General features: G+C 43.7%; 6 protein-coding genes and 3 long non-coding RNA genes across 30 annotated transcripts; 3 read left to right on the top strand and 6 right to left on the bottom strand.

The window, feature by feature from the left end:
* Positions 1-14,105: 14,105 nt before the first annotated feature.
* On the top strand, positions 14,106-18,991 carry MCL1 (MCL1 apoptosis regulator, BCL2 family member). 2 transcript variants are annotated; one of them, XM_045896712.3, is made up of 3 exons: positions 14,111-14,882; positions 15,233-15,480; positions 16,017-18,991. In XM_045896712.3, the coding sequence occupies exons 1-3, from the start codon at positions 14,195-14,197 to the stop codon at positions 16,131-16,133; spliced, it is 1,053 nt and encodes a 350-aa protein (XP_045752668.1). In that variant the 5' UTR covers positions 14,111-14,194; the 3' UTR covers positions 16,134-18,991. The 2 variants fall into 2 exon arrangements, with proteins under 2 accessions (XP_064444542.1, XP_045752668.1); XM_064588472.1 differs by lacking the exon at positions 15,233-15,480 and having other exon boundaries at positions 14,106-14,882.
* An 11,207-nt stretch (positions 18,992-30,198) lies between these two features.
* On the bottom strand, positions 30,199-53,671 carry ADAMTSL4 (ADAMTS like 4). Of its 5 annotated transcripts, XM_064588466.1 has the most exons (19): positions 53,562-53,671; positions 41,819-41,975; positions 38,515-38,620; positions 38,276-38,333; positions 37,667-38,022; positions 36,803-37,484; positions 36,452-36,554; positions 35,592-35,728; positions 35,036-35,240; positions 34,613-34,785; positions 34,351-34,462; positions 34,062-34,247; positions 33,737-33,866; positions 32,954-33,158; positions 32,461-32,637; positions 31,974-32,180; positions 31,682-31,861; positions 31,224-31,368; positions 30,199-31,075 (listed from the first exon to the last, which is right to left on the bottom strand). In XM_064588466.1, the coding sequence occupies exons 3-19, from the start codon at positions 38,532-38,534 to the stop codon at positions 30,939-30,941; spliced, it is 3,213 nt and encodes a 1,070-aa protein (XP_064444536.1). In that variant the 5' UTR covers positions 38,535-38,620; positions 41,819-41,975; positions 53,562-53,671; the 3' UTR covers positions 30,199-30,938. The 5 variants fall into 5 exon arrangements, with proteins under 5 accessions (XP_064444536.1, XP_064444535.1, XP_045752669.1 ...); XM_064588465.1 differs by lacking the exon at positions 53,562-53,671 and having other exon boundaries at positions 41,819-42,036; XM_045896713.3 differs by lacking the exons at positions 41,819-41,975; positions 53,562-53,671 and adding an exon at positions 41,064-41,667.
* LOC135364125 (uncharacterized) lies at positions 31,743-35,041 on the top strand. Its single transcript, XR_010410741.1, has 3 exons — positions 31,743-31,877; positions 32,017-32,191; positions 34,848-35,041. It is a non-coding gene; the product is annotated as an uncharacterized LOC135364125 (long non-coding RNA).
* Positions 53,672-53,798: 127 nt separating the features above from the next.
* LOC129046432 (uncharacterized) lies at positions 53,799-77,475 on the bottom strand. Of its 2 annotated transcripts, none has more exons than XR_010410738.1 (3): positions 75,976-77,475; positions 63,428-63,507; positions 53,799-55,968 (listed from the first exon to the last, which is right to left on the bottom strand). It is a non-coding gene; the product is annotated as an uncharacterized LOC129046432 (long non-coding RNA). The 2 variants fall into 2 exon arrangements; XR_010410739.1 differs by having other exon boundaries at positions 63,428-63,504.
* A 371-nt stretch (positions 77,476-77,846) lies between these two features.
* On the bottom strand, positions 77,847-84,118 carry ECM1 (extracellular matrix protein 1). Its single transcript, XM_045896715.3, is given in 11 exon segments — positions 77,847-78,182; positions 78,185-78,362; positions 78,777-78,864; positions 79,034-79,254; positions 79,766-80,140; positions 80,405-80,727; positions 81,619-81,699; positions 81,796-81,873; positions 82,024-82,125; positions 82,208-82,270; positions 83,684-84,118. Coding segments are annotated over 11 exon segments (1,653 nt in total). The 5' UTR covers positions 83,778-84,118; the 3' UTR covers positions 77,847-78,132.
* Positions 84,119-84,549: 431 nt separating this feature from the next.
* On the bottom strand, positions 84,550-100,001 carry TARS2 (threonyl-tRNA synthetase 2, mitochondrial). Of its 3 annotated transcripts, none has more exons than XM_045896716.3 (18): positions 99,728-100,001; positions 99,222-99,418; positions 98,775-98,898; positions 96,914-97,038; positions 95,839-95,956; positions 95,661-95,725; positions 95,319-95,397; positions 94,030-94,176; positions 93,772-93,870; positions 93,260-93,477; positions 92,622-92,784; positions 91,935-92,072; positions 91,685-91,762; positions 89,414-89,514; positions 88,887-88,988; positions 88,649-88,721; positions 87,928-88,042; positions 84,550-84,912 (listed from the first exon to the last, which is right to left on the bottom strand). In XM_045896716.3, the coding sequence occupies exons 1-18, from the start codon at positions 99,791-99,793 to the stop codon at positions 84,764-84,766; spliced, it is 2,157 nt and encodes a 718-aa protein (XP_045752672.1). In that variant the 5' UTR covers positions 99,794-100,001; the 3' UTR covers positions 84,550-84,763. The 3 variants fall into 3 exon arrangements, with proteins under 3 accessions (XP_045752672.1, XP_064444537.1, XP_045752673.1); XM_064588467.1 differs by having other exon boundaries at positions 95,839-96,082; positions 99,728-99,878; XM_045896717.3 differs by lacking the exon at positions 95,661-95,725 and having other exon boundaries at positions 95,879-95,956; positions 99,728-99,878.
* Positions 100,002-101,209: 1,208 nt separating this feature from the next.
* On the bottom strand, positions 101,210-202,149 carry RPRD2 (regulation of nuclear pre-mRNA domain containing 2). 9 transcript variants are annotated; one of them, XM_054512641.2, is made up of 13 exons: positions 201,064-202,149; positions 156,671-156,800; positions 136,257-136,357; positions 135,323-135,400; positions 133,993-134,045; positions 133,268-133,394; positions 130,857-131,032; positions 120,138-120,420; positions 118,553-118,813; positions 115,784-115,984; positions 110,823-111,862; positions 109,096-110,540; positions 101,210-101,345 (listed from the first exon to the last, which is right to left on the bottom strand). In XM_054512641.2, the coding sequence occupies exons 1-13, from the start codon at positions 201,266-201,268 to the stop codon at positions 101,231-101,233; spliced, it is 4,215 nt and encodes a 1,404-aa protein (XP_054368616.2). In that variant the 5' UTR covers positions 201,269-202,149; the 3' UTR covers positions 101,210-101,230. The 9 variants fall into 9 exon arrangements, with proteins under 9 accessions (XP_054368616.2, XP_064444528.1, XP_064444529.1 ...); XM_064588458.1 differs by having other exon boundaries at positions 109,096-111,862; XM_045896720.3 differs by lacking the exon at positions 101,210-101,345 and having other exon boundaries at positions 110,301-110,540; positions 110,681-111,862.
* On the top strand, positions 202,142-213,374 carry LOC135364126 (uncharacterized). Its single transcript, XR_010410742.1, has 3 exons — positions 202,142-203,551; positions 211,104-211,253; positions 213,320-213,374. It is a non-coding gene; the product is annotated as an uncharacterized LOC135364126 (long non-coding RNA).
* A 27-nt stretch (positions 213,375-213,401) lies between these two features.
* PRPF3 (pre-mRNA processing factor 3) lies at positions 213,402-236,468 on the bottom strand. Of its 6 annotated transcripts, XM_045896724.3 has the most exons (17): positions 235,362-236,466; positions 234,105-234,195; positions 232,734-232,923; positions 231,239-231,369; positions 229,107-229,253; positions 225,902-225,985; positions 225,496-225,716; positions 224,514-224,820; positions 223,683-223,849; positions 222,432-222,511; positions 219,812-219,955; positions 219,031-219,130; positions 218,744-218,857; positions 217,564-217,682; positions 217,195-217,278; positions 216,127-216,188; positions 213,402-213,760 (listed from the first exon to the last, which is right to left on the bottom strand). In XM_045896724.3, exons 3-17 carry the CDS (start codon positions 232,876-232,878, stop codon positions 213,614-213,616), a joined length of 2,052 nt encoding a protein of 683 aa, XP_045752680.1. In that variant the 5' UTR covers positions 232,879-232,923; positions 234,105-234,195; positions 235,362-236,466; the 3' UTR covers positions 213,402-213,613. The 6 variants fall into 6 exon arrangements, with proteins under 6 accessions (XP_045752680.1, XP_045752678.1, XP_064444539.1 ...); XM_045896722.3 differs by lacking the exon at positions 234,105-234,195; XM_064588469.1 differs by lacking the exons at positions 234,105-234,195; positions 235,362-236,466 and adding an exon at positions 235,238-235,350.
* Positions 236,469-241,966: the final 5,498 nt, after the last annotated feature.

Genomic DNA, 241,966 nt, shown 5'->3' with positions numbered 1-241,966 from the left:
AAAGTCATTGGGGTACCTGGCTGGCTCAGTCAGAAGAGCATGTGACTATGTGACTCTTCATCTCGAGGTGGTGAGTTTGAGCCCCACGTTGGGTGAAGAGATTACTTCAATAAATAAAACTTAAAAAAAAAAGTTATTGACGACCCCAAAGACCTCTGTGTTTATTTTGGCTTTATCTACTGATAGTTACTACCTTAGAAATTAAAGCTGAGAAACTTTAAAAAATAGTAATTCAGGGGTGGCTGGGTGGCTCAGTTGGTTAAGTGTCTGACTTTTAGTTTCGGCTCAGGTCATGATCTCAGGGTCCTGAGACCAAACCCCATGTCAGGCTCCTCACTCAGTAGGGTAAGGGGTGCTCTGCTTGAGGATTCTCTCCCTCTTCCTTTGCCCCCCCCCCACTCATGTCCTCTCTCTCTAAATCTTTAAAATAATAATAATAATAATAATAATAAATGAAACAAGACAAAACTGGAGGGAGGAGACAAACCATAAGAGACTTTTAATCTCAGGACGCCTGGGTGGCTCAGTCGTTAAGCGTCTGCCTTCAGCTCAGGTCATGATCCCGGGGTCCTGGGATCGAGCCCCACATCGGGCTCCCTGCTCTGCAGGAAGCCTGCTTCTCCCTCTCCCACTCCCCCTGCTTGTGTTCCCTCTCTCGCTGTGTCTCTCTCTGTCAAATAAATAAATAAAATCTTAAAAAAAAAAGAGAGAGACTCAATCTCAGGAAACAAACTGAGGGTTGCTGGAGTGGTGGGGGGTGGGAGGGATGGGGTGGCTGGGTGATGGGCATTGGGGAGGGTATGTGCTATGGTGAGCGCTGTGAATTGTGTAAGACTGATGAATCACAGACCTGTACCTCTGAAACAAATAATACATTATATGTTAAAAAAAAAAAAAAAAAGGATAGTAGGAAGGGAAAAATGAAGCGGGGGAAATCGGAGGGGGAGATGAACCATGAGAGACTATGGACTCTGAGAAACAAACTGAGGGTTTTAGAGGCGAGGGGGGTGGGAGGATGGGTTAGCCTGGTGATGGGTATTAAGGAGGGCACGTATCGCATGGAGCACTGGTGTTATACACAAACAATGAATCGTGGAACACTACATCAAAAACTAATGATGTAATGTATGGTGACTGACATAATAAAATAAAATTTAAAAAATAATAATAATAAAATAAAATAGTAATTCATTTTATTTTTTTTAAAGATTTGTTTATTTTTAAGTTATCTCTACACCCAATATGGAGCTCGAACTTACCACCCTGAGATCAAGAGTCACATGCTCTATTGGTTAAGCCAGCCAGGTGCTTCTAAAATAGTAATTCAGGGTCGCCAGGTGGCTCAGTCATTAGGCATCTGCCTTGGGCTCAGGTCATGATCCTGGGGTCCTGGGATCGAGCCCCATATCGGGCTCCCTGCTCGGCTGGAAGCCTGCTTCTCCCTGTCCCACTCCCCCTGCTTGTGTTCCTGCTCTTGCTATCTCTCTCTCTGTCAAATAAATAAATAAAATCTTAAAACAAAAACAAATGATAAAAAAAAATTTTTAATTTTTAAAAAATTAAAAATAAAATAGTAGGGCACCTGGGTGGCTCAGTTGGTTAAGCGACTGCCTTCGGCTCAGGTCATGATCCCGGAGTCCTGGAATCGAGTCCCACATCGGGCTCCCTGCTCGGCAGGGAGTCTGCTTCGTCCTCTGACCCTATCCCCTCTCATGTGTTCTCTCTCTCTCATTCTCTCTCTCTCAAATAAATAAAATCTTTAAAAAAAGAATTAAAATAAAATAAAATAAAATAGTAATTCATTTTAAAACAATAATAAACATAATAATAATAATAAAAATAAACCAATTTTAGGTTAATATAAATGACATATTTTCAAGAAAAGTATCTGTTTATATTTTTGCAAATCTCTTCATATCTAATTAAAAACAGCTTGATTTTCTTATCTGTTTATGCATTTAATGTTTTGACTGAAGTATTTAGAGAAAATCTGTCCTCATATAGATAAGTAATTGGAAAAAGGAAGAGGAATTTTAATACCCTTTTCAGATAATTTTGGGTATTCTTCTTTGATAGTACACCAAAACACAAGTGGTAGTTTCTTCAAGGTGAATTGTAATGTGGTATTTGAAACCATATCAGTGAACTTTCTGTATTCTGTTAATTAAAACCCATTGGTGTATCTTGCAATTTTTTTTTTTTAAGATTTTATTTATTTATTCATGAGAGACAGAGAGAGAGAGGCAGAAGGAGAAGCAGGCTCCCAAGGAGCAGGGAGCCCGATGCGGGACTCGATCCCAGGACCCTGGGATCATGACCTGAGCCGAAGGCAGACGCTTAACCATCTGAGCCACCCAGGCGTCCTATCTTGCAATTTTTAAAAAAGATTTTATTTATTTATTTGAGAGAGAGGGAATGGGGGCGGAGCAGAGGGAGAGGAAGAAGCAGACTCCCCACTGAGCAGGAAGCCCGATGCGTACTTGATCCCAGTACCCTGAGATCATGACCTGAACTGAAGGCAGACTCTTACCCACTGAGCCACCCGTATCTTGCAATTTGAATGAATCTTTTACCCAAGCATGACTTTAATACATCATGTATTTGGTCATTTGGAAAATACAGTTTCACTCAGTTACGCAGATATTCCAAATGTTGACACATTTCATTATCTAATTAAAAAACAAAACAAGGGCGCCTGGGTGGCTCAGTCGTTAAGCGTCTGCCCTCGGCTCAGGTCATGATCCCAGGGTTCTGGGATCGGCCCGCATCGGGCTCCCTGCTCAGCGGGGAGCCTGCTTCTCCCTCTCCCACTCTGCCTGTTTGTGTTCCCTCTCTTAACTGTCTCTCTCTGTCAAATAAATAAATAAAATCTTTACAAAAAAAAAACAAAAACAAAAACAAAAAAACATTGATTAAGGGGCACCAGGCTGGCTCGGTCGGAGGAGCACACAGGTCTTGATCTCAAGGTCGTGAGTTCAAGGCCCATGCTGGGTGGGAGAAAGAAAAGAAGGAAGGGAAGGGGAAGGGAGAAGAGAGAGAGGGAGGGAGGGAGGGAGAGAGGGAGGGAGGAGGGGAGAGAAAGGAAGGAATAAATTTAAAAACACATTCATTAAAATCATAGCCAATCCCATCAGCAAATCTTTAAGCGGTGGGAAGCTGTCATGCTCACTGTAGTAGATATAAGTTTTCCAAAATTAAAAGTTTTGCTTGAAATCTCAAATTTTATCATTGGTACAAATACTGTTACTTGTTTTCCTTAAACTGACTGGCTCACTTTGTTTATTTTTGAGAAAATACCAATTCCCAGGAAGGAAGGAAATAATAAAGATGAGAGTAGAAATAAATGAAATAAAGACTTAAAAATAAAAAAGATCAACGAAACTAAGTGCTAATTCTTTGACAAGGTAAACAAAATTGATAAACCTTTAGGCAGATTCATTAAGAAAAAAAAAGGACTCAAATAAAAGAGAAGTTAAAACCGATACTACAGAGACTACTATGAACAATTATACACCAACAAATTGGACAACCTAGAAAAAATAGCTAAATTCCTAGAAACATACAGTTTTCCAAGACCGACTCAGGAAGAAACAAAATCTGAACAGACCGATTACTTATAAAGAAATTGAATGTGTAATCAAAAAATTCCCAAGAAACAAAAGTCCAAGACCAGATGGCTTCACAGGTGCATTCTACCAAAAATTTAAAGAAGAGTTAATACCTATCCTTCTCAAACTCTTCCAAAAAATAAAAGAGGAAGGAATGTTTCCAAATGTTTCCAAATGACCAGAATAGGGAACCCAGAAATAAACCCACACTTACATGGTCAATTAATCTACAGCAAAGGAAGCAAGAATATACAATGGGGAAAAGACACTCTTTTCAATAAATGATGTTGGGAAAACCGGACAGCTACATGCAAAAGAATGAAACTGGACTGCTTTCTTACAACATACACAAAAATAAACTCTAAATGGATTAAATACCTAAATGTAAGACCTGAAACCATAAAACTCCTAAAGAAACATAGGCAATAAATTCTTGGGACATTGGCCTTAGCAATATTTTTCTGAATATCTTTCCCCAGGCAAGAGAAACAAAAGGAAAAATGAACAATTGGGACTGCGTAAAAGTAAAAAGCTTTTGCACAATGAAGGAAACCATCAACAAAATGAGAATGCAACCTCCTGAGTGGGAGAAGATATTTGCAAATGCTATATCTGATAAGGAGTTAATATCTAAAATATATAAAGAACTCATACAAGTCAATACCAAAAAAACACATAATCCAATTAAAAAATGGGCAGAGGACCTGAATAGACATTTTTCCAAAGAAGACCTACAGATGGCCAAGAGGCACATGAAAAGACAGTCAACATCACTAATCATTGGGGAAATGCAAATTAAAACCACAATAAGATATCACCTCACACCTGTTAGAAAGACTAATATCAAAAAGACAGGAAATCAATCTATTTCTACCATAAATACTAAAACTAACAAAAAGATAGGAAATAACAAGTGTTGGCAAGGATGTGGAGGAAAGGGAACCCTTGTGCACTGTTGGTGGGAATGTAAATTAGTGCAGCTACTATGGAAAGCAGTGTAGAAGTTCCTAAAAAAATGCAAAGTAAAAATGCCATACAACCCAGTAATTTCACTTCTGAGTATTTACCTGAAGAAAACAAAAACACTAATTCAAAAAGATATATGCACCCCTATGTTCATTGCAGCATTATTTACAAAAGCTAAGATATGGAAACAACCTAAGAGTCCATCAACGGATGAATGGATAAAGAAATTGTTGTATATGTACATAATGGAATATTACTCAGCCATAAAAAAGAAAGAATCTTGTTATTTGGGACAATAGGGATAGACCTAGAAGTTTTTAAGTTAAGTGAAATAACCGAGAAAAATAAATACCATATGATTTCACTTATATGTAGAATCTGTAAAACAAATGAACAAACAAAACCCAGAAGAAGACTCATAAATATAGAGAACAAATTGGTGGTTACCAAAGAGGGGGGGAGTTGGAGATGGGCAAAATAGGTGAAGAGGTGAAGAGGACTAAGAAGTACAAACTTCCAATTATAAAATAAGTAAGTCATGGGAGTGAAAAGTACAGCATAAGGAATATAGTCAATAATACTGTAATAACTTCATATGGTGATGGAAAATAACTATGCTTATCATGGTGAGCATTTTGTAATGTGTATGATTTTTAAATCACTATGCTGCAGACCTGAAACTAATATATCAACTATACTTCAATTGATTAATTTGTTAAAAAAAAAAAAAAAGAAACAAAACAAAAAAAAGAAACTAGCGGCACCTGGGTGGCTCAGTTGGTTGAGTGTGTGACTCTTGGTTTTGGCCCAGGTCATGATCTCAGGGTCGTGGGATCAAGTGCCATGTTGGGCTCTGCGCTCAGCAGGGAGTCTGCTTGAGATTCTATCTTCCTCTGCCCCTCTCCCCCGCTCGTGCACACACTCTCTCTCTTTCTAAAATAAATAAATAAATCTTTAAAAAATAAAAGAAAAAAAAGAAACTAAATAATTGCCCAAGGTCACTGAAGTGGTAATTGGCAGAGCTGAGTTGATGTGATTTGAAAGGCTTGTTGTCACACAGTCCCTCTCTACTGTATATTTCATTATGGTAGTTCCTTGAATACACCACACTGTTTTGGCTCTGTACCTTTGCATAGGTTCTTCTCTCTGCTTAGGATGTTTTGCCTCATGTACTCCCAGTGAACACTCACACACAGTTCAAAACCTACCTCAAAATCACTTTCTCGGGCGCCTGGGTGGCTCAGTTGGTTAAGCGACTGCCTTCGGCTCAGCTCATGATCCTGGAGTCCTGGGTTCGAGTCCCGCATCAGGCTCCCTGCTCAGCGGGAAGTCTGCTTCTCCCTCTGGCCCTCCCCCCTCTCATGTGCTCTCTCTCTCTCTCATTCTCTCTCTCAAATAAGTAAATAAAATCTTTTAAAAAAAAATCACTTTCTCCCAAGGCAAAGTTAAACAAGGCATTGTTCCCTCCTCTGGGTGCTTATGTATTTTGCTTACAAGTCTACTTTTGACACCACACGTTTTCATTTTAATGTCGTTGTATTTGCCAATTTTTTCCTCTATGGTTACTGCTTTTTATATTGTTTAATAACTCTTTTCCTACACTGAGTTAATAAAATATTCTCCTATATATAATGTTTTCAGTTTCAATCCATCTGGAATATTTTTTTTTATATATGGGAGATCCAGCTTTATTGTTTTCCATATAAAATATCCAGTGTCCTAGCTCCATGTACTGAGCAATCCGTCTTTTCCCTACTGATCTGCAATGTGGTTTCTGTTACCAAGTTTCCATATACATATAAGTCTAACTGTGGGTTCTCTATTCTATTAATCTGTTGGTGTATCCCTACTAATACCACACTTTTTTTCTCTATAGATTCGTAAGTCATGATATCCAGCATGGCTACTTCCCTTGTTGTTTTTGGTTTTGTTTTGTTTTGTTTTGTTTTGTTTCCTTTTTCTTTCAAGAGTGTCTTGGCTAATCTTGGCCCTTTGGTCTTCCCTATAAGTTTCAGAATCAACTTACCCAGCTCCTTATTTGGAACTGCATTCAATATGTGTATCAGTTTGAAGGAGAACTGATTTTTACAATTATGAGTCCATCTACATGTGAACATGGTTTATGTCTCTATTTGGGTTTTTAAAATGTATTTCAGTAGAGTTTTCTAATTTTCTCCACATAGTTTTGCACATAGTGGTAGAATCTGCTGGTTGTGCTTCCTTTCTTCTATAATAACAGAATCCCCAATTTTTAGCTGGGCACATAGACACTCAGAACAAACTATACTTCATAACCTCCCTTGCAGGTAAGAGATCATGTGACTAATTTCTGGCTAACATGATAATAACAAAAATAGTATGCAACTTATGGGAAGTGTCATTAAAGGAAACTAGATACCCTTTGCCTGCTCTTTTCTCCTTCCTGCTAGTTGGAATGCAGGTAACATGGGTGAAACTAGCCATCTTGGACCATGAAATAAAAAAGCACACATGAGGATACCAAAACAACATATTAGAAGAAATAGGAGTTTCTGGGTGCCTGGGTGGCTCAGTTGGTTAAGCAACTGCCTTTGGCTCAGGTCATGATCCCAGGGTCCTGGGATCGAGCCCCACATCGGGCTCCCTGCTTAGCTGGGAGTCTGCTTCTCCCTCTCCTGCTGCCTCTCCCCCTACGTGTTCTCTCTCTCTCTCTCTGACAAATAAATAAATAAAATCTTTAAAAAAAAAAAAGAAGAAGAAGAAGAAGAAATAGGAGTTTCTAATCATAATGGAACCACCATGCCAACTTGGGGTTCTGTCAGAAAGGAAGAAGAATGAATACTGGATAAGGCAACTAGCAATGTTTGTCACACTTTCTGAGAGGCTACTGAACCCTAGTTATATGTTAGTTTAACCTGTGGGGACTGGGGTCTGAAATTGTAATCCTGTAGGCAAAGATGACAATTATGGTGTTGTGCTGGGAGGGCTGGACAATACTGATGCTGAAGGCGTGGTGTGAAAGAGTATGATGTGCGGTACGGAGTATAGAAAATGGCCACCTAAGCAACAAGTTCAATTAGTGATTTTGACAAAAACCAGGAGATTAACCATTTTAGTGTATAAGCAAGAATAACCATTAGAGAATATGGTCACGGAGCGGGGGGACTGTTTGGGAAAAATTATGCACACCTTAGAAATAAGGCCAAAAAAATGACTAAGTGATCTTTTTTTTTTTTTTAAAGATTTAATTTATTTATTTGAGACAGAGAGAATGAGAGACAGAGAGCATGAGAGGGAGGAGGGTCAGAGGGAGAAGCAGACTCCCTGCCGAGCAGGGAGCCCGATGCGGGACTCGATCCCGGGACTCCAGGATCATGACCTGAGCCGAAAGCAGTCGCTTAACCAACTGAGCCACCCAGGCGCCCATAAGTGATCTTTTAATATCATGCTAGAGCATTTTCAGGTAAATCCACCTGAGGGTCACCAACTTATCTTGGGGAATATAATTTTGTTTGAAAGTTTTACAACCTTCAAAAATTAGATGGTAATATGCAGTGATTTTCTTCTCGTCTACTAAAGGAGATAACCGCAGGGGTGCCTGGGTGGCACAGTTGGTTGGGTGTCTGACTTGGTTTCGGCTCAGGTCATGATCTCAGGGTCCTGGGATTGAGCCCTGAAGCAGGCTTCATGCTCACCTCGGAGTCTGCTTGAGATTCTCTTTCCTCTCCCTCTGCCCCTCACGCTTGTGCTCTCTCTAAAAATAAATAAATAAATCTTAAAAAAAAGATAACCCCAAAAGTTATAGTTTATTGCCCTATAGGACATTAACTGCTTTTGTACCTAATTTAGCATCCTGCAGCAGTTCTTTCTCTAATAATATAAATCTCGTATCTTCATGAAATCAGTTTTGCCATTGTGTTAATTTCTTCATTATTGAGGTAAATAAAAATTTGACATGTATAAAAAAAGAAATAGTATGGCATAAAGAGGACTTAGAAAGGCAAAAGATTAGCCTCACTTTAGTGGAAGAGAACAGGTGCTCCAGTAATTCTGGAAATTTCTATCAGCAGAGTTGAGATCCTCCCAAAATTCAAGTTATATATAGGGCTAAAAAAAAGGGGGACGGTGCCTGGGGGGCTCAGTCAGTTAAGCATCTACCTTCAGCTCAGGTCATGATTGGAGCGTCCTGGGATCAAGCCCCGCCCACATTGGGCTCCCTGCTCATCAGGGAGCCTGCTTCTCCCTCTCCCTGTGCCCCTCCCCCCAGCTCATGCGCTCTATCTCTCTCTCTCTCACTCTCTCTCTCACTTTCTCAAATAAAATAAAATCTTTAAAAGCAAAAACAAAAACAAAAATACTGCTTTCCCAGGCTGAGGAATAAGAGAGATGAATAATTAGGGGCACCTGGGTGGCTCAGTCATTAGGCTCTGCCTTCGGCTCAGGTCATGATCCCAGGGTCCTGGGATCGAGCCCCACATCGGGCTCCATGCTCAGCGGGAAGCCTGCTTCTCCCTCTCCCACTCCCCCTGCTTGTGTTCCCTTTCTTGCTGTCTCTCTCTCTCTGTAAAATTATAAATAAAATCTTTAAAAAAAAAAAAGAGGGATGAATAATTAAGGGAGGTAATAAGGATGAGAGCAAGAGTTTTTTTCATTACAGAAGAGGAAAGGCAACATGAAATATTAAGTATACCCAATTTCAGGCCCCAAAAGATGGAGAACAAGTCTATTAGAATACATCTTAGTTCTCGGGGCACCTGGGTGGCTCAGTTGAGTGTGGGGCTCTTGATTTCAGTTCTGTCATGATCTCAGGGTCCTGGGGTCGAGCCCTGCACTTGGCAGGGACTCAGCTGGAGATCTCACTCTCTCTCTCTCTCCCTCTGCCCCTCCCCCCACTCTCTAAGTAAATCCTTAAAGATTTTTATTTATTTAGAGATACAGCAGGGGGAGGGGAGGGGCAGAGGGAGAGGAAAGACAGTCCTAAGTAGACTCTGTGCCGAGTATGGAGCCCGATGTGGGCCTCGACATGAGGCTCGACCCCACAACCGTGAGATCAAGACAGAACTGAAATCAAGAGTCCAAGCTCAACTGACTGAGCCACCCAGGCACCTCATTTTGTTTAAAGATTTTATTTATTAAGATTCTCTCTCCCTCTGCCCCCCACCCGAACTCGCACTCTCTCAAACAAACAACAAAAAAAGAACACATCTTAGTTCCTACACTGGGACCTTTTTTTTTTTTTCTATTTTAAAAGAAATGATGTAAATGAATTCTCTGAAACAAAGGCACATTTTGAGGAGGAAACGTGCTCACAGTTTGGGGAAGTTTCAAAGGATTTAATATACGCCTACAAAAAAAGATTGGCACAGTCAGGATGTCAACAATGCTTTTCTACTGAGGGTCAGGACTGTGGCCAAAGCAGTTATCCTAAGAACAAGAACCATTCTTGATAGGGTGTGTACATAAATCCAGAGGTTACTTCTGACTCTGAACAATACTAGGGATCAGAAGTCCTAAGTGAACTCAAAATTCCCTGACAGGACCTCCCAGATATCCTGGAGATAGGCTGACTCCTTGCCTCTAAGCCGTACAGACCCTTCCCCCTACTGGTGAGATTAGTGGTTCGCTAGGGCAGTCCACAGGAGTCTGTAAGGGGGTCTACCTGTTAATCTTGTGTAATATGGATGCCTACATTATGATAATGTCACACACTGTTCTGTCATCCTCTTAGTCATCAAGCACTATAGACTCTGCCTCCACAGTGTCTCTCCATGTCATCCTTTTCATTTCCACTACCATCACCTAAGCACAGTTCACCTATAATTCTTGCCTATCATATTGTAGTACCTCCTAATTTATTTGCTTCCAAACCCTTTTCCCTCAATCCATTCTAAAACCCATAATTAGAATATTGAACCTAAATCACAGCCTACATCACAGTACTCTAGTGCTCCGTGGATCCCAACTGCCTAGAAAAGTTCAAAGCTCTTTGACTCTCAAAGCCCTCAATAGTATCACCCCATCCCACTTTTCTAGCCATTATATATCCCATATTAGTGAACATTCAGATTCATCCATTCAACAATGGAGTGTCTAGGCATGGCTAGGGTTACAGAGGGAAACACAGTAAATGTCCCCATTAAGTGGACAGCCAGTGGAAGAGATGAATAAAACTGAAGAGTAGCCAGGGTGGAAAAAGGAAAACCAGGAGAGTGCGGTGCCCTAAAAGCACATAAATAAAGTGTTTCAAGAAGGGAATGGTCAACCACATCAAATACTGTGAAAGGTCAAGTAAAATGAGGACTGCAAACTGACCCCTAGAGTTTGCCCATGAGAGTCACTGATGACATGACAAGAACAGTTTTAGTGGAATGGTGAGCATGTAGGCTTGAATGGGGTGGGTTCAAGAAAGAAAGCTGGTAAGGAGGTTGAAGATGTTTGCTATAAAGGAGAGAATCAAAGAATTTGGGTTCTAGGGAAGGCTTTTTGAGGATGTGAGAGAGAACATCAGGTTTGTATGTTGGCAGGAATGATTCAACAGAGAGAAATTGATAGAAGAATGTAAAGGGATAGGGGCACCTGGGTGGCTCAGTCTCTTAGGTGTCTGACTCTTGATTTTGGCTTAGGTCATGATCTCAAGATAGTGAGATCAAGCCCTGCATCGAGCTCGATGCTCAGCGTGGACTCTGCTTCAGATTCCCTCTCCTTCCCCCTCTCCCTCTGCTCCGCTCACACACGTGCATACTCTCTCTCTAAAAATAAAATCTTAAAAAAAAAAAAACAAAAACATAAAGGGATAACTGCAAGTACTTGAGGCAAAGAGGTGGGATCCAATGCACAAGGGAAGAAGCTGATCTGAGATAGCAGGAAAGGTTCATTTATTTTAGTCACACAAAAAGCAGGCCGAATGGTGGAAGGAGTTAATTAGTGGACTCGGTGGTGAGAAATGAAGTTTTTCTCTTCGACTGCTTCCATTTTCTCAGTGAATTAAGTTAAACAGCTGAGAATGAGGAGGGCAAGAGGAAATACTGGAGGTTTAGGGACAGAAGAGAAGGTGTGCAATAGTCATCTTGGACATAAGGGAGTGAACTGAAGAAATGCAATAGGAATGCTGAGCACTTGAGATTTCTAGCTATAAACTTAAAATGAAACCAGCAATGCATTTCCTTTTTCAGCCTTTAAAAAGAAAAAGCGTTTGCACTTGCTGTTTCCTCAATCTCTCTCCCCTTGTCTATCTGATAAAATTGCATTCTAGAAAGCCCACTAAAAAAGCTACTTCTTCCACAAGGTCATATAGCTCTCCTAGCCCAAAGTGATTTTTCAACCTCTCAACTCCAAAAATAAATTGTTGATGCCTCCTACAGAGCACGTATTGCATCTCACGTGGTTAGTACTGTGCAAGATTAGAAGTTTCTTAAATTGGAGAAACCATTCTTTTATTTAAATTTTAGTTAACATACACTGCAATATTGGTTTCAGGAGAATTCAGTGATTCATCACTTACATACAACACCCAGTGCTCATCACAAGTGCCCTCTTTAATGCCCATCACCCATCTAGCCCATCCCCCACCCTCCATCAACCCTCAGTTTGTTCTCTATCATTAAGAGTCTCTTATGGTGGGGCGCCTGGGTGGCTCAGTCGTTAAGCGTCTGCCTTCAGCTCAGGTCATGATCCCAGGGTCCTGGGATCGAGCCCCTCATCGGGCTCCTTGCTCCGTGGGGAGCCTACTTCTCCCTCTCCCACTCCCCCTGCTTGTGTTCCCTCTCTCGCTGTGTCTCTCTGTCAAATAAATAAAATCTTAAAAAAAAAAAAAAAGAGTCTCTTATGGTTTGTTTCCTCTCTCCTTCCCCCCCTTCCCATATGTTCATCTGTTTTGTTTCTTAAATTCCACATATAAGTGAAATCATATGGCATTTGTCTTTCTCTGATTGACTTATTTCACTTAGTATAATACATTCTAGCTCCATCCACGTTGTTGCAAATGGCAAGATTTCATATTTTTTTTTTGCTGGCTGAGTAATATTCCATTGTGTATATATATATACCACATCTTCTTTATCCATCCATTAATCGATGGACATTTGGGCTCTTTCCATAGTTTGGCTATTGTGGGTAATGCTGCTATAAACATCAGTGTGCATATACCCCTCTGAATCTGTATTTTTAGGTAAATGCCTAATAGTGCAATTGCTGGATCATAGGGTAGTTCTATTTTTAGTTTTTTGAGGAACCTCCATACTGTTCTCCAGAGTGGCTGCACCAGTTTAGAAAAACCATTTCTTATTCATTACAACCACAGGATATTTCTCTCCATCCTCTCTCCCACATATTATAAATCCCCATGGTTCTAGGTCTGCCACATAATTATGTAATATGGGTGCCATATCTCCTTATTAAACTGTGATATTTTGGGGAACAGGAACCTTGCTCACCTTTCCAGCTTATGTCCCTCAAACACCTGGCTCCTGAATTTTAGCTATTATTATTTCTACAGATCTTTTTAACAAAACAAAAAGGGGGGGTTGTTTCCATTAACGTTAACTCGCATATATGGCATATAGCAGGATCCCTGTCCTCAAGAGGTTTTACCACTAGAATCAAAAGTGCCTCATACTCAGTAAAAAAATAAAAGGTATCAGGGGCTCCTGGGTGGCTCAGTCATTAGGCTCTGCCTTCGGCTCAGGTCATGATCCCAGGGTCCTGGGATCGAGCCCCACATCGGGCTTCCTGCTCAGCGGGAAGCCTGCTTCTCCCTCTCCCACTCCCCCTGCTTGTGTTCCCTCTCTCGCTGTGTCTCTCTCTCTGTCAAATAAATAAATAAATAATCTTAAAAATAAATAAAAGGTGTCAGGAGTCTCAGAAAAGGTGCTAATAGGGTAAGGCTTACACGTAAATAACCAGAGACTGTGGAGTAGAGATGGGGCACGAGAGAAAGTTAAGTGGGGAGGCACGAATAAAACTTACCAGGGGCAGAACAATTTCATTTACTCAGCTTACATATAAATGATCCATAGGGCAGTTCTTGGAGCGTCCCCATTTCCAAACATTGCTGGACTGAGAGCAAAGGTTGTGCAAAATAACTGCAGGTCCCCAACAGTGCCCTCTTAAGTACCCGTATTATCTAGACCGTTGTTCCCCAGCCACGCCAGAACTGCCCAGCCCCTTTCCTCAGTCTCTGAGTGATTCAATGGGTTAAGACTTTGGTACAGAAAAAAAAAGCCTTTGCCACAGAAACAACAGCGGGGGCTCGAAACCAGGACTCTGGGAAGCAGCGAGAAACCCACCGGCAAGCCCACTTCGGCTCCTGGGAAGAACCGGACCCCACCAGCCCAAGCGCCCGAGCCACGCTTACGTAACCGGCCTCGCTGCCCTCGAGCGCCGGAAGACCCCGCCCAGCCCTTAAGCCCCGCCCCTACCCCTACCGGCCGGTGAGGTGCCGTGCGCAACTCTCAGGAAGCTTCCGCCCCTTTCCCCTTTTATGGGACTACCCTTTTTTTTTTAACTTGCTGACGCCACCATAGGACTGGCCCTAAAACCATGATATAGAAGCTCCTCTCACAGTCCTACTTCCGCTTCCTTCCACTGAGGGATCAGGGCCTCCCCCATTTTTCTCACCCCGGAGGCGGCGGCGGCAGCTTGCGATGTTTGGCCTCAAAAGAAACGCAGTAATTGGACTCAACCTCTATTGTGGGGGGGCCGGGTTAGGGGCCAGCAGCGGCGGGGCCTCCTCTTCGGGAGGGCGGCTTTTGGCTTCGGGGAAGGAGGCCACGGCCCGGCGGGAGTTAGGGGGAGGGGAAGCCGGTGCGGTGATTGGCGGAAGCGCCGGAGCGAGTGCCCCGGCCACTATTGCGCCGGACGCCCGGAGGGTCGCGCGGCCCTCGCCCATTGGCGCCGAGGGCCCCGACGTCACCGCGACCCCCCCGAGGCTGCTGTTCTTCGAGCCGACCCGCCGCGCGTCGCCGCCTGAAGAGATGGAAGGCCCAGCCGCCGACGCCATCATGTCGCCCGAAGAGGAGCTGGACGGGTACGAGCCGGAACCTCTGGGGAAGCGGCCGGCTGTCCTGCCTTTGCTGGAGTTGGTCGGGGAGGCCAGCAGTGGCCCTTGCAGGGACGGCTCACTGCCCTCGACGCCACCCCCAGCAGAGGAGGAGGAAGACGAGTTGTACCGGCAGTCGCTGGAGATTATCTCTCGGTACCTTCGGGAGCAGGCAACAGGCGCCAAGGACGCGAAACCACTGGGCGGGTCTGGGGCGGCCAGCCGGAAGGCGTTAGAGACCCTCCGACGGGTCGGGGACGGGGTCCAGCGCAACCACGAGACGGCCTTCCAAGGTAAGGGGGTTACGTTGCGGAGGCTGCGCTGCCTTGTTTCACCTGTCCCAGGACTCACCCGCCAAAGATGGGTGGAAACCGAAAACAAGTCTGTTGAAACGACTCGGCAGTCTATTTCTGAAACCAGAATTTTCTGGCCGTGAGTCATTGTTTCCGCCCATCCTAATTCTTTTGGAAATGGCAGCTCTGTTCAAAGCCCGGAAAGGGTGGGATGTCAGTTTTCAACTGGGGTCGGCCTGAGTTCTATAGACCCCAAATAGCGATATCCCTCGCCGTGGGTGGGCAGACAAATCATGCCCTGGTTTAGACAAAGGAGGCCGTGAGAACCTGCATGCTTTTCTTCCTCTCAGGCATGCTTCGGAAACTGGACATCAAAAACGAAGACGATGTCAAATCTTTGTCTCGAGTGATGGTCCATGTTTTCAGTGACGGAGTAACAAACTGGGGCAGGATTGTGACTCTTATTTCTTTTGGTGCCTTTGTGGCCAAACACTTGAAGAGTATAAACCAAGAAAGCTGCATCGAACCATTAGCAGAAAGCATCACAGATGTTCTCGTAAGGACAAAACGAGACTGGCTAGTCAAACAAAGAGGCTGGGTAAGTTTCTTTTAAGGTTGAAGAGGGGTCTTGGAGTGGAAATGGGATGAAGGATTTTATAGAGAAAGTCTAGGACTATCTAAAGCTTTTTATGATGCACAACTCAGGTTTTAGGCTCCAACTTAGGATCTCTGTTTGCCTAACGTTGATTTAAGTAGTGGGTTCACAGAGATAGTGTGGTAGGACTGTCTTGAATTGTTGCATCAAAAATCCGGTTTTCTGTAGGCTGTTCACGGTTGTTGAGTCTTTTGCTTTTGGTATTGTAATTCAGCTGGATACTTTTCAGTGGATTCAAATTATGGAAAAATAATCACTTGAGGATGATAGTAAACTATATTTCTGAGAGCTGCGCTGCAACCGCCCCCCCTTAATTGAATAATGTGTCTTCTGTAACCTGGGTAAATAATAATTGGTTTATTATGTTTTGAGGGGGGTGGAACTTTAGTTTTTTTAATTCATCTTTTCTTTATGAATAGTGTTTTTTAAGCCATTGGAAACCCATACTTGAAAATGTGCTTTTCTTTTTTGTTTCCTAGGATGGGTTTGTGGAGTTCTTCCATGTAGAGGACCTAGAAGGTGGCATCAGAAATGTGCTGCTGGCTTTTGCAGGTGTTGCTGGAGTAGGAGCTGGTTTGGCATATCTAATAAGATAGCCTTTTAAGTGCAATAATTGACTTTTAACCAACCCTAGGCACCAAAACCACATACGACTGCTGTGAAATCAAATGTATTTATGAAGTTGGACTTTGAGCTGTCCAGGCTGTAACCTCCAAGAGTTCTACTCTAGCAACATAGAACAGCAAGTGGCAAGAGGATTATGGCTAACAGGAATAAATACATGGGAAAAGTAGTCCCCCTTGAAGAGTCACTGTCTAAAAGAAGCAAAGCTCAGTTTCAGCAACAGGCAAACTTTGGGAGGCCATGGAGGAGGACTTTTAGATTTAGTGGAGATGGTAGGGTTGAAGAGACTTAATTTCCTTGTCTAGAACAGGAGAGTGGCCAGTAGCCAGGCTAGTCATAGAGTCCATTAAATATGTCCACTGAATTAACTTCTTATAGTGTTAAAAGAGAAGCACTAACAATGGCATTGATCTGTATAAAATGGATTTAAGCTACAGGTAATAACTATGACTAGAAGCCTCAGTACTGTACAACAGAGTGTGAAGGGAAGCTTTTTCTCTCTAATTAGCTTTCCCAGGTATACTTCTTGAATAGAAAGTCCAATTGCTCAGGACTTTTAAACCTGTTCTACTTTGGCTTGGTTTGAGTGGTTTAGTTTATTAGCCTAGTGATGGCCAAGAATACTTGACTTAAGGCTCAATAATTACAGTTGCAAATATGAGAATATCCTCAATTTTTAAGGTAAAAACATCTTGTAAATGTATTTGTCTGTAAAAATTGTGTATATTTTTACAGAAAGTCTATTTCTTTGAAATGTAAAGGGATGAAGAGTCTCGAAATACATCAGTTTTTGCATACCCATTTGAACTTCTGTAGTTAGGAATCTATTTCTTAACAGCTTTTCTATTCTAAATATTGTTCTGGTCTTCTAGATTATATACAGAACCAATTGGTGTAATTGTACACAACTTGGTTGTAATGGAACAATTCTGATTCATAACTATGCAGACTTTAATTTTCCTATCTGGTTGGTAAGTATTCCTTAGTTTTTGTTTTTTTAAAACCTGGGATTGAGAAACTGAGGAATGGGAATTCATCCTTTCACCGCCTTACATGTGGGTTTTCAATAATTGAGTCAAGGTGGAGTTTAAGTTTTGGGCAGGGGGCGCATGTGGGCTGATAACTTACAAAATAATGGGCTCTGATTGATGAGTAAGCTACTCACTTGAGTTCCTTCCACTTGACCTAATTTAACTGGTAAAATTTAAATTGAGTATGAGCTCATCTTCAAAACTTTTGCTAAAAGATTTTCAGCTGTTCCAAATGGGACTTACTAACAGTTATGTATATAAAAAGATCACATCAGTGGATGAGAGATACTTGATCCCTTGTTTGCTTAATAAATTGTAAAATGATGGCTTGGAAAAGCAGGCTTATAGTCTAACCATGGTGCTATTATTAGGCTTGCTTGTTAAACACAGGTCTAAGCCTAGTATATCAATAAAACAAATACCTATGTTTCATTTCTATTAATGATTCCCACACTTTGTTTCAGATTTTTGCATTGGCATCTCTTTGGATTTCAGACTTGACATTTTATCGAACTTAGTTAACTGTTTATTTTCTGTCCTTCCTTGAAATATTTGCCACTTGTTCTCCCTCTACAGATAGTTATTTCAGTTCTTACATCCTTACCCCTCCATCCCTGAACTCTTACTAGCCCTTTGTTTTTGGCACTATGAACCCTACGTAACCCCCCCACACACCCCTCACCCCAGCAGAGACCTTCATCCTTAATGAATTTTATTGGAGGTTGTAGTACCGTGGGTGCGATGACCATAACAGTCATGTGGTGGGAGTCCCTTTTCCTTGGATTGGTACCTTTTCAGTTGTTGATTGATCCTATCTTTGGGGGGAAAGTTTTAAAAGTCCCTTTAGGAATTTTCAGAGGAGGGACAACAAATTATGTTCCTTTGCGTTCAAAAATGCTCATTTAAAATTGCAGAAAGAGATGGGCTCTGTTAAACCTCTAAGACTTATGTAAAAGCTACTGCTGGTAAACTGAAGAAAGCTTCTATAGAAGACATAGGGTCATTTTAAAGCTTCATTCGCAGAACATGACCTTTAGTCTGTGGACTCCAGATGAAAATAGGCATGAATAAAATGACTAAGAATGTAATAGGGAAGGATTGCCCTGCCTGCCCAGCATCGAGCCATAAGGTCATCTAGCTAGAGCTATTTTTACCTATGTATTTATCGTTCTTGATCATGAACCACTTATTTATGTCCTGTCTATCTCTAAGGACCTAAAAGCACTTTATGTAGTTTTTAATTAATCTTAAGATCTGGTAAAGATGACTAAAAGGCCTGTCTCCCCCTATCCAGTTGTGGAAATAAGCGCATAGATGTAAATTGGAGGAGTTTAGGGAACCCACTTCCCAATTTACTAGGTGTGACTGCTGAAATGTAGAGGAGGATCTTAGTTGAAACTTTGTGTCGGGGGCTATCAGGGCTTAGGGAGCCCAAGTGCTTTAGGGAAGGGTGGGTGGTTTTCTAGGGAGAGGAGGCACGTGGTCTAAGGGCTGACTGGCTTGCATAGTTTAAGCAAATCCTCCAAAATGGAAAGGGAGGGGCTCGTTGGAAAGCTGGCTCTCAGCAACTTGTCTTATGCTTCTCTCAGGGAAAAACATGCAATCCTCTAGTGTCCATGCACACGCTATTGGGGGTGAACACCTTGGTTCTGGTTAAACAGCTAATGCTGTTGACAGCTGTGCCAGGAAGGCTTAGGACCAACTACAAATTAATGTGGGCTGTAAAATGTAGTATGTTTCCCTAACTTCCTGTTTTTCCTGAGAAGAAAATAATAAATAAATCTTTTATTCAAATGCAAGGTGTGGTACGGGTGTTTTCTAATCGATGACTGTCTTCCTTCCCCCACTTAGACAAGCCTTTTAGGGAAGTCAGCTGAGCAAATAAATACAGGTGAGTTAACAAGCAAAAGCCTGCTAAAGCTGATTTGCTTTAGAGCAAAGGATGGTTCCCTTCCAAATAAACCCTTTTTTCATTCAAATTAGAGGTGTTGGGTTTTGAAATGTATTACTGCTGTACTTCAGAGTAGTTCCTGTACATTTTAACAATCAAAATCCCTGTCCTGATTTTTCACCTTTTAGTCACCGTGTGCTGGTTTATTGCTGCAGTTCTTCTATCTCCCCATCTCCACCTTCTTAGATGAAGGAGCTAGAAGAGTTAACACCCATAGTTAAGAGTTTTGATAAGGTTCTTGGTACTTTTTTCCCCTTCTCCCAAAAACAAAGGTGAGAATAAGCACATTAATTTCAGAAACCCTATCCTGTCTTTATTTTCAGCTGCCTTGAAAGGGAGCTGAATCACCATGGAAATGTGCAAATACGAAGTTTGCATATTGGTTTCAAGCCCTGAGCACCAAATGCTAATTGTACAAACAGGATTCTGTGCTTTTGTGCATTTAAAAGTTCATTTCTGCTTGGAAGCCCCTCTTTTTCTGAAGCCTAACTACTAGGAGAGGGCAACTTTTTATCATTACAAAGCTGTTACATACTAGTGCGCTCCTAAGTAGAGGGTTGGAGCGAGGGTAGCATAGGACCCAAGGGTCCAAATCTTGGCACTTCTCGAGTTCTGTGCATTGCAGTTGCTCCCATTGGTAGGTTGTGATGTGAAGCCATTTCTGTGGTCATGTTCCTTAGTTTAACACCTTAAAAAACTCGCTCAAATGGTAACTAGGTAACATGAGTCACTGAGGGAGTCAAAGTAATCAACACTTCCCTTCATTTGACACAACCAGACTTTGTCTTTCAGTTCCTGTTTTGCGACTTTAGAGCTCTTGCTTCATACTGTTTCCTTTTTAGAAAATGTTAAAGCAGTTGTGACAGCTGGTGTATTTTACAAAAAGTGAAATAACTTGCACAACTGGTGTGTAGCATGGCTCCAGCCAGATGCTCAGAGCATGGGCCGGTAATTCCTGGAGTTCAAAATGATCTGTCTTAATTTATCCCTAGTTCTTTTTGGCCCTACTTGTTCAAAGATTACAGAACTTTGTCTTCTTGAACCCTCCTACACTGCTCAAAGGCTTCTCATTTTCAAGATTTGAAAATTTAACTGGACCAGCTTTAGTTTCAGAGTTGCTACAATGTTATCTTAGTTATGTGAGGCATGTGGAAAGATGGGGGTTGGGAATCTGCCTCCAGGCAGATGGAACAGACCTCTGAGGATTCAGTGGGTTTTTGTTTTGTTTTTTAAGACTTTATTTTTGGGGCACCTACCTGGTTCAGTTGATAAGAGCATGCAACTCAAGCTCAGGGTTGTGAGTTCAAGCCCCAGGTTGAACGTGCAGCCTAGTTTTAAAAAAGGGGGGTGCCTGGCTGGTTCAGTCAGGAGCATGTGATTCTTGGATCTCAGGGTCATGAGTTTGAGCCCTATGTTGGGTGTAGAGATTACTTAAATACATCTTTTTTTTTTTTTTTAAAGATCTTATTTATTTATTTGAGAGCCAAAGAATGAGAGCATGAGAGGGAGGAGGGTCAGAGGGAGAAGCAGACTCCCTGCCGAGCAGGGAGCCCGATGCAGGACTCGATCCTGGGACTCCAGGATCATGACCTGAGCCGAAGGCAGTCGCTTAACCGACTGAGCCACCCAGGCGCCCCTTTTTTTTTTTTTTTTTTTTTCCTTAAAAGATTTTATTTACTTGACAGACACAGCGAGAGAGGGAACACAAGCAGGGGGAGAGGGAGAAGCAGGCTTCCTGCGGAGCAAGGAGTCCGATACCAGGTTCATCCCAGGACCCCGGGATCATGACCTGAGCCGAAGGCAGATGACCTGAGCCGAAGGCAGATGACCTGTGGCTCAGTCGTTGGGCGTCTGCCTTCGGCTCAGGTCATGATCCCGGGGTCCTGGGATCGAGCCCCACATCGGGCTGCCCGCTCAGCGGGAGCCTGCTTCTCCCTCTCCCACTCCCCCTGCTTGTGTTACCTCTCTTGCTGTGTCTCTCTCTGCCAAATAAATTAAATAAAATCTTTAAAAAAATAAAAATAAATTTAAAAGATTTTAAGTAATCTCAACACCCTACATGAGGCTCAAACCTTAAACCCAGAGATCAAGAGTCACATGTTCTACCACTGAGCCAGCCAAGTGCCCTGAGAATTCAGTGTTCTTTACTAATGATTCTTGTGAGGTAAAAAAAGAATACATATGGCAGGCTTTTGTTCCCACACTATACCTGGTTTCCCTTTGCAGTTCCTTTTTTTTACCTGCATAGAATAATAGTTCCTCACTGGTGGGAAATCTGTTAGGGCCAAGAATACTACTACAGATTTTACCCCTTCCAAGTATCCATTTTCATGGCTTGTTTCTGCTGTTAGTTTCTGTATTACTCACTTTGCCTGCTCTCGTTTCCTGTTCAAGGATTACCTTAGTTTATTAAGAACGTTTCAACTCTGCAATGAGCCGGGACATTTATTTATTTATTTTAAGATTTTATTTATTGAGAGAGTATGAGAGAGCACATGAGAGGGGGGAGGATCAGAGGGAGAAGCAGACTCCCTGCCGAGCAGGGAGCCCGATGCGGGACTTGATCCAGGGATTCCAGGATCGGGACTTGAGCCGAAGGCAGTCACTTAACCAACTGAGCCACCCAGGCACCGGAGCCAGGACATTTAATGAGTTCTAGGCAGCCAGATGTTTGTTGAGTCTCTTCATTTATTCATTACATAGCAGTGGACTGCTTGCTCTTTACCAGGCGCTGTTGGACACTGGAATTCTAAAGAGAATAATTCTTCCCCTCAAGAAACCCGGTCAAAAAAGACTAGGGAGGGGTGCCTGGGTGGCTCAGTTGGTTAAGCGACTGCCTTCGGCTCAGGTCATGATCCTGGAGTCCCTGGATCGAGTCCCGCATCAGGCTCCCTGCTCGGCAGGGAGTCTGCTTCTCCCTCTGACCCTCCCCCCTCTCATGTGCTCTCTCTCAAATAAATAAATAAAATCTTGAAAAAAAAAAAAGACTAGGGAATTGGGGTGTCTGGCTGGCTCAGTCAGTGGAGCATGCAACTCTTAATCTCAGGGTTGTGAGTTCAAGCCCCACATTGGGCATGGAGACTACTTAAAAAAAAAGGAACAGTGGAAAGAAACATGACAACTAATTGTAGAATGATCTTTGATTGGATCCTAGATGAAACAAGCACTACGGGACGTGTACAATTGAGGAAATTTTAATATGGACAATATGTTAAATGGTACTGTATCAGTATTAAATTTGAGTGTTTTAATTATAGTGTGATTATATAAGAGAATGTCCTTGTTCTTAGGGGATACATGCTGAAGAGCTGAATGTATCACAGAATCATATAATGAGAAAGCAATTGTGGCAAGATGTCAAAGCTTGCAGTCTAGTAGGAGTGATAGCCATGGACAAAAAATAATTAAAAGACATTGCATAAAGTGCTATGATAAAGATATTCTAAGATAAGGAGTGGGACAAAGCAGGGTGACCACTTATGGAAGCAGATATGGTCAAGGCCTCAAAAGAAACATTTTAGGGGCGCCTGGGTGGCTCAGTCGTTATGCGTCTGCCTTCGGCTCAGGTCATGATCCTGGGGTCCTGAGATCGAGCCCTGCGTCGGGCTCCCTGCTCGGCGGGAAGCCTGTTTCTCCCTCTCCCACTCCCCCTGCTTGTGTTCCCTCCCTCACTGTGTCTTTCTCTGTCAAATAAATAAATAAAATCTTAAAAAAAAAAAAAAAGAAAAGAAACACATTTTAGGATGAACCTTAATGAGTAGGAAATAAAATGCACAAAAGCACGGAGTTGGGAAAGAACCTCCAGGAGTGTAGGGTGGGGAGATGTAGATAATTTTTTTTCTTCTCATTTCTTCCCTCCCTACCTTCCTTCCCCTTCACCATACATAGCCACTGAAAGTAGTGTCTCTTCAATTTCTTCCTTTTGGGGCCTTACATAAAAATAGTGAAAAACACTGGTGGAGGAAAAAAAAATGTCTTTGGTCTTGAAAGTCTGAACTTGGTGTAAATGACACACAGCTGGATGGATGGTGTTTACTAGGGAAGTAAAGAAGACAGACGCCATTGATTGTTTCCTCTATCATGTTAAAGTGGCAGCCCTGAATACACAGTCTCTGGGGTCATAGCTATTGCTGGATCTTGGTGTAAGAGCTGGCTTTGGCAGACCTGCTTTGGATCCAGTTGCTTTGAATAAGGTTGTCTTAAGAGCCTCACCTAGAGTAGGTAGCTCCCTCACACATCTCACATAACCAGAGAAAGGAACCAACTTGAATACAGACTGGAGAGTGCTGTGCTCTCTGCAGAACAGACTTTTAGAATAAAGGACAGCCCTCAAAAGTTATTAAACTGGAGCCCAAGATACTGAATGGTGGCTCCATGCTCCCTAATCCTATTCCCGTGGGAGACTCAATTACAGATATTCCCATCCTGGTTTTTTAACCAGGCAGTCAGTTTGCTCTGACTGCCCAGACTTCCCCACGGGCTGCATTCTTGCCCATGAGCTCATTGTTTTGGCTTCCCTGTCTGTATAAATCCACTGCCAGAGCCAGAGGACTCAGCCTGGGCCCCCTAACTAGCTGGGGCTGCATTCCATTCAGAATTTTGCCACCCCCACTTGGTTTTCTTCCCGCCCTCATGTGGTCACATGTGTGTGTTTATTCAAGTTAGCCTGGGACAAGGTGTGCTGGGAAAGCCAGCCAAAGAAGCAGACAAGGAAAAGAATGTTTAACTGTTCGGTTTCAACTGGGATTTGATCACTTTTCCACTTTATTTTGATTAAGAAATGCCTTCAGTTCTGTGCCCCTAAAAAAAAAAAGTTAATTTCTTCTCTAGTAGGAGGAACTGGTTTCGAAAATTTTGCTACCCATTTCAGTCTCCCCTACTTGGCTGCTCTGACTCCAGTGTTCAGAGTTCACGGGGAGGTAGGGGTTTTATCTGGGAAGCCTTACCTTTGTGTGCATTTCATTCCTGAATCTCGATGCCCAGATCTCTATGAATCCCCATCCTCAGCTCACACCTCCACTTCTGAGGTTGCCTGGAGCAGTTCCTACCCCTCTCCTATCCTTGGTGGGACCGTGGGGAGGAGGGCAGTGGGCTACTGCAGAGAGCAGCTGCTGGGTTTCACTGCTTTGTTACTGAAATTTCCTGAGAGGATAGCTTGTTTATTTCCTTAGACCCTGGCAGCCCAGATCTAAGGCAAGGTGGGCCCACCCAGGCTGAAGGGTTTTGGGAAGGGCAATTCTCTTTTGTGGTAAATTTTGAATTAATACTGTATGCTTAGGGCAGTATGCTCCTTTCCTCTAACCCTCTCTTCATTTCGAAAAACAAAACTGCAGACTGAGGTTGTGGGAGGTGACATTTCATTTCTCAGAAATCCCTCATCAGGCAAAGTAGAGAAACAGAAAGGGGGAAATAACTTTCGTGTCGAAATGTTTTGTGTGTGAGCGTGTGCATGTTGTGTGTGTGTGTATGTGTGCATACGTGCGTGTGTGTGCGTGTGTGTTTTGAAATGAGGTGGCTTGTTTTCAGCTTTAAGGAACAACAGTTCTGGAGGAGCTTGGTAATAATGGGGAGGAAGGTTTCTTGCTCCTGCTTCCCTGACCTTTCCCCCACCTCAGAGTTCGGTAGTTGGGGTCAGGTCTGCAACAAAAAAGGTCTCTGTATCTTCCTTTACCATGACGAGCCATGAAGGATATATCAGTGCTACTGAATGAAAGAAAACTCCAAAGACAGAATAAGGATTTGGTAAGCAATCCCAGATATAGGTTATTTTATTTTATTAAAGTTTTTATTTTTAAGTAATCTCTGTACCCAATATAGGGCTCAAACTTATAACCCTAAGATCAAGAGTCACATGCTCTACTGACTGAGCCAGCCAGGCGCCCCAGATATAGCTTATTTTAAAAAGAAATGCAGCTGCATTGCTTTTAAGTACAGGATTTTGAGTGATAAAAGTTTGTCTTAGGGACAAAACGGTGACTCTAGTAAGTGTAGGTTTCATGACAGTGTACCTTAAACTAAGACCATGGATATTATTTCCTTGGATCTAAAATGCTGAATACATTTTTTTTTAAGATTTTATTTATTTGACAGAGACAGCGAGAAGGGAACACAAGCAGGGGGAGTGGGAGAGGGAGAAGCAGACTTCGCACTGAGCAGGGAGCCGGATGCGGGGCTCGATCCCAGGACCCTGGGACCATGACCTGAGTCGAAGGCAGTCACTTAACCGACTCAGCCCCCCAGGCGCCCCAAATGCTGAATACATTTGAAAGTATTTTTAATTCCCTGAAACTTTGGGTTGAAAAAGAAAACTTAGGATTTTCCTAAAATGCTGGCAAGTCATGAAAGGCATTTGAAAACAACAAAAACACTTACAGCCATCCAAGTTCTGGATCACTGTGGCCCAAATTACTGAGTATTTTGATAAAGGGTGCCTTATGGGAGTGAAATTGAGTAACAGAACAAAGGAATTAGGTAGAATTTAAAGAGTGAAAAGACTACCCTAGGTCTCAGGCCTTTGTTTTCTCCCCTGTACCCTATTTTATTATTGTGATGATTTAAAGAGAATATATACAATTGCTTTACCCTAAAGCACTATACAAAACATAAGGAATGTTAGGAAATGTCACTTAAGGGTTTACTCTATTAGCCATTTCCAAGTCACTGAATTCCCTGGAAGAAGCCACTAGGAAGCAGACATCAGGAGATAGGACCTTAAAAAGGTTCTATAGCTATGTTGGGAAGGCCAGAAGTAACACAAACAGGATTCTCCATGGCCAGGCGGAGCAGGAGTTCAGCCAGATGGAAAAAATCCCAGGGGTCAGTAAACTACCTGCAAAATCTGCCTGAGTGCCTATATGGCCAGCCAGCTAAGTGTGATTTTTGCATGTTTAAATGGTTGGAAAAACACTTTGTGACATGTTAAGCTTACATGAAATTAAAATTTCAGTGTCATAAGTTTGAACACAACCATGGCCTCTTTGTTTACATGTTGTTTCTGGCTGCTTTTGTGCTACAGAGAGTTGATTGGTCACAACAGAGATTCTGTGGCCTGCAAACCCAAAATATTTACTCTCTGGTCCTTCAGAGAAAAGGTTGCTCACTCCTCTACCAGAGCCAAAAAGGAGTCACATTATGTGATGAAAGAGGCAGGTCAACCAGAAAGCAGCAGCAGGGTGGGGAGGGAGAGATGAAAGAAAGGAGGGGTACTCTGGTTCCAAGGGCAGATGGGTTCTGTCCCTCTCATCAATGGCAGGGCCTTTGCCACCATACCTTTTAGCCCAGAGATCCCAGGGACACGGTCTCCTCCTTTTTCGGAGCAACCCTACCATCTTTCCTGGTTTCGTTTCCTCCTCATTCAAAGTTCTGTAGAATTGTGTCTTTTTTCTTTAAAGTAAGCTCTACGGGGGCGCCTGGGTGGCTCAGTCGTTGGGCGTCTGCCTTCGGCTCAGGTCATGATCCCGGGGTCCTGGGATCGAGCCCCACGTCGGGCTCCCTGCTCAGCCGGAAGCCTGCTTCTCCCTCTCCCCCTGCTTGTGTTCCCTCTCTGGCAATCTCTCTCTCTGTCAAATAAATGAATGAAATCTTTAAAAAAATAAAGTAAGCTCTATGCCCAATGTGGGGCTTGAACCCACGACCCCAAACATGCTCCACTGACTGAGCCAGCCAGGTGCCCCTGTAGAGTTGTGTCTTAAAGAGATTGAGGTAAGGCACAGAAGAGTACAGCATTGCACATCCTAACCCCAACCAGGGATCTTCCTAAGTTGAGCCCATCCCTCCTCTACTGAGGTCCTTCCCCAGGCCACTCCAACAGTTCTCTGGTGCTGCCCGAGGAAATGCCCTGGTTTGTCCACTTCCTTCTGCACCTCCCCTACAGCTGATAGGCCGGTTTGCTTCCCTGGGGTCTGCCATGCCTCATGCATACCTTGTTTTGGACTAGTGTTGCACATTCGTCCCTCAAATTCTACCTTCAGACCTCAGCCCCAAAACACCCTCTAGAGTTCCCCCAGTCTCCTGGGTTAGGAGCCCAAAGTCAGATTCAGAACTTGTGCTGTCTAGTTTGAGATTAACCCAAACTGTTTATTGCTCTTGAAAGACTCAGACTTAGGTACTTTCCTGAAGAAAGATACTTCCTGTGGAAGATGCCCCGTCCCCGCCCTTGAAAGCTAACACCTCTTCATCACCTGCCTGTGACAAATAAGCCCCCTCTGTTCTAACTTTCCCACCCAGCTGCCTCCCAGCACCAGAGATGGTGGATTTGAGGGGTGTTGGTAGGAGAGGGTGGGAACGTGGGAACCTCTACCACATACACCCAAACTGCAATCTCTAGCCTGATTCTCTGTGGTTCAAGGAGAGGGGAGGGCTCCCTGATTCAGTTCACTCTAGTCGGGGAGCAGGTTAAGTTAAAGTGAAGTCTCTAAAAAATAAAAATAAAACGAAGTCTCTATCTGTAAAACTAGGCAGAAGGGGAGAGTGAAAAATGAAAGGATCTGGTTGGAGAGAATCTGGAGGGGAGCTTCTCCTTGCATGTTGTTCTCACTCTATCCCTCCCACTCTGTCCCTCCAACCATATTTCTGCTCAGAAGGGCTACTGAGAGAGGGAGCCTCAAGGCCGGGACACATGCCCCGGGCCAGCCAGTGGGCCCTGCGTTCTGCTTCACTCCTAGTTAGCAGGAAGGTTGAAGCTGGCTGAGTGAAGAGTGTGGGTCTCCACAGACCCACCCCTGCAGCTGTGAACACCTGCTTGCAGGGAGGCCCAGGGGGTTGGGGAAGTCTAAGAGATAAATTTAGTCTGAAGGCTGCAGCTTAATTGGGTGGGTAGTTACCCTGGGGAAGCTGGGAGGGGGGAGGGGAGAGGAATTCTGACCCCGCTGAACTGAGACCTCACAAGTTCACCCCCAAATACACTGATAGAGAACCACAATCCCCTTCCCCCAGCAAACACTCAGAAATGAGGAGCACTCAGCAAGACACTGGCTGGTTTCTGCACGCTTGATCTCTCGTGCATTATCAAGATTGTTCCTATAACTACCCCACCCCCACCTCAATTCTCAGGGGTCCAGTTCCTCTGTGTCCTTCCCTAAATTTCCCCCCGTGCGCCAAACCTTGGGGCCCCTCCACCACATCTCTCTGGCCTTGGCTTGCAGCTTCCTCTCTCCCAAGTCCCTCTAGAGGGTTTCAGAGGTCAAAGGAGAGGTGTCTGGCCACACTACTCCCCTCGAAGGGACTAGGAAAAGGGGTTGCTCCGGGTCAAATTCCCCTTCCTGAAAGCTTCCACATTGACCCCATACTGACTTCAGTGACCAGAGGGAAGAATCCTTAGGGGCTGCACTGCATCCTAGCTTTAAAATGAAAGGGGAAAAGGGGCAACCCCCCCGAACGAAAGCCCACATATCCTGAGAAGTCAGAGGCTGGTGGCTGTGAGGGAGCTCAGGGGCAACCACAAAGAGCAAGGAGGTGCTGAAGCTGGGGGTGCCCTAAGAGGGGCTGTGGCTGCATTCCCCACCTGTGATTGGTTCTCAGACTCAGGCCAAACTCCAAACCTGCCCAGCAACAGCCCTGAGAGGCCCTAAGAGGGAGGGGAACTTCGGAGAAGTCAGCTGAGCTGGGGCCACCGCCCAGGCTGCCGCTTCCAGGAATCGCTGGGAGGGCCCCAGCTATTCACTGCCACCCCTCCCTTGGTCTTAGGACTCGGCCTGCAGCCCTTGGTTATCTACTGGGCTGGCTCAGGTCCCACTTCCCTGGTCCCCACATCTCTGATCCCCTTACAGGTTCACCAGAGAGAGAACATGTCTAATACCTCGTCTTCAGGCTCAGCAGAGACACCGAGACCGGGCTTGCCTTGCCCTTTTCCTCACTCCTTCCCCAGGGCTCGTCAGTTTCATTTTCCTCTCCCTCCACTCCCTTGGCCTCCTTCGTCACCCACTGTCCTCCCAAAACGTTGCCCAAAGTCTTCCTTCTCAGCCACTTCCAACCCAGGAAGAGTCTACGTCCCAAGGTAACAGCATGACCCCAGTTTGCTGCTAGAGTAGAAATCCTACATCCTAGGGCAACTCTGGTATCCTTCACAGGGTCTTGGTGTGTTCAAGGAAATAGGAGTCACTGAGTTCAACTGTTACCACAGGCCTTTACTCATGGTCTTACTTGGTCAGACTTGTGGAGGTGCAGAGATGGGGGAGGGATGCTTCCAATGGGGATGAGTCTGATTCTGTTGCACTGCCCCCCTTCCTCTCCTAGACACAGGAACCCCCAAGAAATCTGGCTTCCAGAAGCAGAGACCTGGAACTCAGACCTCAGAACTGCAGGGGTCAGGGAAAGGATCTGTATTATGAAAAGGCTGCCCGCTCTCATACCACCTCTAGCAAGCTTTTACCTCGAGAGATGACAAGAGCGAAGGGAGGGAGACTACGATGATACATCTCTGAAGAATGCGTCTTTGGCAGGACATCCAGTACTGCCTTGGCTCCACCCCCGACCCCGCCCTAAGTCCCCTAGAGCCAGGCCAGGCTCCTCCTCCTCCGGGCGTTTCCGCTGAGGGCAGGGGGGAGGGGCAGAAATCACTTCCTTTCCCCCGCACCTTAGCAAAAGCAATAAACCAAGAGCTTAATAGGGAAATGGGTGACAGCGGAAAGGACGGGGGAAGCAGGCAGGGAGGGCCAAAGAAAGAGAACAGGAGAAAAGACCCCTGCAAAGCCAACCGCTGTTCAACTCAGCCCCAAACTGAAAGCAGGGCTACTAGATTCTAAGAGACTTTACAGAAAGACTCAGCCTACGGAGAAACCCACCATAGGCCAGGCAGTTTTTCCTCAGCTCTGGAACCAAGCTCCCAACTCCATACTTAAGTGGGAGAAGTGGTGACCTCTAGTGGTCGATGACCAACCTACGGTTGGCCAGGATCCTCTCCCGTGATTGGGGCTCACATAATAGCCTTTCTGGGCCCAGACTCTCTCCGCCTGGGCTATAGGTGCTGTTCCCCCTTCCCACCCCTCATTCTGACCTCACACTGCTTGTTTAGGTGGCCCAGGTGGCTGGGTTCCCATCAGGGCAATAAAGAGCCTGTTTCTCATTTGTCATAATCATCTTTAATAAAAAATAAATTAGTTCTGGGATGGGAACCATTTTAGGAGGTGCAGAGTGGGAGCAGGGGCTAGGGTGTCTTGTTCTATTTTTTCTTTTTTCCATCCTCTGCCCAGCATCCCTGCTCTGGGGAGGTAGCCTCTCTTCCTGGGGTAAGGCGGGATTGGCAGTGGCTGACCCCCATCATCCCTAGCTGATGGTGAGAGGTAGGGATAGAGAGACTAAGTATGGGGAGAAGCAGTCAGACGATAATGGTGGTTTAGAAGAGGTGAGGCCTCAACATGAGAACTGCAGTTTAGGGCACAAAGTTGGGGTTGATGGGGAGGCCAGTTGCTAGGCAGTCTGGATTACTAAGGAGCTGCAAACTTGCTTTCCTCTCAGCCTAGAAAAGTCTCAGGGCAACAGGCATTGTCCCCTCTCCACTCCTCTTCAGTCTGTTTCACTTCTTTTTGGGGGGAAGTAATATACGTGTAGGAGCACATGCCATATATGCCGGGCCCCGATACACACTGGGGGCCTGTGTGCACACACACACACCATCACACCACACACAGACCCAACCACACATCTTGATAGTCACCTTGCCACCTTCAACCACCCTAGGGGGCGTCCCTGATGAGACTAGGGCAGGCTGGAGAGCCAGAGAGTACAGAGTGGGCCGATGGGTGGGTGACTGATGGTGGCACGAGGAAACCATGAGGAGAAGGTCTCTTGGGCCCATTTCAGGCAGGCTCTGGGGGAGAACGCTCCAGGACACGGGCGCAAGAGCGGCAACAGGTGGCTGTGTAGTATGGATAGACGCAGAGACGGGCCTGTACCACCAGGGGGCAATGTGGAGAGCTGTCCTTGCATTGATCATCTGGGGACAGAGGAGGCCAGGGGGCATGTCACCCAGACCCTTCCCTCCGGAGATGCAGTGCCCACTCCCACTGGTCCTCTCTCATCTCCCCCATACTTCAGTTAACTCCACTGTACTAGGGGCTAGGGGGGCGGAAAGGGCTCCTTACCGGGGCGCTGGCTGCAGGGTTGGCTGTTACAGGGTTGTTTCCTGGAGGGCCGCAGGTGAGGAGGGCATCGGACGCTGAGGGTCTGGTTGGCGGTCAGGCACTGGACCTCCCTCGTCTGCGTACCCCCCTGGCAGGAGCGAGAACACTGCGGAGACCCCGCTATCAAATCAGACCCTCGCTATGACCAGGTTCCTCCTGAACCCCAGGCCACCTACTTCTCTGAAAGTAGTGTGTGCATGTGTGTGCTGGGCGGGGGGGGGGGGGGGGGGGTCCTGTCCTGGAACACTGTGAAATCCCACATGGACAGGGCCCCCCTGTCCTCCACGTCTACAGGAAGTGGGACAATGATGAACCAACTGCAGCTGGCCTTATCCTGGGACACAGTGGGGACACCATGAGAGAAGCCTCCCTTTCCCTGGCAGTCCGTGCTTAGTAGGACAAGGGAGCCAGGCACTCACCGGACTCCAGGGTGTAGAAAACCATCGGTCCTGGCAGTCCTGCCCCTGACAGGGCTGCAGGGCAGGGGGCCTGGGCAGGTGGGAACAGTTGCTGGGAGAAGTCACGTTGAACTCAGTACCCAGTTTGGACACACAGATGATGTCTCTACGCTGCGTGCCAGAGCCACATTCTGAGGAGCACTGATACAGAGGAAGGGTAGGGTGTGCAAGGGGAAGGGAGAACAGGGATCACTCCCGCCAGCCCACAGGGAATCCCACTGATGGACACCCCCCTCCCAGGCTCTTGGCTCACCTCGGCCCAGGGCCCCGTGTACCAGCACCATGTCCTCTCACAGGGTCCCAAGCTGCAGGCGCGCATGTCCGGGGGACGGCTTCCTGCTGCACAGCTCTGCTCACCGGTCCCTGCTCCTGCTCCCACCTGGCCCGCCCCGTGGGCCTCCCCGCTCCCGAGGCAGACCACAGACCGGCGCTGGATCCCTGTCCCACACTCGGCGGAGCACTGTTGAGAAGGTGATGGATTGAGGAGGAGGGGCTGAGGGTGGCGCATCCTGGATCCCCAGAGTTAGGGAGTGTCCCGGGTACCAGCCAGATAAGAGGAAGCTGTACTGGGGGTCGAGGACCCTGATGTGGGTTTTTCTCACTTATCCCAGAGTTCCAGCATCAGCAGCACCCAGCACATAATAGGGCTTGCTCGGTAAGTGTATACTGAAATGTGTCCGAAAGGTCCTGGGTGTGGGGCACCAGGGACGCACGACTCGGAGAAGGGGTGTGGGGCCCACCTTGGAGCTCCAGTCGCTGTGGAACCAGGCTGTGGTACAGGGCCCCATGTCACAGGCCTCTCTGCTGGAGGGCCGCGGAGGGCCTGCCGCACACTCCCTCTCGCTCACTTCGTCACCGTTGTTCCCCACACAGCGGACTTGCCGGCTCCTCTGGCCCCGCCCGCACCGCACTGAGCACTGAGGGGAGGAGAGCCTCTGAGCGCCCCGACTCCCCGGCTTCCCCCCTTCGAACCAAGCCCTGCCTTTGGTCCCTGACTCGGCGGTTACACGGCTTTATGGGCTGAGGGGCAGGCGGAACAGGTGGCTCTGGGCCCCCAACCCCTGGTTCAGTGTCTTACCGGATTTACAGACCGGGGTTTCACATGAGATCTTGTTATAGTAAAAAAGCTTCTGCTGATTCAAAAGGACAGGAGAGACCACTGCTCTCGCCCACTGGTGCCCGTTCATCTAGGGTCCTTCCCGCCCAGCAGCCTCCCCGCCGGGTCCCGCTCACCTGGCTCCAAGGGGAGCGAACCTCCCAGTGGCCACAGAGGCGCAGCTGACACGGCTGGGTGGCACTGGGCCGAGGGAGATGCCCACAGCGCTCGGGAGGCACCGAGGAGCCGCCACCCGCGAACTCCTGCCGGCAGAGCAGCGGGCGGTGCTGGGCGCCGGGGCCGCAGGAGCGGCTGCACGACGTCCACTCGCCCGCCTCCCAGCTGTGGGCGCGGCGGCCAGAAGAGGCAGAGACACAGAGGAGGAAAACCGAGATGGGTAGGGCTGCCGTGCGTGGGGCGAGGGACCACAGCCCCGGGGTGGGGGGGCCCACAGAGGAGAGGGAGCAGCTTCAACACTTGGAGTCTGAGTGCCCTCGTGGGGCTCGGGCTGCCAGGGTTTTCCTCCTGTCTGGGGAGCGTAAGCCTTTCTTTTTTTTTTTTTTTTTTTTTTAGGATTTTATTTATCTATTTGAGAGAGAGAGCGTGTGCGCGCACAAGCCGGGGTGGGGGGAGGCAGGCAGAGGGAGAAGCAGACGCCCCCCTGAGCAGGGAGCTCGATGCAGGGTTCGATCCCAGGACCCTGAGATCATGGCCTGAGCTGAAGGCAGACACTTAACCGACTGAGCCACCCAGGCGCCCTGGGAATGCAAGCCTTTCTAATCAAACACTGTCCCTCCGCAGCCAGATCTTGCGTGCTGGGTGCAGAGTCCAGGGTGAGATCCTAAGGCAGTGTGGATGTGTCTGCCTGGGACAACTCTTGGGTTCCTAGGACCCTAGCCCTCCCTGTGGGTCATACTCACTATGGGGGGCATGGAGGACCATGGCAGGGCTCCAGGGGGGCTGGGGGCCTGGCACCCATGGCGCAGCTGTGCTCATCCAGTTCCTCCCCTGACTCACGAGAAATGCAGAGGAAAATGGGGCGCCAAACACCTGAAGTGGATGAGAGGGAAGCCAGGAGAGGCAGGATGGCTCAGAGCCCAGTGTCAGTGGGGTCCCAGACACTGGAATTTGACCTGGCACAGAGTGAAGGTATGGACCCACAATCCAGGGTGTGGGATCAGGAGTGCCAAGTCAGGGATTTGGGCTAAGGGTGCCAGGAATACAGGCTGGTGCCTGAAGTCTCACCTTTTCCACAGGATGCTGAGCACTCTGAGTGTCCCACTCGCTTCCAGTATCCAGTTGGAGACCCCAGGGGTGTCCTGGGATGGGGTGGAGCATGCATCTGGGGGATCCGCACCTGACGCTGGAGGGTGCCTGGGGTCCGGGCAGCGCGGGGCATCGAAGCGGGTGGGGGCTCTACTCTCAAAATCTCTGTGCAGGGACAGTTGAGTAGGCAAATCAAATACACCCCACTGCCTTGAAGCTCCGCTTTCAGCCCCTCCCCGCCTCCTAGGTCTGGGGAGCAGAGTCTCACCCGGCTGGAGCTGGGGGAGGTGGGGCTCTGCCATGGTGCTCTCAAGGTTTGGAGGAAGTGAGGAGATAACATACTGATAAAAAATGCCTGGGTTTTCCTCCTGAAAGATCACCTGGGGAGAGAGAAGATAATGAATTGTCTGGCGGAGGTAAGGGGCCGCATACCACTAGCCTTCTCCTCCATCTTGTGGCCCACAGCTTTGCCGCCAGAGGGAAAGGCCCCCCATGTCCAGCAGTCCAGCTTCCCCAGGCCCCAAGCTCACGTAGACATCCACAGGCTGGGTCGTGGGGCCTCTGGCTGACAGACTCTCCCCCTTGCCCTCCTCTCGAGAAGGACGGTTGTACAGGAAGACAGTCCCGCTGGCCGAGTAGGACCCGGGGGGATCCACAGCCCAGTTTCCATTGATGATGGACTGGCCCCCAGGGCCTCGAAGGGCTGGAGATCGGAGGTCAGGACACGAGGTCAGTCACACTGTCCTCTTCCCACCCCTCCCTTAGCCACACAGAGCCCCTGATGCCCCGCACCCTCTCGGCTTCCTCCGCCACCTCCCACCTCCGCAAGGGAAGGAGCCCCTGGCTTCTCTCTGCTTGGCCCATTTGCTGTGCTCAACGGGGGTGTGGAAGGCTGAACCAAGAAACCAAGACTGGAACAGGGACCGAAGACTCGGAGAATCTGGAGAGCTCACCGAGATAGTTGGAGCTGGGCCGGAGCTGGGCAATCTGGAGCTGGGAGGCCCCAGCAGGAATCGACAGGATCTTCCGATAGCCCAGAGGGCCGCCCCGGTCCGTGAGGTTGCCAGAGACGAGGCGGCAGGTGGAATCATCCCCTCCACAGACCCCACAGCCATCCGGACGCCTGCCAGAGCCGAGGATCCCATCACAGCCGGGGCTCTGGGGGAGAGTGAGGCAGGGGCTGCCGGAAGCCACACACCGCCGCACCCCTGCCTGGTCGTCTTGGGACCCTCCAGCTCACCCTGCATCTGGATCTTCACACTGTGAGTGAGAAGATGTTCCTATGCCAGCCCACCATCCCCAGCCAGCCTCAGGGAAGCGGGGAGGTGCCTGAGGGGTTTCTTCCAGCAATTCACCTCCCAGCTCTGCTCTCACCTCCAGCTGGGCAGGTGAGAACCTTCCTTTTTGCAATCTCAGCCTGGTGTTTTGTTTCTGTGGTGATGACTAAGGAGACTGCGTGCATGGGTGCGCGCACACACACACACACACACACACCCCACCCTCTCTCACCAGACAGCGTCCGGCCACACAGATGTCTAGGGCTCCAGGCTGACACAGGGTCCCATCCTGGACCTTTTCCGTGTGACGGACATAGAAACGGAAGCCGCGGGGACGACAGTTCAGTTCACAGCGTTGGGAGCCCTGAACTAAGAAAGAGGGTGGGAGAGTGGTTAGTGGGGGTCCCTGGTGGGAGGCTGACAAAAGTCCCATCTTAGCTATGGAACATCCTAAGCTCGCCTACATCTCCATGGATGAAGGAAACAGGACAATTCCATATTCTGAAATGTTGCTTTGAGGGTCACACAAAAGTTGAGTCAGGTCAGTTGAGGTCACTGAGATCAGCAAAGGGGTTGTGAGCCGTGAGAGAGAAGAGATACCCGAAGCCTATGATTATGTGAGCTCATGAAGGGGTTTCTTGGCTTCGGGTTGACACAGGCTGAAAATCAAGTGGACAGTAACTTGGGAGCAAGTGGCCTACCGCCAGCCAGCCCCACCCTGCTGTCACCACCGGACAGGGTCTCTCTGACCATGCCCTTCTCGTGTCATGCCCGCCCCACCTCCTGGGACGGGCTTCTTCCCAGAGGCAGCCAGCCAAAGGGCACCTCTGGGCACGCCCTCTCCCAGCCTGATCCCTCTGCTGGGTTATCCATCACCACCTGACTGCTGGGCCCTGTCTGAAACCCATGCCCCTTTCCCGGCTTGTGCGGTCTCTTCACCCCAACCCTGAGAAATAAGAAAGAAAATATTACACAGAGGGGAAATGCAAGGGCCTAGAGAAGAGAAATAGAGGAGCTGGTGTCTCCCTCTCCCCATCATCCCCCAGTCTGAAGCCAGTTCAGCTTCCCAGGGGGGTGGGCTAGAAACCTCACCTTCTGTGAAGGGCTCCCACTGGTACAGCTGGCCCATGAACTCCTGGGAGTCAAAGGCTGCACACTGCAGGGCCCGGGGGTCTGGCTGCTCAGGGGGGCAGGGCTGAGGTGGGGGGGATACAGAGGAGTCAAAGCTGGGGAGGAAAATGGGGGTGTGGGTCAGGGCTGGATTTGGGGGTGTGGGAGGGGAGGTCAGGTCTGTGGAAGAGCTCCAAGGCCCCTACCCTGAGGAGGTCAGATGCCAAGGCCCTTCGCCCTCAGGTCCAGATCTGACAAGCTGAGGACCCAGACTTAGGGTCAGGGAAGCAGAATTGCAAGTCTGGGGAGGGGATGGTCCAAGGAAGAACTCACCGCTTGGCTGCAGGCTCTCAGCTGCTCACTCTCCCCAGAACATCTTGGGACAGGGCTACTGGGAGCAAAGAGGCTCCAGAGGGAACTGGAGTGGGGGCCATCACTCAGCAGAGGCAACCAGCCATCTGGGTAGCGGGGGGTAGACTCCATGAGGGACCCAGGAAGATTCCCCCCAGGTCTCCAGTGCTCCTGGCTCTGGTGGCCTCTGCCCCGAGGGACAGAAAGGAAGGGATTAGGGTGCCTCTCAGCCACCCGGAGACTGGCCCAACCCTGGGAATCTGGCGTTCGTGGCTGAGGGGACACATGGAAGGAGCTACTTTCTCCTGGGGAGGGGATGGACGAGGGGGGCTGTGTACCAGAGGCCTGGGCTCTGGGGTGGGGCCGTGTGGGGGCAGGCCTGGTTCTAGAAGGCACCTCCGTCTGAGCAGTTTCAGGGCTTGGGGGTCCTGCTGGGGGGGGTGGGGAGTGGGCAGAAAGTTCTGTAGGAGGGAGCTGAGTTTGAGCTGTGTGGTTTGTGGAGGCTGGTTCTGTCCTTGAAGTCAGGGATGGAAGATCTGAGGCCTGGGAGAGCTCAGCTCTGGGCGGCCCCCCGGGGTGCCTGCGATTCCGATGCAGTGGCAAAGCAAAGGGCACTCTTCCATAACCAAACATTCCGGGCTTGATGGAGTCTCGAACCTGGGACCTGAGAAGGTGTAGCAGACATGGGGTCACAGCTCTGGCCGACTCGGACCTACCTCCCCAGCCTGCTTCCTAACACCAAAGATAAGCCTCCCTAAGCCAAGCACCTTTGCTCCCTCTCCTTCATTCCCGAGCCCCGCCCCTCACCCGAGGCCCCGCCCTCCCCTCGAAGCCCCACCCCCTCACCTCCGAGCTCCTGGAATCTCCCGGGCCTCTGCTCTCCCTAGTTGGGAAGCAGGACCTCGACGTGGGCCACCTCTTCCCCGAGGCTGTGGCCTGTACAGGGGGAGGGTTTCTCGGGAAGTCTGAGGTCTGGGGCTCTGACCCCGGGGGAGCAGGGCTTCTGGATGTCTTGGGGGCCGGGGTAGGAAGGGCAGGCCCTGGTGGAGTTGAGCTGTAGGGAGCTGACAGGTCCGGCTCCTGCGCTGCACCCCAACTCCACAGGGCTGGGAGCAAGAGGCCCACTGGTCCCAAGGACCCCAGACACCTTCAGGGCCCTGACCCTCCTCGGGGGCTGTCTGAAGAGAGTGTCCAGACAACACCTGTGTGGACAAAAAGATCAGACAAAATTAGGAGGATTTTCGAGGGAACTCTATAGGGTATCTAGTCCAGTACCCGAGGGTCTAACTAAATTTGGCAAGGAGTCAGTGAGTTGGAGGGTGGGAGGAAGGCAAATGTGAAAGGCGCCATGGCTCATCAGAAGCTGCGCGAATGGCCAATCGGGCGCCTGGCCTGGAGAAGTGAGGTGGGCGCCAGGGAGGATGACAGGAGCACAACCTCTGGTCCCTTGCTTACCTCCTGATCCAGGCAGAGCTCAGGGAGGGACAGAAGCAGCATCAGACACAACCGGGGCCTGCAACCCAGGCAGACGAAGTGTTATGACACCCTCTCCCCCGCAGCAGGCTCCCCACATCCTGACGCCAGCTTCTCAAAAAGCAGAAGTTTCCCATCACTTGCCCCCGCCCCGCCCAGTAATGGCCTTTCCTCCCTTCCAGGGACAGAGCCGCCCCTCCGGCTGGCAGCCCCACACTTACCTGCCCGCCCACCTCTCCATCGCTCCTCCCTCGACGCCCCGGGCCGGGGCGAGGGGACCGGAAGTAAACACACTACTCAGGCATCTGGGTGTGGAGGGGGCGCGCTCTGTGGGGACAGAAGCCTGGTGGTTACCTCTCCTGTCTCCAGAAAGCTGGGGGTTGGCGGGGATGGCTCCTCAGAAGGGCATCTCCGAGTGAGGATGGAGGGGTGGGGGAAGGCTGGCCCACCCCTTTATGACCCTAAGGGTGAGAGCGGGAAGGAATGCTGCCCTTTCCCGACCGCTGAGGCTAGAGGGTGGGGGTCTGACCTCAGCCTCCCGACGGGGGCACAGTCCCCTCCCCTCAGCCTGCAGGAACTCTTCAGCTCCTCCCTCCTCCCCGCTGGGGCCTGCTTCCAGGCCGGCTCAGGCCACACAGGCACACGCGTCTTCCTTAAGACGATTTTCATCTGGTTTGCCTCCTGCCCTTCCAGAGGTCCTGGACAGTTGAGGGAGGCATGGCTGAGTACATGCCGATACCCACTCTGAGGAGCTGACCGGAACCCCCTTGGGCTTTCCTTTTCTTACTCGCCTCCCAGGCTTTTCTTCCTTTTTTTAACTAAGCTCCTTCTGGAACACTCGGGCGCATCTCTGCCCTCCTCAAAACACTTTCTAGTGAGAGATAAACTAAATGGGCTGATGGTTTAATCTCTAGAGAAGCAGCTGATGTTCCCATTTTATTTAACCTCCCTCTAGGGGCCAGAGTCCCTGGGCATTGGTTCAATGAGGGCTTATTTCAGGCCCAATGATGATGGGCTGGGGGAACCTGGGAAGGAGAGATGCAGCTACAGCTGCCCTTGCTCCCCAACCACAGGCCTATCATTCTGGGGAGCCAGGAAGTCCATCCTGAAGTCTGGTTTTCATCATCAGGGAAGTGGAGCTGGGAACCCTACCCTGGTCTCAAAGCCCCCTGCTGCTCAGCGTGAGCCCTTCCCACCCCCACTCCCCAACCCGCTCTCAGTTCTGCTTTCCAGGAAAAAAAAAATGTTTCTGTTGGATCTGAAAGGCACCCGGGAGAGGAATCCAAGGAGCTAATGCCAAGGTGGGCCAGCTCAGGGGCAGGAAAATGACAGAGGGAAGGGCAGGAATGTACTTGGGGGTAGCAACACTCTCAGCCCCACTCCCCTCCCTGAGACCCCAAGACTTGGAAGTTTGAGGGAGGGTTTGCAGAGGTTGCGTCAGAATGCACAGGGGCACCTCAGCTGTTCTGGGTTGGGAAGGGGTTGCTGATGGCCGCTCCCTCCCCTGGCTGGGCTGGCCACTGAGGTCAGCAACTCCACCCTGATGGGGGCGTAGGGGCTCCAGAGCAGGGCCAATGGTCCACCCAAACCTTCAGCTCTCTGCCTGACTCTGTTGCTTGAGGTTGAAGAGGAGATATGGCGGTGATGGTCACTGTCTGCCCCTTCTCTACTACTGGGTACCCTCTCCACTCCCTCTCGGCCTCTGCTTCTCTCTGCCCCCACCCCCACCCCCCGCCCTGGGTCTGTATCTTGCTGTCTCTCTCTATGGGTCTACCCAGTACACATAATCCTGTCCTGAGCTGGGTTTGGCTTTGGCAGTTCCCTGGAGAAGTGAGGGGTGGGGGTGACGTGAACTCCTGGAGCCCTGGCCAGGCCTGGCTCCCTGTCTGGAAAAGTCCTACCCCACCCCCTGCACAGCTGGTCAGGGGACTGACACCCCCTCCACCTCAGAAACAGACACACATTTGTGCTCCTCACCCCTTTTCATGTTCCTCATCTGGTGTGTCTCACTGCCCAGGGTGAGGAAAGGAGAGGTCGGAAGTGGTCACCCCCCTGCCAGGCTGGGCTCCTCCTGGCCATACCTCCACACTGGCTGGTGAGGATCAAGGAGGAGAGGCCTGGGCAGGGCTGACCCCTTCACCCCCAGAGGGACCCACTCCTGGGAAATGGGTTGCTGCTGCAGGGGGGAGGGGGTGGGACAGCATGTTTCAGGGCTGGCTGGAGAGTCCCTGTCCTGGGGCAGAAATCCTTGGTCCTCACTGTGCCCTCCATTCCTGGGTCCTGAAGGACCATCCAAACAGGTGTCCTTCCTTTCTAGTCATCAGGCTGAGCTGGATCAAGGGCACCCCTCGGCAACCCTCCCAGCGTCCCTGGCCCCAACTCCAGGACTTAAGGGGGTGGCAGGGGCACACATCCTCGAAGGAGCACCCTCCTAGAGGAGGAGGGCAGGAGGCGCCGGCGCGTGCGGGGAGGTCCTGGGTATGTTTTCCAACTTTACTCTGTGACTTAGTAGGAATTTTGGCTGATTCTCCGCCCGGGTGATGCGGCCACAGTTCCACAGGATCAGAGCCCCCTCCCCAGGAATTCGACCCCAGGAACTGGAAGATCTTCCGAGGCTACAGAGCTGGGGCCGGGGTCGCGGCTGGGGCACGACCGCGGGGCGCGGGGAGCAGGGGGGGCGGCGCGCGCGCGCGCGGCGGGGGCTCTAACGGGACCGGGGAGAGAGGGCGGCCGGGGCCGGGGGAGGGGGTGGTCCCGGAGGGGTCTGTACCTGCTCTGCGCGGGCCCCGGCGGCCCGTTAACCCTTCTGTGCCCGGGCGCTCCCTGGAGGCAGCCTGGCTCCGCGGCGGCCACTCCGGCCCCTGAGCCGGGCTCGGGACACGGCCGCCTCTGGCCGCGGCTCCGCCCCCGCGCCCGCCCCCGCCCGCCGGCGCCCCGCCCGCCACGCGCCCGGCCCGCGCCCCTCGGCGGCCGCCCACCCCCTGCTCGCCGGGGCCACCCACCCGGGGCTGCGGGCCTCGACCACCCCTGCGCGCTGGGCGCCGGACGACGGCTCGGGCGAAGCCGCGGCGGTCCCTGCCCGCTTCGGAGGCAGCCGTCGCTCCGGGCACGGTCCCTGGGGCCGGTGCGCTGGGCCCGGCTGGGGCTCGGGACTCCGGGACCCCGGGCTCCCGACCGGCTCGGCGCCGGCGGCGCGAGGGGCGCCAGGGGGCCGGGTGGGGGCGCCCGCACACGAGCGCCGTGGGCGAGCCCCGCGCGGGGAGGGGCTGCGCGCGGCGGCGAGCCGAGCCGTCGGACCCCGGGCCCGCGGCCGTCCCTGCGCTCGGCTCCCCGCAGCCCTCGTGCGAGCCCGGTCGCCCCTGCCTCTCCGGGATTGGGCTGTGAACTGTGCGGGGTGACAGCTCAGGGACCTCTGTGAGCCTCGGTTTCTTTATCCATAAAATTTTACACACGGGGTGTAGCAGAAGGAATGCGCTGATTTATGGGCCGGAGGATCTGGATTTGAATCTCAGCTCCCTGCCGTACCAGGTCTTGGTCTTGGATGAAGGCTTCAACCTTTTCTGTGCTGCAGTTTCCTCATCTGTAAAGTGGGACTAATCTGATACATATGATAAGGTTGGAGATAGGTCTGTCTATCCGTATCTGGAGGAATGCACCCCAAACTCGGAATGGGTGGCAACACCTGGGGAGGAAAAAAAAGCTTTTTACTCCATATGCCTATATATTGTTTGAATTTTCACCCAGAAGCGTTATCTATGTTATTAGTTATGTTAATAAATAAATAATTTATACGAAATGGCTGACATAGTGTGCATAATAAATGGTCACTACTCTTTAAAATTTTTAATTGCCATCTGCTCATGAACCACAGTCATGCATTGTTGGGTCTACTCAGTATTTTCTTTCTTCTTCTTCTTTTTTTTTTAGATTTAGTTATTTATTTGAGAGAGAGAAAGGCAGACAGCCTGAGTGGGAGGGCCAGAAGGAGAGGGAGAAAGAAACTCAAGCTGAGTCCGTGGTGAGTGCAGAGCTGGACTCCAGGCTCTATCTCAGGACCCTGAGATCCTGACCTGAGCGGAAACCAAGAGTCCAAGGCTTAACTGACTGCACCACCCAGGTGCTCAGTATTTTCAAGCTTTTGTTTTTTACATTGAATTGTCAATATTTTAAAACCAGGTATTTCATAGCTTCTCTTGAAAAACAAAAACAAGGGGCGCCTGGGTGGCTCAGTCGTTAAGCGTCTACCTTCGGCTTGGGTCATGATCCCAGGGTCCTGGGATCGAGCCCCGCATCGAGCCCCGCATCTAGCCCCGCATCCAGCCCCGCATCCAGCCCCGCATCCAGCCCCGCATCCAGCCCCGCATCCAGCCCCGCATCGGGCTCCCTGCTCGGCGGGAAGCCTGCTTCTCCCTCTCCCACTCCCCCACTGCTTGTGTTCCCTCTCTCGCTGTCTCTCACTCTGTCAAATAAATAAATGAAATCTTAAAAAAAAAAAAAAAAAATAGAAGCTCTAGCAACATCGTCCTGCATCCCCACAAAATCTCAGGGTCTCAGGCACTCCCACCGAACGATTCTCAAGCACCTTTTTGCACTTGGTGCTGAGGACACAGAAGACAGTCTATGACTTCAAGGAATTGGGTCTAGTTGGAGACAGCTAGCCCTGGGGAACTAAGCACTTGGATTCAACAGAAGTAAATGTTATCTGGAAAAATGAGGGAAGTGAAAATATAAAGTGCTCTTAAAATGCAAAAATTATTTCCTTATTTGAAGTTCAGCATGCATATTTTGTTTTCTCAGTAAGTCCTTACATTCTTTCCAGACAAAGACTATTTAGGCTACTTTGTATCATCTGTGTTTTCTTCATACTTTGTGCTTTGTTTTTGTTTTTGTTTGTATTTGTAGGGTTAAAATAAATATTTGAATTAGAATGTTAGAGAACAGATAAACGAGTCCCAGGTGCCCAGGCCTGCTCTCCCAACTTTTCCACCCAAGCTCAGCGGCCTGTGGGCAAGTAGGTAAGCAGGCTGGGGACACCAGGGACCCCTGTGATTTTTCTGGGGATGCAAGACAATGTTGGTAGAGCGTCTATATTTTGTTTTTGTTTTTCAGAAGTTATACCCTGGTTTGGATATATGGAAAAGTCACTAAAAAAATTTCTTAGGACAGTAAGTACACTCCACAAAACATGACTACTGATCAGATTTGTCTACAAGCCTCGAGTGTGTGCCTCTCCTTAAAACATCTTTAGTGGTGGTCCTGTGTTCCTAGAGAGCTTGGGGAGTTAATGGGTTAATGCTGCCCTCCCAGGAGGGCTAGTTTATCTAGGGACTGTTGCCCATACAGCCCCCACCCAGAGGCATATTTATAGTCCTGGGTTTGGAGGGGAAGCCCCTTTGCTCAGACCTCAGAGCACAATGCAGGTGACGAAACGCCCAGCCCACGGGACCAGAAGAAGATATTTTAGGTCTGGGACCTTTCAGTGCCCCGGGAATGATATCCCATCAGCATTCATTTATCTAGGAGGAGGCAAACTGCCGAACAGGAAGGTGCCACAGAGCGCAGCCGAGCCGGAGGGAGCCTGGGAGGAGGGAAAAGGTCTGCCTTTGACATTTGCAACTGCCATGAACTGAAGGTCAGAAATAGTCCTTTCCGTTCAGAAGTGGCGGTGGACTGAAGAGCACGCAAGATTACTACAGCTGTTCCCTGCCGTGACTCGGTGGTCTGAATACACTGTACAAAGGAAAGACTTTCCTATGCCTCAGCAACTTGTGAAGTACCAGATTAAATCTGTGGACACTGCCTCGAGGATAAAAAGAAGTGTTTTTCAAAGGTTATGTGATAATTAGATTTCACCCAAAAGTATCTCTAGAGATAGGACAGATAAAAGAAAAAGAGGGGGACAGGCTGAGTATTCGTCTGACTTTGAACTTAACACAGCAGTTCAATGATAATATAGCGAACATATATGTGTACAGCACTTAGTCTGTACACAGTGCTCATCTTAACGGATTTGGAAACAAAGACACAAAGAGAAATGCAGTATTTTGCCCCAAATCTCACAGGTAGAAGCTATTATCTATATATGTATGTATATACAGATTTTTGAGAAATTTAGCTGAGTTTGCTTAATCATTTTCTTTTTTTTCTGGTAATAGGTTAAGGGAGTTTTGTGTTAAGTAACATTTTTCTTTCTTTTTTTTTTTTTTAAGATTTTATTTATTTGACAGAGAGAGCACAAGCAGACGGAGAGAGAGGGAGAAGCAGGTTCCCTGCTGAGCAAGGAGCCTGATGTGGGGCTCGATCCCAGGACCCTGGGACCATGACCTGAGTTGAGGGCAGACGCTTAACGACTGAGCCACCCAGGTGCCCCAGTTATTCCCGTTTTATTTTATTTATTTATTTTTTAAGGTTTTTTATTTATTTGACAGACAGAGCATAAGCAGAGGGAGAGGGAGGGAGAAGCAGGTTCCCTGCTGAGCAAGGAGCCTGATGTGGGACTCGATCCCAGGACCCTGGGATCATGACCTGGGCCGAAGGCAGCCGCTTAACCGACTGAGCCACCCAGGCGTCCCTTAAGTAACATTTTTAACTAATGTTTCCTGTGAGACATTGTCCCTATTTCAGATAATGCTGATGTGTACAGGTGGGGCCCAGGAACCCATATGAAACCGTCTGTCTTTTGGTTTGTGGTCACAGCAACCATTTTCAGAAAGCCTGGTGTTGGCTTTTCTGCCTCTCGGAATCATGGTTTGCTCAACTCCTTTGTTCCAGAAGAGCCACTCTTTTCCCAAGCGCTACACACCAGGCTGGTCTCCAGCTGTTGATTCCCAATGTCCTATCACATTGGTTCATGCTGTTTTCTTTCACTGATGCCATTCTTCTGACCATTAGGCTTTGCCTTGGCCCAGTTAGCTCACTTCCCACAAGTTATTAAAACAGCCTATTGTGACCTGTTCTCTGCAAGGAACCTGGAGGGTGGGGACCATTGGCCATGTTTACCTTTATATCCACCACCTCACCTTGCCCATAGTGGGCATTTAATAAACATTTTTGGGAAGTGGGGCACCTGGGTGGCTCAGTTGTTAAGCGTCTGCCTTTGGCTCAGGTCATGATCCTGGGGTCCTGGGATCGAGCCCCACATCAGGCTCCCTGCTCAGAGGAGAGTCTGCTTCTCCCACTTTCTCCCTTCCCTCTTGTGCTCTCTCTCTCAAATAAATCTTAAAGAAAAAAAAAAAGAACAATGTAATGAGAGTACAGAATGTTTGCAAACAAAACAAAAATTTAGGGGCAACTGGGTGGCTCAGTTGTTAAGCGTCTGCCTTCGGCTCAGGTCATGATCCCAGGGTCCTGGGATAGAGCCTTGCATCGGGCTCCCTGCTCAGCGGGAAGCCTGCTTCTCCCTCTCCCCCTCCCCCTGCTTGTGTTCCCTCTCTCGCTGTCTCTCTCTGTCAAATAAATAAATAAAATCTTAAAAAAAAAAAAAAAGCCTATGAGATGAGCCCATGTATGAGAAGTAGGGAGCACCGTCTCAGCTCTGGCCACATTCCAGCACTTTCTAGTGGTTATCTTGTCCTAGCGTGGCCCCGCTGGCTCTAGGGTAGTAAAATGATGCAGAAACAGAATGTGTCCTGTCTGGTAAATGAGGACCACGACACAATGGGACACTCTGGTTTCCTGGTCTCTGCTCTGGAGACATTAAATGTGGTCAGAAACTCCCGAGATCCGAATTCTTCTCGATTTGATCTCCATATTTCAATCTAATAGTGCCCCTCAGGCAGGTCCTGGGGTCCTTGGTGACAGACTTTACCTCAGTACATCCCTGAGCATGTGTCTGTCTGTCCACCGGCATTCCACAGATAGGACGTGCTCAGTAAACGGCAGAATCGAGTGAATTGATTGGACACAACCTTGGCAGCCATTAGGTTTACAATATTGTCAGTACTTTGACAACTGTGTTACGTGGTTTGGGCTCATGTGCATATCTTCTTCCATATGTGTTTGCGAGACATGGCCATAACGCTAGGGCTTCTGGATTAGGCCTCCGAGATGTTTGCGATATTCACTGTCTCCTAAGTTGGAAGATCTCTTAGGCCATATCCTCTGTTACAGTCTCCACACAACCGATTTAACAGGTTTAATAAAATGGTACCTCTCCCCAGGGATGGGAACAATTGGCCAGGGCCTGTCCCTGTGACACAAGCTTCCACTCAGCCTTGTCTTTAGGATCTTAGGGAACGTTCAAAAGTATCCACATGCCCTTGCAGCTACCAGGCCCCGGGGAGCCACGGAGGTCCGAGCTGTTGCTGTTACCGTGAGGTGGGGACGCTCAGCACTGGGTCCTGCAGAGACGAAGTGCGGGAGAACTAGCACCGATCGGGACTCCGGTCCCCATTTTGCCATTTGGGGACCCGTGTGGGCTCAGGCATGCTCGGCTTCAGCTTTGTCATCTCTAAAAATGGACTAACAACAGTACCCAGCTTATCGACTTCATAGGTTATCGTGAAAACCAAAATAAAGATGATAGCATGCGTGTGAAAGCGCAGAGCCCCGTAGGAAAGTCAGTGTTACGGTTAACGATGCTGTTCAAATCGCTCTTCAGCTGATGTGCCACATAGATCAAGACTCGGCACTGTGTGAAGACTTAGAAGCTGCCCTGTCGGGATGCCCGGACTGCTCTGCCCAGGGGCTCCCAGGGCCCAGCAGGACTCAGCAAGGACTTGCCAGACACAGAGCGGACATAATCGTGTGATTTCACAGCAGCTTGAGACCGGGGCCCAGCCTCTGCGCCAGGGATTGGGGGAAACAGTGATGTTGCTGTCTAGGCAGAAGCTGTCTTCCTTCCTGAGGCATCTGGCAGCAGAGCCACCACCAGGACTGAGCTCTGTGACGTCTTCCCGGCTTGGCAGGCTCCTTGCTGTCTTGGCGCTCCTGGACAAGAGCATGAGGTGCTGTGGGCTGTGTGGGTTCAGCAGCAGCTGAGGGCAAAGATGCTCTGGGCAGACGGGCCAGGATACAGAAAGAAGGGCAGGCACGCCTAGTGGTGGTGGGGGACAAGGCTTTAGGACTCCCAGCGTTCTGAGAAAACAGAGCAACCTATTGTTTCATTCTTGAGTCTGGAAGTGCACTCAGTGTCCTGGCCACACAGAGTACTGTGACCAATTCCAAGATCAACTACAGATGTGAATTAAGAGCAGGAAATAGTGCATGTTGTCCCAAGTAAGGAAGGTGACAGAAACCCATCTTCCCAGCCCAAAGAGGCTCCTACAAGAGAATAAAGGTCCATGTGATAATTGGACTCAATTACCAACCCCTCCCCTAATTCCAGAAGCAAATTAAGAATTTTCCAAGCAGGGCAGAGGTAGACAGAGAATGCAGGTTCTGGAAGTGATGGGGTTCCTATTCATGGTTTGAGGAAGTTACAGAGCAGAGCAGGGAAGGTCCGGTGGAGTGCCAGGTTTTATGGGTCAGAATCCGAATAAGTTATTTCTTCTACCTGCACCTCAAGAAATGGCTTCTTTCTCCAATGGGTTGTCACTGGACACAGAGGACTCTAACTGCCTTATGGAAGGGGCCATGGTAATTCTTCCCACATGAATTTGCTCTCGTGCCTAGAAGTTTCCCTGCCTTTCTAGAGAAAGCCAGTTTGGTGTCAAATTAATCTTGACAGATTGTGCCGAAGGCCCAAGAAAGGCAGACATAAAAGGGTAAGAATAAGGGTACAAACTCAAAACTGTGGCCAGAGAGGCAGGCAGGGCTGCCAAAGGAGAGGCAAGAATTTCATACATACCAAGGCCTTGAAGTCAGAAATAGAAGAGTCGGGGCATGATGTGAAGGCAACGCGAGTCGAGGCAGGAGGTAGTGCGGGCTTGCCCTCTGACCACAGGCCGCGGCTCATTTGGGGACCTCAAGGGCCCTGAGTGGACAAACAAGGGCCACGTCTGCGCCTGGTGCTGGAGAGGGTCTCCCCTCTCTGCTCACAGCCTTCCCTGCTCTTGGCAGCTTCAGGATCTATTCTGGCTCTGAGCTTGGCATTCAGAGCCTTGCTCTGTGGCCGCAGCCTGCTTCTCCAGCTTTGCCGCCCCCCAGACAGGCTGAGCCCCTCAGCCAGGGCCTGTATGTCTCCTTGCCTGGAGTGCCCTCTGCCCTCCCTCCCCTCTGCGCTTGGAGCATCCACCCCCCCAAGCCCCAGCTCAGTCTCTCTGAGCCAACTCCTTGTCTCCCAGGACCATCTCCGTCCATCTCTCTCCTGCCCCAAACCCCTGGCCGTGGCGGTTCTCTCCAGGCCGGGGAGCCTCTCACCTAGGTCCCCTGACAGTTGCCTTTGGCAATTATTAAATTACAGGGGCTGGGATGCCAGCCTGGGGGATCTTGTTTCTGAACTCCACAGGGGTTGTGTGCATGCCCAAGCGTGTCGCTCCCATCTAAACCACCCATTGGGAGGTTTGCCTGTGAACCAGGTACTAATGTGGGTGCAGGAACCCGGGTATGGAGGAACCATATTTCAGTTTATTTCTCAATAATTTCTTGTTCAAGCTTCCCTTAACCCTGGGGTGATGGAAACTTAACTGTCAATTTAGGGGATCCCACCCTGGGCTTTGGGCACTCAGCAGCACTGGCTCCTCTTCTAGACGACGTTGCTGGTGATGACAGGGTGTTTATTCACCACGGGAGAAGCTGACAAATCTCCTGGAGCAAAGGCTAGTTCCTCCTCCTTGCTCTGACCTTGCTACCGCCAGGGTCACGCGCCCAGAGGAGAGGTGCCGTGGATGCGCCGGTGGGACAGACTGGGTCAGCTGGTGGCAGGGTGACGGAGAACCCAGTGGAAGGAAGGGTCATGGTGGGGTCCCCTCCGTTTACTCAAAACTGAAGCCTTCTCCCCACCCCTCTTCATCTCCTGACTTCTCACCTCCTGTTGTTGGGACTGTCCTTCAAAATCCTAGACTCATCTTAGTCCTTTCTCTCCTTGCTCTAGAATAGTGTGGAACCTTCGAGCCGTTTTGCCCAGTCCTTCGTTTTACACGTGAAGAGCTTGTGGCAAACCCAGAGTTAGACCTCAGGTCATGTCACAGACGAAATGCAGTGCTCTGAGCCCGAAGACTGACTTCCTGTCCTTTGCATAGTTATGTGTTCTCATCCTTTCCGTGGTCACCACCTCATCAAGTTCCCCTCACCAGCTACACAGATGATCAACGCAGAAGCGTGGCACTGTGCTCATAGACAGCATCCACAGAATGCCTTCTCGCCTCCCCCTTCCTTGCACCCGACGCTTCTTCAAGGTCAGCTCAAACGGCACCTCTCCCAGGGAGCCATGCTGGTCTGGCCTGACCTCCCTTCCACTGGCAGCATTGGGCTCTGCTAGTCCCTGCAGCTCCCGGCCCCGCCGGACGGCAAGCAGGCTACGTCTTTATGCTGTTTGCTTTCCAATAACTGGCTTATCTGGTGCTCAGGGCAGGGGCTTTGCTTTAGACTTCTTGGTTTCCCCTGCAGGGCCCAGCGTTGAGGATATGTGATAAGCTCTCAGTCACCTCTTGTGTGTGGCATATGCTGAGGGGAAACTTTAGCAAAATGCTTCGGAATGGCCACAGAGACATTAGTCCGAAAGAACTGGGGACACACACCAAGAAGGAAGTGTTTGCTGTGTAGGGTGAGCGAGCTCCAAGAGTGGTGGAAGCTTTCTGGGCGGAAAGAAGGGGTGCATCAGTCTGGCAGACGTCGCAGAACAGGAGGAACGACTGAACACATTGAGGACGGAAAGACAGAGCTGGGAGGGTGGAGGCTTGCTGCGGGGGGGATGTAAGTCAGCTCCTGTGGCCCGGGGCCCGGGTCACCCACCCACAGATGCACTGGTGCACCCGGGTTCGGATGTGCCACTGCCCCCAGGGGATTTCCAGGGCTCTCAGGTGACCATTGCCCTTCCTGGGGCCGAGCAGCGTGTTGGCCCCTGCTCAGGGGCCTCCTGTTGGCTGCGGACTTCAGCCAGGCTCCGCGGCCTTCCCACTCTGGCCTCCGCCGGCTGCTCCGTCCCCGTCCCCACGGCCCCACAGGCTCAGTGCCCCTGCGCCGCTAACCTCGGCAGCAGGCCTTCTGCCTTGGGCAGTTTGCAGCTTGCTTTCCCATGCCGGGTACCTAGCACCTCCAGGACTACAGTGTTTGAGACCGAGTTGCCTTATTTGGGGCCAGCACCCTGAGGCTCTTCCTTTAAGCCTTGGGAGTGAGCCCAAGGGTGGGTGTCAGGAGGAAACCTGTGTCCGAGCTCCTCAGCCCTCCTCAGTGTCTGCGCCTCACCCTGGCCGCCCGAAGGCACTCGCACCTGCTGTCTTGCTTTCCTTTACCTGCAGGAAGGGTCTGCTGCCGGGCAGAGGCAGGTGATGGAGGGGCAGTGATGCCCAGCCCCGCTCTGTCCTCTCCCTGCACCTCCTGTCCCACCTCAGAGGCTGGCAGGGAGAGGCTAAGAGGCACACCGCACGCCCACATTCTTGAACACGTCCTGGGCCTCCCGGTCTCCACAGGGTTTTCAGATGCATCATCTCATTTGATCTTCCCCCAAAAGCTTATGAAGTGGGGGCATGCTGGTGGACATTCCTTCCATGTATCAGATGGGAAGAATGAGGCAGGATACGCCAAGCACTCCGCCAAGCAGAACTGGAGCCAGGCCTTGGGTCTCCTGCCCCACCGGCCCGGCACCTGCCTGGCACATGGCGCAGGGAGGAGGCTTGGAGGATTTCTAGCTAGGAGCACCCCTGCAGGATGGGCCGATGGACACCGTCATCCAAAGTGATGAGCAGCCTTTGGGAGCCGGGAGGGCCGGAGAAGTATAGGCTGTCCCCTTATTTCACACACAGAAGAAAGGGCCCACGAAGTCGTGAGCTGCCCTGGGCCACAGAGCAGGTGGGCAAGCCTGGGGGCTCTTACTCCAGGCCGGTAGGCGCCCCACACTGTGTGCTCCGAGTTCAGTGTGTGGAACTGTCAAGGACCCCTGCTTTTGTTCCCTGGTTCCTGGGCTGCGGATTGGATCCCATTTGGTGCGAGGTTGTGGGGCCCTTCTGCGGATCCTTTTGTTTTCATTTGCAAGCAGCCCCCAGTGCAGTGTGCCCAGACTGCCTGGCTTCACATCGCAGCTTGGCTGACTGGCTATGTGTCCAGGGGACATCCCCATGCCGCCACCTCAGGGTTCGGTGGGATTTTTTTTTTATTTTAAGGTTTTATTTATTCATCTGAGTCAGCGAGAGAGCGAGAGAGAGCACAAGCAGGGGGAGTGGCAGAGGGAGAAGCAGACTCCCTGCCAAGCAAGGAGCCCGATGCTGGACTCCATCCCAGGACCCTGGGATCATGGCCTGAGCCAAAGGCAGACGCTTAACCGACTGAGCCACCCAGGGGCCCCTCTGCAGGATTTTTAAGGAGGTGATACACATAAAGTCTTTCACTGAATCGTGCCCCGCTACAGTGACTCCCCACAAATATTGGTTGACGTTATTATGTACTTATTCTAGAGTTAGAAGAAGGGGCAGTAAAATTCTGTTTGGCTCTGCAAGTGGAAGTGGCTGTGCTGGTTCCCGGTGTGGTCCAAAGGCCTCAGGAGGAAGGTATGGAAAGGTCTGAATTGTTCCACGGCAGGAGAGGAGCTCTGGAATTTAACTGACCTGCACAGGGCCACCCTGGTACCCTCCCCAAGTGTGGATCAGGAGGCCCTGGCCTGCTCTGCATCCTGCCAGGGACCTGTCATCAGCGGCTGACTCCACTCCCTGACTCGTGGCCCCGGATTACTGGGGATCGGAATACCCAGGGGAGGCTGGTCCCTACCCCCTGGCTGATGGTTGAGAACAGCTGGGTCCTGAAGGCCGGGCCAGACCTATTTGTGGGGAGGCAAAGCATATCCAAGCCGAGATGTTGGAGAGAATTCGGGAAAACAGCCCCATCTCAGCTTCCATCTGCCTGGCTAGGGCCCGGCACGAACCCAGGCAGAGCCAGGGAAATTTTACTCAAAGCAAAATGACCAACCAAGACGTAGGGAATGGAAGTGTGTTCGGATCTGAGCCAAGAGCTCCTGGGGGGCCCAGCAGGGTGCCTAGGAGGCCTAGGGCCTCTCTCTCTGAAGGTGTGGGGATCCGAGGAGCCTGGGACAAGGGCGGAGGAGGACAGTGGCTCCGGTGACCTGAGCAAAGGGCATCTCCAGGGGAGCTGTTCCTGTCACTCTCCCAGGACAGTGCAGTTGGTGCTCACTGGGCGGCCGAGCCCTCTGCGGGCTCAGGGCGAGGCCCTCCTGCCTACGGCCGCTCGGTGTGAGCGTGTGTGAGGCGTGTGCGCACAGGCCTGGGCTGGGGGAGTCAAGTTAGGATCAGCCCACGTGTGTCTCTGCCCCTCCCGGGCCACACTAAGACTTTGCCACCTTCTTCCCCACCCCAGCCGTTCCTCTCCAGCTTCGGTCCTTTACGCTGAAGTGGACTTTTAAAAATAGGTAAAGCACATGGTACACAGCGAAGTTCCCCGCCCTGCCCTGCCCCCTTACCCCCTCGAGGGGCAACACGCGCACGTCCTCACTGAGGGGGCACATGCGTATGCAAGCATATAGGTCAATAGTCTCCTTTTCTGGCCTTTTTTGGTGGCAGACTCCTCTGAGAGTCTGGAAGAACTCTGGGTTCCCCCCTAAAATAGGGTACACACACACACAAAATTAGTGTATAATTTCAGGGGTTTACTCCGTGGCCACTTTTGTCCTGCTCAGCAAGGGGTTCTGGTTGTGACTCGTAGCAACTGGGTCTGACCCATATTTTCCCTCCTTAACACTGTCTCCCACATTCACACACCCCCTACCTGCCCGGATTTGGGCAAGATTTCAACAAAGGAGAGCTTCAAAGGCCTTGACAAAATAGCCTCAGCAAGCCAGCCATTCAGTGACTTCCTATTATATTGAGACCAAAATAAACTCTCAACTCTTAGAATGACTTGGAAGGCCCTTCACTCCCAGTGTCCCTGAACATCCCTCCTGGTCTCATCCCACCATGCTCACCCTCTGCCCACACAGCTCTGGCCACAGTGACCTTCTTTCTGTTCCTTATTGCACGTGTCAGAGCCAGGTCTCCCCTCAGGGTCTGTGCGTCAGCGGCTCCCTCTGCCTGGAAAACTGGTTCCCTGATCGCTGTACTGCTGGTTCCCTCTGGTGTCAGCCCCCCAGGTCATTGCTCTGGGAGGCCCTCCCCAGCCGCCCCTCCTAATGGCGTGGCGTGTCCCCTCCAGGCATATCTCATCCCATTGTCCTCAGGGCACTTACCACTCTGAAGTTATCTTACTTCTTTAGCCATTTACTGTCTTCCCCCACTAGGGTGTGAGTTCCCATCTCCAGCACCCAGAACTGGGCCTGGTACACCCTAGGTGCTCAGTAAATGTCTGTGGACTGAATAAAGGATCTTGGTGGAGGTTAGATAAGAATCTGGACTCACTTCTCCATCCCACCAAAGCAGCTCCAGGCGATCCCTGGCTCCTGTTCGAGGCACGAAGTTCCTGCCTCTCCCTCATTTCTCTATTCCCAGATGTCCTACCCTTTTCCCAGATCTCTGGGGCCCCTCCTTCCCAATCAGCATCTAACAAAAACTCTTTTGTGGTTTTATGCCTGGGGGATTTAATCTGAGTCAATTTGGCTTCTCCAGCTCCGGCTCAGCTGAGTCCAAAGGTCTGATCAGCGTTTCCAGTGGACCAGCCAGCAACTCTGCCGTCTGAGGGCTCGAGCTCCACCCCAGGGGGACCGACGGTACTGACGGAGGATAGTCTGAGCCTCGCTCCCTGAGCTGCCGTTCCTGGGTCTTGGGGAAATAAATGAAGACCAACCAAATGAGAGAAGAGCAAAGGCTATTTATTCAAAGCTTGCTACAGCAAGGGAGTCAGTCAGCCTTGGTCACTTGCTGTCAAAGAGACTCGGGCAGGCAGAGGGGCGGGAAAGCTTGCTTTATAGCAGGGAAAAGGGAAGGATTCGGATGTGCCTTCTCTGGAGGCTGTGGGCGTGGGGAAGCTGTAAAGCAGGTACCTAGAAGCCGGGCGTCCTGTGTGACTGGTTGGGGGTGCGTATTTGACTTTCGCTGGTTGGTCCTAAGCTGCAATGTGGACAAAACTTGGGGAAGTTGTCAGTTCTGGCTGTTTTGAGCCAATTGTTCCAGAAAGTTGGTGTTTCGCTTTTTTGAATCGTTACTAGAGATTGTCTTCTTACAAATGTGACCTACGGATCGCCTGGGTGTTTTCTTGTTGATGAGGAGTTGGTTTGCTGGGCAGGTTTCTGCAGGACCTGGGTGGGAGTTCTGTCTTTCCATCTGCTCTGGCCACTGCCTATGTGTTCAGTCTTAGTCTACAGTGCAGATCAGTCTCTCGGTGGCTCCTCCTTCCTTCCCTCCAATATGTGCACATCCTGGGGTAGTAGAATCATCCCGTGCCTGATTTCCTTCATTCAGCAGCTGTCTGGCAAAGGGCTGAGCTGTGTGCGGAGTCACGGCGAGAGGCGCAGGCAGGGGAGCAGGACTGGCTGGGAGGAGGGATGCACACATCTCGCAGGACTGGTTCGGCATGGGGATTCTCAGCTGGGAAGGCTTGGTGGTCGGTGTGGGGTTTCAGGAGTGGGTTTGCTACAGATGGGAACTGGGGAGAGATAGGGGGGACTCTTGGAAGGTAATACGGCTAGGCAGGGGGCCGGTGGAGGGGCCTAGGTTAGTCACTTCCTCTCTGCGTAGGGCCGCTAGGAGGCGGACATGGCGAGCATGAAGGTGCTGGGTGAGTTGTGAAGGTTTCGGCGTGAGGGAAGGCTGTGGGAATCGCCTGGAAGGGGCCTCTCTCATCAAAATGAGGAGACTGAACGTACCTAGGCAGCAGAGGGGCACCTGGCTGGCTCAGTCGAAGAGCATGTGACCCTTAATCTCAGGGTTGTGAGTTCAAGCCCCACGTTGGAGCCTACTTAAAAATTAAAACAAAACAAAACAATACTATCATCTACTGAGTTGGAGTCACTGCTCTGAGCCTGCCTAGAACCCCTACCATAGTCCTGTGAGGTAGTTACTATTATCATCTCCATAGCAGGTGAGATCCCAGACACACAGGCCAGTTAAGGAATTTGCCCTAAGTGCTGGAGGGGAGAGAATGCTTCGATTGTGTGCTTTGCACAACATCAACAACCGTGCACGCTCAGTTGCTGCTCCTGATTCAATGTCTTCGGCCATACTGTGCATCCCGATGCATCGCTAACAATTAGCTATAATAAAAACCAGCTCTTATGAAGTGTGAGGCATGGCCCTAAGCATTTGTATATATTAACTCATTTAATCTTAGTATCAGCCCTCTGAGGTGAGGAACTGTGATTATCATTTCCATTTTACGGAGGAGAAAACTGAGGAGCTACGTGGCAAAGCCTATGCCTCTGTCCCTGGAGTCTGCGCACCTCCCACCGTGCGGCCACCTCTTGTCAACAAGCAGGGCCATGACTCCCCCTCCATTGAGCCCTGCTCCACACAGTGCTCCACGGCTAGGAGCCAACCCCAAGTCACTGCTTCTTGCCTCTCTGGACACTCGCCCCAGAAAAACATGCACACACACCGACGCCCCTTAGGAAATTCAGGTACCCCCTCAAGCCTTTCCATGGCAAGTGGGTGATAGGGGAAGACTTCTGGGGTGAGCGTTTCAGTCAGGGGATATTCTCCAGTCTGGAACAAAAGGTCAACAAAAAGTCAAAAGACTTTGAATTCTAAGAGATTTACTTTGTTGAGAGAGTGGAAATAAAATTCCATAGCTACTTTTATTTACTTCACTAGAAAACAGAACAGAAAGCAGCCTGTCCGTGGCACCTGCGTGGCTCAGTCGGTTAAGCGTCTGCCTTCGGCTCGGGTCATGATCCCAGAGTCCTGGGATCGAGCCCCACATCGGGCTCCCCGCTTGGTGGGGAGCCTGCTTCTCCCTCCCCCTCTGCTCCTCCACCTCCCCCCGCTTGTGCTCTCTCTCATATAAATAAATAAAATCTTTTAAAAAAAGAAAGAAAGCAGCCTGTCCTGAGAGTCCCCATCTTTGGATCAACTTAATTACCCAACATTTCTCACACATCTAGTCAGCTGAACACTGCTGGAGAAAATCTCATAATTCTGCCGATTTATGCCAACGCACATTTATGGGGTCTAATCCCAGCTGGGTCTTTAACACAACTTGGCGGCTCTTACTTGTGCCAGATAAACATTCACACCCATGCTCACGATGGCCACTCCAACCTTTCTATAATGATTCTTTGAGCTTTAAAAGTTTTCATGTGTTAGAGGCACGACTGCACAAATTTTAATTCACATCCGCCAGGACTTTTATCCAGTATCTCCCTCTACTTGGGCTCTTGACCCTTTCTTTTGTTTATTTGGATAATTACTGATTTAGAGGCTGCCATGCCTGGCACTGGGATGGGCTCTAGGACCCCACCATAGTCTCTGTTCCCATGGAGCGTACAGCCCAGAGAGAAAGACTATCATTCCACAAATAATTACAAATATGATGAGGGACACTAAAAGGAAAGTAGAGAGATTATATCAAATGAGTTGATGTGGAGGTTTCAGGAAGGCCTCCCTGAGGAAGTGGCATTTCAAGCTGAGTCCCGAAGGATGATATGTCAGTTTGAAATGCTTTGGGCTGCACACAACAGAAAATCTGACCAACAGTGAAACCATAAGGATGTTTATTATTTCCTTAAGAAGCCTGGAAGCAAAGAGTTTCAGCGCTTTTAGGCGGCTCAACAATATCAAGAGCCATGAGTTGATATCCCTACAATTTTCTTGGTTTTTCCTTCAGTCATAAGAGGGTTGCCATAGATTCAAGTGTGACTTCCTTACATAACATCTTCTCAGAGGACAAAGAAGAGAAAGGGCTCTAGTTCCCAAGCAGCTTTCAAACGGGCACAAAAATTCATCCACAAATTCCCAGGAGTTTTCCTCTTGTGTCTTTTCTCCCGAAAGTGGGTCATATGCCCACCTCAGGCATAGAGAGAAGGAGTTACCATGATTGACACACCAATCAGGATTGATCCCATAGCACAGTGAGGACCCTACCTCTCCTGGAGATATTGCTGCCTATTAGAGCCCTCAAATGAGAATCAAAGGGTCCACCAATTCTGGATATGGACTCCTAGATAATAAATAATAAACAAACCTTCATACCAATAAAAACAAACTTATAAAAGTCATCTTAAAAGAATCAGAGAAATAACAAGATTTGAGGAACTGCTGAAATGAGATGCTGAGATACTGAAGACATGGGAAAGTGGAGAAGTGAAGCCTCCTCTGAAGGCGGCCTATGCCCTGGGACTTTGTTCTGGAAAAGGCTGAGCTGCAATTCTGGCAGCCTCCAGGGGCTAGGGTGGAAATTTCAAAGTCAGGTGGTTCCCACTGCTAGTGCCCTCAGGAGCTGGCAAAAGAATAAGTTCTCTTTAGAGGAAGACAATATTATCTTGAACGTCAGGGTATTTCTATAAATAATTTTCTAAAACAATGTCCAGTACACAAAGATAACCCAAGGATATCAGACAGCACAAATAAGAACAGTAGGTACAATAGGTAATAGAAATAGACTCACAGGGTCTCCAGATACTGAAATGATCAGCATAGATTACAAAACAATTATGTTTGTTATGTTCAAGGAACACAAGCCAAGAATGGAAAATTTGGTTGGGAAATAGAAATTTTTAAAAATGATATTGTAGGGACGCCTGGGTGGCTCAGTCGTTAAGTGTCTGCCTTCGGCTCAGGTCATGGTCCCAGGGTCCTGGGATTGAGCCCCACATCGGGCTCCCTGCTCCATGGGAAGCCTGCTTCTCCCTCTCCCCCTCCCCCTGCTTGTGTTCCCTCTCTTGCTGTGTCTCTCTCTGTCAAATAAATAAATAAAATCTTTAAAAAAAAATGATATTGTAAATGTTAAATGGGAAAAAATGTAAATTCTGGAACTTAAAACACAATAACCAAAATTGGGAACTGAGAGTTTTATCAGCAAATTAGAAATAATAGAAAAGAAAATTAATGAAAATTAATGAACTGGAATATATAGGTCAGAAGAAAATACCCACAATAATGCATAATGGAGTAAAGAGAAAGAAAACGCAGAGGAGTGGGTAAGAAACATGGATGTCACAATGAAAAGGTCTAAGAAGAGTCCATAAGGAAAGGAAAGAATGGACTTAGGCAATATTTGGGAAAAAATGGCTCAAAAATTTCCAGAATTGATGAAACACATTAAATCATACATTTAAGAATCTAACAAATCCTAAGCAGGATAAATAAAAAAGAAACTCACTGTCTTATACATTAGTGAAACTGCAGAAAACCAAAGACAATGAGAAAATAGTGAAAGCAGTCAGAGTAAAACAGACAAATTAACTTTAAAAGCCACAACATTCAGAGGACCCACACTTCCCTATTTCAAAACTTACTACAGGGGCCCTGGGTGGCTCAGTCAGTTAAGCATCTGCCTTCGGCTCAGTTCATGAGCCTATGGTCCTGGGATTGAGTCCTGCATGGGGCTCCCTGCTCAGTGGGGAGTCTGTTTGTCCCTCTGCCTGCCGCTCTGCCTACTTGTGCACTCTCTCTCTCTGTCAGATAAATAAATAAAATCTTAAAAAAAAAAAAAGTCAGTGTCTTAAAAAAAAAACCCAAAAAATAACTTACTATAGAGCTACAGCAATTAAGACGGTGTGGTATTGGATAAGGGTAAACATACAGGTCAATGGAATAGAATTCAGAGTCCAGAAAATCCTCACATTGATGGTCAACTGATTTTCAACCCCAGTGCCAAAAATTCAACGGGGAAAAAATAGTCTTTTCAACAAACAGTTCTGGGACAATTGTATATACACATACAAATAAGTAAAAGTGGATCCCTACCTCATGTAATATACAAATATTAACTCAAAATGGGACAAAGACCAAGTGTAAGAGCTAAAAATATAAAAATCTTAGAAGAAAACAAACATAGGAGTAAATCTTTGTGACCTTAGGTTAGGCACTGGTTTTCTAGATAGGACACCAAAAGCATAAACAACTAAAGAAAAAATAGATTAATTAGACTATATGAAAATTTAAAGCTTTTGTGCTTCAAAGGATACCATCAAGAAAGTGAAAAGAAAGGGCACCCGGCTGGCTCAGTCAGTAGGGCACGCAACCCTTGATCTCAGGGTCATGAGCCCCATGTTGGAGGTACAGTTTATTATTTAAGATAATCGACCATATACTAAGCCATAAAGCTAGTTTCAACAAATCCAAAGGATTAAAATCATTCAGAGCTAATCTTTAGTCGCAATGCAATTATGCTGGAATTAAAAAGCAAAAGGACAGGGGCACCTGGGTGGCTCAGTCGTTAAGCGTCTGCCTTCGGCTCAGGTCATGACCCCAGGGTCCTGGGATCGAGCCCCACATTGGGCTCCCTGCTCGGCAGGAAGCCTGCTTCTCCCTCTCCTTCTCCTAAATAAATCTTAAAAAAAAAAAAAAAAGCAAAACGACAGCTAGAAAACCCTAGATGTTTGGAAATAAAACAATGTATTTCTAAGTATTTCATGAATCAAAAAAATTTTTTTAAATAATTCATGAATCAAAGAAGAAATTATAATGAAATTACAAAGTCTGAAATAAATAATTTAAAAACACTACATATCAGAAGTTGTGGGATACAAGCTATTCTTTTTTTCTTTTTTTAAAGATTTTATTTATTTATTTGACAGAGAGAGACACAGCAAGAGAGGGAACACAAGCAGGGGGAGTGGGAGAGGGAGAAGCAGACTCCCCACTGAGCAGGGAGCCCGATGCGGGGCTCGATCCCAGGACCCTGGGATCATGACCTGAGCCGAAGGCAGACGCTTAATGACTGAGCCACCCAGGCGCCCCACAAGCTATTCTCTTGATGGAAATTTACAGCCTTACATAGTTAAATCAGAAAACATTAATGAACTAAACATGCATCAAAAAGTAGAAAAAGAATAGCAAATTAAACTTGAAATTAGAAATAAGGACATAATAAAGATAATTGAAAGCATACACACACACAATAGAATAAAAATAAAACAAGTTGGTACTTTGAGAAGACTAATAAAACTGATAAACCTTTGGTGAAATGAAATAGAAAAGAGAGAGAGAGAAGGCTGGGATGAACCCTGTCAGGAATGAAAAACAGGGCATTACTATAGTCCCTGCAGACTTTCAGAAGAAACCAAGAGAATATTACGAACTTTATGCTAAAGCATTGGAAAATTTTTATGGAATGAATAAATTCCCAAGGAGGAAAAAGACAGTTTATAAAATACCAAAGAAGAAACAGGAATTCTGAGTAGAGCAATAACTCAAAAGAACTGAAACACTAATTTAAAATTTTCCTACAGGGGCGTGTGGCTGGCTCAGTGGGTTGAGTGTCTGCCTTCCAGTCAGGTCATGATCCCAGGGTCCTGGAATCGCGTTCCCCATCAGGCTTCCTGCTCAGTGGGGAGCCTGCTTTTCCCTCTGCTCCTCCCCCAGTTGTGCTTTCTTCTCTCACTCTCTCTCAAAATAATAAGTGAATCATAAAACAAATAAATAAATAAAGGTGGAAAAAAATTTTCCTACAAAGCAGGTTCCAGGCCCACATGGCTTGATCAGCAACTTCTATCAAATATTTATGCAAGCTATAAGTTAATATTGTACAAACTCAGAGAGTTTTTGCCAACTCATTTTGAGCCTAGTACAATGTACTGTAAATATATGTATTTTTTAAATTTTCGAAGAAAGGGAAGATGGAGGAATAGGAGGACCCTAAGCTCACCTTGTCCCAAGATACAATTAGATAACACATCAGTGTAAATAACCTGAAACTTTCTATATATTACTATGTTCTGACATCCTAAAAAAACCTTTCCTGAGTTGGGAGAGACAATTCCTCCTTTTTTTTTTTTAATTTTTTTTTTAAAGATTTTATTTATTTGCGAGAGAGAGAATGAGAGACAGAGAGCATGAGAGGGAGGAGGGTCAGAGGGAGAAGCAGACTCCCTGCTGAGCAGGAAGCCTGATGTGGGACTTGATCCCGGGACTCCAGGATCATGACCTGAGCCGAAGGCAGTCACTTAACCAACTGAGCCACCCAGGCGCCCTGGGAGAGACAATTCTTTTTTTTTTTTTTTTTTTTTTTAAGATTTTATTTATTTATTTCACAGAGAGAGACACAGTGAGAGAGGGAACACAAGCAGGAGGAGTGGGAGAGGGAGAAGCAGGCTTCCCGTGGAGCAGGGAGCCCGATGCGGGGCTTGATCCCAGGACCCTGGGATCATGACCTGAGCCGAAGGCAGACGCTTAACGACTGAGCCACCCAGGCGCCCCGAGAGACGATTCTTAAGAGATGGCAAAGGGCCCAGCTGGGAGCGTCATCCAGGGCGGTCCCTCCTCTGTCTGGCCCTGCATCCCAGGAGGCAATACTCCTCTGCCTTAATCATCCCAGGGCCAGGTGCCAGGCAACTAGGGACCAACCCTGTAACCCAAAGGCAGCCAAAATTACTCAAACTAGCCAGTCCTAAACCCTTCCCTGCCTTGCCTTTTCCCCAGAAACCCCAATAAAGGCCTAAATCTTCCCACATCCCACTGTCTTCTGCTTCCTGACCACCCTGGTGTCTTTCCAATGTGGCTCTGTAAATTTTTTTTTTTTAATCAGCAAAAATGGGTTCGTGTCTCCTGTCTCTAGGACCTGTGTGTTTTTTGGGGTTTTTCCCCCTCTGCTCTTTTCTTTCTCCTCTGTGGCTGCACCTGACCGACCACCTCATAAAAACCACAAAATATGTAATCTCAATACCAAAACCTGATAAAGACACTATGAGGATGGAAAATTACAGGTAAATCTCATTCATGAACAATGACACAAAAATTCTAAAGAAAATATTGGGAAGTTGAATTCAGCAATATAAAAAAAGAATGACACATCATGTCCAAGTTGTGTTTATTATGATTTTAGTAATGCAAGCTAAGTTTAACTTTTTAAAATATCAATTAATGAATTCACCACATTAACAAACCAAACAAGAAAAATCATAGGTCATCTCCATAGCTGCAGGAAAAATATTTAATAAAAATTTGACGTAGGGGCGCCTGGGTGGCTCAGGCGTTAAGCATCTGCCTTCAGCTCAGGTCATGATCCCAGGGTCCTGCTCGGCGGGAGGCCTGCTTCTCCCTCTCCCTCTGCCGCTCCCCCTGCTTGTGTTCCTGCTCTTGCTAACTCTCTGTCAAATAAATTAATAAAATCTTTTTAAAAAACTGACGTATATTTATGATACAAAACTCTTAGCGAGGGCGCCTGGCTGGCTCAGTTGGTAGAGCGTGTGACTGTTTAACTCAGGGTCGTGAGTTCAAGCTCTATGTTGGGGGTAGAGATTACTTTAAAAAAATAAACAAAACAAAACAAAACTCTTAGTGAACTAGGACTAAAAGGGGACTTTCTTAATATGACAAAGGATACTACAAAGCACCGGTAGCAAACATCATGTAAATGGTGAAATGTTGAAAGCTTTTCCTTTGAGATCAGTGATTTATTGCTGTGTAGTAAATTACCTCAACACTTAGTGGATTAAAACAACAAATATATATTATCTCATGGATTCTGTGCATTAGGAATTTGGAAGTGGCTTAACTGAGTGGCTCTGGCTCAGGGTCTCACAGTCGAGAAGTGAGCTGGGGCTATAGTCATCTGAAGACTTGAGTGGGGTCAGAGGATCCCTTCAAGGCCACTCACATGACTGTTAGCAGCAGGCCACAGATCTTTACTTGTTGGCTGGAGTCCTCAGTTTCTCACCACGTGGACCTCTCCTCACAAGATGGTAGGTGGCTTCCCCTCGAACTAGTTTCCAAGAGAGAGAGGCAAATGTCCCCATGTCTTGTATGTCCTAGTCTCAGAAGTGACATACCCTTACTTATACCATGCTCTCAATTGGTCACACAAACAATATGAGAGGCACTACGCTAGGGTGTGAAGACCAGTAGGAGGTATTGACATTGAGGGCCATCTTGGAGGCAGGCTACCACAATCAGGAACAAGACAAGGTCAGGATGCCCTCTGTCTCCACTTCCCATCAACATTACTTGGAGGTCTATCCAGAGTAGTAAAAAAGAAAAAGAAAAGGCAAAATGTTTGGGGTACCTGGCTGACTCAGTCAGTACAGCATGCGACTCTTGATATCAGGGTCATGAGTTCAAGCCCCACATTGGGCATGGAGCCTACTTAAAAAAAAAAAAAGGCAAAATGATTAGAATGAAGAAACAAAACTATTGGTATTTACAGAGAATGACTGTATGCATAGAAAATCCCAAAGACTCTACAGTTAAGACCCATCTTCCTCTCTCACAGCCAACCCCAGGATGCCCAAGTGTCAGCTCTCATCTTGCAGTTCTTCACAAGCCAGTTCCACTGAGAGCACGTTCCACTGAGGGGGAGATAGAGTTCCTCAGGGGATGGACAAGGTTGCTCTGAAAAAGTTGAAGCTAAGTCAAAAAAGACAGGTTAGGATAAGTCTTCAGATGAAAAAAAAGTTTTTTTTTTTTTAAGATTTTATTTATTTATTTGACAGAGAGAGAGATAGAGAGCACAAGCAAGGGGAGCGGCAGGCAGAGGGAGAGGGAGAAGCAGACTCTCTGCCGAGCAAGGAGCCTGATGTGGGGCTCGATCCCAGGACCCTGGGATCATGACCTGAGCCGAAGGCAGACGCTTAACAGATTGAGCCACCCAGGTGCCCAAAAAAAGTCTTAACATAAAAAAAAGACAGTTAAATAAGAAAAAAAAAAGACAAAACAAAACAAAAACCAAGAATGGTATGTGAATATGTCAAAGGAAGGGAAGGAGGAGGGAAGGAAGACCCACTAGAGAACGGAGACACTGAAAATGAGGAGGTAGGTACGCAGGAGATAGGAAGCCAAATCTGGGACATTTTACATCACGGTTTTTGGTGGTCCTTGTATCTCCCTTTGAAATAGTTTAGAAACTACTTCGTAAATGCATATTTTTAGTAGCCCTAGAAATGAAATTTTAGGATTTTTTTAGTAGCTAAAAATGAAATTTTCAAGGTGGAAATTCTACCTCACCTCATGATTTTTTACAAATCTAGGTTAAATGTAAACTTGGCTTATTATGAGGCTATTGATTTGTTCTGTACTACCATAAATTAGGGTCATATTGAATTAGGGGGGACTTTTGCCTTTTCTGGATATTTTATATACACAGAATCAAACAATATGAAGTCTCTTGACTTCTTTCACCGAGCAGAATGGCTTTGAGGTTCATCCATACCATAGCATGTATCTGTATTTTGTTCCTTTTAATTGTAGTTCATTGTATGGACATACCACATTTGGTCTATCCATTCTCCAATTGATGGACACTTAGGATGTTTCCAATTTGGTTTCCATTTTGGTTATTATGAATAAGGATGCTAAGAACATTTATGTGCGGGGCACCAGATGGCTCAGTCAGTTAAGCGTCTGCCTTTGGCTCAGGTCATGATCCCATGATCCCAGGATCCTAGGATCGAGTACCACGTTGGGCTCCCTGCTCAGTGGGGAGCCTGCTTCTCCCTCTCTCTCTGCCTGCTGCTCCCCCTGCTTGTGCTCTCTCTCTCAAATAAATAAATAAATTGTTAAAAAAAAAAAAAAAGAACATTTATGTGCAAGGCCTTATGTGGATATGTTTTCATTTCTCTTGGGTAGATACCAAATAGAATTGCTGGGTCATATGTTTAACCTTTTGAGAAACTGTCAGTTTTCCAAAGTGACTCTATCATTTTTTATTCCTGCCAGCAAAGTCTGAGGCTTCCCATTTCTTCACACCTTGCCAACATTTGTTATGGTCTGATTTTTTTATTATAGCCATTTTGGTGGGTTTGACAAGGTTTGCATGTGGTTTGGATTTGTATGTCCCTATCATTAATGATATTGAGTATCTCATCATATGCTTATCAGCAATTTTTATATCTTTTTAGGTGAAATGTCTATTCACATCTTTTGCCCTTTTGCCCATGTTTTGATTGGATTGTTTGTTTTCTTTTTATTGAGGTGTAAGAGTTCTGATATTTTCTTCTGGATATACACCCATGTTGTTTTTCAGCAGAATTGTCTCTCCCCCCTTTTTTTTTTTGAGAGAGAGAGTGACAGAGAGAGGGAGCAGTGCAGGGGGAGGGGCAGAGGAGCAGCAGAGAGAGAATCCTAAGCAGGCTCCATGCCCAGCATGGAGCGCAATGTGGGGCTCGATCTCATGACCCTGAGATCATGACCTGAGCCGAAATCAAGATTTGGATGCTTAAATGACTAAGCCACCCAGGCGTCCCTTTTAGCCACTAAAATTTTTTTTTATTTTATTTTTAAAGATTTTTTATTTATTTGACAGAGAGACACACAGTGAGAGAGGAAACACAAACAGGGGGAGTGGGAGAGGGAGAAGCAGGCTTCCCGCTGAGCAGGGAGCCCGATGTGGGGCTCGAACCCAGGACCCTGGGATCATGACCTGAGCTGAAGGCAGACACTTAATGACTGAGCCACCCAGGCACCCCGCCACTCAACTTTTTTTTTTTTAAGATTTTATTTTTTTATTTGAGAGAGAGAATGAGATAGAGAGAGACCATGAGAGGGGGGAGGGTCAGAGGGAGAAGGAGATTCCCTGCTAAGCAGGGAGCCCGATGCGGGACTCGATCGCGGGACTCCAGGATCATGACCTGAGCCGAAGGCAGTTGCTTAACCAACTGAGCCACCCAGGTGCCCCTCAATTTTTTTTTTAAAGATTTTATTTATCTGACAGAGAGGGAGCACAAGAGGGGGAGCGGCAGGCGGAGGGAGAGGGAGAAGCAGGCTCCCCGCTGAGCAGAGAGCCTGATGCGGGGCTCGATCCCAGGACCCTGGGATCAACGACCCAAGGGGAAGGCAGACGCTTAATGGAGTGAGCCACCCAGGCGCCCCTAAAAAGTATTTTTTAAATTTATGTTAGAGACACAGAGAGCACAGTGGGGAGGGGTAAAGGGAGAGGGAGACAGAGTCTTAAGCAGACTCTATGCTGAGCATAGAGCCCAATGTGGGGCTTGATCTCACAATCCAGAGATCACAACCTGAGCTAAAACCAAGAGTCTGACGCTTAACCAACTGCACCACCCAGATGCCCCTCTAAATTTTTATTTAAATGTTAATATTATACACACCATCTACTCAATAAAAATTTCCAGGCTTTCATAGCACATTATCAAAGGTATTAGGAAAAACTAAACTACCACTGTCAAAGATGTGAAGACAGCACATCATTCTGAGAGAGAGATCCAAGACAAGAGTATAGTTGTCTTTAAGAGACAAATTCTAGGGGCAACCAGCAGGGCCGGTTCCTTCTGGAGGCTTCAGGGAAGAATCTTTTGCTTGTTCCTTCCAGTTTCTGGTAGCTGCTCATATCACTCCAATCTCAGCTTCGATAGTCAAATGCCTTTTCCCCTTTTGATGTCATATCTCACCCTGCCTCCTTTTTAAAAAAATTTTTTTAAAGATTTTATTTATTTGATAGAAAGTGAGAGAGCACAAGCAGGGGGAGCGGCGGGCAGAGTGAGAGGGAGAAGCAGACTCCCTGCCGAGCAGGGAGCCCGATGCGGGGCTGGATCCCAGGACACTGAGATCATGACCTGAGCCAAGGCAGATGCTTAACTGACTGAGCCACCCAGGCGCAACACCCTGCCTCCTTCTTTTGAGGACCTTTGTGATTTACATTTAGGGTCTGTTCAGATAATCCAAGATAATCTCCCCATCTCAAAGTCCCATTTGCCATGTAAAGGTAACACTCCCAGATTCCAGAAATTAGGACCTGGGTATCTTTGGGGGCCATTTATCAGCCCACCACAGTCTCCAATACAAATATAGTACAACGTGAGTCACAAATACAAGCCACACTTATAATTCCAAATATTTTCGTAGTCACATTAAAAAAAGTCAAACATGGAATACTACTCAGCCATCAAAAAATTGAAATCTTGCCATATGCAATGGTGTGGATGGAACTAGAGGGTATTATGCTAAGTGAAATAAGTCAATCAGAGAAAGAGAGTTATATGATTTCACTCATGTGGAATTCAAGAAACAAAACAGAGGATCATAGGGGAAGGAAAGGAAAAATAAAACAAGACAAAATTAGAGAGGGAGACAAACCATAAGAGATTCTTATTCATAGGAAACAAACTGAGGGTTGCTGGAGGGGAGGGGGGTGGGGGATGTAGTAACTGGGTGATGGACATTAAGGAGGGCACGTGATGTTATATAAGACTGAGCACTGGGTGTTATGTAAGACTGATGAATCACTAAACTCCACCTCTGAAACCAATAACACATTATATGTTAATTAATTGAATTTAAATTTTAAAAATGAAAAAAAAAAATTAAAAAGTCAACCCAAAGAATACAAAAACACTAATTCAAAAAGATACATGTACTCCTATGTTTATTGCAGCATTATTTATAATAACCAAATTATGGAAGTAGCCCAAGGGTCCATCAATAGATGAATGAGGGGTGCCTGGGTGGTTCAGTCACTTACGCATCTGCCTTCAGCTCAGGTCATGATCCCAGGGGCCTGGGACTGAGCCCCACATCAGGCTCCCTGCTCGGTGGAGAGTCTGCTTCTCCCTTTCTCTCTCCCTCTGCCTCTCGCCCTGCTTGTGCTTGAGAACACTCTCTCTCTCAAATAAATAAATAAAATCTTTTAAAAAAAGAATATTCTATAAAAAATAGATGAATAAAGATACATGTGTGTGCACACACACATTGGAATATTACTCAGCCATCAAAAAGAATGAAATTTTTCTTTCTTGGATGGAACTAGAGGGTATTATGCTAAGTGAAATAAATCAGTCAGAGATAGACAAATACCATGCAATTTCACTCTTATGTGTAATTTATGAAACAAATGAACAAAGAAAAAAGAGACAAACCAAAAAAGAGACTCTTTTTAAAAAAATTTTTATTACTTGCGGGGGGTGGAAAAGGAGAGAGAGGATCTTAAGCAGGCTCCAAGCTCAGCACAGAGCCCAACACAGGGCTCCATCTCATAACCCTGAGATCATGACCTGAGCCAAAATCAAGCACCAGACACTTAAGTTATTCCAATGACTTTCCAGTTTAGTAGCTGGCCGTGCTGTCCAACTCAGTAGCCACCAGTCACTGTGGGTAGTGAGTCCTTGAAATGTGGCGGGTTTCAATTGCAGTGTCCGGTAAGCGTAAAGAACACCAGATTTCAAAGACTCAGCATGAAAAAAGAATGCAAGGAAAAAAGAATGACTAAGCCACCCAGGCACCCCCGCCACAAAACCACCCTCTATAGTTAAGGACAAACTGATGGTTCCCAGAGGGGAGGTGGGTGGGAATGGATAAAATAGTACACTTATGATGTTCAGCACTGAGTAATGTCTAGAATTGTTGAATCACTATATTGTACACCTGAAACTAATATAACACTTATGTTAACTATACTGGAATTAAAAAAGTCAAATGAGACAGGTGAAAATAATTTTAATAATCTACTTCATTTAACACAATATACCCAAAATATCATGTCAACATGTAATCAATACAAAAATTATTAATGAGATATCTGAGATACCTTGCATTCTTTTTTTCATGCTGAGTCTTTGAAATCTGGTGTTCTTTATGCTTACAGGACACTGCAATTGAAACCCGCCACATTTCAAGGACTCACTACCCACAGTGACTGGTGGCTACTGTGTTGGGACAGCACGGCCAGCTACTAAACTGGAAAGTCATTGGAATAACTATTCCGGAAAGGATTACAACATGGGCTTTATATATATATATTTTTTAAAGATTTATTTATTCATTTGAGTGAGAATGAGAGAGAGTAAATGAGAGGGGGGGGGTCAGAGGGAGAAGCAGACTCCCTGCCGAGCAGGGAGCCCGATGCAGGACTCGATCCCGGGACTCCAGGATCATGACCTGAGCCGAAGGCAGTTGCTTAACCAACTGAGCCACCCACGTGCCCGGGCTTTATATTTTTAATACTTACATAAAATAATTGGTACAGACTATTCCTAACGTTTGATACTGATCATTAAACAACAGCCAAGACACTCCTGAAAAAGAACTAAGTAGGAGGAGACTTGCCTTATAGATAACAAAATTTGTTATAAAGCTACAGACTGGGAACACCTGGGTGGCTCAATCATTAAGTGTCTGCCTTTGGCTCAGGTCATGATCTCAGGGTCCTGGAATTGAGTCCCACATGGGACTCTGCGCTCAGTGGGGAGTCTGCCTCTCCTTCCCCCTCTGCTCCTCCCACCTGCTCATGCTCTCCCTCAAATAAATAAATAAAGTCTTAAAAAAAAAAGAAAAGTTACAGACTGTGTGGGAACCTGGGGAGCTCAGTCGGTTAAGCGTCCGCCTTCGGCTCAGGTCATGATCCTGGGGTCCTGGGATCAAGCCCCGCATCGGGCTCCCTGCTCGGCGGGAAGCCAGCTTCTCCCCCTCCCTCTGCCACTCCCCTTGCTTGTGTTCCCTCTCTCGCTGTGTCTCTGTCAAATAAATAAATAAAATCTTTAAAAAAAGGGGTGCCTGAGTGGCTCAGTCGGTTAAGCATCTGCCTTCGGCTCAGGTCATGATCCCAGGGTCCTGGGATTGAGCCCCACATCGGGCTCCCTGCTCTGCGGGAAGCCTGCTTCTTCCTCTCCCACTCCCCCTGCTTGTGTTCCCTCTCTCACTGTCTCTATCAAAAAAATAAATAAAATCTTAAAAAAAAAAATCTTAAAAAAAAAAGTGGTTGAAAGTAATAAGTGAGAATCATAAAAGTGTTGAATTCCCTAAATTTTTCAATCTTATCAGTCACTAAAATTACTGGTGTATTATTCTGTGCCAAATGTAGGTGCTGATTCAATGAGGGAGACTTGTTTTAATATTATACTGGCATTCTTTTTAACATACAGTCAGTATTAGATGAGCAGATTGAGAGTTCCCAAGGTTTTTTTTTTAAAGATTTTATTTATTTATTTGACAGACAGAGACACAGTGAGAGAGGGAACACAAGCAGGGGGAGTCTGAGAGGGAGAAGCAGGCTTCCCGCTGAGCAGGGAGCCTGATGCAGGGCTCAATCCCAGAACCCTGGGATCATGACCTGAGCAGAAGGCAGATGCTTAATGACTGAGCCACCCAGGTGCCCGAGTTCCCAAGGTTTTTAATAAGTTCAGTAGATAGGTCTATCTCAGCCTGTAACACTATTGCTATAAAATAAAAGGGTCCGGAAGTATGTCTGTTTCTCTTCCTGAGTATAATTGAGTCTGGATATTTTCTTCTTCTTCTTCCTTTTTTTTAAAAAGGATTTTATTTATTTATTTGACAGAGAGAGACACAGCAAGAGAGGGAACACAAGCAGGGGGAGTGGGAGAGGGAGAAGCAGACTCCCCACTGAGCAGGGAGCCCCATGCGGGGCTCGATCCCAGGACCGTAGGCTCATGAACTGAGCCGAAGGCAGACGCTTAACAACTGAGCCACCCAGGTGTCCCAATTACATTCAATTTAAAAACACCTTTTCATCAAAGACACTGTTAATAGAATGAACAGGCACACTATTTCCAATATATTACCTACCAAAGAGTTCATACCTGGAAGAACTACAAATCAATATGGAAAAGTCTAGTAGAAAAATATGCAAGAGACTTGAGTAGACATCTCACAGAGGATATCCAAATGGCCAATCAACATATAAAAAGTGTTCGACCTCTTTTATAGACATCGAAATGCAAATTAAACTCAATACAAACAAACTCACCAGAATAGCTAAACAGACAACCTTAAGAGTTGGTAAGAATGTGTAACAAGAACTCTCAAACCCTGTGGATAGGAGTAAAAATTAGTACAACCACTTTGGCAATAGCTAGTCAGGCTGAAGAGACTCTGACCCAGACATTCAACTCCTAGCTGCCCTGTATACCCAACAAAAATGCATGCAATTTTTTTTTGATGTTAGCATATTTGCTAACATAGCCTAAAATTGGAAACAAGCCAAATATCCATCAACAGGAGAATGGATAAATTGTGGTTTTTTTCTAAAACGGAATTCTATATGAAAATGAATGAACTACGGTATATGGAATAACATGAATGCATGCTTAAAAAGCCAGACATACAAAAAATATGTTGTAATTCCACTTATAAAGTTCAAAAATAGGTAAAATTAAGCGACTGTGCATTCTTCACAATAGCATCCTGAAGGTCAATCAACAGATGAATGGATAAACAAAATGTGGTATATCCATACAATAGAATATTATTCAGTCATAAAAAGGAATGAAGCTCTGATACATGCTACAACATGGATGAACCTTGAAAACATATGCTAAAAGAAATAAGCAAAACACAGAAGTACTTCCAATTACTGAAGTACTTACATGAAGTTCCTAAAGTAAGCAAAGTCATAGAGACAGAAAGTGGATGACAGGTTACCAGGGGCTGGGAGGAGGTGGGCAATAAAGCTTTTTTAAAAAAAAACCTAAATGGTTGCTACATTTTTGGTGACCACAGCACAATGTATTGTCAAATCACCATGCTGTACATCTGAAACTAATGTTAACATTGTGTGTCAGCTGTACTAAAAAATAATTTTTCTTAACACCAAATGATTGTTTTAAAAAAAAACAACAAAAAACCAAAGGGGTGCCTCGGTGGCTCAGTCAGTTAAGCATGCACCTTCAACTCAGGTCATGATCCTGGGGTCCTGGGATGGAGCCACACAGGCTCCCTGCTCAGCGGGGAGCCTGCTTCTCCCTCTGCCACTCCCCCAGCTTGTGTTCTATCTCTGTCAAATAAATAAAATCTTAAAAAAAGAAAAAAAACAACCACCAAAAAACCCTAAATGTTTTTAGGATTCGTATTTTTTTTTTTTAAGATTTTTATTTATTTATTTGACAGAGAGAGACAGCGAGAGAAGGAACACAAGCAGGGGCAGAGGGAGAGGGAGAAGCAGGCCTCCTGCTGAGCAGGGAGCCCGATGTGGGGCTCGATCTCAGGACCCTGGGATCATGACCTGAGCCGAAGGCAGACGCTTAACCGACTGAGCCACCCAGGCACCCCTTTAGGATTCATATTTAGGTGGTAAAAATATAAAGAAAAAGCAAGTAAATGATTACAATAAATGTCATCACAGGAGGAGAGTGGTTCCTTTACAGGGGTGAGGAGTCTGAACAGAAAGCAGCATTCTGGAGGGCTTTTGGGTGCTGGCAGTGTCCATTTGCTTGACTTAGGTGGTTGTTGCAAGGAGTTTCACTTTATATCCACTGAACTATACATTTATTTCCAGTATAATTTTTTTTTTTTAAAGATTTTATTTATTTATTTGACAGAGAGAGAGAGAGAGCAGGAACACAAGCAGGGGGAGTGGGAGAGGGAGAAGCAGGCTTCCTGCTGAGCAGGGAGCCCGATGTGGGACTCGATCCCAGGACCCTGGGATCATGACCTGAGCCAAAGGCAGACGCTTAACGACTGAGTCACCCAGGCGCCCTCCAGTATAATTTTTAAATGTGTTATTTTACACGTTTTTTTAATTTAAAATTCATCAAGAACAAAGTATTGGAGGATTGGAAGAGGATGGCTTGTTGAGTACGCAAGAGGTGTCTGCCACAGGGGTACAGAGCTTACCCGTCTTATAGAAAGGGGAAGAGTTCTGTTCAGAGGACAGCATGTGAAAGCCCCCAAGTACAAAAGAATGTGGTAAGCCTGAGGAAGTGAAAGGTAACAAGCTGAGTTCTGAGGGGGCCTAGAGAACAAGAGGGAAGAGGTATGCGTGATGAAGTCTGAGGACTGCAGAAGCCAGATGGTGGAAGGTTGGGCAGCCAAATGGGAGTGTGTCAGACACTGTCATAAGGGAACAGTGGGATATAAGTGAGGCATATATATATATATATTTTAGAGTGAAAGAGAGAGAAAGAGAGAGACAGGGGGAAGGGGCAGAGGGAGCATGAGAGAATCTGAAGCAGGCTTCACACCCAGTGGGGAGCCCTATGCAGATCTTGATCCCAGGACCCTGAGATCATGACCTGAGCCGTTATCAAGAGTCAGACACTTAACTGACTGAGCCACCTGGCGCCCTATCACTGAGGTATTTTAAAGCAGTGGCCTGATCCCACTAGTTAGGTCATTCTGCCTGGACTGTGGAGAATGGATTGGACAGTACCAGGAGACCAGTTAGGAAGCCATTTCAATAATTGTGAGGGTTGGTGGAAGCTTGGACTAGGATGGAGGCACTGGAGAGGTGAGGAATATTGTGTCCTTATGCCTTGTGTTCACTTCACAACTCTGTTCAACTATATGAGTACTATCTTCCTTTTTTTTTATGAAGTTAAAAATATCTTAATGTTATACTGTATATCCTATGATATACTGTACCCTACCATATAAACTTGTACACACATTGTGGGTACATAGTTATGCACACAGGACTATGGCCACTATATTTTCTGAGTGATTTAAGGGATTTCCAAAGGTTATGCTGACTATGCAACTTTTGCTTTTTGTACTGACTTTAGAACCTAACCTTGATGTAAAGTACAACTCCACTGTTGATGGATTTAAGAGATATTTAGGAGATTTGGTGACTGACTGGAATAGAAGGAAGAAGGAGAGCGATTAATTGAAGAATGATATTCCCAGATCTCTTGCCTAAACAACTGAGTAGATGGTGGTTCCGCTTATTGAGATGGGCCCACTGGGGCAGGAACAGTTGGAGGGTAGAGATGATCGCTTATTTTTCTCAATATTTTATGAAAAATTTCAAAAATGCAGAAAAGTTGACATACTGTATAGTGAACATCCATATACCTACCACCTAGGTTCTACAACTCACTTACTGTTATATCTTCTTTTTCATATCTTCCCACATACCCAGAGGAGTTCATTTTTGAATAACTGAATTTATGGTATCTAAGCGATTTCCAAGTGTCATATTTAGTAGGCTACTGGTTCAGAGTACAGGAGCACATTTAAAGAACAGGCTGCCAGGGGCACCTGGGTGGCTCAGTTGGTTAGGCGACTGCCTTCGGCTCAGGTCATGGTCCCGTAGTTCCCGGATCGAGTCCCAAATCAGGATTCCCTGCTCAGCAGGGAGCCTGCTTCTCCCTCTAACCCTTTCCCTCTCGTGCTCTCTCTCTCAAATAAATAAAATCTTAAAAAAAAAAAAAAAAAAAAAAGAGCAGGCTGCGGGATGCCTGGATGGCTCAGTCAGTTAAGCATCTGCCTTCGGCTCAGGTCATGATCCCAGGGTCCTGGGATCGAGTCCCACAACGGGCTCCTTCTCCCTCTGCCTGCTGCTCCCCCTGCTTGTGCGTGCTCTCTCTCTGGCAAATAAATAAATTTTTTTTTTTTAAGATTTTATTTATTGGTCAGAGAGAGCACAAGCAGGGGGAGTGGCGGGCAGAGGAAGAGGGAGAAGCAGGCTTCCCACTGAGCAAGGAGCCTGATGCGGGATTCTCTATATTCCTTCTGAAGGTGCTTTCACTAAGAACATTGACTACTGAAGACTCCAAAACTGAACTCATTATCATCCTCCTGTAAAACCTGCTCCTCCTTCTGTACATTCTACCTTACAGGCACCCAAACCTCAAATTTGGGAGTCATCCTAAGATATCTCAGGCAGCAAGCAGGGTCTGTCAATCCCATCTCTTAAATATCTTTTTTTTTTTTTTAAGATTTTATTTATTTATTTGACAGAGAGAGCACAAGCAGGTAGAGTAGCAGGCAGAGGGAGAGGGAGACGCAGGCTTCCCGCTGAGCAGGGAGCCCGATGCGGGGCTCGATCCCAGGACCCTGGGATCATGACCTGAGCCGAAGGCAGACGCTTAACGACTGAGCCACCCAGGCGCCCCTCATTTACAATCTTTTACAGGTGCTTACACCCAGGTTAGTATGACTTCCACGGTCCTTCAATATCTGCTAAAAAGCATGACTAAGCCCAAATTTACAACCTCATGCCTAGTTACTCACCCACACCATTTTTACTTACTGGCGCTTCAAATATACCAACCACACTTTTTGCTTTATTGCCTCCTTAACGAAGACCTCCCTGAAAGCCAGGCTAGGTGGCTCCCACAGAACCCTGAGGATATCTATCATTAGATATACAAGCCTCCACAAAGATAAAAATCCTTGAGGGCGGTACTTTAGTCTTCTTTATGGCCAGAATACTTAGACTAACTACCTAAGAATACTCTGCCTAACGCTAAACAGACATTCTGTTTACTTTAGGGGAACTCTGTATACATCCAGTACTTTGTACACTCTCCCTTTCCGTTCTTGCAAAATCCTACTCAAGCTTGAATTCCTTCCTGAAGCTTCCCCGGGTCCCTCCAAGTAGTTAGGGGCTCTGATTCCTTTATTCACTGCCCCTGAGCTTAATAAATTATATCTTAATATTTTATCTATACAACTAACTGCCGTAAATGTTAACACTTTCCCCTTTTCTTGGTAACTAACAGCAATCCTATCGATGCTTCTGGGCTCAATCCACAGCCAACTACCCTGATTCCTAGAGAGAATTACTTCTTTTAACTCTCAGCTCACGATGCTTACAGTCTATTTAGCACCTGAGAGTCTTTCATTATCGCTGCTTACTACCGCTGTCCCGGTCCCCGCCCGGTCCATCCTTAGACGGTAACCTTCTAGGGGCTGGGAGGGCAGTCCTACCTTTCTGACTCCCCCACCAACACTTGGAGGCGCTGCGCTTTGCAAATGCAGCCCTAAAGCATCTCCGGGAAGCTCCTGAAGGGACAGAGCCCTTTAGAGATGTCCCTGCCGGCGGCTCCGCCTTCTCCCCGCGAACTCAAGTCCAACCCCGGGCACCGCGGCACGCGTACGGGAGGGGTGAAGGGAAGAGCGGGCCTCGCCTCTCCCTGCCTAGTCCCGGAGTCCCAGCGTCTGTCGGAGGATCGCGAGACCGCCGCCGGACGTCCGCGCAGGCGCGGTGACGCTCTCCGAGCATGTGACCCAAGCGCGAGGCCGCAGTGGCCGGCGCGGGGGCGGGGCACACGCGGCTTTCACTCGCTCATTGAACCCCGTGCTGATGGACAGGCGAAGGAGCGGCTCAGACGCAGCTTGTTTAGAAACAGCCGTCCGGCTAAGTAGGAATAAGTAGATAAACAATAGGCTCGGGAGAAGGGAGTGGCAGGTGCCTGGGAGCTGCCTTTCAACTTGGTCCTAGGTGGGTCGGGGCGGCGGTCCTTGCCTCACCCTCCTCCGCCTGGGGCCTGGGAAATCCCGCTTTCTGGAGACTTCTCCTGGCGGCAGAATCACAGAGGACTTGTCCTCACGAGTCTTCATTTCGATTCATTCGGCTCCGGTTTCTTGGGGGCAGCCTCCAAGGGCTGAGGAGCCTTGCCACCCTGTGGTCCAGCCGCCTCCCCTCAGGCATGGGCGCGATACTCTCCAAACTGGACTTCCAGGTTCCTGCTTCTCTGTCTACTAGAGGTTGGAAAAGGCGAATCTGAACACCACCTCTGCTTGAGGCCGCCAGTGCCTTCGTGGGCAGAGGCGCCAGGATCCACTTTAAACCCTTGCGGATGAGGCATTCGTGGGGACCTCCTGCTTACCATTCCGGCCACATCTCCGAAGGAGACCACTAAAGCCTCAGGCCCTCCCAGCCGTTGTGCTTCTCTGCCAGTTAGAACCCTCCTTCTGCCTGGGCTGTACCTGCCCGTTGCACCTTCTACTTCTGGAGAAGCTCTGACCTCAACCCCAAAGAGGCTTTCCCAGTGTACTCATATTGCCCTCAGCCCTACTCCCACTTCAGATTGTCTTATCTGGTACCCAGAGAATACTGGCAAGCTGGCAGCCCCATGCAACACCACTTATCACACCTGCTAGGCTTCTGGGATACGACCAACTTGACAGAAGGGGGCTGCATGTTTTCTGGATGTGTATCCCCTGGCCTAGCATAGTGCACATTGTAACTGTTCAGTAAATGGGTATTGAACGAATCAAGGTGTGGACTCCAAGGATCAAAAGTGAAAATTTAAAAATGTCAGGCTAGGGAGTGCCTGGGTGGCTCAGTCAGTTAAGCGTGGGACTCTTGATTTCAGCTAAGGTAATGATCTCCAGGTTGTGAGATTGAGCCCCGCATCAGGCTCCACCCTCAGTGAGTGCGGAGTCTGCTTAAGATTCTCTCTCTCCCGGGCGCCTGGGTGGCTCAGTCGTTAAGCATCTGCCTTCGGCTCAGGTCATGACCCCAGGGTCCTGGGATCCAGCCCCACATCAGGCTCCCTGCTCAGCGGGAAGCCTGCTTCTCTCTCTCCCACTCCCCCTGCTTGTGTTCCCTCTCTCGCTGTGTCTCTCTCTGTCAAATACATAAATAAAATCTTAAAAAAAAAAAAAAAAAGATTCTCTCTCTCTGCCCCCCCCCAATAGAATTAAACTAAATTAAAAGATTAGGCTGGGCTGTGGTACTTTTGGGGCTCACCAAAGACATTAAACCATATTTTTTTTCCCTTTAAATGATGATAGCTAGCTAACAAAGTGACACTCCTTTTCAAATACGTGAATAAATTCAAGATGACAAATAGTGAAGTTAAGCCATTTAGTTATGGTACCATCATAGCCTATTGAACCCCGTGCTGATGGACAGGCGAAGGAGCGGCAGAACAGAATAGTTCTGTTCAGTCAGTAGGAGCAGGGCAGTGGGCCTCAGGGGCCAGTCCCTCAAGAAAATCCAAGCAGGCTTAGGAGGGTGTGTTTGTATGTGAGATGTTAAAGACAATAAGGATGCCAAATCCAAGAGGTGTTTACTGTAATGAGTGTTCAAGGAGGGTGGCGTTCCCCCAATCTGATCCTCCAAGGCTCTGGGGTGACTCACTCTTCCTTGGGCTCAGGGGTGGGGCTGGTATTTCTTCCCTGAGTTGGCCCTTCTCTCCCTGGCCCTTGTCATCCCCATCATCTCCAGCCACTACAGCCACATTCTTCAGATAGTAAGTGTTGAAGCAGTTGGTCTGCTCATCTCCAGGATTCAGGTTACAGCAGAGGGCAGAGTCTCGCCAGAAGTTACGTCGGGGACCACACAGGTCCTCAATGAAGGCCGATTTCTGAAGGAGAAAAGTAAAGCAGAGATGATGGGGAGGGGGGTGTCTGAGGTCAAGCATCAATACTTGGGTGTTCAAAGTCCCTCTTCCCTCAGCTTCTAGTGCTGTCTCCCTGGGACCCAGAGAGAGTTCCAGGCTGCCGTGCACAGCTAGATTCCTTGTGACAGACATATGTGCACATCTGGAAATGACTGAAGCTTGAGGCCCAGAAAAGGCATAATAACTTAGAGGTGGGGGAGCAGATCAGGTAAGGAATGAAGACTTCAGGAATCAAGAAAGATCTTTCCCACTAGTCCTCTTTATTTCTGTGGGTTGGTCTGAGATACTAAAGAGAAGGGGTAGCCCGCAGTTCTAGCCCTCTCTCCCCCCTCCTCTGCCTTTCTTTGGAGACTACGACCTCCTGCTGCCCCCGCTCACCTCTTCCTCAGCACAGCAGGTCTGCTCTGGAAATGGCAGGTCACAGCAGCGGGCAGTCATGTTCTGGATCAGCCCAGGAATCTGTTTACTATGTTGGGGGGAAAGGGGAAGGGGTCAGGGTCTTTAGGCATCCCTAGGCATCAAAATGGTGCTTGGAGACCATGGTTTTGCTCTTACCAAGAGTGCCTCAGAGGGTGCCCCAGAAGGGAGGTTTTGGGGAAGGGAAGAGAGTCGGGGAAGAACGGGGCAAGACTCACTGCTTGCTGAGAACTTTTCCATTTCCACAGAGATGGCCCATGAGGTTGGGGGTAACTCGGCTGAGGTCAAGGGTCAAGATGTCCCGGTCATAGTTAGGGTAGGGAGCCTGACGGGCAAAGCACTCATCGCGGGCAGGGCTGGGAGGGTAGTGGCAGCACAAGTGCTGGTGGGTCTTGGTAGACTGTTCCCGATCACAGTATCCATCAAGGGCATCCTCCCACTGTGGGCCAGAGAGAGGGAAGTCAGAAGCCTGGACACTTGGCCCCTTCTCTTCTGACCCTCTGCTTCCCTTACTGCCCTATGCTATGAAATGAGGGACCCGGCCACAGATGCCGAAAGGGAAGGGCAAGGAACCAGAGGACAAGGATGGGCAGCTGTGGTTGTATGGTGCTGGGGAGGTGGAAGGATGGAAGCACCAATGAGGCTTGGAGCTGGCCACAGGACACGAGCTGGAATGGCAGACGAGGGGGTCAGACAAGGCCAGAGCTGCACGGGTGGATGGCACATGGTGCATGTGTGGGATCATGGGTGGATGAGGCCAGGAGTGCAGGATGGAGGCTCAAGATGACCAGACTCAAATGACGAATACAGTGGATGGACGGACACTTGCAAGCAGATGAACGGGCAGACGTGCTCACACTGGGGAGGTGCATGGATGAATGGATGAGCAGGATGAGAGGTCGGAGACAGGCGGGCAGGCAGACAGGCTCTTGACCGGGACGCCCACTTACGGCCTTCCGTGTACAGGTGTGGTTGTTCCCCTGCCGGCAGCAGTGCTGGAACTCCCCCTCTAGCCGGGTCAATGTCTGCAGCTGTCTTTGGACAGGGTCAGTAACTGGGAGGTTGCGTGGCACAGAACGGAAGCGTCTTAGATGGCAGATGTTCTTGACATTGTCCAGTGTGGGTACCCCAGGGGGGAAAGGCAGCTCGGGGCCTGAGGATATACCAGGCTGGTGGCTGGGGCAGGCCGAGAGCTGGTAGTGTGGCCGGGGAGCTTCCTCCTGGAAGCAGGAGAATCGAGCCTCCCCCTGCTGTTTGCAGCACCGGTGGGGTCGGGTCTTGACCGAGAACTCAGCCTCACAGAATCGGGTCATTGCGTCCTCCCACTAGAGCAAGAGGGATCGATCAGCCCAGCAGCCCATTGTCCACATTCCCGTCTTCCTCCCAGGCTCCAGAAAAGGACCCTGGGCAGGTAGATAAGAAAGAAGTAGAGGCTGTCCTCTGCCCTCCCAGCATACTGGGGAGGCCCAAAGTAGGGCCAAGAAAAAGGTCCTGAGTTCCCTACATACTCAGGCCTAGAAGTCCTTCAAACTCACACATACTGTCTGGAGGTTAAAGGACACCCCTGGCATCAAGAGCTCAACCCTTACCACGAGCTGTGCACAGTCCAAGCGGTTTGTGTGGTTGTGACAGCGGCAGCAGCGGGAATATCCAGTCTCCAGCAAATTGAGGATCTCACCCTGGCGAGTAAGGTGGGAGAAGCCAGACTGCGGCAGGTTCCAAGGACCATACACCACATGCTGACGATTAGGAAGGCAGATCTGGTCCAAATTGTCTGGAGAAGGCCGCCCAGGGGGAAAGCCATCAAGCCGATGGCCCCAGCCCCCTCGGGATTTGCCCTGTTGGCAGTGCAGGGCTGGATTCCAAGACTCAGGCTCAGGGGGGCTACGGTCCATGAAAGGAGCTGGCTTTTCTAGAATGGAGAAAACATAATGGGAAGGGGAATGAGTAGAGGGACAGAGAAAGTCTGGATGAGCTGGGAGGACTGAAAGAACTTGGGGTGGAGGAGAAAGGGTTGGGAGGATATGGGGGGAAAGAGATTGAAATGAACTTGTGGCTTTTACCTTCAGAATGACCGATGGAAAGGAAAGAGAACGGGGGTATGAAAGGTGTCCTCTTACAGCCCCTACAAATCAGGCATGGTCCCTGTGCTGCTTCCCAAGGCTCAGGCTCCTTGCCTCCCTCCCCAGGGTCCTAAGCACTAAAGCAGAGGGATGGACAGACCAGAGCTGTCACTCACCCTCTCTCTGCTTAGATGGGAAGGTCATTTCCTCCTAATGAAGGAAAGGTGGGTCTACTGGGATAGAAGAAGTGTAAGCAGAAGCCATGTTGGGATGGGCTAGAAGAGGGGGGACCTGGCCAGCTGCCACTCATAAGGAGGAAGTCAGTATAGAAGCAAGTGAAAATAAATGCTACTTTTTTGCCACTTAATCTCATAACTTTATAAAATAGGTCTTATTCCCCCCCCCTTTTTTTAAAAGATTTATTATTTATTTGAGAGAGAGAGAATGAGAGAGAGCAAGCACATGGAAGGGGGGAGGGTCAGAAGGAGAAGCAGACTCCCCGCCGAGCAGGGAGCCCGACGCAGGACTCGTTCCAGGGACTCCAGGATCATGACCCGAGCCGAAGGCAGCCGCCCAACCAACTGAGCCACCCAGGCGCCCATTATTTCCCCATTTTTATAGATGAGGAAACTAAGGCTTGGAGAGACAACTTACCCAAAGTTACACAGCTAGCGAATGGCAGAGCCCCCAAAGCCCATGGGTAGGCAGGAGGAGGGTAACGAGGAGAGGGAGTCACTTACTTTCTTTCTGTTCAACAGGGACCTGGGGCGGGGGCAGCTCTTCTTGGAGGGGGATGGCTTCCTGAGGGAGAGAGGGATCCACTACAAGAGAGGAGTGAGGGCACAAAGAAGCAAGGATCAGACTGATGTCAGCAAGACTGTAGTGGTCTGGGGGTGAAGAAATGGGCAAGCACTCACCTTTCTTTCCCACAGGGAGCTGGGGAGGGGGCAACTCCTCTTGGGCAGGGATGGCTTCCCAAGAAGGAGGGGGCTGCACTAGAGAAGGGGGAGTATGTGAGTAGACCACCCCTTCTCCCAGCCAGGGCAAGGAGTTGGCAGGGCCTTCTCACCCCTCCCCATCTAAAGAACGGGAAGTAAGCCAGACTAGAAACCTGGAGGGCTGAGAAGGGTGCATGGTGAACTTACCTTCACTCTGTCCTTCAAAGTGAGAGCCATGCTGAAGGGTGTCAGGGTGATCCACAGGGAAGTCTCGGGTCTGGGGTGGGGAGGGGGGTGCTGCATAGCCAACTAGAGGTAAGAGGGGAGATGGTCAGAGCTGACAGTTTTTTTTCTAGCCCCCCCATCCCATGCTGCTCCCCCAAACTCTTACCTTCTTGAGTGTGGTAGGTGAGGGGCTCTGGCCCCAGCTCCCTCTGCCCTGGAGCCTTGGAGCCTGGAACATGAAAAGTGAGTCAGGGGTGGGTTGAGGAGCCCTTTCTTGGCCCTAAGCACAGGATGTGGGGGCAGTAGATATCAAGGGTATAGGCAAGATGACCAAGACACCAGAAGCCCTTCTGTATTGCTCCTGTCCCATGTCCCCTAATGAATCCACCCCCTCCCCCAAACACACCTAGACGTGGCCAGTTGGGTTCTGAGAAAGCTATGATATTCTGACAGGCTCACTTCTACCAGGCTCAAAGCCTTGGGTCTCCTGAGTCCAGGCCTGAAGGGAATGTGACATATGGGGCTGAGGGTAGGAGTGGGGTGGTAGAGGCCCTAATCTCCTGTCAGTGTCTCTCCCTCAGGGCTTCTGGTATCTTCTTCTCAGCCTCTGAGCTATGATGCGTCTCTAGTTTTCCAGAGGAGCAAGTCTGGACTTTGAACTGGTTAGGGCTTCATCTGCTCACCTCTAGGCTGTTTAAGATTTTTTTTTTTTTTCTTATTTGACAGAGAGAGAGACAGCAAGAGAGGGAACACAAGCAGAGGGAGTGGGAGCGGGAGAAGCAGGCTTCCCGCAGAGCAGGGAGCCCGATGTGGAGCTCAATCCCAGGACCCTGGGACCATGACCCAAGCCGAAGGCAGACGCTTAACGACTGAGCCACGCAGGCGCCCCTCCTCTAGGCTGTTTAAACATCTGTGGGCCTTCTAATAAGAAGCCCACCTCGAACTTTAAGTGCCTCCCCTTCAGCTGGTCCCAGATCCTCCTTAGCTTAGGTCTCAATTTAGGACCTGGGGACTGGGATGATTCAGGACTCCTGAGGCAAATCGCCCCACAGCCACAGGGAAAGGAATCGCCTATGGCTGATCTGCCTAGGAGGGACAATGAGACAGGCCTTACAGAGACCAGATCTCAACAGTATCCCTTGGTAGCATTTTGTCCAGCATCCAGCAGATGATGTGTGTGTGCTAGAGTGACTGTGTCTGGTACCCTGGGGATGGACACCCTCTCAACTCTTCTAACAGGGCAAGGAGTCAGTCAAGGCTCTCTGGGTCAACAAAACAGTTTTGAGCAGCCTGGGGGCCCCATTCTTTCTCTCTCTCCTGCTTGATAGGCCCCATATATACATCTTCCTGAGGCAGAACCCCCTCACTCTGGTAATCCACCCACTGAAGAGTTGTCCATTTGACTCCCAATTTTATGTCTCCTGGCAGCAATCTCTAGGAACCCCTCTCCTCCCGTGCACCTGCTCCCCTCCCTGTTTAAAGGCTCCAGTGCCCAGGCCCACCTTTAGTCTGCTCAGAAATGCAAGGCCGGGGATACAATCACCCTGCTGGTGATGAGCCATTTAGAGGATGGCTGGACCCCGGCCCCAGGCCCACACTGGTCAGGGCCTCTTCCCAAGCGCTGGCTCCAACCCCAACTCACCTCCCTCAGAAGCTACAGAAGTAACAGCCAGACAGGCCAAGACCAAGGCTGCTCTGGACATGGTGGTCCCCATTCTGGGGCAAAGACTGGTCATGGCACCAGAAGGTGGATCGTCTCAGGCAGATCTGGATTTGAAGGGCTGGGCTGCTGGGAGCTTGCTTCTCCGGTTGCTGTTACGGCTGTTGTGAACCTCAGGGCTGGTTCCTTCTCCTTTTATACAGCTATCTGGGGATAACTCCCTCCCATCTATTTCCTGCCATGACTCAGTCCCAGCTGCTCCTCCTCTGGCAGCCACTCCTCCCAAATTCACCCTGAAGTCTCCTAAGAGGACTGAAGAGAACAGGGCTGAGGGGAGGATAGCATTCTTATGATCCCCAGAGAAATGGATTCTGAGATTCATGGAGTAAGAGATGTTGAGACCTGGGGCGCCTGGGTGGCTCAGTCGGTTAAGCATCTGCCTTTGGCTCAGGTCATGATCTCAGGGTCCTGGGATGAAGTCCCACAACTGGCTCCCTGCTCAGCAGGGAGTCTGCTTCTCCCTCTGCCCCTCCACCCCGCTCATGCTCTCTCTCTCAAGTAAATAGAATCTTAAAAAAAAGAGAGAGATGTTGTTTATGCCTCGGTTCCTCTGTCTTCATGCTGCCTACCGTGGAGAGGTACAGCCTCCTGAATTGGGGTTGGGGAAACAGGGCACTAAAGAGTCCAGGATGGGGGACAGGACAGCTACCCCAGGAGCTCCCCTACCAGTGAGAGGCCAGGGCTGCCCCCTTTCTGTTTCTCCAGTACCCCGGGACAAAAGAGACGGAGACAGAGTCAAACTCGCTTTTATCCCCTGCTCAGGAGTCAGAGATGAAGATGAAGACACATACCCGAGAGCTTCAAGTTTATTATTTATACTTTCACTCTCCTCACATCCAAACAGCTACAGCTTCCCCCAGATCAAATGTCTTTCCAGGAGAGCAAACTCATGCCTCCACATGAATTCTGAAGGGTCTGGGGGCCTCCAGACTCTGGCAGTTAGGTCAAGGTCTCCCACGTGAAGGGAGGCTCGCGGCTCCTGCCACATCTGTACACAAAAGCTCAGAACACTTCCTCAGCATCTGGGACCCTGGTGTTCTGGAGCTCCAGCAGCCGTCGCACAGCCTCGGTCAAGTCCCGCTCCCCAAGTCGGCGGTTATCTCGAGTCCGAATGTTCACTGTTCTCTTACTCTGCTCTTTCTGGCCAACCACTGCAGGAAGAGAGGAGGTTTGGGACTGTTAGGGCACATTTATCCACATGGAATATGCAAAAATTCAAGAGACCTAAGTCTTTAGGAAGGGTGAGAGCACAGCCCAGATATAGTTCAAGAAAAGGGTATATTTAGCTGCCTCTTGCTCTCCAGTTCCCTGATCATCCTGATGAGATCAGGAAATGTTCCAGACATGCTCTCCATGCCTTATCACTTCCAGTCAGGAGCCTAAGGGTCGGCGACAGTAGGGTCAGCCAGAGAGAGACAAACAGACTAAGAAGCAGACCCAGAGAGAAACTGTGTGTGTGTGTGTGTGTGTGTGGACATTAGAGAGAGGGGAGGGTGGCAAGAATACAAGACCCATGGGACAACTTACTCTAAATGCCAGTGGGCGAGTGGGTGTATAAAACGAGAGAACTGAGTAATCTGACAAGAGGAGTTTCTGTTCCCTGTCTTCAAGACAGAGCTCTGAGTGGAGAAATGAAAAAAGGAACAAGGTGGCCTGACTCTTCTTAAGGTCTTTCTGATCATCCCTTAGGGCTGACTCCATCTGGGTCCAGAATAAACAAAGCTAACTAATTAGCACCTTATTAATCCTTCCTGTCCCTTTCTCTCTAAAGCTCATTTGGTTAATTAACCTAATAGACACCAAGAGCTTGGATGAGGGTCAGAAGAAAACTGTTTTCCTGAAGCCATAAAACTCCTAATAGAAAACATAGGTGGTATTATCTTGGACATTGGCTTTAGCAACTTTATTCTGGATATGTCTTCTCAGGCAAGGGAAACAAAAGCAAAAATAAATTACTGGGACCACATCAAACTAAAAAGCTTTTGCATAGCGAAGCAAACTGTCAACACAATGAAAAGGCAACCTACTGAATGGAAGAAGATATTCATAAATGATATATCTGGTAAGGTGTTAATATCCAAAACATATAAAGAACTCATACAACTCAACACCAAAAAAAACCACAAAAAAACCAAAAAAACCCACAACCCACCAAAAAAACAAATAGTCGTATTTGAAACTAGGCAAAGGGCCTAAACAGACATTTTTCCAAAGATGACATACAGATGGCCACGAGGCACATAAAAAGATGCTTAACAACACTAATTGTCAGGGAAATGCAAATCAAAACCACAATGAGATTATCATCTCACAACAGTCAGAATGGCTAGTATCAAGACAAGAAATAACAAGGATTGGCAAGGGGAGAAAAAGGGACCTTGTTCACTGTTGGTGGGAATGCAAGCTGGTACAGCCACTGTAGAAAATAGTATGGAGGTGCCTCAAAAAATTAAAAATAGAAATACCATATGATCTAGTAATTCCACTGCATGGTATTTACTCTCCACCCTTCACCCCCCACCCCTGGCCAAAAGAAAACACTAATTCAAAAAAAATATATGCACCCCTATGTTTACTGTAACATTATCAACAATAGCCAATATATGGAAGCAACACAAGTGTCCATCAAGAGATACACAGATAAAGATGTGGGGGGTACAAACACACACACACACAACGGAGTATTACTCAACCAAAAAAAGAGTTGAGATTTTGTTATGTGTAACAACATACAGACAGAGGATACTGTGCTAGTGAAGTCAGTCAGAGAAAGACAAATACCATATGATTTCACTTTTTTTTTTTTTAAGTTTTACACCCAACATAGGGCTTGAACTCACAGCCCTGAGATCGATGAGTCACATGCTCTACCAACTGAGCCAGCCAGGTGCCCCATATGATTTCCCTTATATGTGGAATCTAAAAAACAAATGAGGGTGCCCCGGTGACTCAGTCCGTTAAGTGTCTGCCTTCAGCTCAGGTCATGATTCCAGGGTCCTGGGACTGAGTCCCACGTCGGGCTCCCTGCTCAGTGGGGAGCCTGCTTCGCCCTCTACCCTTCCCCCCTGCTTGTGCTCTCTCTAATAAATAAAATCTTAAAAACAAAAAACAAAAAACAAATGGACAGACACACACACACACACACCAGAAACAAGCTCATAAACACAGAGAACAAAAAAAGTGGTGGTTGCCAAAGGGGAGCACAGTGGGGACATGGGCAGAATAGGTGAAGGGGATTAGAGGTACAAATGTCCATTTATAAAATAAGTAAGTCACAGGGATGAAAAATACAGCATAAAGAATATAGTCAATAATATTGTAATAACATTGTATGGTGACAGATGGTAGCTACATTTATTGTGATGAGCACCAAGTAATGTATAGAAGTGTTAAGTCACTATGCTGTATACCTGAAATTAATGTAACATTGTGTGTCAACTATACATCAATTAAAAATTTTTTAAATTTAATTTAAAAAATAAAGAAATTAATGTTAAAGTTACTATGTATATAATTAGGAATAAATGGCAAAACATATAAAAATTATAAGGATAAAATGTGAGTCTAAAAAGAAATGCTATTTTTGCATCAAAATACTTTGAGCCTTGGGCAATATCCCCAGAGCCAATGTGGTTCACACTCTCCCACCTCAGTCTCAAGGGGCACTTTAGTGGAGATGTCTGAAAATACGGGCCCAGCAGGTAAAATTCAAACACTGGCTGGCTACACACAAACCCCTAGTCTTAAAGGTGCTCACTTTCTACCATATGTTGTAATAACCTAAATCTCATCAAATGTTTTCTCAAGTGTCTGTGATTTTGTACTTTTTTTGTTCTGTTGAGAATATTATTTTGTACTAGGTGTTGGTAAAAAAAAAAAGTGCTTTTCGTGCCTGGGACGTAATTCTCTATGACTCAGCACAAATGCAAAGAATAAATTAGTAGTAGAAAAAAAGAAAAAAAAAGGAAACTCTTCTGAGGTTGAGAACTGCTTGTCAGGGGGTGAAGGAACCTAGGGCCCAAATGGCTCAGGTGTCCTGAATCCAGATCAGGTAATGAACCCCAATTAACCCAAATACGCAGATAAGCAAATTTAATAGGAAAAAAGAGCACAGGAAGTCGGTGGAGAGTGCAGGGCTCTGAGGGCCTGCGCTGCTGGTCACTCACCGAACTGAAAGTTGTAGTGGGAGAGCTGAGCCCGGCGGACCCTCCGGCTGAGGGTCAGGCCTGAGTCGGCATCCAGGTCACAGACCAGCCCTGCAGCCTGCAGCCTCTGCTGTACCTGGGGCAGAGGGGCCGAGGTTGATGCCAGGAACTGAAGGCTAAGAAGCTAGAACAGTCTGATACCAATCTTCCCCATGCCCTGGATCTGTTCCCCCATCCTCTGCCTCAAGGCTCTGTTTCTCATTGACAACCCTTCCTTGTTCATCTCTGCACTGAGGCCCTTCCCCAGCCCCCCATAGTTTCTGTCTGCTTCCTACTGGAGCCAAGCCAGCCACCAATTCCCCGACTCTGCCTGCTCTAGCCACAGTGCTACTCAACCAGCTACTTGACTCTGGTACCATCCATATCCTTACTTCTCTCTAGAAAGGAAACATGAAACCGACACTTATCCAGGCCCCTTTTCTGCCAAGTGCTCTGTTGTCAGCATTTAACATTTGTTAATTTGTTTAATTTTCACGCATCTCCACAGGCAAGGAATTCAGTCTCATTTCTCAGATGTGGAATCTCCAGCATAAAGGCCGGCATCCATTTGAGCCCAGTCTTGTGTTTCCAAGTGTTATTTCCCTTCCACTACGCTGTGTGACCCCTTCCTACCCACTGCTCAGCCCTGGACTCCAGGTAGTCCTGCTTCAGCCCCCGTGCACACTGCCCAGCTTCTCCTCACCTCCCTGGCATATTCCTCTTGCTCAGTTTGCACAGGGATGACCACCACCTGGAACGGGGACAGCCACAATGGCCTGGTGGAGAGAGAAGAGAAAGGCAAACAAATACTCTGGCTCTGACCATAGTGTGGCTGTTGATTTGAGAGGAAAATAGAAGAGGGAATCTGAGGAGACCAGGATCTGGAGCATGCACTATCTGGTCTGAGGACCAGCACAGAAATCTGGGGCCAGAGGTCTCACCATTTTCCTCCACAGCTTTCCGCCAGCACTCCCAACATCCTTTCCACAGAACCTAGCACTGCTCGGTGAATGAGAACTGGACGCTCCGGGACTCCCGCCTGCCTTGGAGGGAAAGAGGGGGATGGATGGAATAGAGGAAGTGTCACAAAATGCACACCCAAGATCACCTTCTGGTTTTCCAGAAATATTTAGCTCCAGGGCGCCTGGGTGGCTCAGTTGGTTAAGCGACTGCCTTCGGCTCAGGTCATGATCCTGGAGTCCCGGGATCGAGTCCCGCGTCGGGCTCCCTCCTCGGCAGGGAGTCTGCTTCTCCCTCTGACCCTCCTCCCTCTCATGCTCTCTGTCTCTCATTCTCTCTCTCTCAAATAAATAAATAAAATCTTTAAAAAAAAAAAAAGAAATATTTAGCTCCAGCAAAAGGTAAAGGATTTGGGTTTCATTTTTAGGGACAAAGATAGAAGGGGAAGTTGCTCTCCACCTAGTCTGCTGGCAGCCAAGGGAAAAGGGGATGGGGCAAGGTTCTGTACCCCTTGTACTGGAGGTCAAATCTCAGGGGCAGTTGGAAGTCAAGCTGGATTGTCCCGCACTGATGGGGCCGACTCAGGGCATCATGGAGGTGCACATCAATCTGGAGGAGACAGATAGGAGGGCATAAGAACAACCAGAAGCAGTAGCCTCTACTGAACATACCACCCACCTTCTACCCACCCACATCCCAGGCTGTTTTGAGAGACTCTACTTCACTCACTGGGCATTCCAGCAGTGGCTCTTTCTGCTCAGTAGTGGTATAACTTTAAGAGACATCAACACTGACACGAATGACTCACCCACACCCTGGCCTCTGAATCCCTTGAGCTCGTCATCTCAGAGATCTTCACATGTACTCACGCATGGCTATAGCCTTCATCTTGTCATTGCCCAGAATGGCTGCACCTCTGGAACAGTGCATCACAGCACCCCGCTCTGATTACGGTCTCTTGGTCTTCTGGTTCTGACAATTATTCCTACCAACAGCTTTTCAATTTCTAGGTTCCTTCCCATTCACAGCCCCTACCACCTTTCCTTCTTTCCCCATGCAGCTGGAACCACTCTCCCTGGTTCCCTTCCACCATTGTTCTCCTGTCACATGCCCATGGCAAAACCCCAACCTGGTGGCACTTTGGCCTCCCACCTCCTCAGCCCTGCAACAGAACCGCCCAGAGCTGCCCAACATGTCCCATACCACACAGATGCATAAATGTCGTGACTGATGCCACCAAGCAGGTCCCTGTTTTGAACTTTAACTGCGCCCTTGCTACTGTCAGCAATCCTTTGCTGCCCTAGTCAGTTTTGTGTCCTGTTCTCAAGGATTTGCAAGCTTTCTCCTCCTCCTATCTTCACTGCTCTCACTGACAACTCTCCTCTGCCCTACTCCCATCTTATGGGGAAATCAGATAATGATATCACAAGATGGAAAAATGTCTCAACTTCCTGTTACCACATCTACAGACTTCCTTGCATGTACCCCTAATCTTTCTTCCTGCCTCCAGAACGATGGCAAAGGTAGTCTCTTGTGGGCTCTCAATCCTACTCCTCAAAACTCCCCAAGAAATTCCCTCCACTGAAACCCTTCTACAACTTCAGCTTCTCCCTGACCCAAACAGGCTCTCCTTCATCAGAGCATTTAAACATTCTCAAATTTCTCCCTTCATCAAAATCTCTCGACTACCCAGCCCCCTTACCCCAGCCTCCACTTTACCAAAAATGTTCCTTCAATATTTTTTTTTTTTTTTAAAGATTTTATTTATTTGAGAGAGAGAGTGAGAGAGAGAGCGCAAGAGGGGGCAGGGTTAGAGGGAGAAGCAGACTCCCTGCCGAGCAGGGAGCCCGATGTGGGACTCAATCCCGGCACTCCGGGATCATGACCTGAGCCGAAGGCAGTCGCTTAACCAACTGAGCCACCCAGGCGCCCTATCTTTTTTTTTTTTTAAGATTTTATTTATTTGACAGAGCAAGCGAGAGATCACAAGCAGGGGGAGCAGCAGAGGGAGAAGGTGGCTCCCCACCGAGCAGGGAGCCCAATGTGGGGTTCGATCCCAGTACCCTGGGATCATGACCTGAGCCAAAGGCAGATGCTTAACCGACTGAGCCACCCAGGTGCCCTGGTCCTTCAATATCTAATAGCCTTGGGGCGCCTGGGTGGCTCAGTCATTAAGCGTCTGCCTTCGGCTCAGGTCATGATCCTGGGGTCCCAGGATCGAGCCCCGCATCGGGCTCCCTACTCAGTGGGAAGCCTGCTTCTCCCTCTCCCACTCCCCCTGCTTGTGTTCCCTCTCTCGCTGTGTCTCTCTGCCAAATAAATAAATAAAATCTTAAAAAAAAAAAAAAATCTAACAGCCTTTTCATTGAACCCAGCAGACACTTGCCAGTCCTTTTTTCCCAACTTCTTCCATTTCTTCCAACTGGCCCTGCAAGTTTTTACCCTGCCCTCAGCCTCTGCTCCCACCTAGAACTCCTCTGTACTTGGCCAACAGTGACCTTTCAGGTTAGAAAGGGAATCCTGCAAGAAGCCTGTCCTGACCCTCCTGCGTGACATGCTCCCTTGGTACCTACTGGCACCCACAGTGTGGACTCAGTGGCTCCAAAATGCCTATTTAGCTCCCACACCCTACACACACCACAAGCTTCATGGAGGCAGGAAATGTACTGCTCTTTATATCCTACATGAGTTTTAAAATATTCCTTTGTGTCTAGTAAATATCTAATAAAACAAAACAAAAAATGAATAAATAAAACCCTTAGCAGGGTCCCCAACTTACCTTAGGTCCATAAAACGCACCATCTCCAGGGTTGAGGTCCCAGGGTTTTCCAAATTCTTCCAGGGCCCGCTGAAGGACCTTTAAGAGGGGATGAGACAAGACAGGAATGTGTCATCTTAGACTTTATGAGCAACAGATCCCTCCAGTCCCCAACAAATGACCTGCTTAGCATATGCCTCTAAGGAGGACCCTGATTCCCATCTCCCCTCCCCCATCAGAGAGTGGTTTATCTGCCTCTTCACCTACTTACCTGTTCAGCTTGGTCCCAAAGGCAAGGCTCTCCCAGGAAGCCAGATGGTCGGGTGGATAGTGCCAGGTGGAACGAGAAGCCAAGGACGGCATAGACAGAACGGAGGAAATCAAGACAGCCTCGGATCTCTGCTTCAAGCTGGAGGCAGAAAATAGAGTGGGTGAGCTGTATGCCACCTAGAGCTCTGGAGTGATGGGAGTTTGGGGGAAACACAAAGCAGAAACATAGAGGACAGTTAGGGCTATCATGTCACTGAGTTGTAGTATATGAAGAGGGAGACTGGAAATTGGGAACATTGGCAGTTCATATGGAGAATGGAAAGTGGTTTAGAAATGCTTTGCCGGGGCAACCTGTTGGGACCCCCTCATTCTTGAGAACTTTTTTTTTTAAAAGATTTTAGTTATTTATTTGACAGAGAGAGACACAGTGAGAGAGGAACACAAGCAGGGGGAGTGCGAGAGGAAGAAGCTGGCTTCCCACAGAGCAGGAAGCCCAATGTGGGGCTTGATCGCAGGACCCTGGGATCATGGCATGAGCCGAAGGCAGATGCTTAATGACTGAGCCACCCAGGTGCCCCCCAGAGCTTTTTCTGTATCTTCACTTAATAAACTTCTATCGCTTTACTCACACACACACACACAAAAAGAACGAAAAAGAAATGCTTTGGTGGAGTTGGGGAAGGGCCACCTGGTCCGGTGCACAGAAGATGTGTGCGTCATCCTGCTGGAAGCACCGCAGCCGGGTCAGTCCCCCCAGACTGCCAGAGGCCTCGGCCCGGTGCAGGGCCCCGAAGTCTGCCAGTCGCAGGGGCAGCTCTCGCCAGGATCTGGGCCGGTGAGCGAACATCAGGCTGAGGATGGGGTACGGAAAGGTCAGGGCCACAGGGAAAAGTAGTCCCCGCAGCCTGCTCCTCCAGCCAATGTGCTTGCTTATTTTCTCTGTGCCATCAGCTAGCACCCTGTCCAGCCTTAGCCTGCCCTCCCACTGAGTCCTGTCCATCCCACTCAGCACAACTGGAGCCCCGCCTGACTGAAAGTACATTTGTTAGGAACAGCAGCAGCATGTACTGCGCCCCTGTTCTGTGTTCTGAGGTGAAAGAGGAACTTTGGACAGCAACTCCAAACCCTTGATGTTACACAAGGAGACTAAGGCTTAGAGAGGTAGATGGTTTCCCCAAATTCACATGGTTAGCTAGAGGGCAGATTCAAGACTCAAATCAGGTGTCCCAGTGCTCTGCCAAAGTGCTTTCTATTACTTCATACTGGGCAACCTGGTTGCCCACCCCCAGCCCTGGGAGGACCCAGGACTCCGGGCTCCTAGCTCACCAGTGCGCAGGGCAGTTCATGGGCTTGAGGGCAAGTGTATCTGTGGGATGGCTGGTACAGTGGTCACTCGGGGAGCTGGCGGGCCCGTCAGAGCCTGGGGGCTGTAGGGCAAACATGTCTTCCTGATAATGTTCCCAGTGTCCTGACAGCTCCCAGAGTTTCGTAGAAAACAGCGTGGGGCTCTTCACTTCTGAGAAACCACGGCGGGTGTACTCGGCCTGAAGAGGAGGGTACCAACATGGAATGTCAGAGGGACTGGGGGAGAGGCGGCAGGGTGCCAGGCGTGTGATTCTCCCGAGACCTCAGGTCATGCTGATGTCAGCCACAATCCGTTAAGTACCACGTTCTCTCTCTCGATCCTGACGCTGTGAACCACACATTCCTAGGACTTTGTTAAAGGTCACCAGCACTTCACATTGTTTATGTTTAATCCCCCTCTTTTAACACTTGGCATCTTCTGGGCCCTGATTTCCTCCCTGGTCTTCCTTCCTCTCGATTTTGGTCCCCCTTACCCTGATAAAAGCCACCAGTGCGTTATACACCCTTGTCCCTCGAGGCAGGAAGAAGCAGCTCCCAGGGCTCAGTTCATGGAAGAAGAAGAGCTCCTGTGCCTGTGCAGGAAAAGCAGCATCACTCAAGGGACAAATTGGGGACTCTGGGACCCAGAAGAAACAACTGATGGAGCTGCTCAATCTCTTGGATCCATAATCTGGTCCCAACTTCACCATCAGGTTCCTTCACACCCATTCCCCTTCTCCCAATCTCTGTACCTTCCCAATGCGCCGGTGGTCCCGTAACTCCGCTTCCTCCTTCCATTCTTCCCAGGCCCTCAGCTCCTTTGCTGTGGGGAAGGAGATCCCTGACACTCGCTGCAGTGTCTCTGAGGCACCCGAGGACCTCCACAGGGATGAGGAGTTCTATGGGAGGACACAGGGAGCCAGAGAGAAGATGGGGGGACTGCAGGTACCTAAGCTCTCCTTCGATGATGCTTATCTGATACTGAGCTTAAGCCCCACAGTGTCCCGTCTCATGCTCATCCTGTCTCCCACTGCCTCCACCAGTGAGATTCCACTATCCGCCCAGACCCCCTGTCACGTTTATAGCTTCAGAGACGCCCGGACTCCTAATCCCCACTTGAGTCCTACTCAAGCCTAACTTTATCCTGCCACCTCTTTTTCTACCCATTCTCCCATAGGCACCCTTGTAATTAGGACCTCCCCCTGCTCCCCCGACACACTTCTAATCAATGACGGCTCACCGGAGTAACCTTAAGCTCTGGTCAAATGTCAGTCTACCCATCTACTTATCAATCTCCCATACTATGTCCTACTCCTGGCCACATGAAATTCAAATGCCTCTGCTTGCTCTTCTCTTGAACGATTTAACAAGAAATAGCCTATGTTTTATAGCACTTTTAGCTTTTCCTCAAACACTTTCTCCTGTGTTAGCTGACTTTGTCTCTGTGATGGGGATTTATTGGCAGGACAGGAATTAACAACAACCTTATTTTATAGATGGGGAAAATGGGTAAGGAGATTTACCCAAGGCACATACTTCACTGGTGGCAGAGCTAGGACTAAACACAAATGGCTGGGTTTTCAGTCCAGCGCTTTTGGCTGTGTATATCTGCCTCTCCCCTTGCTCCCTGCTCCCATTCCACCTAATAAATAACTCACCTGGCCCAGGAACAGTATTTTCATAAAAGGCACGCCTTTGACTTGTCATATTCTCCCTGTACCTGTCAAATGGTGTTCTATACACCCTCTCTCCACAGAAGCCTCCCCCATGTGACCCTGTCCAACCTGTTCACACGCTCCCTCTCCATCTCCCTAACACTGAAGTTCAACTACAGAATGTGAATTGGCTTCTGGACCCTTGCAGGGTGCCCAGCATCTGTCATCAGACTGGGAGTTTGCAGAAGGGAGGAACTAAAAATCTTTCTGCTGGATTCCCCGCTCAGCTATCAGAGGAGAGAAAGGGCTGAGAGATCATCTTCCCATTCCCCTGCTCATCGCAGTGAACACAGGAGTCTCAACCTAACCTTGCCCTTACAACTGACCGTTAGCAGCTTCAGTCCTCCAATCTGTCCAGTATGCCGAAGGTGGGGGCCCCGGCAAAGATCAACCAGCATGCCACACCTGGGAGAAAGAAGAGGCCACTTAGTGGTTTCCAAATCTTTGAGCTTCTAGTGTTCTCCCTCTCATGGCCTTCAGCAGACAGAAAAAAAGTGAAGAACTGTTCTACAGAGAGAGCAAGAGCAATGGGAGATAAAATTATTTCCTCTTCCTATTCCTTTTCTGGAGCAACAGATTACCTTCTACCTTCTTTCCCTCATCCCATTTCTGGCCTTCTTTGGTGCATCCCACCTCTCCCTCTTTCCCTCCATTTTGACAGCTCTCACCCATAGACTGTTGCTGTTGGACCTGTCACTTTCTCCTCAATCAGGCGAAGCTTAAAGGGGTTATCCTGGAAGGAGAGTGAGGATAAGTTTTTATTCCTATATAGATGTCCTGGGAGAGAGCTACCCCTTCCCTCATGCTTTTGGGTCTTCCTCCTAAATGTGTGCACCTCCACCCCACCTTGAATAGCTGGCGAAGCTGATCCTGAGACACCTCTAACCTCCGGAAGGGTTGAGCAGCAGCTGCAAGTTCCTGGCAAATCCGCTCCAAAGCAGGCAGCTCTGAGCCCCGGACTGTCCTGGAAAGATGAGAGTTGGTTGGCTTGCATCTGCTGAGAAGCATGACCTGGGTGCCAAACCTGTTGGCTAAGGGGTGAAATCCTGCTCTCCAGAGACATCTAGAATTACTGGCAAAGACAGACAAACTGAGAGAAAACATAATTAGGAAATCAGGTATAAATTTTCCAGCAGGAGCAAAAGCTCTATGTATGAAATTAAAAGTTGGATTCAGGCAACATGGATGGACAAAATTAGGGCACTAGTAATGAAGGCTGAAGTAAAAAGTTAATTCACAAAGACTAGAGAAGTTTCAAGCTGAATTAGAAAAAGGAAAGACATGGACTAGTGGAGAAAATGGCACCGATATCACAGTTGAGGCCTGGAGAGGCCCTCCCCTAAACTTTCTCCTCCAAATTGAACATGCCTGATGCCCCAGAAAAAGGGGGCAGAAACCACCCTAGTGAAAGGGTACACACTCAGTTAAAAAATGAATTAGGTTTGACGAGCTAATGTATAGCATGGTGACTACAGTTGATAATTCCATATTGTATATATTGAAATTTGTAAGAGCAAACCTTAAGGGTTCACATACACACAAAACGAGGAAGTGAGGTGATGAATGTATTAATGAACTCAATTGTGGGGATCCTTTCACAATGTATACAAACACCAAATTACTAGGTTGTATGCTTTTTTTTTTTTTTTTAAAGTTTATTTATTTACGTCATTTCTACACCCAGCATGGGGCTTGAACTCACGACCCTAAGATGAGGAGTCGCGTGCTTTTCTGACTGAGCCAGCCTGGCCCCCCTCACATTGTACACTTTAGTATATGTGCTGCCGAAGCGAGCATTGTACACTTTAAATATGTTACTTTGTCAATTATACTCCAAAAAGTTGAAAAATGAAATAAAATATGGTGAAATATATAAAAAGGAAAGCACCCCAGAATCATTCTCTTTCCTTGCACTACTCACCGCTCCTTTCCCAGGAAGAAATCATGGTAGAAGCCACATTCTGTACTTGGACCTCGGCAGAGGACGGCACCAAGAAGCTGTTCAGCTGCTGCCCCCAGGACATGGGTGCTGGAGTGCCAGAACACCTGGGTTCACAAGAAAGGAGTTCATAACCTTCTCCTTTAACCCCTCACTCTCTGATCCTCTCCTCAGAGAAGCTGGTGTGAAACCAGTTTGGCTCTTTTACAAATAACTACCACAAAATGGGGGACCTCACCTTGGGGGTGAACATTAAATAGTAAAAGAAAAAAACAAAAACTGAATAGAAAAGAAAACAAAAGGCTAGTATAAGCAATGCACGGATGAGAGTAGCCCCCAGCCCTGCTCCTCAGTGCTTCCCAGTCCTAGAGCATAGAAGCAGGAGCTCAGTCTTCTTTTGTTGCTCTTATAACATCCCTTTTTAGGGCTTCAGAGTAAACTACCTACTTAAGATGGTAGTTCCTAAGGGCTCTGTTTGGTCTTTTAGTTCTATTTTCTTCTATCCCAGGAATCTAGTTTGATGCAACCCCTCCTCTAGGATTTGGTCACCATTTATACATAGGTGACAAAATTCCATTTTTCTGGATCCTAATAGATGACGCCCGTATTACCTAAGCTGATATGAAGAAGACAAAGTGGGAAGGAGGAAAGTTGTGTGCTCAGCTGTGGAAGTCAAGTTAGAATTAAAAAATATAGGGGCACCTGGGTGGCTCAGCTGGTTAAGCATCTGCCTTCGGCTCAGGTCATGATCCTGGGGTCCTAGGATCGAGCCCCATGTCTGGTTCCCAGCTCAGCAGGGAGCCTGCTTCTCTCTCTCTCCCCCTGCTCATGCTCTCTCTCGCTATATGTCTCTCTCAAATAAATAAATAATCTTTTAAAAAAAGAATTAAAAAATATATGCTACAGATGACTTATAATGTCTGCAGAGTTGAGGGACTGAACTGGCATATTATCTTTCTTTCATTTTTTTTTTTTTTAAGATTTATTATTTATTTGTCAGAGAGCGAGAGAGAGCGAGCACAAGCAAGGGGAGCAGCAGAGGCAGAGGGAGAAGCAGGTTCCCCACTGAGCAAGGAGCCCGATGCAGGACTCGATCCCAGGACCCTGGGATCATGACCTGAGCCAAAGGCAGACGCTTAACTGACTGAGCCACCCAGGCGTCCCTGAACTGGCATATTATTTTTCTATTTTCAGCTTATGATCTCTTTTTACTAGCACAAATGATGTCTACTTAATAGACCTAGGCTGAAAACTTTCATCATGAGTTTCTAGCTTAGCCAGGGCTAGTTAAGACCAGCAGTCTGTGGTATGTCTCTCTCCCAACTGCAAATGGAGAAACTGAGGCAAAAGAAATACTAGAAATATGCCCACTTAAATATCTCTTAGTTTAGGAGCGCCTCAGTGGTGCACTTGGTTAAGTGTCCGATTCTTGGTTTTGGCTCAGGTTGTAACCCAGGGTCCTGAGATGGAGCCCTGTGTTGGGCTCTGCACTCTGCACAGAGACTGCTGGGTTTCTCTCTCTCTCTCCCTCTGCCCCTCCACAGCACCCCCTACACTCTCTCTCTCTCAAATAAATAAATAAATCTTAAAAAAAAAAAATATATATATATATATATATGGGTGCCTGGGTGGATCAGTCAGTTGAGTGTCTTGCCTTTGGCTCAGATCATGATCCCAGGATCGAGCTCAGCGGGGAGCCTGCTTCTCCCTCTACCCCGCCCCCTCCTCTCTCTCGCTCACTCTTTCAAATAAATAAAACTCTTTTTAAAAATTAAAAAAATATATATACATATATATCCCTTAGTTTAGTTCCCACGGTATTCCTGAAAAGGAAGAAACTTACTGCTTTGCCCTCTGCAGAATTGAATGTCAGAAACCTGAGGTCAGAATCTGTCTCCAAGGGCCGCTCCAGATCATAAAGTTCTCCATTCACCTGAGCAGCCACTGCAGTATCTGCCAGTGTTGAACTTGGCGAGGGGAGTGGTGAGGATAAAGAAAAAGACATGGTTACAATCCACAGGGGAAGAGAGGGACTAATCTCTCAACAACTCCAAACTTGAAAATGGGGAAAGGTGTCACCAGAGCAATAAAACCTATCATTTCTTTTCCTGATGGATAATAAATGAAGGGTAGACACTCTGAAACCAATGCAGATAAAAACGAATCCTCAGGAAAAGGCAGTCTTGATAGGGATGGAATAGAAGCAAGCAGAATTTTCATTCCCTGCTCAAGTCCTGCGAAGTACAGAGGAAGGAGGATAATCCTGGCAGGTATAAAATGGGTCTGGTACCTGATCTGCTGGGCTAGTTGGTAAGGGGTTGTGTTCCATGCCACAGCATCCACTTTCTGGCCTCCAGGGAGTGATATCTTAATAGTCCGGTGTTCCTTCTGTGCCATGCTTGCTAACCTCTTTACTTGAGCAGTCCATAGCTCCTCAAAAAGGCTAAGCCGCTCTGCCAACCAGTGTGGAGGGGTCGGCACAGCTGCCTGGAGGGAAAGAGGTTAGGAGGAAACACGGGTCCCATCATTCCTTTCTGGGATTGGGGCTGGTGGGAGGTGAGAATATTGAAGTGATCTAGTCTGTAAGAGGACTGGGTGATACTGGGCTGGAGGCCTATGCTGCCCAGTCTGTTGACCCTAGGAAAAAGATGGCTGCAACTAAGGGCTTAGGGTAGCCGGGTCCAGGGACTCACGGCAGCTACGGTATGGGGTGTCAGGCTCGGTTGAGAGCCTACACCTTAGACCTCAGCTGGACTGGGTCCGACGCGGTTCCTAACTTTTGGGTACCTCACGCACCGTGTGTAGCCCGCAGGTTTGCAAGCCTGGGAGCCGGAGCTGCCGCCACCTCCGATAAAACCCCATTTTCCTTCAGACGCGTGCCTACATCCTTAAACAAATTACCGTTGTTTCTCCTTCACCGGATTCCTCATTGGCTTCCGGCCCAACAACTCCCCTGCCTATTGGTTCCTATAGCTGCCACTCTGGCCTGGGACCACCTCCAGGAACTCCGAAGAGGTACGCCCCACACAGCACCAGCAGCGGTGTGGGTGGTTCCGGGTGAGCGGAAGACCTAAACTGTTACACACACCCGCAATCCCGAAACCTGAAGTTCCAGCCCAAAGTAGCAATAGCCTGTCTTGCAGCTTTGAGGACTGGGGCAGGAAAACTCTTGAGAAATGAGAGTGGGAGAAAAACGGACAGGAAATAGTCATTTCCTTTTAACCATAGGTTTTCTTTTACATAGTCTTTACGGGCAGGTAGGAAACAGGTAAGAGCATAGTCTTTGGAAACAGCGTAGATCCTGGATCTGTCTCCCATTCACTGTGTAATTTTAGGTAGATTACTGAATTTCTTCTAAGCTTCAATTTCCTCATCTATAAAATGGGAATAATACTAGCAACACTCCCAATTGTTGAAGTTAATTTCATGTAAATCGTGCGTGGTACACGGTAATGGGCTACAATAGCGACAAGCTGTTAGAATAAATGAATTTAACAGCGTTGGGGCGGGAGCAAAGAATCTGCAGAGGGCACTTCATGGAATCTCTTCATAGTCCTAGTGCTTAAGAAAGACCTTAGAGGGGCGCCTGGGGGGCTCAGTCGTTAAGCATCTGCCTTCGGCTCAGGTCATGATCCCAGGGTCCTGGGATTGAGTCCCGCCTCGGGCTCCCTGCTTAGTGGGAAGCGTGCTTCTCCTTCTCCCACTCCCCCTGCTTGTGTTCCCTCTCTCACTGTGTCTCTCTCTGTCAAATAAATAAATAAAATCTTAAAAAAAAAAAAAAGAGAGAGAGAGAGACCTTAGAGACCTCTTAATCTTACACATGTAAGAATTTAAGGTCGAAGATAAGTGACTTAAGGTAAAACAGTAAGTGCTGATGCTAGATTTTGAATCCAAGTCTTACACTTTCCTATCACACCATGCTTTCTCTAGCAATAGTTTACTTCCAATATACTCCCCCATCACTTCAGAAAGAGGTGCCTGACCCTAGAATCTTAGCTGTGTGCTTCCTACACAAGACCTTGCCTCTCATTCCCATCCTAGCTCTCCACTTCCTTAGCTCTTCTCTTCCCACTCCCTGCATTATCTAGGACAGAGGACTAGGTATATTTGATTTATTTTACACAGTAAAAATTGAAACACGGTCACATTTGTGGTAAAGTATGAGTAGAAATGGACTTGGGGGCAGCTGTAAGGTTCTCAGTAACTCCCCTTCGTCCCCTCACCTGGGGATGGGGATGGTAAGAGATGGTTCTCAAGTTTCCAACGGTAGTGGAATCAAGGATTGTGGAGGAAGTGCTGTCAGAGAAAGCTGTTTAATCTAGGCTTCCAGAGGCCCGAGGTTCTTTCTGGGGCAGGCAGCAGTTGACTTGAATCACAGGCACCACTCTGGATCTTGGTTCCATCTCCTGACACCCTGAAATACAAAAAGAAATAGACAAGACTGTGGAAGAGGAAAATTACTTGTGTGTGGGAGGGGTGGCCTGGAGGGTTGGAAAAAGGCAGACAGGATTTAAAAATGACATTCAGAAAGTGTGACAACAGGCAGAACTTTCCCCATGGCTTTGCACCAAAAGGGATGGGAAGTTTATATTACAGGTAACAAAATGATAGGTTCTCAATAATCATTGAATTAAGAATGTATCAATCACTGTATTGACTTAAAACTCCAAAGGATAGTAGAGAGTTGGTAGAATAAACAGGCTACACTGTTATGGCAGCTCCCTGCACTCAACCCTCAAACATGTAGTGACTTACTTTGTGCAATGCACTGGACTGAGGGCTCATGGGATGCCCATCAATCAATGACTACATCATCACCTATGTAACTTGTGTTGCAGTGGAGGAAGGAAGGAGTGTCAAGAGTTATTCCATTCTTCTTGTTGGAAACAAGCCAGCCAGCAAGCAAAGAGCAAGCCAGCTAGGGCCGATTCATTTATCACCAGTTCTACAATTTCTGATTTGTGACTACCATGTCTCAGCCTCAGGGAATTTTAACCCATTAGTCTGTCTGGGAATCATCTATCCCTAAAACTGCTCTTACCCTCCACCCAGAATATCACCAAACACCTACTATGTGCCAAATGCTACACCCTTATTTAATTCCAAGAACAACCCTGACAAGTAATAGCTCTTATGCTCTGTTTAAAACATGGAAAACGATCCTCAGAGAAGTCAAGCCCTAGCCCATCTGAATCCAAAGCCTGTGTTATGTCATGCTGCCTTTCAGCAACCAGAATAGCCCTAATGCATCATGTTTGTTAGCAGAGCTCCCTTTTTCTCTGCAGGGTACATCACTTGTAGGGCCAAAGAGGCCTTTAATATAGAGTGAAAAGAGGGGTCTAATAAAAAGCCAAGAAAAGAAGTATCTTATCAGATTTTCTCTAACCAAAGTTAAGGAAAAATAAGTGTTTAGGAAATCATGCCAGCAGATTTCAGAGAAGTCCAGAGAAAAGGCAATCCTCAGTTAAGGGTAAGCTAGACTATTGGTCACACTTTGGGAAATTCTCAGCTTTACTCTACCTTTAGAATAAACATCACAAGTTAGCTAAAGCTTTGGTTGAACAGGTATTATTTTTATATTCCTAAACTGTATGTAAGAATGCTCTCCATTGAAGGTAAAGTACTTTTCCACTTGTCATCAGGATCAACATATACCCAAAATCTATCTTAGCTCTTCACAAAATTTCCCTGCACCTAAGAAGTAAAGATTGCCAGAGGTAAAAAAGAGAAATTTAAGAGGGTAAAATATATAAAGAAAGGTTTCTGTCATTGTCACCAAATGCTTTTGAAGCCCAGAGAACTGGCCAAGTGGCTAAAAGTACAGTAGGTGTGGGGAGGTTAGATTTATTTAAAAACAAAACGAAACAAACAGAACCCCCCACAACTTAGTGATGAAGATGTAGGATGGGGCCAAGCTTTTAACTTTGCTTTAAGATGCCAAAAAAACTTTGTCTAGCCACATTTGCTGATTAAAAAAAAAAGGGGGGGGGGGGGGGAAGCTTCCTACCAGGGCATGGGGATGAGTTGAACTCTGTTTTGAAAAAGCCTTCGGCTTACCTAGAATCTCTACTATGACTTCCTTTCTCCAAGACAACTCTTGAGTCTGTAGAAGAGAAACAAAGCCATCTCCATTCCCCCGCCCTTAAATGACCCTGATTTGTCAGGTGAGGCCAAACACAGGAGCCAGTGCTGGAATGTGTCAGCTTAGGTTGATGTTGAAGTAAAAAACAAAGGCAAGAGCAAAGTACTGTGAAAGACCTAGATACATCTCTAGAAGGCAATGTACAACTAAGGCCCACTACCCAATAATCAAGATTTCAAATTAATCCTTTACTAAGCTCTATTGCCCTTGGCAATGATTGGCTATCTAGAAGATACAGGATGTGAACTGTTTTCACCTAAGTGTAAAGGATTCCTAGCCAAGGAACTGGACGCTGTGTATCTCCTTTGTTTCTACCCATTCCAACTGAAATATGGCAGGGAAAATGCAAAAAGTGTCAAGTTCTCTTAGCTCCTCTTTCCCACAAATTATGCAGCAAAGGATTTGAGTAATTCGCAAAAAGAGGGGACAGAATGGGGATGAGGAAGAAAGTAAAGTTGCTGGAACATCTGATTTGCTATGAACCCAACAGACTCAGGGCAGACTGGTTTACCCAGCACCCTTTTGAATCAAACAAAACCCTGCAGCCCGTACTTGTTTTCTCTGTTGGTACTGGTCACTAGCCCCTCCACCCACATCTGTATTTTCAACTTTTGACTCTTGTGTAACAAAGGGAGAGAAAACAACAACAAAATAAAATCATAGTGCCGTAAGGTAACTGCAATATCAAACAGGTATCAGCCCTCTTATGCCCTTTCCCCCAGACTTGTAACTAAGCATAAAATGTCTCCACCCCCCCGCCCCCCAGCCCGGCCCAGTTAGTCAGAAGCAATTTGATTCTTAGTTTTACATTGCACTTGCTCCTTTCCTTTAAAGCATGTGTGCTTCTCCTTACTTCTACAAGGGGGAAGGGAGAACAGGATGTTTACTTAAGAGCTGCTATCTCACTTGGCGGGTTAATCTCTTGTGGCTTTGTCTATGCAGCCTCAATGAGTTATTACTCAGCAATTGTGAACAGCAGCTGACCGGACTTGTCTATACAGTTACTCATAAAGAAGTATGAGAAACGCCCCAATACCCCAAAACCCATTTGGATGGTGTTTGTGTTACTGTCTACATACACAAGGGGGTAACTCATCCCTCTTATACAAGATTGGCTTAAATAAAAACAATTCCAGGGGATGAAGTTACGCGTTTTCAACATGCCCAGAAAGACGAATGTGGAAGTCTAAAAGCTGTTGCTTCCTTGGAGATGGAGAAAGAAATCAGTTGGGCAAGTCAAAGTTCCAAGAGGGGACAGGGAAAAAGGTGAGCCAGATTCCATAAGCAGCCAGTACAATTGTACACCCTACATACTGGGTGTGTTCCTAGGCTGCTATTTCTGAAGTGTCCGGTGACACATCCATGTAGCTTCATGTAATGAAGGCTGCTATTTACAGCCTTCTTCCCTGCCAGTGACCCAGGCGGGGTCAGGATGCAGTGACTCTCTTTACCCCGTAAAGCTAACATTCCATTTATTAAGCTTCACTGGAGTATGAAAAAGGCATGGGGCAAGACAGGGGGGTTAAGTGTGGCTTATGTATGATAGATTGCCAACATGCAGCAAGAAGGTAGATGCGGGTAAAGAATTGACCAGAAGGAACCCTACCAACACTGCCTCCTCCAACTCTATGCTTGCTTTAAATCTATTTTTTGGGGGGGGGGGGGGAGAAAATCTTAAGCAGGCTCCACACCCAGCGTGGACCCCGATGTGGGGCTCCATCTCACAAACCTGAGATCATGACTTGAGCCAAAATCAAGAGTTGGACACTTAATCGAGTCACCTAGGCGCCCCCTCTATGCTTGCTTTAAAAATGCTTCACTTAAAAATTGTACAACTTTTTGAAGACATACACAAATAATTATCCATACAATATATCCCACTTCATTACCAACCACTCCTTGAACATCTTGACTTCACCCCACCCATCATCCCTTTTCAAAACTGAATTACACAAAGGATCAAAGAGAAAACCCACAAGGTCATGGGGATCTGAGAGGCTCAGATTGCCTTCAGTGACACTGAATGCTTAAGTCAAAGGGGACACCTGGGTAAGATCAGTGTGAGAGGGGGAAAGTCAACCACACAACAAAGGAAACCATACTTTATTAAACTGGAAAACAAAAACACTATTGGGAACAAAGATAAAAAAAAAAAGGAAAGGTTGGAAGAGAGGCAAGTGTAAGTGGTCACAAGGAAGGGACAAGACGGGTGGTCTGTGGTATCGGTGTGCCTCAGAGATGTGCAGGAGCATACACAGTCCCCTCGATCCCCCTCGCACTTAGACCAAAAGCCAATACAATCAGATCTTCAGAGATATATCCAGGCTTCCTTTCTGCATCCTGTCATCGGTTTCACCTTCAGCCCTGCACAGTCATGTAGAAGGGTCTTTGCTGGAGAAAATTTAGATTTTCCAACCATAGGCCTGCTCCATAAAGCAGCAGTTTCAGCTCCTGGAGACGTTCCCTCCTAGTTGCGCTCACCACAGAAGTCAGGAGCCTTTGGTCAAAGCCCCAAATCTCAAAGAAAAATGTCAAACCTTCAGAACTAGTTATTTTATTAAATGATATTAATACACATTTCAAAAGGATTTCATTGTTGTTGCCTCTAAAGCATGTACTTGTTGTTTTCCACACCGAACACGTGAGAATATCATCCAACATATCTAATTTTAATCTTAACAGGCACCCCCGCCCATAAAAAAAAGGGGTGGGGGAGGAAAAAAGGGGAAAAGCAGTAATTTACAGCGGCTTCAAAACAATTAACAGCTGAAGCTTAAATCTGCATGAACCGGTAACTCCAGGATAGTGAATATTCTGCAATTAGGAAGTCTAGCATATTCACATTATCTAGATAGGTTAGCTGTACCATGTATATCACAAACATTGTATTCCTGGGATCGGAAAGGATAAATGTCCTACTCTCTGATCATTTTACCTTCCCTGGCATCAACCCAAAATCTATTTATGCTCATCTTTTGGGAGGGCAGAGGGGAGCGGGGAGAGGGCTCTCATCTAAGCTGACTGAAGAGTAAACTCTTATACAGTACTTAAGGACTTGATTTCTGCTACTATCACTGAATTAAGTGGTACCAGTGTATTCATGACGACCCCCCCCAATTCTCTGTCTGTGATTTTACAGTGAGCACCAAGGACCTTAGTAACAACTTCGCATATTCTGCTCTCATATAAATCATGTCCTTGCCAAGACACACTATATTATGCTTTCTTAAAAAAAATTTTTTTTGTTTATTATATTTTTAAACTCAGGTTGAAATACAAAAGTCAGAGCATGGGCACGGAGTTTTAAATCACAGACACAGAAAGGATAAAACCCCCTTGTTTCATGTTATGAATACCAGAATTGTCTTTTTTGTTTCACTATATCACATATATACATTGTTGTCTTCATTTACTGCTGTAGACAGATTTCCTTAAAGTTAACAGCTGACAGTCACATACAAATCCTCACTTCCATCCCGAAACAAACTCAATGAGGATTTTGTAGCTTAAAAAGCAAAACACCCTGCAAAAAACCCCCAACCCTTTAAAGTCCATCTTTTAAACTGTACAACAAGGTCTTCCTTTCATGTATTCGTCATCATGCTTTTGAGGACAATTACCCTGCCCCAACATTCAGGAAGCCACTTCCCTGACATCCCCACATTTTCTGATAAAATCAAATGGTCAGAGAGCCTTTTCAAGTAAACACTACTTTTAGCTTAAACAAGAGCAGCAGAAAGAATTCACATTCTTTTCTTCTAGAATGAAAAACATCCCACTTAATTTCTGCAAAAAAAGTTTCAATTTTGAATCAATTAGAACTCTCCCTCCCCCCCCACCCTTACCCTTACTCTCGATCACACTTTCCCCTAAACAAATGTCTCAGGACTCAAGGTAACTATATTGTTTCTTTGCTTTGCTACACTATATACCCCATCCCACACACAAGGTCATGGTATCATGCATTTTTGTGGGGAGAGCTACAGGGCAGAGAGGCTGGAGAGGGTCAAAGAAAGAACAGTTGACTTAAGACCAGAAATGCATCAGGAAGTTGAAGGACTTGCAGCCTCCTAACCACAGAACACCTGGTGAGCCCAAATAAATAACATGGAATAAATTACACAAAAACTCCCAAACCATGACGCACAACTGGTTTAAGCTGCTCTTTATCTGAAAGGCAAGTTTATTCTGACACAAAGAATCATCTTCTGTCACTACGTTGTCCACTCTCCCCCATCTTTAATATTTCACAAGAGGAATCCAAAATAATCCCCGTACTTCCTACAGTTAGTTCTATGCTCACTTGGAAGAAAATACGAAACTTGCTAGGATTCCCTAAAAAACAAAAAACAAAAAAACAAAAAACCAACCCACAACACATATTTTTTTACTTATCTAGCTGGAGATTACCAGTGTGTATACCTTGGGGTAAGACACTAAATAACACAAAATAATAGTAAAGCAATCTTTGCTTTTCAGTATTCCCAGATACAAAGTTATAACACTCAAAGCATACTGATTGTCTTTTTTCCCAGTACTAGTTGTAGAAATACAAAGAAGCCTTTCTTTCAGTTTGGGGAGAAGGAAAGCCCACCCTTCTCGTGTAAAATGACTAAGGGCAGAAATTTTTATTTCCTATTGGGAGTGGAAGGTGAGGATAAGGCTTGAGCCTTGAAATGTGCTGGCTGTAGAATGGGGTAAATCTGGATTTCTCAGGTCCTCCTGGTTCTCTGTAAAAATATGTATAGTGATACCCACTTGTCATTAAGACACACCTAAAGAGGTATAAAGCATTGAAGATACTATTGAACCTCTCCTTTGAAATACCAAGAACAGGGCTAAATACAGGACTAGGGCAAGGAGGAAAGAAAGATAGAGACCAATAGCTCTCTTTCCCTAGTAGTTAATCCTTGCTAAAAACCACCAACAATTATCACTGACATTAGGGAGGCACCATGGTAAAAATGTCTACCTTTTACATTAAAAAATACAGGGATAATATTTTAGTTGCGTCTTTGTATCAACTGTCACCTGTAATGACTTTCTTTCCAGCCAAAGCAGAAGTGAAAACTGAGGGAGAAAAAGTCAAGCAAGCAAGAAAGACATGAAGCAAGAGCTTGGTGCAAGACATATCAAACTACCTCAAAAAGTCTCCCATTCTCGTTTATGAGGGATGGGCAGGTCATACTGCACCGCTTACCGGTTCCTTTCTCTACTCTGTATTGGAGTTATACCTTATTTTAACCTGGAGATTATATCCAGTCCCCGCTCTTTCATTCCAAGGATAAAGAGGAGTAATTTTTACTAGGATAGAATGAGATCTGTATCTCCCTCAAAGTTAATGACGGATAGTTCTTTAGAAGAGGCTGATTTTTTTTTTTTAATTAAGATTTTAAGAGAAAGGTAAAGAACCCAACTTCAGTATGTCTTTAAAAACAAAACAAACAAACTTGACAGGTCCATGGTCTCCCACCTATCTTCCCTTGCAACATCTTTTGGCTTGTCAGCAGAGCACAGAGCATACAGGAAAGGGAGCCACGCTGGTCACAGCAGTTACTTAATGGAAGAGAGAAGGGGACAGGAGTCCTTCCATTGACTACGTGATAAGCCAAACCCAAAATAACATCCCAACATTGCACATGTTATTCTCTGTACTGATGGAAGTTTTATTTCAAATGTAATAATACTCTTCAATAAATGGGGTAAAATAAGATTTGTTTTCCTCCCCACCCCTCAAACCCCCAGCCAAGTGAAGTGGCTTTGGTTGTGTTTCTTTGCCCCCCCCCCCCTTAAAATACAAGTAGCTTGGGGGAAGGTCGGTAAGTGCAGTGGGAAGGAGGACTGGATGGAATAGTGAAATGGAAGCATGTATGACTTTTTAATTTGGAAGGGAGGCCCTTTGTCATTAAAAAAAAAAAAAATCAAAGGAAGGAAAACAAATAAAAACAACAATAAACCAAACTCCTACTTCCAATGCTCTCTAGACTGTTCAAAATGCTTTTCCCTTGGTTTCCATCAGTACCTGGGAGGGAAGAATGGGCGTTTTGGTGCAAAGAACGGAGGGCCCCTAGCAAAAGGTGGCCTGGGTCTCTTTAGACTGTGGAACGGGTCTCTGCTGAGAAAAGGTTCCCTAGGCCGAAAGTCTGGCCGGGGATTCCGCAAAATCATACCACTCCGGCTGATGGCGTCTCTGTGTGAGGGACCCAAGTGGGGGCCACTGCTGCTGTTGCTGCCTCCCCCACCTCCTCCTCCATGGGCTGGGCCCAGGTGCTCCAGAGAATGGGAGGGTAGGCTGAGGCTCTCTCGTACACGGCTAAGGCCAGGGCCGTTGAGGTCCCGTTGGGTGGGGCCCCCATGGTCCCTGGGTCCTGGGAGCACCCCAAAATGCTCAGCCAGGGTCCCTTGAAGGAGGGAACTATGGTCCTTGGGAAATACTGCCACAGCTCCCGCCACTCCGTGCTCTGCCAGTGGTGGGGCTTGGAAGGGTACAACCCCAGAGTGGTCAACAGGGGGTGGAGGAGGAGGTGGAGCAGAAAAGGGAACACCACTCCCACCACTGCTGCTATGTTCCCCAGGGGGTGGAGGAGGGGGTGGGGTGGGGAAAGGAACTCCGCTGTGCTCTCCAGGAGGAGGGGGTGGGGCGGCATGGGCCAGGGCCGCCTCCTTTGTGAAGGGGTTCGAAAGATCCACAGAGGGTAGATGAGTGGGTGCATCTCGAGAGAAGATACCACCATGATCCTTAGGAGGGGCAGGTGGGGCAGGTGATGGCCCCACTGGCTCTCTCTGGAAGGGTGTCCCATGTTCCAAGGGGGACGGGGGGAGATGATGCTCAAATGTTGAGTTGAAACTGTTGGAACGGAAGCTGCCGACACTTTCCTGAAATTGGGGTGCCCGTTCCTTGTATGGTGCCGCTTTAAAGCCAGTGAGGCCTCCGCTGCCCCCACCCCCAAGGGATGCCAACTCAGAGGCACTTGAGGGGCCATTGTCAAAGGAGCTGCCTGAGGTGCTCAGATCAAACCAACCCACCCTTGAAGCCTCACGCCCGTGTCCTCTATTTCCCTTCCCAGGAACTCGGACGGACTCTACGGTCTGTATCGGCTCCCCTGACATCCTCCTATTGGATGCATTATGATAACCCAAGGTTTCTATAGGGGCCCCCTTCTCTTCGGTGCTATCAGGCAAGTCTAAGCAGGAGGAGGAGACTCGGGTTTCTATGCGGTAGTGCTCTTCTTGCTGCTGCTGCTCAGTGGCTGTCAAGCTGGGCTGGGCGAGGTTTGAGAGACTGACACCATCACTCGAAGTGCCCTTGCTGGGTGCCTGGCCAAAATGCTTATCGTCTGAGGGCTTTCGGGAGGCGTTTTTAAGCATATTCTTAAACTCAATCGTCGACGTGGTGGAAATGGTGGGGGCCAGGATTTTCTCCACGCCTGGTGTGGGTGGGTGGCCCGTGGGAGCGGCAAGGGTATTCTGCGGAGAGAAAAGGGAACGATGTGGGACTGGGTGAGGAGGGTCTGGGTACTGCTTCTGTGGCAAACCGAGATGCCCAGTGGTAGACTGAGACAAGCTACTGTGGTTGGAGTCAGGGGTGAAAAATGAATCATTCTTACTCGGTGATGGTGACCGGTCAGACCCCGGTTCACTCCCTCTTATGCTGAAGGCACCAAATAGCCCAGGGGAAGAGGACAGACGGTCACAATTCTCACTAGAGTCCAGGAGGGCCCTTACAGATGGAGGGAAGGCAGACTTTACCCCAAATTCTTGGGCCCTGTGACTATAACTGGAGAGGATTGGCTGGTATTCGGTGGTATCAGAAAGCTTGCTTGACTTCAGGATAGACTTGGCTGGCTTCTTCTCTAGGTTCATCATGGCAGAGGGTGGAGGCCCTGAATACTCAAAATCTCGGTAATCCTCATCTTCCTGGAAAGAAGTATCTGGATAGAACTTTTCCTGCGAAGAGTCCATCAGGGAAGATGGTCTCTCCATTCCATCAGAAGGCTGCTTATAGGGTGATTCACTGCCCAGGCCAAAAGGTCGATATGTAGGTACAGAATTGGAGAGTTCCCGGGGGTAGCTTTCCTCTCTCCCAGGGGGTGGTGATCTTGTACTGCTGGGTGTTGAGGAACCAGGGCTAATGATCTTAGAAAGCAGGGACATCGTGTCTACACTGCTGGATGTGGGCTTGTCCATCATCTCATCCTGGGTGGGCGTCCCACTCCTTTCGTCCCGCACGGGGGTTCCGTCAATGTTGTCGATTGACGTGCTAGTAGGGCCACGCTGGAAGTCTGAGGGGTGGCTTTCTGTTGGAGCACTGGACCCCAAGCTGCTCAGGATTGGAATGTTTAAGTTTAAGCCACTGAAACCAGGATTACCTTTTAAGAAGTTGTGGATCTTCATTTCCAGGCTTGGAGAGGTGGACTCGGACTCCAGCTTTGGCTTGGCGATCTCTGAAGATTGGCACATGGCAACTTCAGTAGGTGGGGCAGCAGGGTTAGTAGTGTGGGTTCCTGTAAACCCAACAGAGTTGGATGGTAGCTTAAAAGTAGTGCTTGGGAGCCCTGGGCTTTGCCCAATTGAGGCCTTGCTGGCTGATGTTGAAGAGACTTCAGAAGTTGATGAATTAGGAGAATAATTGAAGCTTTTGGGAATAAAGGATTGGGTATTGGAGGGCAGATTTCTTCCTTTTATGCTAGAGACTGTGGTGTTGGCAGGGGAAGCTGAAGTGCTCTGAGATGCAGCTTCACTGGCTGGGACTGGGTTCCCGGTAACACTTTGAAGTAAAGATGACAGGCCTGTAGAAACAGAGATTAGAGGAATTAAAAAGAACAACTGCCTACCTTACAAGAAAAACAACGTAGGCTAATCGGATATTCTCATTCATTCCAGTGGGAACCAGATAGACATTAAAATATGAGGCCAAAGGGAATCTACACCAAACAAGCAATGGCTAAATGTCATAGAAAATACTGGACCTATTTCTCAATATAAAGAGAGCAAATTACTGAAATGTTTCTAGGACAGTCATCAAACAAATCCAACATGGCACAATAAAAGGCAATAGGAAGGGGGAGATTTTAGTGTCAGAATCATTCATAGTTTAAAACAAGACAAAGCAGGAAAAGAAAGGAGGCAAAATTATCCTTAAAATAACACTTTAAGCTAGTAGGTCTTAACATCTGATCTATGGTACTATTTCTCTAAATGCAAATAGATATTCTGTTCAACCCTTCCTTTCCAGCCTCCACAACTGTTTCTAATAAGTTAACATACACTGTTAATTCTCAAGAGAGAGACCAGTGTATGCACATTGCTGAAATTTATTTCAACAGGGTCACACTTTTTTCAAGTGTCTCTTGCTAGGCTTTGGGGAAACAGCGCTTTTAGCTATCATTTTTGGTTGTAAAATGTAGCACTAGTGAACATACAAACACACACCACAAAGAATTACAAAGCTAGACCACCTTATAGCTTGGAAAATTCAAGAATTATGCATCTACCCAGGTTGACACTGATGAGATTCAAACCTACTCACTGATAGAAAAAACCTCAGAAGCTCTGAGAAAGAATTCTTTGGGGCAAAGGCTGAAGTCCACCAAAGCAAACTGCTCCTGTAGAAAATTTTTTAGAAAAATACTTGACAAAGAGATAAATAGGAGGTCCTATAAATTCAATCATATTTTGGAAAATTTACCCAATTTCTGGTGGTGAAAGAAAACAGTATTTCAGAGGATACTTTAATTAATGTTTCTTCAAAATTTTAATTTTAATCCAATATTTACTAAGAGACTTAAGCTCTGAAGAATTCTGAGATCACTCCATCCTCTGAACTTTTTTTTTTTGAAGATTTATTTATTTTAGAGAGTAAGTTGGGGAGAGGGGCATGGGGAGAGGGAGAGAGAAACTTAAGCAGACTGCACTGAGCATGGAGGGTGGCATGGGGCTTGATCTCATGACCCTGAGATCACCACCTGAGCAGAAAACAAGAGTAGGACGCTTAACAGACTGCACCAACCAGGTGCCCCCATCCTTGGAACATTTTTTTTTTTTTTTAAGATTTTATTTGACAGAGAGAGAGAGCACAAGCAGGGGGAGCAGTAGAGGGAGAGGGAGAAGCAGGCTCCCCACTGAGCAGGGAGCCTGATGTGGGGCTCGATCCCAAGACCCTGGGATCATGACCCGAGCTGAAGGCAGATGCTTAACCGACTGAGCCACGCAGGCGCCCCTCCTTGGAACATTATTAACTGCCAACAATTTCTACATAATAAGTGTATGATTTTTGTTATCCAATATTCACTAATATCTGAATAATTGAAATATCGTTTATTTCAATTATCCTCTTGAAAAATAAACTCCACGTTCCATTTCCGAAAAGTTCTCTGGCTACGTAACTTACCGCCACTAACAGTTTGATTTAATTCTTAGTAGCCACTGTTCATACCAAAACCAGAAGTCCTCAAGCAATAGAATGTGATACATGATGTCACATGATTTTTAAAAGATATTTCAGCATATCTTTCAGATATTGGGGGATGAAATCTTGTTAAGATAGACATTACTCAGATTTCTGGTAATAGGTGAGATGCTCTCTTACCACTAAACCACTAAATATTACTTTTCTTCAATCTTAACAGGCTATACTCTATGGCCCTTGTGCCCACTGAAGTTGTTCTTTTGTGTTGAAAACCTGTCAATGATAGCTGTGGGTGACACAATCAGAGATTCTAAGAGATTCCTTTTACAGTTTTTTAAAAGTCAAGAATTCTACTTCCCACAAGAAAATGGAAGGTGATGAACTACCTTGTTACTCCACAAAGCTTGTTTTCTGGGGTCTCCAGAAAAACATTCTGTCAGAACACACCTAGTTCTACTCAAAGTTTGCCTGATGAGAAAGTCCATAAGACACGGTATAATAATCTATTGAAAGGAAAAGCTGTAAATGTTATTATACCCATATAAGAGGCTAATAAAAACAAGTGAGTTCAACATTTTTGTCTGTAACTGTAGGATGGTGACAGAAGAGGGCCTAGAAGGGAGAAATCGTAACCATGCCGATCCCTCAAACTAATTATCTCTAAAAATTCATACCATTAGATACGCTGAAGTATATCATTAATCCTTGACTGCTGTTGCCAATATATGGTAACTACGGATTACTATTTAATAGCATTGAATTGTGTGTAACAAAAATCTTCGCTATCTTATCTAAAGGCAGAGTTCACTATAATCTAGTCCTTGGCTGATCCACTTACAGAAGAGTTTAGGAAATAAAATGAATAGAAACCTATTCTGCTCTAGATTCATATAAAGCAGGGTTTCTCAACTTTAGCAGTACCGGCATTTGGGGTTGGATTATTGCTTGTTGTGAGGGCCGTTCTCTGTATTGTGGGGTGTTTCACAGCATCCCCTGGCCTCTACCCACTAGATGCAGTAGCACTCCCCCCACCACCACAGTTGTGACAAACAACAATATGTTCAGACACTGCCAAATGTCCCCTGGAGGTTCCTGGCTGAGAGCCTGTATACAAAGTTAAATTGCTGTATTGAAGATACTGCTCTGGTATTTGTAATTCATTGCATAATTACACTTAGGTGCTAAATAAAGACTGTGTGGATATCTGGAAGGTTGGAGAAGAGAGAGCAGGTAAGCCTTATGAAAAAATGTTAGAAGCAGACAGTTTTAGACAAAGAACAGATAATTAGCAAAGCTGAATAGAGAGGTTCAAATAAGGTAGAGATTATAGGTAGGCAAACACAAAAAAGATGTGCTATACCTATAGAGGCCTCTCTAAAACATCAGGACATAAAAAAAGAAAATTATGTCTCGTAAGATTTCTTTTTAAAGATTTTATTTATTTATTTGAGAGAGATTTAGAGATGAAGAGAGAGAGAGCATGAGCAGGGGGAGCGGCAGGCAGAGGGAGAGGGAGAAGCAGACTCCTTGCTGAGCAGGGAGCCCGATGCGGGACTCGATCCCAGGGCCCTGGCATCATGACCTGAGCTGAAGGCAGATGCTTAACCGACTGAGCCAGGCGCCCTCAGAAGATTTTTTTTTTTTTTTAAAGATTTATTTATTTGAGAAAGAAAGAGAGAGAGAAGAGGAGAGGGACAGAGGGAAAGAGTCTTAAGCAGACTCTGTGCTAAGTGCAGAGTTTGACTCGGGGCTTGATTTCACAGCCCTGAGATCACAACCTGAGCCGAAACCAAGAGTCAGACACTTTTCAGACTGCACCACCCAGGCGCCCCGTCTCATAAGATTTTTGATAGGAGACTGACCTTTCTTACTATCTTTAGCTTTGGTTAACACTAAAAATATAAACCTCAATATATATACTATAAGAGCTGGAATAATGCAACCCCCCCCCGGGGGGGGGGGTCGTGGTGTAGGTGAAAGAACAGTGGACTCCAGTCAAAAAAACTGGCTTTTAGTCTCAGTTCATTACTGAATAGATCAATGTGTGACCTTAAGCAGATCACATCACCTCATTAGCCTTAATCTCACCTGAAAAGGAAGGGATTAAACTAGATGGTATTAGGTCTCTTTTAGCTTTGACATTTTATAATTCTATTAGTGCCAGCTTACAGATGATACATACAAAGAAGATAATTAACTGTACTATACATTCCATGGCTTTGGATTCTTCAGAAATGGAATCCAGGATTAGGCCAGAGGCAAACACTCACAATTCAAGTCCCTCTGGCATATGTCAGTTTACCTTGCAGTGCTGGGGCTGACTGTGTCTGGGTTTTGGAAAGAGCAGACAGAATGCTCTCTGGGGTGATCTCCACCTTTGAGAGGATATTTGCCAGAGGATTATGAGATGTTGTCGGGGCAGGTGCAGGTGTTTTCAAGCCACTGCTAAGGTTGCTGGGACTTGTAGGCGTTCCTGGAGATGGTCTTGATGCAGGACTGACCCCTGGTGGCAGAAAGATTAACTCAAGAAAATGCAATTCAAAATGACCAGTAAATTCATGATACTTTCCACTCAATCAGGAATGTTTCTGTGACAGACCCACAAATAAGGCATATCATGGCTTGTACAAAGGAAAAATTGAAAATTAGATTAAAATCTGCTTCTGTCAACTTGGAACACCCTTAAAGTAAACAGTATTAAGTTTTTTTTTCATATGTATTTGTCAGTTTTAAGAGCCAGTAGAAAGAAAGTTAGGGAACGTATTTTTTTCTCTACCAAATGTAACCTATACCTCAGAGTCCTGTAGGTGCTCGGTAAGTATTAATGGCTGATTACGACCAGAGCCATTACAATTGTGTAACTTAGCCACTGCATAATTCTATGTGATTTATACGTTGCTTTTAAACTGGCCTTTAAAATGAGATCATGTAAGCAATTTCCTTTACATCTTTACATTTTAATTTTTTTTTAAGTAGGCTCCACACCCAACATGGGGCTTGAACTCACTACCCCAAGATCAAGAGTCGCACCCTCCAGGGACTGAGACAGCCAGGTTCCCCTACAGCTTTATATTTTAAAATATTGGGTTAATTTTTTTTTTTTAATATTTTATTTATTTGACCGAGAGAGACACAGTGAGAGAGGGAACACAAACAGGGGGAGTGGGAGAGGGAGAAGCAGGCTTCCCGCAGAGTAGGAAGCCCGATGTGGGGCTCGATCCCAGGACCCTGGGATCATGACCTGACCTGAAGGCAGACGCTTAACGACTGAGCCACCCAGGTGCCCCTGGGTTAATTTTTAATATAGAATAAAAGTATATAAAAAGAAGAGAAAATAATTTTTGAATGACCAAATATATGAACAGGTATTTCACAAGGAAAACTAAATGGTAAACAGATGAAAAAGTTTTAACTGAATCTTAATCAAAGAGATGTAAATTAAAACAAATGACTCTTTTTTTTTTTGAGAGAGAGAGAGTGGGGGGCAAGAGGGGCAGAGGGAGGTGGGGAGAGAGAATCTTCTTTTTTCTTTAAAGATTTTATTTATTTGACAGGGAGAGACACTGTGAGAGAGGAACATAAGCAGGGGGAGTGGGAGAGGAAGAACCAAGCTTCCTGCTGAGCAGGGAGCCCGATTTGGGGCTGGGTCCCAGGACCCTGGGGCCATGACCTGAGCTGAAGGCAGATGCTTAATGACTGAGCCACCCAGGCGCCCCAGGGAGAGAGAATCTTAAGCAGGCTCCACGTCCACTGGGGGGCCCGACATGGGGCTCTATCTCACAACCCTGAGATCATGACCTGATCTGAAATCAAGAGTTGGATACTCAACTGACTGAGCCAACCAGGTGCCGGATTTTTTTTTTTTAAAGTAATCTCTACACCCAACGCATGCTGGGACGCCTGCGTGGCTCAGTCAGTTAAACGTCTGCCTTCAGCTCAGGTCATGATCCCAGGGTCCTGGCATAGAGTCCTACCCTGGGCTCCTTGCCCAGTGGGGAGCCTGCTTTTTTCTCTCCCGGCCGCTTCCCCAGTTTGTGCTCTCTGTCTCTTTCTGACAAATAAATAAAGTCTTAAAAAAAAAAAAGAGCTGCATGCTTGGGGCACCTGGCTGGCTGAGTCAGTGGAGCATGGGACGCTTGATCTCAGGGTTGTGCGTTCGAGCCCCACACTTGGTGTAGAGATTACATGTTAAAAAAAAAAAAAGAGAGAGAGAGAGAGAATTGGATGCTCTACTGACTGAGCCAGCCAGGCATCCCCGAATAAATGACTTTTTAAGACTGAATTTGACAAAGTATTAAAATAAGACAAAATAGTGTTATAGAGGTCGAGGAACAATGGGAACTTTCATGTACTTGGACATAAAGTAGCACATTTTTGGTAATCATTTTAGTTTTAACATGAAAAGAATAAAAACCTACATGTTCATTTTTTTGCCTTTGTCTTTTAGAAAAGTATATTTAAGTTTTTATAAAGAAATTAGATAATTGGGATTTTCTTCAAAATAATCAATATTGGGTAAGGCATAGCAGAAACAAGACTGGCCATGTGTTTCTACTGCTGAGGATGAGTGATGAGTACATGGGAGGTGCGAGGTGCTCTACTTTTATGTATTTTCATTAAAATCGCCATGAAGGAAAAAAAAAAGCCCTATATACTCATTTAGGAAGGGTTGTGCATAAAGTTTAGCATCAAGGTTGTTCATTATTCTTTATAATAGTGAAAAACTGGAAACATACCAGATGCCCAGTAATAAAGGTTTAAATAAATTCATATATAATATACTTCAATTATTGAAAGAAAAATTATTATAAATATTTACCAAAACATTCTCTCTCTCTCAAACACACACACACACACACACACACAGGTTGGACACAAGTGGTGTCCTCTGGGGTAGTAGATATTTATTTTATTCTCTTATTTTCTAATTTTTCTATAATGACCATGTATTGGTTTTATTTTTTGATTTAAAAAATTACTTTTAATTTAAGAAAAAAACAAAAAACCAGACTGATGGCTCAATTAGAAAGATGAAAATAAGCTTTTTATTCTCTTTATGGGGTTCACTTACCGGTATTTTTCATGACTGATGTTAGGCTGCTAAGGATAGAACTGATCTTTGCCAGATCCACATTAGCCAGGTTTGGCAAAGCCAACGCTGGAGAAGGGGACAGGAGAGAAGTATTCACAGGCTTTGGAAGAGGTGGGGTTGCTGTCATGGTCACAGGCACTGGGGTACATGAAGAGGCCTTTGAAATACTTTCTGTTGGCTTTGTAGACATAGAAGTTGATACAGCTGACTTCTCCACAGGTTTTTCCTTCCTGTCCTCTACTGTTTAAAGAAAAGGGGTGATACTGCATTACTGCTTTCCACATTCTGCTTCCAGTATGAAACATGTCCTACTAGTTCCGGATTTTGGGGTATAAAGCACTATGCTTTAGAGAAAAATCATTCACTTCATGATTTTTAAATAAGTCATACTCTTTATGTTCCTTCTCACCTTCGATACTTGCTTAAAATAAATTTCCCAAATTCATTTTTTATCTTTTCAAAGATTTCTTTGCATTTTCTTAGCGTTTGTGTATTAAATTTGTACATTTCTGGGATCATGTTATTATTTGGTACACATTTGTGTTCTTTTAGTAATGATATTTATAGTCATAAATTATCCTGTCCTTTCTTTTCAATTAACCTGAAAGCTTTCTAAGACATAGAAACTCTGTACATACTTTCTTGTATTTTTCTTTGACTTCCTGAAATTGGCCTAACTGGGGGATACAATTATAGGCACTAACTTGAAACTGCAATAAATTGCCTTTACAATATACTCCTTTTAATACTTTAAAGGCTATGCACTATATATGGAGAATGCATTAAATTCAACAGAAGTCCAACTGCCTAAGAATAATTATAAAAGCTGGGGGTGTCATAGAAACAATGCACTGATCCAGGTTAATTTTGTTTGTTTGTGTGTGTATGTGTGTATGTATGTAATTTCTACACCCAATGTGGGGCACAAACTCCCGACCCTGAGATCAAGAGCCACATGCTCTACCCACTCAGCCAGCCAGGTGCCCCCAGGTTAATTTTGAAAGCATAATTAAGAAACTGTGGCTTTGGAATCTTGAAGGTCAAGAATGACAGAGAATAAGGTATTCCAGTATAAGTGCCCCTCCCTCCAGAACAGTGCTGTTCAACAGAAATGTAACTCACAAATTTAAATTTTCTAGTGGCCACATTAAAAAAAAGTAGAAATGGGTAAAATTATGTACTTTATCTCAGTATCTCCCAAATATTTTCATTTCAATATGCTATAAATACAAAAATAATTGAGATATTTTTACTTTTTTGGGGTACTAAGTTTCTAGACTCCCCTGTGTATTTTTTAATTAGAGCACATCTCAAGTTGGACAAGTCGTATTTCAAATGCTCAATAGTCACATGTAGCTAGTCCTGCCATACTGAATGGACCAGATCTTGAGCAATGATTTTTAGCCCATGTGGCATACCAAATCCTGAACCAGGATAATGATACCTTGCTGTTCTAATCTTACAAGGATCGAACTATCTTTTAATACCAACCTGTGATAGATTCATTGGTGGGAAAGCAAAATAGATAAGGAACAAGTTGCCTATTAATCGCATAAGGACATACCAATGATTTTTGACCCATCATCTTCCACATCTGAGAGTTCCATGTCTTCTACATCACGATTATCTGTCACAGGCTCAGGTGTGGCAGATTTCTCACTCTCCATGGCTGGTGACTGGGATTCCTCACCTCCCATTCCCTGAAAAGGAGACTCAGAACCAGTTGGAGAAGGAGCATCCATGCTTGGGGAAGGGACAGGTGATTCTTCAGGATCAGGAAGGGTTGACTTCAATTGATCCAGCTTTTTCTTTAAATTGTTCACTCGATTAGCGAAGGTTTTATATGCCTAAAAGAGGAAAAGAAGAGTTATTCCTCTGAGAAAAGAACCAAGATGCTACCATTTTGACCTTGACCAGATTTCCTCATTATTATTAACTATACCCCGGTACAAAACGAAACAAAAAAATCATCTGTCAAGCATGGAATAGTTCCCAGTCTCTGCTTTTTGTACTCTCTAAATGAATATTACCATCCATACAGTTGCCCAAGTTAGAAACTTAGAGGTTATCTGTACTTAATCCTCCTTTGCTCTCTTCTACCAATCTAACCAACCCAATATTTATGGAGGGCCTAAATGTGCTGGCCAATCTTCTAGGTACTGGAGATATGGCAATGACTAAGAGGACAGACAAAAACCAAATCCATAAGTAAAGTATAGCCTAGGAAGTCAAATAGTATGGATTTTTTTAAGAAATAAACTTTTAATTTTAGAACAGTTTTAGGTATAAAAAATTACTGTGACGATTATACAGAGAGTTCCCAATTATCCCTTTTGATTAGCCTCTAACATTAGTATGATACATTTGTCAGAATTAATGAACCAATTTTGATAATTATTATTAACTAAAGTCCACACACTTCAGGCAGATTTCCTCAGTTTTTATCTAATGTCCTTTTTCTAGTCCAGGATCCCATGTGGGAAACCACAGTACATTTAATAGTCATGTCTTCTTAGGCCCCTCTTGTTTGTGAGCTTGTTAGATTTTCCTTGTTTTTGATGACCTTGATGGTACCAGTCAGGTTTACAGACTGTCCCTCAAATTTGAGATCTGCCTGATGTTTTTCTCATGATTAAACTGGGGTTATAGGTTTTTGGGAGGAAGACCATAGAGGTAAAGCGCTATTCTTATCATGTCATATCAAGGGTACACATAATCAATATGACATACCATTGTTGATGTTAACCTTCATCACTTGGCTGAAATCCTATTATCTGATTATCTTAATGTTAATGCCTTAAAACAGTGTGTCTTTTTCTTTTGGTTAAGAGTCTTGGATCATTAGATTGTAAAATCATTTTGGGATCGAACAAAAAAGGAATGGAACAGAAAAGAATACACTAGAATTGAGCTTTTGCTTCTGGATATACTTGAGCTGCTTGTAGTAGAGCAATGCTCCCACCAAGAACAACTAGGAAAGCCAGATATATACACACACACACACTTGCACATACATGCACTCATGCACACGTTTCAATGTGCTGGGGAGTGCTGAGGCAACCAAAACTTAAGTGGCAAATCCTACAGCAGGGGAAACCCTGAGAAAAGAGAGCTAAGCTGACATTCTGCAACTACCTTTCTTCTCAAGGTTCTGCTGATTTGGAGGAGGCAGGTAAGAATTTGAGAATTCAGGTATAAGGACAAGGCAGAGGGCCACTACTAAATATGAAGAAAAAGCAGAGCTTTTTAACAGTCCTGCTGGTCTATAGAGATAGAAATTAGAGACTTGAAAGGCCAAGATTCTGGTGAAACAGGAAGGACAGAAATGGCTCAACAATATGTTATTTTAGCTCTTCAAGATTATTTCCTCGGGGCGCCTGGGTGGCTCAGTTGGTTAAGCGACTGCCTTCGGCTCAGGTCATGATCCTGGAGTCCCTGGATCAAGTCCTGCATCGGGCTCCCTGCTCAGCAAGGAGCCTGCTTCTCCCTCTAACCCTCCCCCCTCTCATGTACTCTCTCTCTCTCATTCTCGCGCTCTCAAATAAATAAATAAATCTTAAAAAAAAAAAAAAAGATTATTTCCTCAATTCTGAAGAAGAAGGAATTAAGAAGCCAAGCAGAAAACTTCTGAAAAGAGTAGTTAAACACAGTCTCATGTGCTAAGGAGACAAGGATTAGAGTTCAAATCATGCAGTAGAAGAGGGGCCCTTGTGATCACTCCAGCCTCTCAGTGGGAAAACTCTACATGCCAGAAGCTGGGAAGAACCAGAAGAAGACAAAGTCATGCCCAAACTGCAATTCAGCCCAAGTCAGTTCAGTTTCAGATCTGATTAACATGATCAGCTCTCACAATATCTGCAAACCCTAGCAAGGGAAAGGGTTTATACTCTCTAGAGGAAGAGAAATCATCTAGAGACTCTATAAACACTTTCATATACAATGTTAGCACTCAATACAAAATTAGCCAGCATGCCAAGAGATGAGACCAAATGACCTAAAAGAAAAAAGACATTAGAAACAGACTTGTAACAAGTGAAGCCAGTATTGGAATTATCTGACAAAAACCAAATAGTTATGTTTCACATGTTCAAGAAAATAGAGAAAAATCCCTTCTTGAACACTTTAGCACAAAATCCATTAGCTGGAGATAAAAAAAAGACTTGGTAGCCTAGAGTAAGATGATGGAGCCAAAATGGGTTGAGGAAAATATGAGGAAGGCATTGCATGGGATGCTGAAGCAAGATACAGAGAAAGCCCAGAGGTGGATGAGGAGGGATGGAAGTGCTGGGAGTCTGGCTACACACAGGGATTTTTTTTTTTTTTTTGAGAGAGAGAGAGCATGAACAGAGGGGAGGAGTGGAGGGAGAGGGAGAAGCAGACTCCCCACTGGGTAGGGAGCCTGATGCGGGGCTCGACTCCAGAACCCTGAGATCATGACCTGAGCCGAAGGCAGACGCTTAACTGACTGAGCCCCCCAAGCGCCCCTACACACAGGGATTGATCAAATAAGTGATTATATTGAAGATAAGGGGGACAAGGTTTGCATTGTTCGAAAAAGCAATTACAAACAGGGAAAGGGAGAAAACTAGAATGAATCCTGTAGTGTTGGACTAGGATTGGAGAGAACAATGTGAACTCACGGTTTTCAATATATATAGACAGATACATAAATTAATATAGATGTAAATGTGTGTGTACATATCGATTAAGTATGTATATACACACATCTATTTCCTAGCTCTGTACACTGATGTGGTTTCGCAGCTGTGATATCCCAACATCAATGAGTATACCTAATACTCAGATTCTTTTTAAAAATTTTATTTCTTTTTTTTTTTTTTAAAGATTTTATTTATTTATTTTTTAGAAAGCGAGCGAGAGAGAAACAGCATGAGAGGGGAGAGGGTCAGAGGGAGAAGCAGGCTCCCCGCTGAGCCGGGAGCCCGATGTGGGACTCGATCCCAGGACCTTGGGATCATGACCTGAGCCGAAGGCAGACGCTTAACCATCTGAGCCACCCAGGCGCCCTAAAAATTTTATTTATTTCTTTGAGAGAGAGAGAACGAGTGAGAGAGAGCACAAGAGGGGAAGAGGCAGAGGGAGAAGCAGACTTCCGCTGAGTAGGGAGGCCGATGTGGGGCTCAATCCCAGCCCTGAGATCATGACCTGAGCCGAAGGCAGATGCTGAATTGACTGAGCCACCCAGGAACCCCACTCAGATGGTTTCTAAATGGTTTTTCACTAAAAGGAACTCAGGCTCCTTGGAGAAATGACTGATTCGAGGGCCAGGCAAGATGGGATGGAACACCTTGTTCCAAAAGTACCAAAATGCTCCAAAAATGATGGGGACATGTAAAAGAACAAAGAAAGCAGCCTGAAAGAAGATCCCACTGGCCAAATCTGGGACAATTTGAGCATCACAATAATTACTGGTAGTAATTAATTAAAACATAGAATAAATAAGACTCTATGAGTCCGTATTGATTTAAATAAATTAATAAATTGAAAGTTTGATGATGAATAAGTTATTTACATCGTTTCAAAAATACCTCCCCATAAAACACTTACTACTCTATTACTTTCTTAGGGTTGTGGTAATAACGTACCACAACTTGGGAGGCTTAAAACAACAGAAATTTATTATCTCCTAATTCGGGTGGCTAGAAGTCCAAAATCAAGGTGTCAGCAGGCCTATCCTTCCTTGCCTTTTCCTTGTTTCTGTTGGTAGCCATCAACACTTTGTGTTCCTTGGCTTGTAGCCACATCTCTAAAATATCTGTTTTGGTTGTTACATGATGTTCTCCCTGTGTGTCTGTATCCAAATTTCCCTCTTCTTATAAGGACATGAGTTATATTGTATTAGGCTCAACCTAATGACCTCAGCTTAACTTGATTACATCTGCAAAGACGCTACATCCAAGTAAGGTCACATTTATGTGTACCAGGAACTGGGACTTCAACATCTTTTTGGGATACACAATTCAATCCATAGCAATTACCAAGTGAAAACTTCTCAATGGACAAGCCTGGAAGATACTACATTAATAAGATATCAAAAGGAATATAACAGGTAGTGGAAGACATCAAACTTGTGGGATAACTGAAAAAATGGAAAGAGAAGAACACAATCAATTCTGTGATATTCCAACTAAAGATGCATAACCTAAATCTGATCACAAAAAACATCACATAAATCCAAACTGGGGAACAAAATATTTTGACTTATAATCTTCAAACATATTTAGAACATGAAAGTCAAGGAAAATACTGAGGAATTATTTTAGATCAAAGGAAAATAAAGAGAAATGCAATAAATGCAACCTGTTATTCTGGACAGAATCTTTTGCTATAAAAACTGGTCAATCCGAATAGGGTTTAAGTATTATATAATAATAGTATGTCACTGTATGAATTAATTTCTGATTAAATGGCTATACTTTATGGTTGTGAAGGAGAATATATCGGTCTGGCAGGAAAACACACAGGAAAATATTTGGGGGTGATAGGACATCAACTTATTTCCAAATGATTCAGGAAAAAAATGTCTTCATAATGTACTTAAGGTGTTTAAGTTTGAGAATATTTCACAATTTAAAAAAGAATGAAAAGATGAAAGACAGGAAGAGATGAAGAAAAAAGATCAACAGAATTTAGCAGAAAATCAAATTCTTTCTAAAAAAGAAATCAGGGAAGGGGAGGGGAAAAATCGAATGGTGATTCTAGAACTGAAAAATAAGCCAACTGTAATTAATTGATGGGTTTAACAACAGATAAAGGTTCAGCAGAAGAGAGAATTAATGAATTAGAAGACTGGTTAATAGAAAGTATCTAGAAGGAAGCACTGAGAGAAAGGATGGAAAATACAGAAAGGAACATAAAAAGACACTTGGAACTCAGTGATGAGATCTAATATATGTATTAGTAGAATTCCAGGAGAGAAGAGAGAATGGAATAGAAATAATACTTGACAGATAACAGTCGAGAATTTTCCAAAATTTGTGAAAAACATCAAGCAATTTGTTATGGGGTGTGGCCCTCCAGAGTCATAGGCTCAAGTCCTAACCCTATACACCTCAGAATGTGACAAGTTTTTACAGAGGTAATCAAGTTAAAATGAGGTTATTAGGGTGGGCCCTGAGCCAAAATGACTGGTATCCTTAGAGAACGGGGAAACCTGGACACAGACACACACTGAGAAAAGACAATGTAAAGAGATACTGGGAGAAAATGGCCATCCACGAGTCAAACTATGAAGCCAGGAACAGAACCTTCCCTCATGACCCTCAGAAAGAATCAACCATGCTGGGGTGCCTGGGAGGCTCAGTCAGCTGGGTGTCTGACTTCAGCTCAGGTCATGATCTTGGGGTCCTGGGACTGAGCCCTGCATTGGGCTTCCTGCTCAGCAGGAAATCTGCTTGTCCCTTTCCCTCAATCCCTCCCCCCACTCATGCACGTTCTCTTTCTCTCTCAAATGAAATATTTTAAAAAATCAACCATGCTAACACTTTGTTCTTGGATGTATGTCCTCTAGAATTATGAGACAGACAACAAATTAATGTTTAAACCACCCAGTTTGAGATACTTTGTTACAGCAGCCCCAGTAAACTAATAAATCATTGATTCAAAAAGTTCTACAAACCCCAAACCAGATACGAAGAAGACCATGTTAGACACACTGCTGCATAACTACTGAAAACCAAAGACAAAGAAGCACACTGGGCTCAGCAGAAGAAAGAATATTTGAACCTGGGGCGCCTGGGTGGCTCAGTCGTTAAGCGTCTGCCTTCTGCTCAGGTCATGATCCCAGGGTCCTGGGATCAAGCCCCACATCGGGCTCCCTGCTCAGTGGAAAGCCTGCTTCTCCCTCTCCCGCTCCCCCTGCTTGTGTTCCCTCTCTCACTGTGTCTCTCTCTGTCAAATAAATAAAATCTTAAAAAAAAAAAAAGAATATTTGAACTTGAAGACTGGTAAGTATAAATTAGCCAAAAATTAGTCCAGAGGGAAAAAAGAATGAATAAAACAGCAGAAATCTAAGACCACATGGGATATGTAACTAAAATCCTCAAAGGAGAAGAGAGAGAACGGAAGAGAAGAAATATTTTAAAAGATAATGGTCAAATAGTTTCCAAAATTAATGAAAGATACCAAACCATAGATCCAAAAATGCTCAGTGAACCCCCAAGCAGGATAACTACAAAGAATACATCTAGGCACAGTTGACTTCTCATTACAAGGGAAGCCAGACAGTCTGGATTAACATTTTTCGGTAATAAAAGAAAAAAATTTTTTTTTAAGATTTATTTATTTGACACAGTGAGAGAGAGAGCACACAAGCAGGAGGAGAGGAGGAGTGGCAGGCAGAGGCAGAGGGAGAAGCAGGCTCCCCCACTGAGCAGGGAGCCTGATATGGGTCTCAATCCCAGGACCCTGGGATCATGACCTGGGCTGAAGGCAGATGCTTAGCCAACTGAGCCACCCACACACCCATTGTCTCCCTGCTTCTAATACTCTCCTATTTTCCATCCTGTTCTCCTGATTCTAAAATGCAAACTTGATCACATCATTAGCAAAATCAAAATCCTACAACTGCTTCCCACTGCTTTCAGGGTAAAATTCCAAGACCAATTCCAGTGAACACACACCTTTCAGAACCTTGTTCCTAAGTAATTCTCCAGTTCTATTTACCACCTTCTGCGTACATGCCCACCTACTATGAGAAACTACTCTCAGGTCCACCAATTTTGCCATACTCTTATGTTTGCATGCTTTCAACTATGCTCTTCAGAGAATATGGGTTTTTCATTTAGCTAATTACTGCAATATGAGAGTTTAGCTCCTTTGAGAAATTTTTCTCCATATCTTCCATCCCCACTCCCAAATAACTAAAGCACCTATTCAATCTATTCACATAGCATCCTACAGTTACCTCTATTATAGCATTTATCATACAGAATTGCAATTATGTGTATTCAACAAATGCTTCCGGAATAAACCTCTCCCAGCCATTTGTTGAAGATCCTCTAAAGCAGACTAAATGATTTCCTAAATAACAGATCACAGATCAGTATTCAAAAATTATTAAATGGTCTTTTGGGGCAAAATGGTGAACTGACCACACCCATTCACTCTCTCTCCCTCCTGGGACTCCTATAAAATAAATAGTTAAAAACAACAACAACAGGGGTGCCTGGGTGGCTCAGTCGTTAAGTGCGTCTGTTCGGCTCAGGTCATGATCCCAGTGTCCTGGGATGGAGCCCCGCATCGGGCTCCCCGCTCAGCGGAAAGCCTGCTTCTCCCTCTCCCACTCCCCCTGCGTTCCTTCTCTCACGTTGTCTCTCTCTGTCAAATAAATAAATAAAATCTTAAAAACAACAATAACAACAAACAAAGGTATAACAAATAACCAGAAGCATACCTGGAAAAAACATTTCTACAAAATTTGGAAGACAGAAAGAGGATGAAGAAAGAGTAATAAAGAAGGGATGAGGCAGGGGAGAGAAAAATGAGGTTAGGAGTGTGCAGAAGGCGAGCAATATCTGGGAAAGGAGCTGATCTGACTTGCAGAATCCCTAAGCTGCTTTTATCTAGGGCATGATGACTACAGAAGGGTGGAGTGAGTGGTGGGGTTGAAATCAGGATAATTAATTAAAAGCGTGACTACCACTCAATACCACCTCCCTTGCAATCTCCACACTTGGCAGCCAAGGCCTCAGGCAAAAACATGACTTCTCTAAAAAGTTAAAATACTCTGGCAAAAAGACTCCAGCCTTCTAATATTTAGCACTCCTCCTGCCCTGAATAACAGCCAGTTCCTGACCTACACAGACTTTACTAAACCCAAGAGTAAATAACCCCTACCTATGTACCGGGAGCTTCTCAATTTTTTCATATCTCATTCTTAAATATGAATGGACAGAGATATTATCTGATTTTTTATGAAAGCCAGAATCATAAAAGAGAAAGACCAAGATAACTAGAAGGGAAACGAAACTCAAGATCTTTCAGAAAGCAGAACAAAAAGATAAGGTTGAGAAAGTATGAGAACATAGAAGAGAAAGAAATTATTCCACAACTGAAGAACACCAATCTTTAGACTGAAAGAGCCCTCCATGTAACCCTTAATGAATGAAAAACAAAACCTCATATGTAGATACACCATTGTAAAAATTTCAGGACACTATGGATGGAGTCCCTAAAAGCTCCCAGGCAGAAAAAAAGTTACCTACAAATGATCTTGCAAAGACTTCACATCAGTAACACTAAAGACAATGAAGTAATGTCTTTTAAGCTGTGAGGGAAAATGACTTTCAACCAGACAAACTTTTACCAAAGTAAATGTAAAAACCGTATAAAGACATTTTGAGATCTAACGACTCAAAAATTTACCTCTCATAAGTCCCCCCTTTTTTGGAAATTAACAAAACAAGAGAGAAAACCAAAAAAAGAAGACACAGAATCTGTAAAATAGAGTGCTCAACTCAGAATAAGGTAGTCCTAGAATGAGATCCAGACACTTAAAACTGGAACAGGAGATTGAAAGTTCAGCTAGGGAAGTTTCTGGGGAAAATGTGAATTCAGAATATTCGATGTGATAGAGAACTGAGAAAGTGCAAAAAGGCTATGAAAAAGCAAACAATGCAAAAAAAAATTCTAGGAAAAAAAAAAAGTCTCTACTATAACCATACCTACCATAAGACCATACAGTGAACAATGTTTACATAGCTGTACTATAATCTTTGTTTATTAATTTTCAGCCTTTAGAGTAAGGAAGTAACATTTAATTATGATTACAGAGTAGAATGTAAATATTATCAACCTTGACAATGTGAAAGTACAGTTTACTGAAGTCAGGAAACTGAAGGGATAAATGAAAACTAATGGGAAAGGAGAGGGACGTTAATAACCTCATTTTACACAGTGAAGAGTCGAGAGTTAGTGGTCAAAAAATATCAAATATACTACTCCCATGTACGAAGATGATCAATAGATTTAAAATACTTTATAATGCTGTTGGGAGAAGGAGGAAGGCAGTGGAGTATAAGTTAAATCCTCATCTGTCATACCAAGAAGTCAAAAGGTATTTCTTAAATAGGATAAATCAAGAAAGAACAATACAGGCATATTATTCAGAAATATGAAGGCAAAAGCCAAAAAAAAAAGAGCTAAATGAGTTAAAGGGATTGCTTCTAGAAGATTGCTTCTAGATTGCTCCTAGCAGTGGGACTGGTAGGATCTACTCTACCATCTGCTTTTATGACCATACACAGTGATTAAAGCTATAAAAAAAAAAAATGCAGGGTGCCTGGGCAGTTCAGTCAGTTAAGTGTCTTGCTTAAGATTCTCTCTCTCTCTCAAAAAAAAAAAAAAAGATTCTCTCTCTTTCCCTCTGCCCCTCCCCCGACTCTCTCCTCTATAAAAATAAATAAATAAAACTATAAAAAATTCAGTATAAAACAGTTTCTTTTAGAGGGCACTAGTAACAGAATTTTATTTTATTTTATTTATTTAAAAAAAAAGATTTTATTTATTTGACAGAGAGAGACACAGCGAGAGAGGAAACACAAGCAGGGGGAGTGGGAGATGGAGAGCAGGGAGCCTGATGTGGGGCTCGATCCCAGGACCCTGAGATCATGACCTGAGCTGAAGGCAGATGCTTAACAACTGAGCCACCCAGGCGCCCCTGTAACAAAATTTTAGTAACAGAATGTTTCCATCTAGCTTTCTGGTAAAACAATAAAGTATACATACTTCTGCCCAATTTTTTTTTTTTTTTAAGATTTTATTTAGTCACCTGACAGAGAGAGACACAGAGAGAGTGGGAACACAGCAGGGGGAGTGGGAGAGGGAGAAGCAGGCTTCCCACGGAGCAGGGAGCCTGACGCGGGGCCCGTTCCCAGGACCCTGGGGTCATGACCTCAGCTGAAGGCAGATGCTTAACGACTGAGCCACCCAGGCGCCCCTACTTCTGCCCAATTTTTATATCCTGTAACCATAATTAGGTATATTCCCTTTGAAATGCTAAAACCTAAGGCTTTAGTAAACCTTAATGGTCAGGGTACCCATGAGTTTTATTTAGTGTCAAAAAGAGCCAGGTCTTAATTTAGACTCCTCCACTTGCTGGCTCTATTACCTTATACAAGGCTACTGACCTTCTTCAAAAGTAATTTCTTCATCAATGCACTGGAGGTAATAATGTTTACCCTCACAGAGTCAGAGAACTCATATAAACAGTCACTGATTTATAGTAAGCAATCAGTATAAGATAGCTTTAATTATTACTTACATTGGCCACCACTTTTACTTCTTTGTACTGTGCTTCATAGAAAATTCCAGCATTTTCCAGTGCTTCTGTTAGTGAGGGCCCATTTTTCACCTGCTTATCTAATCCATTCACAAATTCCTCGAGCTTGGAACTTGCCTCTTCAAATTCTTTGGAGAACTTCTTTCCACCTGTCTTATCTAAAATAACAGAGAAGTATTCATTTCAGGATAAAACAGAATATGTAAAAAAATCTAATCTTTTTTTTTTTTTTTTAAAGATTTTATTTATTTTTTTTGACAGAGAGAGACACAGCGAGAGAAGGAACACAAGCAGGGGGAGTGGGAGAGGGAGAGAGAGCACCAGGCTTCCCGCTGAGCAGAGAGAGCCCGATGCGGGGCCTGATCCCAGGACACTGGGATCATGACCTGAGCCAAAGGCAGACGTTTAACGACTGAACCACCCAGGCGCCCCCAAAATTTAATCTTTTGAAGAAAACCCCTTTTACATAATCTGTGAACCTGTTCTTGTTGCCTTAGTCTCAGTTTCACCTTAAAGGAGCTTCTCCAAGTCACAAAACCCACAAAACAGATTATTAAAACAATCCACGCTGAATCTGCTAGAGTGTAGCCAAGAGTATATCATGAAGGCACTTATAATTAAGGTAAAGAAAAGAAAGTTCAACTAAAAGAAACTCTTTTGATTTATTTTCTTCACAAATCGGAGGCTGAGCTGCTAATTAGGAGTAACAGGAGGAGGCTCAATTCTGTTCACTTCGATTCACCACAGAATGTGAGAAAATGGAGGTTCAGAAAAGTAAAGATAAAGTGACCTCTGTATGTATCACATTAAAAATTCTTCTTTCTGGGCGCCTGGGTGGCTCAGTTGTTAAGCGTCTGCCTTCGGCTCAGGTCATGATCCCAGGGTCCTGGGATCGAGCCCCGTGTTGGGTTCCCTGCTCAGCGGGAAGCCTGCTTCTCCCTCTCCCACTCCCCACTTGTGTTCCTGCTCTCGCTAGCTCTCTCTCTCAAATAAATAAAATCTTAAAAAAAGAAGAGTAACTAACAGTTGGTAATATCACTATTGTTGAAAAAACAATTCATGGTTTGTACTCTTATCAGGGATCTTCCTCAGATAGGAAAGAAGAATTTTTTTAAAGATTTTACTTATTTATTTGACAGAGAGAGGGATAGCGAGGGCAGGAACACAAGCAGAGGGAGTGGGAGAGGGAGAAGCAGGCTTCCCGCTAAGCAGGGAGTCTGATGTGGGGCTCGATCCCAGGACCCTGGGATCATGACCTGAGCAGAAGGCAGACGCTTAACGACTGAGCCACCCAGGCGCCCCTGTTACTTACTCTTCTAAGTATACATCTTTCCCAGTGACTACTGGAATATGGCTTCAAATATGGGTACAAATTTTGGCTTTGCTTTTTATCAACTGTGTAACTTGCTTAGTAAGCTACTCATCTCCTTATGAAGCCTCAGATTTCTCATGTACAAAATGGAGGTTTTTAATATGCTTCTGGGTTGTTGTGAGGATTAAATTAGGTAACAATGGTTAAATTTAAAGTACAAGGCAAGAACAAAACAGGTGCCCAGATGAATAGCTGACAGCCATTTATTCATGATTTCAAAAATATTTATCAAATGCCTATTATGTATCAGGCATTGCTCTAGGCGCTAGGATACAGCAATAAATAAGGGTAATTTCTACCTTTATGAGATTTACATTCTAATAATTTTTAATACGATTATTATTTTTAATTTACAATCTAAGGAAAAGAGAGCAACTAACTAGATTTTATGGGGCATTATGGTGACCTTATTAAAGAACATACCCAAGCCACATTATCTATCACACATGTGAAATACATCTGTCTCTATATAACCCAATATATCAAGAAAGCACTAGAAATGAGGACAGGGCAGAATTTGTTTTAATTACTTTTTTAGATTTTTTTTTTTAAGATTTTTTTTCTCCTGGGGCGCCTGGGTGGCTCAGTCGTTGGGCGTCTGCCTTTGGCTCAGGTCATGATCCCAGGGTCCTGGGATCAAGGCCCACATCGGGCTCCCTGCTCGGCGGGAAGCCTGCTTCTCCCTCTCCCACTCCCCTTGCTTGTGTTCCTGCTCTTGCTATCGCTCTCTCTGTCAAATAAATAAAATCTTAAAAAAAAAAAAAAAAAAAGATTTTTTTTTTCTCCTGCTTTATCGAGATACAATGAACATATAACATCGTGTAAGTTTAAGGTGTGCAATGTGAAAGACAAGAATTTACTTATGAAACTTATATGCATGAAATCACCACTTGGAAGACCAGGTACCACAATTGCTCTCTAAATCCTAAGGTTCTCTATATGGGAGAAGCCAGTCTGATGACTTAAAAATGACAGAGCTGAGAAGAAAATCTGAGGTATTCTATATAAAAATAAGTATTACCTTTTAAACATTTGAGAGTTTCTGTGCTGCACACATCCACCCTCATGGTTGACAGCTGTTTTTCCTTCAATTCTATCTGATCTTCTGAGCGCTTGTACAGCAACAGTTCTTCAATGAGGGCCTGGGACTGAATACAGACCAGAGTCGTATTTTATTTATGAAAACATTCACTTATTCTACCTTCCCCCATTAACATAAAACATGTCTAAAATCTAATAAAACCAAGAGAAAGAAACCCTTTGCATTTCCTCATAATTGGGGACAGCACTATCAATTTTCATGCCCAAACCGTATTTTTAGTTACATACTTTAAAATATCCTTTCCTTAGTTATTCAAGGCTAACTGAACATATAAGATTAAGACTAAGACAAAGGTCCACTTATTCTTTAAATTTTAATTAGGTAAATATAGTCTTATGTTAACTCTAAGCAAATTCTAATTTAGTAGAGCTTCACAGAAGGATGAACCCATTGTTGGGGGGAGTTCAATACAGAACTTGGCTGGTAATAGATATTCTGGAAGAAGGTTAATTCTTCCATTGGGGGAACATATAAAACTCCAAGTAATCTGATCCCAAGCTGGATTCTTTCAGAACAGTTTAAACTTGTTTAAAATATAATTTATGTACAACTGAATAAAAATAAATCTTACTGGACTATACAGGGAACTGTAACAAAAGGGGTGAATAAAGCTTTAGCATATTAAACGTATTCTAATAACTTACTCGAAATTCTGCAACTATCTTAGACTTGAGAGCAGCTTTTGGATTCGTGGATGCTGTTGAATTAAACAAAAGGTCATTAAGAATACAGACACAAAAGTCACCTAATATTCGGGTAATTTTTCAGCTTTATAGTTAAGGGTGTACACTTTGAACATATGTCAAATATACATATTTAAATAATAATATAACTCCTAGAATAAATATTCCTAGAATATGAAATTTAAACACTCCCAAGTGTGGCCAGTATAAAAATATACTATTTAGATAGGTCTAACCTACTTACCTCCAACAGACACTTTAAGTCATAAAGTCCTAGAATTATTGATTTGGAGATACTGAGATACATGGAGTACCTTTTTTCCCAGTCTGACTGAATTTAAGAGGATCTCAATACCTCAAATTAAGAAAGAGTGTTCAGGAGCACGACATCCAGTTAATCCTGAGCACTGGCTGAAGAAAATTACTTACAAACATCAACTCTATTCCTATGATTTAGCTTTGGATTTCTTTTTCTGCTGACTCAATTCACAGCAAAAACAGGCAGGGAACGTTCTAGGACATTACCACTGTGGTTCAACTTTGGCTGAAATGTTGACTCTTGCTCTTCCTAAGCATGCAACTTATGACCAAAAGGATGTCAGAGGACTCCCTTAATCATGATGAATTATCATATGCTTGATGTAGTAAAACCATCCCAAGTGTCTTGTTTTACCTCTCAATTTTCCCTCCACACCTTCAAGTCTTTCTCAATATTCCTCAGTTTGGCCCACAGCAGCCTATCACATGCAGTATTCCACTCCCTTGATCTCATGCTGGGTAAACATGTTAAACATAAAAGGAGCTCCCGTTAGAGACTGAGCTTCTGGCCAGGATTTGAGGCCCATGTCTAATCTGGTAGAGTGTATCCCCAAATCTGAAGGATTTCATGGCTCCCAAAGAAATGCTTCTTAATGCCTAGTCTCCTCTTCAGCTCTGTTGTTTAATGTCAGCTGCCTCTAACTTCTTCTATCTTTCAACCTAAGAGTTAGCCTGGGCACTATCAAGCATTTTTTTTCTTCTTTCACTCCCCCAACTACTCTTGAATCTTCACTCATTTAAACCCTTTTTCTGCATTTCCTTTGTTTAAAAGTAGGGTTTTTGTTTTTGTTTTTGTTTTAAAGAAGTAACTCCATGATGGCTTGTTTAGTATAAATCACTGGGTCACTCTCCCAGACCTGGAAAACACAGGCTTCCCCATGGTTTATGCCAGGTACGATGTCAAATGGTCTACATTTTCTTCTGCTCCAAAAAGAGGAGGTAATTTTATATTAGTTGAGATTTTGTTCCTTACTTTGTGATTTCTTCCACTGCTTATTCGGTTGTTTGTTCAGATTTTCTTTCAGCTGCTTCTGAGTTTTGAAAGTGGTACCTGGAAAACATTTCATTTTTTGCAATCTGGCATTATGGGAAGCTGTTCTGTCTGTCCACTTCAGTGTCAAAGTTGTAGCATTGAAAAAAGGCAATCCGAGACTGTGTGTTGTTTCTTTCTTTCTTTTCCTTTCATTTTTATAAAAAAATAAAAACACCCACCAGATCTAAGAAGCTGTCAAATAAACATGGTTTCTATTATCAATAAAATTACTGATTTTAAGAAGAATAGGGCACAAAATACCAGTTAATGCATTCAAATGAAGAATTTAACAGCTTCTTAGAAGATGCAATTTTTAAAGCAAATTTCTAGTCAAATAATGGTCATGGTATCAGATATCACCACCAACTTTTATTTAATGACTCCATTACATGCATCTAATACACAGGAAATAAGTAATTTTCTAAAAACAGGTACACAAGTTACTGTAAATCTAAACCAAAACAAAGACTAAAGAATGCCAATATATGCTTAGTATAAAATAATTTAGTGGAAACTGAAACCCCATTAAAAAATTCTCCAACAGTAAGAGGACAGGGCAGTAATTATTAAACATACAAAAAAAATGAATAGTTTAAAACATTCAAAGTAAAACATGCAGGAAAATAATCAGATAGCCATCATCACTTAATATGCTTGACTTTTTCTAATAAATACAAACAAAAGCCAACCCTCTCCAAACCAATTCTATTTAAATTTTAATTCAGATTTTTTAAATATTTAATTTTAAATAAATAGGACCCAATCCAGAACTTTATTTTTCATTATTAAGCAACAGGACCAGATCTATAAAATATCTATAATTTTAAAGAGTCAAGGACTCAATTTTTTCTTTTAGGAGAGAAAATACACTTACTCAAAGCTTCTCTCAATGCCATAATCATTTCTTCTGGGTACACATTTCTATCTTCCCAGATTTTGAAGATTCGTTCTATAGACTTAGAGACAGATGGATCCCTGAGGATAAAGAAAAAGTGACACAGACATATAAAAATGTTAATTTTATCTCAAACTAGAATCTAAAATAAAGTTGTCAACAAAATTATTTTCCAAGTGTCTTTTGATGTTCAAGACATTTTTTTTTCTACAGTGTCTAGTAGGACTAAAATCTTAGTAACTCTTAAAAAAATTTTTTTTTTTTTAAGATTTTACTTATTTGACAGAAAGCAGGACAGAGAGTGAGAGAAAGCACAGGCAGGGGGAGCAGCAGAGGGAGAGGGAGAAGCAGGCTCCCCACTGAGCAGGGCGCCCAATGCAGGGCTCAATCCCAGGACCCCGGGATTCATGACCTGAGCCAAAGGCAGACGCTTAACCGACTGAGCCATCCATGCACCCCTTTAAAATTTTTTATTGAAATTTTTTGAAATTGAAATACATTTGACACACTTTATTATTTTAATTGAAGTATAGTTAACACATTAAAATCTTAAATATTCTGAGATGCTTGGGTGGCTCAGTCAGTTAAGCATCTGACTCTCGGTTTCAGCTCAGGTCATGATCTCAGGGTTGTGAGATGGAGCTCTGTGTTGGGATTAGCATGGAGTCTGCTTGAGATTCTCTCCCTCTGCCCCTCCCCAGCTTGCACACACATGCGAACAAATGCGTTCTCTCTCAAGTAATATAAATAAATAAAATCTTTAAAATCTTAAAACATTCTTAATGAATACTTTTTATCAATGACATATATGAGGCTACGACAGCACACTAAGCTTTCTGATGCATATAATATTATGAGGGTTAATCAAATGTGTTCATTGATACAACTGGCATCCTAAAAGGTAAGGTAAGGGAAGTTTAATAAAATTAAATCTTTTTTTTTAACATTTTACTCATTTGAGAGAGACAGAGAGAGCGTGCTGAAGAGAGAGCACGAACTGAGGGGAGGGACAGAGGGAGAAGGAGAGGCAGACTTCCCCCTGAGCAGGGAGCCCAACCCAGGGCTCAATCCCAGGATTTTTTCTTTTTCTTTTTTTAAAGATTTTCTTTATTTATTTGACAGAGAGAAACACAGCGAGAGAGGGGACACAAGCAGAGGGAGTGGGAGAGGGAGAAGCAGGCCTCCTGCTGAGCAGGGAGCTCGATGCGGGGCTTGATCCCAGGATCTTGGGATCATGACCTGAGCCGAAGGCAGACGCTTAATGACTAAGCCATCCAGGTGCCCCAGGATTTTAATTTTTCTAAATTGAAGTACAGTTGACATACTTTATTATTATTTTTAATTGAAATATAGTCAACACATTAAAAATTTCCTTAAATGTTTCAGAAATTTACAGTTGGTTTGTTTGAAATGGGATCCAAAGAAGGTCAATACATTGCATTGGGTTATGCCTCTTAAATCTCTTAATCTAGAGCAATCAGATTAAATTGTTCTCAGTATTTTTCTCATTCCATTCATTGATATTGCAGTCCAGGGGTTGGCTGTCCAGCAGAACATTCCACATTCTCCAGCTTTACTTATTTGCTGCCATTTTAACTTGTTCCATTAATGCCTGAATTTCCTCTAGACAAAAATTAGTCGGATTATATACATATTCACAAATTTTGGGGAGCAAATATTGAATAAACGATACTATATACTTCATACTGCATCCCATCAGGACATACACAATCTCTGGATATCCCATCTTTAATAACACTAAGCCTGATCAATGGAATAAAGCAGTACTTTCTCTTGTGAACTGTGCCTATCTACTCACTAGCATTTTAGTGTTTATCTAAGGAGTAAATAATTATATATATATAGGTTTTCCAACATTACAAATCTTTCCCCACTTTGCACTTTAAGTTACATTTTAAAACATATAATTTTAAAATGTAGATTTGTTAAAATACAACTGCTCTCTACTGACACTTTTTAAGTATAGGAAGCCTACCAGAGATTTAAAAAATTATAACTTATTTTCTTTGCTCTCTCTTTTAATGATTAACATTAAAAATTCAGCTGTGTAATTCATTTAAAATCTACTGGGTATAGGGGCGCCTGGGTGGCTCAGTTGGTTAAACATCTGCCTTCGGCTCAGGTCATGATCCCAGAGTCCTGGGATCAAGCCCCGCATCCGGCTCCCTGCTCCGCGGGGAGTCTGCTTCTCCCTCTCCCACTCCCCCTGCTTATGTTCCCTCTCTGGCTGTCTTTCTCTCTGTCAAATAAATAAAATCTTTAAAAAATAAAATAAAATAAAATAAAATAAAATAAAATAAAATAAAATCTACTGGGTATAGAATGTAAAATCAAGCTCTAATCTGAACAGATTTCCTATTAATTGTTCCAATATTATAACTTCTCTTTTCCTCACTGATTTACTGCTTCCACTAGCATGTATTCAATTATTAATCTTTTTCTATGCTGCAAATTCTGTTAATCCATTTTTACATTATACAGTTGACCCTTGAAAAATGTAGGGGGTGGTTAGGGACGCCGACCCCAATCCCCCGCAGTTGAAAATCCATGCATAACTTCTGGCTCCCCAAAAACTTACCTACTAATAGCCTACTGTTGACTTACCAATAACATAAACAGTTGATGAACATGTATTTTGTATATGTATTATATACTGTATTCTTATAATAAAGCTAGAAAAAATATTATAATCATAATGAAAATACATTTACAGTACTGTACTAATTGAAAAAAAAATTCAGGTATAAGTGGACTCAAGCAGTTCAAACCCATGTTGTTCAAGGGTCAACTGTACTATCTTCAAAACTGTAGCTTATCTTCCCTCATTACAACTGCATTTCAAAACATTTCTTATATTCTCACTTGCTTATTTTTCCAGAGTAAATTTAATGTTAAGTTCCAAAAGAGGAAATTTTGGTATTTTTAATTTGAATTATATTAGGCTGATATATTAATTTGGAGAAAGTATTACATATAACATTGATATATGGTATCAATACATTATTCTTCACTACAGCAAAACATTAATATTTATGAATTTATATTCAACATTCCCAAATACAATTTATTCACAAAGTTCAACATAATTCCTATTAAGGCTATTCCTAGATATTTCATATATTTTATTGCCAGTATGACTCACCATCCCTCCTTATCACTAACTTCTCACACTAAAACTGATTCAGAAGTTTGTTGATTGTAACTTACCTCAGCTTTAACTTTAAATGGTTTGAATTTTTTTTAAGATTTTATTTATTTGTCAGAGAGAGAGAGAACAAGCAGGGGAGCAGCAGAGGGAGAGGGAGAAGCAGGCTCCCCGCTGAGCAGGGAGCCCGATGCGGGGCTCGATCCCAGGACCCTGGGATCATGACCTGAGCCAAAGGCAGACGTTTAACCAATTGAGCCACCCAGGTGCCCCTTGAATGGTTCTTGAAAGTAGTTTTGCTTTGTATGCAAATCTATATTGACAGCTATTTTCTATAAATGCTATGATATACTTTTCATGGGCGCCTGGGTGGCTCAGTTGGTTAAGCGACTGCCTTCGGCTCAGGTCGTGATCCTGGAGTCCCAGGATTGAGTCCCACATCGGGCTCCCCACTCAGTTGGGAGTCTGCTTCTCCCTCTGACCCTCTTCCCCTCTCATGCTCTCTCTCGCTCTCTCTCTCTCAAATAAATAAAATCTTAAAAAAAAAAACAACTTTTCATAACTGCCATCTGGCTTCCACAGTTGCTGTTGAGAAGTGTGTTATCAATCTAATAGTCTTGTGTATGTGATCTGTCTTTTCTCTTTGGCACTGTTTTTTATTTTTTATTGTGGTAAAATAAAACTTGCCATTTTAACCATTTTTTTAAATGTACAACTCAGTGGCATTAATTATATTCACAATGTTGTACAACCACCACCATCTATTTCCAAAATTTTTCATTCTCTTAAAAAGAAACTCTGTACCCATTAGATAATAACTCCCCACTACCGCCTCCCCCAGCTCCTGACAACTTTTCATCTACTTTGTCTCTATGTATTCACATACAACATTCACACTGTTATACAATCAATCTCCACGATTCTCTTCACCTTGTAAAACTCAAACTCTATACCCATTAAACATCATCTCCCCTTTTCCCTTAACAACCACCACTGTACTTTCTGTCTATAAATTTGATTGCTGTAGTTCATCTAAGTGGAATCATACAACACTTGTCCTTTTGTGACTAGCTTATTTCACTTAGCATAATGTGTTCAGGGTTCATCCATGTTGTAGCATATGCCAGAATTCTTTCCTTTTTAAGATTAAATGATATTCCATTTTATGTATATACCACATTTTGCATATCCATTCCTCTGAAAATTGGTACTTGGTTTGCTTCTACCTTTTGGGTATTGTGAATAATGCTGTTTTGAACACTGGTTTACAAATAGTTGTTTGAGTCTCTGCTTTCATTTCTGGGGAGTATATACCCAGAAGCAGAACTGCTAGATCATACAGAAATTCTATGTTTTTGAGGAACCATCAAACTGTTTTCCATAGCTGTCGCACCACTTTACATTCCTACCAGAAACAGAAGTTTCCCCCATCCTAATACTTGTTATTTTCTGGTTTGGTTTGGTTTTATAATTTCATTACAATAACTAGGTGTGAATTTCTTTTTTAATTATCCTGCTTAGTATATGTTGTGGTTGCTGTAACTGCAGATTCATGTTTTTCATCACTTCCAGAGAGTTCTCAGCTATTACCTCCTCAGAACTCAATCTCTCCTCCTGGAAGCTAATTTGATGTTAATTAGGCCTTTCATTCCGATCTTTTTTCCACCTCCTTCTCTCTAATTGCTACATTCTAATTTCTTCAGAACTAATTTCTAGCTTAATCTTTTTTCTCTCTACAATTCCTGTTGGTTCTTTTAAAAAAATCTGTCCAAATATCTTATCCATTGTTCATTTCATTCATCTTTAACATTTCTTACATAGTTGTTTTATATATTCTGTCTGATAATTCTAACATCTGAAGCTCATGGGGGGGGGGGGGACCTAAATCTGCTGATTCTCCTTAATGGTGGTTTGTTTTCTAAAGTGTTTGGTGATTTTTGGATTGTAAGCACATATTTGTTTGATCTTAATCTATTGAGATTCCTGGTGGTCTAGATAGGAAATGTACTCCTTGAGAGAAAATTTAAATCAGAAGCCAAGGTGGCTTATGACTCAAAACCACTTTACCCCCTTTCTCTAGAGTCCTAGTCTAACTGCCAGACTGCATGGTACTACTGACATTGGATATTGGTTAATGTCAGCTCTGATTTTCTAATATGTCCATTGTTGCTGGTGCAGTTTATATTTTGTCAAGAATGTAACTGTTTTATTAAAAAAAAATGACCTTTTGGGGGTGTCTGGGTGGCTCAGTCGGTTAAGCATCTGACTTTGTTCAGGTCATGACCTCAGGGTCCTGGGGATCAAGCCCTGCATTGGGCTCCCTGCTGAGAGGGGAGTCTGCTTCTCCCTCTGCCCTAACCCCCCTCCCACACAGCTCATGCTCTCTTGGGCTCTCTCTCAAATAAATAAATACAATCTTTAAAAAAAAAAAAAGAGGACTCTTTGGAATTGATGATCGGCCATCTGGGCAGAAGTCAAATCGAAATATCTATAACTGTCTTTCTTTCCAACTAGACTACAGAGCTTCTTCACAGCAGAGATAATTATTTATTGTTGTTTCTTTGGCACTTAACAAGGTGCTCACTAAATAGTAACTGAATAAATGACAACTGGATTTTGTTATTGTCAAACCAAACTATTCTCTATGAGGTCCTCAAGTAAAATATGCTGGAAAAACAGCAACTGCTAAGAAAACATATAATTAAGACTAGGGTATAACATAGTAAAAGTAGCACTAGATGGGGAAACTAGAGGTTTTAGTTCTGTTTCAGTAAGAAGTCTTTTGGGGGCTAGGTTTCTTCATTTGTTTTTGTGTGTTTTTTTTTTTAAGATTTTATTTTTTAAGTAATCCTTATACCCAACGGGGGCTCAAACTCCACCCCAAGATTAAGAGTCACATGCTCTACCAACTGAGCCAGCCAGGCACTTCTAGGTTTCTTCATTTGTAAAAATGGTTTTACTAGAAAGTTTGTTAGCTCTAAAATTCTTAGCTAGATCCGTTCCCTATTTATACAAAAACTCTCAGAACTCTCAAACATCTACAATTCAACCATCTCTCATATTTAGGAATTCTCTGAAAATAAAACAAAAATAAAATCCAGAATAGCAGTTTTACTTACCTTGTTATTCTAGGTCTCTATTTTAGCCATTACTGATCACAATATCAATTTCTACAGAATGTACAATTATTACCACATAGAAAACATAAAAAATTAATTATAAACTTTGTTGCTGACTTATAAGTAACAATTGGCTGACCTTGTAGAAGTGCTAAGATATTCAACAGATGCTTTCTTTGCTAGCACCCTCACCTCTGCCTTTAAAACGACAAGGTATAATGGGGCGCCTAGGTGGCTCAGATGGTTAAGCATCTGCCTTCAGCTCGGGTCATGATCCCAGGGTCCTGGGATCGAGCCCCGTATCGGGCTCCTGGCTCAGCAGGGAGCCTGCTTCTCCCTCTCCCTCTGCCTCTACCCCTGCTCATGCTCTCTCTCTATCTCTGTGTCTCAAATGAATAAATTAAAAAAAAATTAAAAAATAATAAAAAAAATAAAACAGCAAGGTATTAACAAATTATTTCAAAGTGTAAAGAGTACAGGAGGAGGTGCCCAGGTATCACAGTTAAAATAAACAGAGCTAAACAGCATAATCTTGTGCCTCACTCAGGACAATCTTTTCTTTACCAAAATCTTATTTCTGGAATGTCATGTCATTTGTCTTATAGGGTCTTAGTAAATATTTGCTAACTAACTGTATGGAAGACTAAATAATAGGTCAACTTAAGGAAAGAGTCAACACTTAAAAAACCTTGGAGCTCAGAAACTGGATAGATTTTATCTCTAAAAACTTGCTATCCTGTCTCCTAAGTGATCCCCATTTATATAACTTTGCTTTTTTATTTGCCTATAACAAATATCTTCCGTAGTGTGTTACTTATCCTTAATTTTATGGTGTCTTCTATAATGCAGAAGTCTAATTTTGATGTCATTAAATTCTTAAGTACTTTTGTTTCTAAGAGCCCCCCCCCTTTTTTGAAGAGAGGGAGTGCAGGGAGGGGCAGACGGAGAGGGAGAGAGAGAATCTTAAGCTGGCTCCACACCCAGTGTGGAGCCTGACTTGGGGCTCGATCTCACAACTGTGAGATCATGACCTGAGCCGAAATCAAGAGTCGGATGCTCAACCAACTGAGCCACCCAGGTGCCCTCTAAAAGAGCTTTTAACCCTTATGGTCATAAAAACATTTGTTTCTAACATTTTAAAGGTTTTTTTTTTTTTTAAAGATTTTATTTTTTGACAGAGACACAGCGAGAGAGGGAACACAAGTAGGGGGAAGTGGGTAGAGGGAGAAGCAGGCCTCCCGTGGAGCAGGGAGCCCAATGTGGGGCTCATGACCTGAGCCGAAGGCAGACGCTTAACGACTGAACCACTCAGGCGCCCCAAAAGTTTTGTCTTATACACTAAGGTAAATTCATTTGGAATATATTTGTGTATATGGTATAGAAAAACATTTAACAATTGTATTTTTTCTGGATGGAAAGCGTATGTCCCAGACTCACTTACTGAAGAGTTCATCTTTCCTCCAATGATTTGTAATGCACCTTCTACCATTTACAAAGGTCCTATATATGCCTGAGTCCATTTCTGGGCTTTCTCTGTTCCTTAAATCTGTCCTTATACTGATACCACATTCTTTTATAATTATAATAGCCAAATAGCTTGCTGTTTATCAACAATCTTGGCTACTCCTAGACACTGAATCTTCTATATGAATTTTATTTTTTAGATTTTATTTATTTATTTAAGAGAAAGAGAGAGCACGAGCAGGGGGAGGAGCAGAGGGAGAGGGAGCAGCAGACTCCTGGCTGAGCAGGGAGCCCGATGTGGGACTTGATCCCAGGACCCCAGGATCATGACCTGAGCCAAAGGCAGACGCTTAACTGACTGAGCCACCCAGGCGCACCCTATATGAATTTTAGAATCAGTATAACAAGTTTCTTAAAATGTCCTATGGGGATTTTTATTAAAATGTACTGTATTTACATGCTGATTATCATCTTTTTGTAACAGTTTGTAATTTTCCCCAGAAAGGTCTTAACATGCTTTTATTCTAGATACTTTACATAGCTTTTGTTGTTACTGTTAATAATATCTGCTTTTCTATTATATTTTGTTTTTTGTTTTTGTTTTTTTAAAGATTTTATTTATTTGACAGGGAGAGACACAGTGAGAGAGGGAACACAAGCAAGGGGAGTGGGAGAGGGAGAAGCAGGCTTCCTGCGGAGCAGGGAGCCCAATGTGGGGCTCGATCCCAGGACCCCGGGATCATGACCTGAGCCGAAGGCAGACGCTTAACGACTGAGCCACCCAGGCGCCCCTTCTATTATATTTTTTAATAGGTTATTTCTATGTATTGAAATGCTACTGAATCTTGATGTTGATTTGTACCCAGCAACCCTGCTAAATCTTTTTTAGTCTGTGAATTCTCTTGGATTTCCTATGAAGATCAGTCTCCATATATCTTTTTACCCTTATATGATCCTACTGATTACATTCTATAGTTCTTCAACAACTACAAATTAGAATTTACAAATTAAGTATAAGGCAAATACCATTCATACTGACATTAAAGGGATAAATGATATTTTGTTGAAACAAATTACAATGTGAGCATGATAATGTATACATTGTTTTTAATTTATCAACCCTATAATACCCTTACTATTTAATTATTTCACCATTTTTCTCCATAGAAACTACTGGAAATATTTTTCATAATGTATGGTGAAATCATTAGTGCCTTCACTTGATGCAAACAATTATGTATATATTAAAGCCATCTTTAATCTGTTCTCATTAGCTTCTCATAAAATAATATCTCATGCCAAAATGCAATCACAACAAAACCCCCAAAAAACAAAGGAAAAAAATGCAATCACAAACACATTAACACAGCCACTGAAAATGAGTTGCAGAACTATTAATATAAGATAATCATACAGCTGATACTAAATATTATACTAAATAATTCAATTACTTTTGAATTATTATAAAATAAAATTAAAAAATTTATTTCTCATAAACTAAGATCCTTTAAACTACATCCATGGACCCACCTAAGAATACCTGGGGCCTGTACTTAAAGACACACTGCTTTTCAGCACTCCACAGTATCTCCATCCCATCCAATCATCAGTCATCCATTGTATAGGCATTTACCAATCACCTAGGAAGTGCCTGGCATTCTGCTGTGAGCAGAAGCTCAAAGTCAGGGGGGCAGAAACTGGTGATAAAAAGCACTTGTATCAATTACAATGTAGTGTGTTAGGTACCAGGATAGAAGAGACAAGGTATAATGGTAGCAAAGAGTAAAAGTTCCTTAATCCAGACTGAAACAAAGAAGTCAGGAAGGGAAAATTTCTTGATACTGAATCTCAAAGAAGGGATGGAGTAAGCAAAATCTTACAGAGCTTATCACCTAAGTGGGACTACTACACTGCTCTATGGTTTCTTATACAAATTGTACTTATAGGCTGCCAGTTCAATTTTCAAAAGGAACAAACTTCTTCTATTTACTCAATACTGCAATTTAAAATTCAGGTTTGGTCCAAGTAAGTCTTTTCTTGTGCTCTATTTCAACCTTTTAAAGTGGTGGGGCTCCTGGGTGGCCCAGTCAGTTCAGCGTCCAACTTGATTTCAGCTTCAGGTCATGATCTTGGCGTCATGAGATCAAGCCCCATGTCAGGCTCTGTGCTCAGCACAGTCTGCCTGTCCCTCTCCCTCCACTCCTCCCCACCGCTTGCATTCTCTCTCTCAAATAAATAAAATCTTAAAGGAAAAAAAATGGTTCCATTTTGAGATTATGAAATGAACATGACAGAAAACCTGCTTAAAACATATATATAAAATTATTCAACATATAATTAAAAAGTGAATACCCAGGTAATCATAAGAAATAAAGCACTGCCAGCTCCCCAGAAGACTCAAGGGCCCCTTCAAAAGCACAATCCCTTTGAACTACCTAAGATGGCAGACTTTTGTGGTAATTGTTTTTTCTTTATGGTTCTAACATGTAGGTATGCATAAATAATAGTTTATTTTTGCCAAATATGAATTTTGCATAAAGGAATCATATATATGCATAAATATTCCTTTGTACTTGCAATCAATATTTTGTGAGATTTATCTATGTTGTTGCCTGTAACTGAAATTCATTAATATTCTTTGCTATCTGGTTATTCCAATATGCCACAACACATTCATTTTACTGCAGAAAAACATCTTGATTGTTTCCAAATTTTTATTACCAGGAACAATGTTGCTATGAAAATTCTCTGCTATTGATTTTGCTGTATCTATGCAAGTTTCTCAGAAGTAAAAGCCTCGGGGTGAAATCCAAAGATCATAGTGTGTACATAACAAACTTTTCAAAAGGAGGTTATTTTATACCAATCAACCCTTAAACCAACAGTATATGAGAGCTTCCACTGTGCCACAGTCCTGTTAATGTTGGTATTGGTGGACTTTAAAATGTATGCCCTATCTGGCAAATAAATGTGCTAGTTATTAATTTACTGCCTCTCACCCATTTTTGTGGTACAGGAGCCAGACTGCAAACTCTATTTCCCCTTGGCTCAGTGTTAGTCTCTGCCAATAGAGGTCCCTAGAGCCTCACTGACAGGCTGGAAGAAGCAGCTGGGATTCTTCTGGTGTTTTGTTCTTAAATGGATCAGCATATAGGCTTCCTGGCAGGGTTTGAGCACAGCCAAATGTTGCTGCTCTTGCAGTCAGTGATGAGTGCCTCCCAGCCAGTCTCTGCCGCTACAATGGCGGGTAGCATATTCTTGCAGCAATCCACTCTTTCCTCAGGTCTGAATTTCAATTGGGAGGAGAGGAGGGCTCTTCCTTCACTTTTCCCTCAGGTCCACAGGTAGTAGCTGCTTTCAGCACATAATATCCCATTACACCTTAGAGTTCCCTTATTCCTTCTAGTAGTAGTCAGCTACTTTTTACCTACTTACCAATTCTTTACATTAAAATTTTCCTTATTTAAATTACTGGTGTGTGGTTTCGCTTTCCTGATTGGAACTTGACTTACACCATATGTAATGATATACATATCTCAGCAGTTCTAAGACTATATGATGTGATATCACAACAGACTGAATGCAGAAGCAGATAAGAGAATTTAACTGTACACTGTTACTACTAGATATTAAAGAGATCTGCAAAAAATGCAAAACACTAGCTCTTAATGAGCTCTTCTCATTAAAAAATTTTTGAAGATTTATTTATTTATTTGAGAGAGAGAGAGAACACAAGTGGGAGGGGCAGAGAGAGAGGGAATCTCAGGCAGACTCTGCTATGCGTGGAGCCCAATGCAGGGCTTGATCCCATGACCATGAGATCACCACCTGAGCCAAAATCAACAGTCTTGACGTTTAACTGTGCCACCCAGGCACCCCTCATTAAATTTTTTTAAAAAGTTTGATTGTTGTTGGTTTTTTTTTTTTTTTTGAGAGGTAGAGGAGGGGCAGAGGGAGAGGGAAAGAATTTTAAGCAGGCTCGGGGCACAATCTCACAACCCTGAGATCATGACCTCATCTAAAATCAAGAGTCAGATGCTTACCCAAATGAGCCACCCAGGTGCCCCAATTATTTGTTTATTGCTTTAAAGGTGATTAATATTTAAACAATTTCTGTTTTAATTTCTAATATGATAAGTGCCAGGTAAAACCTTCTAATTTTTTTTTTGTCTTTTTCATGTTATTTTGTTATTCTTTGTATTTCTGGGTATGAGCCCTTTGTTGACTGCACTGCAGACACTTTCTCCCACTCTGTGGCTTGTCTTTTCACTCTTTATGGTGTCTTTCAATAAATAAAAGGTCTTTGTTTTAAAGTAGTCGAATTTAGGGGCACCTGGGTGGCTCAGATGGTTAAGCGTCTGCCTTCGGGTCTCAGGTCATGATCTCAGGGTCCTGGGATCAAGCCCCGCATCGGGCTCCTGCTCAGCAGGGAGTTTGCTTGTCCCTCTCCCTTTGCCTCTGCTGTTCGTGCTCTCTCTCTCACTCTCAAATGAATAAAAAAAAAAATCTTAAAAAAAAAAAAAAAGTCAAATTTATCTATCTTTTGAGGTAAGGTCATGAGATATTCTCCTTCAAAAGGATTTATAGCTTTTTAAATTTCCTTTAATTTTAAGTTCCTCTTTTTTTTTTTTAAGTACATTCCATGCCTAGCATGGAGCCCAACACAGGGCTTGAACTCACGACCCTGAGAACAAGACCTGAGCCAAGATCAAGAGTTGGATGTTTAACTGACTGAGCCACCCAGGCGGCCCTAGTTCTTTTGTGTTTGTCTTTAACATGCAACTAATTTTTGTGTACGGTATGAATGAGATCTAATTTTATATATATACACATAGAGATGGGATCTAATTTTATATACATATACATAAATAGCCAATTGCCTGAGCAATAGTTGTAAGAAAAAAGTTCCTTTCCACTACCTATAGTTTCATACACAGATCTAGTATATACATACATTGGTCTGTGTCTAGACTTTGTATTATGTTCTATCAGTTTCTGTGGCTATCTTGGGCTAATACCATACTGCTTTATTTATTACAGGTTTATAATAAGGCTTGAAATCTGGTAAAGCCAGTCCCTCCACCTTGTTATTCTTCAGCAGTTTCTGGCTTTCTCTTTCTGGGGGAGGGGAAGGAGAATTCTTTGCACTTCCACATAAAATTCAGAGCCAATCTGTAGAAAGGGGGGAGGGTGCCTTTACTGAGATCTTAATTAAGATTGCACTGGATTGGGGCACCTGGCTGGCTCAGTCCGTGGAGCATGTTGACTCTTGATCTCAGGGTTGTGAGTTTGAGACTCATGCCGGGTGTAGACATTACTTAAAAAGTAAAATCTTAAAAAAAAAAAAAAAAATTGCACTGGATTTATAAATCAATTTGGGAAGAACTGACATTGTTAAATACTGAGTGTTCCCTATCCACAAATACCTATTTAGGTTTTCTACAATGTTTCTCAATTATGTTTTATAAATTTCTCCATAGAGATCTTACACAACTTTTGTTAAGATTTTTTTACACACAGTTAATCCTCATTAATCTCAATCCTGGATTCCCTATTTGCAAATTCACCTACTTGCTAAAATGCACTGTTATCATTAACCAGCCTTTTTTCTTTTGTCCTGTCCTTTAGCTTTTATTATCATATAAGTAATAATTTTAATTTAATAGACTTTATTTTTTAGAGGCATTAACCAGTCTTTTATTTTATTTTATTTATTTATTTTTTTAAAAGATTTTATTTATTTATTTGAGAAAGAGAGAATGAGAGACAGAGAGCACAAGAGGGAAGAGGGTCAGAGGGAGAAGCAGACCCCCTGCTGAGCAGGGAGCCTGATGTGGGACTCAATCCCAGGACTCCGGGATCATGACCTGAGCCGAAGGCAGTCGCTTAACCAACTGAGCCACCCAGGCGCCCAACCAGTCTTTTATTTTTAAAAAAATTTCTTTGGGGGGCACCTGGGTGGCTCAGTCGTTAAGCGTCTGCCTTCGGCTCAGGTCATGATCCCAGGGTCCTGGGATCAAGCCCCGCATTGGGCTCCCTGCTGGGCGGGAGGCCTGCTTCTCCCTCTTCCACCCCCTCTGCTTGTGTTCCCTCTCTCACTGTGTCTCTCTCTGTCAAATAAGATGAAATCTTTAAAAAATAATAAATAAATAACAAACATGGAAAGGAATTTGTTAAATTATATAGTAATATGAAAACTTTTTTTTTTTTTTTAAAGATTTTATTTATTTATTTGACAGAGAGAGACACATTGAGAGAGGAGCACAGGCAGGGGAGTGGAGGGGGGAGAGGCAGGCTTCCCGCTGAGCGGGGAGCCCGATGCGGGGCTCGATCCCAGGACCCTGGGACCATGACCTGAGCCGAAGGCAGACGCTTAACGCCTGAGCCACCCAGGCGCCCCTGAAAACATTTTTTTAAAGAATTATCAGAGCAATGATTTGGTAACATGAATTTGTTAATAATAATAGTAGGAGTAATCATCATTATCAACCTCATCATCAAAGTAGCAGCTAACATTTATTAGGTGCTTATTATATGCCACTCACTATTCTAAGCACTCACTCTACATCACAGTATTTACTCATTTAGTAGTTCCCAGACTCTGTGGGGTGGGTACTATTATTGGCAGATTTATACAGATTAAAAAAAAAAACAACTGACGCCGATATCAGACAATAAGAAAGTAGTTAGAAAGCTATTATAAAAATATAAACATATCAAGTAGAGATGATAATGGGAAATTTAAAGAGAAAGAGAAAAGGAGAAAGAGGGTGCCTGGGTGGCTCAGTTGGTTAAACGACTGCCTTCAGCTCAGGTCATGACCCCGGAGTCCTGGGACCGAGTCCCGCATCGGGCTCCTTGCTTGGCAGGGAGTCTGCTTCTTCCTCTGACTCTACCCCCTCTTGTGCTCTTTCTCTCTCTCAAATAAAAAAAATAAAAATCTAAAAAAATAAAAAAGAAAAAAAAAAGAAAAGGAGAAAGAAACAGTCTCTGGTAAGTGACTAAGAAATGAAGGGACAAGAATTTAAAATTTACTAAGGGGCAGACTGTATTGTAAAACAGAAATAACAGAAGACTAGGGGCACCTGGGTGGCTCAGTCATTAAGCATCTGCCTTCGGCTCAGGTCATGATCCCAGGGTCCTGGGATCGAGCCCCGCATCAGGCTCCCTGCTCCACGGGAAGCCTGCTTCTCCCTTTCCCACTCCCCCTGCTTGTGTTCCCTCTCTCACTGTGTCTCTCTCTGTCAAATAAATAAATAAAATCTTTAAAAAAAAAAAAAAAGAAAGAAAGAAATAACAGGAGACTAAGAGTCAGAAAAATCTCAGTTCTATTCTCACCTCTTTCACTAAATTGACATTTTACTTTGGGCAATTTCTTTTTAGACAATTTCTTAACTGCTCTGGGCTTCAGTTTTCTCATTTTATAAAAAGAAAGAATAAAATCCAATTTGCTTACCTGCAAAGTTGGTTACTGTGAGTTTTAAATACCATTTGTATAACAATTTTCAATTTATAACCTATTTTCACACAAACTGTGGGAGCAGGGCTTTATACAAATGTAAGGTATATTATTGTTTTAGATGTTCTGAGCTGAATATCATCATATAATAATGAGGTAGTAATTCACAAAAAGAAGTTGAAGACATGGTCAAAAAAAAAGAGGGGGGGGGCCACCTGGCTGGCTCAGTTGGTAGAGCATGTGATGCTTGATCTTGGGGTTGTAAGTTCGAGCCCATATTGGGTGTAGAGATTACTTAAAAATAAAATCTTTAAAAACAAAACATCAAAAATCTAGATGCAGTTATAGTAGTTAATAGGATAATATGAGCAAGAGTTTAATCCATGAGTAGATAAATCTCCAAGAGAATGCATGTAATGAGAGAAGAAATGCAGCAGTCAGTTTAGTTAGAAAACTGGGGCACCAGGATGGCTCAGTCAGTTAAGCGTCAGACTCTTGGTTTTGGCTCAGGTCATGATCTCAGGGTCATGAAATCAAGCCCCGAGTCAGGCTCCATGCTCAGCACGGGGTCTGTTTGCGATATTCTCTCTCTCTCTCTCTCTACACCCCCCTTCCCTGTCCCCTACTTGTGCACACGCACGCATACTTTCTCTCCCTCAAAATGAATAGATCTTAAAAAGAGAGACAGAGAGAGAGAGAAAGAGAGAAAAAACTGCCCAAATCCAAACTCCCAAGTGGTTTTATGACAGAATCCGTTCTTACGGTGGGTTTACTTCAGAGTACCAAGCTCATTGTTTCCCCCAAATCTGTCATGACATCTTTTCCCAACAAAGGTCAGACATGCATGCAATTTTCTCTACACCCTTAAGAATCAAAAGAACATATTAAGCTCTAATGATAACAACTAGTCTAAATTCACTTTTCAGCTCAATAGAGAATTTTATTTTTTTTAAAGATTTTATTTATTTGACAGAGAGAGACACAGCGAGAGAGGGAACACAAGCAGGGGGAGTGGGAGAGGGAGAAGCAGACTTCCCGCGGAGCAGGGAGCCCGATGTGGGGCTCGATGTGGGGCTTGATCCCAGGACTCTGGGATCATGACCTGAGCTGAAGGCAGATGCATAATGACTGAGCCACCCAGGCGCCCTGCTGCTCCTTTTAGATGGGTTCTTCTTCAATTCAACCCACCTCACTCATCTATGTGACCTGCCTGGAACCTCTAGTCATTTGCCCCTCCTGAATTAAAGGGATTAAAACAACAGTCTTAAGAGAAAAGAATTCACAAGAGGGTAGAAATGAATCTAAAGTATATTTGTGAACAGAAATTTAAAAGAGGGTAGTAGTGGTTGGGATGGGGATGTTTATGGAATACTAAAACTCGTATCTTACTATCCCCTCATTTATCATATACTGTGTAATTAATTTCTTTATAACCAAGAATATATTGTTTCAATGATATAGTCTTCTACTTCTGCTTCTATTGGAGTTTTAAAATATACATTAATAACTGATAGGGGAAATCTAGCCTTACTATTCTTTAAAACAATTATGTATTTAATCCTTCCACATTAAACCCTATTAAGATTTTGACTGAGATTACAATGAATTTATAGATTATATACTGGGAATCATATTTTTAACAATACCAAATCTTTCTCTTCAAAATGGTACATAATGTATCTTTTCTTTTATCCAGATCTTTAATACCCTTTAGTAAAGTCCAAAAGCTTTCTTTATAAAACCCTTAACATACTTACTACATTTACTCTTGAGTGGGATCTCTTTTATTCTGGGAAGGGCAGAACTTTTTGTTGCAAAAGGAATCTTTTCTCCTAATTACATTTTTTTTTTTAAAGGGAGGTTTTCTTTCTTTCTTTTTTTTTTTTAATTTGATTTATTTATTTGTGAGAGAGAGTACAAGCAGGGGGAGCAGCAGGGAGAGGGAGAAGCAGGCTCCCGCGGAGCAGAGAGCCCGACGTGGGGCTCGATCCCAGGACCCCGGGATCACAACCCGAGCCGAAGGCAGATGCTTAACCAACTGAGCCACCCAGGCGCCCCCCTAATTACATTTTTAAATTGGTTACAGCTAGCACTTGAACTTGAATCTAACTATTTAAATTACCTCTCTTATTAGTTCACTTTTACGTAAGCTGGGGGTCGGCAAACTATGAACGTCAGGCCAGCTGCCTATTTTTGTAAATAAAGTTTTACTGGAACACAGCCACACCCACTTGTTTACCTGCTATCTATAGCTGCTTTCATGCTAGAATAGCAGAACTGAGTAGTGGCAACAGAGATCCTATGGCCTACAGAGCCTAAAATACTTGCTACCTGGCCCTTTATAGAAAAAGGCTGCCCATCCCTGATGTAGGTAATCATATTATTTGCAAATGATGACAATCCTGTCTCTTCTGAATGTATTCTTTTTATTTACTTATTTAGAAATGAATGGGATCTCCAGCATAATGGCCAATATGAATGATGTCAGAAGGCATCCCTGTCTTGGAATGCTTTTACAGTTTCACTCTTAAGTCTTATGCTTACTACAGGTTTCTGAAGATACCCTCTTCGAGTTAAAAACACTTTTGGGGGGCCCTGGGTGGCTCAGTCATTAAGGGTCTGCCTTTGGCTCGGGTCATGATCCCAGGGTCCTAGGATAGAGCCCCGCATCGGGCTCCCTGCTCTGCGGGAAGCCTGCTTCTCCCTCTCCCACTCCCCCTGCTTGTGTTCCCTCTCTGGCTGTCTTTCTGTCAAATAAATAAAACCTTAATAAATAAATAAATAAATAAATAAATAAATAAATAAATAAATAAATAAAAATAAAAACACTTTTGGCACTGGGGTGCCTCAGATGGTTGAGCATCTGCCTTTGGCTCAGGTCATGATCCCAGGGTCCTGGGATTGAGCCCTTAATTAAGTTGGGCTCTCTGCTCAGCGGGCAGTCTGCTTGTCCCCCTTCCTCTGCCTCCCCCTGCTCATGCTCTCTCAAAATAAATAAAATCTTAAAAAAACAAACAAACAACATTTTCAGCACTTGAAATTTTAATTTAAAGGACTGAACTTGCAGTGCCTGGTAGCTCAGGTGGTTAAGTGTCTGACTTCAGCGCAGGTCATGGTCAGGGTCCTAGGATGGAGCCCTGTGTGTGGCTTCACACTCAGAAGGAGTCTCTTCTTGTCCTTCTCCCTCTGCCCCTCTCCCTCTCAAATAAATAAATAAGATCTTTAAAAAATAAAAAAATAAAGGACTGAACTTTATGTCCTTCCACCTTTTTCTGTGAAATCACTTACAGTAATATAAAGCAGTTGTTTTAAAAAATATCTTTGCCTAGTAAAATAAAAGCTGACAACCCTATATTAACCCATGAACTAGGTCACAAAGTCTAAGTCTAGGAAACACTAGGTTAAGTTATAATAAGACTATAGTGAGGGGCGCCTGGGTGGCTCAGTCATTATGCATCTGCCTTCAGCTCAGGTCATGATCCCAGGGTCCTGGGATTGAGCCCCACATCGGGCTCCCTGCTCCGCGGGAAGCCTGCTTCTCTCTCTCCCACTCCCCCTGCTTGTGTTCCCTCTCTCACTGTCTCTCTGTCAAATGAATAAAATCTTAAAAAAAAAAAAAAAAAAAAGACTATAGTGATATTTACAGCAGAAACTCTAAGTAGAGACCATCCAGCATGCTGCTTTTCTTACTCTAAATTATACTGGGTTTATATATGCAAAGAAACAACACAGATTGTGGTTAAATGGCAAAGAAAGTGGGCTTTGGGGTCTAGACAGGCTTGGGTGGGAATTGTCCCTCCCTCCCCCCAACCCTGCCAGCTGTGAGAACTCAGGCAAGCCACTGAATCTCTCTAAACCACTTTCCTCCTCCTTAAATGGGGACAACAGCAGTAGCCACTTTAAAAAGTTGCTCTCAGGATTCAATGACTTAAAGCATACAAAGCACTCTGTATAATATCTGGTCAATTACAAGTGTTCAATAAACACTAGGTGTTATTGTTATTATTTTATATACTTCTTTTCTTTCTTTTTTTTTTTTAAGATTTTATTTTTAAGTAATCTCTACACCCATTGTAGGGCTTGAACTCACAATCCTGAGATCAACAGTCCCATGCTCTACCGACTGAGCCAGGTGGGCACCCCTATTTTATGTTCTTCTGACATGTGTATAAATCTTTTAGTACATTCACGTAGAACCAAAATAAACACCTCAAGTTAATAATCCAAAGGAAGGAAAAAGGATCATTCAATTTTGAATGGGTTAGTACCAACAAATGGACAGATAATGTAAAATATTCACATATTTATATAAATATATAACATGCTAATCAATATATAATTTGAGGAAATACTTAGCAATTTTGATTGTTCTACATAATTATTTATCCTCCAATCATGTATGTATATCTCTTGCACCAAATAAACAACTTGCAAATATGGATGAAACACAAGGAAGACACTATTAATATAGAGTAAAAATAACATCAAATTAAGTATTCCAGCACTTTGGGAAATGCTGGGGACAATTTCATTAAGGATGGAATAAATCAATATGAAGTTCGGAATAAAAATTTCCACTTCTCTTTAATTACACAGAATCATAGAAGGGGCAAGATTTCAAGAAGACTGAAAGATGAAAGGAAATGTGTAAAAAAATATATGAAAACAGAAGAAGCAATTGGAAAGAAGTACCAACCAAAGAGTATAACCAGGAGATATATACGGTCAAGGTAGGAGAGAAGAGGCAGAGACTAAATAACAAGCTTTCTTTTTTTTTTTTTTTAAAGATTTTATTTATTTGACAGAGAGAGACACAGCGAGAGAGGGAACACAAGCAGGGGGAGTGGGAGAGGGAGAAGCAGGCTTCCCATGGAGCAGGGAGCCCGATGCGGGCTCGATCCCAGGACCCTGGGATCATGACCTAAGCTGAAGGCAGACGCCCAACGACTGAGCCACCCAGGTGCCCCAATAAATAAAATCTTAAAAAAAAAAGAGAGAGAAGAAAGAATGTTTAAAAGAAAAATGTGTGTATTAGTGGGAAAGTTACACGAACAATTTGGGCAAAATATCCTTGGATCTTCAAACATGTACAACTATTAACAGTTCTTACTGACAGGTAAAAAGGAAAACTAAAATTCTTAATGATCTAAGCTTAGATCCCCAAAAGCAGTAAGAATTTACTTACTTCACTAGAGCAGCTGCTTCAGGAAGGACATCAGCAAATGATTCACGGAAAATGATTGCGTTTTTCCTTTTGCAGTTCTGTATGACATCATTGGCAAGGTAAAAGAGATTCAAACGGTGGGGATAGGCAGCTAGAGATGACAAAAGAAAATAAATAAAACCAAATGAGTCAAATTATACTTTGTTCAACTTATTCCAAATACAGTGTTCTCAAACTGTGTAACCACTATTACATGGGTGGAGAATAGATAAACAGACAAATGAACTAATGGATCAATTTATTGAAACTAGTGTCTAAAAACACTGAGGTTAATTTTCTGTTCAAGGTGCTCCCTGAATAGATTTCCACTTCACTTTATAGATGTTTGGCACTAAAAAACTCATTAACTCTGGAGAAGCTAAAATAAAACAAAACTGTTCTCCCAAACATTTGGAAAGAATGTTTGAAGAGCTCACCTTGTTGCAAAAACACTAGGGTTAGTGAAAGAACATGGGCTTTAGAACCACCCAGAATGTGACCTTAGGCAAACTGCTTAACCTCCTCTACATTATTATTGTAGATAGATTCTTTTCATCAACTAGTCCAGATACTACTCAGGTACACCTAAATCCTGCCATCTAACCAGAAGCAACACTCTGCTCCAGCACTAGGTCCTGGGAAATAAGTAATCTGATCCCATACATACACACACGAAGGTCAAGTTTTTCAAAGGTCCAAAACAAGGCCCAATCAATTTGCTTTCTGGAACCTCAGGCAAAACCACCCCAAGTTTCATTATATCCTCGACAATTTTAACGCCCATTTGGATGATTCATCACGTTTTCCAGTCTCTCAAAATCTTGATCTTAAATTCAGTGACTTCCAAGAACCACTCCTCTGCACATTTTAAAATCCCCTTTTTTGACCACAGCCTCTCATTCCCCTTATATTTGTTACTTTATTATTTTTTATTATGTTAGTCACCGTATTTGTCACTTTTATCAAGATCTCAGTTCTAAATTTTTCCTAACTTTACAGTCACTTTTAGTACTCAATTTTTTCTCTACCAATTCCACAGTCTTTGATCTATTATTTAAACCACTTTTTTTTTGAAAGAGAGAGAATGTACGTGCCTGAAAGCAGAGGGACGGAGAATCCTAAGCAGGGTCTATGTCCAGCACAGAGCCTGACTCGGGTCTCGTTCTCACAACCCCGAGATCATGACCTGAGCCAGTATCAAGAGTCAGCCGCTTAACCTACTGAGCCACCCAAGCACCCCTTAAACTATTAAAATACTCTTTTATTAAAACCTTCATTTTCTTTTCCTCCCCCATCCCCCCGATTTAGCCTTTCTATCACATGCATTCGACAAAATCCTAAATCTAGATCAACCTAACTGAATGCCTTTACTTCACTTTTATTTCTACTCCTGGGTTCTGCTGAAGAAAAATCATACCAGGAGGACTGAAACCATATAAATCTAGTCTCCTTCAGCTGGGCCCTCAACATTACAATGCTATAGTCCTTCCATATGTTCTTCATTATCATCAGAAATCATATGGAAATTCTATTCTCTTTAAAAAAAATGTATCCATATTTAAACCCAACCAAATCAACTTACCTGAGTTAGTTAAGATCTTTCAGATTCAAGTATCTCAAAGAGTTCGCACTGTCTCCACTTTAACTCCTATTAACTCCATAACTATAGGAGCTACTTTTGTTTGTACTTAAAATATGCAATCTACTATGCTCAAGAGCTTTATATAAATTATGCCATCTCACTTATGTTGCCACCGCTCCACTTAAACAGGAATTACCAATAAATTCCAACTTATTAAACCTGATGAAAATTTTTAAAATGTTATTTCTTTGTGGCTTTTGGCACACAGAATAATCTGTTCTGGTAATTCCTCTTGGTTTCTGTCTTACCCACTTTCCTGGTTTTCCTACCTCTCCCATTCCTTCTCCATATATACATGGTGAGCATGTGTAGATAGGCAGCTCCACCTGTGACCATCCTCCTTTAAATGTTGAAGTTCCCCAGCATTCTCTCCTGAGCACTCTTCTCCATTCACCCATGGCATCATGTTTTAAGATTTCAGGTTTTAAGTTAGTTTGTTCCACTCCTGACTGTCCCTTATTAGCTTTAAACACTACTTAACTCTTCTGTATGACACTTTCTTTTTCTTTGTAAAATGACAACCTCACAGGGTTGTTACAAGAATTAAATGAAACAATGTATATAAAGCATTCAGGACAGTGCTTAGCACACAGAAAATGACATGCGATCAGCATAACCATCCACTTCCACAGCTTTAACTCCCACCACCTATGCATCAATGACTCCCATGTCTATGGATACCAAGCCTGGATTTCCCTTTATCAGTCAAAGCACACATCCATGTTCAAGTCTCAGAGGCACGTTGAGCTTGATTTTTCAATATTAGTAATCGTCCTCCTCTTCCATCTGTTACTGCTCTTGTATTTAGCCAGAATTTTAGCAATCTTTCTTGACTCTTCCTCCTCCCTACCTGACCCTTACATCTGATACATCTCCAAGTCCAGCCAATTTTGTCTCAAATAGTATCTGTAAAATTTATCTCTTTTCCTTCTCTTCCTACTATTGCTCTTCGCTGGGTTCATTACCTTTGACCTTTACTACTGCAGTACCGTCCTAACTGGTTATCTTGCCTCTAGACTTAGTCTCCTCAAATTTACTCTCTAAATTGCTAAATTCACTTCTAATATGCAAACATTATCCAATTTGTTTCTCATATCAAATCCATCAATGATTTCCAAATGCTTACTAGAAAACGCCTGAACACCTTTGTCTCCATTTATGATCTGGAGCTTACCTTCTCTTTCAGTCTCATCTCTTCCCTTTCAAAGTTCTATCTTTAATGAAATACAGTTCCCAGAAACCTTGCACATGGACTCTCTTTCTCTCTTGGAATTTTCCTTTTCTAGGATATCCCATCCTGAGTATCTTGTGTTTTCTACTCATCCATAGAAGTCCAAAATATTAAACTTAATTCATGTCAGATTTTGCCCCCCATCTTATCACTACTTCTTCCCCAAACAAACCACCTCCAACTATTTTGAGGCAACTTCTTCCCAATGCAAACCCTACCTACACTCTATAGTCAAATCACTACAGAAAGTCAGGAGGAAATGAGAGAAATTGGCTGAGGTAGTCTGAGAAGACGCCTGAAGACAGTGGGATTTGAGAAGACCCATCTTGAATGCTTTTCCAAACCTTCTGCAACCTAGTTCTTGCTTACTTGTTTAGCCTCAACTTTAGCCACTCTCCCTTAAAGCTGCAGTTTAGTGAACTATACTTTGTTCTCAAAGCCAAGCCCCACCTCCTTCCCTTATCTTGCCGCCCATTTTAACAGGCTAATTCTTTTTCTTCGTTCAACTCTCCACTTATGTATCACATCTTCCATGTAGCTTCCCCTGACTCTGTAAGATGCCTTTAGTGCATCCTGAAGGTACACGTGTCATACACTTATCACATTGTAGTGTACTTGACTGTATCTTCCACTAGAGTATAAGCTCCCTAAAGGCTGGAATTCTGTCTTGTTTACTGCTATGACCTCAATTACTGAGTATCTGGCAGGTGTTCAAATAATATTAGTTAAATGTCTGATGAAGAAGTTAAATTTTTGTAGACAGGAAGAAAGGGGAAGAGCACTCCAGCAAGAAAAGTCATGAGTAAAGGTGCTGAAAAGGATTGTGCAATGAGTGTCTTTTGTTTTGCAGAAGGGAAAAAATTAGGCTAGATTTTTAAGCTTATTTAATAATACTTACAGTATTTTCTATGTGCTAGACACTGTTTTAAAGATGATACTAATATTAACTGATATCCTTACAACAACCCTATGAGGTCGGTACTGTTACCTCCATTTAAGAGATGGAATGATGTGAACTGTCACATCTAGTAGGTACTGAAACTGAAATTTAAATATAGACAGTTGGATCGAAAGTCTACATTCTTAAATACTACCTACCTATTTCTACTTGTGTCTGACCAGAAAGGTTTGGCTGGAGGAACAGTGGAAGAATAGGCAAAGATAACAAATTCTGATGGTTACTAAATATTGAGCTAAGAAAGTTTTAGCCTTTACTCTGTGGCTAATAAGAAACCATGAAAAGTTTTTATATAGAAGGGTGTTTTAGAAAAAGCTGCAGATAATTTTATTGTTAGAAATAATAAAAAGAGCTAATAACACTGCAAGGAAGCAACCAGACAAATCTATAAAGTGAGATATTCTGCAGGGCAACTGGCCCAGTCTCATCAACAAATCAGTGGCATGAAATGTAATGGAGAGATTAAGGGACTCAAGGGACAAAGTAATCTGATATAATTAATCTCTATCCCTAAATTGCACATAGGTTTGGACTAACCACCTGTAAATGACATTTCTGGATCAACGAAAGAAATCTGAATATGGTCTGGGATTAGATAAAATGAAAATTTACTGGGCACCTGAGTGGCTCAGTCAGTTAAGCATCTGCCTTCAGCTCAGGTTATGATCCCAGACTCCTGGGATCGATTCCCACATCGGGCTCCCTGCTCAGTGAGGAGTCTGCTTCTCCCCCTCCTTCCCACTTGTGCTCTCTCTCACTTGCTATCTCTGTCTCTCTCAAATATTTTTTTAAAAAATGAAAATTTACTGAAATGGAAATAAAAAACCATTAAATGAAAAAAGTAGTTAACTACAGAGTGATTTCATATTAGAAAAAAAAATCTGTGAAAGAGATCAGAAAGGATATGGAATTAACTTTTTTTTTTAAGATTTTATTTATTTATTTGACAGAGAGATAGACAGAAGAGCACAAGCAGAGGGAGTGGCAGAGGGAGAGGGAGAAGCAGGCTCTGCACTGAGCAGGGAACCCGATGCGGGACTTGATCCCAGGACCCTGAGATCATGACCTGAGCCAAAGGCAGACGCTTAACCATCTGAGCCACCCAGGCGCCCCTGGAATTAACTTTTAATAGTATTGATCTCTATTTTCCTTTTCCTTGCCTCTATTCTAAATCTAATCCTAACAATACATATTTGCTGCTTTCATAATAGGCTATAAGGAAATATAAGCATTTTGGCCCCAAAAGTTGAACTAGTTGTCTTGAAGTAATCTGCATTTCAGCCTGGACCTCTCCTTTGAACCGTAGACTCAAATATCCAACGTAGACTCAAACATCCAACTACTTTCCCAACATCTCCTCTTGCATGTCTAATACACAGCTCAGATTCAACACATGACCTTCTGCTCTCTTCCTCCAAACTGTCTCCTCCTATAGCCTTCTCCATCTCAGTAAATGGCATTTCTTCTGGTGGCTTTTTTCAGCCAAAAATCTTGAGTCATTCTTGACTAGTCATTCTTTCATACCCCACATCCAAACTCGCAGTGCAGATCTCATTAATGCTACTTTCGAAATAGATACAGACTTAGGAAATTACAAATGTGGAAAGGGAGAAGATCCTGTTGTGGGGCACCTGGGTGCTCAGTTGGTTAAGCGACTGCCTTCGGCTCAGGGCATGATCCTGGAGTCCCAGGATTGAATCCCGCATTGGGTTCCCTGCTCAGCAGGGAGTTTGCTTCTCCCTCTGACCCTCCCCCCTCTCATGTGCTCTCTTTCTCTCTTTCATTCTCTCTCTCTCAAATAAATAAATAAAATCTTAAAAAAAAAAATAAACCCTGTTGTGCTGGACTGTAATTGGAAGTCTTGGTGTAAGCCTCATAGTTAAATATAGAAATATAAGGGGGATGAATGTGTGTGTATATGTATATGTGTAAATACAACTATTTCCTAATCTCCATTGACAAGTCTAGAAGTAATAATATCCCAATATCTAATATCTAGATCTTGGTTTCAAAGAAGAACCAGGGCTTCTTGGCGAAATGGCTGATTCCACACCAGGAAAGAAAGTTCAAGAGCTTGGAACATATTGCACCAGAAAGTAAAAAAGTGCTCAAAGTATGATGTCAGAAGGACACAGGCACTAGCTTCAAGGGGTTCCCAATGGCCAAATCTATGGAATGGACAAGTGTCAAAATCAATAATAGTAAATGATTATAAGCACTGAATAAAATAGCAATCCATGAATACATACTGATGTAAACAAACAGGTGAAGGGGGGAAGCTCTGCCTTATAATCAATCAAATGAAAACCAATAAATATATAAGGAATGATGGCGTTTAAAAAAACAGCATTTGGCAAGCATCACAGTTAAGAACTGACTCAAGCAACAATAATCAATAGATGCTAAAAAGCTAGCAAGAGAAAGTTTAATGCAGAACAGGAATTTATAAAGTCTCAAACTACTTCCCCCCAAAATACTCATTTACTTTACAGTGGAGAAACCTCACAGGCAAAAACCATCTCACCAAGTGATAAAAGTTAACATCACTATTATGGGGCATATCGACATTATATTCCTCCAAATATAGTAAGAACACAGTATCATTTCTGCAGTATGTCTGTCCAAAACTGCATAACGTGAATCTAACAATAAGGAAAAATAAAATACAAATTTATGGATAGTTTTTAAGTTACTGGTCCATATCCTTCAAAAATGGCAAGGTCATGAAAGATAAGGAAAGACTGTTCAGACTGAAGAAAAATAAGACATGACAACTAACTGCAACACATGACCCTGGACCTTTAAAGACCATTACTGGGATAACTGGTAAAATTTAACCATAGTCAGCATCTGGGTGGCTCAGTCAGTTAAGCATCTGACTCTTGGTTTTGGCTAAGGTCATGATCTCAGAATCGTTGAGATCAAGCGCCCTCTCAGGCTCTGCACTCAGCAGAGTCTGCTTGAGATTCTCTCCCTCTGCCTCTCCTGGCTGATGCATCCCTGCTCCTCTCTCTCATAAATAAATGCATACATAAAATCTTAAAACATATAATATATATGTAAATAAATAAATAAATAAATAAATAAATGTCAAGAAGAGAGCTTTCACCAGAAACCTTGATCTTGTTATTGAACCTTGAGCTTGGGCTTTCCACATTTCACTTCAGAAATGTAAGAAAATACATTTCTGTTGTTTAAGCCACATGGTTTGTGGTGTTTTATTATGGTAACCCAAGGTTATGAATGCAACTATAAGGAGAATAGCTTTTTTTTTAAAGGAAATGGACAATGAAGTATTAAATAGGGCATCATGTCTGCATAATACTCTCAAATAGTTTAGCGAAAAAAAATGTGTGTGCATGGAGATAGTAATAAGAGAGCAAACAGAGATAAAACGTTAATTACTAGGGAATCTGGGGGAAAGGTACACAGGAGATCTTTGCAATATATCACAACTTTAAATTTGAAATGATTTAAAACTAGCAAATTAAAAAAAAACTGGAACTCTAACTACTACTTACCATTGTATTGGTCTAACACATAGTATGCTTTCAGAATGAATACATTAGAAAGAAAGAGAACAAAATACAATGAAAAGAAGAAAAGGAATGAAAAACGAGTAGTCTTCTATTCAGTTTGGTTCATAATCCCAGAGGGCAGCTGGCTTATATGTAACTATAAAGGATAGGCTTCATTTAAGGTACGGTTAGGTATTCTAGAGGTTGTTGCAGAAGATCATTTAGGTATAAAATCAGTGTTCTCACAATAGCAATTCCTCAACAATCTAGAAACTAAGAACTCAACCCTCTTTTTATAATTATGAAGAAGGGGAAAGAGACTGACAATAGGAAAAGATGGGCCAGGGCGCCTGGGTGGCTCAGCTGGTTAAGCATCTGACTTTGGCTTAGGTCATGATCTCAGAGTCCTGGGATCTAGCCCGCCCTAGGTGGGGAGTCTGCTTATCCTAATTCCTCTCCCTCTGCCCCTCTCCCTGCTCTTGCGCCAATAAATAAATAAAATCTTTTAAAAAAGGAAAAGATGGGCCACTGATTGATTTAAAAAAATAAGTAAATTATTCAAAATAAACCTGCTAACCTAGCGGCAAAAGGGTTAGATGATTTTTTTTTTTAAAGATTTTATTTATTTGACAGAGAGAGAGAGAGAGCACAAGAAGGCAGAGTGGCAGGCAGATGGAGAGGGAGAAGCAGGCTCTCCGCTGAGCAGGGAGCCCGACATGGGGCTTGATCCCAAGACCCCAGGATCATGACCTGAGCTGAAGGCAGCCGCTTAACTGACTGAGCCACCCAGGCGCCCCTGATGATTTTTTTTTTTAAGATTCATTTATTTTAGAGAGAGAGGAAGAGAGAGCACGAGTGGGAGAGGCAGAGGGAAATGGAAAGAGAATCTCAAGCAGACTTCACGCTGAGTGCAGAGTCCAATGTGGGGCTCGATCCCATCACCCTGAGATCATGACCTAGGCCAAAATCCAGAGTTGGGATGCTTAACCAACTGTGCCACCCAGGTACCCCAGAAGGGTTACATGACTTTTAACTTGAGTTAATATTAATATTTTATGTCTGCCTTGCCTTCTTCCAAAAATGGGTTAAGGCAACAGATATAAAAAATAAAGTGTTTTCAACCTGAGTGGTCTTTCCATTACAGAGAGTAAGTATTATGGTATAATAGAAAAGGTACAAGCATGAGTCAGAAGACCTGAACTGTAACCCTTGAAAAGGATTAATTTTCATTAGCTTTAGTCTGACTTCATTTGTAAAATGAGGATGTTGAAAGGAAAAACAGAGATAGCACCTGGGTGGCTCAGTTAAGTGTCCAACTCTTGATTTTGGCTCAGGTCATGATCTCAGGGCTGTGAGATCAAGCTCCGTTGTTAGGCTCCATGCTGAGTGCAGAGTCCCCTTGTCCCTCTCCCTCCCCCTGCTTGCGTGAGCTCACTTCCTCTCTCTCAAATAAATAAATAATAAAATCTTTAGAAGAAGAAGAAGAGGAGGAGGAGGAGGAAGAAGAAAAGGCCACATAGACAAAAACATTATTTATAACTGTGGAAAAACCAGAAGTACCCTAAAGAATCATAGTAAGAAAATAGTTTGTAAAGGTACATCCACATCATGTGGTTGTTAAGTAGGTGTCTGTAAATAACACGGAGATGCTTGTCTTGCGTTAAAGAAAAACACAGTAAAGAAAAATGTACTAAAATGTACATAAAACTGGATGATAATTATCTAAATTTTCTATAATAGTTACATGACCTTTTTATTAAAAAAAATGAAAGTATATACAATAACTGACTTGTATTAGCTGTTACTAGCTATCACTTTATAGCCCCCATCCCCCATGCCCAGGTCCCCCTGTCTGTGAAGTCCTGCCCAGGCTGTTCTCTCTCCTGGGTGGGACAGAGCGTGGCTAGAGGGCCTCTAGGGAAAACAGATGCCGGCGCCCCACAAGAAGTGGTGGGCTCTGCTGATGGGGAGGAGCTGTGGGTAAAGGTGACGGCCTTTTTCCCCAGTCTGCCTGGGGTCACTCCTCTTCCATGGGGTGGGGGCGGGAGCCTTACAGCTGGTCCTGTTGGCATCAGCTGCCCGCTCAGCGTCCACCTCCATGATCAGCGTGGTACTGCGTGTATCCTCTGTCACCCCAGGAGGGCCACAGCTCTGAAGCAGCCTCATGAAGGGGGTGGGAGAAGGAAAGGGTTGGGTAGCCAGCCTGCTGAGGACAGTGGTGTCAGGGGGTGGGGCTTGTCAGCACAAGAACTCACAACAGCTACTCGTCTGGGCACAGAGGAGAAACTGCAGTTAGGGGGTGAGACCAGGAAATCTAGAGAACACAACTACCACCCTTTCCACCCAGTTCTGCCCCCCGAGCCCCCAGGAGCCAGGATGGAAGAGCAGCAGAGCCCCCTGCAGGACTTCACCCTGCCTTCAGTCTGGGTTCTAGCTCTAGCCTCTGCACGCACTGAGGGGGAGAGCAGGGGCCGGGAGCAGGCCTGTGTGGGTGTCATGGCCCTTGGACCCCTTCTGTCATCAGAGCGGTTTTGGCTCTGGCTGGGGATTTATGACGTGTCTGGGACCCTGAATCCTGAAGCCTCCCTGCTCCTGGCTGCTGATTATCAACGTCCAGGCTGTGGGTAGGGGGTGCTCCAACACCCACAGGGTTTGGGGCACTGGAGGCCTGGGCATGGGGCTGCAGGAAAGCTGCCTGAATGTATTTTTAAAGAAACTCCACTTTAGTGGAATAAAGTAAACTTTATTCTCTTAAAAAAAAATATATATATATATATTTTTTTTTTCAGATAGCTTGTTAATAGTTGATTCGTATTATCTATAGTTACCTTCAGCTTCAATATCCCATAATTTAAAAAATATTTATTTGTGGCATTCCTGGGTGGCTCATTTGGTTGGGCATTTAACTCTTTGGTTCAGCTAAGGTTGTGACCTCGCTGTCAGGGGACTGAGTCCTGCACTGGGCTCCGTGCTGTCTCGAGTCTGCCTGGGATTCTCTCCCTCTCCCGCTGCCCCTCCCCCCACTTGCTCACTCGAGTGTGCTCGCTCTCTCTCTCAAAATAAAATAATTAAATAAAATCTTTGGGGCACATGGCTGCCGCAGTCGGTTGAGCATCCCCACTCTTGGTTTTGGCTTGGGTGGTGATGTCAGGGTCATGGGATTGAGCCCCACGGGCTCCGTGCTCAGCATGGAGTCTGCTTAAAGATTCTTTCTCTCCCTCTGCCTCCCCTCCCCGTGTGCAGGTGTTCTCTCTCTCAAGTAAATAAATCTTTTAAAAATAATAAATAAATCTTTAAAAATATATTTATTTGTAAGTATGGATATATAGTACAAATAATGGCAGTGCCACAAATATTTAAAGAGAAGAAAATTATACCTTTTCCCAAAGAATCCGTATCCTCTCTTTAAAAAGGTAAATCCTGGGGTGTCTGGGTGGCTCAGTCATTAAGCGTCTGCCTTCAGCTCAGGTCATGATTCCAGGGTCCTGGGATCGAGCCACACATTGGGCTCCCTGCTCACCGGGAAGCCTGCTTCTCCCTCTCCCTCTGCCTGCCGCTCTCCCTGCTTGTGTTTCTGCTCTCACTGTCTCTCTCTCTCAAAAAATAAAATCTTTAAAAAAATAAAAATAAAAAGGTAAATCCTCCAACTTCTTTAAAATCACTCGGTTGATTTGTTGAGGGTCAACAAGAAAAGAATAATTATCTGAAAAAAGCATCAAGGTAGCAGAGAGAACATTGAACTACACAGAAAATCTGAGTGCCACACTGCTCCACTACAACATTGAGGACAATCATCTATCATCTAAACTAGGGCACTATGAGAGTAAAAAGGGTGCTGATCCCATCCCATCACCTATGTGTAGTGCTGAGCAAGAACTAGCCTAAGTTTTTGTTTCTAACACTCTTTTCAGAGCTAAAATACCATTTTCTTTCTCTTTTATGAATTTAAAATAATGAACAGTGCTGGACTGTTTAGAAGTCAGAGATGCTTACTTTGTTTACCAAGTTAAAAAAAAAAAAAGAGTGCTTTGATATTTTGCTTGGGAGCTCAGATTTTACAATTAAGTTTATCTGGAAACAGATTCATCAAAAAACTTAAAATGTACCTTAAATTCCCTCTTAATGAAATGCACTTGTTGGGACTGGGGAAACAAAGTACTGACTCAGGGATACCAGGGTTATGAGAACTCTGGCAATGTATGTGCCATCCCACCAAACCAAAAGTCTTATACAAATATCACATGCTATACACCATGAAGTGCAAAGAATATCCTAATACAGAAATTTCAGATCTCAAGAGTTATACATTACTGGATGTCACATCATATTCACGTTTAACTCAGAAGAATTCATTTGTAAGTACTCAGCCAGAGTTTAAGAGCAAAAACAATACCAAAGCTAAACACGGGTGCCTGGCTAGCTCAGTTAGTAAAGCGTGTGATTCTTGATCCTGGGGTCATGAGTTCAAGCCCCACACTGGGCATAGAGCTTACTTAAAAAAATAAAAGAAATAAAAAATTTAAAATAATTCATGAAATACCAATTTTAAAAAAAACTTAGGGGCACCTGGGTGGCTCAGTTGTTAAGCATCTGCCTTCAGCTCAGGTCATGATCCCAGGGTCCTTGGATCGAGCCTTGAATCAGGCTCCCTGCTGAGCAGGGAACCTGCTTCTCCCTTTCCCTCTGCCTGCCACTCCCCCTGCTTGTGCTCTCTCTCTGTCTCAAATAAATAAATAAAATCTTTAAAAAAAAAAGTTGAATATTCAAGGGCAAAGGCAATTGAATTTCAAAATTGGAGACCATAGATAAATACTGACAAAGAACTAGAAGAAATGAGATTATCTTTACAAAGATGAAGAAAAACAAAAGAACTGACAAGTTTTATCTCCCTAAATTTGCTGGTGTTCCAAGCATCAAAAGACTCAACTGACTTAATTTCTGAATGACTCATTCTATGGAATTATATACAACCAATTACAGTATCATATATATATTTCTGTTCAAGGTGTTTTACCAAAAAATCACACCCATGAATATTGTAATTAGTGAACAATTTTAAGGCTAATCTTTTCTCTTTAAGTACTGATTTTAGAACCTGAATCCTGAGTAAAATGATTTCAATGTACACTGAAAGAGCCCCATATAATCTAAAAATTTCAAAGTAGTCTCTTAATATTCATAAGGTATCAACTCAGAAGTTCTTTAAGCAATTTGCCACTCAGGATATTTGTTAAATATCATTATACACAATTATCTAGAAATCTACTAAATCAAACCTTTCCTAATTCTAAACAGAAAAATGTTCAGTGTTACCAGTGATCTGTAAAGAACCAAAAGAAAACTAAAACCTAAATATCCACCAATAGTGGAATTGGTTTATTAAATTCACAAAATTAATGTAACCATTAATCAAATATGAAGACCATACAGAAAACCGTAAAATGGTTTATATACTGAAAGTGAAGAAAACAAAAAAGGTTCATTGACTTTGACTCTAACTTCCCCTATTTTCTACATCTAACTCCTGTCAATCCTTCCAGCTTTTTACTGTATTTTACTGGATTTAAGATACCATTGTTTAAAACAAGCACCATTTTATAAGCCACCAAGAAACTTACAAAGTTAAGTACTGGGACGCCTGGGTGGTTCAGTCAGTTAAGCATCTGCCTTCGGCTCAGGTCATGATCCCGGGGCCCTGGAATTGAGCCCCACATCGGGCTCCCTGCTCCGTGGGAAGCCTGCTTCTCCCTCTCCCACTCCCCCTGCTTGTGTTCCCTCTCTCGCTGTGTCTCTCTCTGTCAAATAAATAAATGAAAAATCTTTAAAAAAAAAAGAAAAGAAAAGAAAATTCTACTATGCTGCTCCACCTTATGTCCTTCCTTAATACTGCTGGAACACCCTGTGCACAGATACGGTACTGTTCACTTGGAGCTGAAAATATCCATTAACAAATGTCTCCCCACCAGACCATGAGCTCCTTGAGCACAGTGGCTTTGTATCTCAATGCCAATCAACTATTTAGCAGGCATATAATACCTTCTATTGGATAAACAAATACTAACCAAGGCTTCCCTCTAAAATCACCCCCATCCAGGCCTCATCTTCCCCCATTGTTCCAAACTATCTGCTTCTCTTTTCCTATTAACCCCAAATGTTCTGGGGTCCCCTAGATGACACCAAAGAATGACTTAAGATGCGAAGGAGAAGGAATCGTTTTTTCCTTTCCCTTGGCCATCTTCTGTAAGTCTATTATTATAGAGCCTTAAACAATCTGCCCCATGGCTCTTTTATAACATTTAGTCTTTGGAAGTTTGACCTAATTTCACCATTATGAAAATGCTGATGAAAAGAGGAATATCAAATAAATACTCTAATCTGTCCCACCTTAGATGCTAAGCATAGTCCTGTCTCAAATCCACATATCAGAATTCTCATTCCTTTCAGAGGATGGTATTACAGAAAGAAAACAGAAATTGGACCCAGATAGACATTAATTCAAATTCTACCTCAGTAACTAACTGGGTCATGAGCTTGACTAAAATTATATGTCTTTGAGCCTTAATTTCCATATCTTAAAATGAACATAACGGGCGTCTGGGTGGCTCAGTCAGTTAAGCATCTGACTTTGGCTCAGGTCATGATCTCAGGGTAATGGGACTGAGCGCCACGTCAGGCTTCTCATACTCTCTTGCAAATAAATAAATAAAATCTTTTTAAAAAATGAAAATAATTGTTCAAAAGACTTTTGGAAGGAATAAATAATATATGTGAAATATGTTTGTAGTACATACTTCTATTACAAAGCAAGTCGAGGGCACCTGGGTGGCTCAGTTGGTTAAGCGACTGCCTTCAGCTCAGGTCGTGATCCTGGAGTCCTGGGATCGAGTCCCGCATCGGGCTCCCTGCTCAGCAGGGAGTCTGCTTCTCCCTCTGACCCTCCCCCCCTAATGCTCTATCTCATTCTCTCTTTCAAATAAATAAATAAAATCTTCAAAACAAAACAAAACAAAACAAAAACAAAGCAAGTCGAATACTTCACTAAGAGTAGTTGTTTTCTCCCAGTTTTCTTTCTTTGTAAGCTGGTATGTATCAGGTAAGTACAGGAAAAAATGCCATCTAATTAAACTAAGTATGTATGACAATATTTCTTACTTTTAACTCTGGCCTCTGAAAATGGAAAGAAAAAGGCTTTATGGTTTTTACCTCCTCCAATCCTAGGGCTCCCTTGCTCTGTTCTGGCTCCTAACAACATCTAGGAGGCTCATGAAACATCTAGGCTGCCAAAAAAATCAGAGAACCAATCACCTGGGAACTCTCATCTTCAAAGAAGTCTTAGAGCTTCAAATCAATTGTTTTCTTCTCAGCTGACCTCAGAAATGTTTGGTCTGCTTGTAGTAACACTACGTATAGAGATTTACATGAGTTGTTTAATTGCTTATACCTAATAACTATGCAGAATAATAACTATGCACATATCATTTAATCAGCAAAATGTTTTAAAAAGTTATTATAACCCAAACTCTACTCATACATGATTCAATGTTGGTTAATCACATAGCTGAGCTGTTCGCTCATGGATTTAAAAAATTGCTGGGGGGCGGAGGGGGCACCTGGGTGGCACAGTTGGTCGAGCACTGACTCAGGCCGTGATCTCAGGGTCATGGGATCAAGCCCTGCCCATAGGGCTCCACACTAAGCGTAGAGTCTGCTTGGGATTCTCTCTCCCTCTGCCCCTCCTCCCCAATGTGCGCACTCTCTTTCTCACAAAATAAGAATATACATCTTTAAAAAATCATTCTGTAGCGTCTGGCTAGCTCAGTCCAAAGATCATGAGTTCAAGCCCCACTTTGGGTGTAGATTACTTTACAATAAATAAATAAATAAAACTTATAAAAAATGTTCATATTATTCCTTCCATCTAAAATGACCTTGGGGGGGTGCCTGGGTGGCTCGGTCAGTTAACAGTCTGCCTTTGGCTCGGGTCATGATCTCAGAGTCCTGGCCTGGAGCCCCATATCAGGCTCCCTGCTAAGCCTGCTTCTCCCTTTCCCTCTGCAGCTCCCCTTGCTTGTGCTCTCACATAAATAATAAAAAAAAATCTTAAAAATAATTTTTAAAAAAGTGACCTTAGGGGCGGCTGGGTGGTCAGTCAGTTAAGCATCCGACTCTTGATCTCAGGGTTGAGATCAAGCCCCAGGTTAGGCTCCCCACTGGGCATGGAGCCCACTTAAGATTTCTTTCCCTCTCAAAAAAAAAAAAGGAAAAAAAAAAAAGGCAATCACATATACATGGATCAGACAAGTATGGCTGCTAAACCAGCTGGGTCTGAGGCCTTTTTCAGGTTTTCTACTTCTTGCGCCAATAGGGTTAATATTTTCATGGACACTTTTTCCATTTCCTCTAGGCTTTCAAAACTATTATTATTTTTAAAGATTTTATTTATTTTTTTGAGACAGAGAGAGAGTGAGCATGAGTTGGGGGGGAGGAGCAAAGGGAGAGGGAGAGGCAGACTCCCCACTGAGCAGGGAGCCAGATACAGGACTCAATCCCAAGACCCAGAGATCATGACCTGAGCCAATGGAAGACGCTTAACCTACTGAGCCACCCAGGCGCCCTAGGCTTTCAAAAAAAAAAATTTTTTTTTTTAAAGATTTTATTTATTTATTTGACAGAGAGAGACACAGCGAGAGAGGGAACACAAGCAGGGGGAGTGGGAGAGGGAGAAGCAGGCTTCCCGCAGAGCAGGGAGCCTGATGTGGGGCTCGATCCCAGGACCCTGGGATCATGACCTGAGCAGAAGGCAGACACTTAATGACTGAGCCACCCAGGCGCCCCGACTTCCAAAATTTTTTTTTTTTAAAGATTTTATTTATTTATTTGAGACAGAGAGAATGAGAGAGAGCATGAGAGGGAGGAGGGTCAGAGGGAGAAGCAGACTCCCCGCTGAGCAGGGAGCCTGACGTGGGACTCGATCCCGGGACCCCAGGATCATGACCTGAGCCGAAGGCAGTCGCTTAACTAACTGAGCCACCCAGGCGCCCATCAAAATTTTTAATGTAAAGTTGAACTTGTATTTGTTTGTAATTTTTAAAAATCTCCATATCTATAGTTAGTCCTCTTTTAAGAACACATTCATTAGGGGCACCTGGATGGTTTAGTCAGTTAAGTGTCTGCCTTCGGCTCAGGTCATGATCTTGGGGTCCTGGGGATCAAGCTCCACATTGGGCTCCCTGCTTAGTGGGGAGTCTGCTTTTCCCTCTCCCTCTGCCCCCAACTCATGCTTGCTATCTCTCTCAAATAAATAAATAAAATCTTAAGAAAAAAAAAAAAGGAACACACTGGATAAATGAAATGTGATATATATATGAAATAAATGTGTTGGGGCACCTAGGTGACTCAGTTGGTTAAGCATCTGCTTTCAACTCAGGTCATGGTCCCAGGGTCCTGGGATTGAGCCCCGCATCAGGATCCTTGCTCAGGGGGGAGCCTGCTTCTCCCTCTCCTGCTCTGCCTGCCACTCTCCCTGCTTATGCATGCACTCTCTCTCTCTGACAAGTAAATAAAATCTTTTAAAAAATAAATAAATGTGAATATATATATATCAGTTTGTTCTTAAAATATATATCATAAAATATATATCATACATACATATTCAGCCTTAAAAAGGAAACCCTGACACATGCCATAATATAGATGAACCATGAAGAGACCTTATTCTAAATGAAATAAGTCAAAAAAGGACAAATATTGTATGATTCCACTTATATAAAGTACCTAGAGCAGTCAAATTGATAGAGACAGACAGCTGCCAGGGGCTAAGGGATGGGAGGAATGGGAAGTTATTGTTTAATGGGTATGCAGTTTCAGTATGGGGAGACGAAAAAAAGTTCTGGAGATGGATGGTGGTAATGTTGCACAGCAATGTTAACATACACAGGAAATACGCAAGAAATTGTTAAAAATGGGACCGGGCATATAGAGAAAGAAGGTGGAAGACAACTTACTAGTCATTTTTAACATGTGTATTGTTTCAGTTTTATTTACCATGTACTTTTATAATAATAGTTTAAAAAACAAACTAGTGGGGCACCTGCCTGGCTCAGTCCGTAGAGCATGCAACTCTTGATCTTGGAGTTTGTGAGCTCAAGCCCCATACTGGGCAGGGCTTACTTAAAAAAAAAAAAAAAAAAGGGTGCCTGGGTGGCTCAGTTGGTTAAGCGACTGCCTTCGGCTCAGGTCATGATCCTGGAGTCCCTGAATCGAGTCCCACATCGGGCTCCCTGCTCGGCAGGGAGTCTCCTTCTCCCTCTGACCCTCCCCCCTCTCCTGCTCTCTCTCTCTCATTCTCTCTCTCAAATAAATACATAAAATCTTTAAAAAAAAAAAAAGCTAAAAAACTAGTTAATCACTCCATAATAAACTGAAGTGATTCTAATTTGAAAATAACCCTCCCTTAACTATACAATCTATTGCAACTACCTTCTCATTTCTTACCTTCCTTTCCCAAACAAATATTTGAAACTAACAGTCTACTACAATGGTCAGCTATCTCTACTTCCTCACCTACCATTCACTATTTATTAGAAGGAGGAGGAGGAGGAGGAGGAGAAGGAAAAGGAGAAGGAGAAGGAGGAGGAGGAGGAGAGGAATTTTAGTCATTTAATATTGAGCATACAAGAAACATATGCAACTTATTAGTTGACATTGATCTATAAAGAAGAATTTCCCTTTTTTGCCCCTTCCTTATTCTCTCTCTTTAAACGAACATCAGTATAGACTAAGGGATTTTTTGCTGCATTCACTACTGTCATTATTCTTTTTGATATTCAAACTGTCCCATACTTAGACCTTAAAATCCCCTTCAAGCCAGCTCTTACATCTTTTTGATATGATCTCATTCATCTTTGAGGAACTTCTCCTTTTTTGGCCCAAGATGCTATTTCCATGGGCCTGGTATTTTCTTCATAGGAAGATTTTATAAACTACTGATTCAATCTGATTAGTACTCATAGTACAATTCAAAATTTTTAACTCTTCTTGGATCACTATTAATATTCTTTAAAGGAATCTGTTCAGTTCGTCTGTTTTCATGTTTACTGGCATAAAATTGTTCATGTAATTTTTAAATTTCTACTTTATCTATGGGTGTGCCCCCTTTTCCACTCCTAATATTGTTTATCTGTGCTTCCTTTTTTCTTTTTCCCCTTGATCAATCTTGACAAAGGTTGGGGAAGGGGCAGAGGGTGATGGAGAGGGACAAAGCAGACTCCCTGCTGAGCAGGGAGTCTAACATGGGGCTCAATCCCAGGACCCTGAGACCATAACCTGAGCCAAAGTCAGACACTTAACCGACTGAGCCACGCAGGCGCCCCTTATTATTTTTTTTTTTAAGTAGGCTCCCCACCCAGCATGTAGGACCCTGAGATCAAGACCTTACCCATCTCACGACTCTGAGATCAAGACCTGAGATGAAATCAAGAGTGAGATGCTTAACTGAGCCACCCAGGTGCCCCTGAAGGATCCTTTTAAAACTAAGTCAGTGAATGTTACTCTCTGCTCAAAATCCTCCAACAGTTACTCCTTTCACTCCAAGTAGAAGCCAAAGACTGCCCATGATCTGCCATCTCCCTTATCTCTCTGACCTCACCTCCCCCACCCCCCGACACTCCATTCCAGCCAGTGTGCTAGAACACTGTTCCTTGAACGTATCAGATATACTCATACAGTAGGCTCTTGATTCGAACTGTGCCCTCTACCTAGAATCCTCTTCCTCCAGATATCCACTGGGCTAACTCAGTATCTTTAGGTCTTTACTCAATTCTCACTTTTTTTTTTTTGAAGATTTTATTTATTTATTTTAGAGAGAGAGATATCACAAGCAGGGGGAGTGGGAGAGGGAGAGGGAGAGGGAGAAGCAGGCTCCCCGCTGAGCAGGGAGCCCAACATGGGGCCCGATTCCAGGACCCTGGGATCATGCCCTGAGCCAAAAGCATACGCTTAACTGACTGAGCCACCCAGATGCCCCTCAATTCTCACTCTTAATGAAGCCTATCTTAAGTGCTTCCTTTAATAACTACAACTTCTCCCCCAATCTCCAGCATTAATTCCAAAGCCCTTTGCTCTATCTTTACTTTTTTCCAAGATGACTTTATCATCTTCTATCATACTAGATAATTTACTTTTTCATTATGTTGGCTGTCCATTTCCCCACCAAATATTGGTTCACAGGGTCAGAAATCTTAATTATCAAATGGCACACACATAAGTAAGCACTTAGTAAAGTGAGTAACACTAATTTTTGTTTGTTTAAGTAGCGTCCATGCCCAGTGTGGAGCCCAATGCGGGGCCTGAACTCATGACCCTGAGATCAAGACCTAAGCCAAGATCAAGAGTCAGATGCCTATCAGACTAAGCCACCCAGGTGCCCCGAGTCACACCAGTTTTGACATGTAGTATTCTTACTGCTGTTCATTGCTATGTATTTTTAATTTTATTTATTTGACAGAGAGAGACACAATGAGAGAGGGAACACAGCAGGGGGAGTGGGAGACTCCGGGAGAAGCAGGCTTCCCGTGGAGCAGGGAGCCTGATGCAGGGCTCGATCCCAGGACCCTGGGATCATGACCTGAGCTGAAGGCAGATGCCTAACAACTGAGCCACCCAGGCACCCCCCTCTTTTCTTTTAAAGATTTTATTTTTATATTTGAGAGAGAGAGACACAGCGAGAGCTATGTATTTTTAAATTTGCATTGATTTCTTCTCTGATCCATGAGTTATTTGGAAAGGCATATTTTAATTTCCAAACAAACTGGAACTTTCTCTTTTTGTTAACTTCTAAGTGAACGGTGCTATGGTTAAAGAACATGATTCTGTGATACAGAGCACCTGAACAACTAATCTTGCATTAGGGGCCAGTAGTAAACATCAGAATTGGTTAAAAAAGGATGGGGGGCACCTGGCTGGCTCAATCGTTTTAAACATTCCATATTTGAGTTTTTGGAAGACAGTGGCAGCTGCAGCAGAGCTCTGGTCACTGGCTCCTGCTCCTGAATTCCCACTGTTCATTCTCCTGAGGAACAAGCTGTTCAGGAAGCCATGCTACAGCCTTGGCCTTTAAAGATACTGAAAGAGGGGTGCCTGGGTGGCTCAGTCAGTTAAGCGTCTGCCTTCAGCTCAGGTCATGATCCCAGGGTCACGGGATCAAGCCCCCACGTTGGGCTCCCTGCTCAGCAGGGAGTCTGCTTGTCCCTCTCCTTCTGCCCCACCCCTGCCCCGACTTGTGCTCTCTCTCTCAAATAAATAAAATCTTAAAAAAAAAAGATACTGAAAGACACCTGTGGAATCAGAGGTGGCAATTCACCGAATTAGAATTATTCTAACCAGCCACAACGTAAAAATCTTTGGAGTAGGCATGTGCTGGCTCGATCAGAGGCACAAATGAAGAGTAAGTCAAAGGACCAGTTCAGATGCCTAGCAAGACTGAGAATCACTACAAGAAAAACTCCTTGTGGTGAAGATGTAAGACTTGGGATCAGGGTGCCTGGCTGGCTCAGTTGGTAGAACATGGGGTGACTCTTGATCTTGGGGTCATGAGCTCCACGTTGGGCCCTAGAGCTTACTTAAAATAAATAAATAAAAATAAATTTAAAAAGACTTGGGATAGTTTTTGGATGAGAATCCACAAGTGACTCACTGATCTGCAGAGTCCTGAGATGGTTAATCAGATTACTTCCATCAGAACTGAGCTGAGGTTAAAGTCATCATTGCAGATGCTTAAATCAACCTTTTAATAAATAATCAGTTGTTTAAATATAAATATACTCATTTGTTTAAAAAGAATGCATATTTTCTAATTTTAGAGCACAGGGTTCTCTATGTAAGTTCATTAAATCAGATATGCTGTAGTATAAATTTTCTTTATTTTTACAAATTTCACACCTCCTTAAACTACCAATAATTAAGAGCTACATTTTAACTCTCCCACTAGGTCAATGGAATTGATAAATTCTCCTGTTAGTATACCAAAGTTTGCTTTATATATTGATGCTATTTTATTAGGTATATACAAATTTAGAACTGATGTATCTTCCTGGTGCATTAAACTTTTTGTCATTTTAGGGACTCTCTTTATCCCTAATGTTTTTTTTTGTCTTAAAATCTCATTCATCTGTTATTCAATCAGCTACCATAGTGATGTTTTCAACATTTTTGATTGTTTGCTTTGGGTTAGTAATTGCCTTCTACTTTTAACTTTTCCATTTTAGCTATGTCTCTAACTGTAGCTAAAAAAAATCCAAATTGGTCATCTCTTGTCTTTTAACTGCTAGTATCATTATATATACATTTAACTGTGACTGATATATTTGGACCTATTTTTATTTGCCCTGCATTTTCTTTTTTTTTTTTTTTTAAAGATTTTATTTATTTATTTGAGACAGAGAGAATGAGAGACAGAGAGCATGAGAGGGAGGAGGGTCAGAGGGAGAAGCAGACTCCCTGCCGAGCAGGGAGCCCGATGCGGGACTCGATCCCAGGACTCCAGGATCATGACCTGAGCCAAAGGCAGTCGCTTAACCAACTGAGCCACCCAGGCGCCCTGCCCTGCATTTTCTATGTGTCATGCTTCACTATTCTCCTTTCATGCCTCTTTGGCAAGTTTTTATTTCTTGATTCTCTTTTCCCCCTTGTAATGACGAAGTTACATATTCTATTTCTAGTCATTTAGTAGCTACTTTCATTATTTTACCATACACACACACACATCTTAAAAGATACAAGGATCTTAGAATACTTTTATTCCCAGTCAACCTCTTCTTGGCCTATGCTATCCAGTATTTTAGTTCTGACTTAAAAAAAAAAACAAAACTTCACATATTAAACATTATTTTATATAGATAATGTTCATTTACATTTACTCTCATGGTTACCAAGTTATTTTTCAGCATTGCATTTTATCTCTCAGACCTTCCTGGGATTATTTTTCGGCTTCCAAAGTATATATCCTTTAGAGGTCCCAAAGTGAAGATTTGTTGGTTTCCAGCTTTTGTCTTTCTGAAAATATCATCATTTTACCCTTGTTCTTAAAAAAATAGCTTTGCTTAATATACAATTCTAGATTGATACTTATTTTCTCTCTGCACCCGGAAAATCTTATTCTTATGTCTTCTGGCTTCCACTGTTGCTATCAGTCTGATTTTCATTCCTTTGCAAGCTATTTGTTCTCTCTAGCTATTTTTAAGGGCTTCTCTTTGTCTTTGGTATTCTTCAGTTTAACCATAAAGTGTGCAATTATAGATTTTTTATTTAACCTCCTTCATATACATTCTGCTTCCTGTACATTCACGTCTTTCACTAATTCCTCAGATTTCTAAGCCATTATTCCTTAAAATTATCACCTGTTCTCCATTTTCTCCTTCTGGGACTTCAATCACACATATGTTAGATTCATTATCATTCTTTTTATTTATTTATTTATTTATTTAACAGAGAGAGACAGCGAGAGAAGGAATACAAGCAGGGGGGAGTGGGAGAGGGAGAAGCAGGCTTCCCTCTGAGCAGGGAGCCCGATGCCGGGCTCGATCCCAAGACCCTGGGATCATGACCCGAGCCAAAGGCAGATGCTCAACGACTAAGCCACCTAGGCACCCCGATTCATTATCGTTCTTATCAACTTACCTCTTAGCATTATATTCTGGGAAACTACTTTAGATTTTTCAGTTAATTAATCCATCCTTTGAGCTTTTAATTTCAACAATTATATTTTTCATTTCTCTTTTTTTAAAGATTTTATTTATTTGAGAGAGAGGAAGAATGCGTGCGCACATGATTGGGGTTGGGAGGGGCAGAGGGATAGGGAGAAGCAGACTCCCTGCTGAGCAGGGACACCACACCACCACCACCCCTCCGCCCCCGGATGCAGGACTCAATTTCAGGACCCTGGGATCATGACCTCAGCAGAAGGCAGATGCTTAACCAACTGAGCCAAACACCCCTATATTTTTCACTTCTAACATCTCACGGGGTTATTTTACAAATCTACATAACCATGTCTGAGAGTCTTTCATTTCTTGCTGTATTTTAGATTCCACCTTTTACTAATTTAAACATTTTATATTTTATATCTTATTCCAATAGTTTAAATACTTACGGATTTTTCTACCAAATCTCACTCATAGTGGCTTATTTCCTTGCGTTTGGTAGTTTTTTTTATTGTGAGTTTATATTCTGTTGAATTTTATCTGTGGTAATTCAGAGAGCTTAATCAGAAAAGGCTTTCCTCTCAAAATGTATTTGCATTTGCTCTGGTGGAGTCGAGGGAGGAAACTAGACCTTGGTCTAATTTAGCATCCTTCTCAGAGGGCTCTTCCATTTGCTGTGGACTAAAGACAATGTCTCCCATTAGTGCTAATATGGGCATTTACAGCCATATTATGGGCATGCCAATATGGGCTATCTTGCCTTTTCTGTTTGCTCACAGCTCATTGTCCTGTTTCAGCTGACTCTTCACTTTTGTAAGTGAGAACAGACCCTTACAGAGCATCCTTACTTTTGAGCATACCCAGTAATGCATTAAAAATTATGCTTGTGGGGGCGCCTGGGTGGCTCAGTTGGTTAAGCGACTGCCTTCGGCTCAGGTCATGATCCTGGGGTCCCGGGATCGAGTCCCACATCGGACTCCCTGCTCAGCAGGGAGTCTGCTTCTCCCTCTGATCCTCCCCCCTCTCATGCTCTCTCTCTGTCTCATTCTCTCTCTCAAATAAATAAATAAAATCTTTTAAGAAAAAAAAAATTATGCTTGTGGGGCGCCTGGGTGGCTCAGTTGTTAAGCGTCCGCCTTCGGCTTAGGTCATGATCCCAGGGTCCTGGGATCGAGCCCCATATCAGGCTCCCTGGTCGGCTGGAAGCCTGCTTATCCCTCTCCCACTCCCCCTGCTTATGTTCCTGCTCTCGCTCTCTCTCTGTCAAATAAATAAATAAAATCTTAAAAAAAAAAAATGCTTGCAACCTTCTATACAGAAGAATTCTAAATAATTTACATAGATACTGCCCCCTCAAGGAGATGGAGCATAACTCCCCACTACTTGTGAACTGTGTACAGTGACTTCTATGCAAAATATACAGTATGATAAGAGAAGAAAAAGAATAACTTTACAGTGAAGAAACCTGACAAACACTGCCTCAGTCAGGTGATCATGTTAGCATCATCAGTGATAAGTTATGTTGTAGGATACCCTTGCTATGTGATGAGAATAGCACTTTACTTCTGTGTTCTTCTTCTCCAGAACCTATAATCCCAGCTAATCATGAGAAAAATACCAGACAAACCCATATTGAGGGACATTCTACCAAAGAGCTGAACTGTACTCCTTAAAACTGTTGAAGTTTAAAGGAGCCTAAGGAAACATGATGACTAAATATAAGCAGAATTTTGGATGGGATCCTAAGGCAGAAAAAGACATTAGGCGGGGCACCTGGGTGGCTCAGTTGGTTAAGCATCTGCCTTTGGCTCAGGTCATGATCCCAGGGGGTCCTGGGATGGAGCCCCACATCGGGCTCCCTGCTCGGCGTGGGGCCTGCTGCTCCCCTTGCTCTTGCTTTCTCTCTGTGTCAAATAAATAAAATATATACATATATATATTTTAAGATTTTATTTATTTATTTGAGAGAGAGAATGAGATAGACCGAGCATGAGAGGGGGGAGGGTCAGAGGGAGAAGCAGACTCCCCGCCGAGCAGGGAGCCTGATGCGGGACTCGATCCCAGGACTCCAGGATCATGACCTGAGCCGAAGGCAGTCGCTTAACCAACTGAGCCACCCAGGCGCCCTAAAATATATATATTTTTTAATTTAAAAAACTTTTTTTTTTTTTTTAAGATTTTATTTATTTATTTGGCAGAGAGAGAGACACAGCGAGAGAGAGAACACAAGCAGGGGGAGTGGGAGAGGGAGAAGCAGGCTTCCCGCCAAGCAGGGAGCCCAATGCGGGGCTCAATCCCAGGACCCTGGGATCATGACCCGAGCCGAAGGCAGATGCTTAATGACTGAGCCACCCAGGCGCCCCTAAAAAACACCTTAAAAAAAAAAGACATTAGGCTAAAAATAAAGACTCCAGTTAATAATTACGTATCAATATTAGTTCACTAGTTGTAACAAAGGCACCGAGATGTTAAAAAGAGCAGAAACTAGGTGCTACAACCTTTGTAACTTTTCTGTAAATCTAAACCTGCTCTAAAATAAAGTTTACTGGGGCACCTGGGTGCCTGTCTGTTAAGCATCTTTTGTTTTTTTTAAAGGATTTTATTATTTATTTGTCAGAGAGAGAGAGAGAGAGGAAGCGAGTGCACAAACAGAGGGAGGAGCAGGCAGAGGGAGGAGTAGGCTCCTGATGCGGAACTCGATCCCAGGACTCTGGGATCATTACCTGAGCCGAAGGCAGATGCTTAATCAACTGAGCCACCCAGGTGTCCCGTAAGCATCTGACTCTTGATTTTAGCTCAGGTCATGATCTCAGGGTTGTGGGATGTAACCCTACACTGGGCTCCAATGCTCAGCATGGAGTCTGCCTAAGAGTCTCTCCCTCTCCCTTTGCCCCTCCCCCTGCTTGAATGTGCATGCTCTCTCAAATAAAACCTTTTTTTTTTTTTAAGATTTTATTTATTTATTTGACAGAGAGTACAGGCAGGGGGAGCAGCAGGGAGAGAGAGAAGCAGGCTCCCACTGAGAAAAGAGCCTGACGGGGGGCTCGATCCCAGGACCCTGGGATCATGACCTGAGCTGAAGGCAGATGCTTAACTGACTGATCCACCCAGGCACCCCACAAATAAAACCTTTTTAAAAAATTAAATTAAAAGTTCATTTTAAAAAACTGTATTTGTTGCAATTTCTGCAGGATTTAGTTTTGTTTGTTTGTTTTTACTGGAAGGATCCTGAAAAATCTAATTTCATATCACCAGAAAGAGAAGTCCTTCTATTTACACTTCCACCCCATATAATCATGCCCCTTCCCAGAACCATGCTCCACTGAAATTCCTCTGGCAAACTTTCTTTGCTTAGTTTCTGAAAAATCACTTTGTTCTGATCCTCTCATTTACTTAGGATACCTTTCCTTCTGCTAACCTCTGAAATTCTGGCATTTCCCAAGATTCTTTCATTGGCCCTATTCTCAAACACTGTTCTTGAAGTGTTCATCCATTATCACTACCAATATATTTACAATTCTCAAGTCTACCTCTAGTTCAAAGCTCCTTCCCAACTACAATACAGTGGTTTTGAACATCAAGTGAGTCAGAGCCAGTTTCAAAGCCCAGCCCTATTTCCAACTGCATGACCCTTTCCAAACACAAAGCATGCTTTCCTCATACACAAAGGGATAACAATAGGGGCGCCTAGGTGGCTCAGTTGGTTAAGCGACTGCCTTTGGCTCAGGTCATGATCCCAGGGTCCTGGGATCGAGCCCCGCATCGGGCTCCCTGCTCAGCAGGAAGTCTGCTTCTCCCTCTCCCACTCCCCCTGCTTGTGTTCCCTCTCATGCTGTCTCCCTCTCTGTCAATTAAATAAATAAATAAAATCTTTAAAAAAGGGGGGGATAACAATAGTACCTACCCATTCAAAGGTTGTTGTCAAGATTACATGACATAATACATGTAAAATTCCTAAGATAGGATCAAGTCCATAACTGTCAATAAATATTAGCCAATATTAGGATTATAAGTACCATCTATATGGCTAATTATCTACCAAACAACTCTTCACAGATACTCTCCAGACACTCCAACTCCGTATGTTCAAGCCTGATTTCATTACCTACCTTCCTCCCAAATTCCCTGCCACCCAAGACAGATTCCATAGAATCTGTCTTCCAACCTTTCCTCTTATACCCAACATCCAACTGGTCATCCAGTTCTATCAAATTCCACATTCTAAATACCTCATAGATCTTTTCTGCCTTCCCCACTACCACTATACTAATTCAAAACTTGGTCATTTGTTGCATTATTATAATGGCCTCCTTCCATTTCTCCCAAATACACTATTTATTTTTAGTAACATCAGTTTCAGGTATTACAGATTACTGTGCTATTTTAAATACCAAAATACAACATTTTGGTTGGCATTATACAAAAGCAGCTCCATTTGTCTTTCCTGGTTATCTTTAGCTCTTCCTCACCTACTCACCCATCCCCACCCCTCTCACTTTCACCACAAACTCCTTACCCTCTCTACTATCCAGCTCAAGAAACTCCCCTGAGTCAGTGCCCTCCACTCTTGTCACCCCCGCCCCCTACTAATAGGGTGAGTCTGCACCTGAGGGCAAGAACACAAAAGATCTCTCCTTAGGAGAAAGAAAGGATTTAGAATTCCACTAAGGCAATCTTTCCCAAGCTGGCCAAGAAAAAAAAATCAAAACTTCAGCAATTTTGAACTACTGAACAGAGACAGATGGTTCTCAAAGCACTAGTCAGGGGAGTTAAATCTGGCAAAAAGATACTTAAGTCCAACCCAACCAACTGTATCACACAGGGCAATTATAAAGGTGTCTCAGGGAAAACGACCACAGTCAAAGGAAGCAGCAAAGTCAGGAGCAGCTGATGATTTACATTAGAAGATTATCTATGTGTAATATTGTATAAATTCATATTTTTACTTTATGTTTTAATGATAATTTTAAAAATATGAACTATATTAAATTCCCAGCTTCACAGATTTGATTTCAATTTCTGAATTCTAAAAGCTTTAATAGGGGCACCTGGGTGGCTCAGTCGGTTAGGCATCTGCCTTTGGCTCAGGTCATGATTCTGGAGTCCCGGGATCAAGCCCCGTGTTGGGCTCCCTACTCAGCGGGGAATCTGCTTCTTCTTCTCCCTCTCACACCACTCATGCTCAACCAAAATTATTTTTTGTGTTACTGGTATTAGTACTAATTCTGGGTTTTATTAAAGCTTTTATTTTATTTTATTTAGTTTTTAAAAGATTTTATTTACTTGAGAGGCAGTGAGCGAGAGAGAGGCACCCTCTCCCTGTTCTTTAATTGGAGGTTTCCTAGAAAAACTTAACAAAGTTTCCCAAAGGGTGTTCCATGGAACACCACTCATGTGAGATGGTTAGAAATGAAAGAGGGGCGCCTGGGTGGCTCAGTCGTTAAGCGTCTGCCTTCGGCTTAGGTCGTGATCCCAGAGTCCTAGGATCAAGCCCTGCATCAGGCTCCCTGCTCCGCGGGAAGTCTGCTTCTCCCTCTCCCACTCCCCCTGCTTGTGTTCCCTCTCTCGCTGTCTCTGTCTCTGTCAAATAAATAAATAAATCTTAAAAAAAGAAAGATTCCATGGTCAAGTAAGTTTGGAAAATGCTGAATATGTTATCCCCCATGCCTCTTGGAAATTCATGAAGCACTTTATTAACTGCACTAAAGTGCAGCAGCATGAAACAAGGTGTGATTTTAATTTGGTAGTTCCTAAATTTTTTTTTTTTTTAAGATTTTATATATTTATTTGAGACAGAGAGAATGAGAGACAGAGAGCATGAGAGGGAGGAGGGTCAGAGGGAGAAGCGGACTCCCTGCCGAGCAGGGAGCCCGATGCGGGACTCGATCCCAGGACTCCAGGATCATGACCTGAGCCAAAGGCAGTCGCTTAACCAACTGAGCCACCCAGGCGCCCTGGTAGTTCCTAAATTTTAACACTGACATCTAAACATCACTTTTAGAGAAATGCTATAGTTTGTACAAAGTACAAATTCATATTGTTATTTTTGTTCATTGCCATGTTTTATCTTCTCTGTATCTTATCCACATCTGTTTATACATATGTACTACACATGTCAATCTGAGAAACCTAAGAGGACAGAAATGAACTCTTAACTTAGCTGATACTAACTACAGTATATAGGTAGAAGAATGCCCTATAAATGGATTTGAAAAACTTCATTTTTCTATTATCAGATTTTAAAAGTCTTACAAAATGAAGTGAAATTGATCTTTCAAAATGTTGTCTTGATACGAAATTTTCTTTTTTAAAAAAGTCTTTAACCTAAATTTTTAAAATTTAAATAAAAATATGATTAATATTTGGTCTTTATTACTCCAACTTCAATTTTTAGAAACCCCTTGTTTTTGGGGCACCTGGGTGGCTCAGTCATTAAGTGTCTGCCTTTGGCTCAGGTCAAGATCCCAGGGTCCTGGGACTGAGCCCCACATCAGGCTCCCTGCTCAGTGGGAAGCCTGCTTTTCCGTCTCCCACTACCCCCTGCTTGAGTTCCCTCTCTCGCTGTTTCTCTGTCAAATAAATAAGTAAAATCTTAAAAAAAAAAAAAAGAAACCCCTTGTTTTCAACAGGTTATTTGTCTTATTAAGTAGTCTCTATGCCCAATGTGGGTCTCAAACTCACAACCCTGAGATCAAGAGTCACATGCTCTACCAAGTGAGCCAGCCAGGTGCCCAGCAACAGGTTATTTATTTATTTTTTTAAGATCCAGCAACACTAAAGATATTGCTGTCCCGGGCGCCTGGGTGGCTCAGTCGTTAAGCGTCTGCCTTCGGCTCAGGTCATGATCCCGGGGTCCTGGGATCGAGTCCCACATCGGGCTCCCTGCTCGGCGGGAAGCCTGCTTCTCCCTCTCCCACTCCCCCTGCTTGTGTTCCTGCTCTCGCTGTGTCTCTCTCTGTCAAATAAATAAATTAAAAATCTTTAAAAAAAAAAAAAAAGATATTGCTGTCCCTTTGAAATCCCTTCCTTGGGGAGCCTGGGTGGCTCAATGGTTAAATATCTGCCTTCAGCCTGGGTCATGATCCCAGGGTCCTGGTATCAAGCCCCACATCGGGCTCCCTGCTAAGCAGGGAGCCTGCTTCTCGCTTCTCTCTCTCCCTCTTCCTGCCACTCCCCCTGCTTTTACACTCTCTCTCTGTCAAAATAAATAAAAATCTTAAAAAAAGAAAAGAAAAAAGAAATCCCTTTCTGAAGGGCCGCTGGGTGGTTCAGTCGCCTGGATGGCTCAGTTGGTTCAGGGTCTGCTTAGGTCATGATTCCAGAGTCCTGGGATCCACCCTGCATCAGGGTCCCTGTTCAGTGGGAGACTGCTTCTGCCTCTCCCTCTGCTGCTCCCCCTGCTTGTGCTCTCTCTCTCTGTTAAATAAAATCTTAAAAAAAAAAAAAAAAGGAAATCCTTTCCTTAAGATGTATTTTCATGTTAGCACAATAGCTACAAAACCATGAAAGTTTCTTTTTCTAAGAGAAAGCTCTTTTTTTTTTTTTTTTAATTTTATTTATTTATTTGACAGAGAGAGAGACAGCGAGAGAGGGAACACAAGCAGGGGGAGTGGGAGAGGGAGAAGCAGGCTCCCCGCTGAGCAGGGAGCCCAATGTGGGGCTCGATCCCAGGACCCTGGGACATGACCTGAGCCAAAGGCAGACGCTTAACGACTAAGCCACCCAGGCGCCCCAAAACATGGAAGTTTCTTAACTACAAGATGTTCCTATATGAATAGCTGCTTGAAATAATCAAAATAGGTAAACCGTTTTCTAAATTATGTATTCTTTGGGCACTCAGTAGTATTAATAAGAACGAACTAGGGGCGCCTGGGCGGCTCAATCGTTAGGCGTCTGCCTTTGGCTCAGGTCTTGATCCCAGGGTCCTGGGATCAAGCCCCGCATCTGGCTCCCTGCTCAGCGGGAAGCCTGCTTCTCCCTCTCCCACTCCCCCTGCTTGTGTTCCCTCTCTCGCTGTGCCTCTCTCTGTCAAATAAATAAAATCTTTAAAAAATAATAAATAAAATAAATACACAAAATCTTTTAAAAATAATAAAAATTTAAAAAAACAACAAAAAGGTAATTATGTGAGGTGATATGTTAACTAACCTTACTGTAATTATTTTGCTATATGTGTATCAAATCATCACATTATACCCCTTAAACTTACACAATGTTATATGTTAAATATATCACAATAAAGCTGGAAAAAATAAGTACAGGCTGTTTGTAAATCATTATACTATATACACCGTACTGCCTATGGAACACTGAAATACCAATAAACTTGGGAAGAAGTGGGAAGCAGTCTAGCACAATGGTGGAGTATAGATTCTGGAGCCAAGACTGCTGCTTAGATTTGAATCCTGGTTCTACTGTTTACCATCCCTGTACCTTCGATTTATTTTCCCTCACTGAGACTTCAAGTACTTCACTTATTATCATTTGTTTTATTATTTTGCCTGTCACCAGTGTAGCTAATTTTACATTTACATTACTAATACACTTACTCAGTAAAAAAAATTATATACAGTACTTACCTCATGAGTTGTTATATTAAATGAGATCACATAAGAATTTGGTATATTGGCTATTTATTTTTTTTAAGATTTTTAAAATTTATTTGAGAGAGAGAGAGCATGAGCAGGGGTGGGGTGAGAGGGAGAAGCATACTCCCTGCTGAGCAGGAAGCCCAATGTAGGGCTCCATCCCAGGACCCTCTGACCAAGACCTGAGCCGAAGGCAGACGCCTAAGGGCTGATTCACCCAGGCATCCTATTTGTTTTTTTAAAGATTTTAAAGTAATCTCCACACCCAACATGGGGCTCGAACCCAGAACCCCGAGATCAAGAGTCGCACACTCTACTGACTGAGACAGCCAGGCGCCCCGTTGGCTATTAATCATTAAATCTATTAGTGACATTTGTGAAGCTAACTCTATTAATGACTGGAAATTTAATAAAGAACATTGCTAAATAATAGCGAAGTATTTGTGAGCAACTCAGGCTTTGAATCCACTATATTTCTTTTTTCTACCACTCTCACCTCTGCCTACTAAAACAAACAAATCAAAATTATCCTTACCCTGAAATCAGGTATGGTTTCCTTTTCCTTTTTTTTCCTTAAAGATTTTACTTATTTATTTGAGAGAGAGAGGGCAAGAGAGAGAGCACGAGCAGGGTGAGGGGCAGAGGGAGAAGCAGACTCCCTACCAAGCAGGGAGCCCGATGTAGGGCTCGATCCTGGGAGTCCGGGATCATGACCCAAGCCAAAGGCAGACGCTTAATGACTGAGCCACCCAGGCGCCTCTGGTTTCCTTTTCCTATGCAATAAATGTTCTGACAATTTCCTCAAATAAGCAATTAACTTCCCTCAATTTATAAAATTTTAAAGTGGGGATAACTCATATCTTGCAAAGCTGATGTCAAGATTATAGGTAATATATGTATACCTATGACACCTTCACCCCAACCAAAAAGTGATACCCTCTTCTAAACTGTTACAGCATATATGGGCCCCTGGGTGGCTCAGTCAGTTAAGTGTCTGCCTTCAGCTCAGGTCATGATCCCAGGGTCCTGGGATCGAGCCCTGCATTGGGATCCTTGCTCAGCGGGGAGTCTGCTTCTCCCTCTCCCTTTGCCACTCCCCACTGCTTGTGCTCTCTCTCAAAATAATAAAAAAAAAATCTTAAACTGTTACAGCATATAAAGATTTTTTTTTTTAAGATTTTATTTATTTGAGAGAGAGAATGAGATAGAGAGAGAGCATGAGAGGGGGGGAGGGTCAGAGGGAGAAGCAGACTCCCCGCCGAGCAGGGAGCCCGATGCGGGACTCGATTCCGGGACTCCAGGATCATGACCTGAGCCGAAGGCAGTCGCTCAACCAACTGAGCCACCCAGGCGCCCACTGTTACAGCATATAAAAACCTCATACTATCATACTACTTTCCAGAACCAGTTATTTTTGTTCAATTCCTAAGTTACTAAGGGTTACGTTCCTTATAATTCCAATACAGAGTTTTACACAGAACAAGCATTCGGTATTTCTAATTTCATTTTCTAAATTCTCTACCTTTGGACATAGGAACACACTATAAATTTTAATAATTTGAGTAACAGTGACTGCCCCTTGGACACAGAGATCATCATTTTAAAATAACACATTATGCTAGTTTTAAAATTATCCTGATGGTAAAGGGAACACACAAACAGTACAGGATCCATTCTGGTCTTTTTAAAATAAAAAATGGTGGGCGCCTGGCTGGCTCAATCGGAGAAGCATGTGACTCTTGATCCTGGGGTCGTGAGTTTGAGCCCCATGTTGGGTGTAGAGATTACTTAAATACATAAACTTAAATAGATAAATAAGTAATTAAAAAAAAATGTTAAGCTACAATTCCTAACATTAAAAGATCTTTTCCCCTGTAACAGTGCAACTTTTACTAAAGGGTAATAAACACACTCTCTGTTAGTGGGTACCAAAGAACCATAGAGTGAAAGTAAGTGAAACTAACCACTAGAGAGTGAAGTAGAAGGGAGGGGGAAAAGATCAAGGCCACAAACAAAATAAACCCAGCATACTGAACACTTCATTTCTTTCATCAAAGAGACTCTATTTCAATGTTTGTAAGAAAAGAATAAAAATTAGTTTTTTTTTAAACTGTCTTATCTTAGTTAGAAAAACTTCAATGTTCCAAAGCACAGATGGAATTGTTGCCTTTTTCCAAAAAGAGTAACTAGGTTCTATTACTTTCTCCACAAGATGTGCATTTCTCCAATGTTCTATAATTAAAACCTGTGGGGGCAGAGGGATCTGAAAGCACCACAAAACACCAACTACTTTTTGTTTCCTTGACAAACAGATGAGAAACTCAGTCTAGCTGGTTTGTACAACACTATTAAGTTCTGGAGTAATTTTTACTAGGGTCTCTGAGCTCCTTCTATACCTTAAAAAACCTTTTGTATCCTTATTTCTCAGATAATTCAAATTTTAAAACAAATATCTTAACTGACTGACAAAAGCTAAGGAGAAAAGGAGTTTGGATGCATCTATTATTTATTAGTTCATGAGAAGCAGGAAGCCAAGTCACTAAAAATAAAATCAGTAACCCTCTACTCCCTAAGAAATTATACACATACAGGGGTGCCTGGGTGGCTCAGTTGGTTTAGTGTCTGACTTCAGCTCAGGTCATGATCACAGGGTCCTGGGGTGGAACCACATGTCCCATGCCTGCTCCCTGCTCAGAAGGGAGTCTGCTTGTCCCTCTCCATCATCCTCTGCCCCTCCCCCACTTGTGTGTGCGTGAGCGCGTGAGCTCTCCCTCTCTCCTTCAAATAAATAAATAAATAAATAAATAAATAAATAAATAAATAAATAAAATCTTGGGGCGCCTGGGTAGCTCAGTTGGCTAAACGGCTGCCTTCAGCTCAGGTCACAATCCCGGGGTCCTGGGATCCAGCCCTGTGTGAGGTTCCCTGCTCAGCGGGAGTCTGCTTTTCCCTCTCCCTTTGCCCCTCCCCTTGCTCATGTTCTCTCCCGCTCACTCTCTCAAATAAAGAAATAAAATCTTTAAATATCTTTAAAAGAAAAAAAGAAATTATACACATACATACACACACCCCTTCTCTGCAGACAAAACTGTAATTTTGTTGTAACCTATCTAAGCAAATTTTAATTAGTATTTTTCCACTGCCAATGAAATTTTCCTTTCCGTACCAAAGAACCATTTGAAGTTTGTCAATATTGTTTCACACTTTTAGTTATAGGAATGTTTACTTGCTACATAATTTAACATTTAGCTTACTATGGAATGTATAACAAAATTATGTCATATATAATGCTTCAAATCCACCTCAGGCCATGTTTATAGTATCACCCGTCTGCATTTGAGAGACAACACAGCTAAATGAAGAACATAATGACTGATTGTAAAGTCTCATAATCCAAGTAAAAAAGCTCATTTAGTACATACCATCACAGTAATTATACGTCATAATTAGGAAGTTCATGTTTTAAAACACTGTCAGGAAACATGAAGTATTATCTACATCTCTATGAATTTAGGGCAATGGAATGAAGAAAAAGTGACCTAAGTATCCAAAAGGGAGAGAGAGAATCATTACACAATAATTTTATAGTTGGTAATTATGATACACGGCTACTGCCTAACTAATCCAGAAGTGCCATTTAGTCTAAACCAAGAGTAGAAACATTCAAGAGCTCAAAATAGATTTATTATTTCTTTGGGGAACTGAAATAAAGTTTACCTTGAACCTCAAAAAGAACCTAAGCCAAGAACACATTAGACCAAATAAGTGAAAGAAGTATCTGAAATACTGCATGCCCCAGAGCCTTCTCTCTGGACCTCTTCTCTACCTACACTTACTATTCTTACTATACTTACTTCTCTATCTATACTTAACTCCCATGTCGATCTCTCTCTTCTAGCCCTGTGCCTCCAAGGACAATCTACACACTATCTACACACAATCTATCACACCCTGTGGTGGCTGTTGCACAATTCTGTGAATGTACTAAGACAACTGAATTGTACAGTTTAAATGAATGAATTTTGTATTTGTGAATTCTATCTCAATAAAGATATTTTAAAATACGAACAACACAAACCTAACATTCAAAACTAAATTTCTAATCTTCTTCCCCAAATCTGCTCCACTACAGCCTTCCCCATATTAATTAACATCAACTCTTTCTAGTCAGGCAAAACACCAGAGTCATTCTTTTTTTTTTTTTTTTTTTTTAAGATTTTATTTATTTGACAGAGAGAAACACAGCGAAAGAGGGAACACAAGTAGGGGGAGTGGGAGAGGGAGAAGCAGGCTTCCCGCCGAGCAGGGAGCCCGATGCGGGGCTCGATCCCAGACCCTGGGATCATGACCTGAGCCGAAGGCAGACGCTTAACGACTGAGCCACCCAGGCACCCCACCACCAGAGTCATTCTTGATTACCTCCCTCTCTTACCCCATGTTTAATCCATCTAGAAATACAGTTAGATCTACATTCAAAATAGATCCAGAATTAAATTACTTATCACTTCCACAGGCCACAACCTGGTCCAAACCACAAACATCTTACCCCAGGATTACTACAACAGCCACGTATCCCTGTTTCTACAGCAACCAGAATGACTTTTTTTTTTTAAGGTTTTTATTTATTTGAGAGAGAGAGAGCACGAGCACACAGAGGGAGAGTGAGAGGGAGAAGGAGACTCCCCGCTGAGCAGAGAACCCAATGTGGGGCTGGATCCCAGGACCCTAAGATCATGACCTGAGCCGAAGGCAGACGCTTAACCGACTAAGCCACCCAGGCGCCCCACAGATGACCTTTTAAAAACATAAATCATGGAGTCAGTCCATAGACCATGTGACTCTTGATCTCAGCGTTGTGAGTTCAAGCCCCACATTGGGCCTTGAGCTTAAAAAAAAAAAAAAAAATCAGTTCACATCATTCCTCTGCTCAAATAGCTCCCCATTTCATTCAGAATGAAAGCAAGTCCTTACGATACCTATAAAACATTGTGATATGCCCCCCTACCATCACCCACCATAATCTCGGAGTTCATCTGCCAAATCTCATTGTAGCTACTCCTTTCCAGCCACAAAAGCTTTGTTGCTCTTCCTTAAACTCTCCAGGCACCTCTAACCTCAGAACCTTTGTATTTTTCTGTTCTCTTTGTGTTGGAACATTCTCTCCTCACACTGTCGTTATCTATATTGCAATACCTCATCTACCTACTCAAATGTCACCTTCCAAGTGAGGCCTTCTCTTACCACCTAATTAAAAACTGCAAACCCCTGTAACACTCTGTATTTCTCTTCCCTACTCTGTATTTCTGTACAGCACTTATAATATTTTTATCTTCTAATATATTTAATAGTTTACTTATTTTGTTTGTTGTCTCCCCTTTACTGGAATATAAGCTCCAAGAGGGCAAAAATTGTTCTCCATTTTGTTCACGTGCTGTAATCTCCAGTGCTTGGTACAATAGGTATTCAACAAATACTTGTTAAAAGAACTGAATGTAAACTAGGGACTTATAAGTGAATTCATCTTCATACTCAAAGAATCTGTATCTAGTCCACCTATATTACTCGTTTGTATATGTATGGTATGTAATTAAAAAGCTTTATGCCTATGGCAGTAATGTTATATATTCTACAGGTCTAGCCTACATACCTGCTATAAAAGATGTATTACAAAGAAAATAAACAGTTAACTGTGCCAGCTGTTTTTAGGCTTTTGTGTTTGTTTTTTGTTTTTAGGCTTTTGGATTATATCACAGATACTTAGAACTATTACCCTGTGACTTATTAGGTAGGTATAGTATTAGGTAAGAAACCTAATTCGCTAAGTATCTGGCACTTGAGATACTGCTTTTATTGCTGGAGGTCTACATCTGTGGCTGACCTCTGTTACTTTTTTTAAAGATTTTATTTATTAAGAGAGAGAGAGCATGTGCACGAGCAGGGGGAGGGGCAGAGGAAGAGGGAGGAGGAGGAGGAGACTCCCTGCTTAGCAGGGAGCCCCATGCAGGACTTAACCCCAGGACCCCCAAGATCATGACCTGAGCCTAAGGCAGACGCTTAACTGACTGAACCACCCAGGCACCCAACCTCTATTGTTTTAAAAAATAATAATAATAATTTTAAAATTTGTGCCAAAAAAAAGTAAACAGTTAAAGGAATAACTACATTTCAGAAGTCAAAGCTGCAGAAATGGTCCCAGACCCTCAGATTTGTGGAATATCAAATATAAGATAGACTCCACTCCCCACGGACCAGTACTGCACCCTAAACTTTTTGTCAAGAAAACCCTTTAACTGGCTGGCTCAGGCACTAGAGCATGCGACTCTTGCTCTTGGGGTCGTGGTTCAACCCCAAGTTGGGAATAGAGATTACTTAAAAAAAAAAAGCGGGTTGCCTGGGTGGCTCAGGTGGTTAAGCGTCATGATCTCAGAGTCCTGGGATTGAGTCCCACATTGGGCTCCTTACTCGGCGAGGAGCCTGCTTCTCCTTCTGCCTGCCACTCCCCCTGCTTGTGCTCTTTCTCTCTCACAAATAAATAAAATCTTAAAAAGAAAGAAAGAAAGAAAAGCCTTTTATTATTTAATCCAAATACACCTCACATTTAGAGATTTTTATCTAGTAGTCAGCTTTCATAGCTAACATGTTTTCAAGCAAAAATATAAATGCCTTTCAGAATTCAAAATCCAGGGGCGCCTGGGTGGCTCAGTTGTTGGGTGTCTGCCTTCGACTCGGGTCATGATCCCGGGGTCCTGGGATTGAGCCCCACATCAGGCTCCCTGCTTGGCGGGGGGCATGCTTCTCCCTCTCCCACTCCCCCTGCTTGTGTTCCCTCTCTCGCTGTGTCTCTCTCTGTCAAATAGATAAATAAAATCTTAAAAAAAAAAAAAGAACTCTAAATCCACACAAGATAATCAGTTTTGCCACAGCAAGCAAAAACAAAAACACCCACAAAGATTTAAAATTTCAACATTCTGGTTAATCTATATGGCCTAATCTTAAATAAATAAGCAAGTAATGAAAGGTTTTCTGCATGGTAGAGAGTATTTTATTAATCAGAAAGGCTGTATAGTATAGTGGCTAAGAGTGTACACCCCAAATCCAGAATGTCTGGACTGAATCCTGGCTCCACCACTTAATAACTCTGTAACTATCAGCAAGTTAATCTTTTAGTGTCTCTGTTTTCTCATCTGTAAAATGCGGATCATAACAGTACCTACTTCAAAGAGCTGTGAGGACTGAATAAATTAATATGTGCAAAATACTTGGAAAGGTACCTGGCATACAGTAAGCACTTGATAAAAGTTAGCTATAAAATTATCACCATCTTCATGGTCCATCTAAGGATCCCTGAGTACCAAACTGAGAAACCACTGCCATAAATCAAAAACGGTAACTGCGGAGCGCCTGGGTGGCTCAGTCATTAAGCGTCTGCCTTCTGCTCAGGTCATGATCCCAGGGTCCTGGGATCGAGCCCCACATCGGGCTCCCTGCTTGGCGGGAGGCCTACTTCTCCCTCTCCCACTCCCCCTGCTTGTGTTCCCTCTCTCACTGTCTCTCTCTCTGTCAAATAAATAAAATCTTAAAAAAAAAAAACAAAAAAACCCGGTAACTGCACTTTGCAAATCCTCTGCAACAATTTAATCCTGTAAAAAGAGAATTTTTTTGCTAGCCCATGTTTATATAATAGTTTCTCCTGTGGGGGAAAAAAATACCAGATTGTACTGAGAGTTCCTTCAAATGAGGTGGAGGGGGAAAAAGTAAGGGGAGGTAGAAGAAAAAAAGATTGGCCATTAAGTTGATAACTACTGAAGTGGGTTAATCAGTAAAGGTAGGGGTGGGATGTAAATATTTAGGTTGTATCAAAAATAGTTGAAGGGGGACGCCTGGGTGGCTCAGTTGGTTAAGTGCCTGCCTTCGGCTCGAGTCATGATCCCAGGGTCCCACATCGGGCTCCCTGCTCAGCGAGGACCCTGCTTCTCTCTCTGCCTGCCACTCCCCCTGCTTATGCTTTCTCTCTCTCTCCCTAATAAATAAATAAAATCTTTATTTAAAAAAATAGTTGAAGGGACTTAACAGATTTTCTGCTCTACAAATGATTCTATTTTCCTATATCCCACTTTTCTTCAAAAACTCACTTAAATTCTCACACCACCTTCTAAAACAGACCAACCCATTCAATGGTTAGAAACAAGACAACATGGGATGCCTGGGTGGCTCAGTTGGGTAAGCGTCTGCCTTCAGCTGGGGTCATGATCCCAGGGTCCTGGGACTGAGTCCACATCGGGCTCCTTGTTCAGCAGGGAGAGCCTGCTTCTCCCTCTGCCTGCCACTCCCACTGCTTGTGCTTGCACTGTCTCACCAATAAACAAACAAACAAACAAACAAATAAAAATCTTTAAAAGAAAAACAACATGGAAATATCATGAACACAGTAATTTCCATTTTGTCCTACTAGTTTTTCAGAGCACTTGCTAATTCATTAGAGTCTGTTCCAATCCATCTGCCCCTAACTGGGAATTTCCAGCACTGTACCCCCCAAAAAAGTTCTGCTGTAATTATTCTGGATACTCAGGATGTTAGGATAAAGACAATCTTTATCTACATCACCACTGTCATCATAATAAATAATTTTAATGTTTTGTATACGCTAGGACCTATGCTAAAATACATATGCTATCTTCTTAAACGTAGAGAGCAATTCTATGAGATATTTATTACCTCTACTTACAGATCAGAAATTGGGGCTCACAATTTAAGTGTAGAGTCACCCAAGTATTAAAAGATGGAATTAAGGTCTGAATCTAGGTCTAATTCTAAAGTCTGCATTTTTCTACTTTTCCACATTGATTTCCGTTTTACATTAAAAATGGGAGGGACAAATGAAGTAAAGAAATGAAAATATGGGGGCGCCTGGGTGGCTCAGTCGTTAAGCGTCTGCCTTCGGCTCAGGTCATGGTTCCAGGTCCTGGGATCGAGCCCCGCATCGGGCTCCCTGCTCAGCGGGAAGCCTGCTTCTCCCTCTCCCACTCCCCCTGCTTGTATTCCCTCTCTCGCTGTGTCTCTCTCTGTCAAATAAATAAATAAAATCTTAAAAAAAAAAAAAAGAAATGAAAATATGGTTAACTGAACATCAAGTCCAGAAAGAGCCATATCTTTTTTTTTTTTTTTTAAGATTTTATTTATTTGCGAGAGAGAGAATGAGAGACAGAGAGCATGAGAGGGAGGAGGGTCAGAGGGAGAAGCAGACTCCCTGCTGAGCAGGGAGCCCGATGCGGGACTCGATCCCGGGACTCCAGGATCATGACCTGAGCTGAAGGCAGTTGCTTAACCAACTGAGCCACCCAGGCGCCCCAAGAAAGAGCCATATCTTGCAAACACAACAAAAAGAGCCATATCTTGAACTTGCTGACAACCATAGCTATCATTTCTTTCACTAATTATAAACATTTCTTTCTGATAAACAGAAATTAAAACAATTTAAGTTCTTGATTAATACACAAAACTATGTTGGCAAATATTTACTGACTGCTTACTTTGTGCCAAACACTATTCTAGTTGCTTGAGAATACAGCAGCAAAGAAGACCTAGCTCTGTCATCTGGTGGGAGAAGATACAATAAACATGTAGACAAACAAGCAATGTAATTTCATATACTGAAAATAATGTGAAGTGACAGAAGGCAATTGAAGTGACCACCTGGAATGAGGTCAAATAAGGGAAGGCCTTTCTGAAGAGGTAATACATGAGCTTGAATCTAAACGATAAGGAAACGGAATTGGAAGAAGCCTGAGAGGTAGCAGGCAAGGCAGATGGTATAGGAACTTGTAGATCATAGCAAAAGAAGTTTAGATCTTAACCTGTTGCAATGGGATATCAATGGAGGATTCTGAAACACAGTAATGACACCTGTTTATGCTATAAAAAGATCACTTTTAAAAATGATGGCAATGAATGTTTCAAGACAAATTAAAAGAAGCCTGAATAAAATCAGTTAGAACCCACCCATGGAGAATATCTTCCAAAAGCCTACTTGCTTTCTCTAAATTATTTCCTTTAAAATGAACAAAAGCCTCTCATTACATTATGAAATAAAGGGTCAAATGAAAATATCTTTGGATGAGCTAACACACTTAAACTCACACTGAGGTCTAAACACAAATTACTAAATAATGGATGCCAGAATAAAAAAGAGATGCAAAAGTGACATAAGGAAAACAGACACAAAGGCTGGTAATGCCAGAGACACCTATTTCACAAACTTGCCTAAAGCTGACTTAGAAACCGAACTCAAACTAAGATAATCCCAACTGTAAAGAAATATGGAACTAAATGAGGCCTAATGTATAAACTATTTTCACTGTGCCCTTCATTACTCTCCTGAAAATTTCTCTCAAAAGGCTTTATTTACATTGAAATAGATGATGTTCATTAAAAGTAAACACAAAATGACTACAAATAACCCTTAACCATTTTAGAAAGTTCCATTCCACTAGGCAAAAAGGAATCAAGTTTTTAGAAAACCAAAAGTATTTAACTATATAAACTACATATAATGCATTTCAAGTTATTTTAGTAGAGCAATGTATTAATATTATTTTAGTAGAGCAATCACTTTTTCACTCGATATATCAACAAGGGAAATAAGCTCGGGCAAAATACCAACAATTGTAGAGGCAGAAAACTTCTGGCTCCAGTATATCTCATTATTGCTAACTAGGGAAAAAAAAATTCTGTCACTTGAAATCCCACAAGGCAGGGATGGGGACCAACTTAGTCTTGCAAATGATGTAACCATACAATTAAAGCACCAGAGCTCAAAGGTAGGAAATGTTAAATGCTTGTATAATTTTGTACAAATGTTTTAAGACAAGAAAAGAGAGTATGTTCTCAGACTTACATGAGCATTTGCTACCAGGGTGTACCACTGGTACACTTGGTGGGTGTACCAAGTACATTAAAGATTTTTTTTTCTTTTAATCTTGAAAACATTGCCACAAAGTTAAATGTGGTCATTGGCAACTGATATGGTGGAGTCAAATCCTAACTCCCCTTTTTCTGTGTAATCTTAAGCAATTTACTTAACATTTCTGGGCCTTAGTTTCCCCACCTGTAAATCAATTATTTAAAAAATCTACTTCTGGGGTGCCTGGGTGGCTCAGCTGGTTAAGCGTCTGCCTTCGGCTCAGGTCATGATCCCAGGGTTCTGGGATCGAGCCCCGCATTGGGCTCCCTGCTCCGCGGAAAGCCTGTTTCTCCCCCTCCCACGCCCCCTGCTTGTGTTCCCTCTCTCGCTGTGTCTCTCTCTGTCCAATAAATAAATAAAATCTTTAAAAAAAAAAAAAATCTACTTCTTAGGGTTATTTTAAGGTACAGTGAGACATATATTGTAAATGGCAATAAAGGGTTGGGCACATAGCAGATACTTAGTATGTGAGTCTTTGATGATGACTGTTATCATAGTTTATATTGTATGTTCTAATTTTACTTCTTGGAAAGAAAGTAACTTTGATCTATTGGTAAATACAGGTAATCTTGTCTTGGCTCTACAGTCTTTTCCGTATGTATTACTCAAAGTGCCACAAAACATCTCTACCAACAATAACTTTATATAGACAAATAGTCTGAAGATTGGGGCCTATGATTTTGTAAGTTTTATCCATCTGTTCCCTCAAAGGTAAACACAAATCAAAACACTATAGGGGCAATGGCAGAAGTGGAATAAGAGTAACTGGATGATGGGTCTTACTGGTGACATGCCATAGACAAGAAGCAACGGGTTAACCCTCTCTTCTCAGCAGGAAGCAACAATGACTTCTCCACACTTACTCCTAAAATATTTGAAATGTTTTGGAGACAATCCATGCTTCCTGACAGTTTAATATACCTCTTTTCTGCAGTAAAGAAGCAAAGTGGAAAAAAATCCCCGATAGAGACAAAAAAGCAGTAACTGGGGAAAGGAAGTACTATATATTCAAAAAGCCCATTTCCCGATTTCCTGTTTTGATTACCAATGAAGCCAAACTTATTTCTTTAAAAAGGTATTTCAAGTGACTGAAAAGTAGCTGGACATGTTTTACATTTTAAGGTATGAATGATGATACTGACTGCAGTTATTTCCGGTCAGTAGCAAGAAGCCCGCATTTTATTGCAGCAAACACAGGTACAGGGAAACCTCCCAGGTGGTCGCCTCAGCTCTACGTGGAGCTCCTGTTACTTCGTAACATTCACCCAAGTTAAGGCCCTTCTTATAACACATCACGAGTTTTAGTTCAGCGTAAAACAGAGTGGTCCAACATATTCCAACGAAGTGGATTTGCTACTGCTTAAACCATAGCTTGTCTATCATCAAGAAAACCAGAAATCATTAGCACGTCAAGGCCTATAAGAAATAAACGGACGCGATAATTTCCGCGAAGGTTCAGTAAAGACAACAGCACCTTACAAGGCTCTGAAACAACACCTCAATCTCTAATGATCTGGGCCCAACGGCCCAAGGTCACACATACACACACACACCAAGTCAGTAAGTAGCTAACAAAAAATCCAAGAAATGATGAGCCTCCTGCAGTTCAGGACAACTGTGGCTAGGAATGGAGTCTGGGTTTGGGAACACTCGCGTCAAAGCTTTAATGTGAACAACGCCAACCGAATGCAGTGGCTCCGTGGGAAAAACCCAGGCGCTTCGGGAAGGATTTCCTTCCATTTCCCCAGTCTTCCCTTCCCTAGTCACCCCCGACACTCACATCTCCGGAGCCACTTCATCCAATGGTAGACGATAGTAGTGTGGTGTTTCTTGTTCTCTATACACCAAGACGACAAGCCTTGAATAGATTCCATGGTGTTAGTTACCGACTGGAATTTTCGATCCAACGAGGACTCCAGAGCCCCTGCCGAAGAGGCCGACGAGGAGGAGGCCTTACTGCTGCCTCCGCCGCCGCCGGCCGCCATCTTCCCGGTTTGCACAAGCGCTGCTGCTCCTCTGGCGGCGGCGGCGGCGGCGGCGGCGGCGGCGGCGGGAGCGGGAGCGGGCAAAACAATCACTGCGAGTGCGTGGAAGCCGTAGGTGGGGAGGGAGGCTAGGGGGTGGGGATGGTGCACGCGCTAGGCTCTTCTAGAGGTAGGACGGGAGGACCAGCTGCTGGGCACACTGGTGGCTCCTACACGCTGTAAGGAAGGGCTGCGGGTATCGAAGGTTTATCAGAATTGTTCAAGGGGTTGTGTTTAAACCAGTCAATAATCACGGAAGAAATGCGCAGAAAACAGATCCTGCAAAGCCTTTCAAAACGCCTGGCCCCGAAACTAATGGTTTTACACTCTTCAGCTCTCAAAGCTAAGGCTCTTCCCCACTCCTATCGCCACGCTCCTGTAAAGAGTGGGCGTTAATATCTTAAATTTAATACTACCCGATTGCCCCTTCAGTTGCAGGAATCTTTCTCCTTTAGCTCCTCTAGCACAGAAAAGGCCCAAGGCTACCTAGTGAGGATTTTTTTTGCAACGCAATAGCAGCAAAAGGACAGCAACAGTATCGCGCACGCGCGGCTTCGCCCCGCCTCCCCGCTTCCTTCTCAACCTAGAAAGCAGAGGGAGGCGTGATGGCGGGGCAGTCTGACCAATCAAAGGACTAGAACGAGAAGCGCGCGCAGAAGCCCGCAAGCCCCAAGGGCCAAGGAGGCGCTACGATTATTTGTGCGCTTGCGCAGCAGATCAGCGTGTAGCGGGCTAGAAGGAAAAACCAGGAGGGAGGGTGAGGGAGTTGGTCAAACTAAGAAGAGGTTGGGGGAGGGGCTTCACCGCTCCGCCCCGCCCTTTACTTCCTAGCGAGGTCTCCCTCTTGGGTCTGTCCAGCTCACACAACAGGCCGGGTGATTCCCACCGCTCAGAGGTCACTGTTACTCTCTGGCAGCTGCCGCCGCCGCCGCTAGCTCCTCGGGGCACCGACGCGCGACAAAGTGGCTGGCAGCCATCTTGCAGTGCCTCAAAAGATGCGCATGCGCCAGCTCCAGCGAGCCATTCACTACGCAGACTCCCAGATCAAACAATATTTTACACTTCCCTTGGACGATACCATTCACAGCCAGTAGGCTATTTGGATTATAGGAAGAGGAAGTAAATGAAGTGAAACGAAAAATTTCCTAGTAGAAATTTCGAGACGAGGAAAGAATAAAAGGGAAGATGTGATCTCACTTTTGCCGGTTATAACAGTCTTACAATTGCATAATACATTATAGTTTAAAGAGCCCTAGCTGTCTATTATATTGATTAGCACAACCTAGATTAACCATTCCATCGTATCTGCCTATGAAAATCCTCTGGGCAGATTTGTAGGCTCCTGTGTTCCACTGAGCACATGCAATTACTGTATTTTAAGTCTTTTACCTCTCCCCAGTGGACTCATTGTTTCTTGAGGCAAGGAACCTGTTTTGCCAAGCTCATCTCTAGTATTCATTCATTCATTCATTCATTCATTCACTCATTCATTCATTCAACAAAAAGTTGTTGAACGTTTTGTGCCAAGTATAGTTCTAGATACTGGGAAGTATAACAGCAAAACAAACAAAAATCTCCTACCTGTGGGGCTTAGTAGCGGGAGACCAAAACAAATATGGTCAGGGAGTAATAAGTTCTATGAAGAAGTATGAAGCAGTTTAAGGAAGAGAGAGGATATTGTGTATAAGATCCTATATGGGAAGGGAAATGGTTTGGTGATCCAGGAAGGCTTCTGGAAGGAAGTGACACTTATCTGAACGCTGAGAATAAGGTAACCAAGCAGGTATGGGGAAGGGGGAGAAGAACATGCTGGCAGAAGGAACAGCCAAGTGCAAAGGACCTGAAACTATGTCTTGACATATTCGAGGAAGAAAAAGGAGGCCGGCGTGACTGGAGAAGAGTAAGAGAGGGTACAAGTAGCAGAACATGAGGTCTGAGGTGAAGGGAGAGAGTTCATGTAAGACCTTGAAGGCAACTGTAAGGATTTTGGCTTTTAACTTTGAGATGGGGATCCTCATTAAGCAGACGAGTTTTAAGTAGAGAAGTTACATCCCATGTAACTTTTTAACTGGTTGCTATGTTGAAAACAGACTTAAGAGCCACCAGTCGAGGAGGCTATTGGAATAATCCAGACAAGTAAATGATGGCTTGTACAAGAGTGGTACCAAAAATATAATGAGAAGTGGTGTCAGATCCTGGATATATTTTGAAGGTGGAGTCAAAAGAATTGCTCATGGAGTTAAGGTGAGTATGAGAAAAACAAATGAGGCAAGTATAACACCAGGTTTTGTGACCTGAGCAACTAGAACAGTGTTTCTCGGTCTTTTTAAATTATTGTTGCCACCAAAGATCCTTTTTAAATATTTTTTCCTAATCACCCAGCTCACATTGAATTTTTTTTTTTTTTAAGATTTTATTTATTTGACAGAGAGAGACACAGCAAGAAAGGGAACACAAGCAGGGGGAGTGGGAGAGGGAGAAGCAGGCTCCCCACTGAGCAGAGAGCCCGATGCGGGGCTCGATCCCAGGACCCTGAGATCATGACCTGAGCCGAAGGCATTCGTAATTTGAATGCCACAGATACATATGTATATCTGTTTATGTGCTTTTATTCAATGCAGAGTTAAGAAGTACTAAAATCTTTGGGGTGCCTGCCTGGCTCAGTCGGAAGAGCATGCAACTCTTAATCTTGGAGTCATGGGTTTGAATCACATGTTGGGTGTAGAGATTACTTAAATGAATAAATAGGGGCACCTGGGTAGCTCAGTTGGTTAAGCGGCTGCCTTCGGCTCAGGTCATGATCCCAGGGTCCTGGGATCAAGCCCCACATGGGGCTCCTTGCTCAGCAGGGAGCCTGCTTCTCCCTCTCCCTCTGCCTGCCTCTCTGCCTACTTGTGCTCTCTATCTCTGTCAAATAAATAAATAAAATCTTTTAAAAAATGAATAAATAAATATTTTTTAAAAAGGACTAATATCTTTAAGTTAAAAATTAAAAAATTTAAAGCTATTAATATTAAAGCTATTAATATTTAAAATCTTTATAACTGCATTTGCTGAGTAAACTTTAATGAAATAATTTATTTATTCATATAAATTGTAATTTATGGCCATTACATATGCAAATTAGTGGTTTACACAAATACGTAATAACAATGTAATCTTTTTTTTTAAGATTTATTTATTTATTTATTTATCTGACAGAGAGAGACACAATGAGAGAGGAAACACAAGCAGGGGGAGTGGGAGAGGGAGAAGCAGGCTCTCCGCGGAGTGGGGAGCCTGATGCAGGACTTGATCCCAGGACCTTGGGATCCTGACCTGAGCCGAAGGCAGACACCTGATGACTGAGCCACCCAGGCACCCCACAATGTATTCATTTATTAAATCATTCAAAATTGTGAGGCGCCTGGGTGGCTCAGTCGGTTGGGTGTCTGCTTTCAGTTCATCATGGTCCCGGGGTTCTGGGATCAGGCTCCTTGTCAGGCTCCTTGCTCAGTGGGGAGCCTGCTTCTCCCTCTCCCTCTGCTTATTGCTCCCCCTGCTTGTGCTCTCTCTCTCTGCCGAATAAATGGATAAAATCTTTTAAAAAAAATAATAAATCATTCAAATTTGTTTATATTCCCAGCAAAGCAATGGAAAAAATTTTCTTCAAAATTTTTAATGAATTTTAAATTTTTATTTGACATGAGAAAATTACTAGCTAGTCATTCAGATATTGTTGACATTTTTTCCTTCTCAGCATTTGACAGAGTTAATGATGAACTGAATGACAAAAGGAGAATCAAATAAAATACGAATTATTTTTATTTACTCCTCAAAGCCCAAGTCATATGCAAAAGCACTCAGAATCAAAAGTGATATTCACGGGGCACCTGGGTGGCTCAGTTGTTAAGCGTCTGCCTTCGGCTCAGGTCATGATCCCAGGGTTCTGGGATCGAGTCCCACATCGGGCTCCTTGCTTGGCAGGAAGCCTGCTTCTCCCTCTCCCACTCCCCCTGCTTGTGTTCCTGCTCTCGCTATCTCGCTCTCTGTCAAATAAATAAATAAATAAATAAATAATTTTAAAAAAATTAAAAAAAAAGTGATATTCACAAGGCACTACATGACAGCCAAAAAATCAGGTATAGACCCACTTCCTGTGTTCAGAACTTCAAAATTAAGGGAAAGTTCTACAGTCACAGCCTCAAAGTTTTGTTAGCATTGACTTTGCATACATTTTGTATATCTTCCATGAACTCAATGTCATTGTTGCTTGTGTCATATCCAAAAAAATAGAGAAATTAAATAAGGAATAAGATTGTGGGGGGTGCCTGGGTAGCTTAGTTAGTTAAGTGTCTGCCTTCAGCTCAGGTCATGATCTCAGGGTCCTGGGATCTAGCCCTAACATGGCCCCAGGCTCAGCACAGAGTCTGCTTGTCCCTCTCCCTCTTTCTCTGCCCATCCCGCCCTCCGTGCACAGGCTCTTTCTCTCTCTAAAGTAAATAAAATCTTTGAAGAAAAAAAAATATTGTGTTGGGTATATTTGAGTTTTGGAGAGTTACAAGCCACCGTAATATCTAAGACTTCATCACACAAGAGCCAAATTTTTCCCTTTTGTGGGGTGACATTGCTCCCATTGAAAATTCATGAAATAGGGCGCCTGGGTGGCTCAGCTGGTTGGGTGACTGCCTTCAGCTCAGGTCATGATCCTGGAGTCCCAGGATCGAGTCCCACATTGGGCTCCTTGCTCAGCGGGGAGTCTGCTTCTCCCTCTCCCGCTCCCCCCTCTTGTGCTCACTCTCTCTCTCAAATAAATAAATAAAATCTTAAAAAAAAAAAAAAGAAAACCCATGAAATAGAAGTTTTCTCAGATGGACCAGGGGAAGGAAGATGGAGGAGCAGTCCTGTGAGAAATGAATAGGAGTCAGGATTTCAGTCATGGACAGCTTGAGTTTGAGATATCAGATATATAAATGGCACTAGGTATAGGAGTCTGAAGTTCATGAGAAAGATTTAGGTAGGAAACATCATATTAAGAATTGTCAGTATTGGGGCGCCTGGGTGGCTCAGTCGTTAAGCGTCTGCCTTCGGCTCAGGTCATGATCCCAGGGTCCTGGGATCGAGCCCCGCATCGGGCTCCCTGCTCGGCGGGAAGCCTGCTTCTCTCTCTCCAACTTACCCTGCTTGTGTTCTCTCTCTGGCTGTCTCTCCCTGTCAAATAAATAAAATCTTTAAAAAAAAAAAAAAAGAATTGTCAGTATTGGGGCACCTGGGTGGCTCAGTCGTTAAGCATCTGCCTTTGGCTCAGGTCATGATCCCAGAGTCCTGAGATTGAGCCCCGCATCGGGGTCCCTGCTCTGCGGGGAGCCTGCTTCTCCCTCTCCCACTCCCCCAGCTTTAGTTTCCTCTCTCGCTGTGTCTCTCTCTGTGTCAAATAAATAAAATCTTTAAAAAAAAAAAAAGAGGGGCGCCTGGGTGGCTCAGTTGGTTAGGCGACTGCCTTCGGCTCAGGTCATGATCCTGGAGTCCCGGGATCGAGTCCCACATCAGGCTCCCTGCTCAGCAGGGAGTCTGCTTCTCCCTCTGACCCTCCTCCCTCTCATGCTCTCTGTCTCTCATTCTCTCTCTCGCAAATAAATAAAATCTTAATAAATAAATAAATAAATAAATAAATAAATAAATAAATAAATAAATAAATAAATAAAATAAAATAAATAAATAAAATTTTAAAAAAAGAGAGAATTGTCAGTATTGGGCGGTGCCGGGGTGGCTCAGTCGGTTAAGCATCCGACTCTTGATTTTGGCTCAGGTCATGATCTCAGGGTCCTGGGATCAAGCCCCACTTTGGGCTCCTTGCTCCGTCGGGAGTCTGTTTGAGATTCTCTCACTCTCCCTCTACCCCTCCCCCTGCTTGCTCTCACTCTCTCTTCTCAAATAAGTAAAAATAGGGGCGCCTGGGTGGCTCAGTCGGTTAAGTGGCTGCCTTCGGCTCAGGTCATGATCCCAGGGTCCTGGGATTGAGCCCTACATCAAGCTCCTTCCTCTGCGGGGAGCCTGCTTCTCTCTCTCACTCTGCCTGCTGCTCTGCCTACTTGTGTTCTCTCTCTCTCTCTAAGAAATAAATAAAATCTTTAAAAAAAAATAAGTAAAAATAAATCTTAAAAAAAAAAAAGTATTGTCAGTATTGGAGCTTCCGGGTTGGTGAACTTGTGGAGATTTGGAGAGAGGCACCCAGAGAGGGCAAGGAAGTTTCGTGCCCTTCCCCATCCCCGGCCCTGTGCATCTCTTCATCTGGCTGTTCCTGAATTGTGTTTTTCTGTGACAAATGGTGACCTAGCATGTTACCCAGAGAACTTTCCAAAGAAGTACCAAAAACCCATCTGATGTCTAAAGAAGAGTAGAGGAGACTTGGTGTCCAGCAGCGTCCAGGCTGTGTTCATTACATGATTCATGAGCCAGAACCACATATTCTTCTCTTTAGATAACCTCTTCCAAAAGATCAACAAATATGAAGCATATCTGGTGATCATCAATTAAATGTTTTTCAAATTTAATGTATATGTATAATGTATAAGGTGAATGTACAAATCGTTCATCCATACCTGTACATGAGCTATATTCTTCACAGCAACAGAGCTCAGTTAAATGCACTAAGTAGGTTACCATAAGGTGTTTAAGATAAAATTCCTAGGACACCTGGGTGGCTCAGCCAGTTATGCAGCTGCCTTCAGCTCAGATCATGATCCTAAGGTCCTGGGATCGAGTGCCTCATTGGGCTCCTTGTTCAGTGGGGAACCTGCTTCTGCCTCTGCCTGCCACTCCCCCTGCTTGTGCTCTCTCTGATTAAAAAATAAAATAAATTAGGGGCGCCTGAGTGGCTCAGTCATTAAGCGTCTGCCTTGGGCTCAGGTCATGATCCCGGGGTCCTGGGATCGAGCCCCGCATCGGGCTCCCTGCTCGGCGGGAAGCCTGCTTCTCCCTCTCCCACTCCCCCTGCTTGTGTTCCCTCTCTCGCTGTGCCTCTCTCTGTCAAACAAATAAAAAAAAAAATCTTAAAAAATAAAATAAATTAAAAAATAAGATAAAATTCCTTCTACTCAGTTTTTCTCTTAATATAAGTGCTTGTATGACCTTGTCTGTTACTTTTGTTAAAGTCTGTATGTTGCATTAAAAAAAAAAGTCAGTATTTAGGGGTGTCTGACTGGCTGGAAGAGTGTGCAACTCTTGATCTCAGGGTTGTGAGTTCGAGCTCCACGTTGGGTGTAGAGATTACTAAAAAAATAAAACTTTAGGGGCGCCTGGGTGGCTCAGTCGTTAAGCGTCTGCCTTCGGCTCAGGTCATGGTCCCAGGGTCCTGGGATCGAGCCCCACATGGGGCTCTCTGCTCCGCGGGAAGCCTGCTTCTCCCTCTCCCACTCCCCCTGCTTGTGTTCCCTCTCTCGCTGTGTCTCTCTCTGTCAAATAAATAAAATCTTTAATAAATAAATAAATAAATAAAACTTTAAAGAATTGTCAGTATTAAAAAAAAAAAGAATTATCAGGAGTAAAGCCATGAAATGGATAAAGTTCCCTAGGAAATGAGTGGGTGTAGATAGAAAAGAGGTCCAAGGACTAAGACATAAAGAGCAAGTTACAAAAGAGATTAAAAAGGGATGACCACTGAAGGAAGAACCCAGAGAATAATATTCTGAAAGAAGTAATGAAGGGATGCCTGGGTGGCTCAGTCAGTTAAGCGTCTGCCTTCGGCTCAGGTAGTGATCCCAGGATCCTGGTATTGAGTCCCGCATCAGGCTCCTTGCTCAGTGGGGAGCCTGCTTCTCCCTGCCTGCCACTCCCCATGCTTGTGATCTCTCTCTCTAGCTCTCTCCCTCTCTCTGACAAATAAATCAAATCTTAAAAAAAAAAAAGTAATGAAAATTTTTCAAGAAGGAAGGACCAATCAATTGTCAGATGTTGCTGTGTAGGTTGGGTGAGGACTGAGATAACCACTGGATTTGGCAACGTGGTGATCATTGGTGGTCTTGACAAAGACTGTTTCCAGGAAGTGAAGTGATTGGAGAGGGTTCTAGAGAGAACAGAAGTGGAGATATCATATATAGACAACTCTTCCAAGAAATAAAATGAGGGGAGCCTGGCTCACTCATTTGGTAAATGTGTGACTCTTGATCTCAGGATTATGAATTCAAACCCCACACTGGGTATGGAGTCTACTTAAAAAAAAAAAAAAAACCTGAAAAAAAAAAGGAAGGAAGGAAGGTAGGAAGGAAGGAAGGGAGCAGAGAAATGGAACGGAAGCTGGAGGGAAATGTAAAATCGAGGAATCAGTCCTCTTTCTAAGATGGGAAATGTAGCTGATGCAAATGAAAAATTGGGGGTTAAATATTGATATAGGATAGAGATGGGACAATTGCTGGATTGATTTCCTTGAATAGATGGGAGAGGATAGGATCAAGGAATAGGTCCATAGTTCCTTTTTTTAAATGGAAATGTAGGTAAGAGATTCAGGTAAATTGGTAGATTTGTTGGTGAGAATGTGCAGAAATTATCTTCACCTGCTCCTTTTCTCAGTGAAATAGGTGGGCACTGTAGTAGGTGCTGAGGAGACACCCACTTAAAAGGCACTACTAATCTGCCAATTCCAGTTTATTATCTACAGGCTTCACCTTCCATTTTTCTGTTAGATAGTGTAATGGCTAAGAGCAAGACCTCTAGAACCAGACTGCTGAAATTCAGGCTATGCCACTTACCAGCAGCAATTTTAGGTAAATTTCTTAACCTCCATGGTGCTACAATTTTTAAATGAGTTAATGAATGTAGTGCTTAGAGGAGTGCCTGAGTCAGAAAAGGTTTAATGATGATGTCAGCTATTTTTACACTTAAACTTTTCTTAAAACTTATTTCCTTTTGCTTCTGTTAAATGTACAATCCTTAATCAGACTGTACTAAATTAATGGCTTCTCACCCTATTTGCCAGCTCCATTTTTAGCCCTTTTGTGATCTTTCTCCTTATCCTCTCCTAAAGATTAAATTTTATCACCTGCATTCAGACATATTCAAGTTGGATATTCTAGTTATCTTTGTTTCCACCTCTTCCATCTAGTTATCAAATCCTATAGACTTTTACCTAGAAATCTCTTGCATGAATTCCTTTTCGTTTCCCTTTGCCCTCTACCTGCTAATGGTTATCATTACCATCCTAATAAACTATGATAGCAGCAGCATCACCATCAGCTTCTCAGTCTATCTCTTCAACTTATACACCATTACCAGATGAACATCTTAATTCCCCTCCAATCAAAACAAATAAAAAATTGTTCCTCCGGGTGCCTTTTTGGCTCAGGTCATGATGCCAGGGTCCTGGGATGGAGCCCTAAGTCGGGCTCCCTGGTCAGTGGGGAGCCTGTTTCTCCCTCCCCATCTGCCTGCTGCTTTCCCTACTTGTGCTCTGTCAAATAAATAAATATAAATAATAAATAAATAAATAAATAAATAAATAAATAAATAAATAAATAAAGTGTTCCTTGTTACCTGTTAAGTAAAAGCCCTGGCTTTTAAGACTCTCCACAATTGTTCTAATCTAACTTCCCAGTATAATCTCAAATGCCTCCCCTCCATGGTTCCTTGGGCTCCAAACTGTTCCTTTCCTTAAATATATCCTGTAATTTTCTATTTGTAATTAATTCTGTTCTTTCTGCCTAAAACATCCTCTTCTGTTATCAAAATTCTACCCATCTTTCAAGAGCTATCTTAAATTGCCTCTTTTGTGTAATAACATTTTCTGCCCTGAGTGAAATTATTTGTATTGTCTTACCTCCAGGAATATTGCACTGAATAACATGTGAAAGAACCTTGAAAACTGTAAAATGTTCCAGTATTGCCACTGAATTGTCTTATCCAAAACTAATTCTTGGGTACCTATATTCCGAAGATATTGACATTTTCAAGATAATTCTGGAAATTCCTCAAGGTAAGCTACATACAGGGAGGAGAAAATAGTCCAGTTACTTTATATTCACTTTTAAACCAAGAAAGCTATTTTCTACCTTGATAACTCACTTAATTCTCTATCATAAATTCCAAATGACTTTTAAAATTCTTACCAGAACTCTTCAGGACAAATAACTGATATTAACATATCTGACATAATATACATATTTTCAAACATTATGAAAGGAATTGCTGAAGTTCACAATGCATTTTAAGTGAGAACAGCAACCCAAGATAGGAACTACTCTGGGAATAACATTCATTTGAAAGAACACAGCTGTCCCTACCACCTTATTTCACAACTGAAGCAGCATATGTAGGGGTTAAGAGTTTGGGCTCTAGTCAAACAAACCTGGATTGAAACTAAGCTCCAGGGGCGCCTGGGTGGCTCAGTTGTTGGGCGTCTGCCTTCAGCTCAGGTCATGATCCCGGGGTCCTGGGATCGAGCCCTGCATCGGGCTCCCTGCTCCGCGGGAGGCCTGCTTCTCCCTCTCCCCCTGCTTGTGTTCCCTCTCTCGCTGTCTCTGTCAAATGGATAAATGGAATCTTAAAAAAAAAAAAAGAAAGAAAGAAACTAAGCTCCATTACTTACTAGCTATAACCTTGGGGCAAATTACTTACTCTAAGCCTCAAATTCTTCATCTCTAAAATCTACTTCTCAAATTTGTTCTGATAAAGGAGGAAATGCTTATGGAACACAATGGTCAATACAGTATGGGGTCATGAAAATTTAAAGACAACAAAAAACACTGTGAGGCACAGGGAGATTAAAGACTTGCTCAAGGCCCGGTTAAGTCTCACTATACTTTACAATGAACAATTGTGTATTATAGTATAAATACTTCTTTTTAGGCCTTATGCAAACAATACTCTTTTGAAGTTGTATATAAATTATTTACACACGTTATTGTGATAAATCCTTTAATATGAGCAAAAGCACTTATTTCTAGGACAATGAATTTTTCCCCTGGATTTGCTTAAATCAAGAAATATCAAAAACAAGTTTAATTCTCTGGCTCCCATCTCACAGATACAGAGATGATTACTAGCAAGTACCCAGTGCATTGCTGAGGCCTGGTGAGCTTTTCAGATTTCATCCTGCTCCAGGAATAATTAGTTAACCTCACCTGTCTGGGTTATAGTTTTACTTATCTCTAAAAAGAGATCATACTAGTTTTTCCTTAAGGCCTTTAGCAGTCCCTGTCTCCTTCCACCTCTTTTATCCTAAAGCTCTCTCATACTGTTTTAAAATTGGAACTCTAACTAGGACCTGAAACACATAAAACTTTTTTAAAAAGGGCTAATTTTATAATAAAGAATGTTTTAACTTCTGATCAAGTATCCATTTTCCAACACCACTTCCTGGTAAACTCCAACTAGAGGAAGTTATGGGAGCTCTAATGGCTCCTGTGTTCGATCCATTCCCAGTATGTCCTCAACAGGCAACATGAAATGGAAGTGTAGATATGGTAAGAATTTTGGACTTCAATGGATACTTATGCTGACCTAAATACTCCTAAAATCAAACCAGAAACATTACATTCTTTAACAGAACCACATCTAGTCAGATTCATTGGAAAAGAAAAAAGAAACTACGCATTGTCTTTTAGAAAAAGGTTTTTGTTTTTTTTTTTTAATTAGTAAAGAGAGGAAATAGGCTAAATTCCTGAATCCTGTTCCATTTTACAAACTGACCCATAACATCCTCCTTGGACTCTCCCTGTGCCCACTTCACCCACAACACACATTCTCATATATGCACCTGTTTGAAGCAATGACTTCCTGTTAAGACTACAGTCAAGACCAGAGGTAATCTGCCCTGTGACTCTGTTGAAGGTTAACAGATGGACACTCATTTGTTCCACCCTCTTTTACCCACTTAACACCTCCTGCTTTACTCCGCTCCAGGAAAACAGTATTTATCACTCTTGCTCCAAGATGAGAAATTTCCAACAGACATCAAAAATACATATCCATCCATTCATCCATCCATCCATCCATTTATATATACACAGGTATCAATGACAAAATTTTCTTTTTCCACAGCAATTGCTAGAAGTTGGGAGAAAAGATCACCTGAAGACCCAAACTCCAATACCTGTAAGTGTGTGAAAAATATCATACCAACTTTAAAAATAACTCTTTAATCATATGCACATAAGGGGAATAAAGGGCAGCGCCAGACTGACTGGGGAAAGGACTAAGGTGTTTTCCCTTTGTCCCAATGTCAGCTTGGCACAGTTCTGAGATCACACACACATGTGGGACTGGGTTGGGAAGTAGAATGAGCGGACTGAAGAGACAAGGGCAGGAGGGGAGAGGCAAGGGCTTGCAGTAGTTTCAGTCGGTGGACTCCAACACAGATTCACTCAGTGCAAGGTCCCAGTAGTGTTCAGCCCCATGCTTTTTGAAGTGCTCTCGAGCCATGTTCTCTGTAGGGCACTGTTTGAACTTCATCTCCCCAAAGCTCCGGTCTTTGGCTGTACCCTGGGAAAGAGACAAAATCTGTAATAAGAACACCGCAATTTTTTTTAAAGATTTTATTTTTTAAAGTAATCTCTACACCCAGTGTGGGGCTCCAACCTACAACCCCAAGATCAAGAGTTGTAGGCTCCACCAACTGAGCCAGCCAGGTGCCCCAAAACACTGCAATTTCTAATTTAAATCAGAACATTCTTTTCTAAAACCTAATAACATTTTCAGGGCGCCTGGGTGGCTCCATCAATTAAGTATCCGACCCTTGATTTCGGCTCAGGTCATGATCTCAGGGTTGTGAGATCAAGCCCTGAGTCAGGCTCTGGGACTCAGCAGGAAGTCTGCTTGAGATTCTCTCCCTCTCCCCCTCCCCATGTGCATATGCACACACATTCTCTCTCTCTCAAATAAATAAGTAAATAAATATTTATTTTTAAAGATGTTATTTGAGAGAGAGAGGCAGGGCCGTTGTGTGTGCACAAGTGGGGTGGAGGGGCAGAGGGAGAGAGAGAGAAGCAGACTTTCTGCTGAGCAGGGATCCCCACGCGAGGCTCGATCCCAGGACCATGATCATGACCTGAGCCAAAGGCAGACACTTAACCATCTAACCATCCAGGTGCCCCTTTAATAAATGAATCTTTAAAACCTAGTAACATTTGTGTAGCAATGTGCCTAGCTGAGCATGGTTTTATGGTAAAAGCTATTCTAACCTCCACCCTCTTGGGTATTTGTGTGAGTCTTGATGAATTTAGAGGCATAAAGGTTTCAGTATTTTGACTGAATGGAGGATGAGGAATTCTGTACTCTGATACCTGGATGAAAGAGCAAGTCTGGAAGGGCTATGGAGCGTGAGATGGGATGAACTACTTACCCACCAGGCCTCTAAGGACTAGATTTAGGCCTTAAAGGAGAGAGTCTTTCCCCCTCAGTGAGACCCTGTATACAAGTAGGAGGCTTTGGGGCCCACTGACCAAGAACAGTATGAAGGTGAGGAAAAGAGGGGAGTGGGAGCAGTGAGGGGGGTACCCGAAGAGAACTACAATAGAAAAACATACAGTACTGGGTGTAACCACAATCCTGCCAAAGGCACCAGCAGCAATGGCAGTCATAAAGTGCTATCTCAAGAGATTCTCAGGGATCAAATTCCAATAAGAAGCTAGAGTAGAACTTGGCTTGTTTCTGAACCTGAAATACAATTCCTGTGGACTCTCAGAGATAAATAGAAGAGAAATTGGAAGAGATGAAGGGGTTAGGATCTTAAATATGCAGGTGGTGTATAATGGTTATTATGATCTAATTTGTATGCATAAATTGGAGGAGTCTGGGATAAGAAAAAAGGATACATGAAGAACATTAACTGCCTATAAAAAGTGGTCTTAAAGAATTAGAGAATTAGAAGGGGACCATTTCAGTAAATGTTCTTCTGTGTTACTAGAATTTATTTTAATAAGCATTTACCACTTTTGAAATAATTTTGTAATAAAGAACGTTACTAAACATAAGTACATTTAAAAAATAAAGATATATGTATTCAACATAAAAGAATAAAATGAAAACATTCAATCAATACAAAGGTAGAAAATATTTACAATGTAAAAAATGTATTTTGGAGTGGGAATAAAAGGATTACTGCAACACATCAGGATAAGGATATAATTATTTAAGAAAGAAACTCTTAATGCTTCCTGAAAAATAGGATGCTATTTTATGCTTCACAAACAATGAACAATCCTTAATTCACACCTTGGCCTGAATAAGCATATTCATTAATTCATTCTTCAGAACGAATACTGGTTTGCTAAGATTTCAGGGATGAGGGAACTGTATAACCACAAACAAGCTCCATTTTACAGAGCACTATTACACAGTAATCTAATTCTGCTCAGAAAAGAATTAATAGAAAGGGAAAATAATACCCACATTTTGTAGATAAACCAACAGTAATTGATGTTAAGTGTCTTGACCAGTTGAACAGCTAATGAGTGGTACTGCCCAGACTCCCAACTTTATATTCTAAAGTCTAGTACTTCTTTCATTATATCCAGACCAAAAAAATCCCACAATGGTTCATTTCCCTTTTTCCAAATCTCATATCCATGACTGTGAAATAAACGACTTGGTCGAAAATTTGTATTCTTGCCACCAGTTTTCCATACTCTCCCCCAGGTGGCATATTCTATATACTCATCAATTTAACTAAAATATAATCAGGAAGAATCTGCGGCCAAATGTTTACCAATGAATTCCAAAAAGAAAAATGAATTACTTAAGGAATCAGCCATTGCTTAGTTTTACCATTCTACTGCTCCATTAGAATGGTATAAACAACCAGGAATTAGCTAAAGTTCTGCTTCAATGTTTAACAGAAGATTACCTACCTCCCAGACTAGTACACATTTATTGGTTTTCTTCACAGCTTCCTCATCAGATTCCTCATCATCTGGAAAAGACAATATAGCTAAATCTTGCTCTAGTCTTAGACTAGAGACCAAGATTTAGGTTCTAAACAAAGAGTTTTCAAAAGTCTATCTCAATTCTTTTAAATATTGTCCCCCGTTTGCCGTGTATCAGGGTCAAATGTCTTCTCTTATTTTTATTTCCCCCAAATTAGACTGAAAGCTCCGAACAGGTAGAGATATTAATTAATTCAACATTTACTGAGCACCTACATATATCAAGAGCTGCCCCAGGTACTGGGAATAAGGAGATAAATAAAAGACAAGCAATCAACAATAAAAACTTGTCCTAAGGGGCGCCTGGGTGGCTCAGTCGGTTAAACGTCTGCCTTCAGCTCAGGTCATGTTCCCAGGGTCCTGGGATCAAGTCCCACATCGGGCTCCCTACTCAGCGGGGAGCCTGCTGCTGTCTCTCCCTCTGCCTGCCGCTCCCCTTGCTTATACTCTGTTTCTGTCAAATAAATAAATAAAATCTTAAAAAAAAAAAGTATTTATAGCTGAATTTTCACAAACTCAATACACTCCCACAACCAGTGACCAGGCGGACAGGGAAAACTTAAGTCAGGGAAACCTGACCTTAAAGGTCAGGCAGAAGAAAAACTAACATTCACACATATTATCACATAATAAATACTGTATGAATGTCTACCATGTTCATAGTCCACATGGGTCTTTCTAAAATTCCTAAACACTGGGCGCCTGGGTGGCTCAGTTGGTTAAGCGACTGCCTTCAGCTCAGGTCATGATCCTGGAGTCCCGGGATCGAGTCCCGCATCGGGCTCCCTGCTCGGCAGGGAGTCTGCTTCTCCCTCTGACCCTCCCCCCTCTCATGCTCTCTATCTCATTCTCTCTCTCAAATAAATAAAATCTTAAAATAAAATAAAATTCCTAAACATTATCTAGTGTGAGCAAGCGTCACTGGGAGGGAATAGATGAATGGACAGAGTACCATCCCCACCTCCCACTAAACTCCCTCTAACCCCCATTCACCATCTCCCTTTGTGTTAGATGTCTGTTCATCCCACTTTATCCGATGCAGCATAAGACGCTTAAATTTCTTCTGGGCCTTGGGGCCTGGAAACAGAGAAGGAGAATTTTGCCAGAATTTTGGAATATGATGAAGTAGAAAGAACCTCTGAGCTCATTCGTTACTCAGACCTTAATGTAGTAGTTGAAGCAATCCCAGGAACCATATCTTAGGTCCTTCTACTCTAATAAACACAGAAACAGAGGCCCAGGATATTAAACCCAGGTATGGCTCTAAAAGTCCTGTCTTTGCCTCCTTTCTCCCCACCATTCTAATCACTTCAAGGCCTAGGGTTGCGTGGGGATGGTCTCCCTCAGTTTTTTCAGACTCACCCCCTTCCACTACTACCACGTTGACATCCTTGTGCAGTACCACCACCCCTGTCAGGTACAGTTGCCCAGCATTGGCCTCAATCTTGAACTTCTTGGCTGGGTTGCTCAAATTTCGAACTCTGGAGAAGGGAAAGTTTAGTTATGGCTTTTGTTTTAGCATCAGTAGCTGCCTGAATGGAATGGCAAATAAATAGATGGATCCAAAATGGTTTTCTCTCTAAAAACAAAGGCCTTTGAAGTAAGCAAATACGCTAATGCTTGAAAGGTAGAATCAATGAGTCTCGAAGTAATTCCACTGCCTTATACTCCAAAGACTAGTATTGTACACCCTACAACAAATAGCAGGTAATGAAAATTTACTCTAAGAAAGGTGAGGTATTTATCATCATCCAAAAATATGTGTAAGCTAATTGTTCTTGAGTATAAAGATCAACAAATTCTTTGTCTCCTAGATGCTTATAATGTAAAGTAGTCAGAATGCTATGCATGGAAAATTTCCATAAGGGTACACAAAAAACTCTTAGTCACAATTACCTATGGTGTTAAGGAATCAGAGTAAGAAGGGGACTTTTTCAGTAAGGGCCTTCTGTTGTATTAGATTAAAAAAAAATTTAATAAGCTTTCACTACTTTTATAATAATTTATCACTTTCATAATAAAGAGCTAGTTATTGAAAAGGAGCACATTTTAAAAAATGGAAGGTACACATGCACTCAACATAAAATAAAATGAAAATATTATATCAACAGGAAGGTAGAGAATATTTACAATGTATAAAATGTACTTTGGAGTGGAAATAAAAGGATTACTGCAAAAGTGAGAATAAGAATATAGTTTCTGAATAAAGAAACTTTTAATGCTTTCTGGAGAAATAGGTTATTTTATATTTCACAAAGGATGAATGATCCTTAGTTCACAGATTGGTCTCAACAAGTATATTCATTCATTCATTCATTCTTCAGAACTAGTACTGGTTCATTGAAAAGTCTCAGAGATAGAAGAGTAAGTCTTTAAACCTCCCTCATTATAAAAGATTTATTAGCTCCTGATTCATGCTGGGGTCACAGAAGAGAGTAGGGACTGATGTTAGGTGTGCTTTAGACCACAGTGATTCTGCCTCAAGCACTTGGAAAATTTTTGGTATTTCTAAGGCAAAGGCTGGCCCAGATTGGACACCTACCTATATACAGATATGTGTACCCCCTGTGAAATGTCTTCTTTAAGCTTTTTAATTTTCTTGACCTTTCTCTGTTCTGCTGTAAGTTTTCGGGCAGCGTTGGCCTCTTCATGCGCTCTGTCGTGACAGGAAGGACATCCACAAGTGAGAAAGGCATTGAAGATCAGAGGCAAAGCTGAGGGAAAGAGAGAGCAACAGAGGACTCTCCCCTCCCTCCAAATATGGATCCCCCCAGAAGAGTCTGGGAAAGGTACTTGCCCTGGGTTTCCACCCAATCCCATGGCACTTACTTCTGTCTTTTTGCCATCTGAGCTCTGACATGGGCTTCTACCTTCGTGGGGTCTTGAACAGCTTCTGTTCCTAATACTCGCATCAAATTTGAAATTCTCACTGCACGTGGAGAGAGGATAGAAAACAATAATTCTTCAGCTGGGATAACCTGTCACCTCTTCTCAATTCATGCTGTTTACCTATTTCAAATCTCTGCTCAAAGCTCATTTCCTCCAGAAACCTCTATCTTGAAAAGCCCAGCATTTGTGGAAGGACACACAATCTAAATAGTTGGTATACATTTACTTACACTGCTTGAAAATTTATGGAAGATAAGGAACTTAATTTCTTTGGTATTTTTCACTCTGATCACAGCATTTAGTTAAAGGTCCTACATATAACAGTGCTCACTCAAAATATTACTGAACGATAATGGGAACTACAGGAGTGAAGGTTTCTTTTAACAGTATTTTCATTTTTCAAATATTAATAATTATGTACAAAACAACTTCATGCACACACTGCAGCTACTATCTTCATGAATTTCAAGACCATTATTTTTCCAGGAAGATCACAATAGTATATATTTTTATACTTAAAAATAAGCCTTAAATGACCTCTACAGTGAATATGTTGACCTGTCTTAATAAGATTGTAGAAATTTAGGAAAGGAAGAAAAGAATTAATGAATGATTCAGAGAAACGGAAAGCACACAAATATAGGAAGAGGTGAAAGTTCCTCTAGAATTACAGAGATAAACAAACATACCACCCTTTCTTCCCTGCCTCTAAGATATGTACCTTTGGGTTCTGGAGGAGGCATCAGGCCGAGCCTGACTTTCTCTTGTAGTTCCTTCTGTGCTTCCCTCCTTGTTTGCCTTCGAAGTTTCTTCTGTTCCTTCTTGGTAAGATATACCCCCAGAGTAACTGGTGTGTCATTGTCAACTGCCAGGTAGAGAAATGAAAGTACAAAAGCAATAAGCCTATTAGAGGAATGTAGGTGAATATCAATCATATTAAAAGAAACTTTATTTATTTTTATTTTTTTTAAGGTTTTATTTATTTATTTGTAAGAGAGAGAGAGAGAGAGATAGCACAACCAGGGGGAAGCGACAGGCAGAGGGAAAAGCAGACTCCCCGCTCAGCAAGGAGCCCAATGTGGGACTCGATCCCAGGACCCCAGGATCATGACCTGAGCCGAAGGCAGACGCTTAACTGACTGAGCCACCCAAGTGTCTCACATGGGGCTCCCTGCTCAGTGGGGAGCCTGCTTCTCCCTCTCCCTCTGCCCCCACTTGTATGCTCTCTCTTTCTCTCTCAAATAAATAAATAAATAAAATCTTAAAAAAAAAAAAAAAACAATTAAAGTTTCTTTTAATGTGGGGTGTGGATCATGACCCGAGCCAAAGCCAGATGCTTAACCGACTGAGCCACCCAGGAGCCCTGTTATTATTTTTAGGTTGTTATAATAGTAGTATGTTACATTTTTTAAAAAGCATTCTTATTTTTCATGGGAGTGTTCTAACTTGTTTTTTCTTGAAGCAGTTGAACCCTTTAATCAACTGAAAAGTGGCAAATACAGAGAACAAAATGAGAGCTGCTCCAGTTGCAGTGTATGAGGATTTGGGGTAGGTGGGGCTAAGTAAGATGATGAAATTTATAATTTTAGAGTTACAGGGATTGGGGAAAATCCTCTAGACTCCCAAAGCAGGTTTACTCAACTTTTTATTTAATTTTACTTATTATTATTTTTAAAGGTTATTTATTTAAGCAATGTCCACATCCAAGGTAGGGCTCAAACTCATGACCCTGAGATCAAGAGTCACGACCTCTTCTGACATGAGCCAGCCAGGCACCCCCTCAACTTCTCATTAGTTTTTGAAGATTGATTTATTTATTTTATAGAAAGAGTGTGCACACATGCAAGTGGGGGGTGGGGAGAGGGAAGGGGAATCTTATGCAGACTCCCCGCTGAGTGTGGAGCCTGACGTGGTGCTCCTCGATCTGACGACCCTGAGATCATGACCTGAGGCGAAGCCAAGAGTCAGATGCTCAACTGAGCCACCGAGGTGCCTCTCAACTTTTTAAAACAAACAAAATCCCTTATGTTCTAACGATTCACACTGATGACATCTAAGTAGACTCTGATTAAGTAATATTCAATGATTATCATACACTGTATTACGTCGAAGTCTCAATCTATTTTTCCAAATTTACTAATTGAGGTATTATCTCCTCTGTTCATCCCAAATCTGATGAAAGTGTTAAAATCTTTTATGATCTGCGTAATTCTTGAAGAAGACGTAACAGTTAATATTATCTCTACATGTGAGAAAGTTCTGTGTTCTAAGTTATTTACCCAAGGGATTCAGCTAGTTAAAAACACAGCCACAACTAAAACCTATCTCTTCTGAGTGAGCCAACAGGCTTTTGCTACAAAAGACAAAGAAGACTGAAGAAGGACAGGTATTTAGTAATGGTGTACAAGATGGAGTTGGGAGTCAAAGATAAGAATGCTTTTTATTTTTTAAATTTTTTTTAAGTAGGTTCCATGCCCAGCGTGGAGCCCAACGTGGGGCTTAACTTCACAACTCTGAGATCAGGACCTGAGCTGAGATCAAGAGTCAGACGCTTAACCCACTGAGCCACTCAGGCATCCCAAGAATGATTTTTGAAACCTAACTTGTTATATACATCAGTGAAACCATCTCTGGAGTAGGCCTCAATGCTCTAGAGCTGCACTGTCCAATACTGTAGCCAATAGCCACATACATACACTATCTATCTACCTATCTGATTTTTTTTAAAGATTTTATTTATTTGACAGAGAGTGACACAGCGAGAGAGGGAACACAAGCAGGGGGAATGGGAGAGGGAGAAGCAGGCTTCCCACCGAGCAGAGAGCCCGATGCAGGGCTCGATCCCAGGATGCTGGGATCATGACCTGAGCCGAAGGCAGACGCTTAATGACTGAGCCACCCAGGCGCCCCTCTATCTGTCTATTTTTAAAGATTTATTTATTTATAAAGAGAGAGTGCGTGCATGCATACGAGGAGTAGCAGAGGGAGAGAGAGAATCTTAAGCAGCAGGCTCCACACCCAGCACAGAGCCTGACACAGGGCTCGATCCCACAACCCTGAGATCATGACCTGAGCTGAAATCAAGAGTCAGATGTTAACCAACTGAGTCACCCAGGTGCCCCATACATACATTATTTAAATTGAAATTAATTAAAATTGAATATAGTTTAAAATTTCGTCTTTCAGTTGTATTAGTGCAACTCAGTTTTCAAATGCTCAATAGTCACAAGTGGATAGTAGGTACTGTATGGTCAGCACAGGTGGGAGAACATGTTCATATCACATGACGTTCCATTGGATAATACTTCTCTAGAGCCTTAACTGAGTAATTTATACTTTACCTGGAGGGTTGAGTTGGGCTGGATGTTCAACAAGATTTGTGATTCCAAAATAATCTTCTCTCTTGGGATTTTCCTCTGTACTAAAATTGGAGGAAGAAGGGAAAACAGGATATGTGGGTAGAGACAATTCCGAGAGAGGGAGTCTCAGAAACACAATGAAAAAATGCACTCTCCATGATGTGTTCTAGCACTTTTTAGTGTTTATCTATAACATGTAAATATATTACACATAATTTTCAAGATGAGAAAACTGGCTTCCCCTAAGGTTGGACATACTCTCTACACCAGTCATTCTCAACCTTTTCCCTACCCTAACATCCCTGATGGATGTCACATTCTCTCACTAATAACAGTAGCTCCCTGGGACAGTGGTTGACAGAGGAAGGGTAAGGGGAAACGCTGAGACAAAGTCTCATAAAGCTCTTAATCTCAGAATTAAGAGCAGATATAATTAAAGCTCTCCAAATGTTTCTTAAATGTTTTATTTACCATTCTCTCCCCCATCAATTAAGAATCCTTCCTCTATTCTAGGACTGGATTTTTTTTTTTTTTTTAAAGATTTTATTTATTTATTTGACAGACAGAGAGAGACAGTGAGAGCAGGAACACAAGCAGGGGGAGTGGGAGAGGGAGAGGGAGAAGCATGTTGCCTGCCAAGCAGGGAGCCCGATTCAGGGCTTGATCACAGGACCCTTAATGACTGAGCCACCCAGGCACCCCTCTAAGACTGGATCTTTAAGAAATATAAAAACCTATTGTAAGTAGCAGAAAAATGTAATTAAGAAAACAAATGATTATGTATAGCCAAAGCAAATATAAAATTTACATCCTTTCGGGGCGCCTGGGTGGCTCAGTTGGTTAAGCGACTGCCTTCGGCTCAGGTCATGATCCTGGAGTCCCTGGATCGAGTCCCGCATCGGGCTCCCTGCTCGGTAGGGAGTCTGCTTCTCCCTCTGACCCTCCCCCCTCTCATGTACTTGCTCTCTCGCATTCTCTCTCTCTCAAATAAAAATAAATAAAATCTTTAAAAAAAAAAAATTTACATTCTTTCTCTTTTAGATTATTTGTGCCTGTTCCTTCCTACGTTAACCCCAAAAACTAAAAAAAAAAACCTATACAACATATTCTTCACAAATACATGGTCTGTGTATGGTTACCTATTTCCCCAGGATTTAAAAATTTTACTTAATGCATGAGTACTCTCCCAATAAAACTCTAGCCTTATTAAAAGGTATTAACTAACAAACTCACAGGTCAAAGCCATTGGGGATGATGTAAGAGTCCCACCACTCAATTTCAGGGATATCTCCTTCCTTTAGCTCTTTTTTAGGAGCAATGAGGGCCAGCCTCGTTGAAGTATGGATGCCTGTTTTTCGAGCTGCCTGTGAGATTTCTGCCTGCAGCTTCTCCAGTTGAGCCTGAAGAGAAAATAAACCAAGACATGAAGATAAAGTGGAACCACAGAAAACAGGGACATGATAGAACCCCAAATTTTAAAGCACTCTCTTTTTGGAACTCTTTATGCCTAATGAAAGAATTCATAATTTCTGAAAGCTCAGAAGAACCTTCAACTTTATTTTATCCTTAGTTGATTTACATACAACTACTCTCATCACCACCCTTCACCCCACTGTGTGCCTACAGCAAATATACAGAAATGGAATTTTATGAAAACACCATTCTTAGAGGATGAAAACAAGAGCAAAACTCACTGAATATACAGTCAATTCTTAACTCTCCACGTGTGGAGTTAATTTATCTGCAGTAAATGTTAATACCAGGTTAGCTTTCCTCAGTTACTCAGTGTTCTGAATTGTTTCCTTCCACTGTTTGTATGTGAGTTTTCAAACTCAGTTTTATTTCCACATAAGCAGAATGTAATCAAGAAGACAAATCAGCTAAAAATCAAGTATTCCAGGAATAAAAGAAGTATTTTAAAAATTAGTCATTGCTTTATTACTTGTGTATCTAATTGCCTAAAACTTAGAGAACTGGGTTGATAGTATTTTAGGACTGTATTAAATTTCCTTTGTCCCCTTCCTAACTTCTTCGAAGTTCTAGGTTATATTCTAAACCAGGTACCTTCGTCCGTAATCGCTGGGCAATCTTCTCAAATTTGCCCTTGTCATGGAATTTAAAAGTGCGTCTCTGGCGTTGGGAAGGGGCAATTGAGACTCGGGGGTCAAAAAAGGTATTAGACTCCATGTCTTCTGATGGCTTTTCTTTTAGCTGTTGTTTGAATTGTTCCCTTTTCACAGCACGAATATTGGCCTTCAGAGTAGGCATGCGGTGTGTCAACTCAATCTCCTTGCCTGTTGCATCTACAGTGCGACCTTGCTCATCGAGAATCAGTGGTGTAGGTTTAGTTTGATCTTTTAACTCCACCTTCCTGAGAAATAGCCCACAAAGAAATAAATTATCACATGGGACAATAAATAAAGCAAACAAAAACAAAATAAAATAAAATAAATCAAACCCAACAAAGATAATAGGTTACACAATTCTAGGGAACATAAGCCCATCAGTGAATAGTAACACCTTGATTCAAAACATCAAACTAAATATTTGAGTACAGAATACAGTCAGATGAAATGAATTTATATATATATTACATTGATAAGAATTCGCAATCCTATTTCACTCCTGAATTTCTGAGTCAGACATAATATGCCAAACCAATTGTATGTGTTAAAAATAAAGTCTATCATCTCTACCCAGTGTAGAAAACGCTCAGATCTGGTATCACTCACTGTGATTTAATGGATTTGGCTCTGGGTTAGGAACCAGAAGACCAGGTTCTATTCCTAGCTCCAACAACAAATGAATAATCTTAACCTTAGTTCTATCAATTGTAAAAAGAAGATAAATTCTGCAACAAGGAAGCTAAAAGAATTCAACTGGTATTTATTCAGCATACGTAAGAAATATAAAACTAAGAAATGATATAGGTTCTTTGGAAGAACAGAATCAGTAATGCTCCAGGTTTTTGTTTGTTCTTTTTAACCTTCATTATTGCTTCTCCAGGTTCAGAAGTAACAAGAGGTTCCATGAAATAGATACTCACGGGGGAGCAATGCCCATGGCATGGAGATTGGCCAGGCCCACCATGTTGGCATTGCCAATGAGCCCTGGCTTCAGTGCCAGCTGGGCTTGGATGCGGGCTTGTAGTTCAGCTGCTTTCCTTGCCTTCTCAATGGCATCATTCATGAAAGTGGCAGCCTGGGAGGGCTGAATAGTGTTGCCAATTGGAAGTCGCTCTGGTTGGGAGGAAGAAGGAGTCTTTGGCTGTGAGCCAGAGAAAAAAAAGTCAGAATCAGAAGAATTAGACAGGCAGACAGGTTACACACAAATACATAGACACACACACACACACTGGTAGATTGTGGGGTGGAACATGCAGTCACCTTCCAGACTCTCAAATGAGTGGACGGCAAGAAATTCTTTGCTAAAGAGTCTTCTTTTCATAATACCTGAGGTGTAGGGGGGCTAATGAAGCTCAGCTGTTTTTTCCTCTCCTCGATTTGCCGTGTAGCTGCCTCCATCATCTGTTTGATCTGTTCTCGATGGGAGAGAAGTTAAAAAACTGTTAACATCTCTCTCTCTTTTTTAAAAAGATTTTATTTATTCATTTGGTGGAGGGAGACAGAGAGAGCACAAGCAGGGGGAGCGGCAGAGGGAGGAGAAGCAGGCCCCCTGCTCAGGCCCCCCGATGTGGGGCTTGATCCCAGGACCCCAGGATCATGACCTGAGCCAAAGGCAGACTCTTTTTTTTTTTTAAGATTTTATTTATTCATTTGAGACATAGAGATACAGAGAGAGAGAGAGCATGAGCAGGGGGAGAGGCAGAGGGAGAGGGAGAAGCAGGCTCCCCGCTGCGCAGGGAGCCTGACGTGGGGCTCGATCCCAGGACCCTGGTATCATGACCTGAGCCGAAGGCAGACGCTTAACCATCTGAGCCACCCAGGCGCCCCCCAAAGGCAGACTGTTAACCAACTGAGCCACCCAGGCACCTCAACATCTTTTTTATTTCTCCTATATAGGTTCCTAAATGCAAAAGGCTTTCAGGTCTAGAGAACTAAAATTTTTTTTTTTTAATTTTTTATTTATTTATTTGAGAGAGAGAATGAGATAGAGAGAGCATGAGAGGGGGGAGGGTCAGAGGGAGAAGCAGACTCCCCGCTGAACAGGGAGCCCAATGCGGGACTCGATCCCGGGACTCCAGGATCATGACCTGAGCCGAAGGCAGTCACCTAACTAACTGAGCCACCCAGGCGCCCGAGAACTAAAATTTTTTGAATGAACCCATCATATTCTGGCCTGTACGATTGGCTAGAAAATTTAGTAAAGATAAGCTATATAGTTAAGCACTGAAACTTTTCAACCCATCATCCTATTGAAGGATTAGCATGTTAGGTAGTAACATAACTTGATGGTTAAAACTCAGGTTAAGTGTCCGACTTGTGTTTTTGGCTCAGGTCATGATCTCTGTGGGATGCAGCCCTGCAAAAGGCTCCATGCTCAGCATGGAGTCTGCTTGGGATTCTCCCTCTCCCACTACTTCTCCCCTACCTCTCTCAAAATAAATAAGTAAATCTTTAAAAAAAAAAAAATCAGGTTAAGAGAAACCCGAGCTTGACTTTTAACTCTGACACTTAATGCTTGTATGACCTTGGACATGGCATTTAATCTCTAAAACTCCAAGTGTCTAAAAAGGGTAAAAACAGTACCTACACTACAAGACTATTATGAGCATTTCAACAAAACTCCTAACAGAATCCACACAAATTATCATACTTTTTTTTAAAGTGTATTTATTTATTTTTTGGAATTTCTATACCTAACATGGGATTCGAACTCAGGACCCTGAGATCAAGAGTGCATGCTCTCCCAACTGGGCCAGCCAGGTGCCCCAAATTATCATACTTTTTATGAATGCCTGCTTTGGGTAACTGGAGACAACAAAGCAAAGACCTGCTTCCTAGCCTCTGTAAAACCGTTCTTTTGTCCTAAAGAATATGAAAATGATGAGCTTTGAGAATACAGTCAAATAACCCTTCTTTAATTTTCCAAAAGAGACCTTGCTCCCAAGGTGCCTCAAGGTATTTTTTAAAATTTATTTTTAGGGGCACCTGGGTGGCTCAGTCATTAAGTGTCTGCCTTCGGCTCAGGTCATGATCCCAGGACCTGGGATCGAGCCCCACGTCAGGTTCCCTGCTCGGCGGGAAGCCTGCTTCTCCCTCTCCCTCTTCCCCTGCTTGTGTTCCCTCTCTTGCTGTGTCTCTCTCTGTCCTATAAATAAATAAATAAAATCTTTAAAAAAAATAAATAAATAAAATTTATTTTTAATTTCTTTTGAAGTTTTATTTATTTAAGTAATCTCTACACCCAACATGGAGCTCAAACTCACGACCCCAAGATCAAGAGTCGCAGGCTTTTCTCACTGAGCCCGCCAGGAGCCCCTTCAGAATTTACTTTTTAAACATTTTTTTTGAGTAGATGATATATTTACATAGTTCAAAATGCAAAAAAAGTACAAAAGGGTATATTATGATTTCTTCCACCCCTCTTCTCTATAAAGCACCAGTATCAGTTTTTTTCCTTGCAGAAATATCATATATAGGTACAAATAAGCAAATTCAGGGGCACCTGGGTGGCTCAATCGGTTAAGTGTTCAACTCTTGATTTCAGCTCAGGCCATGATCTCAGGGTCACGAGATCGAGCCCCAGGATAGGCTATGTGCTGGGCGTGGAGCCTGCTTAAGATTCTCTCTCTCTTGCTCCCTCTACCCCTCCCTACCTTAAAAAAAAAGAAAAGAAAAGAAAGAAATTCATCTACCCATCCATACACATATATGTATATATTCTATTTCCCTTCCAAGAAATTTTAAATGGTATAAGAAATATTTACTGTTTATAATGATATCAAAAAAAATTTTTTTAAGGACTTTATTTATTTGGGAGAAAGAGTGAGCGAGAGAGAGAGCATGAGCTGGGGGAGGAAAAGCGGGAGAGGGAGAAGCAGACACCCTGCTGAACAGAGAGCCTGACACGGAGCTCGATCCCAGTACCCCGGGATCATGTTCTGAGCTGAAAGCATAAGCTTAACTGACTGAGACATCCAGGCGCCCCCAGATAATTCCTATTAAAAAAACCAACAACACAAGTCGGGGCACCTGGGTGGCTCAGATGGTCAAGCATCTGACTCTTGGTTTTGGCTCTTGGATCGAGCCCTGTGCTGGGCTCTGTGCTCAGCACAGAGTCTGCTTGGGATTCTCTCCCTCTGCCCTTCTCTGCTTGCGTGTGCGCTCTCTCTCTAAATAAATAACATCTAAAGAAAAAACAAAAACAAAAGCCCCACAACACCCCAACAAAGTCAACCTGAAATTATTTTTAGTGGATTATATCATCTCATCTCTGCATTGTATTTGGAAATTTTCCTCTGCCATCAAGCCAAGTTCTGATTATTTCAATAATTTTCTCAATGATCCAATGAGGTACACAATTGGGCAAATGATGTATGTAATATACCTTGTTCGCCACATAACAGGTGCTCATTTCAATAGTTTTCCCCGATGCTAACCACTAATTCAAATTAAGGTCACAACAAATCTGGACCCATGCATCTCTTGCTTCTTCAACTCATAAAGTCACTGCTTTCAGTTCCTAATTACTCACCTGGAGCTTAGTTAGCATACCAGGACTCTCTGAGGGAGGCCCAGGGATCACTTCAGGCTCCTCTTCCACCTCCTCAAAACGGGGTATCCGTCGCTTCTTTACTCCTGATGATTCCTTGGAGATCTCAGAGTCATCACCAAACACTTCCTAAGGAAACCCAAGATGAAAGAAGAGTTGTCTCCCTGCCCATGGGAGAAGGGAAGAATCATCCTAGTCCCTATCAGCATCTTGTGGCTTTTCCCAGAGTCCTCTAGACCCTCCACCAAATGGACCATCTCACCCAACTTCATCATTCTCCTACTCCAGTCAAGCAAATTTCATCTCCACGTCCTTATAAAGGTTCCCATCTAAAGGTCTTTATAAATGCTACTTCCTACATTTGTAATGATTTCCCTCAACTTTTCCACACCCCTATTCCAAATCCTGCCTGAAACTCACCTCCTTCAGGATGTTTTCCTCATAAATAATCTCATCCCACTCCGATCAAACTGTTGTTTCACATCCTCTTAGCACTTAAGACCTGGGTTCATACTACATAAAATTACATTGCTGATATTCTGCTTGCCAAGTGTTAAGTTTTTCAATGTTAGTACTTTCTCCCAATTAGAGTCTAAGCTCTTCCAGGACAGGGGTTTTCTCTTTCTTCTTCAGTATTCCCCAATAACACTTGTTCTCATCAAACAATGGGAACTCAAATATGTTGACTAATTTGCAAGGTGAATTTAACAGGACCAAGAGTGGCCAACTGGAAGGGACAATGGGAAAAAGCAAATGTACACACCGGTGGTAGGCTTTGGGTGACATCCCCTCTTCACTAGGAGGGCTCGTGTTTTGCAAGGACATATCCTCGGCCAGGGGCGAGCGCTTCCTGGAACTCCTACAGTTCAAGAAAAAGGACTCTCCCATAATATATTGTGTGGGGTGGGGACTTGAATGGACCAAAATGGGACCCATATCCCAAGGCTATCTAGATACCTCCTTCAAGAAACCATTTTTATTAATCCCACCCAATGTAGTCACTTCATTCACAGCATGCCTCAGCACTTACACAGCCATGTGTCCTATTGTAGCACTAACTTCACTCCACAGATCTGTGTATATTGTGGATCAAGCATTCCCCCTCAAACATAACAAATTCAACGTCAGTCTGACTCTACAGTCAACTCTAAAATTTATATGAAACTGTTACTTAGATTTTATAATTTGTGACTGTATTTTGTTGTTCCCCTCCCTTAAATTGCAAATTCCTTTAAGGCAAGGACTATTTCTCATTCCTCTGAACACCTTACAATGCCTTAAACACAAAAGGCACACAATTCTCTATTTCTCTTGGTACCATAGCCTGGCCTGGGACCAAGCAGACGTTGCTTATTCACTCCTTGTGCCTCAGGAAAAGCAATAGGATAGCCAAGATATCAAATGCACTTTGGAAGATTTGATGGGAGTCACAGAAAAGACTTTTTTAATGGAAGAGACAGAAAAGAGATAGAGAAATCAGCCACTTGAAGCTGCTAATATTAAAAGAAGGCATGACAAATAAGCAATTACCGAATAAAAAGTGAAGGAGGTAAGACAGTAATGATGGTCCTTTTAAGTACTCCACTCATGGGGCCTGATGACCAGCAATTTGCTATATAGCAAACAGTAGGCTCTCAGGACATAGAGTAAATAATAATTTCTGTTAGGTATCCCATCTACAGGTCCATTCCAGAGAAACCTCTAAAAGGAGCAACAATGAGGTCTACAGTAGTGGAGTCACGTTCTGAATCAATCTATTAGTTATCAAGTAATCCAAAGAATAAAATCTTAGAGCAATCAATTCATAGGTAGTAGCAAGGGGGAGGGTGGAGGAGACATAGGGAAACATAAGAACCAAAAACTCCTAACTGTACATGAAAAGGGACAAAGCTACCAACTGTTTCCTCGGAGTATTTCAACCCATGAACTTAGGTAGTTCATCACCACAAGATGGTGATAATACAAGTTCACCTCCTCTCCTTTAATGTCTAAGTACCTCTCTTGAATATTATGTATTCTAACAGTGGATATCAAAGTGTGAGCCACGTAAGCTCAGCAACTTTGTTACCATTCAAAACACTCCTAAGCTCATCAGATAGTTAACTGTAACCTACCTTCAGCTCTCTTTTTCTGCTCCTGTCACTGCTAGACTTGGAATGTCTAGAGCTTCGGCCTTCCTCCACAGCCTCAAACAGTTTGTCCACAAATCGGAGAGTAGAATCATCAAGAAAAGGTTTCAGATGGTCTGACAGGAGAAAAAGGGGTGGTAGCGTTGAAAAATAAGAGTACTTAGTCCAATACTAGGCATATAACAGATACCAACACTGAAATTTTATCCTGAGGAGGGAGGGAAATGTTGTCCTAAGTTCTTTGTAGGATTTCCATAAATCCTTTTACATTGAATGACCTTACCTTTTGAGGTAAAAGTACAGTTAGAATTTTTTGCAGTAGGAAGTAGCATAGCCAGAGCAACCTATTTAGGTTGAGTATCAAAGTTTATGATGAACAGGGCACCTGGGTGGCTCAGTCGGTTAAGCGTCTGCCTTGGGCTCAGGTCATGATCCCAGGCGCCTGGGATTGAGTCCTGGGTCAGGAGGCCCCCTGCTCAGGTGGAAGCCTGCTTTTCCCTCTCCCTCTACCCCTCCCCCCTGCTCATACACTCTCAAGTAAAATCTTTTTTTTTTTGAAGATTTTATTTATTTATTTGACAGAGCGAGAGAGCACAAGCAGGGGGAACAGTAGAGGGAGAGTGAGAAGCAGGCTCCCCGCCAAGCAGGGAGCCTGAAGGCAGACGCTTAACCATCTGAGCCACCCAGGAGCCCCGTAAATAAGTAAAATCTTTTTTTTTTTTTTTTAAGATTTTATTTATTTATTTGACAGAGACATAGCGAGAGAGGGAACACAAGCAGGGGGAGTGGGAGAGGGAGAAGCAGGCTTCCCGCTGAGCAGGGAGCCCGATGTGGGGCTTGATCCCAGGACCCTGGGATCATGACCCGAGCCGAAGGCAGACGCTTAACGACTGAGCCACCCAGGTGCCCCAATAAGTAAAATCTTAAAAAAAAAAAAAAAAAAAAAAAAAAAGTTATCCTAACTCTTCCCAAACAGCAAGCTATAGGAGACTACCATAAACAAATTCTACCTTCCTCAACTTTTTTCATGTTTTTTTTTTCAGAGAATTTGATATATTTAGATGTCAATCTGAATCTGAATATACCTATCTACTTTAGCATATTTCTTAAGTAAATATAACTTAGCTAATTCAATACATTGGTTAAAGGAAGTCAGTCGGAGATTCAAAATAGGTCATAAATGGGGTGCCTGGCTGGCTCAGTTGATAGAGCAGGCATCTTTATCTCAGGGTCATGAGTTCAAGCCCCACGTTGGGTGTAGAGGTTACATTAAAAAAAAAAAAAAAGTATGTCACAAGTAGTATAAAAAATAAGAAAAAAAGCAAAATTAGTCACTTAGGCTATTTCTATTATAATGCAGGAGAAAATAAAATGTGGCCTGATCTTTTTCAGATACTCCTAACAGAGAATTTGGGGAAATTCAAAGCAGTGTTTAGGATCATGCTATATGTTAAGTCCAAAGATTCATAAAAGGACATACCAGCTGCCTTCTTCTTGTCCATGCCCTTCCCCACACAGTTCAGTGCTGCTGTGACCACTGTGGGCTCTGAAAAGCCCAGCACCCTCTTCACTGTCTTCTCTATCCATGGTTTCAGCTCATCCAGCTCCCTCTTAGACAGTGCCATTCTTCAGGAAAAGGAGGGTAGCTCAAATGGGATTCAGTACTGCACCTAAAAAGAAACCAGGAAAAAGCTCTGTTAGAGGGTAGGAAAAGACCATTCCAGGCAATGTTTAGTGTATCAGGAATGCCATCTCCACCCCTATTCTCAATCAAGCAAGTGCCTGCACTTCATTTCAAGCCAAATACTTTCCCTAAAACCCATACTTCAAAGCAGATAGAACCACATTCTGTTTGTAATCCTAACTCAGTAAGTATCAGTGGATCAGTGAAATCTGTGGAATAAACAAGAAAACCCTGGGAATAATGTAGTCTGAGAAATGAGTTCTAGCTTCTTTTTTGATCCTGTCATAACAAGGACTGGCAAACATACAACCTGAAAACAAGACTGAAAAGCCCACCCAGAGACCAGCTTTTCTATTCCTCCTGCTTCCAGGCAGGCATTCCTTAACACAGCCTTGACCTGTAGGTTTCCCTTCTTTTAAGGGATGAATTAAAAAAAAAAAAGGTGGCCTTATCCAGGTCAGTCATCCTATATTAAAGCTCATAATCCAGGGTGCCTGGGTGGCTCAGTCAGTCAAGCATCTGGCTCTTGATTTTGGCTCAGGTCATGATCTTGGGATTATGGGACTGAGCTCCACACCCGGTTCCACGCTGGGTGTGGAGCCTGCGAGATTCTTTCTCCCTTTCCCACTGGCCTTCCCTCGGCTAAGAAAAAAAAAAAAGCTCTTAATCCTGGGGGGCCTGGCTGGCTCAGCTGGTAGAGCATGCAACTCTCAATCTCAGGGTTGTGAGTTCAAGCCCCACATTGAGTGTGGAGCCTACTTTAAATAAATAAATAAATAAGCAAGCAAGCAAGCAAGCAAGCTAGCTCCTAATCCTTAAGAATGTTGTCACATTTCTCTATAGTCATATTCATCCCTGTGGAAATTCTGGACCCAGATCATTTTCTCTCATGTTCTACAGGATCTGTCAATAGACTTCATAAGATTAATCCCTCAGCTCAGAAAAGAATACCCTCATTTTGGATGTACTTTCCCTCTCTCCCTTCACTATCATAAAGGACCTTCTACAACAAATCTTTGTTATTTAATGCAAGTTAGTGTAATTCTTCAACATTATTCATGTTTACATTCTGCTCTCCTAGTTAAATAGCAAAGCTCATGAGCATAGAGAAAATTTTACTTCTCTGATTTTCTCTGTAAGTGCCTAAAGTCAATAAACAGCACTGACCTCAATTTCCAAGCAAACTTCCTCCCAGCAGTGCTACAAATCAGGGTCTCTGGGAGTCAATCTTTCAAGATGTTTTAAGACATCTTTTCTCCTAAAAGACAGTCTGATTAATTTCTACTTTCTTGGCAGGTTTATCTTCTATAAGACCTGTTGCTAAACAGTATATTTAATTTTGGTATAACCATAGGAAGCTAGTAGATTAAAGTCATGAAAACAGGAGTGAAAGATTTTGTGACTCAGGGACATGTTATATGAATAATTCTGTGGCAGCTCTATTCACCTCTCATGAGACAGCAGTATAGCCTATAAATCTCTACATATTAAATGTGCATTACTCAAAAAAAGCATACTCAGACCAAAGAGAGTGAAGAAACAGTTCACGCTGAACATCTGGAACACTGAACTCTATGTGCCAGCTTTGGGGCAAGTAATTCCTCTGTGCCTCAGTTTACTCATTTTACAAAATGAGGCCAATTCCCAAATCTAAATCATCTTTAATCATTCAATAAATACTTATTGCATAATTACTAGGTCTCAGGTAGTGTACTGTGTGCTGAGGATACATACAACAATGAACATAACAGACAATCCTCGCCTTAATGGATCTTATATTCCACTAGAATTGAATCACGGGCTAGAAAGTGTAAACAATTTGAAAATCCAAAGCAACAAATGAGGTACGACTCTATCAGATAAAATGTGTGCCCAAGTACCATGCTAACAAATGTATTCAACTTCTACCTAATCCTCTAGGAAACTAAACAGCCGGTGGGCAAAAATAAAAGTTTCAAACAGTAACCAGCTTTGTCACTAATCAAATGTTCAACAGTAACTGCCTGGGGCGCGGCGGGGTGGGGGTGGAAGAAGAGGAAGGCAGAAGGATGTCTGAATGAGCAGGTAGCAGAATCCAATCTTGTGAAGAATTTCCTTACTCCGTGCTCTTCTTCGCTATAACCTGAGTTTCCCTCCTGCAACCTCCATACTTGTTTGCTCTCTCCCTATCTCCGACCGGCTCCCTACCCCACCTTGTTCTCCCCAAACTCATCTTAGAGCTGGTCTCCCCACCCCGTCCCCTTCCCGCCCCCGCCCTTTTCCTCCCCACAATCTCACTCCAACCCATTCTCCCTCAGAACCTTGTACTTCTTTCGGCTTCCTTCCCACTGAACGTTCCCGCCTCGGTCCTCCCCTTGGGGTGCGCCCTGGCCCTCGCCGCTCAGACAGAAAGATACCCTCCCAGGGCCCGGGGCCACTACTCACCTCACAAACTTCAGCCCCTGAGACGGAGCCCGAACGTTACACCGGAACCGGAAACCCTCCGACCGCCCTACGGCCTGCCGTCGCTACCGCCACAGCCGCCGCCACGCCGCGGTCCCCCGACATGTGACGGGGAAGGGCCGGGCCACCGATTCGCGCAGCCGTAGTAACCACGTTCCCCGGCGGAGCGCATGCGTGCGGGAGCTGTAAAGTTTGCGCATAAAGTTCCTACCTCTTTAGGTTTCTCCAGCGAAATGTGGTAACTAGATTACTGCAAAGTTAATGTTGCCTGAAGCAGAAATTGGGCTGCTCGCAGTACTCCTAGTATGAATAAATGCACTAAAAGCCGAGCTTCTGCGTTCGGGTTAAACGGGGCCTTTCTGGTAGAAACTAAACCATCTGAGAGTCGTTGTCACTAGCATTAGCCACCCCTCTTTAATCTTTCTCCCTTACTTAAGCGTGGTGTCAGAGACCACCAAGAAAAATGACGAACATAGGAGGACTCTGAAGATAGCAGCCCCCCATCTGTGCCTTTTATTGTTTCATTCATTCACTGACGTAATACTTGTTGACTGCCTACTACTATGTGCCGGGCATCCTCTGAGAATCGATATTGCTTAATGATTAAGACCATGGGCTTTAAAGTCAGACTGCCTAGATTTGTATTCTAGCTCTCTCTCATTAGCTGTGACATTAGGCAAGTTACTTAAGCCCTGTTTACTCACCTGTAAAAAAATCCACTTCATTGGGCTGCTCTGAGGACCACAAGAATGACTGAGGGCAATGCATTTAAAACAGTGCCTCCTCAGAGTTCAATAAAGCTACGTTATATATAATAGTCAATTGCCTACATAAATGTGTAACAGACATTTCAAATTTACATGATGAAAACTAAGCTCCTGATTCCACCCCCCACTCCCCCCACCAAAAGAATAGCTCCTAGTCTTCATCCTCAATTAATGGCAACAGTATTCTTAAGAGTTATGCAAGCCAATAATCTTGGAACCCTCCTGGACTCCTCTGTTCCATTGGCCCTACTTTCAAATATATACAGACCCATTTGCTTCTTACCACCTCCACTACTCATTTTAATGCTTGGATTATTTTAGTAGCCTCCTGCTTTCTCTCTTGCTTCCACTCTGCCCGCCCCCCCCCCCCCCTTTAGTCTCATCACCTAAGCTAATAAGCAAAGTAATGGCAAGTACTACAGTGATCATGTAAACACATCAGAAAGGTCATTATTATCCCCCTGCTTAAAACCATCCCTTGGCATTCCATATCACTGAGTAAAATGCCCTACAAAATGCCCCACTCCATTATCTCTGTGATCTCATCTACTACCACTCTTTCATTCAGCTCCAAAATCCTAATCCCTTCTGTTCCTTGAACATGCCAAGGATAATTTCACCTCAAGGCCTCTGGACTTGATGCTTTCTGCCTGGATTGCTCTTAATCCAGATATAGGATTTGCTTCCTCCATCCCCTTCAGATTTTTATTCAAATATGACCTCAGTGAAGCCTTCCCTGATCACCCTATTCAATTCTGAAGGCTGTCGGGCACTCTGGCGTCCCGATTTTCTTTTTTTCTTTTTCGATAGTACTTATCATCACCTACCATACTAGTACTAGTTTATGTTTATTGCTTATCATTTCACTCCCTCTGGTAGAATATAAACTCCTTAAAGAGAGGAATCATTGTCATTGATATATCCTGAATGCCTACAGCAGCACCTGGTATAATTAAATATTTGTTGAACTAAAGAATGAATATTTTTCAACAGCAGATCTTGCAGGCCTCAGAACCTGCTATAAAGTGTTTTTCACCTAAGGAATGTAAATGCCTTAAGGCATTTTGTGTCACATTGTCTTTGTATCTCCAGGACCTAGGATAGTATCAAATAAAGTAAAGGCTCAACAAATGATAAATGAGTAAGACCTGCCAGCACTGGTTTTCTCATTCTATCAGTAAGCCTGTATTTTCCCCTTCAAAATGAGGCTCTAAACCTTACTGACCCTTTAAACCATTGCTTCTGAAAAGCACGTATGTGAGCAAAGTATAGTTTGGAAAAAATACATCCAATATTATGGTACAGTTTCATATATGGGAAATAAGCTATTCTATCAGATTACAAACTACAGAAACTAGAATTCCAAGATGTCTCCTTAGATGATAGGCTCATCACAAAATGCAGTTATTCTCTAGAGAGGTTATTAGAATTTCCCAGGGAAGGTAAGTATTTGTTTCAAAGAAGTATGAGAAATACATACCAAGACCCACCTTCTCTGATGGTGCAGCATGACATAATGGAATAAACCTTGGTTTTGAGTAACACACTGAGGGAACTCCAACATGTCACTCAAGTTATTCATGCCTCAGCTTCCCCATTGTATCTATAGCATCTAACACCAACGTCTCACAGAATATTCACTCAAAGTCTGCTGAATGGGTTAATGATTCCATCTCTGCAGAGTTGTAAGTTTATTCTGTTTGAGTGCTTTTAACTGTCTGGGTTCAATTCCCCAGAGGGAAATGTTTTTCTAGGAACTGATTTTATTTCTAATGCTTGGAATTGGATAGGTTTTAAATCCTTAGTCTCCCAGTTACTAGCTATGATTCCTTTAGGTAATTAACTTCTCTGAGGTTGTTCCCTCAGTTATAAAGTAAGAATCTCTACTTCAAGAGACTATTGTGACGATTAAATGCAATGTATAAAACACAGTTACTGTGGTACCGGCATAAAGGACAGCCATGTAGACCAACAAAACAGGATAGAGAGCACAGAAATAAACCTCACATATATGGCCAGTTGATTTTTGACGAAGGTGCCAAGACTATCCAATAGGGAAAGGACAGTCTGTTCAACAAATGGTGCAGAAAAAACTGGGTATCCACATGCATAAAGTTGGACCCCTTCTGCACATCATATACAAAAATTAACACAAAAGGGATCAAAGGCCTAAACTTAAAGATAAAAACTATAAAATTTGTAGAAGAAAACATGGGAAAATCTTCATGACATCAAATTTGGCAGTGATTTCTTGGCTTGGTACCAAAAACACATTTAACAATAACAAAAAACAGATAAATTGGACTTCATCAAAATTAAAAACTTTTGTGCAACAAAAGACACTATCAAGAGAGTGAAAAGACAATCCACAGGAGAAAATATTTGTGAGTCATATATCTGGTAAGTGACTAATATCCCAGAGTGTATAAAGAACTCCTATAATTCAACAACTTATGAAAACCAACCTAATTCAAAAATGGGTGAAGGACTTGAATACACATTTCTGCAAAGATATACAAATGGCCAATAAACACATGAAAAGATGCTCAACATCATTAGTCATCATAGAAAAGCAAATCAAAACCCACAAGGAAAAAAAAACTGTACAAGGAGATATCACCTCACACCCATTAGGAATGACTACTATCAAAAAAATTAAAAACAAAACAAAACAAAACAAAAACAGGGGCACCTGGTGGCTTAGTCAGTTAAGCGTCTGACTCTTGGTCTCAGAGTCCTGAGTTCAAGCTCCACGCTGGGTGTGGAGCCTACTAAAAACAAACAAACAAACACCCCCTGCCCCCCAGAAAATAACAAGTGTTGGTGAGGATATAAAGAAATTGGGGGGGGGGGGGGAAAGACATTGGAACCCTGTGCCCTGGTAGTGGACATGTAAAATGGTGCAGCTGCATGGAACACAGTATGGTGGTTTCTCAAAAAATTAAAAATAGAATTAGCATAGGATCCAGCAATTTTCCTTCTGGGTAAACACCCAAAAGAACTGAAAGCAGGGTGTCAAAGAGATCTTTGAACACCCATGTTCACGCCCATTATTCAAAATAACTAAAAAGTAGAAGCAACCCAAGTGTCCTGGGTGGCTCAGTTGGTTAAGCGTCTGCCTTCGGAGTCCAGGGATCCAGCTCCCTGCTCAGCGAGGAGCCTGCTTCTCCCTCTCCTGCTCCTCTCCTCCCCCACCCCTGCTCATGCATGCGCTTTCTCTCTTGCTCTCTCTCTCTCAAATAAATAAAATCTCTAAAAAAATAAAATAAAATCTTTAAAAAAAAGAATGGATAAACAAAATGTGGTACATATGTACAATGGATTATTCAGCCATTAAAAGGAATGGGCTTCTGATACATGCTACAACATGGATAAACCTTGAAAATATGCTAAGTGAAATAAACCAGACACAAAAGGACAAATATTGTATGATTGCACATATATGAGGTATCTAGATTAGACAAATAAAGAGTAGAGGCTACCAAGGAGGAGAGGAGAGTGGGGGGGAATTATTGCTTAATGATGACTGAATTTGTTTCGAGTGATGAAAAAGTTTTGGAAATAGCTGTGATACATAGTTGTGATAGTTACACAACATTGTGCAAATACTTAATGCCACTAAACTGTACACTTAAATATGGTTTAATGGTAAACTTCATGTTATATATATTTTGCTTCAATAGAGAAATATTTAGTACAGTGCCAGGCACAATTGATCATTGCTACTGTGATATGTTCCTTCAAGAAATATTTATTGAGGGGCGCCTGGGTGGCTCAGTCGTTAAGTGTCTGCCTTTGGCTCAGGTCATGATCCCAGGGTCCTGGGATCGAGCCCCGCATCAGGCTTCCTGCTCGGCGGGAAGCCTGCTTCTCCCTCTCCCACTCTCCCTGCTTGTGTTCCCTCTCTCACTGTCTCTGTCAAATAAATAAATCTTTAAAAAAAAAAAATTTATTGAGGGGCTCCTGGCTCCTCTCAGTCAGTACAGCATATGACTCTTGATCTAGGGATTTTAAATTTTGAGCCCCATACTGGGTGTAGAGAGGACTTAAAAAAAATACTTATTGAGCATTTTTTAAAAAAGATTTTATTTATTTATAAAAAGATTTTATTTATTTGTCAGAGAGAAAAAGAACACAAGCAGGGGGAGTGGCATGCAGAGAGAGAAGCAGGCTCCCATGCGGGACTCAATCCCAGGACCCTGGGATCATGACCTGAGCCAAAGGCAGAAGCTTAACCGAATGAGCCACCCAGGCGTCTCTTGAGCATTTGCTGTTTTAAAGATTTCTTTATTTGGGGGGGTGGGGAGGGGGCAGAGGAAGAGAATTTCAAGCAGACGCCCTGCCAAGCGTGGAGCTCGATCCCAAGACCTGATGATCATGACCTGAGCCGAAATCAAGAGTGAGACGATCAACCAACTGAGCCACCCAGGTGTCCCATTTATTGAGCATGTAAATGCTGGGCATAATACTAGGCACTGGGAATATAGTGGTTCAAAAAAACAAAACAAAACAAAACCAACAACAAAGACCCAACCTCCAGGTAACTGAAAATCTAATGGAGAGAGAAAGGCAAATAAGCAATACATCACAACAAATATAGAAATAAACTACTACTGAGCCTGGGTGGTTCAGTCGGTTAAGCGTCTGCCTTCAGCTCAGGTCATGATCCTAGGGTCCTGGGATCGAGCCCCATGTTGAGCTCCCTGCTCAGTGGGGAGTCAGCTTCTCCTCCCTCTGCCTGCTGCTCCCCCTGCTTCTGTGTGTGCGCGCGTGCTCTCTTGCTCTGTGTCAAATAAACAATACATAAAATCTTTAAAAAAAGAAAGAAAGAGGGGCGCCTGGGTGGCTCAGTTGGTTAAGCGACTGCCTTCGGCTCAGGTCATGATCCTGGAGTCCCGGGATCGAGTCCCACATCAGGCTCCTTGCTCGGCAGGGAGCCTGCTTCTCCCTCTGACCCTCCCCCCTCTCATGTGCTCTCTCTCTCTCTCATTCTGTCTCAAATAAATAAATAAATAAAATCTTAAAAAAAAAAAAAAGAAAGAAAGAAACTACTATTACAGAGTTAAGCTGAAAAAGATAAATTCAAGACACAAAAAAGTGAACAGAAGAAGAAAAGTTGGTAAAGAGATAGGGAAGTCATCTCAGAGAACATCCAAACTGAGAGATGGTAAACAGGCAGAAGGAGAAAACATCATGTCCCAGAAGTACACTGGATGGGACAAGTAGCTAGACAGAAAAGAATAATTCAATCATGAAAGGCCTTAAATGCCATGCTAGTAGTTTGGACTTTATCTTGAAAACAATGGGAACCAATTACCTACTTAAGCAGGAAAGTGAAATGATCAAGGTTGCATTTTAGGGGGCACCTGGGTGGCTTAGTCGTTAAGCGTCTGCTTTCAGCTCAGGTCATGATCCCAGGATCCTGGGATCGAGCCCCACATCAGGCTCCCTGCTCAGCGGGAAGCCTGCTTCTCCCTCTCCCACTCTCCCTGCTTGTGTTCCCTCTCTCGCTGTGTCTCTCTGTCAAATAAATAAAATCTTTAAAAAAAAAAAAGGTTGCATTTTAGAACAATCATTCTGACCTAAGTAAGGGTGGAGGGATTGAAGGCCAGGCAACACCGATGCAAAATGGTTAACGGACTGTTGTAATCCAAAAGAGTTGTAGTCCAGAAGGGAGCTGGGACTCGGGTTATGGCATTTAGTCCTCAAGACAGGGATCAAGTGGATACTAGTGATGGTTGAGTGTGGAGGAAGACTCAATGATCAGGCTTCTGTCTGGCACAACCGAGGGATTATCGCTAACATTTATTAAATTCTATG

Source organism: Mirounga angustirostris, unplaced genomic scaffold (genome assembly GCF_029215605.1).
Source record: "Mirounga angustirostris isolate CCGP_5_RB_7025 unplaced genomic scaffold, mMirAng1.0.hap1 SCAF_4, whole genome shotgun sequence".
In the NCBI taxonomy this organism is placed as follows: Eukaryota; Metazoa; Chordata; class Mammalia; order Carnivora; family Phocidae; genus Mirounga; species Mirounga angustirostris.
Note: the sequence above shows the minus strand (reverse complement) of the source record. Positions and strands in the feature narration are given on the sequence as shown.

Bases quoted from the DNA above. Each gene is read 5' to 3' on its own strand.
- PRPF3 (XM_045896724.3), bottom strand. From the start codon at position 232,878: ATGGCACTGTCTAAGAGGGAGCTGGATGAGCTGAAACCATGGATAGAG. The intron at 225,986-229,106 runs GTGAGTAATTAG...CATCGAGAACAG, and splicing joins GTATGCTAACTAAGCTCCAG to ATCAAACAGATGATGGAGGC. The intron at 218,858-219,030 runs GTAAGTGCCATG...CTGTCACGACAG, and splicing joins CAGATGGCAAAAAGACAGAA to AGCGCATGAAGAGGCCAACG.
- RPRD2 (XM_064588458.1), bottom strand. From the start codon at position 201,268: ATGGCGGCCGGCGGCGGCGGAGGCAGCAGTAAGGCCTCCTCCTCGTCG. The intron at 156,801-201,063 runs GTGAGTGTCGGG...TGTCATCTCTAG, and splicing joins GATGAAGTGGCTCCGGAGAT to CTGCCTATCCCCACCGTTTG. The intron at 131,033-133,267 runs GTAATACTTATT...CTGTTATTTTAG, and splicing joins AACTCTCAAATGTTTAAAAG to ATAAGACAGGTGGAAAGAAG.
- ADAMTSL4 (XM_064588466.1), bottom strand. From the start codon at position 38,534: ATGGAGAGGTGGGCGGGCAG. The intron at 37,485-37,666 runs GTGAGGGGGTGG...ACACCTTCTCAG, and splicing joins GAGATTCCAGGAGCTCGGAG to GTCCCAGGTTCGAGACTCCA. The intron at 34,463-34,612 runs GTGAGCTTGGGG...CTCTCTCCCCAG, and splicing joins CCCAGCCTGTGGATGTCTAC to GTGATCTTTCAGGAGGAAAA.
- MCL1 (XM_045896712.3), top strand. From the start codon at position 14,195: ATGTTTGGCCTCAAAAGAAACGCAGTAATTGGACTCAACCTCTATTGT. The intron at 14,883-15,232 runs GTAAGGGGGTTA...TCTTCCTCTCAG, and splicing joins CCACGAGACGGCCTTCCAAG to GCATGCTTCGGAAACTGGAC. The intron at 15,481-16,016 runs GTAAGTTTCTTT...TTTGTTTCCTAG, and splicing joins TAGTCAAACAAAGAGGCTGG to GATGGGTTTGTGGAGTTCTT.
- TARS2 (XM_064588467.1), bottom strand. From the start codon at position 99,793: ATGGGGTTTTATCGGAGGTGGCGGCAGCTCCGGCTCCCAGGCTTGCAA. The intron at 99,419-99,727 runs GTGCGTGAGGTA...CTTTCCCTCCAG, and splicing joins AAACCTGCGGGCTACACACG to GCAGCTGTGCCGACCCCTCC. The intron at 89,515-91,684 runs GTAAGTTGGGGA...TGTCTCCTCCAG, and splicing joins GTGCGTTTTATGGACCTAAG to ATTGATGTGCACCTCCATGA.